This window comes from Somniosus microcephalus, chromosome 9 (assembly GCF_052327205.1).
Source record: "Somniosus microcephalus isolate GS21.2 chromosome 9, FLI_Smic_1.0, whole genome shotgun sequence".
NCBI lineage: Eukaryota > Metazoa > Chordata > Chondrichthyes > Squaliformes > Somniosidae > Somniosus > Somniosus microcephalus.
Genome location: NC_140995.1, coordinates 119,796,070 through 120,084,427, shown reverse-complemented (window position 1 = coordinate 120,084,427; position 288,358 = coordinate 119,796,070). Strand labels below are relative to the sequence as shown.

Sequence of the window (288,358 nt, the reverse complement as noted above, 5' to 3'; positions counted from 1 at the left end):
AGCCGAGGCATAGAATATAAGAGCAGGGAGGTTATGATGGAGCTGTACAAAACGCTAGTTAGGCCACAGCTGGAATACCGTGTGCAGTTCTGGTCGCCACACTATAGGAAAGATGTGATTGCATTGGAGAGGGTGCAGAGGAGATTCACCAGGATGTTACCTGGGCTGGAGCGCTTCAGCTATGAAGAGAGACTGGACAGGCTGGGGTTGTTTCCCTTTGAGCAGAGAAGGCTGAGGGGGGACCTGATAGAGGTGTACAAAATTATGAGGGGCATAGATAGGGTAGATAGAAAGCAACTTTTCCCCTTAGTAGAGGGGTCAATAACCAGGGGGCATAGTTTCAAGGTAAGGGGCAGGAGGTTTAGAGGGGATTTGAGGAAAAACTTTTTCACCCAGAGGGTGGTTGGAATCTGGAACTCACTGCCTGAAAGGGTGGTAGAGGCAGGAACCCTCACAACATTCAAGAAGCATTTAGATGAACACTTGAAACGCCATAGCATACAAGGCTACGGACCAAGTGCTGGAAAATGGGATTAGAATAGACAGGGCTTGATGGCCGGCGCGGACACAGTGGGCCGAAGGGCCTCTTTCTGTGCTGTATATGTCTCTATGGGGGAGAAATTCAGTATCGCCCCATTTAGGGCGCAATTATTGGCCGGACGCAAAGATTAGCGCCTGGCGCTAATTATCGCCTCCGACTGCAAACTTGGCTTTTATCGCCCCATGAGGCGATTGGAGTGCTAAATCAGGCGCTACACACCTGTCTTAAGGCGCAAAGGCCAAGGAGCGAGGCGCTAACTCAGAGCATGGGCGCACCACAGGTGCTGTCAGTTAGCCATGGAACACAGACACACTGGCGCCGGACAGTTCTTAAAGGGGAGGGCTGATCGTGCTCTCCATCCACATCCTGCTCATTGCAGCCTTGAATCTCGGCCTGGAGAGACCTGTACATCAAATCTACTGGAAAGAACAATGGAGAGGCCATGGGAAAGAGCTCAGAGTGCAGACCCCACAGTCTCTTCTAAATTGATACAAGGAAGGGCAAATCAAAATGAACCTGCAAAGTGCTGCTCAGTATCCAAAACTCCTTCACACAGCGTTGAATCTCTCGAGAAGTCTCTCTCTCTCTCCAATTCCAATTATTCCAATTAAAATGCTTTATTGGCATGAAAGTTTACAGAGAACCATATTGCCAAAGCTTACATAGCAAAAAGGTACAGTTTTCCAACATTCTGTAGGTGTCAATCGATTTGACATTTGTTGGGTACATACAATATTACTTTTAAACAATATTAATTTTAAACAGTCTTTGTACTTCATTTGGTACGTTCAATATTAATTTTAAACAGTCTCTCTCTCTCTCTCTCAGAATGCATGGTGCAAAAATGTCACCAACAAAAAAAGGCAGGAAGCGGTTGCCCTTCTGACTGCAAAACGCTCCCCTCAACCTGTCATTGCTAGCGGCAGGCGGTAAGGCAGGGGGCACCACTCAATATCTGGTCCGGGGCGCTACCAGGGTGTTGCACACTCGACTGATGTCACGATCTGCCAGTGCAGGAGATCTTGGCGGTAGTGTTTAGCGCCGCCGCAAAATGTCTAGTTAATTTCGTGAGCGGCGCAAACATCACCCCCCACGGGCGCTAGTTGCTTTGCGCCCCATTAGCGCCCTCTTAAGGCGCTAACGGGAGGCACAAACCAACTGAATTTTTCCCCCTATGAGTACTGCTTAACCTAGTGACCCCTCCCCAACATCACTATAGATTGACAGGGCTTGGGATGTTTTACTACATTAAAGACGCTTTATAAATGCAAGTTGTTGTTGTTGATCCTCGATATAGGGGTGAGCTCGACAGAATCTGTGCAGGAGTCTGGGTGCTACTTGTTACTGGAGCCTCATCTTGGAAAGGGCTTACAGGAGGAGCAAACGGAAGCCAAATACTATCCAACCCCAGAACACTGCCTGCAAAGGCAGGTAAGTATATAAACCATTGTTTGTGAGGCAGCCAGTTAGCGTGTAGCCCTGAGGAGGAGGAAGGTGGGCAGTGAGGGACAGATGTGGTCAAAGGGAGGATACTTGTTGGGAGGTGAAACAAAGAAAATTATTTATTTAGTACCTTTCATGTCCTCAGAATGTCCCAAAGTACTTCACAACAAATAATGTACTTTCAAAGTGTAGTCACATCAGCCAATTTGTGCACAGATAAATGAGCAGATAATTTCTTTTAGTGGTGTTGGTTGAGAGATAAATGTTAGCCAGGACACCAGAAAATCTCACAAGCACTTCTTTAATAATGCTGCAAGATCTTTTACGGCCACCTGAGATGGCAGACAGGGCCTCGGTTTAATGTCCCATCTGAAAAACGACACTTCCTATAATTGAACCAATGTAGAGGAGGAGAGAGGAGGCAAATGGAAGGGCAAGGAGATGAGATAGGGGATGGAGAGAGCAGAGACAGAGAGGAGACAGTGAAGGTGAAGAGTTGAGACTGGGTTTGGGGTGTGAGGGATAGGGAAGCATAGTCTTGAATTCCCATGTGCAACACCACAGGAGATTGATGACTATATTGTTAGAAACTCTTCCTTAGTGCCTCATATGTTTCTTTAACATTTTATTCAAATGCTTTGTCCTGGGGCTGCATAATCCTTTTTACTTTACAATATATGAATTTAAATTTTACATTTTCTAGAATTTTCTATTAAAAATCATTTCTTCATAGTGTTTTCTCCCCCAATGCTACCTTCCAATTAACGTTTACAGTTCCTCCCTCACAGGATTAAAATGCAGACACCCTAATTATATGGTCAACAATATGCCAAGTTCAATGATAACTTTAACGTGCATACCTAGGAGTTACCACACATACAGTTTATTGATCATTTCCAAGTCATTACTAAATCTGAAGTGACATCTGCCATGGTGCACACATTCATATTTGTATTGGAAAGCAGCCCTGGGCTATGTGAATTAAGATTCCAGAATTCATTTATTTCCTCTTCTCAAATAAGTTTTTTGTTCCATCTATTTTATCACATCTTCACAACCACCTATAATGATAACTTCTTTTTCTAATTTGTCTGAATACTTCAAATTCAGAATGGTCACATTATGTTGCAAATAAATATACCCTTTGTACAGTGCATGATGTCAGAACATTAATTCCTATCTCATACTAGTCTTTCCTTTCTCCTTATTATAACCAATGCAGCATTTTATTAACTGCTAGTCTGATATTGGTAAATCCATTTCTGTCCTGTACACATGCAGTTACAGCCATGTCTTTGTTGTCCTAGTGTTCTGCATATTATTACACATCTAAATCCAATACACAGATTAGGAATGCATGCAGGGCAGAAAGAGTATTCTCAAAGAGAAATACAGCAGAGATTGCTTCTTAACACCTGACAAATAGATATTAACATTTGGACCTAAGGAGTACATTTTCTTCCAATTTATAATCACGACTACGTTTTTTCTAAAATTAGTGGATGGAGGAAAACATAGCCTGAAATGAGAGTTAATGAGAGTTGGAGAGAGAGAAAGAGAGAGAGCAAGAAAGAGAGAAAGAAAGAAAGAGAAAGAGATAGAGATTTGCATGTAATTAGCTGGTGAAATGTAATTGTGGAAAACATTACATTGCTCATTTATTCCGATTATTATGCTAATGTAACAAATAATGGTTTCAAAGAATTGCAAAATAATATGCTTTTCAAATTTTAATGGCATATTTCAGAAGCTATATTCCAGTCATAATAGAACTGGTGCAGGGCATAGCAATCTCCCACTGGCAGCTTATTGAATTATTAAAAGCAACAGGATATCTATACAGCTGAAATTGGATTCAAACTGTGTCTGTAAAGATTGTTGAACTGAATGTCAACAGTAATAAGTGCTGACAAGAAACTTCTGTCAGAAACATTTTTTAAAAATCAATAGTTATTGCGAAGCTAAATATCCCAAGATATCAATTAAAAACCAAATAAATAAAGTACAGTCAGTTGCCGTTACATCACCAATATAAGACCAACTGTAGATTATGATGAGACATGTGATGAGGCTTATGGAAACATAGGGTAATGAGTTAAATGGTATGTTATAGTATGTATTACACTCGATCCTTTTTTGTATGCTGTTAACATATAAAATGGCACTACTGTAAAAGAAAAGCAGAAAATGGTCGAAACTCTCAGCAGATTAGTCAGCATCTACACCTGAAATATTAACTGGTCTGTTCTCTCCACAGATGCTGCCTGACTTGATGAGTATTTCCAGCATTTGCAGTTGTTTGCTTTTTGTGGCTACCATAATGTCACATTATGTACTAAGGACGAGAAATGGCCATTAAGCCCATACTCACTCATTCCACTTCTTATTGGACTCATCCCCATATCCCCACTCTTCTTTCCAACCCCCCACCCACCCCAACTGCTAGGAGAGGCAATAAAATACCATAAATAAAAACAGATAATGGTTGAAATACTCAGGCAGCCTCTGTAGAGAGAGAAAAGTGTTAACGTTTCAGGTCGATGACCTTTCATCAGAACTGGAAGAAGTTAGAGATTTAACAGTTTTTAAGCAAGTGCAAACCCAGCCAAAAAGGGGCGTTCCGATGAAAGATCATCGACCTGAAACGTTGACTCTGTTTCTCTCTCCGCAGATGCTGCCTAACCTGCTGAGTGTTTCCAACATTTTCTGTTTTTATTTCAGATTTCCAGCATCCGCAATATTTTGCTTTTGTGTTTGTGTTAAAACCTTTACATCCTGACTTCTACCTTAGTGGTGGTCTGCACTGTGCCCTTCGACTCTTCACCTAGTTTACTCAATAAAATAAAATGCTTGCCCGGGGGAAACCAATCCACTAATAAAACACCGTATCCAATTCAGGAAATCTGTCAAAAATTCCTCATTGACCCATCAAAGGCAATCAAGCAAACCTCAGGAGGCCTCAACCCATTGGCTGTTACTCAAAATCTTACCTTCCTTTGACTGTGCTCTCAAATGTTTCCAAAAATGCATCTAGCGCCTTCTTGAAGGACTGCAAAGAATCAATCCTGGCCATCACCTCCGGAACGCTGTTCCACGGGTTGAACACCCTCTGAAAAAAATAAAACTTCCACACATCCAACCTCACTCCCTGCCTTCTCAATTTAAATGAGTGGCCCCGAGTTCTACCCAGCACCACCACCTCAAACAATCTGTCCACTTGTACATTATTGATGCCCTTAATAATTTTAAAGATCTGAATCAGATTATCTCCATAGTTTAATGCATTTAAAAGCTGGCATTCATCCTCATTGCTCTTCTCTGTAGCTTCTTTAGTCACAGGATTCATTCTTAAGCTGGAAGGACCAAAAAGGTACACAATATCCCAGATAAAAAGTCTCACCAAGGCTTTATGCAACCCTGCTATCATGGCCCGAGTTTTATACTGAACAGTCCAAACAATACAGCCCAGGAACCTATTCACTTTGGTCACAGTTGCCTGACACTGAGCTTAAACCATTAAAGATTGACCAATGACCATTCCCAGGACTCTTTTCCCATTCCTGGCGTTTACGCTGATATTTTACTTAGGGTGAGCCTGGAATATTGTACAGGGTCCCACTCACCCGATCAGGAAATATTCACCCATATTCTCTTCACCCCCATTTTCTCCAAAATGCCCAAGTACAAATTGATGGCACTGATTTTCCCCACTGTAAACAGCATTGACTGTTTTCAGCTCCTATGCTGGCTGAAGCAAGTGCAGGATACTCTGCCTCCTTTCACACACTTCATGGATGAGGTGCTCCAGTGCTCAATCATCAAATTTACCAGTTTTTGCTCTGGTAGCCTCTGTTTTACAGGAATATTGTAGCACTATTCCCTAATCTGCTCTCCGTGCATAAATGCAGCATTTTAAATGCCTGATGAATCAATTTAAACTCTGCTCTAATCAACTCGTGCTCCGTTGGACAGACTGCTGTTTCTGCCGGAGGATCGTACAATTACACATATTGCTAAAACAGCGGCCGACACTTTCTACTTCTGTGCTCACCCTGCAATTTTCCACCCATTCATTTTCATGGACAGAAAATCACATGCCAAGATGCACAGGAGTGTAAAATCTTCCCTAGCAATACCAGGTATCATGAGATTTTTCGCAGATGAGAATTTTCCCAAAGAACTTTAATGAATCACAGTTAACTGTTGGACAGTGAGTAACAGCAACCTTTAGGCTTATATAACTGTGAGAAGGCACTTAACTACAGAAACTGGGGCAGGCTTGTTTAACATTTCAGACTAAATTGGGCTATTTGTGGAATGCTTTTGTTCTGTGAGCACACCATAGGGAACTCTCGCAGATGTGTCTGCTTTTGAAGGTGGTGTTTGTTCCACAAGGGACTTGTAGATTTTCCACCTCTTAGGCAAGACATTGAAAAGTGTTAATTTCTCCTCCAAGGGCAGACAGATGAAGCCAAAATAGCCCTTCCTTATCACATTATCACACAGGGATGAGAAATTTTAGTTATTAAGAGAGACTAGAGAAAGTGGGACTACATTCATTAGAACAGAGAAGGTTAAGAGGAGGTGTGATGGAAGGGATTTGATAAGGCAAATAGGGAAATCTATTTCCACTTGCCAGGGCGTCAGTAACTAGAGGGCATACATTTAAGATCATCATTAAAAGAACAAAGGGAGAGCTTAGGAGAAGGTTTTTTACACTAAAGGTTGTTAAGACATGGAGGGGGTTAAATTGGATAAATCACAAAAACGGGCTTGGGGATCGTGGTACGGGATTAACCCATGCCTATTCATTGCGTTGCAGGCAGCAGGGTAAAGTCGTGCTGCCTGCTGTTTTAAATGATTGCTGCATGCAGCCAGTGCTACCCAGGCTTTTCATTGGCTGCATGCATCAGCAGGGGGCCCGTTATCATGGGTGACTAGCGCTACTTAAAGGCATCCTGCACCTTTTAAAGGGGAGGTGCACTGTGGCTGCAAGAAGAGTTGGGAGTCCTTTGTGAACTGAATCTGTGCTGCAAAAGATTAAAGAATGGCTGAACATGCAAGAGAGTGTGCACCAAGGATTTCTGATAATGCACTGGAGGTCTTGGTGCAAGACATGGAGAAAAAGAGAGACATCCTGTATCCACAGGAGTGCAGGAGGCCCTTGAGACATATACTGCGGAGGCAGTGGAAGGAAGTAGCAGCGGCAGTCAATACCAGGAGTATAGCTCCAAAAACATAGATACAGTTCAGGCAGAAGTTTAATGATCTGACAGGAGTTGTCAAGGTGAGTGAGTTCAATCTTCAAATGGCATATCCTACCAACTGCACCACTAGCCTCATCCACTGCTCAATTCAATAAGCCCCAACCACCCAGGTACCAACGATCTCTATCAATTAGTACTCAACCCTTCAATTCACAATGTTTATATCACCTTCACACACTTAACACTACAGCAGGCCTCGCACACACAACTCACAGCTCGCACACACTGGCAGTTATTCAACCATGACAGCCACATCAGCCAAACATATTGCAGGACATACATTGACATGCTTCCCTCTTTCTTGCCAGAGAAGGTGGCACATAACAGGAGGCAGCAGCAAAGAACTAGAGGAGGACAAGTGCGCCTGCATGTTTTAACCCCCATGGAGAAGACAGTGCTGGACATCATGGGAAGGGGCACCACTGAGGCTGTGGCCACTGGTGGTGATGAGGGTCTCTGCATACCTAATCCTCCTTCTCAAATCTAATTTCTCCCTCATCCCGCAATCTCATCTGACTTAGAAGCTGCAGATGGTGTAAGCACGCACGTCTTACTTTCTCCTCTCCCCTCACCACAACCCAACCCTTGTCCCTTTTTCATTTCAGATAGCCAAGAACTGGAGCCTTCCCAGTCAGTGGAAGAGGAAGACGACAGCGAAGATGAAGAAACACCATCACTCAATCTTACACTTGCAGCCACCAGCTCAGAGGCTGACACTGCGTGTATTTTAAAGAATATGATAGAAATGGGATCTGGACAGGGTGAGACACTGGGCGCAAGTGTGCAGGAGTCATGGCGGGGGGAAAGGATAACGCAGGTGCCAGCTCGCTGGAAGGTAAGGTCGCACACTAGTTCTGCTGCAGAGGAGACAGCTGAGTATTTTGATGGGCCAGGCTACAGAAGAAGGCTGATGGGTTTACATAAGCAAATGCTTGGAGCACTGGAAAGCCTTGCAGAAAACCTGCGCTCAATGTCAAGGAGCATGGAGGAGTCCAGCACCAACTCGGCGCAGGGCTTTGCGTAGACCTTGGAGCCCATCATTTCCAGCATGGAACGGGTGATCACCTCCATCAGCACACCTGTGAAACCCAGCATTTGCAGCATCTGATGTCACAGCTTGGACTGCAGCACAAACAGCTTCCATCAAAGATCTGAGTACTGCAGTGGAATCTCAGACTGCTGCCTTGCAAGCTCATGCTGCTGCCACCATAGCTTTGGATACCACTGTTCAAAGGGGCTTCCAGGGCATACCAGCAGTCCATCAAGCTGTTCTCCAACAGATCAGCAGGATTGCTGAGGCGACACGCCAGGAGAGTGGCAGTGGCTCCATAGAACAGGTACCTGCTGTCCTCTCTCAGGATGACAGCATTCTTGGTCCCACCCTGCCACTCTACCAGTACCCTTGTTGTTGCCTGTCAGCCAGCCAGCCCAGGCTGAGATTGTGCAGTCTGAAGTCGGATCCACTTGGTCCAGAGCTGCTCGAGGTCACCCTCCTAGGCCTCTGCCATCTCCTCAATTGGAGGTCAGCAGCCTTCCACCACTCATGCTGCAGCCACTGGGGAAGCACTGAGTAGGAGCACGAAGAGAGGCGAAGGCACATGGAAAACAGGCACTGAAGGAATGCACAAGAGTGATTAGTTTCATTTTGTATGCATTATTTAACAAGTGAATTTATAAAACTGGATTTGAATTTGCATTTGCTGGTGGATTTTTATTTTTGTGTTGTCAGAAAGAGGATGATGTGATGGTCAGTGATAGAGGAAAGATAAGGAGCGTGGGACTGTTGGTGAATGGGGAGGTGTGGTTGAGAAACCTGATATCGCTCATGAATAATCTGATCACATGGAGCCCAGGCAGAAAGGGGCTTTCTACATTGTAGCATCCCTTCCTCCTCCTGCACTTCCTCCTCCTCCACTTCCTGCTCCTCCTCCACCTCCTGCTCCTCCTCCACTTCCTGCTCCTCCTCCACCTCCACTTCCTGCTCCTCCTCCACCTCCACTTCCTGCTCCTCCTCCTCCACCTCCATTTCCTGCTCCTCCTCCACTTCCTGCTCCTCCTCCTCCTGCAGTTCCTGCTCCTCCACTTCCTGCTCCTCATCCACCTCCACTTCCTGCTCCTCCTCCACCTCCGCTTCCTGCTCCACCTCCACCTCCTGCTCCTCCTCCACCTCCACTTCCTGCTCCTCCTCCACCTCCACTTCCTGCTCCTCCTCCACTTCCTGCTCCTCCTCCACTTCCTGCTCCTCAGCTTCTGGCCCGATAGATGATGGAAATGGCTGTTCCCTCATAATAGCTAGGTTGTGCAGCATGCAGTATAATACCACAAATTTTGATACCCGCTCAGCTGAGTACTACAGGGCTCCTGAAGAGCGGTCCAGGCAGCGGAAGTGTTGCTTGAGGATGCCTATAGTGTGCTCTATAATGTTCCTTGTGGTAGCATGGCTCTCATTGCAGGCCTGCTGTGCACATGTGTGTGCATTCCTGAAGGGGTCATGAGCCATGTCATGAATTGTTAACCGCTGTCGCCCAGTAGCCAGCCTTTGGCTTGCTGTGGTGGGTCAAACACAAGTGGAACAGAGGACTGCCGCAGAATGAATCATTACTGCTGCCAGGATAATAGGCATTCACCTGCACAATGCCTGCGGTCGCACATCAGCTGCATATTGAGGGAGTGGAATACCTTTATGGTTGATGAAAATCGTCGAGTTCAGATGAGGAGCATACAAGGCAATGTACGTGCAGTCAATGGCATCCTGCACCATGGGGAAGTCTGCAATCCGTGCACAACCTCGTGCTTGCTCCTCCTGCTTGTCCCTGGCAAGAGGAAATGAGATGAATGTGTTTCTCTTTATATAGAGAGCCTCAGTGACCTTCCTTAGTGCAGTGCACTGCAAACTGCACGATGTTGCTTTTAACTCCAGCAACAGCCTGAAAGGAGCCAGAGGCATAAAAATTAAGAGCCACGGTTACCTTGAAAGCCACAGGCAAAGTTGTTTGAGAAATTTCACTCACGACCTCTTTTGTGAAGCAAGGACATCTCAAGCATTGGCCCCCGCTTAAGTTGAGGTAAGAGAATTGCTCCCTGAAGACCCTCGGCAGATATGGTCTCCTGCTGAGTGCCCTGCTCCCCCTCCTCCTCCCTTTTCTAGCAGCTTGTCCTGCTCTGCGTGGCCTCTCTTCATTCTCCCAGTCATGTGTAAGGAAATATGGCCTAGAAATTGGATAAGGACAGAAAATGGGCGAGGCTATTGCGATGCGCCATTAGCCCATGCCCGTTGAGACTGGTGCAGGCAGCATGCAAACTTTGTGCTACCTGCTAATTATAATGATTGCAGCGGTAAGGAAGCTGTTCAGTGGCTTAGCATCTCAGCAGGGGGCCCAAGTACCTGCAAGGTCAGCACCAAATAAAGCTTCTCAAAGGCAGCCTGCACCTCTTAAAGGGGAGGTGCATTCTGGCTCCAGCAGGTGGTGGAAGTGGCTAGGAAACAGATTGAGGAGCAGGAAAACTGCATGATGGCGCAACTTGGTAGCGAGAGAGCTCCCAGATTTTCAGATGCAGCACTGGAAGCCGTGGTGTGGACGCTCAACAGGAGAAGAAAGGTCCTCTATCCACAGGGGGCCAGGAGGCCTTGCAGACCAACAGTGAGAAGGCTTTGGGACTAGATAGCCATTGCGGTCAATGCGAGCAGTGTAGCCCCGATGAACTGGATGTAGTGCCACAAGAAATGCTGCAATGGAAGCTCAGACTGAAGTCATGCAAGCTCAGCTTGCTGCCACGCAAGCATAGACTGCTGCCATCATGGCTGGGTTTACCAGTGTTGAAAGGGGCTTGCAGGGTGTCACAGCCGCCCAGCAATCTGTCCTCCAGCAGATTACTAGGATTGCTGAGGCAAGAGGGCTAGGACAGGCAAAGGGACACTGAAGACAGGCACTAAGGAAATGCACAAGGGTGACTTTTGATTATAATATTGTAATGGTGCAATTCATAAAATTGGTTTGGAATGTTTGTTTTATTGTAGCATTGTGGCCAAGAGGACACTGTGATGGTCAGTAACAGAAGGAAGGTAAGATGTGGGACAATTGTTGAATGGGGAATTGGAGTTGTGTTCACTGGTACCGCGTTCGGATGACTCGATCACAGACAGCCCGACAGAAAGGGGCTGTCTGGGTTCCTTCTCCCTTCCGCTTCTCCTCTACGACCTCTACCATCTATAAGGACAAGGGCAGCAGGCGCATGGGAACACCATCACCTCCAAGTTCCCCATCAAGTCACACACCATCCTGACTTGGAAATATATCGCCGTTCCTTCATCGTACCTGGGTCAAAATCCTGGAGCTCCCTCCCCAACAGCAGTATGGGAGTACCTTTAGCACATGGACTGCAGCGGTTCAAGGCGGCGGCTCACCACCACCTTCTCAAGGGCAATTAGGGATGGGTAATAAATGCTGGCATTGCCAGCGATGCCCACATCCCAGGAACGAACTTTTTAAAAAGGACTGCCGCTGAATGAAAGCATCATGGCTGCTGCCAGGATACCGAGCATTGACATGCATGATGCGCTGAGTATGGTCACCCACCAGCTAGACATTGAGGGAGTGGGATCCCTTCCGGTTGCGGTGCATCTCCGAATTGAGATGCGGCGCCCGCAAAGCGACATGTGTGCAGTCAATGGCACCCTGCACCATGGGGAAGCCTGCTATCCTGGTGAAGCCATGTGCTCGCTCCGCCTACTTCTCTCTGGCAAAAGAGAATGAAATGTATTCAGCTCTCCTGGCATACAGATCCTCAGTGACCTCCCTTATACAGGAGTGGATGGCAAACTGGAAGATGTTGCAGATGGCGCCTGGAAGGAGCCCGACACGAAGAAGTTCAAGGCCACGGTCACCTTTACAGCCACTGGCAATGCCATCCTTTCCCAGCAGGTGGCAGGTTTCTGTGCGCACCTCCTTATAAAAACAAAGACATTGCGCACTGTTCGTCACTGAGGTTGAGGTAGGAGAATTGCTCCCTGAAGACCCTGGGTGGATATGGCCTCCTGCTGAGAGCCCTTCGCCCCTTCCTCCTCCTGCCTCTTCTAGCACCTTGTCCTACTCTGTGTCACCTCTGCTCATTCTCCCTGTCATGCTGCAGGCCAAGTCTGGGAGCAACTGGTCTGAGCAGACCCCTTGCAAAGTCAGTACTAAGTCATTGAACACCACTCCTTGTAGACTTTAGGCAACTTTAAAGAAATCTAGAAAGCACCAAACGCTTGTACAAACTCAGCAACAGCTAGTAGAAATCAATTAGCAACTAACCTGTGAGTAGGTGATGATCCCTTTGAATATCACTGGTGCGGGGTCCTTCCTGCTGCTAAACGCAAGTTTAGCTCTGCAAGGTTAAGACAGGGCGATAGCTCTAGCGTTGAAGTCGAAAATGGCAATGCTGGCAGCAAACCAGCATTACATGCTGATTGACGTCACGATTTTCCTACTCTGCATACTAACGATGCACACTCCCAGCGCCAACGTCCTCATCAAAATGGCGTCCAGCACGGCCCACACCAGAAGTGTGCGTGCGTTATGCAAACGCAATTTTGGACACAAAATTGCACCAGTAGCGCCGAAAAAATGGGCACCACAGAGCCGAATTTCTAGCCCTATTGGTTTAGAAAGTGTTTGTGGAAACCGGACCAAAATAATTAAAAATTGCAGTCTTGTCAGGAGCAGTGGATTCACCTTAAATTGCTACAATTGATAACAGGATTTTCCAAAATAATGAGTATTCTGTTTATTCCTTTGACCAATTTACAATCTCTTTAATTAGTTTATAATATTTGGCCTTGGTAGACTATATTTAAGTCCTTAGTTTTGATAGGCCACAGTTACATTCACCCCTCTAATTAAATTAGTAAAGAGGACAATATTTTGAGACTTGATTACAGTCAGTAAGGCCATTAGCTTCAAGGGCTAAAAATTGAGTAGCACCCCATTTGGTGCACTAACTTCGGGCTAACTACTTTTAGCGCCCCGGAAAAATTAGCGCCCCCACGCTGGAATTTGAGTGGTTGCGCCCCAAGAGGGAAGCAGGGCGCTACTGGAAGTGCCCCATATCCCTCTTGGGGCGCTGCGAGTCAATATCGCAGCACTACGTGCCACAGTATTGCAGGCCTTCCTCCCCTTCTTAAAGGGGAGGGCCTTGCGCAGCACGACCCAGGGCCCAGCTGGGCCCCTGGGGATTGGGAGTGCCGGCAAAAGAGCCCGGCACTCTTGGAGCGCAGCCGGCACTCCGCGGGGCGGGGGGGCGTTCAGGAGGCTGGGGACGGGAGCGCAGGCAGCAGGCGGCCAGCAACAAAAATGGCCGCCCACAGCTCGCCTTTAAATTGTGCCTCCCCGGCTGCAGGTAGGTCCCCCTGACCCTGTCGGACATAATGTCCGTCGGTAAATCGGGGGCGCTCCCGAAGATCACGGCTGGGGCGCTGCGCCGTGGGGTGCTACCGGTTAGCGCCGCCGCTAACCTCCCGCTTAATTTTGCGGGAGGCGGCGCCGCACCCGGCTGCTAGTTGCTTTGCACCGTTAGCGCCCTCTTAGGGCACTAATGGGAGGAGCAAAGCAACCCAATCTTTCCCCCCACGGTCTGCAGGATGCACCATTAACCCAGAGACAATAGAAGCTTGTGATGAGACTGAAGACAGAGACTAGAGGGACTCAAGCGCAGGCTGTGCCTGTAAATGTCATCAATACGATTGGGTTGGAGGGAGTACGGGAGAAAACGTGCTTGGACGATTCTGGTGCAAGTTCCAATTTTTGCGGTTTAACCAGGGGGCTTGGAACCACTCGTAGTGTAGAAGATTCAACAGCGAGCTGCTGGAGGGTGAACAAGGATGAACTGTAGAGGGAACATGGAACAGGAGTCACAACTTCCATCCAAGGAACACTGGGGCAATATAATTCTCAACTGTACCTTGTAAACTGCTTCTCAAATACTGTAATGTCTCCACTGTTACCAATACGGTGTCAGCTTTGGACAATTGGAAAGAGTCAAAAAGGAATGTTCAATTCCCAGAGGAAGCCCTACCAAACCGCCCATATCTGGAAGCAACTTCTTTCAGCACAATATTTTATATGACAAAAAATGTACAGCAAAACCACTCCCAGTAGAGTACTCAAACTGTAGCCAAGTATAGGAAACCTCCAGAAATGCACCAGTAGCCAGAAGAAATAATCCAGCAACTAACTTGTAAGTACTTCATGATCCCTTTAAATAGTGTGGGTGGGTACTCCTTCATTCCATTTAAAGTCGTGTTCAGCTGTGCGAGGTTAAGACAAGGCGTTGGCTGGAGTGTGGAGTTGCATCATGGTAGCGGTGGCTTCAAACCAGCGTTACACACTGACTGGCATCATAAACTTGCAGTTAAGCACTCATGTGCAAACCCCTTTACCAAGATGGCGTTCTGCGCATTTCCCGTCAGAAATGTGTTTGCACATCTTGCACCCCATTTTCGAGTCTTAGTTGGCCACGTAGCAGCTAAAAAATGGACGCTACACGGCCTAACTTTGCCACCCCGGAATACCTTATCAGAAACAGTGGTGGAAGCCAAGTCTGTAATAGCTGTTAAGAGGGAGATAAATATTTGAGAAAGAGAAGTTTGGAAGAGTGCGTGGAAAGGACAAAGGAATGCAGCAAAATGGATAGCTCTTTCAGAAAGTTGGCACAGGTATGATGGGCCAAATTGTTGCCTGCGCTGTGGAATTGTACAATTCAATGAGATGAGAATGAGCACAGATTGATAATAATCACATAAAGATGGCATGATGTTCAAATGTATTATCCTAAAGATTACTATTGGGGTACTGTTTAGGATTTAACAATGCTTTACTGAAACTTTCGGAGAATAACAAAGCCTGCTGGTTTACTCACTGTTTTGTTATTGTCAGTCTGTGGGCTAAAATGTAAGCTATACTTTTCAACTGGCCAGTGCATCAGTAATTAGAGGGTGTAAATTTAACATTATCACCAAAAGAACATAGGGAGAGGTTAGGAGAAAGTTTCTTACACTGAGGGTTGTTAGAACATGCACTACCTTACCAGAAACTGTAAGGGGATAAAAGAGCAAGAGAAGGAGGCCGGCCAAACCAGGATCTTAATCAGCCATGAGCTGTAATTGGGCAACAGCTAAACATCTGAAACACTACTGGGAAGCCAAAGGCTAAATTGCTGTAAAATTGGCTGTTAAGGAACGAGGAAACACAATTCACAGCAGTTCACTTTGAACTGAAGAATCCAGCTTTCTTATTCAGTCTCTCCAGCAGCATTAGCCTCTCTTCCGTGGTCTTGGCCGTGCTCAGGTGGCCCTGATGCCTTCTGCGACCGGTGGGCACCTCAGGGTATAGTGTGTCTTGTAGACACCAATAATAAAATCCTGATTTAGCTGGGAAGGTATCCTTTTGTTTTGGTGTCACTTGATGCTTATTTTGACATCTTTTTAGTTTGATTGGACCATCCCATATTAAAGATGCCCTAAAAGGGGCACTTGTCGGATGATTTTTGTTCGGTAATCCTGGGGAAACCTAGTTTCAACCTTATTGGTTCATCAAAAACGGCCCAGGCTGGTGTACTCTTTTGGTTGGGTGCACCAAAACAAATAAACTGTAACTAATAAAACATTAAAGGAAACTTAACAACTTATATTAAAATTTGATTGGCTGGGGTGATGATGCACTCCAGTCCCCACCCAGGCTGTTGGTTGGTTGGAGCGGTTTGTTGCTCTGACACTTGGCAACAGTTTCAAGGCCAGAGATTTCCCTGGAACAGAGTAAAACCCAGCAGCACCTGAATGCAATGAACTTGCAGTATGCTACTACAGCGATGCAGGCTCCTTGACTTACAAGTGCCTAATATGCGGGGTTAATTGTATTAACACTTAAAATAAAAAAATCTAATTCAGCAAAAATTTGTAGCCAAATGATCAGTGGTCGAGCACCATATCACACTATTCCCTTAATGATGTGGGGTCATCAATGTAAGTCGCGATGTAATGGTGAATCTATATAAAACCCTAGTAAGACCACAGTTGGAGTGCAGTGCAGTGTGTCTGCACACCCATCGTCCCCATATTATAGGAATGATATTGAGGCAATAGCAAGGATACAGCATAGATTCACTAGGGTGCTACCAGCTAGGTGGTAATACGAGAAAAGATTTGCTTAAATTGAGGCTGTTTTTGCTAGAACCATGGAGATTATGGGGTAATTTGGTAAAGGTGTTTAAAATTATGAAGGGATGGAACAGGTTATTTAGTTTGTTTCCAGTGGTTGAGAGGCCTAGAACATTAAGATTGAATGTAGGAGATTTAGGATAGAGAGCAGGAGAAACTTTTTTACACAAAGGTTTGTGAGGCTGTGGAATGTACTACTGGCAGAGTCAACATTTAAGAATAGGTTAGATAGGTGGTCAAAGGAAATGGGAATAAAGGGATATGAAACAAAGTGTGCACATGAGGTTAGGACGTTTGCTTATGTGGAGAATAAACACTAGTGTGGGTTGGTTGGACCGAACTGTTCTGTGTTGCACTCTTTTGTCACTAAAAGTGAGGAACGTGGTTAGGAGAAATGTCTTCACACAGAGAGTTGTTGGAGCAAAGAGTGCTTTGCAACAGGGAGTAGATGAGGCAAACCATAGAATCCTTTAAGGAAAGAGAAAACAAATATTTGAGGCACAGGGCTATAGGGAGAGAGCAGAGTAATGGAATAAGTGATGAATTGTTCAAGCTCAAAGCCAGCACTGAAACAATGGGCCGAATCATCTCATTCACGCTGTAAATTTCTATGGCCTAGAAATTTGGCTGCTCGCTTATTGGATGCTAAACAGCCTGCTGAGCCTTCATTATGGTGGGCAGGAAGCACCCGCTCATGACGAGCTAGAAGTGCACCGCCTGCTATATTGACAAAGGCCGAAAAATCGGCATGTAGTGCCCATGCCTGAAACAGGCGTTAGGCCTTTTGCATATGCAGGTCTACATGTGTCCTAACAGGCAGTCCTTAAAAGGGCTGCCTGTAAGCAACGAGGTAAGATTTTAAAATAGATTTACCTGAATGTGGAGCCGGGAGGAGCAGGTGTGCTCCTCCCAACCTCACATTCAAAGATCGCAGACCACTGCCATCCACCGCTTCCCGTCGACCACTGCCGCTACCCCCCAATCGCCACCGCTACCCCCACCGCCTACAACAGGCCACCGCTACCTCCCAACCCAATCGTCCCCCTTCCCGGTAGCCCCCTTTCCCAATCTGATCACTCCCCATCCCAACCGCACCCCTTCCCTTTCTCCCTCCCCACCCCTTCCTGATGCAATCACTCTCCCTTACCAATGGCCCCAATTCCCGGTCACCCCCACCCCACCCTACACCCCCTTCCTAGTCCCTTTAGTTGCTTACCTGAGGACTGCTGCTGTTGATGGAGTTTGCACTATCAAAGGTGCCGTCCTTCAGAAGAGACATTAAAGCGAGGCCCCACCTGCCCTCTTAGGTGTTCGAAGAAGAGCGGGGGAGTTCTCCCAGTGCCCTGGCCAAAATGTATCCCTCAACCAATACCTAAAACAGATTATCTTGTCATTTATCTCATTGCTGTTTGTGGGACCTTGCTGTGCGCAAATTGGTAGCCATGTTTATCTACATTACAACAGTCACAACACTTCAAAAGTACTTCATTGGCTGTAAAGCACTTTGGGACATTATGAGGTTGTGAAACCTGCTATATAAATGCAAGTTCAACCTTTTCTTTCTTTCTATAGGGGCAGAGATCCAATGATCTGGGTCTCCACCCCTTTTTCCTGACCTTTGTGCACAGAGAACTGACTGTTCCTCGAGGGCATGGGGTAGGAAAATGGTCCCTGAATGGTACTGGCCAACTATATGGTTTCACTGACCGTCTAATGAGATTCTGATTTTCCTGCTCTCCCACCTGCCCCAGCACTCGAAGTGCACTTCTCCTATCCAACACCAAGATCACCAAGATTTCCTGCCCTGGGCCACTTGAATGGTCCCGCAGCATCCTGGAGGAGGCCCGCCCCCAGTAGGGTCTAGCGCCAGAGGTAGGAGCAGGAAAGTACATGGCAGCTGTATGCCTGGACCTCCTTGTACTGTGCATTGATAGGGCCCTGCATGTGAGTCAGTTCTTTCTGGGAATGCGGTGGCTGACTGATGCTGCCTGCTTTCTCCCATCTCCTCCCATGGCTACTGCACCAGGCACTTCTGGGAGTAGGGAAGAGGATGGCCATCACACCTCCCAAAAATGTGTGCTTTCTTTCTCTGACTCCTTGCAGTAGATCTTCAGTTTGCTTTCTCTCACTCTGCAACATTCAATTTTATAGCAATTTTCCTCAGTAAACATTAGTGCTTGCCTTGACACTAGTAAGAAATTTAGTTATTGATATTAAAAGTTGAGTTGTCTAAATAAAAGTTTGCTTTTTTGAATCTCATAACCTGTGTAGTAGAATATAACATATTGGGCTAGATTTTACGACCCCCCACGGGTCCGTACGAGGTGTGTACACACCAGTAGGGGCCTCGCAAGTGGCAGGTTTAGGCATGCGAAGCGCATGCGCTAAAACCCGGCACTTGCGACCTGTCAAGAACAGATCATCCGCCTACCTGGGAGAAGGGCCTCTGCGGGCAGAGAGTTCCGCTTTCTGCACAACCTCCGCCCACTGAAAACCTTTAAAAATCTTACGCCTGCTAAGGCATGTGTAAGGCCTGCTTTTACCAGCATAAGAGTTTTAAAAAACTAAAAAAATAATTTTTTTTCCACTCATTTAGAATTTAAAAATACTTTTAAAAAAGATACATTTATTTTTAGCCCCATAAAAAAGTCATTATTTTTTCAAAAAATTTAATTTTTGTTTAAAGTATTTAATATAATGTAATTTTAACTAATTTTAAATATGTGATTTAAAAAAATATATATATTTAATAATGTTTAACTGTGTTTTTGGAGTGATCCCCATTCATTCTTTTGACAGATCTATGCATAGACCTGTCAAAAGTGTGAAGGGGGATTTCCTCCTTTGATTGGTTCCCCATGGCCCATGTGATCAGAAGGACGCTTGCGAACCGCATGCGCCCCTGGGAAACCTGGGCCTCTGTGCATTTCGTAGTGGAGAGGCCCAGGATTACAAGTCTCGGGACCTACGGAGCCAGCAGGTAAGTTCGTAGATTTTTTCCGATCAGAGGCATCCGCACGCAGGAAGCCTTCAATCGAAAAATCCAGCCCATTGTTGTGCTTGCTGATTAACCTACAATTGCTCCCAGTCCAGCATCGCCTCGATTTTAAAATTCTCATCCTTGTGTTCAAATCCCTGCATGGTCTCGCCCCCTCCCAATCAATGTAACTTCCTCCAGCTCGACAACCCTCCAGGAAATCTGCATTCCTCCAATTCAGGCTTCTTGCGCATCCCCGATTTCCTTCGCCCCTCCATTGGTGGCCTTGCCTTAAACTGCCTAGGCCCAAAGCCCTGGAAATCCCTCCCTAAACCGCTTCCTCTACCTCTCCCATCTCTCTTTCCTCCTTTAAGAAGCTCCTTAATACTGGCCTCTTTGACCTTAGTCACCATCCTAATATCTCCTTAATATGGCTCGGTGCCAAATTTTGTCTGATAACACTCCTGTGAAGCATCTTGGGACATTTTACTACATTAAAGGCACTACATAAATGAAAATTGTTGTTCTTTTGAGAAGTTAAAAAGAATTTAAAAGTGTATTTAATTAAACCATTTTTATTTTTCTGATTTATGAACTAGAGTAGATTGAGGCACTCTACCAAGAAAATCATCAGTGATGTTACTGTGTACTGGATGTACACTGCAGTCTATCCATAAATTGTACAGTGACAGGTTGACGATGGCATTAACAAACAGCCATTTTCAGAAGTATATCCAAAATGACGGTGGCACAATAAGGATTGATTGGAGGCACAATTGGAGGATATCCAACATTTGCAGATGTTCACAATGAGGCAGAAATTCCGATCCCTATGGGTAAGTACGTGCTGTAGGGACATCGGAAATGCCGGTTTTAGGCATGCACAGCACATGCACTTTCTTCAAAAATTTAAATTTTTGTTTAAAAGTTAATTTATGTAATTTATCATCATTTTAAAAATGTGATTTAAAAAAAAAATTTATTTGAAGTTTTACTTATGTTTTGGGGTGATCTCTATTCATAGATTTGACAGGTCTTCCTGTCAACTCTATGACTGGAGAGTCCCTGCTCTGATTGGCTCCCCATGGCCCACGTGATCCCAAGGACGCTGCGAACTACCTGCGCCCCTGGGGTACGTGGGCCCTGCACACCGGCAGTTTGAAGAGGCCCAGCAATGGAACTCTGTGCCTCTCGGGAGCCCTCCGGTCCAGGCGGAGATTTTTCCAAATCGCAGCTCTCCGCCCGTGGGAGGGCTGCGAACAGAAATTTTGGGCCATTATTCTTCATAGATTAAATTTTATCCAGCACATCACTGGGTTTGTCAGGTATGAAGTCATCTCAGTTATTATTAAACAGATTTCTCCTCCTAAGAGGAAACCGTTTCTAACTCCATCTGTTGATAATCATTGCAGTGGCTCCATGAGATGTTGAAATAAAAACAGCACGGGATGAAACTTCCTGTGTATTTGCACCCAGAAACACGTGTAATCAAGGTGTAGAGCAAATACCCAGTGTAGAAGAACTAGCAAACTCGTTACGCGCATAATTTCCTTGGGGGGAAAAATTCGGTTGATTTGCGCCTCCCATTGGGCGCTAACGGGGTGCAAAGCAACTAGCGCCTGGGCAAGGCATTGCTAACGCCTCCCGTGAAATTCAGTGGGAGATTAGCGGCAGCGGTAACCGGCGGCGGTGACATCATCACCGCGCGCAGCGCCCCGGCCATGATCTTCGGTAGCGCCCCCTGACTTACCGCCAGACACTATGTCCGAAAGGGTGAAGGAGGCCTACCTGCGGCCGGGGCGGCGCAAATTAAAGGGGAGGTGCCGGGCGGCCACTTTTGATGCTGGTCACCTGCCAGCACCTGCCCGTTGCTGTCCTCGGACTCCTGTGCAGCCCCGCTGCGGAGTGCCGGCTGCCTTCCGTGAGCTCGGCACTTCTCTTGAGTGACAGGCTCTTTTGCCGGCACTCCAATCCCTGGTGGCCCAGCTGGGCCCCGGGTCACGCTGCGCTAGGCCCCTCCCACTTCCAGTAGTGCCCCGCCTCCCTCTTGGTGCGCTAGCAGTGAATTTCGGGCTGCGGGGTCGCTAACGTTTTAGCGAAATTAGCACCCCAAAGGGGGCGCAACCCAATTTTGCCCCCCAATTATGCCCGCCTATCGATCCTTGTGCCCAAACACATCTCAGCTCATTATAATGCTCCGCCCCAGGGCTAAAGAGCCATCTACACGAATTTGCCGCAATTACAATGGTTCAAAACGGGTGTAAAATTAATCCCAGAATTTTAGGTGCAGCAGGAAACTGTCATTTTTCTGGTGTTTTATTGTGTTTTTTTCTCACTCAGACTTGCATTGTATTTTTTGTTTCTTTGAATACATTTTCATTGCTTCAGTATAAGTCACACTAAAAATGAGAACGCTTCCACGACCGGATGTTCTTAAACATGCTGTGCATGAACGATCGTTATTTGGCTTGAAACTTTAATTTTCAAACTTAAAGAAGGAATATTTTGTGTGAGTTTCACGCTTTCCTTGGGCCCCGATTGTTTACATCGGTATCTGCTTGCTAACGTCAAATTTTACATTCCAACGTATACGAATGAGATTGGCAGGAAATTTAAGAGTAAATTGATTTTGGCAAAATGGACACACGAATTTTCGGTGTAACTTTCCAATTACGCACCCACAGAAAATTCCACCCCCGTGAACAACATCAAGAAGTGTGGGCAAACCAAAACTGATGACAGTGTTGGGTTACTGTGCACAGTAATCGTTAATGGCTTTCACGCAGCAGATTTGTGGATGCAGGGCCTAGAAATTCGCCACACAGCCAAAGTCAAGTTGTCTCCACTTTGTGCGCAACCAAAAGTGGAAGAAAAAGTTTGGTTTTATTTGCATTCAGCTCTCTGACTACCTGATTTGATCTTTGCTGGTAGCTTTCAGTTGTGCTCTTTGACGGATCCGATTGATTCGTATTGACAATTTCCAATCCCAGTGAAAAAATCTTACTTGCGAAATGCTGACAAACCAATACATGGGATGAAAAGTTGACTTTAACCTCAAAAAACTTGACGGTTAACACACAAAAGTAAAATAGGGAGAGGACCTGAGCAGGACTTGTACTTGCAATTTAGTATACTGTACTCGCTGCTCACAATACGGTTCGGGGAGACCAAACACAGATTGGGTGACTGCTTTGCGGAACACCTCCATTCAGTCTGTAAGCATGACCCCGAGCTTCCGGTCGCCTGTCACTTTAATTCTCCACTCCACTCCCACTCTGACATCTCCTCTTTGGCCCCTTACACTGTTTCAACAAAGCTCAATGTAAGCTTGAGGAACAGCACCTCATCTTTCCATTAGGCACTTTACAGCCTTCTGGGCTTAACATTGAGTTCAACAATTTCAGACCATAACCTCTGTCCCATTTTTTCATGTGGCAGCTGTTGATGATTCTGCCAGTCCCATTTACACCTCTTCTAGACTCATCTTTTGTTTCTTTACTTGTCCCATTACCATCTCCTTTTGTTTTGTACAATCATAGCTTTTGTCATTTAATCACTCCTGCCTCCCACCCTATCACAGGCCTTCCCTTTTGTTCTTTCCTCCCCTCCCCCTTTCCCAGCCCTTGCACTTGCTTAAAATCTGTTACATCTGTAACTTTTTCCAGTTCTGATGAAAGGTCATCGACCTGAAACATTGGGGGGAATTTTCAAGGGGTCAGTGGGTCAGGTGAGAAAGTTTTACTTTTGACAATGGATTGGTACCCCACTGTCAACCTGCCGCCACGCACCTTTCCCAGATGTCGGGTCTGTCAGCACTGAACAGACCCAACACGCAGCAGCGGGGGAGGCAATTCAAGTCATTATGACCCTGTTAACAGCCCATTAAGAAGTATTTTGAGCTCACCTTTACATTTTACGAGGTTACCCCCGGGGTCCACGCTGCTCGGGGATCACGTCAGGTAAGGAGGTCGGGAGTTGTATGAAAATGGAACCATCTCTTTACTTGACATCTGCAAATGTGCTATAAAAGCTCCCATCTCACATCTGTTCACTTTCCAAGCTCAGAAGCTGTTGCTTATTGCATTCGAAAGACAAATTGAGCTTTATGCAGGTTGCAAGTGTTTGGAGTAAACTCTCTATCTAGTGTCACCTCATTGGGACAACCTCTCACCATTGACAGATCACTTCTGTCATCTCAAATTCACCTGCCATCTATTACATTGGCATCGGTGCCCTTTAGCTATCTCACCTTGGTCCTCAGAATCCCACCACGATCAGCCGCAGCACCAGGCACACCAGAAGCACCAACCTTCTCTGCAATCAACTGATGCTGCACAGGACAGAGGGCATCAGCACCTGACCACATTGCTGCCCTGGACGCCAGGGATGGCCTTACCATGACTAGATTTACTTCACTGCCGCTGTACACCCTGGCTGCCACATGAGGCGCCAGGTTGGCACCACCCCCACACCAACAACGTACGGCATTCCTACAATGCCCAAGCCATTCCTTTCACACTCATCACCATTGCGGGCAGTACTGTTATGTTTCACCATTCACTGCAACTCACTGAGCCACTTCCAAAGATTCACACAAATCTGTCCAAGAACGCAAAGTGTTGAAAATAAAGGTTTCAATGTTTGACAGTAAATTAACAGAAACATCACATGAACATTGACTGAAACACACAAGTAGCTACCCTTGTGTGTTGTTAGCTGGTATGATTGCACTAGGATGAGGATGAGGGTAAGTGTGAGGGGTGGCTAGTGAGATGGGGATGTGATAACGTAGATAGAGAGGGATGGGTGGAGGTGCAAGGTAAGTTGGTGCGAGTAAGGATGTGCAGCAGTAGGGTTGGGAAGGCAGAGTGATGGGGATGTGATGAGTAGCACAGCAGGATGAGGTTGAGTGTGGCTTTGTACTAATGTTTTGTGATCTACTGAGATCATTGAAAGGTTTGCGCCACTGCAGCCTGGTCCTCCTGACGACATCCCTGCTTGTGTCCTCCTGTGCAATGTGCAACCAGGCTGCGTTGATCTCATTGGAAGGGAAGAGGACCTCCCTGCGTGCTGTGACTCCCTCCATAAGCATGTGGAGGGTGTCATGGGAGAACCTGGGTGGAGCCGTGCACCTCTGTCCAGTGCTTGTCAGTGTTTGCAGCACCTCAATAATGTAGAACACTGACAGCACAACTGTCAAAATTAATTTCCGCATGGTCCCTTTAAGGAAACCAACTGATGACGCATCATCAAATGACGTCATCAGACTCGCTTCCTTCAATTGACCAGCAAACGCACTGGGCGGACTTAACAAGCCCAGTCAGGGGAAAATCATTTTGGGCAGCAGGCTGGAGCCAGCAATGGGGTCAGGACCCGCCACCGACGTCGCCTGCCACAGACCTGCCGAGGTAGGGGAAATCACGGCCATTTACTCTGTTTCTCTCTCCACAGATGCTGCCTGACCTGCTGAGTATTTCCAGCATTTTCTGGTTTTATTATTGACGGTCAATATATCTTTTTTTTCAACTTTTCCAATTCTGCTTCAATTACAGTTGGTTTTCTGGTGAGTTAGCAAATAATATTCAACTAATTTAGGTTCCACATTATATACTGTTGTCTCTAATTTAAAAAAAACAAGAATTTTTTTTTTTCATATAAGAGCCAGCAAAAATTTATCACAAAAGACCATTTCTAAAAATATACTGAAAAACAAAACAAAAAGGCTAAGAAACCTCGGGCTCTATAAGAATGCTATCATGGAACTTTCCTTAGGCCCAGTCCAGATGGGCGAAGGAAGTGCCAAACTCAAAACAGATGGAAAATCGTACTAGACTTCATCATTTCAATGCATTATAATATGTTAATGAAGCTATGGTTACTTTTGGATGAGATCATTTTAGGTCAGAAAATTGTGTTCAATTGGAAAGTATTTGAAATCCAACAGCTTGAATAAGAGGCATATTTTCCACTCTCCCAGACCATTCCAATTCTGTGCACCTGTCTTAACAGCTAGAAGATATATATCTTACCATGTTGGAGCTCAAAGGTATTGTATTCTTATATACTTGTAAGTCCATTTTTTAACACTGTGTCTGGGTAGTTACTAGTAGAAAAAAGGTCAGGTACCTCAATGGACTTACAGAATATCAAACTAGTATGATGACAAGTAGCACACTGCCTTTGAGCTCTAGTATGGTTCTTTATAACTTCTAGTTTTATCCTAGATTTCTGAACATCACTTTTCCATATCACATAGGAGAAATGGGCTTTGTCATTACTTGGAAACAGAATATATCAATCTTGAATCATTTTGTTTACCTAATGAGGAAATGATTGGAAGGTACCAGATAAACAAAAATTTAAAAAAGATTTATTGACTGAGCTGTCAGGAGACCGAGCAAGTACCACCGTGATTAATTATTCACTGCTCATACCTGCAAAATTGACGGAGTTGACTCTTTTTTTTGCTGCTGTGTCACTTTAACACATCTCAGTGACATATCTACTAAAATTCAGTCAACTTTTGTCAGTTTAATGCTATTTTGAGAGGGTTTTTCAATTTTGCCACATTTTCAGCATGTTCCACAGCGTTCGACAAGCACGGCAGCTGATTGTGTCGGGTGTTCCAACAAGCTGAATGGTTCACAGCTGCAACTGCAGCATTAAAGCTAACCTGCCACATCAGTTCAATTTCAAATGCCAGAACTTTCTGATTTCAGGACTTGGAAGACATTTTTCAGGTGTATTGCAGTTGTAAGTGTGTGTTGTGAGATCTATACGCACTGTGATCTCCTTGGAATAACCTCTCTCCACAATGATTGAGCGCTTATAACATTTCATCCTCAAGTGACATATATTCCAGCAGAATGGGAACCATTTATACTCTCTCATCCTGGTCCTCAGGTTCGGAGGACGAGCAGCCGCGGCAGCAGCAGGACCAGGCACACCAGCAGCACTGACAAGAGCACCAACCTTCTCCTCAGCCTCCTGATGCTGCACAGGGCAGAGGCTGTCAGCGCAGGGCTGCACCTCGCCGCAGGAGATACCCCCAACGCAGGGTTTACAGGCAGAGAATGAGCTTCCTCAACATGAGTGAGCAGCAGTGCCAAAGGAGGCTGAGACTTTCGCGAGAGGTAGTCGCTGACAGCAGCACACTACTGCACCAAGACCTGCAGCCCAGAGGAGCGGGTGGACACCCCTTACCAGTGGCTGTCAAAGTCACCACCGCCCTCAACTTCTTTATGTCAGGGTCCTTCCAGGGATCATCTGCAGACATTAGCGGCATCTCCCAGTCGGCCGCACACAGATGCATAACACAGGTTACCGATGCTGTGTTTGGCAAGTCGGCCAATTACATCCACTTCTCAATGGATGAAGCAAGTGTAATTGCGCGGGTGGTTGGGTTTGCCACTATGGCAGGCTTGCCAAGGGTGCAGGGCGTCATCGACTGCGCACATGTGGCCATCAGGGCACCCCATCATAACCCAGCTGTATTTGTGAACCACAAGGACTTCCACTCCCTTAACGTACAGCTGGTGTGTAACCACAGGAAGAACATTATGCATGTTTGCGCAAAGTTCCCTGGCAGCTGCCATGACTCGTACATCCTGCGGCAGTCCACTGTGCCTCAGCTCTTCAATCCGCTAACCCAACTTTTCGGATGGCTACTTGGAGACAAGGCTAATGACACCGATGAGGAGGCCATCAAATGAAGCTGAAGAGCGCTACAAGAGAGCCACATTTCCACCAGAAGCATCATCGAGCAAACCATCAGCTTGCTCAAAATGCGCTTCAGATGCCTCGACAGATCTGGTGGAGCCCTACAGTACACACCAGCCAGGGTCTCCAGAATCATCGTGGTCTGCTCTGCCCTGCACATCACACTGCAGCGTGGCTTACCGCTGCCTGAGGAACAAGTGGCTCAGCGCACAGCCTTCTCGGAGGAGGAAGAGCCGAATGAGGCTGCAGATGAGGAACACCTGGTGGAGGCGGCTGTCCCAGTGCTACCAGCACACGAGGTCATTGCTGGCCGTGAGGCAAGGGATGGACTAATCCATGCCAGATTCGCGTAACTTTACGCAGCACAGACATGTGGCTGGCACATGCACGAGGGTTGGCAGAACCTCCATTCCACACCGTACAGCATCTGTACAATGAACTGTGCATTCCTATCACTCTCCCCACCATCACTGCAGATGAAAGGCGCCTTCACCCCTCACTGTGCCACTTCCAATTCTGAGCACACATAGGGCAATGCACTGAATCATTGACATTGACTTAATATGGAAACACCCAAGTGACTACTCTTGTGACTATTTTTGTTTTAGCTTTCTCTTACGCGTGCTTCTATGTGGTGCTTCCCCTGTGGCTTCAGCAGATGTAGAGGCAGCCTGTTCACTTCCCTGCTGCGCCTGCTTCAATGCCTTTGGCGGTCATCCTCTGGGTTTGGGAGCCTTGGAGGGCTCCGCCAAACTCTGCTCCTCCTGCGGCTGTGTAGGGGCAGAGATGGCCATCTCTGTTGGGTGAGGCATCTGGAGCTCTGACTGAGGGCTTGGCAGTGGCAGGGAAGTGTGAGCACTTGGAGAGGAGCCCCCACTTCCTTGTTCTCGACCACCACCATCCCTCTCAGGGTCACCTGCACATCAGTGGGGCTATGTGGACCCATCTTTGTACTGACAGCCCTCATAACGGGGACATCCATGTCACTCTGGTTCCTCTCCACGATAGCTGACCATCTATCTAGAAGAGTCACCATGTTGGTTTGTGTCTGACGATTTATGTCCTCCATGGAGGTTGCCATCCTTTCCATTGCGGAACCCACATTCACCATTGCGTGCACCACGGCATTGCTCATGTTTGACATGGACTCCTCCATTCTTTGCACTCGCAGTCATCGTGCTTGCAAACCCAGTTAGAGACTCCTGCACTTGTTCCTGAAGCTTTCTGGATGGCCCCCGAGGCTCAGCGTCAGCATGCAGCTGAGCAGAGCTAGGAGAGTCTTGTGGCCTCTAACGAGGACTCTCCACTGCTGTACCGGTCTCCACTATCTGCTGATGCTCACTTGTGAGCTGTGATACACCAGGTGACAACACTAATCTATTTCGCAAATGACCCACCGAGGTGTGCGTCTCTGCGCTGGTGCTGGCTGCGCTCATTTCTGCTGACGCTGCGCCCTCTGAGGAGTCCTCCTGCTCTTCCTCCTGGACAGTGGGGAGGGGGGCTCTCGATGGTCCTGTGGGGGAGTAAAGGCATGAGTTAGACATGTGATATGTAGGTTGCAGACACATCCCTTGTGCAGATGATCAGAACTTAATTTCTATGAACATCAGATCCCATATGAGTCGCTCAAGAATGCAAAATCAGAGGGTTGGAAATCAATTCTGTCACCAGCTTGCTGTACTGCACCCGTCACGCCGCCCCCACTTCCAGCTCCTCTGCACCTCCAACGATCTCCGAGCTGCCACCTCAGCGTTCGTTAGATGCGCCATGGATGCTGGGCCTCCTCCTGTCCTTCCCTCTCCTCTTATTGTGGGTTCTCTTTTCCTGCAATTAGGGACACAAGTGGAATTTCAGAGAGATTGATGGAGTGAGTGTAAAGGATGGATAACATAGATGCTTAGAGGGCGACAATGATGGAGTGAGGTGCCAATACCAAGGTCCCTCCCTGTGCGTTGTTAGTTGTTGTCATTGCATAACAGTGAGAGCGAGTGTGAGGGGTGCATAGTAGGATGGTGAAGTGATTCTGCACATAGAGAGAGAGGGATGGGTGAGGGTGCAAGGGATGTTAGGGTGAGTTGGGATGTGCAGGGGAAGGTTGCCAATGCAGAGTGATGGGGATGAGAAGAGATGGGAAGCAGATTGAAGGCAAGTGTGATGTGATACTCACTTTTGCTGAGCGCAGCAGATCATTAAACCTCTTCCTACACTGCACCCAATTGCATGTAAAGACCGACCTTGAACTGACCACCTCAGCAATTTGCTGCCAGGCTGCCTTTGTGTTCTGAGGAGGCTTCCTCCACCCATCGGAAGGGAAGAGGACCTCCTTGTGGCCTCTTACTCCCTCCACAAGAGCATGGAGGGAGTCATCATCAAACCGGGGAGCAACCTTGGTCCATTGCGCTGCCATGCCTGCAGCAACCAGCATTTGGGAGCAGAAAAAAGAAAGTACTATTCAAAAGGGACATGGCCCGCTTAAATATAGAGGCACCTAGCCCATCATCAAGCGTGATCACCCGACCCGTACCCACCGATTGGGCTGGGTAGCACACATGGTGTCCTTAATGAGGGCAATCTGGGGAAAATCATTATTGCAGGGCGACTGCAACCGACAGCGGGACCGGAACCCACCAAACAACAGAGCCGCCACCATCCTGCCTCCGGGCGGAAAATCCAGCCCCTAGAGTGAAGTTTCACTCAAAGGGATTGCAGATCCGAGAATCAGGTGTCGAGGTCAACGTACCCAATTCACACGATCAGCATTCCCAATCATTTGTGGCACTTCCAAGTTTCTGGGAATGGGGTCTTGCAACTTTGGGACTCGGGTGAGTCAGGGTGAATTGCTACACTGAAGCAATTAGTGGCTAGGTTTGATATGGATTCTATCTGGTACCCAATTATCAGTTAGGTGTAGCTCAATATGTATATAGCAAGTCATTGTGAAAGCTGCCTCAGACATTAAAGGATTGTGTAACATAAGTTAACCTATATTCCAAGTGTGTATGGGATAATCATATGAGGTCTACAGTTTGTTCTCCATTCTTCCAGCAATGTGATATTGAAATGCAGATTTTCCTCTCGACAAAGTCACTGCTCCCACTGATGATTTTGAAGGGAGCCATTTCTGAGTCCTCGCATGCTACAAACGCATAAGGAATATTATGGGCCCATTGCCTACAATTATCAAATTCCCACACATGGCAGGTAATGTACCTCTCCGCATGCAGAAACTCGGAACATCTACCTGTAAATCTTCTCTTTCTGTATCAATCCTGATGAATATTTTAAATCAGCAATGGAAGCCAGAGTGAAACTGGGGGAGTCAGGAGAGAAAGTCATCATTTAAATATCACAGCAATGAAGCAGCGAAGCAAAGTGGATCAACAGTTGCCAGCTGTAGTGAATAGGAATGTGTTACCTTGCTCCAGTGCTGTCATATTTAAACTGTAACTCTCCCTCCCAATTTTCAGATAGGTTCCTACTTCTGCTTTAAAATTGGAGACAGCCCAGCCCAGGATAGGGAGAGGGAGAGGAAATTTAAAATCACAGCAGCAGCTGGGACTGGAGTCGGGAGGGAGAGTTGCTATTTAAATATCTCAGTGCTGGAAGAGCACAGCAGAGTAACAGCTGAACACAACAGATGAAAGGAACTGTGTTCCAGGACAAGTGAGTTACATATCGATATTACTATTCATAGTCACTGGGCAGAAATACTGGCACCAAATTTACTCGTTAAATGCAATGGAAAAGCCATTTCAGAGACACATTTTGGGGTGAGGCACATTTATGGCAGGTTTGCACCACGTTTTTCAGTGCAATTTCCCCTGCTCGCCCCCTTCATGTCCAAGGTCATTTAAATAATATGCAAGTTGCGGGACAGCATTTCTAGCCTTGTCTACGACTGTATTTGATGCTGAGATAAAAGAGGTGTTGCAATTTCTAGGATTAGATGATCCTGGTGGAAGTGCTCCATTCTCTGCAGCATGGGTTTCCCTATGGGGGGTCCTCTGCTGTCAATCATAATAGAGTAGGAGGAGAAGGAAAACAGAGTGGAGCTAAGGAGAGTGAGCCAGCATTTAAGGAGGACAAGCCCAATTGGATACTTCACCCCCCCCCCCCAAACAAAGAATATGTAGGTCCTAAAGTTATTATCAAGATCGGAGTGATAAAACTCAGGCCGTGATTTTGCCGGCGCTCAGAGGGCAGGTTCGGAGGCGGGTCAGGTGTTAAATTCCAAATGATTGACGGTAGGTTTGGAACCCGCCGCTAACCCGCCTCCACACTACTTTCCAAAGTGTCGGGTCAGTGCCTTCACAGCCGACCCAACACCAAGCGGCGGGAGAGACATTTAGGGCTCGAATTTCCAAGCCCCGTGGAGGCGGGTTTGGAGGCGGGAGTGGTGGGAAAATTGCAGAATCGGGGGGCAGGAACCCATCCCGCCCCCAACCCGCCTCCGTGCCAATGTCCCAGGAGGTGGGTACCCGACCTGTGCTGGGAGCCGCCTCCCCGAGGCAGGAAGGGGATTAGTGCCAAATTAACTGCCTGTTAACAGGCAGTTTTTTGCCTAATCCCTATTTTTAGGGCTGTCCGATGGCTCCGAACCACGCCAAGTTAGCGAGGCGGACCGTCGGTCTGAAGGGGTTGGAAGGGTCAAGATGTCTGTTGTGCAGGTGAGTGATGGGTGCATGTGTGCAGAGGTAAGTATGTGAGGTAAGTGTAAAGTGTTTTAATAAGTTTTACTTACCTTTACTTTCTCCTGCAGGCTTCCTTCCTTCAATTCTCGGGAGTCCCTCAGTTCACCGGCACAGAAAGCAGAACGGCCACTGAACTGTCAAAAGTTGCAGCATTCTGCTTTCTGGTCTGGAGAGATCTCTAACTGAGTCTGAGTAGAAGGACTCAAGTTAGAAGACAGATTGTCAGTGTTTGTCAGCTTCACAGAGCTGTCAAACGCTAATTTTTCATCTGTCAAAAGCTCTTGGCAGATGAAATGTCAATCACTGACGTCACCAGTAACTAGCTGTCCCTTAATTGGCCTGCTGAGCCCACTGGGTTAATCAAGGGAAATTAGCGTGGGTTGATCACAAGTCGATGGAGGCGGGGCTACAACCCAAAAAGTAGGAGTCCTGCCTCCATCACGTCCCCATTGACAAAATCCAGCCCTTAAGGTTGTTAACAGCTTGTTAACTCCTGGTTAAATGCTATTTTACCAGGCTTATTCCATTTTCACACATTTTCAACATATTTCACGTCGTTCAGCAAACACGCCAGCTGAGTGTGTCGGGTCTTCCAATGAGCTGAATCGTTCACAGCTGCAACTGCTGCATATAAACTTACCTATCACACCAGTTCATTTTTAAAAGGCCGAAGTGACTGAATTCATGATTTGGAGGAGACCTTTGAGCTGTATTGAGGTTGTGAGTGTGTGCTGTGAACTCTATATGCACTGTCACCTCCTTAGAATAAGCTCTCACCCCATTGACTTACTCCTGATAATATCTCATCCTCAACTGCCAGATATAACAGCAGAATGGGAACCATTTATACTCTCTCATCCTGGTCCTCAGAATCGGAAGAGGATCATCCACGGCAGCAGCAGAACCAGGCACAGCAGCAGCACCAACAGCAAGAGCTCCAACCTTCTCCTCAGCCACCTGATGCTGCACAGGGCAGAGGCTGTCAGGGCTGGGCTGCCCCGCGCCGCAGGAGATACCCCCAACACAGGGTTTACAGGCAGAGGATGAGCTTCCTCAACATGACTGAGCAGCAGTGCCAAAGGAGGCAGAGGCTTTCGCGAGAGGTAGTCGCAGACATCAGCACAATGCTGGACTAAGACTTGCAGCCCAGAGGAGCGGGTGAACACGTCTTAGCAGTGGCTGTCAAAGTCACCACCGCACTCAACTTCTTTGCATCAGGTTCCTTCCAGGGATCAGCATAGACATTAGCAGCATCTCCCAGTCGGCCGCCCACAGATGCATCACACAGGTTACCAATGCACTCTTTGCAAAGTCCGCCAATTACATCCACTTTTCAACTGATGAAGCAAGTGTTACCGTGTGGGCACTAGGCTTTGTCAATCTGGCTGGCTTTCCACGGGTGCAGGGCGTCATTGACTGCACCCATGTGGCCATCAGGGCACCCCATAACAACCCAGCAGTATTTGTGAACTGCAAGGGCTTCCACTCCCTTAACGTGCAGCTAGTGTATAACCACAGGAAGAGCATCATGCATGTGTGCGCCAAGTACCCTGGCAGCTGCCATGACTCTTACATCCTGCGACAGTCCACTGTGCCTCAGCTCTTCGCTCCACCAAATGACCTTTCCGGATGGCTCCTTGGAGACATGGGCTATCCCCTGAAGACGTGGCTAATGACACTGATGAGGAGGCCATCAAACGAGTCTGAGGAGCGCTACAATCAGAGGCACATTTCCACCAGAAGTGTCATTGAGCAAACAATAGGGTTGCTCAAATGCGCTTCAGATGCCTGGACAGATCTGGTGGAGCCCTACAGTATGCACCAGCCAGGGTCTGCAGAATCATCGTGGTCTACTGTGCCCTGCACATCGCACTGCAGCGGGAATTAGTGCTGCCTGAGGAACAGGTCGCAGAGCACACAGCCTCTTCAGAGGAGGAGGAGGAGGAGGAGGAGGAAGAGCCGAATGAGGTTGCAGATGAGGAACACCCGGAGGAGGTGGCTGACCCAGTGCACCCAGCACACGAGCACATTGCTGCCCGTGAGGCAAGGGATGGCCTCATCCATGGCAGATTCACTTAACTTTTGGCATCACTTACATATGGCTGCCACATGCACATGAAGGTTTGCATGATCCCACTTCCACACCATAGAGCAGCCCTACAATGAACTGTGCATTCCTAGCTCTTTTACCACCATTGCTTCAGATGAAAGGCACCCTCACCCCTCACTGTGCCACTTCCAATTGTGAGCACACATAGGGCAACGCTTTGAAACATTCACATGACATCACTTTAATATAATAAAATAAAAGAACACAAACGTTACACTGATTTATATGAAAAGTATCCAAGTGACTATCCTTGTGACTATTTGTGTGTTAGCTTTCTCTTACACGTGCTTCTTCGTGATGCTTCCCCTGTGGCTTCAGCAGATGCAGAGGCAGCCTGTTCACTTCCCTGCTGCACCTGCTTAGACGCCTTTGGTGGTTGTCCTCTGGGTCGTGGAGCCTGTGAGGGCCCTGCCAAAGTCTGCTCTTCCTGCGGCTGTGCAGGGGACGACTCAGCCATCTCTGTTGGAAGAGGCATCTGGGGCTCTGACCGAGGGGTTAGCAATGGGATGGCAGTTTGAGCGCTTGGAGAGGAGCCCCCACTTCCATTTCCCCTTCCACCACCATCCCTCTCGTGGGCCACCCACACTTCTCTGCCAGCAAGTAGCTGGAGAGCACCTTGCTGCACATCAGTGGGGCCATGAGGACCTGTGTCTGTGCTGACATTCCTCATAACAGGGATGTGCATGAACCACTGGTTTCTCCCCTCGATAGATGTCCATCTATCCTCCATAGCTGACCATCTATTTAGAAGTGTTACCATGTTCTCCTGTGTCTGGCGATTTATGTCCTTCAAGGAGGTTGCCATCCTTCCCATGGCGGAATCTACATTTGCCAGTGCCTGAACCATGGCGCTGCTCATATTTGAGATGGACTCCTCCATTCTCTGCATACACGCAGTCACCATGGCTGCTAGACCAGTCAGAGCCTCCTGCACTTGTTCCTAAAGCTCCAGCTCTGCTCTCTTTCTGGATGGCCCCTGAGGCTCAGCGTCTGCATGCAGCTCAGCAAAGTTAGGAGAGTCCTGCGGTCTCCGACGAGGACTCTCCACTGCTGTCCCTGTCTCCACCATCTGCTCTTGCTCACTTAGGAGTTGTGATACACCAGGTGACAACACTATTCTATCTTGCGTTGGATCCACCGAGATGTCCGTCTCTGTGCTGATGCAGGGTGCACTCATTTCTGCTGACGCTGCTCCCTCAGAGGCTGGAGGTTCCTCTGAGGAGTCTGCCTGCTCTTCCTCCTGGACAGTAGGGAGGGAGGCTCTTGATGGTCCTGTGGGAGAGTAAAGACATGATTTAGACATGTGATATGTAGGTTACACACACATTCCCTTGTGCTCACTGTCATGAATCTTATCATTCATGGAAAAATGACTCATGAAATAACACTGGGCGGCCAGCTGGTGGCGCCGTCCAAGGAGTATAAAAACTCGGGCGTGGACCCAGCTTGTTCAGGACGTTTCTGTAACCAGGAACTAGTGATGTAACTAGAATCCCATGGTTGTGAAACAGTTGATTAAAGTCTTGTTTTATACTCAAACCAAGTGCTCAGTAGCCTTTTTACATCACTCATAATTAGCACTCAATCTCTATGAACATCAGATCCCGTATCAGTCACTCCTGAATGCCAAATCAGATGTTTGGAAAATAATTCTGTCACCAGGTTGTTCTGCTGAGCCCGTCTCTACGACCCCCACTTCAAGCTCCACAGCATCCCCAACAATGTCCAGAACTGCCTCCTCAGCGTGGGTGAGCTGTGCCATGGATGGTGGTCCTCCTCCTGTTCTCTCCCTCTCCCTCTTATTGTGGGATCTCTTTTCCTGCAATGAGGGACAGAAGTGCAGTTTTAGTGAGAGTGATGGAATGAGTGTAAAGAATGGATAGGATAGATGTTTGGAGGGAGATTATGATGGAGTGAGGTGCCAATACCAATTTCCCTCCTTGTGAGTTGTTAGTTATTGTCATGGCATAACATTGAGTGTGTGTGTGAGGGAGTGTGTGTGGAGGGGTGCATAGAACGATGGGGATGTGATTCTGTACATAGGGAGAGAGGGATGGGTGATGGTGCAAGGAATGTTGGGGTGAGTTAGGATGTGCAGGAGGGCTGGCAATGCAGATTGATAGGGATGTGATGACAGGCACAGCAGAATGAAGGTAAGTGTGCTGTTATATTCATTGTTATCTCAGAGCGGATGGAACCAGCAGCAAGTCCAGAACCCGCCAAACACCAAACCTGACGCAATCCCGCCTCCGGCCAGAAATTCCATCCCTAAGGTTCATTAAAGAGGCTATAGAAGAACTCTGTCAGCTTCTGAAAGATAACATGCAGCCCGATTCATCAGCCCACCAGCTATGCCAATGGCTGTCAAAGTCACCACAACGCTCAATTTTTTTTCTCTTTACAATATCACCAGGGTTCCATCCGCCAGGTGATGTACAATCTTCATAAGAGTTGATGAGTTCACTCTTTTGGGAATGACTCCAAAGTATCAGTGTGGTAGGGTTATGCAGTTTTATCATGATTCCCCAGAGTGCACAGTGCTCATGTTACCTGGGAAGCTCCCACAGTCAACCCTTTAAATTCTCTCAAAAGAAAGGGACACCACTCTTGTAATGTACAAATGCAACATGTCAATTCCAGATGTGCAAAGTCAGTGCAGCTCGGCACCCTGGCAGCGCCTTGTGCAATGTTAACTGCTGCTGCAAGCCTCACAACCTGCAGCACTGGCAATGGCTGTCAGCTGTGCAAAGGCAGCAGCCAAAAATGTCTCCAGCCCCAAAGATCTATTGCAGCTCCGGGGAAAAAGGACCATTAGCCTACCTTTGACCTCCATCTGCTTGCTGTCTGCCCCATGCTCAGATAATATGATCTGAGTGGGACTGAGCCCAAGGCCATCAGGGCATCTCCAGTGCACGTGCAGGAAAATGAGGCAGGCGGCATTTATTAGAATGGGATTTCCCTGCTTGCACCGACTATAGGGAAATGAGCATTCCCTGAGAGCAAAGCCAAGAAAAGTGTTCAAAACACAGCTGATTGCGAGGCTGGAGAGTTGGAACACTGAAATGTGAACTTTGCTGGTTTGAATGGCCTTTCCATGACCTTGACATTTTTTATATTTTTATGTTAAGGTAGCTCTCACTGCTCAGCAGCAAGAGATGAATTTATACATTTAAAATGTGAGATTAGAACAATATTTAGTGGTTGATTTGTAAGTAAGAACAAACAGCCTTTACATAAAATAAAATTGATTTGTGTATCCCAAGCTGTGTAACACATTTCCTTTAACCATCGGTGGTCGTGGTTTATTTTAAAAAAGCACCTGCCTGCCAACTGCCTTTTAAACACAGTAAATGATGCCCAAGCAAAATATAATGAAGCCTATCGATCCATCCAGTTTGTTAAGAAAGCCTTTGGGATTTTAAAAACGTCACTGCAGATGCCTACACCAATCTTGAGTCACTTGCAAACAGACCTCAGAAAATGCTGTGACATAATTCCTGCTTGTCGTATTTCACACAATGCCATTGATTGCAGAGTCACAGAGGGATTTTTACACTGCAGCCTTGAACAGCAGGATACTGAATACGAGCAGAATGCTCCTATTGATCAGAAGAAAAGAAAATAACTGAAGTGGAATGAGTGAGCATTTTGCGGTAATTCATAGGGTTGCACTTCTGAAACTTGAAATAAAAATATCTCCTAACTGGAAAAACACTTAAACCCACATTAAAGATAAGAAAACCAATGAACACTGATACTCAATCAACTATTGGAAGAATTGTTTTTCCCTTAAATTTTCTTCACTTACTTCTTCTCCCTGAAGAGAGTAACTCCTTATGGGATACAATTCTTCAGGTGATGCCAGTAACAACAATGCACATTTATATAACACTTCAACATAAAAATCCCAAGCTGTTTCATGGAGGCATAAGGAAAAAATGGCAGCCTTGAGCACCTCGCCAAGTGCCATTCTTTGTTTTTTTATACTTTTAGATCATTTTCTGTCTTTGTAATTTATCCTTTATTTTTGATACAACTGATCTAGTCATCTCTGCTACTGAGGGGGAGGCGGTCATCCTGCTCCTAGACCCTCACCAATGATCCTATTTCATCCAGCAAGAGACACTAGAAATCACCAGGTATCCCTCTCCTCCCAGATTTTGCTTTCCACTGCAGGAAAATGCTGCACCTTCCCCATTTGCCAGGGCTCAATTTGAGAACTAAGCACAATGTAGATCATGCTGCACTGGGAGTGTGCTGAAGTCATTGAGAAGGGATCTCCAGCCATAGCAGCTCTTAAAGCTACTTTGCTACTGAACAACTAAAGATGAATGGGATCAGAATGGTGCTTATCAGCAACTAGGCACTGGAGGTTCATCTGCAGGAGGTCCTACAGCAAAGGATGGCCATATTTAGAGGAGATAGAAAACCAGCAATAGAGATGACTACCAGAGCAGCATGGATGTAGAGAATGGATTGTATCAGTGCAGTATCATCCAAACTTTGCCAAGACCTCTGTCGAAATCCTCCAAAGTTCATGAACATAGCCCATCCCTCAATGAAAACAGCTGCAAACATGAATTTTCTGGATTCATGTTAGTTTTCTCATGGTGTTTAGTTATGCCAAGAAACCTAGGTGCAGGTGGACTGGCGGTCACCTTCTAGCAGTGTAATTTATAGCTCCAACATGATTCTCAACCTGAGAGGACTATTCAAGCTTTGCAGTTTCATCTCTGCAATTTAGAATTGTTTTTTGTCCAGTTTTTTTTGTTGCTTGTCTCTTACTGACTGGCGTAAGAAAACTACTAAGCACTTGGTCTGAGTATAAAACAAGGCTTTAATCAACTGTTTCACAACCATGAATGCTAGTTACATCACTAGTTCCTGCTTACAAAAACGTCCTGAGCAAGCTGGGCCCACGCCCGAGTATTTATGCTTTCCTTGGACGGCGCCACCAGCTGGCCGCCCAGTGTTATCTCATGAGTCATTTCTACATGAATGGTAAGATTCATGACACTGACATCTTCAGACATTCACAAGACTCTGGGCAGGAAAAACTGAAGTCAATACTTTTAGGACCCCTTCAACATGTAGTGAAGGGCAAAGTAGCTGCAATGGCCATCCTACTTGGCATTGCTATTATGGAGGAGAAGAAGCAGGAGCAGAAGGTTGGATGCATGAGACACCATGGCAGGAGACAGTCCTTCAATGTTGCCATCATTTCATCTACTGTTGTCCAGAACCAGCTCTTTAACATCTGCCGGAATCCTGTTCCTCAGCTCCAGGTTGATCCTCTTCTTCATGTCCATGACTCTGTGGATGGCCGCGGCAACCTTTGCATAGTACTTCCATCCAAGGTTCCAGGGCTCGCCATTGGTCATGTCACTCCTGAGGTTCATGGAACACCGGTATGTTCACTACAAAGTATGCAAATTAGTTTCCCAGGAAAGTGTGGCGTAAGATGGCATGGGGAAGATCGGCGCACGAACTAGTGTGATTTATGGTGTAACTTGCCTATTATGTATTACAGGAAATTCCAAGCCAATCTGCTTCTGAGAGATATAGGAATAACAATGTACCTTTAAAAACAAGATCCCAGCTGAAGGGAGCAGTCATCCCTAGTAGTGCCCGTTTTACATGGACACTCAACCTACTGTGCTGCTTTCTCATCCCAATAGCATTATAGACCCATTTAATGTACTTGTTAATTATTAGACTCACTTAAACACATTTGCATCCTATCATGAGCCTTTTTACAGTCTGTGTTTAGGCTCCAAGCGTGCATTCCAAATGCCCGCCACATTATAGTGTGCCAGGCACGTCAGGCACAGAGTAGACTTAAGGCCTCTGCATCCAATAATGTAAATTAGCCCGAGTGTTGGACATTAAACTTTTGGCTCCGGTATACTCTGTGCAGAAACTATCGTTGCTGTCAATATCAATTGTATTGTTTTTCTTTAAATATTTTATTATGCAAATATATTCAATGATATTTCTCCCTGATTACAATGCAAATAAAGTAAGACAAACGATAAATGTTGAGACATTGCCTGTGGTAATAAACAAATAGTCATGGGACAATAGCAAAACACTGCGGATGCTGGAAATCTGAAACAACAGAAAATGCTGGAAACACTCAGCAGGTCAGGCAGCATCATGGAGAGAGAAACAGAGTTAACGATTCAGGTCGATGACCCTTTGTCCGTTCTGACGTAGGGTCATCGATCTGAAACATTAACTCTGTTTCTCTCTCCACGATGCTGCCTGACCTGCTGAGTGTTTCCAAATAATAATGGGATTTTGGCTGCATATAATGTAAATTACTGGTTGACAAAATATTAATATACTTTTCTCCTACCTTGTCTGGTTTTAACAAAGTTTCAATGGGTCTCCTGTTTCGTTGCTCATGGTGACTTGAATGATACGGGGTTGATTTTAGTCTCGAGTGGGTTTTCGTCGGGCGGGGACAGGTGCAAAACACACTCGCTGACCTAGTTTTCATGCCTGGTGTATTTTAACTCATGGGTCTCCGGTCACCTGTCGTCTGGCTCCGAGATCTCTGCTCTCCTCCAATTCTGGCCTCTTGAACATCTCCGATTTTAATCGCTCCACCATTGGCGGCTGTACCTTCAGCTGCCTAGGCCCAAAGTTCTGGAATTCCCTCCCTAAACCTCTCCACCTCTCTTTCCTCCTTTAAAACCAACCTCTTTGAGCAAGCTTTTGGACATCTGTCCTAGCATCTCCTTACGTGGCTCGGTGTCAAATTTTGTTTGATAACGCTCCTGTGAAGCACCTTGGGACTTTTTACTATGTTAAAGATACTTTATAAATGCAAGTTGTTGTTGAATCAGCCGGTTCGTGGGAGAGGAAGTTCAGGCAGCGAGTGTCTGCCGGCCGGCACTATGTGAAGGCTCGCCAGCTAGCAGGTAAGTCGCAGGGAGGGGATTTCAGGAGGGTCTGGCAGGAGGGAATGGGAGGCCTCAGATACCTCCCCTCCAGCGTAAGGCAGCATCCTTCCCACTTAGTCTTGAATGCAATGACCACTGATGCTGCTGCTTCTAACAGGCCTGAATCCCAATGCTGCTGCCTCTAACTTGCCAGCTTGCCTGAGTCACATGCTCAGGGTGCCTTTCGCTGCCTATGGTTTCAGAGAGGAACATGAATGAGAGGGGAGAGAGACAGAAGTGAAAGAGTAAGACAGAAATGGAGTGAACGAGGAGAGAGTGGGAAGTGAAGGGGGTGTAAATAGCATAATCCAACAAGTCCAAGATAAATTGAGAGTTGAATGTGGCTTCTAAGCACAACTGTCTGCTTGAAAAGTGATTCAGTCGCACACAGTACACTTGCTGTTGTGACGCATGGGTCCAGTCCACTGCTCCCAATGGTTCCACACTCCCTGCCTTACAAGGTTTAGGTATTGTTTATTTCACATCAGTTATTTGATTCAGTTTGCAGTAATGCCAACTCTCATGATTTAATCGTGAGGCACGCAATTTCTAATGAAAATTCAGCCCAACTCACGTTCTTGCGATTCACCTCAGAAAACATACGATTTTAAACTTCGTCTCACCATCTGCAATACACACCGAGAAAACTGAAAGTGCGCACTCCGCCACACACTATGCGGAGAAGTCCAACTCACTGGGCATGCTGGGGGTTGTAGTTCCATTCACGTCAGAACACCATCCGAAACCGCGCAGGTCCGGCTCGGCAAGAACTGCATTTGCCGCAATGCATTGCTTTGCCGATTCTGTGCTGCACACGAATGGGAACCTGGTATGCTTGGTCCGTGGCTAGTTCGTAAAGCTTTGGAAGTTTGCATTGCGTACCAGAAAAGAATTGGCACATTTTTTTATTGCAAACTATTTCAACGGTTCGTACTAAGGTTATATTGTCAAGAGAAGACTAGGTATCTATAAGAAAATGATTGTTAAATCCAAAATTACTTTTAAAGGATAAAACAACATAAAATAGGATGTATGAACCAGATGCAAGAAATTAAGGGCTGTACTACATTTTGTTAGCTTTCCACTATCCTAACAGAATAAATCAATCATGTCATTAAGCGTATTATTGATATAGATACGTTTCTTGTACAAGCCGTCGGCCTTCCTTTAAATTCAACCCTTCTTCTTTCCCCTCCTGTGGATTCCCAGAGCCCGTGGCCCAGATTGTGCGGTTGGGCTGGAAGTCGGCCAGGTCGTGTGCTTGAAAAGCGACCAGTGGTCACGGCATTTCCTCATGGTGGTCTGTCGCCATCACGGGGGAGTGTGCGCCACATGGCCTTGGAGTGGGGGGAAGGGCCAGTCTCTGAGCCTGCAGCAAAGCCATAGCCTATTGAGATTTTAGGAAACGGCTTTGAGACCAATTGTAGCATCACTGCCACCCTAGCTCAGATCTGGTAACTCCGCATAGGCCAGGGAAGAACACAGACACCTTGCTGCTCTTACATTCAGTAAGTAAAACAAAAATAATATTAAATATATACATAGAAACATAGAAGATAGGAGCAGGAGTAGCCCATTCGGCCCCTCGAGCCTGCTCCGCCATTTAATGAGATCATGGCTGATCATCCAAACTCAGTACCCTGTCCCTGCCTTCTCCCCATATCCCTTGATCCCTTTAGCCTTAAGAAATATATCTAACTCTATATAGTATATGCTTAATTGCATAACTAATTTCTATTAGTCATCGTAACCTTAAACTGAGATGCCAGGCAGCATGGTGATAACAGGTAGGATTTTTAACAAGTTTTTTGTAAAGCATTTTCAGATGCAGTAATATTGTTTTTGTAAAGAGCTGTGATCGGTTAGAGATTAAATGAAGCCACTAATGAGGTTTATAAATCAACTGTCAACCTGCATTGGTTTATGGTTGAAAAAAATAGCAACTCATGATTTCTTACCAAATCTCAAGATTTTTAAGCGTTTGTCTCCTGATTTATCAGACGGTGGGGTTGGCATTACCAGGTTTGGGAACTGAGTGTTCTATCTGTGTTCAGTGCTGTTCACATTTGGGTACCTCTGAATTACAGTTCATAATAAAGGGAGATGACACAGGCCACACTTTTTCAACACTTTCTCATTTCTTCTTTGCTGTAAACCTTCGATCAGTTTGAGCAAACAGCAGTGGCTGGATACAGAAATTAAACAGAAATGATAAGTCTTTGTAAACAAGACGGATTCAGTATGGCTGCCTTTATTTCTGAAACAACACTCTCTTTAAAACAGAATTTCAAAACAATGTCACAGTGAGAACATTATGATTTAAATCATTGGTACTGAGGCATTATTTTGTGTGGTTGATAGATGAGGTATATCAGAAAATTGGCATTTTGACAAACTACTTGTAATTTTATCACACAATTACTTCTGACAACATCACTTGATATGTCTTTCTACTGCTGTGCTGATTAATGTCAGGATGTTGGTGGCATTCAGCTTTGAAGGTTGTTATACACAATGATACCAGCTGAGTACGACATCAAAAACTTTAACCTATAAATACTCACATTATCAGAGAAATTATTTCTTCCATAATAAACATAAATACAATTATGATGTGTCATTATTGGTAAACAGTCCATTATTAAAATGAGGGCAGAATTTTTTGTTCCATATGACTGGTGGCTTTGCTGCAGGAGAGGTGAGTAGGGGGGCAAGAAGATTTAAATGGGGTGGCAACCACTGTTCCCCCTAAGCTGTGCGGGTGCCGCGCAGTCCTGCAAGAGCGAGAGAAAGAGCAAGACTGGGGAGGAGAGAAAGGGAGAGACTGGAGAGAGAGAGAGAGGGAGACTGGGGGAGAGAGAGACTAGGGAGAGAGAGAGAAACTACGTAAGAACATAAGAAATAGGAGCAGGAGTAGGCCACCCGGCCCCTCGAGCCTGCTCCACCATTCAATAAGATCATGGTGTGGAGATGCCGGTGTTGGACTGGGGTGGACAAATGTAAGAAGTCACACAACACCAGGTTATAGTCCAACAGTTTTATTTGAAATCACAAGCTTTCGGAGCGCTGCTCCTTCATCAGGTGAAGTGGAGAGAAGCATAAAGACACAGCTTATATAGTCAGAGAATAATGCCAGATGATTACAGGTAATCTTTCTAACTGCCATTTATCACACCTCGGCAGAGAGATAATCACAGCAATCAAAGGTGTGAATGGTGTCCAAACAGGTCAGTCAGGAAAACATTGCATCAAAGAACAATGAGGTGGGGTCACAAGGGGTCAAATGTTGCAGATGCTGGGGTCTGTATGAAAAACAAAAAAAGACAAAAAAACATTTTTTTTGCTGGAAATCACAGCAGGTCCGGCCGCATCTGTGTAGAGAGAACAAGCCAACGACGACTCAAGTCTGGATGACCCTACGTCAGGTGGGGTTACATGTAGCGTGACATGAACCCAAGATCCCGGTTGAGGCCATCCTCATGAGTGCGGAACTTGGCTATCAGTTTCTGCTCTACGATTTTGCATTGTGTGTCTCGAAGGCCGCCTTGGAGAATGCTTACCCGAAGATCGGAGGCTGAATGTCCTTGACTGCTGAAGTATTCCCCGACAGGGAGGGAACACTCCTGCCTGGCGATTGTTGTGCGGTGTCCGTTCATCCGTTGTCGCAGTGTCTGCATGGACTCGCCGATGTACCATGCTCCGGGGCATCCTTTCCTGCAACGTATGAGGTAGACAACGTTGGCCGAGTCACATGAGTATGTACCATGTACCTGGTGGGTGGTGTCCTTACGTGTGATGATGGTATCTGTGTTGATGATCTGGCATGTCTTGCAGAGGTTGCCGTGGCAGGGTTGTGTGGTGTCGTGGTCGCTGTTCTCCTGAAAGCTGGGTACTTTGCTGTGGACGATGGTCTGTTTGAGATTAGGCGGCTGTTTGAAGCCGAGTAGTGGAGGCGTGGGGATGGCCTTAGCGAGGTGTTCGTCATCATCGATGACATGTTGAAGGCTGTGAAGAACATGGCGTAGTTTCTCCGCTCCGGGGAAGTACTGGACGACGAAGGGTACTCTGTTGGTTGTGTCCCGCGTTTGTCTTCTGAGGAGGTCTATGCGATTTTTTTGCTGTGGCCCGTCGGAACTGTCGATCGACGAGTCGAGCGTCATATCCCGTTTTTACAAGGGCATCTTTCAGCGTCTGTAGGTGCCCATCGCGTTCCTCCTCGTCTGAGCAGATCCTGTGTATTCGCAGGGCTTGTCCATAGGGGATGGCTTCTTTAACGTGGTTAGGGTGGAAGCTGGAGAAGTGGAGCATCCTGAGGTTGTCCGTGGGCTTGCGGTAGAGTGAAGTGCTGAGGTGTCCGTCTTTGATGGAGATTCGTGTGTCCAAGAATGAAACCGATTCTGAGGAGCAGCACGGTGGCATAGTGGTTAGCACTGTTGCCTCACAGCGCCAGGGACCCGGGTTCGAATCCGGCCTCGGGCAACTGTCTGTGTGGAGTTTGCACATTCTCCCCGTGTTTGCGTGGGTTTACTCCGGGTGCTCCGGTTTCCTCCCACAGTCCAAAGATGTGCAGGTTAGGTTGATTGGCTATGATAAATTGACCCTTAGTGTTAGGGGGATTAAATATGTGGGGTTACGGGCATAGGTTGGGATATGTGTTGGTGTAGGGGTTACGGGGATCGGGTGGGATATGTGTCAGTGCAGGCTCGATGGACCGAAATGGCCTCTATCTGCACTGTGGGGTTTCTGTGATTCTGTGAGTAGTCCATGGTGAGTTTGATGGTGGGATGGAACTTGTTGATGTTATCGTGTAGTCTTTTCAGTGATTCTTCGCTGGGGGTCCATAGGAAGAAAATGTTGTCGAATTATCTGGTGTATAGCGTTGGTTGGAGGTCCTGTGCAGCGAAGAAGTCTTGCTCGAACATGTGCATGAAGATGTTGGCGTATTGGGGTGCGAATTTGGTCCCCATGGCTGTTGCGTGTGTTTGGGTAAAGAACTGGTTGCCGAAGGTGAAGACATTGTGGTCAAGGATGAAGCGGATGAGTTGTAGGATGGCGTCTGGAGATTGGCTGTTGTTGGTGTTGAGTACTGAGGCTGTCGCAGCGATGCCGTCATCGTGGGGGACACTGGTGTAGAGTGCCAAGATGTCCATCGTGGCGAGGAGTGTTCCTGGTTCAACTGGTCCGTGGGTGCTGAGTTTCTGTAAGAAGCCTGTAGTGTCATGACAGAAGCTGGGGGTTCCCTGTATGATGGGTTTCAGGATGCCCTTGACGTATCCAGAGAGGTTCTCACACAAGGTTCCGTTGCCTGATACGATAGGACGTCCGGGTGTGTTGGCTTTGTGTATCTTTGGGAGGCAGTAGAAGTCTCCCACGCGGGGAGTACGTGGGATGAGAGCGCATCCTTGCTTTGAAGGTCTGGATCGAAGGTCTTGATCAGTCTGTTGAGTTGGCGGGTGTGTTCTTTGGTCGGATCTGCGGGTAACTGTCTGTAGTGTTCCTGGTTGTCCAGTTGTCGTTATGCTTCTTTGCAATAGTCCGTTCTGTTCTGTATGACGATGGCCCCTCCTTTGCTGGTTTGATGACGATGTTGCGGTTGGTCTTGAGAGCGTGGATGGCATTGCGTTGTGCTCGGGTGACATTCTGGACTGTCTTGTGAGTGCGGCTGATGAATCTAGCGTTGATGCATCTCCTGACAGCTTGAGCATACATGTCAAGCTTAGGGCAGCGACTCTCCGGAGGGGTCCAATTTGACTCGTTATTCTTTGGTTGCTGCACTGCGGATCCCTCTGTCTGCTGTTCCGGATCATTGGTTGTCTCATTGGGTTCGCTGCTGACATCTTGGGATTTGTGGAAGAATTCCCGGAGCCTCATTCTCCTGATGAATTCCTCTGTGTCTGCCGCCAGACCGATGGGGTCCATTTTGGTGGTGGGGCAGAAATTGAGCCCTCGGCTGAGAACTTCAATTTCGTCTGGTTGAAGGGTGTGAGAACATGGACTCTATCTAGGTTTCGAGGTTGCGGCGTCTGCTGTAGAGCTGGTGTACGAGATGGTTGAGGAGTGTGCGAGAGGTATGACGGCAGAGTCTCTCAGCGTAGTCTGTGTTGTAGGTCGACTTGAGTGGGTTCGTGATCTGTAGTCCTTTCGGGATCTTGTCTGCTTTCTTGCATATGTAGAAACTTGATGTCTGTGTCGATATGCGCGATCTTCTTGGAGATCCTCTCCACTTTGAGCCGGCAGTTTGTGCTGCCTATAGTAGCCATGGTGTGGAGATGCCGGTGTTGGACTGGGGTGGACAAATGTAAGAAGTCACACAACACCAGGTTATAGTCCAACAGTTTTATTTGAAACAGCAGACGCCGCAACCTCGAAACCGAGATAGAGCCCATGTTCTCAGCCTGTGCTCAGGACACAGCAGACCAGCTACGAGACACCGCCAAACAGACGAGGCAACGGAACTACACTGCCTACATGCACACCAAGAACAGGAAGCTTGAGCAACTCGGCATCACCACCAGCAGCAACCAAGCCTCCCCCGGTACCACGGTTGAAACCACAGGGAGGTCCATCGTCAACTTCTCTGACCACACCCTTCAAACAGACAAAATTGAAGTTCTCAGTCGAGGGCTCAATTTCTGCCCAACCACCAAAATGGACCCCATCGGTCTCGCGGCAGACACAGAGGAATTCATCAGGAGAATGAGGCTCCGGGAATTCTTCCACAAATCCCAAGATGTCAGCAGCGAACCCAATGAGACAACCAATGATCCGGAACAGCAGACAGAGGGATTCACAGTGCAGCAACCAAAGAATAAAGAGTCAAATTGGACCCCTCCGGAGGGTCGCTGCCCTAAGCTTGACATGTATGCTCAAGCTGTCAGGAGATGCATCAACGCCAGATTCATCAGCCGCACTCACAAGACAGTCCAGAATGTCACCCGAGCACAACGCAACGCCATCCACGCTCTCAAGACCAACCGCAACATCGTCATCAAACCAGCAAAGGAGGAGCCATCGTCATACAGAACAGAATGGACTATTGCAAAGAAGCATACCGACAACTGGACAACCAGGAACACTACAGACAGTTACCTGCAGATCCGACCAAAGAACACACCCGCCAACTCAACAGACTGATCAAGACCTTCGATCCAGACCTTCAAAGCATCCTACGCGCTCTCATCCCACGTACTCCCCGCGTGGGAGACTTCTACTGTCTCCCAAAGATACACAAAGCCAACACACCCGGACGTCCTATCGTATCAGGCAACGGAACCTTGTGTGAGAACCTCTCTGGATACGTCGAGGGCATCCTGAAACCCATCGTACAGGGAACCACCAGCTTCTGTCACGACACTACAGACTTCTTACAGAAACTCAGCACCCACGGACCAGTTGAACCAGGAACACGCCTCGCCACGATGGACGTCTTGGCACACTACACCAGTATCCCCCACGATGACGGCATCGCTGCGACAGCCTCAGTACTCAACACCAACAACAGCCAATCTCCAGACGCCATCCTACAACTCATCTGCTTCATCCTTGACCACAATGTCTTCACCTTCGACAACCAGTTCTTTACCCAAACACACAGAACAGCCATGGGGACCAAATTCGCACCCCAATACGCCAACATCTTCATGCACAAGTTCGAGCAAGACTTCTTCGCTGCACAGGACCTCCAACCAACGCTATACACCAGATACATCGACGACATTTTCTTCCTATGGACCCCCGGCGAAGAATCACTGAAAAGACTACACGATAACATCAACAAGTTCCATCCCACCATCAAACTCACCATGGACTACTCCTCAGAATCGGTTTCATTCTTGGACACACGAATCTCCATCAAAGACGGACACCTCAGCACTTCACTCTACCGCAAGCCCACGGACAACCTCAGGATGCTCCACTTCTCCAGCTTCCATCCTAACCACGTTAAAGAAGCCATCCCCTATGTACAAGCCCTGCGAATACACAGGATCTGCTCAGACGAGGAGGAACGCGATGGGCACCTACAGACGCTGAAAGACGCCCTCATAAGAACGGGATATGATGCTCGACTCATCGATCGACAGTTCCGACGGGCCACAGCAAAAAATCGCATAGACCTCCTCAGAAGACAAACACGGGACACAACCAACAGAGTACCCTTCGTCGTCCAGTACTTCCCCGGAGCGGAGAAACTACGCCATGTTCTTCGCAGCCTTCAACATGTCATCAATGATGATGAACACCTCGCTAAGGCCATCCCCACGCCTCCACTACTCGCCTTCAAACAGCCGCCTAACCTCAAACAGACCATCGTTCGCAGCAAATTACCCAGCTTTCAGGAGAACAGCGACCACGACACCACACAACCCTGCCACGGCAACCTCTGCAAGACATGCCAGATCATCAACACAGATACCATCATCACACTTAAGGACACCACCCACCAGGTACATGGTACATACTCATGTGACTCGGCCAACGTTGTCTACCTCATACGTTGCAGGAAAGGATGCCCCGGAGCATGGTACATCGGCGAGACCATGCAGACACTGCGACAACGGATGAACGGACACCGCGCAACAATCGCCAGGCAGGAGTGTGCCCTCCCAGTCAGGGAACACTTCAGCAGTCAAGGACATTCAGCCTCCGATCTTCGGGTAAGCATTCTCCAAGGTGGCCTTCAAGACACACAACACAAAATCGTAGAGCAGAAACTGATAGCCAAGTTCCGCACTCATGAGAACGGCCTCAACCGGGATCTTGGGTCCATGTCACGCTACATGTAACCCCACCTGACGTAGGGTCATCCAGACTCGAGTAGTCGTTGGCTTGTTCTCTCTACACAGATGCGGCCGGACCTGCTGTGATTTCCAGCAAAAAAAGTGTTTTTTTGTCTGTTTTTTGTTTTTCATACAGACCCCAGCATCTGCAACATTTGACCCCTTGTGACCCCACCTCATTGTTCTTCGATGTAATGTTTTCCTGACTGACCTGTTTGGACACCATTCACACCTTTGATTGCTGTGATTATCTCTCTGCCGAGGTGTGATAAATGGCAGTTAGAAAGATTACCTGTAATCATCTTGCATTATTCTCTGACTATATAAGCTGTGTCTTTATGCTTCTCTCCACTTCACCTGACGAAGGAGCAGCGCTCCGAAAGCTTGTGATTTCAAATAAAACTGTTGGACTATAACCTGGTGTTGTGTGACTCCTTACAATAAGATCATGGTTGATCTTCTACCTCAACTCCACTTTCCTGCACTATCCCCATATCACTTGATTCCCTTAACATCCAAAAATCTATCGCTCTCTATCTTGAATATACTCAACGACTGAGCCTCCACAGCCCTCTGGGGTGGAGAATTCCAAAGATTCACCACCCTCTGAGTGAAGAAATTTCTCCTCATCTCAGTCCGAAATGGCCGACGCCTTATTCTGAGACTGTGACCTCTGGTTCTAGACTCCCCAGCCAGGGGAAACATCCTCCCTGCATCTGCCCTGTCAAGCCCTGTAAGGATTTTGTATGTTTCAATGAGATCACCTCTCATTCTTCTAAACTGTAGAGACTATAGGCCTAGTCTACTCAATCTCTCCTCATAGGACAATCCCCCCATCCCAGGAATCAGCCTGGTGAACCTTCATTGCACTCTCTCTATGGTAAGTATATCCTTCCTTAGGTAAGGAGACCAAAACTGTGCACCATACTCCTAGTGTGGTCTCACCGGGCCCTATATAATTGCAGTAAGATGTCTTTACTCCTACACTCAAATCCTCTTGTAATAAAGGCCAACATACCATTTGCTTTCCTAATTGCTTGCTTTACCTGCATGTTAACTTTCTGTGATTTGTGTATAAGGACACCCAGATTGCTCTGAACACCAACATTTCCCAACCTCTCACCATTTAAAAAATACTCTGCTTTTCCATTTTTCCGACCAAAGTGGATAACTTCACATTTCTCCACATTATATTCCATTTGCCATGTTCTTGCCCACTCACTTGGCCTGTCTATATCCCCTTGAAGTCTCTTTGCATCCTCCTCACAACTTACATTCCCACCTAGCTTTGCATCATCAGCAAACTTGGATATATTACATTTGGTCCCCTCATCCAAATCATTGCTGTAGATTGTGAATAGCTGAGGCCCAAGCACTGATTCTTGCAGTACCCCACTAGTTACAGCCTGCCAACCCAAAAGTGACTCGTTTATTCCTATTCCCTGTTTTCTGTCTGTTAATCAGTCCTCAATCCATGCTAGTATTTTACCCCCAATCCCTTGAGTCCTAATTTTGTTCAATAATCTCTTGTGTGGCACCTTATCGAATGCCTTCTGAAAATCCAAATACACCACTGATTCCCCCTTATCTATTCTGATAGTTACAACCTCAAAAAACTTAACAGATTTGTCAAACATGATTTCCCTTTCATAAATCCGTGTTAGAAGATAGGAGCAGGAGTAGGCCATTCGGCCCCTCGAGCCTGCTTCACCATTCAATGAGATCATGGCTGATCATCCAAATTCAGTACCCTGTCCCTGCCTTCTCCCCATATCCCTTGATCCCTTTAGCCTTAAGAAATATATCCAACTCTTTCTTGAATATATTTAATGAACTGGCCTCCACCGCCCTCTGTTGCAGAGAATTCCACAGGTTCACCACTCTCTGGGTGAAGAAATTCCTCCTCATTTCAGTCCTAAATGGCTTACCCCTTATCCTTAGACTGTGACCCCTGGTTCTGGACTCCCCGGCCATCAGAAACATCCTTCCTGCATCTAGTCTGTCCAGGCCTGACAGAATTTTATAGGTTTCGATGACATCCCCTCTCAATCTTCTAAACTCCAGTAAGTATAAGCCCAATTGACACAATCTCTCCTCACACGTCATTCCTGCCATCCCAGGTATCAGCCTGGTGAATCTTCGCTGCACTCCTTCCATGGCAAGAATGTCCTTCCTCAGGTAAGGCGACCAAAACTGTACACAATACTCAAGGTGCGGTCTCACCAAGGCCCTGTACAACTGCAGCAAGACATCCTTGTTCCTGTACTCGAACCCTCTTGCTACGAAGGCCAACATACCATTTGCCTTCTTAACCACCTGCTGCACCTGCATGCTTACCTTCAGCGATTGGTGCACAAGATCACCCAGGTCTCTTTGCACTTCCCCTTCTCCCAATCTATTGCCATTCAAATAATAATCTGCCTTCCTGTTTTTGCCACCAAAGTGGATAACCTCACAATTATCCACATTATCGTGCATTTGCCATGTTTCTGCCCAATCACCCAACCTGTCCAAATCGTACTGGAGTTTCACGACATCCTCCTCACAGCATACCCTCCCACCCAGCTTTGTGTCGTCTGCAAATTTGGAGATATTACATCAAATTCCCTCCTCCAGATCATTAATATATATCGTGAACAGCTGGGGTCCTACGACTGATCCTTGCGGTACCCCACTAGTCACTGCCTGCCACTCGGGAAACGTCCCGTTTATTCCAACTCTTTGCTTTCTGTCCGCCAACCAGTTCTCTATCCAAGTCAATACCTTGCCCCCAATCCCATGTGCCTTAATTTTGCACGCTAATCTCTTATGCGGGACCTTATCGAAAGCCTTCTGAAAGTCCAAATACACCACATCCACTGGTTCTCCCTTATCTATTTTACCAGTTACATCCTCAAAAAATTCCAGTAGATTAGTCAAGCATGATTTACCTTTTGTAAATCCATATTGACTTTGTCCGATCCTGTCACTGCTTTCCAAGTGCTCTGCTATTACATCTTTTATAATGGACTCTAGCATTTTCCCCACTACCGATGTCAGGCTTACCGGTCTATAATTCCCCGCTTTTTCTCTACCACCTTTTTTGAATAGTGGGGTAACATTAGCTACCCTCCAATCCATGGGTACTGCTCCAGAGTCTATCAAGTTCTGGAAGATGACCAGCAATGCATCTACTATTTCTAGGGCCACTTCCTTAAGTACCCTGGGATGTAGATTATCAGGCCCTGGGGATTTATCGGCCTTCAGTCCCATCAATTTTCCTAACACCATTTCCCTACAAATACTGATTTCTTTCAGTTCCACCCTTTCATCAGACCCTATGTTCCCCGGCATCTCTTGGAGGTTATTTGTGTCCTCCTTTGTGAAGACAGAACCAAAATATGTATTTAGTTGGTCTGCCATTTCTTTGTTCCCCATTATAAATTCCCCTGATTCTGACTGCAAGGGACCTACGCTTGACTTCACCAATCTTTTTCTCTTCACATATCTATAAAAGCTTTTACAGTCAGTTTTTATGTTCCTGCAAGCTTACTCTCATATTCTATATTCCCTTTCTTAATTAATCCCTTTGTCCTCCTTTGTTGAATCCTAAACTGCTCCCAATCCTCAGGATTATTGCTTTTTCTGGCCAATTTTATGTCCTCTCTTTGGATCTTATGCTATCCCTAATTTCCCTTGTTAGCCACGGTTGAGTCACCTTTTTTGTTTTATTTTTATGCCAAACTGGGATGAACAAATTCTGTAGCTCATCCATTCGGTCTTTGAATGTTTGCCATTGCCTATCCACTGTCAACCCTTTGCCCAATCCTATTATTATTATTTTCTAAGTGTCCTGTTACCATGTCCTTAATAATAGATTCTGGCATTTTCCCTACTACTGATGTCAGGCTAACTGGTCTGTAGTTCCCCGTTTTCTCCCTCCCTCCTTTGTTAAATAGTGGGGTTACAATTGCTACCTTCCAATCCGTGGTAACCGTTCCAGAACCTATGAAATTTTGGAAGATGATAACCAATGCATCCACTATTTTTATAGCCACCTCTTTTAAAACCCTCGGATGTAGGCCATAAGGCCCAGGGGATTTATTAGCTTTCAGTCCCATTAATTTCTCCAGTACCATTTTTTTATTGATACAAATTTCTTTCAGTTCCTCATTCTTGCTAGGCCCTTGGTCCTCCACTATTTCCAGGAGGTTTTTTGCAACTTCTTCCGTGAAAACAGACACAAAGAGCTGGATTTTGTCATTGGGGCGGGCTGGGGTCGTGTCATCCGCTTTTCGTGTTATCCACCCGATTCCAAATCGATGTGGGAGATTGATGCGATTTTCACATAATTGGCCAATTGAGTTCCAGCGTGTGGGAACCCATGGCCCTATTAGTTTTTTCAGTCTGAGACTCGCCTCCGATGACGTCATCATTGCTGCTGCATTTAAGGTCTGCAAGAAGCCTTGCTTCTTCTGCAGACTGCCAACCTTTTGGCCTTTGCAGTGAGAGGGACCTGGAGGCAGAATGAGCAGCGGGAGACGTAAGTCTGCTCCCAGGTTTGATGACGTCACCCTGCAAGCTTTGGTGGAGGGAGCAAGAGCTTGTAAGAAGGTGCTCTTCCCTTCTTCAGGGAGGAAGAAGCCTCCCCAGCAGACGAAGGCTGTGTGGATCCAGGTGGCCCAGGAGGTCAACTCGTTGTCGATGATCCGCAGAACCTGGCTTCAGTGCAGGAAGAGGTTTCGTGACGTTCTGCGCACTGGAAAAGTGAATATGACTTTCCCATCACCCTCAATCTGATCCCCATTGCCTCTCCTCACCAGCACTCCGCTTTAGCAACCTCTTCCTCCACATCCCACTTGACACTGACATCCCTGCACCCTTACCCATTCCCTCTCTCTTTATGGTCACATTCACCTAACTATTCGACTATGCAGCCCTCACACTCCCTATCATTGTGATGCTATGAAAACAACTTACAAAACACAGGGAGGGCCCTTGGTCTTGCCAACTCACTCCATCTTTGTCTCCTTCTAAGCATCTATGCTATGGATTCTCTACACTCACTCCTTCATTCTCACTCAAACTCCACTTGTCTCCCTCATTGCAGGAACAGAGCGCTCACAATAAGAGGGAAAGAGCAAGGACAGGAGGAGGGCCACCTTCAGTAGCCCAACTCACCCATTGGGAGGAGGCGGTCCTGGAGATTGTGGGACTGGAGGACGATGCGCAAGTGGGGGATGGACAGATGGGTTGCATCAGAGAAAGCTGGTGACAGAATAGTTTTTCATCTCATTGACATTGCATGAGTCACAGGTAATGATTCTGAAGCTCTAACAGATGGATTTATGATCATCTGCAATATGCAATGTGCATGTAACCTTGGCCTCACATCTCTGACTCTTTCCATTACTCCCCCATAGGACCATCGCAAGCACTCGTCCCCACTATCCAGCAGGAACAGCCTGAGTCTCCAGACTCCTCGGAGGAAGCTGCAATCTCTGAGGGCGCAGCGTCAGCAGAATTCAGCCAACCCAGCACCAGCGCAGACACTCATACCTCGGTGGGACCATCGCGAGATAGAGTAGTGTTGTCACCTGGTGTATCACAGCTCACAAGTGAGCATCAGCAGATTGTGGAGACAGGGACAGCAGTGGAGTGTCCTAGTCGGAGGGCGCAGGGCTCTCCCAGCTCGGCACAGCTGCATGTCGACCCTCTGCCTCTGGGTCCATCCAGGAACAGGTGCAGGAGTCTTTGGCAGGTTTTACCTTCAGCGGTGGGTTGGAGTCGGGTTGGCTGTTTGAAGGGTTCCAGTCCCGCTGCCGGTTTCAGCTGCTCTGAATTAATGATTTTCCCTTAACTGGGCTTATTAAGACCGTTGTGCGCTCTACCCAGCCCAATCAGTGGGTTTGGGTCTGCTGCTCGCCTCTGCTGACGTCTTCCATCCAGCTGCATTTAAGGGGCCCATGTAGCCTTATAGTTTTTCATTCCTATTCTGATGCTTCTCAGTGTGGCAGATAGAGAGATGAATGGTTCAAGACCAAAGGCCTCTCCAAGATTTGATGATGACTCCCGCCATGCTCTTGTGGAGGGAGTGAGAGGGTGCAAAGAAGTTCTGTTCCCCTCAAATGGACGGAGGAAGCCTCCTCAGCAAACCAAGGCAGCCTGGCTGCAAATTGCTGAGGAGATGAGCACCAGGTCTTTGTGTTCATGCACCTGGGTTCAGTGCAGGAAAAGGTTCAATGACCTGCTACGCTCTGCAAAAGTGAGTATAACATCACACTTACCTTCAATCTGCTCCCCATCTCCTCTCACACTCGATATCACTGTTATGCAATGAGAACAACTAACAACGCACAGGGAGGAACCTTGGTATTGGCACCTCACTCCATCTTTGTCTCCCTCTAAGCATCTATGCTATGGATTCTCTACACTCACTCCAACATTCTCGCTCAAACTCCATTTGTGTCCCTCATTGCAGGGAAAGAGCGCCCACAATAAGAGGGAGAGGGGCAGGACAGGAGGAGGGCCACCTTCCATGGTGCACTTGACCACCGCTGAGGAGGCTGCTCTCGACATCGTCGCAGGTGCAGAGGAGCTGGAAGTAGGGGACAGAGAGACGGGCGCAGTAGAGCAAGCTGGTGACAGAATAGATTTGCAACCCTCTCATTAGATTGCATGAGTGACTGATATGGCATCTGATGTTCATACAGATTGAGGTTTGATCATCTGCACAATTGGATGTGTCTGCTACATTAATATCACATGCGTAACTCATGCCTTTACTCCCCCACAGGACCATCGAGAGTCCCCCTCCCTACTGTCCAGGAGGAAGAGCCGGAAGACTCCTCAGAGAAAGCTGCTACCTCTGAGGGCGCAGCGTCAGCAGAATTGAGTGCACCCAGCACCAGCGCAGAGACGTGCACCTCGGTGGGTCATTCGTGAGATAGATTAGTGTTGTCACCTGGTGTATCACAGCTCATAAGTGAGCATCAGCAGATTGTGGAGACAGGGACAGCAGTGGAGAGTCCTAGTCGGAGGGCGCAGGACTCTCCCAGCTCGGCTCAGCTGCATGTCGACCCTTTGCCTCTGGGACCATCCAGGAACAGGTGCAGGAGTCTTTGGCAGGTTTTGTCTCCAGGGTCGCTGCGAGTGTGAATCGAATGGAGGAATCCATCACGAACATGAGCAGAGCCTTTGTGGAGTCATTGATGCATGAAGACAGCACCACTGAAAGGATGGCAACCTCCGTGGAAAGGCTGGCTACGGCCATGGAGGCAGTAAGTCGCCGGAGTGGGGAAAACATGGTGAGTGTTCAGAATAGACTGACATCTCTGGAGGAGTGATGGTCAGCTATTGAACAGAGAAACCAGACCTTCATGGAAGTCCTTCTGAGTAGGACTGCCAGTGCAGATCCGGGTCCCCATTGGCTCCCCTGATGTGCAGCAAGGTGCTCTCAAACCACTTGCAAGCACTGAGGGGGACCTGACCCATGAGAGGGAAGTTGGTGGCAGACATCAAGGAAGTGGGGGCTCCTCTCCAAGCGCTCACACTTCCATGCCACTGCAGAGCCCTCGGTCAGAGCCTCACCAGAGTCCCCACCCAACTGACGTCTCAACCCCTGCACAGCCGCAGGAGCAGCAGACTGTTGACGAGCCCTAACAGGTTCGCAACCCCAGAGGACGCCCGCCAAAGGTGTCGAGACAGGAGCAGCAAGAAAGTGAGCAAGTGGCCTCCACATCTGCTGAAGCCATAGGGGAAGCACCACATAGGAGCACGCGTAAGAGAAAGATACTGCACAAATAGTCACAAGGGTAGTCACTTGGGTGAAATGTGTTTATTTTTAAAATGCCATCAGTTGGTTATTGAAAATAAAAATTCTGATGGCAACTGTTGCAGTGTGTCATTTCGCAAATCGGACTTCCACATTGAGGGCTTAGGATTACTTGCAATTGTCAGTATGGTGGTCAGAATGCTAGGAATCCTCTGGTTCTTGGCCATTGTCGATGCTCTGGTAAGAAGCTGCGAGGCAAAAGTGCTTGATTGGCTAGGCTAAGCAAATCTGGCAAAGATGAGTGCGCTCCTTGCATCCCGGGCAGCAATGTGGTCGTGCGCTGGCGCCTTCTGGCCTGTGCAGCTTCAGGTGGGTGAGCAGCAGCTTGGCGCTCTTGTTGTTGCTGCTGCTGTTGGTCGTGCTGTTGTTCATGGTTCTGCTGCTGCCACGGCTGGTCTTCGTCCGAATCTGATGTCCAGGAGGAAAGGAAATAAATGGTTCCCATGCTTCTGGTAGATGCCTCAGTTGAGGAAGCGCTCAGTCAAAGTGGCGAGAGGGGTTTCCCAGGAGGTCACGCTGGAGATGGGTGTCAGGCTCTAAACTTCCACAGCTATGGTTATGCCTGCTAAAAGTTCCCCCAGACATGAGACAACAAAGTCCTGCCACCTGCAAATGATGACTGATCAAATCTCCTTTTTAATGGTGGAGCTGCAGCTGATAGTCAGCAATCCCATTGTGCTCCTACCAGATTTCACCGTCGTGTTTCAGAGGAGACGTGAATCACGTGGGAAACATGTTAAAATCGGAAAGGTCTCTCAAAATGGGATTATAGAGGCAATTTAGTGGTTGTTAAGGGCCTTAAGGGCCTATCCCGCCTCTTGGAGGCAGGACGGAGACGGGATCAGGAACCACGCATTTGGGAAAATTGCCTGGAGGCGGGGTCGGGCCCGCCCGCCACTTTTTGCAATTTTAACACCCCATGCGCCTCCATTCCCGCCTCCTCGGGCCTGGCAAAATCCAGCCCAAAGTATTTGTTTAATTTCTCTGTCATTTTCTTATTCCCCATTATAATTTCTCTTGTCTCAGCCTGTAAGGGACCCACGTTTATCTTTACCTTTTTACATACCTATAGAAGCTTTTACAGTCTTTTTATGTCTCTCGCTAGTTTACTCTTATATTTTATTTTCCCTTTCTTTATCAATTTCTTGGTCCTCCTTGGAGAAAGACTGGTGGAGAAAGAGAGAAACTGGGGAAAAGAGAGGGAGAGGGAAACTGGTGGAGAGCGAGAGAGGGAGACTGAGGGAGAGAGAGACTGGGGAGGGAGAGCTGGGGGGACAGAGAGAGAGAGAGAGAGACTGGGGGAGAGCGAGAGAGACTGGAGAGCGAGAGAGACTGGGGATGGGAGAGAGAGACTGGGGATGGGAGAGAGAGACTGGGGATGGGGGAGACTGGGGATGGGGGAGAGAGAGAGACGGGATGGGAGAGAGAGACGGGATGGGAGAGAGAGACTGGGGATGGGAGAGAGAGAGACTGGGGATGGGAGAGAGAGCGACTGGGGATGGGAGAGAGAGTGGGAGAGAGAGAGACTGGGGAGAGAGACAGACTGGGGGGGAGAGAGAGAGATGGGGAGAGAGGGAGAGAGACTGGGTGGAGAGAGAGATGGGGAGAGGGAGGGACTGGGGAGAAAGAGACTGGGGAGAGACGGGGAGGAGAGAGAGAGAGACTGGGGGAGAGAGAAAGACGATAGGGAGAGAGAGACGAGAGAGAGAGACTGGGGAGAGAGAGAGAGACTGGGGGAGAGAGACTGACAGTAGAGAGAGAGAGAGAGACTGGGGAGAGAGAGAGACTGGGGAGAGAGAGAGACTGGGGAGAGAGAGAGACTGGGGAGAGAGAGAGAATGGGGGAGAGAGAGCGAGAGACTGGGGGGAGAGAGAGCGAGAGACTGGGGGGAGAGAGAGCGAGAGACTGGGGGAGAAAGAGACTAGGGAGAGAGAGAGAGACCTGGGGCGAGAGAGAGAGTCTGGGGGAGATTTAGAGTGACTGGGGAGAGAGAGAGAGAAAGACTGGTGGAGAGAGAGACTGGGGAAGAGAGGGGGAGAGGAATACTGGGGCGGAGAGAGATACTGGGGAGGGAGAGAGACTGGGAGAGAGAGAGAGAGAGAGACAAGGAGAGAGATAGATACTGGGGAAGAAAGAGGGAGACTGGGGAGAGAGAGAGACTGGGGAGAGAGAGAGAGAGAGAGAGAGTAGGGGGCCGAGAGAGGTAGACTGGGGGGAGAGAGAGACTGGTGGGAGAGAGACGGGAGAAGAGAGAGAGAAGCTGGGGAGAGAGATAGAGACTAAGGAAGAGAGAGGGAGAGGGAGACTGGGGAAAGAGAGAGACTGGGGGAGAGATAGAGGCCGCGATTTTACCTTCAGCGGTGGGTTGGAGTCGGGTTGGCTGTTTGACGGGATCCAGTCCCGCTGCCGGATTCAGCTGCTCTGAATTAATGATTTTCCCTTAACTGGGCTTATTAAGACCGTCGTGCACGTTACCCGGCCCAATCAGTGGGTTCGGGTCTGCTGCTCGCCTCTGCTGATGTCTTCCATCCAGCTGCATTTAAGGGGCCCATGCAGCCTTGTGGTTTTTCATTCCTATTCTGATGCTTCTCAGTGTGGCAGATCAAGAGATGAATGGTTCAAGACCAAAGGCCTCTCCAAGATTTGATGATGACTCCCGCCATGCTCTTGTGGAGGGAGTGAGAGGGCGCAAAGAAGTTCTGTTCCCCTCAAATGGACGGAAGAAGCCTCCTCAGCAAACCAAGGCAGCCTGGCTGCAAATTGCTGAGGAGATGAGCACCAGGTCTTTGTGTTCACGCACCTGGGTTCAGTGCAGGAAAAGGTTCAATGACCTGCTACGCTCAGCAAAAGTGAGTATAACATCACACTTACCTTCAATCTGCTCCCCATCTCCTCTCATCACCAGCACTCTGCATTGTCAACCTACTCCTGCATATTCCAATTTACCCTTACATCCCTTGCACCCTTAACCATCCCGCTCTCTGAACAGAATCACTTCACCATTCTACTATGCACCCCTCACACTCGATATCACTGTTATGCAATGAGAACAACTAACAACGCACAGGGAGGAACCTTGGTATTGGCACCTCACTCCATCTTTGTCTCCCTCTAAGCATCTATGCTATGGATTCTCTACACTCACTCCAACATTCTCGCTCAAACTCCATTTGTGTCCCTCATTGCAGGGAAAGAGCGCCCACAATAAGAGGGAGAGGGGCAGGACAGGAGGAGGGCCACCTTCCATGGTGCACTTGACCACTGCTGAGGAGGCTGCTCTCGGCATCATCGCAGGTGCAGAGGAGCTGGAAGTGGGGGACGGAGAGACGGGCGCAGTAGAGCAAGCTGGTGACAGAATAGATTTGCAACCCTCTCATTAGATTGCATGAGTGACTGATAATGGCATCTGATGTTCATACAGATTGAGGTTTGACCATCTGCACAATTGGATGTGTCTGCTACATTAATATCACATGCGTAACTCATGCCTTTACTCCCCCACAGGACCATCGAGAGTCCCCCCTCCCTACTGTCCAGGAGGAAGAGCCGGAAGACTCCTCAGAGAAAGCTGCTACCTCTGAGGGCACAGTGTCAGCAGAATTGAGTGCACCCAGCACCAGCGCAGAGACGTGCACCTCGGTGGGTCATTCGCGAGATAGATTAGTGTTGTCACCTGGTGTATCACAGCTCACAAGTGAGCTTCAGCAGATGGTGGAGACAGGGACAGCAATGGAGAGTCCTTGTCGGAGGCCGCAGCGCACTCCTGGCTCTGCTCAGTTACATGTGGATGCTGTGCCTCTGGGGCTATCCAGAAACAGAGCAGTGCTGGAACTTCAGGAACAAGTGCAGGAGTCTCTGACAGGGTTTGCAACCACTGTAACTGCAAGTGTGCAGAGAATGGAGGAGTCCATCTCAAACATGAGCAATGCCGTGGTGCACTCAATGGCGAATGTAGGTGCCGCCATGGAAAGGATGGCAACCTCCATGGAGGGCATCAATCGGCAGTTGCAAATGAACATGGTGACTTTTCTAAATAGATGGTCTGCTATGGAGGATAGATGGGTATCTATCGTGGAGAGGAACCAGAGGTACATGGACGTCCCCGTTATGAGGACTGTCAGTACAGAGACGGGTCCTCATGGCCCCACTGATGTGCAGCAAGGTGCTCTCCAGCTACTTGCTAGCAGTGAAGTGCAAGCGACCCATGAGAGGGATGTTGGTTGACAATAACAGGAATTGTGGGCTCCTCTCCAAGTGCTCACAATCCCATGCCACTACAGAGCCCTCGGTCAGAGCCCCAGATTCCTCACCCAACTGAGATGGCCGTCACAGCCCCTGCACAGCCGCAGGAGGAGCAGACTGTTGCCGAGCCCTCCCAGGCTCCCAAACCCAGAGGACGCCTGCCAAAGGTGTCGAAGCAGGTGCAGCATGAAAGTGAGCAAGGTGCCTCCACATCTGCTGAAGCCACATGGGAAGCACACATAAGAGAAAGTTAACACACAAATAGTCACAAGGGTAGTCACTTGAGTGTTTTGATCTAATACAAAGTGAAGAATCTCATCGTTATTTCAATTGTAATAAAGAAATGCGATGGCAAAGATTCAAAGAGTTGGCCTATGTGTGCCCAGAAATGGAAGTGTCACAGTGAGGGGTCAGGGTGCCTTTCATCTGTATTGATGGTGGTGAGAGTGATAGGAACCCACTGTTTATTGTACATATGCTGTATCGTGTGTTAAGAAGGTCGGCCATACACTCATTTCCATGTGGCAGCCACATGTGTTTGCTTCATAAACTTACGCGAATCTGGCACAGATTAGTGCATCCCTTGACTCACAGCCAGCAATGTGCTTGCGTACTGGTGGAACTGGCACATCCGCCTCCGCAAGGTCTTTCTCCTCTGAGGAGGAGGCTGTGCACTGAGCCACTTGTTCCTCGGGCAGCGGTAAGCCACGCTGCTGTGCAATTTTGTGCAGTGCACAGCAGACCATGATGATTCTGGAGACGTGGCCTGGTGAGTACTGTAGGGCTCCTCCAGATCTGTCGAGGCATCTGAATCGCATTTTGAGCATAGAAACATAGAAGATAGGAGCAGGAGTAGGCCATTCGGCCCCTCGAGCCTGCTCCGCCATTCAATGAGATCATGGCTGATCATCCAAACTCAGTACCCTGTCCCTGCCTTCTCCCCATATCCCTTGATCCCTTTAGCCGTAAGAAATATATCTAACTCCTTCTTGAATATATTTAATGAATTGGCCTCAACTGCCTTCTGTGGTAGAGAATTCCACAGGTTCACCACTCTGGGTGAAGAAATTCCTCCTCATCTATGTCCTAAATGGCTTACCCCTTATCTTTAGACTATGACCCCTGGTTCTGGACTCCCCGACCATCGGGAACATCCTTCCTGCATCTAGTCTGTCCAGTCCTGTCAGAATTTTATAAGTTTCAGTGAGATCCCCTCTCAATCTTCTGCCATCCCAGGTATCAACCAGTTCTCTATCCAAGTCAGTACCTTGCCCCCAATCCCATGTGCCTTAACTTTACATGCTAATCTCTTATGCAGGACCTTATCGAAAGCCTTCTGAAAGTCCAAATACACCACATCCACTGGTTCTTCCTTATCTATTCTACCAGTTACATCCTCAAAAAATTCCAGTAGATTAGCCAAGCACGATTTACCTTTTGTAAATCCATGTTGACTTTGTCCGATCCTGTCACTGTTTTCCAAGTGCTCTGCTATTACATCTTTTATAATGGACTCTCGCATTTTCCCCTAACACCATTACCCTACAAATACTGATTTCATTCAGCTCCTCCCTCTCATTAGACCTTATGTTCCCTGACATCTCTGGGAGGTTATTTGTGTCCTTTGTGAAGACAGAACCAAAGTATGTATTTAATTGGTCTGCCATTTCTTTGTTCCCCATTATAAATTCCCCTGATTCTGACAGCAAGGGACCTACGCTTGACCTCACCAATCTTTTTCTCTTCACATATCTATAAGAGCTTTTACAGTCAGTTTTTATGTTCCCTGTAAGCTTACTCTCGTACTCTATTTCCCCCCTCTTAATTAATCCCTTTGTCCTCCTTTGCTGAATCCTAAACTGCTCCCAATCCTCAAGTTTACTGCTTTTTCTGGTCAATTTATATGTCCTCTCCTTGGATCTTATGCTATCCATAATTTCCCTTGTTAGCCACGGTTGAGTCATCTTTTTTGTTTTATTTTTATGCCAAACAGGGATGAACAAATTCTGGGTTCATCCATGCGATCTTTGAATGTTTGCCATTGCCTGTCCACCGTCAACTCTTTGAGTAACATTCACCAATCAATCCTACCCAACTCGCACCTCATACCATCATAGTTTCCTTTATTTAAATTCAGGACCCTAGTCTCTGAGTCAACTACTTCACTCTCCATCTTAATGAAGAATTCTATCATATGATAGCAAGCTGATGGTTTGCTCTATGATGCTGCTGGTGGAAATGTGGCTCACAATGTAGCGCTCCTCAGCTTCGTTTGATGGCCTCCTCATTGGTGTCATTAGCCACGTCTTCAGGGGATAGCCCTCGTCTCCAAGTAGCCATCCAGAAAGTTGGGTTGGCGGATTGAAGAACTGAGGCACAATAGACTGCCGCAGGATGAACAAGTCATGGTAACTGCCAGGGAACTTGGCGCAAACATGCATAATTTTCTTCCTGTGGTTACACACCAGCTGGACGTTAAGGGAGTGGAAACCCTTGCGGTTGACAATTACAGCTGGGTTGTGTTGGGGTGCCCTAATGGCCACATGTGTGCAGTCTATGATGCCCTGCACCCTTGGGAAGCCTGCCATATTTGCCAAGCCAACCGCACGCGCGGTTACACTTGCTTCATCTGTGGAGAAGTGGATGTAATTGTGTAACTTTGCAAAGAGGGCATCGGTAACCTGTATGATGCAAGTGTGTGCGGCCAACTGGGAGATGCTGCTGATGTCTGCTGCTTATTCCTGGAAGGACCCTGAAGCAAAAAAGTTGAGTGCGGTGGTGACTTTGACAGCCACTGGTAAGGAGTGTCCACCCGCTCCTCTGGGTTCCAGGTGTTGGTGCAGCATTGTGCCAATGTCAGTGACTACCGCTTGCAAAAGTCTCCACCTCCTTTGGCACTGCTGCTCACTCATGTTGAGGAAGCTCATCCTCGGCCTGTAAACCCTGTGTTGGGGGTATCTCCTGCGGTGCGGAGCAGCCCTGCGCTGACTCCCTCTGCCTTGTGCAGCATCAGGTGACTGAGAAGAAGGTTGGCGCTCCTGTTGTTGTTGCTGCTGTTGTGCTGGTCCTGCTGCTGCCACGGCTACTCTTCCTCCGATTCTGATGACCAGGATGAGAGGACATAAATGGTTCCCATCCCGCTGGTATATATCTCAGTTGAGGAATAGATGTTCTAAGCGCTCAGTCAATGTGGGGAGAGGGTTTTCCAAGGAGGTCACAGTGCATATGGATATCAGTTTAAACACTTACAGGCTCAATAGACCTGCAAAATGTGTTCCAACACCTCAACACACAAAGTTCTGGTATTTGAAAGTCAGCCATGTTACAAGTCTGCTTTTATGCTGCAGGTGCAGCTGTCAAGAATTCAGGTAGTTGCTGAACCCGGCACAATCAGTTGGCGTGTTTGTCGCATGACGTGCAACATGCTGAAAATGTAGTAAAATGGGAAGAGCCTGTTAAAAAGGGATTATGTAGGCAGTTAACAAGCTGTTAACTGCCTTAAGTGCCTCTCCCACCGCTTGGTGTCGGGTCTGATCGGGACTTGCAGACCCGACACTTTGTAAAGTTGCATGGAGGTGGGATGGCGGCGGATTTGCAACCTGCCGTCAATCATTTAGATTTTCACTCCTGACCCACCTCCAAACCCGCCCTCTGAGCGCCGGCAAAATCACAGCCAGAGATGGTGGAGAGAGAGAGAGAAACTGGGGGAGAGAGAGACTGGCAGAGAGAGAGAGCGACTGGGGGAGAGAGACTGGGAGAGAGAAAGAGACTGGGGAGAGAGAGAGACCGGGGGGGAGAGAGAGAGAAAGAGAGACAGGGGAGGGAGAGAGCTAGAGACTACGGGAGAATGAGAGAGACTGGGGAGAGAGAGAGAGAGACTGGCGGAGAGAGAGAGCGACTGGGGGAGAGAGACTGGGAGAGTGAACGAGACTGGGGAGAGAGAGAGACCGGGGGGGAGAGAGAGAGAGAGACTGGGGAGCGAGAGAGATAGAGACTACGGGAGAATGAGAGAGACTGGGGAGAGAGAGTTGGGGAAATGAGAAAGAGACTGGGGAGAGAGAGAGAGACTGGGGAGAGAGAGAGAGACTGGGGAGAGAGAGAGACTGGGGAGAGAGAGAGAGACTGGGGAGAGAGAGCGACTGGGGAGAGAAAGCGACTCGGGGAGAGAGAGAGAGAGAGACGGGAGAGCGAGGGAGAGAGATGGGGAGAGAGAGAGAAACTGGGGAGAGAAGGGGAGAGAGAGCAACTGGGAGAGAGAGAGCAACTGGGGAAGAGAGACGGGGCAAGAGAGACACTGTTTAGAGAGAGGCAGAGAGACTGGGGAGAGAGAGAAAGAGACTGGGGGAGAGAGAGACTGCAGAGAGAGACGAGGAGAGAGAGTGACTGGGGGAGAGAGGGACTGGGAAAGAGAGGGAGAGAGAGACTGGGGAGAGAGAGAGAGAGACTGGGGGAGAGAGAGACTGCAGAGACAGACGGGGAGTGAGAGAGTGACGGGGGAGAGAGGGACTGGGAAAGAGAGGGAGAGAGACTGGGAAGAGAGAGAGAGATCAGGGAAGAGAGAGAGACAGGGGGAGAGAGAAAGAGACTGGTGAGAAAGAGAGAGACTGGGGGAGAGAGAGAGACTGCAGAGAGAGACGTGGAGAGAGAGAGAGATGGGTAGAGAGACGGGGAGAGAGAGTGACTGGGAGAGAGAGAGACTAGGGGAGAGAGAGACTGGGGAGAGAGAGATGGGAGAGAGAGACGGGTAGAGAGAGAGAGAGATGGGGAGAGAGAGAGAGACGGGGGAGAGAGAGAGAGAGACAGGGAGAGAGAGAGACGGGGAGAGAGAGCGACTGGGGGAGAGAGAGATTGGGGAGAAAGAGGGAGAGAGAGACTGGGGGAGAGAGAGAGAGACTGGGGTGAGAGACTGGGAGATTTATTTTATTTGTTTTTTATTTGTTCACGGGATCTGGGTGTCGCTGGCAAGGCCAGCATTTATTGCCCATCCCTAATTGCCTTTGAGAAGGTGGTGGTGAGCCGCCTTCTTGAACCGCTGAAGTCCATGTGGTGAAGGTACTTCCATGGTGCTGTTCGGGAGGGTGTTCCAGGATTTTGACCCAGCGATGATGATTGAACTGTGATATATTTCCAAGGTAGGATTGTGTGTGATTTGGAGGGGATCTTAGAGGTGGTGGCGTTCCCATGCGCCTGCTTCCTGTAATGATATCAGCAAATAGTGATGTTATTTGCCTGTTCGATTATGATGCCTACCAGCATGATTGCATGTATTGATTGCTTGTGCCTGACCAGCAGAGGTCATGTGACCGAGACAAGCAAGGCAGGCTAGTTTAGTTTCAGTTTTGTTCTAGATGCATCACTAGCATAATGGTGTCTCCTGAATGCTGTATAAAGAGTTGAACAGACTTTAGATTAAAACTCATTCTCTTTCATAAATGTCTCATCATTGAACCCACAAAGAAATCAATACATGGTGTCAGAAGTGATTGAAAGAGATGAAGAGAAAACATCTGAAGTTAAATCAGCTCTCCACAAATTAGCAAGCCAAAAGAGAACATCGTTGCTTACCATTGGAGAATAGCTAACGAAGTGAAAAAATAGAAGGTTTACACCCACCGGCGACGCTTCAGTTGACAGGTAATGTGGCTGAAAATTGGAGGAGATTCAAACAATGTTTAGAGTTGTATTTAGCGGCAATCGGAGCTGACGAGAAAAGTAATAAAAAGAAATCGTCACTGTTCTTACATGTCGTGGGTGATGAAGCGCTGGAGGTGTATAATAACTTCACATTCGCTGCTAATGGAGACAAAATGAAGCTAGATAAAATAATAGAACAGTTTGAGGCCTACTGCATACCTAAACGTAACGTGATGTTTGAGAGGCACAGATTTTTCACATGTGTACAGAAAACGGGTGAGACTATTGATCAGTATGTGACTGAACTGAGAAACAGAAGCAAATCGTGTGAATTTGGGGGACTGACAGACTCGCTGATAAAAGACAGACTGGTGTGTGGTATTCCAGATAATGGTCTAAGGGAAAGACTGCTAAGAGAGCAAGATCTAGACCTGGGAAAAGCCATAGCACTGTGTAGGGCTACAGAGACTGTGAAGTTGCAGGCAAAGGAGCTGTTCAGTGACAATAGCTGCAACGTGGATGCAGTGAGAAAGAACGGATACAAACCGTTTAACAAAACGAGCGCCAATGTGAAAAAAGAGGCGTGGCCAGCGAACGAAAATGAAAGGGACAATCGAAAGTCATGTAGTCGATGCGGTACACAGCATCCACCAAAAAAGTGTCCAGCATATGGTAAAACATGCAATAGTTGCAACAAGAACAACCATTATGCCCGTTGCTGTAAGAACCAAGCGCAACAAAGCAAGGTCCATACAGTAGATGAAAGCGAGATAGAGGAGTTCTATGTAGATGTTGTGTCTGAAAACAAAAAAGAAGAAAGAGACTGGATGTTGACACTAAAAGTGAATGACATACACATTCCATTTAAATTGGATACTGGAGCACAAGTTAATGTGATATCAGAGACTGATTTTAAGAAAATTAGACCCAGACCAAAGATACATGGAATCAAAGTGAAAGTGACAGGATACTCAGGTACTGATATACCAGTGAAAGGAAGATGCATTGTTAAAGTAACACACAAGGACAGAGAGCACACGCTAGCATTAATCGTGGTGCCAAAGGATGTGCAAGCCATACTAGGTTTAAAAGCCTGTGAGAGACAGAACCTGGTAAAGAGAGTCCTCATTGTGGAAAGCGAAGGAGAGACAGTCTATGATGAACTGAATGTTGCGTACACACCGGGTAAGCTGATGTATACAGCAGACATGTTGTCCAGAGCTGTTGACCCAGGAGAGCCCGCAAACACAGTGAAAAGACGGATGTACAAGGCAAAAGACAGTGGAACTGACTTCTACCAAAGCATGCTTGTATACCGCACAACGCCACTCGAGTGTGGTAAGTCACCAGCCCAACTCCTGATGGGACGTCGGCTAAGGTCAAACCTACCCATCCCGGAGAACCTCCTGAAAACAAAAGAGGGGGAGAAAGTGAGGAAGTTCAAAGAACAGAAAGAAAAGCAAAAGTACTACTATGACAGAGGAACACAAAACCTACCTGAACTCCACACTGGTGACCAAGTAAGGTTGAAAGACAAAACAAACACATGGACTCAGAAGGGAACTGTCCTGAGTGAAGTTCAACCAAGATCATACACCATTCAGACAGATGAGGGTGCTGTTCTGAGAAGAAATCGTCGAGATCTTCTCATGGGACCAGCCACAGCAGGTCAAGAGAATGATACTGTTGAACAACCTGATCACACAGCTGAGAACCAATCATCTGAGGCAACAACTCAGATTCAAGGACAATCAATCAGAAAATCCTCAAGACACGTGAAGCCTCCTGAGAGACTCATTGAGCAAATTTAAGGACTATTGTTATAGAAGGAAGTAATGTTATCTTATTCTTTCTTCAAGTTCTAGTGTAGTTACATATTTCATGTGAACACACAAAGCAAGGTTAAAAAACCTTGATCATGATAATGATAATGTAAGTTCATTAAGTGTTACAGTTAAAATGCAGATTAATACAAAGAAAACATGTTGTTAGTTAAAAGTAAAATATTTTTGTTTTAAGAAAAGGAGATGTAATGATATCAGCAAATAGTGATGTTATTTGCCTGTTCGATTATGATGCCTACCAGCATGATTGCATGTATTGATTGCTTGTGCCTGACCAGCAGAGGTCATGTGACCGAGACAAGCAAGGCAGGCTAGTTTAGTTTCAGTTTCGTTCTAGATGCATCACTAGCATAATGGTGTCTCCTGAATGCTGTATAAAGAGTTGAACAGACTTTAGATTAAAACTCATTCTCTTTCATAAATGTCTCATCATTGAACCCACAAAGAAATCAATACACTTCCCATGTCCTTCTAGGTGGTAGAGGTCGTGGGTTTGGGAGGTGCTGCTGAAGAAGCCTTGGCGAGTTACTACAGTGCATCTTGTAGATGGTACACACTGCAGCCACAGTGCGCCAGTGGTGGAGGGAGTGAATGTTTAAGGTGGTGGATGGGTGCCAATCAAGTGGGCTGCTTTGTCCTGGATGATGTTGAGCTTCTTGAGTGATGTTGGAGCTGCACTCATCCAGGCAAGTGGAGAGTATTCCATCACACTCCTTACTTGTACCTTGTAGATGGTGGAAAGGTTTGGGGAGTCAGGAGGTGAGACACTCGCCACAGAATACCCAGCCTCTGACCTGCTCTTGTTGCCACAGTATTTATGTAGCTGGTCCAGTTAAGTTTCTGGTCAATGGTGACTCCCAGGATGTTGATGGTGGGGGATTCAGCGATAGTAATGCCATTGAATGTCAAGGGGCGGTGGTTAGATTCTCACTTGTTGGAGATAGTCATTGCCTGGCACTTCTGTGGTGTGAATGTTACCTGCCACTTATCAGCCCAAGCCTGAACATCGTCCAGGTCTTGTTGCATGTGGGCATGGACTGCTTCATTATCTGAGGAATTGCAAATGGCACTGAACACTGTGCAGTCATCAGCGAACATCCCCATTTCTGACCTTATGTTGGAGGGAAGGTCATTGATGAAGCAGCTGAAGATGTTTGGGCCTAGGACACTGCCCTGAGGGACTCCTGCAGCGATATCCTGGGACTGTGATGATTGACCTCCAACCACCACAACCATCTTCCTTTGTGCTGGGTATGACTCCAGCCAGTGGAGAATTTTCCCCTCGATTCCCATTGACTTCAGTTTTACTAGGGCTCCTTGATTCCACACTCGGTCAAATGCTGCCTTGATGTCAAGGGCAGTCACTCTCACCTCACCTCTGGAATTCAGCTCCTTGTGTCCATGTTTGGGCCAGGATTATAATGAGGTCTGGAGCTGAGTGGTCTTAACGGAACCCAAACTGGGCATCAGTGAGCATGTTATTGGTGAGTAAGTGCCGCTTGATAGCACTGTCGACGACACCTTCCATCACTTTGCTGATTATTGAGAGTAGACTGATGGGGCGGTAATTGGCCAGATTGGATTTGTCCTGCTTTTTGTGGACAGGACATACCTGGGCAGTTTTTCACATTGTCGGATAGATGCCAGTGTTGTAGCTGTACTAGAATAGCTTGGCTAGAGGCGCGGCTAGTTCTGGAACACAAGTCTTCAGCACGACAGCCAGAATGTTGTCGGGGTCCATAGCCTTTTAGTATCCAGTGCGATCAGCCATTTCTTGATATCACGTGGAGTGAATCGAATTTGCTGAAGACAGGCTTCAAGAATGGTGGGGACCTCAGGAGGAGGCCGATATGGATTATCCACTCGGCACTTCTGGCTGAAGATGGTTGCAAACGCTTCAGCCTTGTCTTTTGCACTCACGTGTTGGGCTCCACCATCATTGAGGATGGGGATATTCATGGAGCCTCCTCTGCCCGTTAGTTGTTTAATGGTCCACCACCATTCATGACTGGATGTGGAAGGACTGCAGTGCTTTGATCTGATTCGCTGATTGTGGGATCGCTTAGCCCTGTCTATAGCATGCTGCTTCCACTGTTTAGCATGCATGTAGTCCTGTGTTGCAGCTTCCCCAGGTTTAGCATGGTGGAAGTGACACACAACACGATGGAGGTTGTCCTCAGTGTGAAGATGGGACATCGTCTCCACAATGACATTGCGGTGTTAACTGCTACCAATGCTGTCATGGACAGATGCATCTGCGACAATTAGATTGGTGAGGACAAGATCAAGTAGGTTTTTCCCTCGTGTTGGTTCTCTCACCAGCTGTCACAGGCCCAGACTGGCAGCTATATCCTTCAGGACTCGGCCAGCTCGGTCAGTCGTGGTGTTACCGAGCCACTCTTGGTGATGGACATTGAAGTCCCCCACCCAGAGTACATTCTGTGCCCTTTCTACTCTCAGTGCTTCTTCCAAGTGGTGTTCAACATGGAGGAGTACTGATTCATTAGCTGAGGGAGGGCGGTAGGTGGTAATCAGCAGGAGGTTTCCTTGCCCATGCTTGACCTGAAGCCATGAGACTTCATGGGGTCCGGAGTCAATGTTGAGGACTCCCAGGGCCACTCCTTCCCGACTGTATACTACTGTGCCGCCACCCCTGGTGGGTCTGTCCTGCCGGTGGGACAGGACATACCCAGGGATGGTGATGGAGGAGTTTGGAACATTGGCTGAAAGGTATAATTCTGTGAGTATGAGTATGTCAGGCTGTTGCTTGACTAGTCTGTTGGACAGCTCTCCCAATTGTGGCACAATTCCCCAGATGTTGGTGAGGAGGACTTTGCAGGGTCGACTGTGGTGCATGTGCCATTGTCGTGTCCATAGCCGATGCCGAGGTCGATGCTGGGTGGTCCATCTGGTTTTATTCTTATTATTGTGTTTTGTAGCAGTTTGTTACAACTAAAGGGCCTAGAAATTGAGTTGGCGCCGCGCCAGGGCTTTAGCGCCGGAAATTTAGCGCCGGCGCTAAGTCCCCCTGCACGCGCCAAAAATTCAGTAGCGCCGCGCCCAGACGGCTGCCGGCGCTACTGGAGGGTGTCAGCGCCTCGCAATGGGCGCTGACTGCCGCATTGCGGCGCTAATCCGCCGCTGCGGCACCCGATGCGGTGCGGCAGGCTGGGGAAGTGCAGGCCTCCTCCTTCCGTTAAGGAGGAGCTGCCTGCACCCGACCACTGGCCGTTGATCTGTGGAGAAAAATGAGCCCGGCACCTCAGAGAAGTGCCGGGCTCGCGGCCCACATGCATCTGTGCCGCGGGGGGGTGTTGGAGGAGTCCGGGGAGGGAGGTGCGGGCAGGCGGCCGCCGGGAAAGCGGCTGGCCGCCGCGCGACCTTAATGCGCCGGCGCTAAGACCCGTAGCGAACTTCTGAAAAATCGTTGGTTGCGGCTGCCACGGGCGAGGCGGCCGCAACTCAATTTCGGCGTTTGGGCGCGTTGCCATGGCAACCGGGACGCTGCGCACACCGATGACGTCATCGGTGCCGGCGCAGCGCAACCGGCTAACGCCGATGGCAGCGCCCAAGTGAATTTCTCAATCGGCTGTATTTGCGGCGCTAGGCCCTCTAGCGCCTCAAAATGGGCGCTAACCCCACTCAATTTCTAGGCCAGTGACTTGCTAGGCCATTTCACAGGGAAATTAAGAGTCAAAGACCGGGGAGAAAGAGAGAAACTGGGCAGAGAGAGAGACTGGGGGAGAGAGAGAGACCGGGGAGAGAGAGAGGGGGAGAGAGAGAGAGACTGGGGGAGAGAGAGAAAAAGAGAGACTGGGGAGAGATAGAGAAACAGGGGAGAGAGAGAGACTGGGAAGAGAGAGAAACGACTGGGGGAGAGAGAGAGAAACTGGGAAGAGAGAGGGAGAGACTGGGGGAGAGAGAGACTGGGGAGAGACGGGGAGTGAGAGAGAAAGACTGGGGGAGGGAGATAGAGACTGGGCGAGGGAGATAAAGACTGGGGGAGGGAGATAGAGACAGGGGAGAGAGAGAGACGGGGGGATAGAGAGAGACTGGGGGGAGAGAGAGATACTGGGGGAGAGACAGAGAGACTGGGGAGAGAGAGAGATAGACTGGGGAAGAGAGAGACGGGTAATAGAGAGAGAGATGGGGAGAGAGAGAAAGACGGGGAGAGATTGGGGGAGAGAGGGAGCAACCCCCAATGCTATCATTACGAAGCCCTGAAATGCCAAGAGAGGACCATAAAGAAGAATACCCTCAGTCAACTAGTCCTGGGACTCAGTGAAGTAACTACTAACACTACTAACAATAACCAGCCCCAGGACAGTGACAGCGTAACACAAAGAATTCGACCCAACACAATCGTCGCTAAGCAAAAGGAAAAATATCTGTCATATTGGGCAGAAACAACAAAAACCCAAAGCAAACTCAATTGCTACTTGGCCCTAAACAGACAATACAACATGGCTGATTACCTGACCATGGTAAAGGATAGCAAACTGAGAAAAACCTTGACAATGTACAGACTTAGTGAACATAGCCTGGCGATCGAAAAAGGTAGACACAGGCAGACCCGGCTACCAAGAGAGGACAGGATATGCTCTCACTGCAGTCAGGGAGTGGTGGAGACAGAGATGCACTTCCTCACAGCTTGTAGAAAATATCAGGGCATAAGGGAGAATTTCTACCCAAAATTCACAAAAATATGCCCGGAATTCAGAAATTTGAATGACGACCAAAAACTCCCATACCTACGAGGGGAAGAGAGAAATTGTGTAACCTTAGCGGCACACTATGTTACAGCTTGCCATAAACAGAGGGACAACCACTAAATATAAGAAAAGAGTATATATAAATTATATGAAAGTATATTTATACACTCAGGGATATATACACTGTATGGATAGATCTGTATTTTTGTGTACAAACATGAATGTTTTTCGATGCTTTGGCAACATAAGATGTAACTTGTCATGCCAATAAAGCGATTTGAATTGAATTGAATTGAATTGAGAGAGGTGCTCAGAGGCTGGAGAGAGGGGATCGGAGGCTGGAGAGAGAGAGGTGATCAGAGGGGATAGAGAGGTTTGGAGGGGGAGAGAGGTTGGTGGGAGAGAAATAGGGAGCGGGAGAGGAAGAGGGGATCGGAGACGGGGAAAGAGAGGATATCAGAGGCGGGGAGAGAGGACATCGGAGGGGGTAGTGAGGATATTGGAAGGGGAAGAGAGAGGATTGGAGGGGGAGAGAGAGAGGATCAGACTGGGGAGAAAGAGAGGATTGGAGGGTGGGGAGAGGATCAAAGGGGGGGAAGAGGGAGGATCAGAAGGGGAAAGGAGAAGAGCTCGGAAGTGGGAGAGGAAGTCAGGAACTCCGGGGGGGGGGGGTGCTGTTGGAGAACGTCACTATTCACTTCATACCCAATAAACCAGAAGACGGATGAATGTTTATTTCTGTTAAGTCATAGCTTTTCCTGCTTTTTGTTTTTAATTCAGTGACATAAATTGTGTATGTGTTTTTCTGTACTTGTGACTAAGTGCTGCATTTCTAACATGTTACATGGGGGGTGTGCTGGTTCAGGAAGACAATGGGCAGGATTTTCATTGGGCTGTGGAGGCGGGATTGGAGGCGTGTGGGGGTTTAAAATCGTGAAATCGGGGGGGCACGAATCCATTCCGCCCCCCAACCCGCCTCTATGCCAGTTTCAAAGGAGGCGGATACCCGACCTGTGCTGGGAGCCGCCTCCCCGAGGCGGGAAGGGGATTAGTGCCAATTAACTGCCTGTTAACAGGTAGTTAACAGACAGTTTTTAGCATAATCCCTATTTTTATTCCTGAAGTGTGGGATTCCCAACGGCTCCAAACCACACCAAGTTAGCGAGGCGGACCGTCGGGCTGAAGGGCTTGGAGGGTTCAAGATGTCCGGTGTTCAGGTGAGTGATGGGTGCATGAGTGCAGAGGTAAGTGTGTTTGGTGTGTGTAAAGTGTTTAAAGAAGTTTTACTTACCTTTACTTACCTTTACAGTCTTCCTTCCTTTAGGTCTCTGGAGTCCCTCATCTCACCGGCCGCGAGCTGTCAAAATCTGCAGCATTCTGCTTTCTGTTCTGGAGAGATCGTTAAATCAGCCTGAGAGGAAGGAATTAACTTGGAGTACAGATTGTCAGTGTTTGACAGCTTCAAAGAGCTGTCAAATGCTGATATTTCATCTGTCAAAAGCTCTTGACAGATGAAATGTCAATCTGTGACGACGCTGGGCGGGCTCAACAAGGTCAATCAAGTGAAAATCGCGTGGGTTGGCCACAATTCGATGGAGGCGGGACTACAACCCCAAAAGTTGTAGTCCCGCCTCCTACACGCCTCCAGTATCAAAATCCAGCCCATAGTTTAGTAATTGAAGTGATTGAAGTTGAAAATAAGGATACCCGTTTTTGTTCAGTTCTTTTTAATATTGCGAACTAAAGAACTACAGCACTTTATATTTGTTGGTTGTCTAGGTGCATTGTGATTAATATTCTAATTACTTATGTGGACATACAGTGCATTAGTGCCATAGGAAAGCCGCTGCTCCTGCTGTTTGTGCAGCCATTGCTATACTGACATGAGGGATGGGCTAATACATTGAAAACTTTAAAATTAATACAAATTGCACGAATAGATATGCCTCTTTCAGCTCACCTTGGGCTTTTGGATTGTTTGTCAATGCATAACCATGTAACTGAGTGACGTTTCTGATGTGTTAACGCATTATTAAGCAGTTCATTTATATCCCAGTCATTTCTGACAAGTAGTTCTTTTTAAAAAATAGAGTTTGTATATGACAAATTAAAAGCTTTTAACTAATTCTACCATAAACAAACTTGAAGAATGGGTATGTAAATGACAAATGAATTTCAATATAGATAAGTGAGATAACAACAGAAAATGCTGGAAACACTCAGCAGGCCAGGCAGCATCTGTGGAGAGAGAAACAGAGTTAACGGGGTCGATTTTCCCGAAGCTGTCGGGAAGAAGGCGGGACTATAACTTTCGGGTTTTAGACCCACCTACTTCAACGTCCGGCCAATCCGCGCGATTTTCCCTTGATTGACCTTGTTGAGCCCGCCCAGCGGGCTCAGCAGGCCAATTAAGGGCCACCCGGCAACAGGTGACGTCACAGACTGCAATTTCATCTGTCAAGAGTTCTTGACAGATGAAATATCAGTGTTTTACAGCTGTTTGAAGCTGTGAAACACTGACAGTCTGAGTTCTAACCTGAGTCCTTCTGCACAGACTCAGTTAGAACTCTCAGCAGCACTCAAAGCTGAAGGCTGTCACTTTTCACAGATCGCAGCCGTTCAGCTTTAAGTGCCGGCTGAGTGATGGGCTCCCGACGGCTACAGGAAGAAAGGCTGTTAAGGTAAGTACAGGTAAGTAAAAGTTCTTTACACACTTTAGACACACCAAACACACTTACCTTTGCACTCATGCACCCATCACTCACCTGAGCACCAACATCGTGACCCCTCCAACTCCTTCAACCCGACGGCCCACCTGCTCTAACCTGGCGTGGTTTGGAGCCGTCGGGAATCCCACACGAAACCCCTCAAAATAGGGATTAGGCTAAAAACTGCCTGTTAACTACCTGTTAACAGGCAGTTAATTGGCACTAATCCCTTCCCGCCTGGTTTCGGCGGGTCCCAGTGCGGGGCGGGTACCCGCCGCCCCTGAAAGTTGCGTGGGGCGGGGTTTTGGGCGGGATGGTGTCGGGAACCCCAAATTCGGGATTTCCGCCCCCCCCCCCACACGCCTGAAACCCCGCCTGACGGCTCCAGGAAAATCGACCCCAACGTTTCAGGTCTGGGACCCTTCATCAGAACTGGAAAAAGCTGGAGATGTAACAGATATTAAGCAGGTTACATCTCCAGCTTTCTCCAGTTCTGATGAAGGGTCCCAGACCTGAAACATTAACTCTGTTTCTCACTCCACGGATGCTGCCTGACCTGCTGAGTGTTTCCAGTATTTTCTATTGTTATTTCAGATTTCCAGCATCCGCAGTATTTTGCTATTAGATAAGTGTGAGGTTGTGCATTTTGGTAGGAGGAATAAGGAGGCTACCAACTCCTTGGAAGAGTCTAAATGGGGTAGAGGTGCAAAGGGATCGAGGGGTATAGATTCACAAAGTAGCAACGCAGGTTTAAAAAGCCATAAATGTGCAAATAAAGCATTTGGGTTCATTTGTGGAGGAATAGAATTTAAAAGCAGAGAAGTTGTGTTAAACTTGTATAGAACCTTGTCTGATTGTCTCATGATTTGAGACGGTGGGGTGGCAATATGGCATTGCCGTATATATGCTTTTAAGTGGTGGCTGTTGCTGCCGCTGTTGTTGTAAAAGTTGTTGTAAAATTTGCTCACGGATGAAAATGTCGTGCTCAAAGGAGTTTGTGGCCCACTCAGTAAAAAAAAAATTAGAGGGAACATTGGCGGCGACTCATCTTTTAGGTTGCCTTGAAGTGGCCTGTAACAAATTTGCAGCATCTTCATTTAAATATTAAAATGCATGGTAACATCAGTATGATGAACACAGGCACAATGCCTCTGTTTTCTTGTGGAAAATATGCTGTACACCCAGTTCACCCCATGCATCCTCCAGTCTTTCCCACAAGTGCATGGTGCAGTGTCTAATATACCTCTGCATTATATTAACCACCACAGATGCCAATCATTTGATCTGATAATATTGTTTTCTGCACAATTAGAAGAAAGCGCTCTGGATACAGTTGAAATAAAGTACAACTAAATTTAATTCCTTAAAACTGATTAATGGCTGGAGTTTTTCTGCCATGTTGTTTCCTTATTTTAATAATGTACTGTTTTTTGTTTATTTATTGATTCTCGAGATGTGGGTGATCACTGGCAAGGCAGGGATTTATTACCCATATCTAGTTGCCTTGAAGAGACAACTGAGTGGCTTGCTGGGCCAATTCAGAAAGCAATTAAGAGTCAACCACATTGGTGTGGGACTGAAATGACATGTATACTCCATAATCAATTGCACAGCCAGAGTGGGGGGGCCCTTTAAAAATTAAATGCCACTCTTTCATTACTGCCCACGGGCGTATTCAACAGCTGCTGTCACTTCCAGCTGATAATTCCAGAAGTGGGTGACAGCGGGGAGCTGGCGAAGTGGCTCCCTGGGTGATTTGCCACCCTGCCCACCCCAGATGCACCCAAAATCGGACAGAGTAGGCATGGAAAGTCAGGGAATCTCTCTGTTTCCTTCTTCACCAGTATATCAGCTGTTTGTGCCAACAATTATCAGACCAATTTCATTAAATCAACAGCTGCATCCTGGGCATTTCAAGTTGGGAAGCAAGTCAGATATTTGATACAAATTGCGAACAGATGAAATCTTCCCCCACAGTGAGGTACACGTGGTCCCATGGAATCCACCAGACTATTATTTTGAACAGAACAGATCTCAGCTGGTGTTACTGTACATGGTTTCTAAAGAACAATCAAAATGTCATTATGCTATGGACTCAAGGTAATTTGCTTCTTGAATGCAGTCACACTTATCAACTTAGTGTGAGTGCAGTATTGCATGTTTATCATTTATTGCAATATAAAATGACTCCTGGAATCACTACATTCAATTTTCGATTCAAGTGGCCTGGAGCCATGGAAATGAAAAAACAGAAAGGCCAAAGCCAAATTAAAAATAAAAACAATCAATGAGAATAAGAACAGAAAAGCCCCAAAAACAAGAACAATTCTGCAACACAAACTAGGCATTCTGCAGAAAACACGGAGAACCACGACAGAAGTCATTTCTGTTGCGAGATGAAATCCCCTTCAAAATAATCACACGAAGTAACAGAACTAGGTGGCCGAACAATTCAATAAACCTAGATTCTTTTTTCACACAGTGAATACCACTATTCCAATTTCTATCATTTTAGCATAGAATTCAGTAAAAAAAAAGCTGCACAAATCATATTTCTTCTGTTTCCATAAATGAGAGCCGCAGTTCCTGTATATTATCACCTAAGATAATGCTCCAGTAGCTGTGGAAAGCTGCCATATAGGAGGCGTTGCTGTTCTTACAGACAAGAATAAAATATTAGTGTTCATTGTACGTTTAGATTTGATATTGTTTGATGGAAGTAGAACCCATCCTGCATCACATTATAAATTTCTGTATTATATCTCCTGCATCTGAAATTTTAGATTGGTGAATATATTGTGAGTTTAATTCTATTAGCTTTTAATTTTATTATCTTTGTGTGGGGGGAAATGAGTTAAAGCAATGCACAAATACTAACACCAACATTCCTCCATTCTGGGATTGAATAAATCACTCAATCTGGAAAGGTGTTGGAGAAATTTGGGGTGGGACCCAATATGTTGAATCTCCATCCCTTTTTCTGCCAGTCAGAAATTCATGGTGAATTGGCAATGGGTGCATAAAATGGCACCATGCTAATTGCTTCAGATATCCTCTATCAGAACCTCTCTCATGGCTTTGAAATGTTGGATGTATGCAAAAGCTGTCACCTGTGGCATTCAATCCCCTTGCCCTATCTCCTGCGTACTTGTGAGTCACCACGTGTAGACACCTCCTCTAACCCAGCCTCGAAAGTCCACGTGGTGTCAATATCTGAGCTGGTGCTTGCGAGAGTCAGATCAAGAGCATCTTCAGGAACACTGCGCTCCTCTTCGTCCACTGGCTGAGGGGCGTCGACATTCTCAGCAGCTAAAATGAAACAGAGAAAAGGGTTAGCTTATGGCGTGAGGGAGAGCAGAGAGAAAGAAGTGGGTGTTGAAAACATCTGCAGCTTGTCATGCAGTGTGTGGGGTGAGGGAGAAGTCAAAAGAAACAAAGAGGATTAGGTATAAAGAAAAACAGAAGGGTAAAAATAGAAAAAGTGTTGTCATGTACTGTACCTTTGGAGTGATGAAGATATTTTGCGGAATTATCTTTCAGGAAATTAAAGAAATGGGGTAATAACAGGATAACTTTTTAGTTTGTAAAACAAGAGATTATGCCCCTTAGTTTCTTCTGGTGGTGCAATAAAGCTCCTGTTATGGTCATGTCATAAAGAGATAAAAAAGGATGGAATTAGAAAAGGCTAAATGGTCCACCAAGCCCATTATCCCCACAGACCATGCTCAATCTGCCATTGTGTATTGGTGCAAAGAGTTAAAGAAAGAACTTGCATTTATATAGCATCTTCACAATTTCAGAATGTCCAAAAGCGCTTTGCAGGCAACCAAGTACTTTTGAAGTGTAGTCACTGTTGTAATGTAGGAAATGTGAAAGCTAATTTTGCACACAGCAAGTTCCCACAAACAGCAATGAGATAATTATCAGATAATTATTTTTTAGTGATGTTCAGTTGAAGAATAAATATTGCCTAGAACTCTCCTGTACTTCAAGATAGTGCCATGGGATCTTTCCCATTCACCTGAGAGGGCAGAGTCTCTTTAATGTCTCAGTTTAATGTCTCATTCAAAAAACGGCAGACAGTGCAGCACTCCCTCATTGCTACACTGGAGTGTCAGTCTAGATATTTTGCTCAAGTCCCTGAAGTGGGACTTGGATCCACAACCTTCTGGCTGGTGTTGTGTCGGTACCTTTCTACCTAGACACAATTTAGGACTCAGAACTCAGAGATTCAAACATGAAGGCCTAGAAATTCACTAGCCTTAGCGCCGCTTTTAAGGCGCTAGAGGGACTAGCGCCAGAGTTATGGCCAGTTGAAAAATTCCCTGGGGCCCTAAAGCAGCATTGCACCGGTAGCGCTGCGCCGGCACCGATGACGTCATCGGTGTGCGCAGCGTCCCGGTTGCCATGCCGACGGGCCCCAGCGCCGAAATTCAGTTGCGGCCGCCTCGCCCGTGGCAGCCGCAACTAAGACTCTGGCAACCGAGTCTTACACAAGTTAGCGCCGGCGCATTAAGGTCGCGCGGCGGCCGGCCGCTTTCCCGCCGGCCGCCTGCCCGCACCTCCCTCCCCGGACTCCTCCACCACCCCCCCGCGGAACAGATGCGTCTGGCCTGCAAGCCCGGCACTTGTCCGAGGTGCCGGGCTCATTTTTGAAAAAAATCAAACGGCCAGCGATCGGGTGAAGGCAGCGCCTCCTTAACGGGAGGAGGAGGCCTGCACTTCCCCAGCCTGCCGCACCGCATCGGGTGCCGCAGCGCCGGATTAGCGCCGCAATTCGGCACTCAGCGCCCATTGGGAGGCACTCACGCCCGCCAGTAGCGCCGGCAGCCGTCTGGGCGCGGCGCTACTGAATTTTTGGCGCGCGCAACGGAATTAGCGCCGGCGCTAAATTTCCGGCGCTAAAGCCCTGGCGCGGCGTCAACTCAATTTCTAGGCCGAAGTGCTTTATTGGAAGGAAAGGAAGTTCTGGCAAGTTCCGAACAAAGAGAGCTAAACTTAACAGAGAACACCCAACCATTTATCTCCTGTGACAGCGCCACCACAGGTGGGAGGAGAACACACAATAGAACACACAATACATAACATTTCCTCCCCTCTTAAATGGAAGGTCCACATTATTCCTCAACAGGTAAGTTACTTTCAATGCACTCAACGAACCTAGGGTAGAGGTAGACTGCCTCAACCCCTGACTTTACCCTGGGGTTTATTCTGCCCCAGTCTTGTGGGTAAGTCACTAAGCCTACAGATCCAAGCGTCTTGGAGGCCGCCGCTCTCTGACAGGATACCGGCGGTCATCGCTGGCTTCCACAGCAGTAGGCATTGACACAGGCCTGGATGGAGAAGGTGCCTGTGTCAGTCGAAAGTCAGGAGTTTGCACAGGTGGAACAGTCTCTTTGACTTCCTGTGTTGGAGAAGAGCACTGTGGCAAAGGATGCTGGTTTGCGGTATCATCCGGAAACAGTTCAGGCCAACCAGCCATTGGAGCCTCTGTGGCTGTCTCTGCTCCTAGAAACAGTTGATCTGTGTGTCTTCTCCAGACGATGTCCTCAGCAGTCTCAACCGTGTAAGACACAGGGCCCGTCTGCGCGATCACTGTAGCAGGAACCCATTTCGGTCCAGTGTTGTAGTTTCGAGCTAGGATGTGCTCTCCAGGGTGAAACCATCTCTCCTTGGCTCTTTTCTCTCTCTTTTCAACTTGAGCTTGTTGTTGACAATGGACAACCTGTTCTGCCCTTGGAGGTTTGAATAAGTCAAAACTTGTCCGCAACTGCCTCTTCATCATGAGCGAAGCGGGGGAAGTTTTGGTTGTGGCATGCGGCTCGTTCCTGTAGGACAACAGGAAGCTGTTCAGACGTTGGCGGATTGAGCCCTGACCTTGCGATGCCTTCAAGGCATGCTTCAAAGTTTGCACAAACCTTTCTGCCTGGCCGTTAGTAGAGGGATGATAGGGCGCAGACCTGATGTGTTGGACACCATTCACATGCAGGAAGGTTGCAAACTTCGGTGATACAAATTGTGGACCGTTGTCAAGTTGTTCCGGTTAGCCATAACGGCTGAACATCTCACCAAGTTTCTCAATTGTTTTCTCTGCCGTGGTAGATCTCATCACAGCGACCTCCGGCCACTTGCTACGAACGTCCACAACCACCATAAACATCTCTTCGAAAGGACCGGCAAAGTCCACATGTACTCGCTGCCACACTTCTGCAGGCCAATCCCAGGGGTGTAGGGTTGCCAGCTGTGGAACATTCCAGACCCTTTGACATGGGGAACATGTTTTGGCTTTCTCCTCAATATTCCCATTGAGACCTGGCCACCAGAAGTAGCTTCTTGCCATTTCCTTCATCTGAACCATCCCACTGTGGCCTGTATGAAGTTGTTGCAGTATCGGTTCCCTCAGAGGTGGCGGAATGATGACACGGCATCCCCAAAGAAGACAACCTGCCTGGACAGAGAGCTCATTTCTTTTTGAAACATAAGGTTTCAAACTAGGAGTATCTCCTATAGCTCTCCCTCGAATGACATCGTCCATTACCTCAGACAGGACTGGATCATTGCGGGTGTACCTTCGCACCTGAACTGCAGTGACAGGTGCTCCCTCCACTTGTCTAAAGTAGAAGATGTCTATCTGACGAGGGTCTGGGGGAGTAACAGGCAAGGGTAGCCTCGAGAGACCGTCTGCGTTGCCGTGCAAGTCTGATTTGCGATATTTGATGTCGTATGTGTGTCCTGACAACAGGAAAGCCCACCTTTGCATCCTGCTTGCAGCGAGAGACGGAATTCCGGTGTGGGGCCCGAAGATTGAAGTCAATGGACGGTGGTCCATCAGGAGTATGAACCTTCTCCCAAACAGGTACTGATGACATTTTTGAATTCCAAAAACGATTCCCAAGGCCTCGCGCTTGATCTGCGCATAGTTACTCTCGGCCTTGTTCAAGGTGCGTGATGCGAAGGCGATAGGTTTCTCTTCACCCGAAGGCATGATGTGGGATATGACTGCTCCCACACCATATGGTGATGCATCACATGCTAGCTGCACGGGTAGCTTTGGGTCGAAGTGTGTCAGGACCTCCGATTTCAGCAATGCTTTCTTTGCTTGGGCGAAAGCTTCGTTGCACAGTTCAGTCCATTTCCATATTTTGCCTTGACATGGCAACTGATGTAACGGCTTCAGCAATGTTGCTAAGTCTGGAATAAACTTCCCATAGTAGTTAAGTAGCCCCAGAAATGAACGTAACTGGCTCACATTCTGGGGTGCTGGGGCCTCCACGATCGCCTTGACCTTTGACGGCGCCTTATGCAGACCAGTAGCGTCAATCGCATGCCCCAGGTACTCAACTGAAGACTGAAAGAATTCACATTTGTCTTTACGAACTCTGAGTCTGTACTCTTTCAGTCGTTGTAGTGTCGCATCCAAGTTCAGAAGATGATCCTCCTCATTTGTCCCAGTGACAAGGATGTCACCCAGGTAGCACTGGACTCCTGGCAGTCCACTCAAAATCTGATCCATTGCCCTTTGGAATAGAGCAGGGGCCGATGTAATTCCAAACGGAAGGCGGCAGTACCTGTATAGCCCCTTGTGTGTCACAATTGTCAGCAGCTCCTTTGATTTGTCATCGACATGCATTTGTAGATAAGCCTGGCATAAGTCTATTTTGCTGAACTTTTGCCCTCCGGCCAGGCCCGTAAAAAGATCATCAATGAGGGGAAGAGGGTACTGTTCCGCAGACAGCACCGGGTTAATAGTCACTTTAAAATCCCCGCAGATTCGAACAGATCCATCCTTTTTCAGGGCAGGAACAATGGGTGTGGCCCATTTGCTCACGCTCACAGGCTCCAGGACTCCATTCTCGACTAAGGCCTCCAAGTTAGCCTCAACTTTTGGCCTAATTGCATAGGGTACAGGTCAGGCTTTGTGAAACTTCGGCTTGCTGTCAGGTTTAATGTCCAGTCTCACGCTAATCTTTTTCATGCTCCCAAGTTCCCCATTGAAGAGTTCTGCATGTTTGTTTAACACTGGAGTCAGACCTGACTCCCCTTTTGACATCATGCGGACTGCAGGCCAGTCCAGCGTGATTTTCTCTAGCCACGCACGCCCCAGTAGCGATGGGTAATTTCCCTTTACCACATATAGTGGCAGTTTTGCAGTCTGTCCGTTCAATTTAACTGTCACCTCAATGACGCCTCTCATGGCCACAGGTTCGCCGGTATACGTCTTTAGCATAATGTTTGTTGGCTGAAGGGTAAAATGCTTTAGCATTTTGTTGTAGACAGTGTCTGAAACAAGGGACACAGCCGCGCCTGTGTCCACCTCCATCCGCAATGATTGTCCCTCCACCAGTGGTGACACCCAGTAGCCATTTAAATCACCTGCAACCATCAGTATGTGCACCTCTTCCTCCTCAGAGGTGTCGCTCCCCTCTGTTTTGCTTGTTCCATCATACTGCACTGAATGAACACTCTTTTTCCTCTCTTGTCCAAATACAGACATTTTGCTTCCATGCTTCCCAGCTCTGTCTGTTCTTTTTTTACCTCTACAGGCACGTTCAATGTGACCCTTTTTGCCACAATTTCGGCATTCCAGCTCCGTACACCAGCAGTCATTAGCGTGATGGCCCGTTTTCCCACAACGGTAACATGTGCCGTTCCGCGCACCTTTAGGCTCAGACGACACCTTGTGAACTCTCCCTGTTGAACTCAACTGGTGAGCCTCCTTTTCCGCCATCTCCATGGAGACACTAACTTCAATGGCCTTTTCAAGAGTAAGGTTGTTCTTAGTAAGAAGGCGCTTCTGTGTGGCTGCATTTTGCAGACCACACACAAGTCTGTCTCTAATGGTGTCATTCAGCACCTCCTTGAACTGGCAGTGTTCCGACAACCTTTTTAAAGCAGCAATAAACATCGTCACTGATTCCCCCTCCTCTTGATTCCGTTTATGAAATCTAAATCTCTCAGCAATAACCAGAGGTTTTGGTGAAAAATGTGCTCCAAGAATTTCCACTAGTTGCTTATATGTTTTAGTTCCTGGCTTATCTGGTTGCACGAGGCTGCGAAGTAAATTGAATGTCTTCGGCCTGATTACACTCAAAAAGGTAGGCACGACCTTTTCATTTGCCACCGCATTCGCCAATACAAAATAGTCAAAACGTTCTGTATAAGCGCTCCATTGCTCCACATTTTCATCAAACTCACCGATGCTTCCTAATATAGTAGCCATCTCACGTTTCAAATTACATTTTCTGTTTACTCACTGCACCCGTAATGTATGCAGATTCGTCCGCTCCTCGTTGCCACTTGTTGTGTCGGTACCCTTCTACCTAGACACAATTTAGGACTCAGAACTCAGAGATTCAAACATGAAGTGCTTTATTGGAAGGAAAGGAAGTTCTGGCAAGTTCCGAACAAAGAGAGCTAAACTTAACAGAGAACACCCAACCAATTATCTCCTGTGACAGCGCCACCACAGGTGGGAGGAGAACACACAATAGAACACACAATACATAACAGCTGGGTGAGAGTGCTGCCACTGAGCCACAGATAAGGTTCTTGCACCAAGTTTCTGTTCTCATTCCCAGCAAATGGCTATCTTAAAATAACACTGGCAGAAATTTGATGTGAGTTCCTTGAACCTCGCCCCAAAAGATCGCCCTTTGGAACATTTCCACTTCAATTAACTCAACTTAACCCTTGAGCCTGCCTCTTTGTCTGCTTTGATTGATGTGAGATGACTGCTGTTGTGAACAACAATTTCTTTCTTCTACATATTACCAACGATTAGATGACAGAACTATTTGACAAAGCTAGATTCATTTATTCATCTCCTTACACACAAATCACTCCATACTAGATAGGCTGAATGATCTTTTCTAATTACTATTGATTTGTGCTCTATCCAGTCACTTCTTTTGGCATAATGTCATTATACTTTCATAAATATTCAAAGTATTTACTAAACAATTTATTAATACTCTGATATTACAGAGATTTCCATATGCGATTCCCAATAAGACTACAGATGCTGCAATAGAATTCCTGAAATCAGCTGATCTATGGAGTTTCCAGTGGCTTATAAAACATGCCCTTCCTCTCTTAGTCCTGGGCAGTCTGGACTTGGGGGATTTCCCCAGGCCCCAAAGTTTCACAGTGCTTGGCTGTAAATGTGCTCATTGCCAGACATGCATCTTGTGAGTGTTTTGTGCCTTCTGGTCCTATTTGTTGAGCTATTCCTGCTGTTCGGTCCCGACAAGGCATTAAGAAAGGTGGAACTTACCCAGCCTCCGTTGCATCACAGAAAGTTCTCTTATTTACTGTGGCCAATGGCATTTCAGTGCAGTGGCATATTTTAAGGCAATTTGTCATTTTATTTTTGTTAAGGTTATCTTTTCTTCAGCTGCGTGTAAACTGATTGTATGAGGGATTTATTGTGCTAATGTGCATTCAGAGAATGCATTAAGTTGGAGGCACAATATGGAAAAAAATAAGTACCTTAATTCAGTCATGAAAGTGACAAGCAGCGTTTTTAAAATAACATTTCATGCCTGACCATTTGAATTAGCAACACGTATCTGCAACATTTAGTAAGGAAACTTGAAATAAATCACTGGTCACAACCATTCAGTAAGTAACAGTTTGAATCATTGCACTCTTCCTTCTTAGGTCAACCTAAGAATAATAAAAAGGATACAAATGAAAACAGACCAGTGCCTTGAGCAATTTATTCTGGCTTTGGTGCTTGCTGCAGTTTTGTAGAAGCATTGTTTGACTCATGCTTGCAGTAATATTGCTGAGCTGAGTGATATTGTATTAAAAAAATGTTCCATCTTACAAATGAGTGAATCACATGAAATAAATCAAGATGAAATAAAACAATATTGTGCCCAAGGATAGAATATACATAGACATAATATGCAGCTCGCTCTGAATGTCAAGCAGGAACACATTCCATTCATTTCATAGCACAAAATAAATTTGTTGTACCTTCCATTCTGGTGCAAAAGATAGCAAAATACAGCTGGGAGAGAGGTTAATTAAGGGTGAGTGCATAAAACTGGCCGATTAAACCACTATAAACACTTCTGTGCGTTTTGTAGGACCTGTTTTTGATTTTCAAATGCCCCAGAGCGTCACTCGCCACGTGCTGAACGCACACAGCACAATGTGGCACTAACTGGCAGGAAGGACCCCATACTGACCTGAATGTGGAGCTGGGTGGAGCACTAAAAGAACTGTCACACAACACCAGGTTATAGTCCAACAGCTTTATTTGAAATCACAAGCTTTCGGAGCGCTGCTCCTTCTTCAGGTGAAGTGGAGAAATGCATAAAGACAGAGCTTATATAGTCAGAGAATCATGTCAGATGTTTACAGGTAACCTTTCCAACTGCCATTAATCACACCTCGGCAGAGAGATAATCACAGCAGTCAAAGGTGTGAATGGTGTCCAAACAGGTCAGTCAGGGAAACATTACATCAAAGAACAATGAGGTGGGGTCACAAGGGGTCAAATATTGCAGACATTTGTCCACCCCAGTCCAACTCCGGCATCTCCACACCATCACTAAAAGAACGCGAGCTCCCCACCCACCACCCCAGATATCAATGTCGGAACCTGGGTACTACTATTTGCCCACCACACCCTCCCCATCACCCACCGCTCTCTCCCCATCACCCACCGCTCCCTCCCCATCACCCACCACTCTCTCCCCATCACGCACCCTCACCATCACCCAACGCTCTGTCCCCATCACCCACCGCTCCCTCCCCATCACCCACCACTCCCTCCCCATCACACACCGCACCCTCCCCATCACCCACCGCTCTCTCCCCATCACCCACCCTCCCCATCACCCACCGCACCCTCCGCATCACCCACCGCTCTCTCCCCATCACCCACAGTACCCTCCCCATCACCCACTGCACCCTCCCCATCACCTACCCCTCTCTCCCCATCACCCACCCCTCTCCCCATCACCCACCCTCCCCATCACCCACCGCACCCGCCCCATCACCCACCCTCCCCATCACCCACCACACTCTCCCCATCACCCACCGTGCTCTCCCCATCACCCACCACACTCTCCCCATCACCCACCCTCCCCATCACCCACCACACCCGCCCCATCACCCACTCTCCCCATCACCCACCGCACCCTCCCCATCACCCACCGTGCTCTCCCCATCACCCACCACTCTCTCCCCATCACCCACCCTCCCCATCACCCACCACACCCGCCCTATCACCCACTCTCCCCATCACCCACCACTCTCTCCCCATCACCCACTGCTCTCTCCCTATCACCCACCGCACCCTCCCCATCACCCACCGTGCTCTCCCCATCACCCACCACTCTCTCCCCATCACCCACCCTCCCCATCACCCACCACACCCGCCCTATCACCCACTCTCCCCATCACCCACCACTCTCTCCCCATCACCCACTGCTCTCTCCCCATCACCCACCGCACCCTCCCCATCACCCACCGCACTCTCCCCATCACCCACCGCACCCACCCCATCACCCACCGCACCCACCCCATCACCCACCCCTCTCTCCCCATCACCCACCCACCCCATCACCCACCACTCTCCCCCCATCACCCACTGCACCCACCCCATCACCCACCGCACCCACCCCATCACCCACCCCTCTCTCCCCATCACCCACCACTCTCCCCCCATCACCCACCGCACCCTCCCCATCACCCACCGCTCTCTCCCCATCACCCACCCTCCCCATCACCCACCGCACCCTCCCCATCACCCACCGCACCCACCCCATCACCCACCCCTCTCTCCCCATCACCCACCACACCCGCCCTATCACCCACTCTCCCCATCACCCACCGCACCCTCCCCATCACCCACCGCACTCTCCCCATCACCCACCGCACCCACCCCATCACCCACCCCTCTCTCCCCATCACCCACCCCATCACCCACCACTCTCCCCCCATCACCCACCGCTCTCTCCCCATCACCCACCGCACCCTCCCCATCACCCACCGCTCTCTCCCCATCACCCACCGCACCCTCCCCATCACCCACCGCTCTCTCCCCATCACCCACCGCTCCCTCCCCATCACCCACCGCTCCCTCCCCATCACCCACCCCTCTCTCCCCATCACCTACCCCTCTCTCCCCATCACCCACCCCTCTCCCCATCACCCACCCTCCCCATCACCCACCGCTCCCTCCCCATCACCCACCCCTCTCTCCCCATCACCTACCCCTCTCTCCCCATCACCCACCCCTCTCCCCATCACCCACCCTCCCCATCACCCACCGCTCCCTCCCCATCACCCACCCCTCTCTCCCCATCACCTACCCCTCTCTCCCCATCACCTACCCCTCTCTCCCCATCACCCACCCCTCTCCCCATCACCCACCCTCCCCATCACCCACCGCACCCGCCCCATCACCCACCCTCCCCATCACCCACCACACTCTCCCCATCACCCACCGTGCTCTCCCCATCACCCACCACTCTCTCCCCATCACCCACCCTCCCCATCACCCACCACACCCACCCTATCACCCACTCTCCCCATCACCCACCACACCCTCCCCATCACCCACCGCTCTCTTCCCATCACCCACCGCTCTCCCCATCACCCACCGCTCTCTCCCCATCACCCACCGCTCTCTCCCCATCACCCACCGCACCCTCCCCATCACCCACCGCACCCTCCCCATCACCCACTGCACTCTCCCCATCACCCACCGCACCCACGCCATCACCCACCCCTCTCTCCCCATCACCCACCCTCCCCATCACCCACCCTCCCCATCACCCACTGCACCCTCCCCATCACCCACCACACCCTCCCCATCACCCACCACACCCTCCCCATCACCCACCGCACCCGCCCCATCACCCACATTCTCTCCCCATCACCCACCGCACCCTCCCCATCATCCACCCTCCCCATCACCCACCGCACCCTCCCCATGTAAGATTTGCAAAATTTCTGCATTTCCCCAAAGGCTGTTATTAATAAACGGGACACTGCGTGGACATTTTAAATCAAAAAGATTACACAAGATGGCGTCCGTGCCTCGTGGCAGAAAGCCTGTGAGATTTTAAAAGGGACTCTGCAATGCAGACAGCTTGTGGATCGAAACCCAAGCTGCAGTGTCTGTGAAGAGAGAGACTTTGGCCTAGAAATTGAGTTTTGGCGCAGCCAGGGCTTTAGCGCCAGAAGTTAGTGCCGGAGCTAAGTCGCGCTGGTCGGGCCCAAAATTCAATAGTTCTGCGCCCAAACGGCTGCCGGCGCTGCTGAGAGCTGTTTGCGCCTGAAAACTGGCGCAACGCGCTGAATTTCGGCGCTATTCCGGCGCTGCGGCGCCCGCTGCGGTGCGGCAGGTTCGGGAAGTGCAGGCCTCCTCCTTCCCTTAAGGAGGAGCTGCCTGCACCCGGCCGCGGCCCGCGAAAATCTTTTTAAAAATGAGCCCGGCACCTCGGACAAGTGCCGGGCTTGCTTCTGTTCCGGGGGGGGGGGGAAGTCCGGGGAGGGAGCTGCGGCCAGGCGGCCGGCGGGAAAGCGGCCGGCCGCCGCGGTGCCTTTAATGCGCCGGCGCAAACTCATGTAAGACTCTGTTGCCAGAGTCTTAGTTGCGGCTGCCACGGGCGAGGCGGCCGCAACTGAATTTCGGCGCTGGGGCCCGTCGGCATGGCAACCGGGACGCTGCGCACACCGATGACGTCATCGGTGCCGGCGCAGCGCTACCGGTCTACCGCGGCGGAAGGGCCCCAGGCAATTTCGGCGCCGGCGCCAATTGCAGCGCTAGGCCCTCTAGCGCCGCAAAATCGGCGCTAAGGGCACTGAATTTCTAGGCCTCTGTATTTTGAAACCAGACAGGACCCTGAATTATGCATTAGATCAAATTGGAGACAAATCTAAATTCAGTTTTGGCCTATAGTTAAGGCCATCAAGCAGTCTACATATATAATCGGAAACAGATTAACAGAGCCATCGAGGCTGGACAGGCCCATCAAGGAACATTCCTGACAATACAAGTCGATTATCGGGCCGGTAGATGCGATTAACGGCCATCTAAAAACAGTTAGCATGGATTGCTACCATTATTTAAAATAGCCCGCCAAGATTAAGACAAAGAACTAACCTGATTTGGCGCGCAGATAAGGGTTTTCGAAAAAGGTATAATTGAAGGCCCCCGGGTAGCAATTGGCATGCTGCTGCTCTCTCTGCTCTTCGGCCCCTCGCCCTCGTGGCTGCCGCTCTTTCCCCGTCCCGCGCTTACCCCCTGGCCTTTGCCCGTGCCTTTCCCCACTCCATCTGGAATCGCCCCGGCACCGGGTCGGGCGGATACGGGCAATTCAGGCCAGGTGAGGCGGGACGCGACGAGGGGAGGAGGGAAGACCACCGGAGGGAAGGCCACCTGAGGAAGACTGGCTGAAGAAGACCAACTGAGGAGACGAACTGAGGGGAGGCTTCGAATTATTGGGCCTTCAGCCTCAGCCAACCTTCGAATATCTGCACACCAACTCAAACTTTCGGCTGGCGACGAAGAATCATCCCTGCAAGGTAAACTACCCAAACAGAGACTTTAACTTTGGGGTACTCGAACCTGGACAACGCCCTTGCAGCGCCCGGAGACCACGTGAGGACGGCAGGCTCCAGAGAGCAACAAGGGTGAACCCCGAACCCCACCGCTGTTTTGAGTCCAACAAACCTTTTGATTGGTGAGCATCAAGTTCTGACACCTCATAGCTTAACCTAGTTAGGTATAGGGGGTGGGATAAGGATAAGGGGATTGATAAGATAGTTGTTTTCCCTCGATGTGCCGTGTGTTCCCCATTCCCCGTATAAGTATAGTTATTCTTCTTTTGTATTTTCGTGTGTAGAAGTGTACACTAGTAATTTTCCATAAGATTGTATCAGTTTTTCCTTTTCAGTAAAATCTTAGTTTTTGTTTACATCCAACCACCTGTCTACTCGAGTCTTCTCTGTACTGTCGCCTTGTACCTAAGTCCAGTGTCTAGAACCCAGGGGTGTGGGAACGATTTGAACCGCTCACAAAACAGTCAGAGGCATAACTGACTGGGCGTACGCGTCAAACACCACCACACGCCACCCCCTACAGCCATCACCCACCGCTCTCTCCCCATCACCCACCCTCCCCATCACCCACCGCTCTCCCCATCACCCACTCTCCCCATCACCCACCGCTCTCCCCATCACCCACCACACCCTCCCCATCGCCCACTGCTCTCCCCATCACCCACCCTCCCGATCACAACACACCCTCCCCATCACCCACCGCTCTCTCCCCATCACCCACCCTCCCCTCAAGCTACCATGCCCCCCTCCCCTGGCACGAGGCCCAATGACCCTCCGCTCTCTCCTTCCTCAATTACGATTTGCTCGAAGCTCTGCGCTACTCGCTGGCTCAGTGGGAAATGAGGCCTGAGGCATAATATTGGGGGCATCTCTAACCTTACCATTCAGGTGAAGGGGTTGTATCCTGCATTACCCCTTACCCCCCTCCAACCGTTCCTCCAGTCCAAAAATGGGCGCGTGCAAAGGTCGAGGCAATGGTTTTTATCATCTGCCCTAACCAAATGCAGCAATAAACATAGGCCTAGAAATTCAGTATAGCCACTTTTGGGGCGGTAAAGTCGGGCGGCCGCTAAAGTTTGCGCCCGGCGAAAAGTCGCGCCCCATTCGGCGATATTCAGTCGCATCGCCCCAAGAGGTTGCTGCTGCGCTAAAACAGGCGATGCACGACTATCTTTAGGCGCTAAGCCGGCGGTGCTGAGCGATACCCCCGAGGCCGGGCGCAGCGCAGGTGCGGCGAGTTGTTGATTGACGGCAGACACTCTGGCGCCGGTCAGCTCTTAAAGGGGGAGGGTGGATTTGTTTGCCTGCCACGCCCTGCACACTGCAGCCCTCAACCTAGGCCTGACCACTTCTGCTTCATCTGTGCAATGCCCAGGGCTATGGAGAAGGCCAGGGAGAGAGCGCAGCGCTTCAGCGACGGTGACCTGAGGGTGCTGGTTGGCGGAGTGGAGCGCAGGTGCCATGTTCTGTTCCCAGAAGGTAGCAAGAGGCCGCTGCCCAGCGCCTACCGGAAAGCCTGGAGGGAGGTGTCCAACAGGGTGTCTTCCAACAGCGTGGTTGCCAGGACTCCTGTGCAATGCCGGAAGAAGTTCAACGACCTCACTCGGGTTGTCAGGGTGAGTACCCTTTCCAGTGTCCTCCTCATCCCTGCATGTGCACCTCACTTTATGGGCAAAGGGACCGCAAAGCCCTAATGGCCAGGCCTCATCCAGCAGCTATGGGACTGGCATGAAAATCACTTGCACATTCAGCACTTTACACACTGTACAAGCTATTCGACCATGGGAGGCATTGCAGACAAGATCAGGGCTACACACTGTTCAAGCTATTCGACCATGAGAGGCAGTGCAGACAAGATCAGGGCTTCACACTGTACTTAGAGGCCATCGTTTCTCTTGCAGGCCAAGGTGGTGCACAACCGGCGCAAACGAATTGACACCGGGGGAGGCCGTCCTGACGTCAAAGAGCTCTCCGACCTTGACCAGCGTGTGGAGCGCATTATGGCAGGCTGGCTGATTGGACCTGTCGCCAGTGGAGATGCCGACCCTGTTCTGGGCACCAATGGTAAGGGCATCACCTTTTTGACTTCGCTCGTTCCACTGGCGCCTCAGATCAGCATCCTTTGCCACTGTCCGACCAATGCTGTGAATGGCACCACTCATGCCTCCCTCGCTGCCGCCCTGTCCTCACTCTAAAGCTACTCTTGTGCCTTCCTGCTTTCAGATGGTGAATCGCCAGGTGAGGAGGCGGGCCCTCAAGCTGCCACTGTCAGCGCTTCGGAATACGAGGAGGAGGAAGAGGAAGCCGGCCCATCAGTGCCACCCTCAGCCGCGCCAGCCCATGGCGATGTAGGGGACACGTCTTCCCTGGAGGGGAGCCGGGGGGAAGGGTCGGAGGAGAGTGAAGCTCCGGGGCCCAGCGGCCTGCAGCAACGCGGGAGGGGTGGGGAAGCTCGGCGGTCTTCTCCCCAGAGGGTGAGTGCGGCCTCCAGTCCTGCGACGGTCAGCGCAGAGGAGGTGCGGCTCCTGGAGAAAATGGCCGTTCAGGCTGTGCGCAGGCATACTGAGCTCATGGCTGCAGTGGCAAGGATGCCTGACTCCATAGAGTCTCTGTCAAGGAGTGTGCAGCAATTCGGAGCAGCACAGGCCAGGAGTCTGCAACCATTCAGTGCAGCACAGGCCAGGAGTCTGGAACAATTCAGTGCAGCACAGGCCAGGAGTCTGCAGGACTTCGCGGCAGCACAGTTGGCTTCTAGCCAAGTGCTCAGTCGTGCCGTCCATTCACTGGCTGGTGTCATGCGGACACAGACCAGGGCCACACGGGCACTAACTGCTGCCACCCTCGCTGGATCAGCCAGGCGTCGCCAGGGCACTCGCCGCGCAGCAGCAGCCCAGCAGTCTGTTCTTCAGCTGTTTGCTGTGCATGCTGCAGTGCTGGCCCGTGCGAGTGCCAATGTCTCAGGCGACCAGCGAGCACCTGCGATCTGCCAGGTTGACACCATTACTGCAGCCAACACTGCCACTCCGCCATTGCAGCTGCCACGAGCTGCTGGACAGACTGCTGCCACCCAGCCAGAGTTGGAGCAGTCAGCAGCCGGCCACTCCAAGGCCAGAGCTGGTGCAGGCTGACCTCCAAGGGCATCTGCCGTCTCGCCATCTGCCCCTCAGCAGCCTTCCCCCAGCCTTGCTGCAGCCACTGGGCTCCCATTGAGGAGGAGCTGCAGGGCGGGCAGGGGCCAGGCAAGGATGCGCAAGGCATCGCCCTCGCAGGGCAAAAAGTAGAGGTATGCACAAATGCCTGGTGCTTGTTGTAAGGCCGAGACTGGTGCAGTTGTGTTTGTGTAAGGCCGAGACTGGTGTCTTTCTTTCTTTTTGTAAGGCCGAGACTGGTGTTTTTCTTTCTTTTTGTAAGGCCGAGACTGGTAGTTTTGTGTTTTTGGAGGGGGCTTCTCCACATGAGGATGTAATGTGGGAAGGGCAGAGGTTTGCAATAAATTATTGTTGTTAAATTGCAGTGTGCATGGTTTTTTTGGTAAGTCCTGGTTGCCCTGCTCGGCTGAGGGCTTGTGGAGCGGCTACATTCATCTGCTGACATTGGCACAAGCCATTCCCTGAGAGGGGGCCTAGAAGCGACGTTCAATAAGCCGGCGACGGGCGGCCCTTGCACTTTCTGCCTCCCTCCTGTGCTGGTCCTCCTCCTCCTCCTCCTCCTCCTCCTCCTCCTGAGGTGGTCTTCCAATCTGTGGTGGCAGTGGCTGAGTCCTGCAGATAGCCAGGTTGTGCAGCATGCAGCAAACGACCACGAAATGGGAGACTCGCTCCGGCGAATACTGTAGGGCTCCACCGGAACGATCCAGACAGCGGAACCGTTGCTTCAGGACGCCGATTGTTTGTTCGATGATGTTCCTGGTCGCTTGATGGCTCTCATTGTATCCCTCTTCAGCAGGGGTGCTGGGCGCATGGAGCGGGGTCATCAGCCAGGTATACAAAGGATAGCCTTTGTCCCCGATAAGCCATCCTCGTGGGTGAGGCTGTGCCTGGAACATGTCTGCCACAGAAGTCTGTCGCAGGATGAAGGCATCGTGGCTGCTGCCTGGAAAGCGGGCATTGACAGCTAGGATGAGCTGCCTGTGGTCACACACCAGCTGGACGTTGAGCGAATGGTAGCCCTTCCGGTTGCGGTAATCCTCGGCCTTCTCCAGAGGTGCCCGCAAAGCCACATGCGTGCAGTCAATGGCGCCCTGCACCATGGGGAAGCCCGCGAATGCTGCAAAGCCCATTGCACGCTGTTGCTGCTTGGCAAGGGCCATGGAGAAGGAGATGAACTGACGTCTCCTTTTGAAAAGGGCATTGGTCACCTGGCGGATGCAGCAATGCATGGCGAACTGGGAGATGTTGGCAATGTCCCCAGTAGCGGATTGGAAGGAGCCGGTGGCATAGAAGTTGAGAGCCACCGTCACCTTCACTGCCACCGACAGAGACGTCCTGCTCCTCAGCTGTGGCTGCAGATCACCGCCAAGCAGCTGGCAGATCTCTGTGACAACCTCCCTTCGGAATCGCAGCCTCCGAACACACTGCTCGTCAGACATGTTGAGATAGGAGAACTGCTGGCGGTATACCCTGGGTGGGTAAGGCCTCCTTTCCTGACGCCTGTTGCCCCCTCTCCGTCTAGCCAGGGCTGCCACTCTCTCACGGCGTCTGTGAGCCCTTTGGATGTAATTGAGAAAGCCAGCGTTGACACCCATTGCAGCCCCCATAATATGCTGGCAAACAATGAGATGTCAATGAAGGCAAAGACTAGTGGAAAGCTGTGGCCTGAAGCCAGAAGTACCTGTTCGAGTGCTGGGCCAAAGCAGAAAGCTCTCTACCTTGGTCTCTCTGCAAAGATCCGTTTCTCAAGAAGGAGTGCTGCGAAATGGCAGCCTTTTATAGTGCAGGAGGAGTGCCCTTTAATTTGCGCCCCCCCGCGCCCCGCATCGACTGAGCACCGTTCCACTCTAACAGTCGCTAGGGGCGCCAGGCGCACAATGGGGCGGCGCCACTGAAGTTCCGGTTGGGGGCGCACAAAGGGCGTTGCACGAGGAAATGACGTCATGATCTGCGCGCGCAGCTGAGCGCACGCAAAGACTTTGCGCCGCCGCTAAATCTCTAGTGAAGTTGGGGCGAGGCGCAGATCGCGCTGCGCCCGGGCACTAGCCGCCTAGCGCCCGACATCTACTCCTCCTAAGGCGCTAACGGCTGGCGCAACTGAATTTCTAGACCATATTCTTTTCTCTCCTTCTCTCTCCAGCCTTCCTTTCACCTCCTCTCCCTATCTCTGCTCTCCAATCCTCTCCCCCTTTCCCTTTCTTTCCCCTCTTTTTCCTTCCTTTGCCCCACTGTCTTCCTTTATTATTCCCCTGCACTTACTTATGTAGGGGGTGGTGTGTGTGTCAGCTTCACCTCTGACTCCTTTGAGCGGTTCGAATCGCTCCCACTCCCTTGGTTCTAGACCTGGACTTATTTGGGGGTTGTAATGAAATTGCAACAGACAACTGAGTTGGTGAAAAGAACTTAGATTTTATTTGAGACAAGAAAATATACACAACACAATAAATCTTATCACTCTAAAAGGGGGGAACACTTCGGAATATGCGAGGGAGAATGACAATAGACAAAAATACCTTACCCCTCCCAATCCCACTATACTAACTAGGTAGAATTCCAGAGGACCAGGAAATGCTCACCAAACGCAGGAGTAGTTTGTAGAGTGGGAAAAACTTGCAGATCTTTGGTTTCTTCCAGGTTGGTTTCTTGTTGGTCGTGGTGGCCCAATATTACCTAGTTGTTGGTAATATTGTTGGTTGTTTGTTTCGTGGGGCCCTTGGTTGCTGCGATTCCTTCCATTCTCCTTCTGTTGTCCTGAGACTGATGTCTTTCGAATGAGCTATGCCGTTTTCCGGTCTGTCCGAACTGCACTGATCGAACCCCTCGAATGAACTGCCTTCTTTTGGAGACAGGTCTTTAGTTTATACGAAAACGAAATCTGCTAATCTTGTTAGATTTTTGGCTGGCTCGTTAAGGACCACTTGATTGGTCCCATTTAGTTAACTGGTTTCGGGATAGCTTCCTGAGTAGTTGAAGAAGGTGTAAAGTGGTTTTGAATGTCTCAAACAGTATTTTAATCTTAGATTTCCTGTAAGGCCTTCAAATTCTGTGCAGGTTCTTTTATGCATGGGTTTTAATGGGTTTTGGGCTTCAGGTGAGGCTGGGGTTTTCATTGATTTATTGATTGAATGCAAATTCCCAGATAGGGGCTGAGTTTTGTTTATTGGCCCAGAAATTCGGGTCCCAACGCGTGAGTACGGATGGAGTACTCACGCGTGGACCCGATGGAAGTGCCGGTTTCTTGCATGCACTACGCATGCGTGGGAAACCGGCATTTCCGATCCTCTGAACGAAGGGGTTCAGAGGTTGAACGCGTGTGCGCGGGAGTCTGCGCGTGCGCGTTGAACTTCCTTTTTTTTTACAGGTTTTTCCGTGCATGAAGGCCTCTACATTTTACACATTTAAAAACCAGGCGTAAGAACTTCATTTTAAAAGGTAAGTGGTCAATTAATTAAAATTAGAACATTTTTTCCACAGGTTTATTATTTTTAAATACTTTAAAGTAAGGTAAGTGTATTTTTAGCCCCGTTTTTTTATAAAATTATTTTTTTCAAAAATTTAAATTATTGTTTAAAATAGTTATTTGATGTTATTTATAGTTTATTTAAAAAGTGTGATTTTTTAAAATATTTATTTGAAGGTTAAGTATTGTTTTGGGGGCCGGAGTTTTCATTAGTTTGACAGTTCTTTCTGTCAATCTCATGAATAGGCTTTTCCCTCCTCCGATTGGTTGCCCATGGCTCACGTGATCCCAGCGGACGCATCGCACTAACTACGCCGCTGGATCATGCAAGCACAGCACGCCGGGAGCTGGACTGGGCCACAGAGAGGCAATCCACGCAGGCCTAGGCCTCAACTGCTGGCGCGCTAGGTAAGTGTAGGTCGGGGGCTTGCACCCGTGGGAAGCCCCCGACACGAATTTCTGGGCCATTGTTCCTCCCAGACAGTCTGGCTACTTTCGAATACACAAACTGTTCCTCTGCAGAGGTCAATCCCACATTCCTGTCGCAACCTTTTCCTACAAGTCTGAACATGTCTTTTTTTAAAACCAGCCAAATTTTCCTGGGATTTTGATTGAAATCCTTTTTGCCCAATAACTCTGAAACCAGTCCAAAAAAATCTCTTCCTTAAATTAAACTCTTTGAAATCCTTCTGTTTGGCCCAACCACACTGTTGTCCTTTTTTACAGATTTCTTCTGTGATGTTCCAAAATCACTTTAAAAATGACCTTTCCTTCTGTCCTGGGGTTGTGCAGAAATTTTGAGAACCCTACACTTATCCTCTGATTCCTGTCCATTCCCTACCAGAGATACCCTCTCTAAATATTGTGTAGAAAAATAGACCTGAGGGTCAAAGTTAATAAATCATTAAAGATCAATGGCCATGTGACAATGTCATTGGAAGCTCAGCCATCATTGGACGGCCCATCATAGAGGCCTTGGCAACCAGCGAGGTTGAACCCCTTGGGGAGAACAATGATATGCTTATTCCTAATCCTTACTCTCACATCCCACTTTCCCCTCATCCCACAATCTCTTCTCACTTTGCTGTATGCATGGATAACTTGCTTCCCACCCCCACCCCACAGCATAACCTGACTCTTGTGCATTTCTGCTTTCAGCTAATCAACACAAGCCTGTCCCTGAGGCGATGCATGCGAGCAAGGGGGAAGAAGAAGAAGATGCAGCACCACTGCATCTGTCACTTGCAGACACCAGCTCAGAAACTGGCACTGCGCGTACTTTAGAAGGTAGTGTAGAAGCAGGATCTGCACAGGGTGAGGCACCAGGCATGAGAGAGCTGCACAAGGCCAGAGGGAAAGGGTAACTTGGGGGCCAGCTCATAGGGCGAGTTCGCGCGTGGGTTCGGCTGCACAGGACTCAGATGAGGAACTCGATGGGGTGGCCTTCAGAAGAAGGGTGATGGGCATACTTGCTGAATTGATAGATGCAATGGCAAGCCTGCCAGAGAGCCTCTTGGCAATGTCAAGGAGCATGGTGGAGTCTGTCTCCAACATTGCACGGCGCTCTGCACAGAGCTTGGAGGTTCAGATTTCCAGGGTGGAAATAATGGAAGACTCCCGAAGAGTCCGTGTCGACCCAGACATGATTGTGCATGTGATGAGCGATGTCGTGGCTGCCATTGCAACACAGGCAGAAGTGACCCAACCTCTTAGTGCTGCAGCGGAAGTGCAAACCGCTCTCAGGAAGTCTCAGCTTGATACCACCCATGCTTAGACCGCTGTCATGCAGTCTCAGCTTGCCTCCACCCAAGCTCAGACTGCAGCCATTGTACTCCAAAAGATTGCAGGAATGCTGAGGCGCTGCCCTGGGGGAGTGGCAGTGGGTCACTGGAGCAGGACCCTGCTGTCCTCTCTCAAGATGACAGAATTCCTGTTCCCACCACTGCCACGCCGCCATTGCCCTTGCCGCTGCCTGTCAGCCAGCCAGCCCAGACTGCTGCCACCCATGCCAGGGTGGTGCAGTCTGCAGCCTGATTTTCTAGGGCCAGAGCTGCTCGAGGCCGTCCTGCAAGGCCATCTAAAGTCTCCCCCATGGAAATTCAGCAGCCTTCCACCAGCTATGCTGAAGCCACTGGGGGAGCACTTCGTAGGAGCATTGACAGGAAAGGGCACCCGAACGACAGGCACTATGGGATTGCACAAGGGTGATTAGTTCATACCGGAAGTGTAAATATGTGTGAATTGATTTTGGATAAATTTATTAATTTTGTTTGGAATCTTTTGTGGTGTCTCTCATTTCAGTTTTGTGCCCAGGAGGACACTGTGATATTTCGTGAAAGAGGGATGGTATGATGGGGATGTGGTGAGCAACGGGGATCTGAGGTTCCATTCATTGGAATTGGAGTCTGATGAGGTGTTCACAGAGAGCCCGTTCGTAAGGGGGATTGGCTGCCTGCCATCTCCTCCCCCTCCTCCCTCCTCCCTCCTCCCTCCTCCCCCCTCCCTCTCCTCCTCCCACCTCCTCCCATGCAGCACACAGCAACGAAGTGGCAGACCTGGTCCAGATAGCGGAACCGTTGCTTCAGCACACCGACTGTGCACTCAACAATGTTCCTGGTAGCTTGATGGCTCTCGTTGTATCGGAGCGGGGTCATCAGCCAGGTGCACAGAGGATATCCCTTGTCCCCGAGAAGCCAATCTCCTGGGTGAAGCGGTGCCTCAAAAAGGTCTGCCACAGAAGTCTGGTGCAGGATGAAGGCATTGTGGCTGCTGCCTGGAAAGTGGGCATTGACAGCGAGTATCAGCTGTCTGTGGTCACAGACCAACTGAACGTTTAAGGAATGGAAGCCCTTTCGGTTGCGGAAATCCTCGGCATTCTCTTGCGGTGCCCGTAAAACCACATGGGTGCAGTCAATGGCGCCCTGTACCATGGGGAAGCCCGCTATCCTAGCAAAGCCCATTGTGCGTTCTTGCTGCTTGTCCAGGGTCATGGGGAAAGAGATGTACTCTCGCCTCATTTTAAAGAGGGCATTTGTGACCTAACGGATGCAGCAATGCACCGCGAACTCGGGGATATTGGCGATGTCCCCAGTAGCGGATTGAAAGGAGCTGGTGGCATAAAAATTGAGAGCCACTGTTATCTTCTCTGACCATCACTGACTACAAGGGCAAAAACACCAGTCCCCCGGTCAGCGACGCCTCCCTTCCGGAGGAGCTTAACAACTTCTACGCTCGCTTCGACAGGGACAATAAGGAGCCGGCTACCAAAGCCTTGCCACCCCCGGAAGACCAGGTGCTCACTCTGTCGACCTCCGACGTAAGGGGCGCTCTACGCAGAGTGAACACACGAAAGGCTACTGGACCGGATATCATCCCTGGACGGGTACTCAAGGAATGTGCTGATCAGCTGGCTGATGTCTTCACTGCCATCTTCAACCTGTCATTGGCCCAGGCAGTAGTCCCTACATGCTTCAAGACCGCCACCATCATTCCTGTGCCTAAACAAGCGGCTGTGACGTGTCTGAACGACTATCGACCTGTCGCACTCACACCCATCATAATGAAGTGTTTCGAGAGACTGGTCTTAGCCCACATCAAAGCCAGTGTTCCTGCCTCCCTTGACCAACACCAGTTTGCCTATCGGGCAAACAGATCAACGGAGGATGCAATCACAACTGCTCTACACTCGGCACTGAATCACCTAGATGGTAAGGAGACCTACATCAGAATGTTGTTTATAGAATACAGCTCAGCATTCAACACTATCGTCCCCAACAAGCTGGCCACCAAACTCCAAACTCTTGGCCTGAACACTTCCCTCTGCAACTGGACCCTGGACTTCCTAACAAACAGACCCCAGTCTGTCAAATTAGGTAACCACACCTCTCCCCACCTGACCCTGAACACGGGGGCCCCACAAGGATGTGTGCTGAGCCCCCTCCTCTACTCCCTCTTCACCCACGACTGTGTGGCTGTTAATGGTTCCAACACCATCATCAAGTTCGCAGATGACACCACGGTAGTAGGCCAGATCACCAACAACGATGCGTCAGCCTACAGGGAGGAGGTCCAGCATCTTGTGAAGTGGTGCGCCGACAGCAACCTGGCCCTTAACAACAAGAAAACAAAGGAAATAATCGTGGACTTCAGGAAGTCCAAAGGCAGAAGTCACACCCCCATCCACATCAATGGGGCGGAGGTGGAAAGGGTGGCCAGCTTTAAGTTCCTCGGAGTCCACATCACGGAAGACCTCTCCTGGTCCCTCAACACCTCCTCTCTGGTGAAGAAGGCCCAGCAGCACCTATATTTCTTCAGGAGGCTGAAGGGATGTAATCTGTCACCCCCGATCCTCTCTAACTTCTACCGCTGCACTATAGAGAGCATCCTGACAAACTGTATCACAGCATGGTACAGCAGCTGTAGCTCCCATGACCGGAAAGCCCTGCAACGGGTAGTCAAAACTGCCCAACGCATTACCGGCACCCGGCTACCGACCGTAGAACATATATATCAGAAACGCTGCCTACGGAGGGCACGGTCCATCATCAAAGACCCTACCCACCCCAGCCACAGTCTGTTCGCCCTCCTACCATCTGGAAGACGCTACAGATGCATTCGCACCCGTACGACCAGATTTAGGAACAGCTTCTTTCCCAGGGCTGTCATCCTACTGAACTCCACAAATAAACACTAAAGCCTGCACATCTGCCGATGCACTTTATTATGGTCATATTTATGCTAATATATATGTACAAATGTATGTTGAAATGTTTAAGTGTCCTAATCCAAATTGTACACTCTCGGGAGCCGCAAGCCTACATTTCGTTGTACTGCACTTGTGCACTAACAATGACAATAATAAAAAAAAAGTTGATTTGATTTCACTGCCACCGACAGAGACGTCCTGCTCCTCAGTTGAGGCTGCAGATCTGGCTGAAGCAGGTGGCAGAGCTCAGTGACCACCTCCTTGCTGAATCGCAGCCTTCGCAAACACTGCTCCTCAGACATGTTAATGTATGAGAACTGTTGGCGAAAATCCCTGGGAGGGTAAGGTCTCCTGTACCGACACCTGTTGGCCCTCCTCTGTCTGGCCATGATTGCCACTCTCTCTCTGTGTCTCTGTGCCCTCTGAAATGTGATGGAGAAGGGCGATGTTCCCGTCCATTGCAGCCCCCATAGTATCTGGGCAATCAAAGTTATGACGGTCAAAAAGCAAAGTACCTGCAAAGTTATGGTCAGAAGCCAAAACTACCTTAGACAGCATTGACTCAATGCAGAAGTCTCTCTCTTTCTCTCTTTGTCTCTCTCCAAATCTCTCTCTCAGAACGAGTGGTGCAAAAATGGCTACCACACAAAAGCCAGGAAGAGGCCCCCTTTAAATAGCGCCTCCCAGCGACTGGGAAGCATTCCAGTCAACCTGTCGTTGGTCACGCCAGGCAGAAAGGAGGGGGGCGCCACTGAATTTCCGGTCCGGGGCGCCCCAAGGGCGTTGCACTCTCGAATGACGTCAAGATCTGCGTGCGCACGAGATCGGGCGGTATTGCTTAGCGCCGCCGCAAAATGTCCGGTCAATTTCGCAAGAGGCGCAGATATCGCCACGCCTGGGCGCTAGTTGGTTTGCGCCCCACTTAGCGCCCTCTTAAGGCGCTAACAGGTGGCGCTACCAACTGAATTTTTCCCCCAAAGACTTTTGTTATCGCTCATGTTTCTAGTGGTTTTCTCCTTCATTTCAATTCTATATGCAGCTTGCAAATTTGCAGCAGAGTAGCTGTTCCCCCAGAAGAGTTTTGTTAACTTCTGAAAGACTTTTACACGTGGAGATCGTTCAATCCTGTTAGTCCTCTGGCTTGCTGCTTTCACACTGAAATTGCTTCACATCGACATAAAATGAAGAGAGAGATAAGAATTGAACTGGCAAACAAATTGATAATGATTTCTAAATATTTAATTTATTTTAATAACCTACAAGATGCTTTACTTTTTGTCACATAAAGTAAACGAATTGCCTACGTAACTAAAATTATTGCACTTCAAAAAAGCAATATAGTGTGAGAATCACTTTGAAACATTTGCTATATAAACATAAGTATATTATTATTATACTCTTAGGGTTTTTTTAATGTGCAGGATGTATTAGCATTTAATATTTTCAGTTCAGTATTTGCTACAATCAAATTTTGCTTATTGTGCAAGTGTGTTTTTATGATAGACTATCTGTCATTGTAACCCTCTCAGATGTTTCAGTTTCTGAGATAATTTGTAATTCTTTGTGTCCTCCCCAGCAGAGAATCTATAAGAAACTCCATCACTGAAATGATATGATCCATGTATACAAGATGGCTGCTTGAGCTGAAAGCATTCTAGCATTAAATCAACTCCATAACAGTAACACTGAGAAAATCATCTCTTTGTGAGTGATTGTAGGAGTTTTAGAAACCCTGACAGAGCAAACTGGTGAGGTGATACATCCATCCTGCCTGCTGACCTGAGACTGATATGCTGACCACAGTGAAAATGTGATTGTCTATTCTTGCAAAGTGGATATTGTGGCTGCTGGTCAAAGTGTGGGCCTCAGATTTGATGCTCCTTAATTTTTTTTCCTTTTAATTAAAAGCGTGGGCTGCCTTGTGTCTCAGATCATAGACGCTGAATCAGCCATCCAGAAGATAATCATGCTTAAAGAAAGGAAAGTTAACGCAGAAAATTAAGGCTATCAAAATGATTTGAAACTGCTTATTGTTCTGTTGGAATGGGGTGAAGCTATGGAGCTCATTTCACTCCAGCTTTGAGGGAAGCACTGCTCCAGGTCCTAGCACAGGGGGCCGAGCGGTGGCCGGCAGCGCCCATGGATTTAATGGACTGCTCCCCCCAGCTCCAAAGTGGGTAAGTAATGAAGTTCAAACTTATCTTTCTGGTGCCAGCCTCCAACGGTCACTTTAAGGACTGCTGGCTTGGCTGCCAAGCACCTGAAGAAACTGACCACAGCAGGCACAGCACATGTTGGGATCAGTTGCAATCGAATTTTGGAAGAGGTCCTCGAACAGGCATTAGGTCCCCTTATTTGCATGTGCAAAGGGGACAAAAGAGCTGCCTGAAGAAATAGTTCTTCAATATGCATGCTACATTAGAGTATTATGGTTGAGAATTATCTTTGTCACTATCCACGCATTAATGTACTTTCGGTAGCTATTGATGTTGTATCTTCACACTCTTCCCTTAGAGAATAGGGTGAAATGGCGGAAGGATTCGCAGGCTAATTAACAACCTGACAGGCCACGACATGAGCACTACTTCCAACCACATGTCAACCCAGAATACAGAGCCGGCGCTCCGATTGCTACTCACCGGGACTGTCTGGAGCAGGGATTCGAACCCTGCACCTTCAGTCTCAGCTACCGGAATGCTGCCACTAAGCTCAGTCTCCCTTTTGGAGGTAGCAAGACCATAATCGCAGATAGGGGTCGGTTTTGGTTTGCTGCTGTAATCGGGTGGGCGATGGGCATTACGAGTGCGCCGCATTGAGACACCCAAACCACCTTGGTGGTCGGCCCTCATTACCATGCAGCCGGCAAACTGCGAGTATTGAGCGGGCGCTCCACTCAGGAAATCAGCCGGCTCCTACACCACTTAATTGTGACACTCAGTCACAGTGTAGGTTGGTCCACAGTGCCAGCTCAAGAAGAGAGAAATGTTTAAAATCCTGCTAGGTTTTGTGGTAGGCCAGTTTTCTCAAAGCAATTGATCACTCTCCAATCATCCAGTTTCAAGAAACCAGCCATATAAATTTTAAATCACCCCCAAGGGTTTCCCTTGAACCCAGTGTTGCAAGGGCATAAATACTGTGAACTTCATCATATGATGTATTTTCCCCATCTACATGGCATCATAATGCTTCGGCCAGAATTCCTGACATGTGGAAACAGGAGCGAGTGTTTCTCTATCCGTACTGATGTTTTAACCAGATGCAGGCTGCTACTAATGGGTAAAAATGTTGAAAATGCGCAGAAGTTGAACAAGGAGCAGGGGATTTAGTGTAACTCGGTCCTGCCCCCACCCTGCCCAAGTAACACTCCTTTTGTAACTCCAGGTTAGTGGAATTTCAGACCCTGATCTCCCACACACAGGATCCAGGGTGGATCACTGAATAACCAGCAGCAGTAGGAAACCTGGCCAATTTTTCAGTCCCTAGTCTGGGGTATGGAGATCAACTGTTGTGCCCTCACTGTTGCCCCATTAAGACAAGCTCACTCAGCACATATCAAGGATTGAACCTGGAATCTTCATGCTCTGTATTGATACAGAACTTCTTCACCAAGTCATGGAGAAAAGCTTCTGTGCATTTCAACATTTCTACCATTATTAGCAGTCTGCATCTGATTAAAACATCAGTACAGTCAGAAAAACATTCCCTTTGGTCTTTGAATGACTAAAAGGTTATTTCCCATTGTCAGTTTCTGTTAGCTCTAACATCGATCATTCAAATTATTCATTAATCACTTGAAATGATCTTTCATAGCACATATGAATAAAACAATCTTTAGGGTGAAATTATGCTGTGAATTATTATAAGGATACTGTCACAGTTCAGGAATTTTTGACCATTTTTCCACAGAATGGATTTAGAAAAATAATGGTACAGTTTGTGGAACAGAATGGTGAAAGGAAATATGCCTTCAATGGAAGATCCTTAATAAAGTGGAGGAACAGAGAGATATGGGATATAGATACATGGGCATAGAAATTCGATTAGGCCAGGAAACGGCCGGTGGCACTGCGAGCCGAAGGTAACAGCGCAAGCTGCACCGGTATTTTGGTGCTACCTACTGATTTAAATTAGCGCAGCATAAAACCTACTGTGTGTGATGAAATATGTCATTCATCAGACTCTGTAGTTAACTGTATATATTGTATTGCCTGCTCCGGTGTTTGTACCTTGTATTGTGTATAGGGCACCGCCCCTTTTGTGTGTCGGCTCCGCCCATACCTGGCCCTACTTAAGACAAGTCCAGGCTTGTCCTGCAGTAGAACAGCAGCACGCCAGGTGAAGCTAGGTGCAGCCACCGGCATCTTTTCTTTGCTAATAAAAGCCTTGTTTTATTCTGCTAACTTCGAGTCTTGAAGTTATTGAGGCACGTCAATTTTATTAGCAAACTTTTAACGATGGATCAACTTTTGAAACCGGAACGCTTGGATTTGGACCCACATGCTTCGGATGCATCGGCACGGTTTGGACACTGGTTCCAGTGCTTGGAATTCTTTATGGCCAACTCCGAAGCCATCACAGCCTCGACAGCCACCGGAGATGTGAAACTCGGGATCCTACAGAATCGGGTAAGCCACCGGGTTTTTCCACTCATACAAGACGCCGCCAGCTACCTGGATGCCTGCAACATCCTAAAGGCCCACTATCAGCGGCCTACCAACGAAGTGTACGCCAGGCACCTGCTTGCTACCTGCACACAGCGACCCAGAGAGTCGCTAGAGGACTTTCTAGTCACCCTAAAAGTGCTTGGCAAAGACTGCAAATGCAAAGACGTGAAAGCCACGGTATACACAGACGAGCTGATTCGGGATGCCTTTATCGCAGGCCTTAGCTCTAATTATATCCGGCAGAGACTGCTAGAGAAAACGGGCCTAGATCTGACACAGGCTGTGAACACAGCGCGATCGTTGGATGTGGCTCAGAAGAACTCTGACTCCTACTCGTCAGGCCGCGCGGCCCACGCCGCCTCTGTTTCCCAGCCCGGTAGCCCAACACCGTCGGGGCCCTGCTCTCCCCCCAGAAGCCCTACGACCGCCGCGACGCATCGGGGCCCCAAATGCTACTTCTGCGGGCAGCCGAAGCACACCAGGAACCTGTGCCCGGCGAAAGGCACCACCTGCTTTAAGTGCGGTAAGAAGGGGCACTTTGGGAAGGTGTGCAGAGGGAACCCCGCAGGCAAAGCCGCCACCGCCGCGTGCGCGCCGTGGGAGCGGCCATCTTGGACGCCATCTTGTCTGACCTCGTGGGGTCCGCCATCTCGCGAGCAGACAGCGTGGACGCCATCTTACCCGGCCTCGTGTGGCCCACCATCTTGTCCCGATCAGGGCCCTACAGTGGCGTCGATCACAGTGGACCAGTCCAGACCGCACCCACTATCCAAATCGATGGTGGACATTGAGGTAAATGGGTGCAAGGTTAAATGTTTAATTGACAGCGGGAGCACAGAGAGCTTCATTCACCCTGATCTGGTACAACGACTCTCTCTAACTATAGTCCCTACTCAGGGCAGGATCTCTATGGCCGACAAAACCCAGATATCGACTATTGCGGGTTACTGCGCGGTACGATTGTCCGTTAAAGACACTGTATATAATAATTTTAAACTGTTAATTATGAAAGATTTATGTGTGAGCGTGATCTTGGGCCTGGATTTTCAGTGCCACCACCAAAGCATCACGCTCAATTTCGGTGGGACCCAGCCGCCCCTCACAGTGTGCGGTCTGGCTACCCTGAAGGTAAAGCCGCCTTCGCTATTCGCGAACCTTACCCCTAACTGCCGGCCAATAGCGACCAAAAGCAGGAGGTACAGCTGGGAGGACAGGCGGTTTATCGCGACCGAGGTAGACAGGCTCCTGAAGGAGCGCATTATTGAACGCAGCAACAGCCCGTGGCGCGCCCAAGTGGTGGTGGTGAGGGGTAGCGAGAAGAAGCGGATGGTGATTGACTATAGTCAAACAGTCAACATCTATACCCAACTAGATGCCTACCCGCTACCCCGCATATCCGAGATGGTGAACCAAATCGCCCAATACCGGGTGTTCTCCACCATTGACCTCAAGTCAGCGTACCACCAGCTCCCTATCAGACCAGAGGACCGTTCGTACACCGCCTTCGAGGCAAACGGACGCCTCTACCAGTTCCTCAGAGTCCCCTTTGGGGTGACGAATGGGGTCTCGGTCTTTCAGAGGGAGATGGACCACATGGTCGATGACCACCACTTGCAGGCAACCTTCCCCTATCTCGACAACGTCACCATCTGCGGCCACAACCAACAGGACCACGACTCAAACCTCGCGAGGTTTCTGAAAACCGCACAAAACTCAACCTCACCTACAACGAGGACAAGTGCGTTTTCAACACCACGCGCCTTTGCATACTAGGCAGCGTGGTGGAGAATGGGGAAATCGGACCAGACCCCGACCGATTGCGCCCCCTACGGGAGCTGCCCCTGCCCAACACTCCCAAAGCCCTGAAAAGGTGCCTGGGGTTATTCTCATATTATGCCCAATGGGTCCCTAACTACTCCGATAAAGCCCGTCCCCTCTTAAAAGCATCCTCTTTCCCGCTCTCTCCTGAGGCCCATGCTGCCTTCAAAAGCATTAAGTAGGATATTGAGCGGGCCACGCTACAGGCAGTGGACGAGAACACTCCCTTTCAAGTGGAAAGTGATGCGTCTGACTTTGCCTTGGCGGCCACCCTCAACCAGGCAGGGTGGCCCGTAGCTTTCTTCTCGAGGACCCTCCAGGGGCCCGAGATCAGACACTCCTCCGTGGAAAAGGAGGCCCAAGCCATCGTGGAGGCAGTGCGCCACTGGCGGCACTACCTAGCCAGCAAACACTTCACCCTACTTACCGACCAGCGGTCGGTAGCGTTTATGTTCAATAATAAACAGAGGGGGAGGATTAAAATTGATAAGATTCTTAGGTGGCGGATCGAGCTCTCCACCTTCGAGTACGACATCATATACCGGCCGGGGGCCCTTAACGAATCCCCCGACGCCCTCTCACGAGGGATGTGTGCCAACGCCACCGGGGATCGGCTACAGACCCTCCACAATGACCTCTGCCACCCAGGGGTCACACGGCTGTTCCACTTCATAAAGTCCCGCAACTTACCCTACTCAATTGAGGAAGTTTGGTCTCTGACCAGGAACTGCCGCACTTGCGCTGAGTGCAAGCCTCGGTTCTACCGCCCTGATAGAGCCCACCTAATCAAAGCTACACGGCCCTTTGAGTGGCTTAGCTTAGATTTCAAGGGCCCCCTCCCGTCCGTCGACCGCAATGTTTACTTCCTGAAAATTGTGGACGAATACTCCCATTTCCCATTCGCCTTCCCCTGCCCAGACATGACCAGTGCCACGGTCATTAAATGCCTCAACAGCCTGTTCTGCCTGTTCGGTATGCCAAGCTATATCCACACGGATAGGGGGGCGGCCTTCATGAGTGAAGAGCTACGCCAGTACATGCTGTCCAAGGGGATTGCCACGAGCCGTACCATCAGCTACAACCCCCGGGGTAACGGTCAGGTGGAGCGAGAGAACGGGACACTATGGAGGGCAGTCACCCTAATTCTAAGGACCAAGGGCCTCCCTATCTCCCGCTGGCAGGAAGTCCTCCCAGATGTGCTCCACTCAATACGGTCACTATTGTGTACCGCCACTAATGCCACGCCTCATGAGCTAATGTTTGTGTTTCCCCGGAAATCCACCTCAGGCGTATCCATACCGTCATGGCTCTCCACCCCAGGTCCGGTACTCCTGCGGAACATGAGGCACACCTTACATTCCTAGCTTCACCTCACCCCCTTGGAGGAGACGGTGCTGGCCATTCTGAGGGCAGGGGCTAAAAGAATACAAGATGTTGGTATCCTCATATATTATCCTCCTTCTCACACCCCACTTCCCCCTCATCCCACAATATCTTCTGATATACAATGTGCGCATGGTATAAGCATGCAGCTCTTGCTTTCCCGCTCTCCCCTCACCATAATTGTACCCTTGTGCCTTCCTCATTTCAAACACCCAAGAAATCCAGCCCGTCCAGCTAGTGATTTACCAAGAAGATGGAGAGGAGAGTGAAGAAGAAGAAGAAGAAGAAACACCATCAGTCGATTTTACACTCCCTGCCACCAGCTCCTCAGGTCATCCTGCAAGGCCATCTGCAGTGTCACTCACTGAAAGTCAGCAGCCTTCCACCAGCCATGCTGCAGCCACTGGGGTGGTGCTACATGGCATCAGTAGGATAGGCAAAGGCACACACAAGATAGTCACTAAGGGAATGCACAGGGGTGATTAGTAGATTACTTGATGTCATATTGGATGTATATATGGATAAAGTTAGATTGGCAAGTTTGCTTTGTGGTGGCTTTTATTCCAGCATTGTGGCCAAGAGGATTGCCACATCCTGTCGTGAATGGTGGTGGACCACTAATTAACTAACGGGAGGAGGAGGCTCCATGAATATCCCCATCCTCAATGATGGTGGAGCCCAGCACCTGAGTGCATAAGACAAGGCTGAAGCGTTTGCAACCATCTTCAGCCAGAAGTGCTGAGTGGACGTTCCATATCGGCCTCCTCCTGAGGTCCCCACCATCACAGAAGCCAGTCTTCAGCCAATTCGATTCACTCCATGTGATATCAAGAAATGGCTGAGTGCACTGGATACAGCAAAGGCTATGGGCCCCGACAACATCCTGGCTGTCATGCTGAAGACTTGTGCTCCAAAACTAGCCACGCTTCTAGCCAAGCTATTCCAGTACAGATACAACACTGGCATTTATCCGACAATGTGGAAAACTGCCCAGGTATGTCCTGTCCACAAAAAACAGGACAAATCCAACCCAGCCAATTACTGCCCCATCAGTCTACTCTCAATCATCAGTAAAGTGATGGAAGGTGTCATCAACAGTGCTATCAAGCGGCACTTACTCACCAGCAACCTGCTCACTGATGCTCAGTTTGGTTCTGCCAAGACCACTCGGTTCCCGATCTCATAGCCTTGGTCCAAACATGGACAAAGGAGCTGATTTCCCGAGGTGAGGTGAGAGTGACTGCCCTTGACATCAAGGCAGCATTTGACCGAGTGTGGCATCAAGGAGCCCTAGTAAAAAGGAAGATATTTGTGATGGTTGGAGGTCAATCATCATAGCGCCAGGACATCACTGCAGGAGTTTCTCAGGGCAGTGTCCTAGTCCCAACCATCTTTAGCTGCTTCATCAATTACCTTCCCTCCATCATAAGGTCAGAAATGGGGATGTTCGCTGATGACTACACAGTATTCAGTGCCATTCACAACTCCTCAGATAATGAAGCAGTCCATGCCCGCATGCAACAAGACCTGGATGACGTTCAGGCTTGGGCTGATAAGTGGCAGGTAACATTCACGCCACACAATGCCAGGCAATGACTATCTCAAACAAGCGAGAGTCTAAACACCACCCCTTGACATTCAATGGCAGTACCATCACCGAATCCCCCACCATCAACATCCTGGGGGTTACCATAGACCAGAAGCTTAACTGGACCAGCTACATAAATACTGTGGCAACAAGAGCAGGTCAGAGGCTAGATATTCTGACTCCCCAAAGCCTACCCACCATCTACAAGGCACAAGTAAGGAGTGTGATGGAATACTCTCCACTTGCCTGGATGAGTGCAGCTCCAACAACACTCAAGAAGCTCAACACCATCCAGGATAAATCAGCCCACTTGAATGGCATCCCATCCACCACCTTAAACATTCACTCCCTCCACCACCGGCGTATCGTAGCTGCAGTGTGTACCATCTACAAGATGCACTGCAACAACTCACCAAGGCTTCTTCGGCAACACCTCCTAAACCTGCGACCTCTTCCACCTAGAAGGACAAGGGCAGCAGACACATGGGAATACCACCACCTCCAAGTTCCCCTCCAAGTCACACACCATCCTGACTTGGAAGTATATCGCCATTCCTTCATCATCACTGGGTCAAAATCCTGGAGCTCCCTACCTAACAGCACTGTGGGAGTACCTTCACCACACGGACTGCAGCGGTTCAAGAAGGCGACTCACCATCACCTTCTCAAGGGCAATTAGGGATGGACAATAAATGCTGGCCTTGCCAGCGACGCCCACATCCCATGAACAAATATTTTTTAAAAGGACACTGTGATGATCAGTAACAGAGGAAAGGTAAGGTGTGGGACAAATGTTGAAAGGGGAATTGGGGTTGTGGTCACTGGTACCGCAGGTGGATGATTCCATCACGGATACCCCGGCCAGAAAGTGGCTGTCTAGATTTCATCCCTCCTTCTGCTTCTTCCTCTTTTGCATCTTCATCTTCTGCTTCTTCCTCTTCCCTCTGCGAGCAGCTGCTGGAAATCTGAAATAAAAGCAGGAAATGCTGGAAATACTCCACAGGTCAGGCAACATCTCGACCTGAGATGATAATGGTGTTTCTCTCTCCATGGATGCTACCTGACCTGCTGAGTATTTCCAACATTTTCTGTCTTCTCAGAGGTCTTCCTTTACCATCTGAAGCCTTGTAATCATCCAACAGCACTCCCTGCACACTTTATAAACTTTTAAATCTATTGCACCAAGCCACTACTTCAATAGAATATTTTTTTAAAGTCCAAAAGCTTAAATCCAAACATACCTGAAATTTGCTTCTGTCCCTTTAAGAAGCGCTGACCGCGTCTCTGCAGGGCTGCTTCACGCACACTTTTCTGTGTGTGGTTAGGACACAGCATAATGGAGAGCGAGAATGTTGCACGGTGATAGACGTCACGATCTGCTTATTTAAATTTGAGGGGCCAGCACTGTCAATGGCAGCGGTATGGCCCTTAACAAAATGGCAGCCATCACGTCCTGTGCCATAAACGAGTGGAAGCAAGGTGGCCAGGGCCGCCATTTTTCTACAAAATAACCAGTGCTAAACCATTGAATTTTTAGGCCATAGATCTTTAAAGGTAAGAGCGCAGATAGAAAAGATCATACATGGGCAAGTGGGATTTATATATAGTGACATTGAATATAAGGGTAAGGAATTGAATTTGAATTTGTGCAAGACATTGGTGAGGGGACAGTTGGAGTATTTGGTACATTTCTGAGCACACCATTAAAGGAAGCACATTAGAGTCTTGCGAACGATACAGTGAAGATTCACTAGAATGATACCAAGAATGAGAGATTATTATAGTTATAAAGAAAGGCTCAAAGAATTGGCTTTTTTCATTGGAACAGAGAAGATTATGGGTGAGTCTAATAGAGGTTTCCAAAATTATGAAAAGTTTTCCAAAGTAAACAGTGAAAGAGCATTTGTACTGGTTAGATAATTGCTATCAAAGGGCCCAGAGTGAGGATAATCACTGCAAAACAGAAGTAAAGGTTAGAAGATGTTTTTTTCACACAGAGGGTTATTAGAACATGTGCTTTATCACAAGTGGTTATTGGGTAAGATTATAAAATAATTTAAAAGTGAATTGAACAACAAATACGGCTCTGCAGCAACTCACACGTCCCCATCCCCCCCACCCCCACCCACTGCTATTTGCACACGGAGAGGTAAGGAGAGGCAGCCAATGAGGTCTTTGAGAAAAATTGATGAGCCAGTTTTTTGGGTAAGGTTTCAGCAGTAGGCCACCCCACCCCACTTTCGTCTGAATGCTCCAGGATCACTCAAATTGCCCAGATTCTCGAAGGAAAACCCATCCCATAATGTTTCATCAGAAATTACTTGGGTTGCTGATTGATAAGCTCTGACCACAAATAAGTAGGATATGATTTATGGCAAAATCGGAATCCATCAAGTTTTTTTGTACCTTGTTCAATTGACCTATGGGATTTGGCCAATAGTTAAAATGTGGTGTAGTGAATGTGGAAATTGAACTATCAAGGATCCATCAAAAAGTAAAAAGCATGATGTCATCAATTAGTACAAAAAAATGGATTGCATTGATTAATACACGTCAAAGTAGCAGCAGAAATGTAAAATTGGATGTCAGTGATTTACTATGTTATCACAAAGGAAGTTGTAGTAAATGATTATATATGAAAACTATTCATTATCCTTTGCATTCCGTGATAAAATATCCTCCTCTCAGCTGCCAACCTTATTAATAAGAGCCTCTAATGTTGTAATGTTTCACCCTTCACCTTTAGAAGCTATCGAATAAGTAGTGGTTGTAAAAATACTACAGCAGAAGGCAGAAGACTGCTAAGTACAATATGCTGAACTTGCAAATCACGACAAAAGATCTGCTTTAAAACGAGTTGAGCATTTAATGCGCTCTTGCAATTGAAATTAAGTTATACTATTAGAGCTTTACTTTTGTGGTTTATGAAGTTATCGAAACCTGTTACAATCACGAATATGACCTTTTAAAATATATTAGAGAATCTCCCATAGCATTGTTCCTGGTGAATCGGAGGTTGTTTTAAATTGATAGAAGCAGTATACCATTTATGCTCAATGCATTGTTATATAATACATGTGGAATTTGTTTTGGAGGACAGCTGCAAATATGGGTTTAAAAGTTATTCAAGTTTTAGAACAAAAGTGTGATCAGCAATCTCCCTCTATTCAAAGCTCCAACAGAACACCCCCACCATTCCAATCAATCAACAACATCCACTCAAACCTCTGGCAAAGCCTACACAAACATCTAGAAACCCCCTTGAACCTTTACAGCGAGACACATCCCAACTTAACCATTTTATTTGCCATAGTTCTGGCCATGTACACTCAACACTCCAATGCCATACAAATGGTGAAGCTCTCTGACATTGTTATTGTTTTCTCTCCCAGCACTCCATTTCTAACTGCAGGAGAAGATGGCATTTAATAGGAAGGAGCAACTATGCATTAAGGAGGACCAGAGAATATAGACCCCCAAACCTGTTTGTGGACACAATATGCATATCACAAGATAAATATAGGTGAGGAAGACCATCCAAGCTTACCTGTCTCTCCATTGCGGCATCTAATTTTTCTCAATTGATTCCAGGGTTTTCGCCTTCACTACTCTACCACAATGCAGCCTCTGCCAGGAACAGGAAGCCATATCGCGTAGCATCCTTTAGAACAAGCCTACCATCAAGACAGTGATATAGGCTGTGCTTGAGGGAGTTGGTGAGTCATAAAGCATGGGTGAGGAAGAGCAAGTAGTGCTGGCAGCCCAAAGCCAGGCACCTGTAAGGTGAGGTTCACTGTGGCGCCTAGCCCTGCAGCAACATCTGGGGATTCAAAGTCCACAGAGCCTACTTATAAATGGAGAATGCTATCTAAGCAGGATCAGATACATAGGTCACTGGTCTTTGTGAAAGGCATAATGAAAGGTTTTGGGGGTAGTTCAACAATGGGGGGGGCATGGTGACTTGAGTTGGCAAAAAAAGGCCAGAGAGAGTGGGGATCAGGCAGGAGAGAATGGCACTGGGCCTAGATGCCCCATTTGGGCAGACATTTGGAAAATAAAACAGGGTACTTGAGCCATTATTTTGGGGGCTAAGAGTAGGGAACAAAAGGGCAAGAATTGCACTCGGCCCCAAGGCCCAAGACTTGAGTAGGGATTTTTTAATTTTCTGGGCAGCGATTAAAAAAAAATGTTTTAAAATTAGTTTGCACCTTACCTGTGAAGTGATTTGGCACCTCAAGTTCTCTGCCTGGTAGAGGAGACATTCAGATTGGAGGAGTCAGGGAGAATGCAACAGCACTACCTAATGCCCAGGGAGATGCAACTACAGTATGACAGGATATTAACATAAGGGGTAGATTTTCGTTTTTACTGCCTGGGCGATAATCTAACAGAACAAATCGCCCTCCCCTTATAGAAGCCGCGATTTTCATTTCACTGATTTCAATGGCATGAAGATGAAATGGGTTCTATGAAGGGAGGGCAATTCGTTCCACCAGGCAGTGAAAATGAAAATCTACCCATTTTTTCTGTAATAAAACATTGATGTGTTTATAAACATTGATATAAAAATGGTGGGAGAAAATCATGACAACAGGAAGTAAGATTTGTGCACAGGAAGTGTGTGCCATACTGAAAACTTTTAATATAATATCTATATAATAGAAAAATAAGGATGAAAACATTCCAAATACAAAATTCTAGAGTTTTTGATATTTTTGAAGATAAATGATTTCCACTCTCTAACTCAATAAATAGTTAAGTAAATTTTATTATATAGGCTGGTTATTTCCTTGGAGCTGCTCCTGTTACACTGCCTTAATGCAGCAGAAACCCCATTTATGTGCAAACGGGGTTTCCACCGCAGTTCTGATGAAGTGAAGGCAGCGGAGTGGCAGCAGATCCAAGGAAACTCCTTGCTATAGTCTTGTCTTTTTTCCCAAAATGTTGTGATTTACCTCTTTAACAGGTCTCATGAGTAACAAAATCCTTATTCTTTCTGGTAAAGGTACAAAGCTAAATGTACCTTGAAAAGCATAATTTAACTGCAGTAGCTATAAAATTAGATTTTTCTTAAGGAATTGTTGGAGTCTGGGATATCTAACTAAGTTGCTACAATACAGCAGGGACCTGCAGGTCACAGTTGACATTTTGTAATTCTGTCACTATCCTTGGGGAGACAGACTAACTCAATTTTTCTAAGAAACATGTACATGTGTATAATGACCTTGAACTGTGTTATGCTTTTTCTAATTCTCTACTAGACATGTGTTTCAGCTTTCAGGAAATGACACAGCATTTCAGACATGCCAAACTTGCTCAGGGCACCTTGACTGCCACATTTATTTTTCCTTTCATGCCCTTTTTTCATAAAATATACATTGGCCTAGAAATTGAGTGGGGTTAGCGCCCAATTAGAGGCGCTAGAGGGCCTTGCGCCGGAATTATAGCCGCTTCGGAAATTGATTTGGGCCCTACCATCGGCGTTAGCCGGTAGGGCTGCGCCGGCACCGATGACGTCATCGGTGTGCGCAGTGTCCCGGTTGCCGTGGTAACGCGGCCGGACGCCGAAATTCAGTTGCGGCCGCCTCGCCTGTGGCAGCCGCAACCAACGATTTTTCAAAAGTTTCTTGCTGGACTTAGCGCCGGCGCATTAAGGTGGCGCGGCGGCCGGCCGCTTTCCCGGCGGCCGCCTGCCCGCACCTCCCTCCCCGGACTCCTCCACCACCCCCCCCGCGGCACAGATGTGTGTGGGCCTCGAGCCCGGCACTTCTCCGAGGTGCCGGGCTCATTTTTCGTGCGATTCCACCGGCCAGCGGTCGGCTGCAGGCAGCTCCTCCTTAACAGAAGAAGGAGGCCTGCAGTACCCCAGCCTGCCGCACCGCATCGGGTGCCGCAGCGGGGGATTAGCGCCGCAATCCTGCATTCAGCGCCCATTGCGAGGCGCTGACACCCTCCATTAGCGCCCGCAGCCGTCTGGGCGCGGCGCAGCTGAATTTTTGGCGGGCGCAGCGGCAATTAACGCTGGCGCTAAATTTCGGGCGCTACAGCCCTGGCGGAGGCAAACTCAATTTCTAGGCCATTATATCTTATTCAAGTAAAGTTGGTACTCAAGTACTTGAGCACCAAGTTTTGTTTCTAGCTTTCAAAATATACATGTTTTCTGTTTTACATAACTATCTGAATTATGTGTCATACTTTTGATAAGGTGCCACACAAGAGGTTATTACACAAAATAAACGCTCATGGGATTGGGGGTAATATATTAGCATGGACTGCAGATTGGTTAACGGACAGAAAACAGAGTCGGAATAAACGGGTCATTTTCAGGATGGCAGGCTGTAATTAGTGGGGTGCCGCAAGGATCAGTGCTTGGGCCTCAGCTATTCACAATCTATATCAATGACTTAGATGAGAGGACCGAGTGTAATGTATCCAAGTTTGCTGATGATACAAAGCTAGGTGGGAATGTAAGTTTTGAGGAGGATGCAAGAGGCTGAAAAGGGATATAGACAGGCTAAGTGAGTGGGCAAGAATATGGCAAATGGAATATAATGTGGAGAAATGTGAAGTTATCCACTTTGGTAGGAAAAATAGAAAAGCAGAATATTTTTTAAATGGTGAGAGATTGTGAAATGTTGGTATTCAGAGGGACCTGGGTGTCCTTGTACAGAGGTCACTGAAAGTTAACTTACAGGTACAGCAAGCAATTAGGAAAGCAAATAGTATGTTAGCCTTTATTACAAAAGGATTGGAGTATAAGAGTAAAAAAGTCATACTGCAATTATATAGGGTCTTGGTGAGACCACACCTGCAGTATTGTGTACAGTTTTGGTCTCCTTACCTAAGGATGTTCTTGCCATAGAGAGAGTGCAACAAAGGTTCACCAGACTGATTCCTGGGATGGGAGGATTGTCCTATGAGGAGAGATTGAGGAGACTAGGCCTATAGTGTAACATTTGCATATTGATTTATCATTGCCCCGCAGGCATCTGTAAGGAATACCTATTATATTCACATGTGATCACATGCTGAGTTGTCATTGGCCTGCAGGCATCTGTAAGGACTGCTATTGTTTAGAAGACCCAGGGGGTCCTAACTCCATCTTGTCCACACGGTGCTGTACTGTATGAGTTCACAGGCCTGATGCTTCATTAAAAGAGTTTAAACTGTAATACTCCGTTGTCCTGCAAGTTATTATTTTTGTACAAAATGTGCAAAACAAGACATGGGCCTAGAAATTCACTGGCCTTAGCGCCGCTTTTGAGGCGCTAGAGGGCCTAGCGGCGAAGTTATGGCCAGTTTTGAAATTGACAGGGGCCCTAAATCGGCGTTAGGCCGGTAGCGCTGCGCCGGCACCGATGACGTCATCGGTGTGCGCAGCGTCCCGGTTGCCATGGTAACCCGCCCGAACTCGGAAATTGAGTTGCGGCCGCCTCGCCCGTGGCAGCCGCAAGCAACGTTCTGGCAGAGGTGCCTTACAGAACGTTGCGCCGGCGCATTAAAGGCCCCGCGGCGGCCAGCCGCTTTCCCGCCGCCCGCCTGGCCGCAGCTCCCTCCCCGGACTTCCCCCCCCCCCCTGGAACAGAAGCAAGCCCGGCACTTGTCCGAGGTGCCGGGCTCATTTTTAAAAAGATTATCGCGGGCCGCGGCCGGGTGCAGGCAGCTCCTCCTTAAGGGAAGGAGGAGGCCTGCACTTCCCGAACCTGCCGCACCGCAGCGGGTGCCGCAGCGCCGGAATAGCGCCGAAATTCAGCGCATAGCGCCAGTTTTCAGGCGCTAACAGCTTTCAGCAGCGCCGGCAGCCGTTTGGGCGCAGAAGTAGTGAATTTTTGGCCCGCCCAGCGCGACTTAGCTCCGGCACTAACTTCCGGCGCTAAAGCCGTCGCTGCGCCAAAACCCAATTTCTAGGCCACGGTGTCAGAACAGGGATTTGAAATGGACATCGTTGGAGCTCCCTTACCCCAAATGAATTGGGAATCTTTGAACTTACCTAGAGAATGGAGCAAGTTCAAGCAACATGTGGAGTTGATGTTCTCGGGTCCGTTGAAAAGAAAAGGAGAGGAAGAAAAATGCAGCTACCTACTCCTGTGGATCGGAGAAAAAGGGAGAGACATTTTTAACACATGGTCTCTCACCGCAGATGAAGCAAAGGTACTGAAAAGTTATTTTGACTGTTTTGAAGCATATGTGATGCCCAAGACAAATATGATATTTGCTAGGTACAAGTTTCAGGAGAAAGTACAAGGAGCTAGTGAGTCGTTTGAACAGTTCGTGACTGAGTTAAAACTGCTGGTAAAAGACTGTGTATATGCAGATAAAGATGAGATGGTCAGAGACCGCATCGTGTTTGGAATACATTCAGCTAAAGTGAGAGAGAAACTTTTGAATGTTGGGTCCGGGCTAACACTGGACAAAGCTATAGACATAGCTAGATCGCACGAGATAGCCCAAGCACAGTTGAAAACCATAACTGGCGCCACGAGCAGCTCGAGTGAACAGACAGTGCACGCAGTTAATAGATACACACCAAAGAACATTGCCCAGAGAGCGTGTTTCAGAACAAAAAGAACAGCGAGAGTTCTAAAAATGGGCGACACAGACATAAAACGCTTCAAAAACTGTGGATATTGTGGAAACAACTGGCATGGAGAAAAGGAGTACTGCCCTGCCAAAGGAAGGCAATGTACTAAATGTGGTAAATGGAACCACTTTGCTAAAGTTTGCAAGACTGTTTTCGGAAAAGCAGTACACACAGTGAGTGACAGCCAAATGCCAGATAGAGAGCCAAATGCAGAGGAACTGTTTATTGATTCTGTGTCACAGAAAAAACAGATTTCAGAGACTGAGCAAGCCTATGCCGATATTGAGATAGGAAAACAGGGCAAAGAGCTTAAGTTTAAACTAGACACTGGATCTCAGGTTAATGTAATTCCTCTGAGTGAGTATCACAGCTTGAAGGATGAGCATGAGCTACACCCACCTCATGCAGACTGACCGGCTATGGGGGTGAGCAGCTCATTGTAAAAGGCACATGCGTGATGAAATGCAAGTACAAAGAAAGTGACATGATGATGGACTTTTATATTGTTGACACCTGAGCACTTCCAGTGCTAGGTCTAAAGGCATGTTTAGACATGGACCTCGTCAAGCTAGTGCTATCATTGACAGCACCAGTTGAGAAGCAGACAGTCATGGAGGAGTTTGCTGACATTTTCAAAGGAATCGGACTATTCCCAGCTGAATGCATGATTCACCTTGACCCAGCAGCAACCCCTGTGGTTTGCCCACCGAGAAGGATACCCCTTGCTCTACGTAGTCGCCTGAAGGAGGAGCTGCAGAGCATGGAGAATACAGAAATCATCGTCCGGGAAACAGAACCGACAGAGTGGGTCAACGCGTTAGTAGTGGTTGAGAAACCACATACAGGCAAGCTCAGAGTCTGTCTCGACCCCAGAAATTTGAACAAGGCTATCAAACGCCCTCACTACCCTCTACCAACGCTAGATGACATCACACCCAAGCTCGTGAGAGCACGTTACTTCAGTGTAATGGACGCACGATCAGGATACTGGACTATCAAGCTCACAGAAGAGTCATCTAAGCTAACAACATTCAACACACCATTTGGGCGCTACCGATTTTTGCGTTTACCATTTGGTCTTATCTCAGCTCAGGATGAATTCCAGTGGAAGATCGACGAAACCTATGAAGGCCTCGACGGAGTAGTCGCAATCGTAGATGACATCCTCATCTATGGCAGGAATAGAGAGGAACATGACAGGAATCTCCGTGCGATGCTACAAAGATCACGGGAGAAAGGTATCCAGCTCAACCCCGAGAAAAGCATAATCGGATCCACTGAGATCAGTTATTTCGGGCATCGCCTCTCAACTGATGGAATTAAGCCGGATCCAGAGAAAATCTCCGCCATCAAGAAGATGGAGCCGCCGAAGAACCGCGCAGAGCTAGAGACAGTACTAGGCATGGTTAACTACTTAGCCAAGTTTGCCCCGAGCCTTTCCAAAATCAACGCACCCATGCATCAGTTGCTCAAACAATCCAATGAGTTCCTGTGGGACAAACAACATGACACAGCATTTCAGAAAATGAAAGACCTAATCATCAGAGAACCAGGACCAGTTCTTGCCTACTTCGACCCCAACAAAGAGCTCAGACTACAAGTGGATGCGTCAAAGTATGGACTAGGCGCAGTATTACTGCAAGAAGGAAAGCCGATCGGCTACGCTTCCAGATCTCTCACAGATAGTGAAATCAACTATGCTCAAATCGAGAAAGAGCTATATGCAATTCTGTTCAGATGTAAGCGTTTCCACCAGTACGTCTATGGCCGACTAGTCATTGTGGAATCCGACCACAAGCCCCTCGAGTCAATCATGAGGAAACCACTAGCCGCAGCCCCACCAAGGCTACAGAGAATGATCCTTCAGCTACAGAAGTACGACTTCTCAATCATTCACCGTCCAGGCAAAGACATTCCTGTCACAGACACGCTCTCCAGAAAGTCTCTTAGCTACCAGGACAGCAGCCTCAGTGAAGGCATGGATGTGCAGGTACACATACAACAGTTTACCTGTGAGTGACTCAAAATTGAAGGAGATCCGAGCAGAAACAGAGAAAGATGCACAACTCACACTGCTGAGCAAAGTCATACATGAAGGATGGCCTGAGGAAAGGAGGAAATGCCCTCAGAGCATATCTGAATTCTGGAACCACAGAGACGAACTGTCACAAATCAACGGAATCGTCTTCAAAGGGGAGAAAATCATCATTCCTACCAGTCTCAGAGAAGAGATGTTGACAAAAATTCATGCTGGGCATATGGGCATGGAAAAATGCAAACAAAGAGCACGCGATATTATGTTTTGGCCCGGAATGTGCAAACACATTGAGGACATTGTCGGAAAATGTTCCATTTGTCTAGAACGCCGCCCATCAAATGTCAAAGAGCCCATGATACCTCACCGTATCCCAGACAGACCCTGGCAGGTCGTCAGCTGCAAGCAAGTGCAGGCAAAACGTGTACAGAGACAGCAACACCAAAAGAGATACTATGACAGGTCAGCTAGACTACTGCGGCTGCTGCACAATGGAGAACCCGTCAGAATCCAGGAGCGTGGCTACTGGAAGCCTGCAGTCATCAGCCAGCCAGCTGACACTGAGCGATCGTATCACATCCGCACCCCAGAAGGACAGGTGTACCGCCGCAATCGCAGGCACCTCCTGAACACCAAGGAACAACACCGTCATTCCGAGGAGAGGTCAAGCCTAGAGTTATCCTTGACTTGTGAACTGCCAAAGGGTGTAGGCGGATCGCTGCCCTAAAAAAACTGTACATCATTATTGAAACGTTGAGATGTTTTCAGTGCTAGTTAAATGTTGAGTTTACTTATATGTTGATGCTACTGAGAACATTATGTAGAAGAAAGGTTCAAAAGTAATGCATAACATTTTTCTTTTAAAAGAAAGGGGATGTCACATTTGCATATTGATTTATCATTGGCCCGCAGGCATCTGTAAGGAATACCTATTATATTCACATGTGATCAAATGCTGAGTTGTCATTGGCCTGCAGGCATCTGTAAGGACTGCTATTGTTTAGAAGACCCAGGGGGTCCTAACTCCATCTTGTCCACACGGTGCTGTACTGTATGAGTTCACAGACCTGATGCTTCATTAAAAGAGTTTAAACTGTAATACTCCGTTGTCCTGCAATTTATTATTTTTGTACAAAGTTTGCAAAACAAAACATATAGGCCTAGAAATTCGGTTGGTAGCGCCAGCGATTAGTGCCTAAAGAGCCCGAGAATTGGGGCGTTACCCAATTTTCGGGCGGGCGCAGTGAATATAGCGCCACCTCCCATATTGATTATCCTTTTAGTGCCGGCGCTAACTCTTTTCGCTCGCCCGCGGGCGCAGGCAGATCACGACGTCATTTCAGTGTGCAACACCTTTTTGGCGCCCCGGACCGGATATTCGGTGGCGCCCGCAACCTTTTCGCCTGGCGCTATTAGTGACAGTTGGATGGAGCGTTCCCAGGCCCTTCTCGGACTCGGGGGCGCTATTTAAAGGGGACAGCAGTAGTATAAAAGCTGCAGCCATTTGGCCTGGCCATTCTGATCATTGCTGGTGATGCAGCATCTGAAAGCAGGGAGGTGGAAGAGTGGCTTTAGCAAAAGGACAGCTTGGCAGTAAGGGATGCCAGATTGCGGCAAAGCTATGACATGGGTCCACAGTGAGAAAGCATGCTGGCGGGGGGAACAAGTGGAAGGAGACAGTTATAATAGGTGAGAACCTTACCATCGCTGTCGACAATGGGGTCGGCAGCTGCAGTGGTCACAGGACCACTCAGACGTCCTCCAAGAATCTGGTGGACTCTCTCCTCGAGATCCGTGAGAGTGACCACTTGTGGAGGTCCTCCACCGGTGCGAAGCTGGTCTTTGCCAATCCTCGCCAGCTTGGACTGTACGGGAAAGGAGGGGAAGTTATGTTACATGATGCCCTGAGTGATCATCTCATGCCCCCCATGGTGCAAGAGCCCTTACATGACGCCTTGAGTCAAATGTGCATGTGTGTGCCCAGAAAGGGCCATGCTTGCTGGCAGATGGCCAATGGGGCACAGCCCACCCTATAGCCATAAAGTCAGGTGCAAATGAAGGGATGCAGAAGTTTGCAGAAACAACACTCACCCTCACGACCCGAGTGAGGTCGTTGAATTTCTTTCTGCATTGGACAGGGCTCCTGGTCACCATGCTGCTGAAGTTGACCCTCTGGCATACATCCCTCCAAGCTTGGTGAGACCGCACCTGGAATACTGCATACAGTTTTGGTGTCCATACTTAAGAAAAGACATACTTGCTCTCGAGTCAGTACAAAGAAGGTTCACTCGGTTAATCCCGGGGATGAGGGGATGGACATATGAGGAGAGGTTGAGTAGATTGGGACTCTACTCATTGGAGTTCAGAAGAATGAGAGGCGATCTTATTGAAACATATAAGATTGTGAAGGGGTGGGATCGGGTGGATGCGGGGAGGATGTTCCCAATGATGGGTGAAACTAGAACTAGGGGGCATAGTCTTAGAATAAGGGGCTGCTCTTTCAAAACTGAGATGAGGAGGAACTACTTCACTCAGAGGGTGGTAGGTCCATGGAATATGCTGCCCCAAAAAGCTGTAGAAGCTACATCATTACATAAATTTAAAACAGAAATAGACAGTTTCCTAGAAGTAAAGGGAATTAAGGGTTACGGGGAGCGGGCAGGAATTTGGACATGAGTCTAGGTTCGGATCGGACATGGCCCTGTGGGTAGCGGAGCGGGCCCAGGGGCCGTGTAGCCTGATCCTGCTCCTATTTCGTGTGTCTAATTCTGTTAGATTCAGGAGATGTTTCTGTGATAGTAGATTGGCGGTTAGGATCAGATCAGCCATGATCTTATTGAATGGCGGAGCAGGCTCGAGGGGCCGATTGGCCTACTCCTGCTCCTATTTCTTATGTTCTTATGTTCTTATGTAAGCTCGTCGGTAGTCCTTATGATTCGGCCTCGTGCCATTGTCTGGGTAGAGAACATCTCGCCGGCGCTCCACTGCGGCCACCAATTGCTCCAGAGCCTCATTGGTGAAGCGCTCTGCTCTCTGTCTCACCTTCTCCATCTGGTCCAAGTTTTTAGCGCCAGAGAAGCGCCTGCGCCGATTCTGAGGCCTGCAAGGCGAAGAGTGTGCATGCTGAAGCTGACTGACCCACCCCTTTAAGAGCTGGCCGGCGCCTGGAAGTCTCGTGGTCATCAGTAATAGAGAGCACCTGCGCTGCGCCCGTCCACTCCGATATTGGGTTGCGCCGGAGGATTAGTGCCTTAGGAGTCCCGTGTAACGCCTGGATTCGCGCCTCAATCCCCTTTAGGGGCGATGCAACCCAATATCGCGCCAGGCGGCGATAAGTTTCGTCTGGCTATAAACTTTGCGCAGTGCCAGTTCTAACGCCTCAAGTGGGGCTATACCCAATTTCTAGGCCATAGGGGGAGAAATTCGGTTGTTAGCGCCACTGATTAACGCCTAAAGAGGCCGAGAAGTGGGGCACTAGCCAATTTCCGGGCGGGCGCAAGGCGCCTAGCGCCTCGTCCCATATTAAGCATGCATTTAGCGCCGGCGCTAAATCTTAGCGCCTGCTCATGGGCGCAGGCTGATTATGACGTCATTTGAGTGTGCAACGCCTTTTGGGCGCCCCGGACCGGAAATTCAGTGGTGCCCCCCCCTCCGTAGCACCTGGCGCTAATAGTGACAGCTTACCTGGACCTTACCAACTCTCTCTCGGGCTGGAGGAGCGTTATTTAAAGGGGACTGGTGTGGTTTAAAAGCGGCAGCCATTTTTGGAGCACAACTTCCTCGAGAGCTACAAAGAGTTGCTGAGCTGCACACTGAGAGCCATTTGACCACTGAGCCAGCGCAGGCAGACGATCTTCAGCCTACTGACCATCACCTTGCTGTTGGTGAGCCTTGACAATGGGGAACCTGTGGTAAACCACTGTTTGTATTCCACTGTGTACATGCCTGGACATGCCTCGGCTGACTCCTCCCACAAGTCCTAGTATAAAGGTGACTGCTCCCCAGCCCTTTGTATTTCTGGACCGGTCGACCACTCGAGGCAGACCTTCATTCTTTTGTTAATAAAAGCCTTTAGTTACTCTCTTAACTCTCAGTCTTTTATGAGTAATTGATAGCGCATCGGAACCTTCCTGTGGGCACTTATTATGGGGGCTGCATTGGAGGGGAACGTCCTGCTGCTGAATCATCTGGAAAGGGCACTGAGACGCTGGGAGAGGGGGGCGGGCATGGCCAGACGGAGGAGGGCCAACAGACGTCGCCACAGCAGACGTTACACTGGCAGGGTTATCCGACAGCAGTTTTCCTACATGAACATGCCGGAGGAGCAGTGTGTCAGAAGGCTGCGATTTAGAAAGGAGGTGGTGACTGAGCTGTGCCAGCTGCTTCAGCCAGATCTGCAGCCTCAGATAAGGTGCAGGACATCTCTGTCGGAGGCTGAGAAGATGCCTGCTGGCCTGAACTTCTACGCGAGCGGCTCTTCTCAGGCTGCGCGTCAGAGGCTGATCAGAAGTAGCTTCTAGGCCCCTCTGATGGAATGTTTGCTGCCATTCCAAGAACAGGAATGGAACCGGTCTGATGCCCCCAAGCCTGTGAAGGGCAAGATGCATGTAAATAGAAGGCATGGCCATTGTAAATGAAGAAAGTGTTTCATTACACAAAATGTGGTTCCTTCAAACATGAGAAAGCTATGGCAACAGAAAGCAAAACGAATACACTGACACATAACTGACTCTCACACCCGGGAGACTGTCCAAAACATAAATCACATTCCGACCGTCTTCCTTGGCCCTGATTCCACTGCACCAACCAAAGCATCCAATGCCCCATCAGTGAGGCGTTATGTCCTCTGCCTCACCCTTTCCATGTCTTGCTAGGCTGGTGCACCAGAGGTAGGCTCCCACCGCTTTGAAGGCCTACAAGGCAGTGAGTGTGTCTGGTGATGCCAATTGACCTGCCCATTTAAGAGCTGGCCGGCGCCAGTATGTCTCTGGGAAAGTGATTATTGACAGCACCCTCGCTGCGCCCCGCCACCGCGAAATTGGGTTGCGCCGCCGGGTTAGCACCTTAAGAGTAGTGTGCAGCGCCTGATTTAGCGCCGCAATCACCTTTAGGGGCGCTGCAACCCAATATCGCGCTAGGTGGCGCTAAATTGCACCTGGCGCTTAACTTTGCGCATCGCCAGGACTAGCGCCCCAAACGCAGCTATACTGAATTTCTAGGCCATAATCCCTAGAATTTAGAAGAATGAGAGGTGATCTCATTGAAACATATAAAATTCTTCCAGGGCTTGACAGGGTAGATGTTAGGGGGATATTTCCCCTGGCTGGGAAGTCTAAAACTAGGGGTCATAGTCTTAGAATAAGGGGTCAGCCATTTAGGACTGAGATGAGAAATTTCTTCACTCAGAGGGTTGTGAATCTTTGGAATTCTCTACCCCAGAGAGCTGTGGATGCTCAGTCGTTGAGTATATTCAAGACCGAGATCGATAGATTTTTGGATATTAAGGGAACCAAGTGATATAGGGATAGTGCGGGAAGGTGGAGTTGAGGCAGAAGATCAGCCATGATCTTAATGAATGGTGGAGCAGGCTCGACGGGCCGAATGGCCTACTCCTGCTCCTATTTCTAATATCCTTATGTTCTTACTTAGACTGTTTCAATGTAAATATTGAACTAAAATTGTGTAGCTTGTAATATTATGTGAATAAACTTAATGTTGATTCATTAGGAGGTAGACTTTAGGTATTGGCGCTCCCAGTGCCGAGCTTTATACAATGGGACCATAGATTTGGAATTTGAAAGTGGAAGTTAGGAAACCTGTATGATCTATCCACTGATTTTAATTTAATTTGTAAAATCTATCCCTCTAAGGACAATATAGTTACAAGATTCCTGGATAGGTTCGGTGGAAGAACCTATCTTCAGTGGAAGAAGACTGTTCTGCCCATTTGATCTCATCCTTTCAGAATACCAGCCCTACTGTGTTCCCATTGCAGCATCTTCTTAAACAAGTCCAGTATCTTGGCTTCAACCATGCATCCTGTCAACCATTCCAACTATTGATCACCTTGTAGGGGGTTTTTTCCTGCTCTCTTGCCCGTTCTGGCCTCCTGCCAGGCTTCGCGCAAGAATTACCCTTGAGTGGTTCGACCCACTCCCCCTACGGTTCTAGACCTTGGACTTAGATGCAGAGAACAGTAGTGCAGAGAAAAGGACTCAAAAGACCAGGCTGAATAGCACGAAATGGATGCTTTTATTTTTAAACAGTTTGAAGCATTACAAAATACATGTCATAGGCACAGATTAAAGCAACTACAATCATGCACAAATTTATGAACTTGACTCTATGGAAATGGGGAACACACGGCACATCGAAAAAGGGGAAACACATTACGATTTCCCTTAACTCCCTCCCCTATACCTAAACTAATTTTCGACCTGGGGAACCTGGGATCATGCTCACCACTCTCGAAATCGTGAGGAAGGGGGCGGTTCGCAGCCTTTTTGGCACCGCTTTCCGTCGTCACGTGGATTTGGAAACTTCTGGCGCAGTCGATATTCTCTCTCTCTCTCTCTCTCTCTCGAGGCGATGGGGTAGACACAGCCTCGACGAGCGCTCGTCAAGGTTGAGATCCACTAAGCCTGTCGTGGATTTTTGTTCATGGAGTAGAACAACAACCCAATGGGATGTTGAGACACGGAAGTGTCAGGCCCGGACTGTCCTTTTGTCTCCGGCCTGGTCGGTTCTCCAGAGGGTTTCTTCTCCGTCGGCCTGGGTCGTCGATGATCTCCCGACCCCAGCACCCGGGCCACCCTCGTCGTCTTCTCGTCGTGGCCGAGCCTTGTTTGGCTGAACACCGACCACGTTGTCCTTTTACCGAAACCGTCCGTCTTTAAAAAAGACGGAAACGTTTTCATCGATTCTGCATCTGCCGAAGTGGAAGGGGCGCCGATCCTGGCCCCGTCCGAAGAAGTTGAAGAAGTAACGTATATGGACTTTCGATCCATAGTTATACTCTTTTGGAACAGTCTTATCTCCCGCCAAATCATAGTCCTGTCTTTGTATTAATTTTGGCGGGCAGAAATCTCTGCAGGGGCGCTTTGTCTTGTAACGGAGCCGGTGATAACTTAAACTGGCCTTCCTGGCCGATAATGTCTTTTAATGTCTTTTGCATTGTCACCGCGGCTCGGTTCGCATATTGATCGGTCCGGAGATTTTCCTTGATGGCTGCTAAACGGTTTTTCCTTTGTACAATAAATGGGTATGAGTGATTTTGCATTGTCCGCCCATATCTAGATGGGCCCCATCCTGTACTTGTAATCCATTGAATATGTATGCTGTTCCTCTGAGTTTCGGTTCCCAGATACTGGCTTTCGTGGGCTCATTGTCTTCAATCCACAAGCCTGTCTGGCTTGCAGTAACAGAAGTAAAATGGTTCAGAAACTGATCACAGGGCCTGGCGGCCATTTTGTATGCCCTTTTATCAAAGGTTTTTCTGTGCAAGCTTACTTTGGTCAATAAACAGTCTTATTTTATCCAGTTTTTCTTGCGTGATTTTTGCTGAAAATTGCAAATCTTACAGGCCCCCCTGTGATACTGATAGCTTGCTTAAAGTATCAATAATCCTTGATGAGCAAATTTTCCCTGATTCCCCACATCCAAACATTCCTGGCACTTAGCTATCTATGACCCTCACGACACATGCAGTTCCCATTTCCGCAGAAAATGAAAATTACCTTTTGTACATTTGGACAATCATAGACAGCGTATTTTAAACTATAACACATTCACTTGTCAGATGTGCGGGGGTTGATACCCCCTGGCACCATCTGCATGCATCTTTTATTAATCCAAAAAACTTAAGAACGACTAATAACATAACAATACTTATTTCCTTATAACCCAAAACAATCACAAAAAAATTTAAAATGGAGGGACGCTTAATCTTAGACTAGCAGCTTAGAGTGGGGTATCTGCTTCCCCCATTCGCACATAGCGTTCTCTCCATTCTCCTGTGTTCTCGTGCCTCTGGAGGCGTTTGCCTCTTTTGCAATGCACGAAGAGCAAAAATATCACAATCAAAACCTGACAAAGTACTAGGATATGGGATGCTATTCTAATCCAGGCGGGGACCTCTATGTTGGTGAACAAGTCCCACCATGGTGGGATGGTTATGTCCAATATGTCTTTTCCTATCTCTAAAGTCTTCTGCTCCAGTGTGTAGAAATGTTTCTGTGAAATTATAACGGCTTTTAAAATCTTGGTGAGGTGTTCGGGAAGAGGGGGAATGACATAACCAAAATGCGCGACAAATCGTTGTAAGTCTGTGAAATTCTCTTTGATAGTGATGTGAACGGTGGAGGGCGCAGGAATGGGGACAATTCGTTGTTGTGCCACTTGAACCTCGGCCCTGGGTTTGAAACAGAAACTGCTATCACCGACCGAACACCACTCGTGTTGTCCATATCGGTACTGAGGCGCTGCAGTGGTGATGCAGTATGTCCCACCCCCGATATATGCTACCTGTGGGGGCACATGGTCCTCTGCCATTGCCTCCATGGTGCAATTCACCGGCTTTGCGCTAGCAGTCCTGAACCCGCACTGCGGTTTCAGAAAGGCGTTCAAGTGCTGGGGACACAGGATGATGTGTGCTCCCCGGCTCCGACATCCCGAGAGGTCGGTGCCTGTCATCGTACGCTCCCATCTGATGACGTAAGGCGGGACCGCTGCGTAACGAATGTGTGCGCCCCCCCGAATGACTCCAATGTTCTCTACTCTGTACACCGGGGCGGGCTTTGCTGCGGGACTCAACACCGGCATTCTTACTACTATTCCCATAATAGTGTGATTTGAATGTCCGCAGTCCACTGGGACTGGGTATGCTTCTGCGGCTAGTCTGAGCTGGCACGGGCTTAATGCATTCTCAAAAGGGTGGAGCGCTTGCAAGTGCTTGTTGCTGATCCAGGACGGGACCAAACCCTGTTTTAAATCCTCAAGATTACTGCGGCCCTCGCCCAGTAACCACGCCCCGTACAGCACACAGGCCTCGTTTTGCGCAGCTTGATCGGACGCATTCCGATCCTCCTTAATGAGTGCATTTACCGTTCTCGCGTGTTTCTCCAGCTCAGCAATTATGTCCTTAAAGTGTAGTGTCATGGCCTGGTCCTCATGTAGCTCAGAACCCACTACCTTATTTTCGTCTGTCAATATGTTCCTTAACTGGGCTTTTAAACCGTTGATCTGTGTCTGCAGCTCCACGTTATCTAGAGCGTTGACAACAGATGTCCCGGTATTAAAAGCAGTGAATATGTCATTTACAGTACCCCTTCTTTGCCTCCCGACTCGATCCAAAACTTCTGGCGGTGTGGTGTATAATTTGTCTCTGTCGATGTCGGCAAAGTCAAATTCGTAAAATTGTCGAAACATACGGGTTAACAGGACCTGGTATAATTGTTCCGTTTCTTTGGGACACCACTCCGGCAATCTTACCTCAGTGAGATTTAAAATCACTGAGGCCACCGCGTAGTGTACCCCTTGGTACAGCACCTGACCGGTGGGTACCAATACTAAACCGTTCCCGGGTCCCTTGGTGGTGGTTGGGCACCCTCCTTTCTGGGCTAGTGCTACCGGAAGCGTGGGCAGGGGCTTGCGTGGGCGGGTGATGAGTTCAGTGGCGTTCACCGGAATAGGGGAGTATGGGGCTCCGCACGCTCGAGTGCTAACATCCCATCTCATCCCCTTCCCTTCATCCTGCCACTGCCTCTGGAAGAAGATGGACACGCCCTTGGGGCAGACGTGTCTCGAACCCCACATACAGACATATATTCCCTCATCTGGTTCCCACCATTTGTCCCAACACACACGTAATTGTCCGTGAGTTCCCGTAATAGTCCGATGGGTATTATTACCCAGTCGCTCCCACTCGACCGTAGAGTTTCTCATGTCCTTTCCCAGCTTTCGTAGCCACCACCATCGCCTTAGTGGTACGTTCCCATTGCACACCAGACAAATCCTCTTTCCCACGGTGACGCTGACTCTGGGCGCAAGGATCCTCACTCGAGGGCACGTTAACGAAGTCTCTTGGTAGGCAAAACCGAAGTTGCTGGAATATTCCGTGGAATTTGTTCCCAACCAACCTGGCCATCTCCCTTGGTGGAAGTAGGTGGCGGTTTCCTCAACCTCTCGCTTCCCCGTCCCATCCGTTGCGATGGGGGCCGTGTCCCCGGAGCATCCGAAAATGATGATGTCCTTGGTGCGGCCTCGGTAGGCCCACCCGCACCCGATCGCCATGAACGCGATGAAAATCCTTTGCATCATATCCCAGGTTTCTGTAACCAACAAAATGATGTAGCCGGGCTCCCAATAGGTGCTGGCCTAAATTAATTGGACGCGCGGGTTCCTGGACCCCGCTCCCTAACAAACACACCTCAAAATTGTACTCTTAACACCATATACTTTACATTCCTTAAAACTATGACCATAATTACCTAACTTAACTTATGTACAGCGCCGCCCTCCGTGGGGCGGCTTTCCGAATCCCTATGAGGCCTATCGTGTGCCACACCCTGCGGTGGGGCTGCATTGATCTTTGGCTTTGATCCCCCGCAGCCTGTCGCTGCTGAACGGGGATCATGCCTTCCTGGGGCTGCTCTAAACCGTGGTTGGGAAGGATGGGGAGAATCTGGCCAAAATTTTCTGGGCTGTGGCGCTCGAGCCGACCTACGAGGGGCTGCTTTGGGTCGGGCTCCCGGGGCCGATGGACCGGGGGTTGGGACTGTTACCATCACAGCCTGTGGTTCCTCCACAGCTGCCGGCTCCAGCTCCCCTTCCTCAGGCTCCACCCCCCCGGGGTCGGGATCTGTGGCTTCTGACTCCACCTCACCTGTCCCTAGAGGTAGTGGGTCTCCGCCCCCATTCCCTACCTCCCCCAAGCTTGAGTCGAGGGCGGAACCTCCGTCCTCCGACTCCTCCTCCTCCAGAATCGTGTCGAGGGCGGGACCTTGCTGTTCGGGTCCCTCCTCGTCCGAGTCCCAGGCCATCGGGGAAGCCTCCCAGGTGGGCGGGATGGCTCCTCCCCTCAAGCAGGCTGCAACGCCAGCTTGTGTGGTCTGTGACACTTTACTTGCCTCAGGCTTATTGCTTTTACTCTCAGACCTGGCTTTCCCTGCTGGTTCTTTTGCACCTGGCTTAAACAGTTTACACTGGTCATGAACCATTTTAAAAACCCTTAGCTGACCCTCTAAACTGCCAGCCCTCGCTGTTAACCTGGCGTTCTCCTCCCTTAAAACCTGCTCAACTAACTTAGCCTCCGCAACCTGGCACCGCAGGTATTCCTCCATTTTACAGGAGGTCTCTTCCTGTGCATGTCTTTCTAGGGGACACAGGTCGACAGGCTGCGCTGGCTCTAGTCAATTGGGAACATCGGTTGGAGCTGGGGGAGCAACAGGGCCGTTGGCGACTGCCACCTTCCCCTGCGAGGTCATTAGAGACCGCATTGCCTCTAAAACTGACTCGATTGCAGCGGGATGGATCGACACATCAGCTCCTTTCTCCCGGATGGGCGTTTGGGCTGGGGCTGAGGGAGCTTTTCCCTTTAAATCCTTCCAGGGATTTTTACAGTCCCGGCGCCAGTGACCTTCCTTCCCACACCCGTAACAACTGCTCTTGGCTTGGGGAGGGCGATTCCCCTCCTGATGCCATTCCTTTTTAGCAGGAGCTGCAGGCCTCGCTTCAAGCACCTTTCCCTTTGAGGAAGGCACATCCCTACTCTTGTTGTTCCTGTAACCTATCGTGAGCTGATCAAGTACTAGTTCCTCCGTGGAGCTGGGGTTAGTGGGGTCAAACCATGCTTTGGCCTGTTCCTTCACTACTGGCAGGCAACCTGCTACCAGGCACCGAAGCCAATGGGCCCTTTGTTCGCCATCCAGCCCGGCCCGGGCCGGCCCGCCCGGGCAGCTGCTCCGATACACTGGCCACAACCTGTCGGCGAAAACCCGTGGGGGTTCTCCCTCTAGCTGCACTGTCTTTTCTAAACGGAGGAACGGAGTTCCGTCCCCCTCTCCCATGATCTCCAGAATCTCATCCCGTAGCAACTCATAGTCCCTGTGCCCTCTCTTGCTCTCGTCAGGGAGACACTGGAGGAGCGAACTGTCCAGGGAGAACAGTAGCATTTTAGACTGTTCAACCCCGTCGCAGTCATTGACTGCTGCGGTCTGCTCCACGTCCCTGAAATGCACGGAGGGATCTCCTGACTCGGAGAGTTTTGGGATGTGACTTATCATCTCTCTTAGCTGTCGTGCGCTATGAGGCATTATGATCTGACTCTCAAGGGGTCCGTCATCGCCATTTTCTTCATTTGGACCGAGCTTCCGGTGCCTCGTTGGACACAACGGCGCTGGCCCCGACTCTACTGTCTGGGGTTGCTCTACCTCAGGGCTCTCTTCCTCTACCGCCTCCGTCTCCTGTCCCGGAGTCCAAGACTCCTCATAGGCAGGAGGCGCAGAGGGTTCGGGGGTTGGTACCCCAACTGCCTCTTGTGGAATCGGTCTTTTGGATTCCTTGGCTAGCAACAGCTGACTCGCTGGTGGATTTATGAGACACACCAACCCGTTTGCCTTCGCTAGGGCCTTTCTCAGGTCCTCTAGCTCCCGGCGGCAAGCGCTGTGGTCGGTGTTCTCAGATCTATCCTCCATGGCCATCTTATATGCTGCCCTGGCTCCCAGGAGCTTTTCCTCTTGGGCATCTACTTGTTTGGCTAGACGGAAACACCTCTCTCTCATTCTACCTTCACTGGCCTTGGCCTCAACGACCTGACATTTTAAATATTCTACCCGGGTTTCGTGGCAGCGAATTACGGAGCGGCGTTCCTGATTCAGCGCGTCAAGCGATTCAATCAGTTTTTGACCTCCCGCAACCTTTTCCTCTACGTCTTTAAGCAAGCCGTTGATCTGGACTGTCTGTGCTGCAACTACCTGGTCCAAAAGCTGGACTTGCTTCTTGCAGCACATCAGCCAGACCGCCTTTTCTACAGATTTCTTATGCTCTCTACCCGCTGTCCACCTGATGGCTGCGTCTAGCGGGCGCCTATCCCTTAATAGATCAGATATCCATTGTTTTGTGAGGTTGACTTTTCTGAAAACATAATCTGCTATTCTTTCATCCATCACATTTCGTTTATTCAGATCTTGATCTAACACACTACTTTCCTGCTGCCAAGGTCCTGCCGCGGTCGCCATTTCTGTAGGGTTTTTTTTCCTGCTCTCTTGCCCATTCTGGCCTCTTGCCAGGCTTTGCGCAAGAATTACCCTTGAGTGGTTCGACCCACTCCCCCTACGGTTCTAGACCTTGGACTTAGATGCAGAGAACAGTAGTGCAGAGAAAAGGACTCAATAGACCAGGCTGAATAGCACGAAATGGAAGCTTTTATTTTTAAACAGTTTGAAGCATTACAAAATACATGTCATAGGCACAGATTAAAGCAACTACAATCATGCACAAATTTATGAACTTGACTCTATGGAAATGGGGAACACACGGCACATCGAAAAAGGGGAAACACATTACGATTTCCCTTAACTCCCTCCCCTATAACTAAACTAAGTTTCGACCTGGGGAACCTGGGATCATGCTCACCACTCTCGAAATCATGAGGAAGGGGGGGTTCGCAGCCTTTTTGGCACCGCTTTCCGTCGTCACGTGGATTTGGAAACTTCTGGCGCAGTCGATATTCTCTCTCTCTCTCTCTCTCTCGAGGCGATGGGGTAGACACAGCCTCGACGAGCGCTCGTCAAGGTTGAGATCCACTAAGCCTGTCGTGGATTTTTGTTCATGGAGTAGAACAACAACCCAATGGGATGTTGAGACACGGAAGTGTCAGGCCCGGACTGTCCTTTTGTCTCCGGCCTGGTCGGTTCTCCAGAGGGTTTCTTCTCCGTCGGCCTGGGTCGTCGATGATCTCCCGACCCCAGCACCCGGGCCACCCTCGTCGTCTTCTCGTCGTGGCCGAGCCTTGTTTGGCTGAACACCGACCACGTTGTCCTTTTACCGAAACCGTCCGTCTTTAAAAAAGACGAAAACGTTTTCATCGATTCTGCATCTGCCAAAGTGGAAGGGGCGCCGATCCTGGCCCCGTCCGAAGAAGTTGAAGAAGTAACGTATATGGACTTTCGATCCATAGTTATACTCTTTTGGAACAGTCTTATCTCCCGCCAAATCATAATCCTGTCTTTGTATTAATTTTGGCGGACAGAAATCTCTGCAGGGGCGCTTTGTCTTGTAACGGAGCCGGTGATAACTTAAACTGGCCTTCCTGGCCGATAATGTCTTTTAATGTCTTTTGCATTGTCACCGCGGCTCGGTTCGCATATTGATCGGTCCGGAGATTTTCCTTGATGGCTGCTAAACGGTTTTTCCTTTGTACAATAAATGGGTATGAGTGATTTTGCATTGTCCGCCCATATCTAGATGGGCCCCATCCTGTACTTGTAATCCATTGAATATGTATGCTGTTCCTCTGAGTTTCGGTTCCCAGATACTGGCTTTCGCGGGCTCATTGTCTTCAATCCACAAGCCTGTCTGGCTTGCAGTAACAGAAATAAAATGGTTCAGAAACTGATCACGGGGCCTGGTGGCCATTTTGTATGCCCTTTTATCAAAGGTTTTTCTGTGCAAGCTTACTTTGGTCAATAAACAGTCTTATTTTATCCAGTTTTTCTTGCGTGATTTTTGCTGAAAATTGCGAATCTTACAACCTTCTGCGTAAAGAAATTCTTCCTGGTGTCTGCCTAAACTTTTTATTTCACAACCCTGAACCTGTGCCCTCTTGTTCTTGGCATATCTGAAAGTATTGTTCCAGGTTTACTTTCTCTGCCTTGTTAAGTATCCTATGTGTTTCTGTAAGATGCTTTCGGAGATGTCTCTTTTCCAGGCTGACGAGCACTGGCTTATCCAATTGTTCCTCATAAGTCATATTTTTATTACTATCAGTGCTGGCCTGTGCACCGCCTCTGGGGACTCATGGCTCTGTAATGTTGGGTTGACTGGAACATTACCCAGTCCTCCAGAAGCAATCTAACCAGATCACTGTACATCTTCTAGGAATCTGAACTCAACTGATTTCGCAATATAATCCAGCACGCTACAAGTTTAATTTATTGCCACCTCACACTAATTCATGAGTCAACCAACACCCTCTCTCAGTTTCCCCCTTGACAAGTACTGCTCCAATTTTAGAGTATATATGCCACTTATTTTTAACTCCAAGTGCAGTACATGGATTTGTCCGTATTGAACTTTATTTACTACTGAACAGCCCAAAATTGAAACCCTGCTGAGCTCTTTTTGTAACATCCACTGAGTCCACAATCCCCCATAGCATGGTGTCATCTGCAGATTTAACTACCTTGCATTGAAACTGCAAATTTAGGTCATTTTTGTATAGGAGGAAGGATATCAGCACAGACTCTTACGCACCCTACTCAATACCTCTTCCCATTTTAACTTTCCTCCTTTAATGGCTGCATTCTGCTTCCTTTCCTTTAGTCAGTTACCAGTCCATGTCCATGTCTTACTCACTGATTTTAGTTTATAAAGGAGTCGCTTATACAGAACTGGATGCTGACCCTGGTTCAGCAATATTAAGAGAGTTTGCAATGTGTTGCAAATTTTATTATTTTTGTATTTGAGAAGACAATGGTTAGTGATTCTGTAACCAAGTTAAATCTGTTATACTTACTTTATGCTATTGCTTAACTTTTATATCTCTAATGCATTTAATTTGAAATTTAAACCTATGTCTCATTGTTTGATAGCGTTTATTTTTCTGCTATCTGAAGATTGGGAGAACATACCAATTTGAAAAGCAATTACAATATCAGGGGTAACAGCAGAAAATGCTGGAAACACTCAGCAGGCCAGGCGGCATCCGTGGAGAGAGAAACAGAGTTAACATTTCAGGTCTAGGGCCCCTGAAATGTTAACTCTGTTTCTCTCTCCACAGATGCTGCCTGGCCTGCTGAGTGTTTCCAGCATTTTCTGTTGTTATTTCAGATTTCCAGCATCCGCAGTATTTTGCTATTGTCCAATATCAGGGGGTTCTGTTCAATTCCTGGGCAATGTTACAATGCATGTAAAGCCACACTTTACTTCACAGGGAGTGAGGGCTCACTTATAGGAGTGAGCTTAGACACTAAGGGCTGGATTTTCCCTGCGGAGGCGGGATGGCGTTGGGAGAGCTGGTCGGCGGGTTCCGTTCCCGCTCCCATCTGCAGCCACTCTCTTAAAATGATTTTCCGTAGATTGGCCTTGTTAAGCCCGCCTTGCAGGGTTCCTGGCCAATTAACAGGAAGCGGGTCTGATGACGTCATTTGATGACGCGTCATCAGCTGGTTTCCCAAAGGGACCACGGCCACATTGATTTTGACAGTTGTGCTGTCAGTGTTCTGCAGCATTGAGGTGCTGCAAACACTGACAATCACTGCACAAAGGTGCACATCTGCACCCAGACTCTCCCATGACTTCCTCCATATGCTTATGGAGGGAGTCACAGCACGCAGACAGATTCTCTTCCATTCCAATGGGCGGAAGAGACCTCCCCAGGAGACCAATGCAGTCTGGTTGCACATTGCACAGGAGGGCACAAGCAGGGATGTCATCAGGCTGCAGTGGCGCAAACCTTTCAATGATCTCAGTAGATCACGAAACGCAACTGCAAAGCTACACTCAACCTCATCCTGCTGTGCCACTCATCACATCCCCATCACTCTGCCTTGCCTACCCTACACCTGCACATCCTTATGCACACCAACTTACCATGCACCTCCACCCATCCCTCTCTATCTACATTATCACATCCCTATCTCACTACGCACCCCTCACACTTACCCTCATCCTCGTCCAGTCATACCAACTAACAACACACAAAGGGTGTTTTAGCCAATATTCATGTGAAGTTTCTGTTAATGTGCTGTCAAACATCGAAATCTTTATTTTCAACACATTGTGTTCTTTGACAGATTTGTGTGCACCTTAAGAAGTGTCTTAGTGAGTTGCAGTGAATGTTGAGACATAACTCCACCCCACTATTGTAATGAGTGTGAAAGAAATGGCTTGAACATTATAGGGATGCTTTATGGTGCTGGTGTGGGATACTGTCAACCTGGTGCATCATGTGGCAGCCAGGGTGTACAGCATCAACTGAGTAAATCTGGCCATGGTGAGGCCATCCCTGGACCCCCGGGCAGCAATGTTGTCAGGTGCTAATGCCCTGTGTCCTGTGCAGCATCAGGTGATGGCGGAGAAGGTTGATGTTGTTGTTGGTGTTCCTGGTGATGTTGGTGTTGGGGCTGATCGTGGAAGGATTCAGAGGACCAAGGTGTGATTTTTTTCAAGGGCACCGATGTTGCTGGAATAGATGGCAGCTGCAGTTGAGATGACAGAAGTGATCTGTCAATGGTGAGAGAGGTTGTTCCAATGAAGTGCCACTGGATCTACAGTTGACTCTAAACACTGGCAAGCTAAAGAAATCTCTATGTGCTCGATTTTGCCAAGCACAAGAAGGCGGGTTTGGAGGCGTGTGAGGTGGTAAATTTGCAAAAAATAGCGGGTGGGCCCGATCCCGCCTCCGAGCAATTTTCCCACATGCATGTTTTCTGACCCCCTTTTCATCCCACCTCCAAGAGGCGGGATAGGCCCTTAAGGCCCTTAACAACCACTTAATTACCTCTATTATCCCATTTTGAGAGGCCTTCCGATTTTTAGACATTTCCCCCATCCTACACGCCTCCTATGGAACACGCCAGGTAATCCTAGCAGCCTCACAATTGGATTGCTTACTAACAGCTGCAGCTCTATCATTACAAAGGAGTTTTCACCAATGATCATTTGCAGGTGGCTGAACTTTGCTGTCTCAGGTCTGGGTGAACTTTTAGTAGGCCTACTCATTGCTGTGGAAGTTTGGAGCCTGACACCCATCTCCAGTGTGACCTCTTGGGAAACCCCTCTCCCCACCTTGACTGAGCGCTTCTTCAACTGAGGCATATACCAGAAGCATGGCGACCATTTAATTCCTTTCCTCCTGGACATCAGATTCGGATGAAGACCAGCCACAGCAGCAGCAGAACCATGGACAACAGCAGCACCAACAGCAGGAGCAACAACAGGAGCACCAAGCTGCTAGTCACCCACCTGAAGCTGCACAGGCCAGAAGACGCCAGCGCGCAACAACATTGCTGCCCGGGATGCAAGGGACGCACTCATCTTGGCCAGATTTTGTGAGCCTGCACAATCAAACACTTTTGTCTCACACCTTCTTACCAGAGCATCAACAATGGACAAGAACCTGTGGATTCCTATCACTCTGACCACCATACTGACAATTGCAAGGTGTCCTAAACCCTCAATGTGAAAGTCCCATTTGCGAAATGACACAGGCCACAACTTCAACAGTTTGCCATCAAATCTGTTTATAATACAATGACAATGATGGCTGGTCCAAATACAAAACATCACAGCACCCAGGTGACTACCCTTGTGACCACTTGTGCTTTATCTTCCTCTTACGTGTGCTCTTACGTGGTGCTTCCCCTGTGGCTTCAGCAGATGTGGAGGCCCCTTGCTCACTTTCTTGCTGCTCCTGTCTCGACGCCTTTGGCGGCTGTCCTCTGGGGTGGCAAACCTGTGCGGGCTCGCCAACAGTCTGCTGCTCCTGCGGCTGTGCAGGGGCTGAGATGCCCATCTCATTTGGATGAGGACGCTAGTGGGGCTCTGAATGAGGGTTTTGCAATGGCATGGTTGCGTGAGTGCTCGGAGAGGAGCCCCCACTTCCTTCTTCTCTGCCACCAACATCCCTCTCATGGGTCAGCCCCACTTCAGAGCTAGCAAGTGGCTTGTCAGCACCTTGCTGCACTTCAGGGGGACCATGAGGACCCGTTTCTGCACTGGAAGTCCCACTCCAGAGGACTTCCATGAAGGTCTGGTTTGTATGCTCAATAGCTGACCATCGCTCCTCAAGAGATGTCATTCTATTCTGAACAATTACCATATTTTTCATACCCTGGCGACTAAGCCATCCTCTCCTCTACCGTAGCCATCCTCTCCTCTGTGGTAGCCAACCTTACCACGGAGTTAGCCATTCTTTCCACGGAGGTTGCCATCCTTTCCGCGGTGATGCGTTCATGCGCCAATGCCTCCACGAAGGCTCTGCTCATGTTTGCGATGGACTCCTCCATTCATAGCATCATAGAAAGTTACAGCATGGAAAGAGGCCATTTCGGTCCATCGTGTCCGTGCCAGCCAACAAAGAGCTATCCAGCCTAATCCAACTTCCCAGCTCTTGGTCCGTAGCTCTGCAGGTTAGAGCATCCCAAGTGCACATCCGAGTACTTTTTAAATGTGGTTAGGGTTCCTGCCTTTACCACCCTTTCAGGTAGTGAGTTCCCGACCCCCACAACCCTCTGGGTGAAGAAATTTCCCCTCAAATCCCGTCTGAACTTTCCACCAATTACTTTAAATCTCCACACTCATAATGACCCTGGAGACAAAACCTGCCAGAGACTCCTGCACCTGTTCCTGGAGTTCCAGCACCGCTCTCCTTCTGGATGGACCCGAAGGCACAGGGTCGACATGCAGCTGAGCCGAGCTGGCAGAGTCCTGCGCCCTCCGAAAAGGACTCTCCACTGCTGACCCTGTCTCCACCATCTGCCGATGCTCACTTGTGAGCTGTGATACACCAGGTGCCAACACTACCCTATCTCGCGAAGGTCCCACTGAGGTGTAAGTGTCTGCGCTGGTGCTGGGTGTGCTGAATTCTGCTGAAACTGCACCATCAGAGGTTGCAGCTTCCTCTGAGGAGTCTGGAAGCTCAGGCCCTTCCTCCTGGACAGTGGGGATGGGGGCTTTCAATGGTCCTGTGGGGGAGTAAAGGAAAGAGTTAGAGACGTGAGGTGAAGGTTACATGCACATTGAACAGTGCAGATGATCAAAAATCAATCTGTTAGAGCATCAGATTCTTTATCAGTCACTCATGCAATGTCAATGAGAGAGATGCCAAACTATTCTGTCACCAGCTTGCTGTGATGCGCCCGCCTGTCCGTCCCCCACTTGGGAATCCTCCTCGATCCCGGCGATTTCCAGGGCCGCCTCCTCCCAGGTGGTGAGCTGGGCTACTGAGGGTGGCCCTCCTCCTGTCATGGCTCTTTCCCTCTTATTGTGGGCTCTCTTTTCCTGCAATGAGGGACACAAGTGGAGTTTGAGTGAGAATGAAGGAGTGAGTGTAGAGAATCCATAGCATAGATGCTTAGAAGGAGACAAAGGACCCTCCCTATGCATTGTAAGGGAGTGCATCACAGTGACAGAGAGTGTGAGGGCTGCATGATCGAATAGTTAAGTGAATGTGACCATAGAGAGAGAGGGAATGGGTAAGGAAGCAGGGATGTAAGTGTCAAGTGGAATGTGGAGGAAGAGGTTGGCAAAGCAGAGTGCTGGTGAGGAGAGGTGATGGGGATCAGATTGAGGGTGATGGGAAAGTCATACTCCCTTTTCCTGTGCGGAGAAGGTCATGAAACCTCTTCCTGCATTGCAGCCAGGTTCTGCGGCTCATTGATATGGAGTTGACCTCCTCGGCCACTTGCAGCCGCACAGCTTTAGTCTGCTGGAGTGGCTTTTTTCTCCCTGAGGAAGGGAAGAGCACCTCCTTAGTAGATCTTGCTCCCTGCACCAGAGCTTGGAGGGAGGGTTCATCAAAGCGAGGTGCTCACTTTTGCTTGCTGGTGGACATGGTCGGTAAATGAAGTCCTTCATACAATTTCCAAAGCATTTCCAGCCTCCAGAAGAAGCAAGGCTGCTTGCAGGCCTTAAATCCAGCAGCATTGATGATGTCATCAGAGGCGACTTTCTGTATGAAAAGACTCATTGGGCCAGGGGTTACCACAATCAATTGCTTAATTAGGGGAAAATCGCAATTTTTCAACACTTCACTTCAGAGTCGGGGTCCTGACATGAATCCCACCTGACATGCCCCAGCCCGCCCACACTGGCAAAATCGAGCCCTATATGTCTTACAAATGCAGTTAACAACAGTTTCTGAGCTCTGAAACTGAACAGCTGGAATATAGTATCCTTTATACCACTTGTAGTGTCCGTGTGTAGATAAAGACACTGAAGACAGGAGTTGGTTCATAGGTATTTACTAAGCAAGTCTGGGGGGGGTTTCTAAAGGATATACACAATAAACAGGCTTATATAGCCCAAGTGGCAATTACCGGCATTACGCACACCTGGGGCTCTTAAAGGCACATACACCATAATTGCTCTTAAAGGCACATACACCACAATTCCTCCCCTTCTAGCTAACTAGTACATCATATTTTAAGTAATTATTAATTACATGTTATATGCAAAATAATATACATTGCTGTATTAATTAATTATAAGTTAGCCTCTCAGGAGGCTTCCTGACTCGGTCCGGATAACGCCTCAGGGGTGTAGTAGTTTCTGGTGGTGTAGTAGGTTCTTCTGGCAAGGCTGATTCGGCTTGAAGGCCAGTGTCGGGTTCATCGGGCTCCAGTATCACCGGATCGGAGGTAGATATGGGTATCTCTACTTCATCGTTAGATGTATAGAGTGGTGGTGTAGGTTGTCCCTTTTCGGATGACTTGATGATTTGGTCAGCATGGCGCCTTATTATGCTGTCTCCGATGTCCACGGTATACATCAGTGGTCCTAATCGTGTGCAGATAGTTCCAGGCTGCCATTTCTCGGTACGGTAGTCCCGGGCCAAAACCGGTTGGCCTATCTGGAAGGCCCTAGTTGGCCTTTCATTCATGCCCTGAAACTGCCGGTTCTCCACGTCCCTTCGGATGTTGGGCTTGACCAAATCCAGCCGGCATCTTAGGTTTCTATTGTAGAACATCATGGCGGGAGTTTGGTTAGTAACCATATGCGTTGCATTCCTATATGCAAATAAGAAGTTATCCACCTTGTGCTGAAGTTTTATGTCTTCATTACCCATGGCCTTGATGGCCTTCTTGAAGGTCTGGACAAACCTTTCAGCCAATCCATTGGTGGCGGGATGGTATGGGGCGGACGTGTAGTGCTTTACCCCATTGTTCTTTAAGAACTTTCTGAATTCTTCGGACACAAATTGCGGTCCATTATCAGAACATATCTGCTCTGGCAGCCCATTCCTGGCAAATATGGTCCTTAATACTGTGATGGTTTTTTCCATGGTGGTGGAGGACATCTTTATTACCTCCGGCCACTTGGAGTGTGCATCAACTGCGATTAAGAACATTGAGTCCATAAATGGACCAGCAAAGTCGATGTGCACCCTTTGCCAGGGAGATGAGGGCCACGCCCCCAGACTTGCTTAGTAAATACCTATGAACCAACTCCTGTCTTCAGTGTCTTTATCTACACACGGACACTACAGTGGCGACAAGGTGGAAACGGACTTACCTGCAATTCGGCAGCACCTCAAGGACATCGATTCCTCCAGCGTCCAGAAGACTCAAGGAAGTAAGAGAAACTGTGGTTTCACCAGCTGGCCAAGCTGGTGACAGGTACTGCGCTAATCCTTCCTGGGCGTCAGGCTGGAGCTCCAGCGGCGGGCTCTACAGCTGAGACAGGCAGCAAAATCGGAGGCAAGCAATAACGGACTGGGAGGGTGCACTCGAGAGACGGCCGGCGCGGCAAGCAGGTCAGCATTTAAACCTCCGTCGGGAACGAGTCTCCAACAGTGAATAAACGGAAACCACAGTAAAACAGCGTTGTTATCGGTAGCAGCGGCGGGAAAGCGCGGGAAGCGCCATATCTTTTCTGAAATGCCTAAATCTGGTAATATTGAGGCTTTTGATGGCGAAATAGAAGATTGGACCACATACGTGGAAAGAGTAGAGGTTTATTGCACTGCAAATGGAATAACAGATGAAAAAAAAGCTTCAGTACTTCTGAACTTAATGGGCGCGAAGACATACGGGCTGTTACGAAATTTAATCACTCCAGCCAAACCAAAAGACAAGACTTTTAAAGAAATTGTTGATACCCTGCAGGAGCATTTAAACCCAACACCGCTGCTGATAGCGGAACGATTCAAGTTCTTCAAGAGAAATCAACACAAGAATGAAAGTAACGCTGATTACCTAACCGAATTAAGAAAGCTATCAAAGTACTGCCAATTCGGAGCAGGACTATCGGATTATCTTCGAGACAAATTTGTTTGCGGTCTCTTAAGTGAAGAACACAAAAAAGACTGCTTTCTGAAAAAGATTTAACATTGGACAAAGCTTTCAGTATGGCTGTATCATACGAAGCAGCAGCAAAAGGAGCTGCAGAGATACAACAAGAGACACAGGACTTCGGCACCCATAAAATGACACAGGAGTTCGGAAGATGTTATCGCTGTGGCAGATCCACCCATAACCAGAGGGACTGCTGGTTCAAGGGCAAAGCATGCAGGCAATGTGGTAAGATTGGACACATTGGACGGGTATGCCAATCTGGACAAAATAAATCCACTGACAGAAAACAAAAAATCAATAAAGAAAAGTACAGGAAGGTACAAATGATGACGGACAATAGCTCCGAAGACCAGAATAGCGATAGCGACTCCGGAAACAAGAGACTAAGCTGTCTCAAATTACATAATGTACTTGCCAAAGAGGATTACCAAACCATTTGGGTTACCCTCACAATAGCAGGGTCCCCAGTTAAAATGGAGCTAGATGCAGGATCAGCTCTAACCGTAATAAATCGACGAGATTACGAGAGGCTATTTTTGCATATACCTCTAAAAGACACATCCATTATCCTAAAAACATATACGGGGCAGAAAGTCTACCCCAAAGGAAAAATAAGGGTGCCTGTGGTATACAACGGCAAAGAAATACAAAAGTTGTATTTATACATTCTACAAGATGGTGGTCCACCGTTGTTGGGACGTGAATGGATAAGGAAGATACGTTTAGACTGGCACTCCATTCAGGCACTGACGGTGACCAGTAAGGAAAAAAACAATGATGACATCATACCTGAACGATTAAAAGACATCTTGGCCAACGCCAAAGAAGTGTTTCAAGAGAAACTAGGAACCTTGAAAGGCATCACCGCCTCAATAAAAGTGGAAGATACAGCAATTCCAAAATTTTTTAAGGCAAGACCGGTGCCATACGCAATACGTCCGGCAGTCGAGGCAGAGCTGAAGAATTTGGAAAAGGCAGGCGTATTATCCAAAATAGATTGGAGCGAATGGGCAACACCCATCGTTCCAGTCATGAAAAAAACATTGAAAAATAACTCTGAGGAACAGAAAAAAATTCGCATCTGTGGGGACTTTAAGGTGACTGTAAACCCGGTCCTTCACACGGTACAGTATCCTCTTCTGAGGATAGAAGATATTTTCGCCTCACTATCCGGAGGGAAACGTTTCACAAAAATTGACTTGGCACAGGCATATCTACAGATGGAGGTTGAGGAGACCTCTAAAAAGTATCTCACAATAAACACACACAAAGGCCTGTACCAGTACAATCGACTGGTTTTTGGAATAGCATCAGCTCCAGCTATCTGGCAAAGAGCTATGGAGCAAGTCCTGCAAGGGATTCCGGGGACTCAATGCTACCTAGATGACATCCTTATAACAGGAGAAAACGACAACGAGCACCTTGCCAATTTGGAGCAGGTGCTCACTAGGCTGAAAGAACGAGGCCTACAAGCAAATCGCCCCAAGTGCGAATTTTTCCAAAATCAGATATCATATTGTGGCCACATAATTAATAAGGAAGGGTTGCATAAGTCACCTGAAAAAATTGAAGCAGTTATAAAAGCCCCAGCACCTGAAAATGTTTCACAATTAAGGTCATTCCTGGGATTAATAAATTACTATCATAAATTTTTACCAAACTTATCAACTATTCTACACCCTCTTAATGATCTTCTACAGACAGGAGTGATTTGGAAATGGAACGAAGACTGTAAACGTGCCTTCCATAAATGTAAAGACTTAATCCCATCCTCGTCGCCACTGTAGTGTCCGTGTGTAGATAAAGACACTGAAGACAGGAGTTGGTTCATAGGTATTTACTAAGCAAGTCTGGGGGGGGGGGGGGGGGGGGGGGGGGGGGGGGGGGGGGGGGGGTTTCTAAAGGATATACACAATACACAGGCTTATATAGCCCAAGTGGCAATTACCGGCATTACGCACACCTGGGGCTCTTAAAGGCACATACACCATAATTGCTCTTAAAGGCACATACACCACACCACTTCTGTCAGGTAATCAGATAAATCCAAGCAGACTCAACTCACGCCAGGGTGAGCTAGCATATTCCCTGAGCAGCGGGTAACCTGTTGGGGAGCACATAAAATTACAAGGTATGCTCAAAATAGCATTAAATTGGCTGTTAACAAGCCATTTAATGATCTAAATTGTTTCTCCCATGGCTTGGTGTCGGGTCAGTTCTGTACAGACAGATCCGACACCTGGGAGAGTTGCGTGGAGGCAGGTTGACAGCGGACCTGCCTCCAAACCCGCACTCTGAGCATCGGCAAAATTCAGCCCTAAGCACCAGAGAAATATTTGGACTAAAACCCCAAAATGCAACAGTACTATTCTATAGTGTTTCTCATTATTTAATTAATTAGGTTTTACTTTGTAAGGTGAGTCTAACAGGTCTGTAGTTGCCAGGTATGGGTTTATCACCTTTCCTAAACAGGGGAAGTGCATTTTCCAGTCTTAGGGCTTTAACTTTCTCCTTGATTATCCATTTGCTGTTGTACTATTCTATGTAGGTTTCCATTAGAACATAAGAAAGTATGGAATAAAAAAGGCCATTTGATCCTTCATGCCTTCTGCTTTCACAGACAATTCACTGTGATTCAATTATCTGCCCTATTCTTTATTGGAAAACATTCTTACCTTTGATGACCTAGTGAGGTCATTGAGCTTTTTCTGATACTCCTCGGGCACAGCCACCTCCATCTGCGTAATGGCCTCTGCCCTGGTACTCCAACAATAGCATCCCACCATTCTCTATTTTGTGCCAGCAGGACTTCTATGTCAGCCTCTAAGGAATTAGAAGCTCACCTTTTCCTTTCTTTATCCCCAGCCAGTTCCATCTTGCTTCCAAAAGCTTGTTCTGCCCTTAAACTGTGTGGATCACTTTACAAGGGAAGTTGCATCCTTGTTGTGCCACGTTGCTGAATTTTAAGGCTCCCCCTCAGCATATCTGGCTCCCCGGTGGTGAAACTCCCACCATTGTCCCACCAGCATTATTTCTGAGAATTTCTGAGGGGGTAGAGCCTCCTTCAATTTCAGCAGGCATAAGTTTCACTCTGCCACAGTTACACAGGCAGAACGAGGCCCCAGGAATTTCCAGCTCACTGTGTTTATTTGAAGCATCGTGTTATAATTTTGATTAGATTTCATTTTTTTTACCATCATTTAAGTATTGACAAATTTTAAACTAATATTGCTGAAAATGAAGGAACCTCCCCAGCCACTGCAACCAAAGTGTACTTGACCATTTCTAATGGCAATGTTAAGGAACCAATGTTATGCCTATGCAGAGGAAGTGTGCCAGTTAGAAGAGGGGCAGCTTGGTTAGCCAACCAAATCTCCCTTCTTCAAGTGCAAAAGCCAGAGATTGCATCACACATATCAGACAAATTAGGAAATGATCTTACACATACAGATGTAACAGTTATTTCAGTCTTGAATTTGTGATAATACAGGGATGGGGGTCCCTTTACATAAAATCATTCAAATTCTACCTAGACCCAGTTCCTGATCTTTTCCTCCATTACATCAATGACTGTATTGCTCCTACCTCTTGCCCCCACTCTGATGTGGAAGAGTCCTTGAACTGCTTCTCATGTCCAATCATTCCTCACCTTTACATAGCCCATCCTCAACACTTCCTTCTCTTATGGTTCTAGACAATGGGCTTTCCACGGATATCTATTACATATATATTACAAGCTCACAGACATAAAAACCAAGGGAAAGAACAAGCTCACAGGTTCTCACAGCTAAATGGATTATGATTTCTTTTTCTTTTCTTCTTCTTGAAATGACACTTTCTTTCTTTTGTTTCTTTATGACTCCATCAGATCTGCTTTGATGATCGACTTTCTGAAGCACAGCTTCTGAAATGACGTTCTTTCAACTCTGCTGGTGATTTCACTTATCTGCAGTTGAGAAGACCTTTAATCATGCTCACCTCATTTTCCAGGCTGCTATTCTCAGTTCTTTTCCCTCCTTGTTTATCAATAAAAGGGTCCCCATTGTCCAAATTTTCTATCCTCTAATCTGCAGTCATTTTCCTTTGTTTCTACCAACTACAACATGGTCCCTGCATTCATTTCTGCTTTCCTCCACCCTTTGTAGTCCGCAGGAACAGTGGTGTAGGGTTCTCAAAATTCCCACATTCCCCAAAAGTTATGGATAAAGGGACCCTGTATGGACAAGTTATTAAAAAGGGTACCCAAAATGGCTTCTGTAACCTCATGACCAAAACGTACAGGATTTTAAAAGCAAGGCCCTGCAAAAGGCAGGCACTTTCAAAACCTGAAACGAAACTTAACATGCATGGATCTGTGAAAGACTTTGTGAAGCCAGACAGCTAGGTAAACACAGAATATGCATTCTTCATCTTGGAACAGATCAAGTCAGAATGGGCCTAATCTTGAGACCATTAAGTTTCTGCATACATAATCGGTAACAGCTCACAGTAGCCACCAAGCCAGGAAAAGGACAATTAAATTTCATAATTAACAAACAGCCAGGATATCGGAGCCATTAAACCAGGAGACAACCGCCCCAAAAGCCATTAAAGTGGATGACCGTAATCACTTTGGATGAGCCCGCCAAAAGTTAGACAAAGGACTGACCTGATTTGGCGCGCAGATAAGGGATGAAGAACTGGGTATAATTGTAGGCCCACCGGTAGCCAAGGGCTCTGGCCTCTTGCCTCTCGCTCTTGCTTCGTGCCTCGTTACGGGCTCTCTTCTCCCTCCCAGTGCCGCTCGACACCAAGGACACCCAGGGGCATTTTAGCAAAGTCTGCAGGGGGAATCCGATTTCCAACTCCATCACCGCCTCGTGCGTGCTGTGTGGGCCGCCATCTTGGGATCCGCCATCTTTTCCCGACTCAACGGCCGCCCAGGGCCCTACAGTGGCTTCGATCACGGTGGATCAATCCAGGCCACACCCGTTGACAAAATCCATGATGGACATACAGGTAAACGGGAATTTAACGAAATGTTTAATTGACTGCGGGAGTACCGAGAGTTTTATCCACCCTAGCCTGGTACGGTGGCACTCATTAACGGTAACCCCTACACGGAGCAGAATTGCTATGGCTGCTAAGCCCCACACTTCGGACATTTTGGGCTACTGTGTGGTAACACTGACTGTAAAAGGCACGGACTACAGGTAGACTACCCTTTATCCGGACTTCCGAAAACCGAAACCCTCTAAAAACCGAAGGTTTTTTCGTTCAGCGTAAGTCGTGCGTACGACTTACGCTGAACGAAAAAACCTTCGGTTTTTAGAGGGTTCCGGTTGCGGAAGTTCGGATAAAGGGTAAGTCGTGCGCACAACCCCCCGCCGAACCCCGCCGACCCCGCCAGCCCCGACAACCGCCGACCCCACCAGCCCCGACAAACGCCGACCCCGCCAGCCCCGACAACCGCCGAAACCGCCAGCCTCGACAACTGCCGACCCCGCCAGCCCCGACAACCGCCGACCCCGCCAGCCCCGACAACCGCCGACCCCCCCGCGGACCCCGCCGGCCCCGACAACCGCCGACCCCGCCAGCCCCGACAACCGCCGACCCCCCCGCGGACCCCGCCAGCCCCGACAACCGCCGACCCCGCCAGCCCCGACAACCGCCGACCCCCCCGCGGACCCCGCCAGCCCCGACAACCGCCGACCCCCCCCCGCGTACCCCGCCGGCCCCGACCCCCGCCGACCCCGACTGACTTACACTGAGCGTCAGCGTAAGTCGTGCGCACGACCCCCCGCCGACCCCCCCGCGGACCCCCGCCGACCCACCTTCCGAAATCCGAAATTCTCCTTTATCCGAAACTCGGCTGGTCCCGAGGTTTTCGGATAAAGGATAGTATACCTGTACAAGGATTTTAAACTCCTCGTGATGCCAGAACTCTGTGTTAATGTAATCTTGGGCCTGGACTTCCAGTGCCACCACGAAAGTGTCACGCTAGCATATGGTGGGTCCCAGCCGCCACTCACAGTCTGTGGCCTATCAACCTTAAAAATCAGCCCGCCCTCTTTATTCGCTAATCTCGCTCCGAACTGTAGGCCCATAGCGACCAAAAGTAGACGGTACAGTCTGGAAGACAGACACTTTATCAAGGCGGAAGTGGACAGACTCCTGCGGGAAGGCATTATTGAATGCAGTACCAGTCCGTGGCGTGCCCAAGTAGTCATAGTTAAAAATAGCGAAAAGAAACGGATGGTAATTGACTACAGCCAGACTGTTAATATTTATACCCAGCTGGATACCTACCCTTTACCCCGCATATCAGAAATGGTCAGCCAGATTGCGCAATACCGAGTCTTCTCGACTATCGACCTCAAATCCGCGTATCACCAGCTCCCCATTAGAACGGAGGACCGCCCATACACCGCCTTCGAGGCGAACGGGCGCCTCTACCATTTTCTCAGAGTGCCCTTCGGGGTAACAAATGGGGTCTCGGTCTTCCAACATGAGATGGACCGCATGGTTGATGAGAATAAACTACAAGCTACCTACCCCTATCTGGACAATGTCACTATCTGCGGGCACAACCAGCAAGACCACGATCTAAATCTTGCGAGATTTTTAGAAACTGCCCTAAAGCTGAATCTAACCTACAACGAAGACAAATGTGTCTTCAACACAACCCGTCTCTGTATCCTCGGCTGTGTGGTGGAAGATGGGGTAATTGGACCGGACCCTGACCGATTACGCTCCCTAAAGGAACTGCCCCTGCCACACAATCCCAAAGCTTTAAAAAGGTGCCTGGGATTTTTTTCGTATTATGCCCAATGGGTGCCCAATTACTCTGATAAGGCCTGACCCCTCATTAAATCGACGTCCTTCCCACTATCAGCTGAAGCTCGGGAGGCTTTCACCAGTATTAAACAGGACATTGAAAGGGCTGCAGTGTGTGCAGTGGATGAATGCATTCCCTTTCAAGTCGAAAGCGATGCGTCAGACTTTGCCTTAGCTGCGACCCTCAATCAGGCTGGGAGACCTGTGGCCTTCTTCTCCCGAACCCTTCAGGGACCTGAAATCAGGCACTCTTCTGTCGAGAAGGAGGCACAGGCTATAGTGGAGGCAGTGCGGCACTGGAGACACTACCTAGCCGGCAAACGTTTCACCCTGCTCACCGACCAGCGGTCGGTGGCTTTCATGTTTAATAACAAAGGGGGAAAATCAAGAATGACAAAATACTCAGGTGGAGGATCAAACTATCCACGTTCGACTATGATATTATGTACAGGCCGGGAGCCCTTAATGAACCCCCAGACGCCCTATCGCGGGGAATGTGTGCCAGCATTCATACAGACAAATTACAGGGTCTCCACAACGACCTCTGTCACCCAGGGGTCACCCGACTATACCATTTTATAAAGTCCCGCAATCTGCCCCACTCCATCGAGGAGGTCAGGGCAATGACCAGAGCCTGCCGCATCTGTGCGGAATGCAAGCCTTGTTTCTACAGGCCTGACCGTGCACACCTTATCAAAGCCACACGGCCATTCGAGCGCCTAAGTCTGGACTTCAAGGGACCCCTTCCCTCTGCCGACCGTAACGTATACTTCCTCAATATCATTGATGAATATTCCCGCTTCCCCTTCGCCATTCCCTGCCCAGACATGACCAGTGCCACGGTCATCAAGTGTCTCTGTAATCTATTCTGCATGTTTGGCATGCCGAACTACATACACAGCGATAGGGGGACGTCATTCATGAGTGACGAGCTGCGCCAGTTCTTGCTCTCGAAGGGGATAGCCACTAGCAGAACCACTAGCTACAACCCCCAGGGTAATGGGCAAGTGGAAAGAGAGAATGCTACTGTTTGGAAGGCTGTCACGTTAGCCTTAAAGTCAAAAGGCCTTCCGACCTCCCGCTGGCAGGAAGTCCTCCCAGACGTGCTCCACTCCATAAGGTCTCTGTTATGTACTGCCACTAACGCTACCCCTCACGAAAAGATGTTCGTTTTCCCCCGGAATTCCACCTTGGGCATGTCTCTACCCGCGTGGCTGACGTCTCCGGGGACAGTACTATTGCGGAAGCACGTGAGAGGCCATAAAATGGACCCCCTTGTGGAAAAGGTACAGCTCCTCCATGCAAACCCTCAGTACGCCTATATCGAATACTCTGACGGGCGAGAGGACACTGTTTCCATAAAAGACCTTGCTCCCTCGGGGAGCGGAGAGAACGATGGGAGACTACCCGATGAAGACCTACACTACAAAGAGACAGGACGCGCAGAGGTATCAATACCCAACTTTAACCTGGAGGACACTGCAGATAACCTGGAAGACACTGCGGAGGCCCGGACAGCGGAGGAACCAGAATCCACTCCCCTAGAGGCACCCCAACCGGCTTTGCGCCGATCACTGAGAACTGCAAAACCTCCTGACAGACTCACTTATACCAACTTTTAAGAAACATCACCCCAATGGACTAAATCTATAGAAGGGGTGAATGTAATGAAATCTGTTTGTCTTGATCCTGTATTCGTTTTGCACTCATGTATATTACCCTCCCCCACTGTGTATAGTTTCACTTCCTCTTTCCCGACTAACCTGGGAGGTTCCAGGTCTTGGCTCTTGGCTCCGCCCCTGACTTCTCTTACATAAAGATCCCAGGATCTGTATGACTCATTCCTGTGAACCAGTCGGCGTGTTGAGATGTTAGCTCTGATCTTAGTGATTAAAAGCCAACTTGTTTAAGTCTATAACTTCTAGTTTTGTGGTTATTGAAGGCCCATCAGTACATATACCTCCTCTAATCTAGTATACTGTATTTACAGTGCATGATGCAGCCACAATGGAGATATCAATCATAAATTGGGTCATTACTTTGCTGAGCATCTCTATTCTGTCCATAAGCATGATTCTGACATAGTCATCACTTTCCCTCCCATTCTTATTCCAACCTTTCCACCTTTGGTCCGCTAAACTGCTCCAACAAAGCTCAACACAAACTTCATGAACAGTTTCTCACCTTACTCCTGGCAGTCTTCAACACTACTCCAAACATTGACTTCAATGGCTTCTGACTTTAGCTCTTTTAAAAAAAATTCATTCCTGGGTGTCACTGGCAAGGCCAGCATTTATTGTCCATCCTTAATTGCCCTTGAGAAGGTGCTGGTGAGCCGTCTTCTTGAACTGCTGCTCTTATTAGTGTTTTTTTTACAACTGAGTTGCTTGCTAGGCCATTTCAGAGGGCAGTTAAGAGTCAACCACATTGCTGTGGGTCTGGAGTCACATATAGGCCAGACTAGGTAAGGACGGCAAATTTCCTTCCCTAAAGGACATTAGTGAACAAATGGGTTTTTACGACAATTCGGTAGTTACATGGTCAGCATTACTAAAACAAGCTTTTTAATTCCAGATTTATTTAATTAACTGAATTTAAATTCCCCAGCTGCCGTGGTGGGATTTCAACTCATGTCTCATGGATTAGTCCAGGCCTCTAGATTACTAGCCCAGTAACATAGTCACTATGCTACTGTTCTCGTACTCGTACTCCACTTATTTCCCTTCCACATATAGTCACATTCAGCTTAACCCTTTTCAAATGCTGGTACATCTAACCCCTGACTGAGTTGACCTTTTTATAGCATACGGTACATTATACCTTGTTCAATCATTTTAAAATCTGTCCATATGCTATTAAACATAGCTGCCTCTTTGTGAAAGCATATCTGAATGTTTGACCTTTACCTCTTTTTCTCCTTCCCTCTCTTTTTCTCTTGACCATATCCAGATTTGTCCTCAACAATCCTATAAAAGGACATCTTCAGGCCACAACTGAAACATTAATCTATGCTTCACCTTCAGACGCTGATTTATCCAGCAGGAAACTGATGAAACAGGCTGCCTGTTTTACAAACTTCTCGATTTTACTTTCCATTGAAGTCAAAGTACAGGCGGCTGATCCAATCCCATCAGATTCCCAGCAAGTGGGTTAGATTAGAATTACCCCGACTGTGATTTCCAGCATTCAATGTTTTTATTTCTTTGCCTGCCACTCCGAGTTGTTCTTTTATGAAGCAACATTTTTTTAGCATTTTTGTACATAAGAACATAAGGACATAAGAAATAGGAGCAGGAGTAGGCCAATCGGCCCCTTGAGCCTGCTCCGCCATTCAACAAGATCATGGCTGATCTGATCCTAACCGCCAATCTACTATCACAGAACCATCTCCTGAATCTAACAGAATTAGACACACGAAATAGGAGCAGGATCAGGCTACACGGCCCCTGGGCCCGCTCCGCTACCCATAGGGCCATGTCCGATCCGAAAGTAGACTCATGTCCAAATTCCTGCCCGCTCCCCGTAACCCTTAATTCCCTTTACTTCTAGGAAACTGTCTATTTCTGCTTTAAATTTATGTAATGATGTAGCTTCTACAGCTTTTTGGGGCAGCATATTCCATGGACCTACCACCCTCTGAGTGAAGTAGTTCCTCCTCATCTCAGTTTTGAAAGAGCAGCCCCTTATTCTAAGACTATGCCCCCTAGTTCTAGTTTAACCCATCATCGGGAACATCCTCCCCGCATCCACCCGATCCAACCCCTTCACAATCTTATATGTTTCAATAAGATCGCCTCTCATTCTTCTGAACTCCAATGAGTAGAGTCCCAATCTACTCAACCTCTCCTCATATGTCCATCCCCTCATCCCCGGGATTAACCGAGTGAACCTTCTTTGTACTGACTCGAGAGTAAGTATGTCTTTTCTTAAGTATGGACACCAAAACTGTATGCAGTATTCCAGGTGCGGTCTCACCAATACCTTGTACAACTGAAGCAATACCTCCCTATTTTTATATTCTATCCCCCTAGCAATGAAAGCCAACATTCCATTGGCCTTCTTAATCACTTGCTGCACCTGCATACTAACCTTTTGAGTTTCGTGCACCAGGACCCCCAGATCCCTTTGTACTTCAGCACTTTCAAGTTTCTTGCCATTAAGATAATAACTTGCTCTACGATTTTTCCTGCCAAAGTGCATAACCTCACACTTTCCAGTATTGTATTCCATCTGCCAAATCTCTGCCCACTTACTTAGCCTGTCTATGTCCCCTTGCAGGTTTGTTATGTCCTCCTCACTCACTACTTTCCCTCCCATCTTAGTATCATCTGCAAACTTTGATATGTTACACTCGGTCCCCTCCTCCAAATCGTTAATATAGATTGTAAAGAGTTGGGGACCCAGCACTGACCCCTGCGGAACACCACTAGTTACTGATTGCCAGTCTGAGAATGAACCATTTATCCCAACTCTCTGCCTTCTGTTAGATAGCCAATCCTCTATCCATGCCAGAATATTACCCCCAATCCCGTGATTTTTTATCTTAAGCAATAATCTTTTGTGTGGCACTTTGTCAAATGCCTTTTGGAAGTCTAAATACACTACGTCCACTGGTTCCCCTTCATCCACCCTATATGTTACTTCCTCAAAGAACTCCAGCAAATTTGTCAAACATGACTTCCCCTTCATAAAACCATGCTGACTTTGTCCTGTTAAATTATGATTATCCAAATGTCCTGTTACTGTCTCCTTAATAATGGACTCCAAAATTTTACCTACCACAGATGTTAGGCTAACCGGTCTATAGTTTCCAGCCTTCTGTCTACTGCCCTTTTTAAATAAGGGTGTTACATTAGCAGTTTTCCAGTCTGCCGGGACCTTTGTTGAGTCCAGGGAGTTTTGGAAAATTATTACCAATGCATCCACAATCCCTACCGCCACTTCCCTCAAGACCCTAGGATGTAAGCCATCAGGTCCAGGTGATTTATCTGCCTTGAGTCCCATTATTTTACCGAGTACCACTTCCTTAGTGATTTTGATCGTGTTTAGCTCCTCCCCCCCTATAGCCCCCTGTTTGTCCAGTGTTGGGATATTCTTAGCGTCCTCTACTGTAAAGACTGATACAAAATATTCATTCAGTGTTTTTGCCATCTCCATATTTCCCACCATTAATTTCCCGGTCTCATCCTCTAAGGGACCAACATTTACTTTAGCCACCCTTTTTCTTTTTATATAACTATAAAAACTCTTACTATCTGTTTTTATATTTTTTGCTCATTTACTTTCATAATCTATCTTCCCTTTCTTAATCAATTTTTGTTATTTTTTGCTGTCTTTTAAAGTTTTCCCAATCCTCTACCCTCCCACTAGATTTGGCTACCTTATATGCCCTTGTTTTTAGTCGAATACTATCCTTAATTTCTTTACTTAGCCACGGATGGCTGTCTTTTCTTTTAGACCCTTTTCTTCTCAGTGGAATATATTTTTTTTGGAAGTTGTAAAATAACTCCTTAAATGTACACCACTGATCATGTATCGTCTTACCCTTTAATCTATTTTCCCAATCCACTCTACTCAATTCCGCTCTCATACCTTCATAGTCTCCTTTATTCAAGCTTAGCACGCTTGTTTGAGATCCAACCTTCTCACCCTCTAATTGAATATGGAATTCAACCATGTGATGGTCACTCATTCCAAGGGGATCCTTTACTAGGACATTTTTAATTAATCCTGTCTCGTTACACAGGACCAGATCTAAGGTTGCCTGCCCCCTGGTCGGTTCAGTTACATACTGCTCAAGAAACCCATCCCTAATACACTCAATGAACTCATCCTCAAGGCAGCCCTGCCCAATTTGATTTGTCCAATTAATATGATAGTTAAAATCCCCCATAATTATAGATGTTCCCTTATTACAAGCCTCAACTATTTCCTGATTGATACTCCGTCCAACAGAGTTGCAACTGTTCGGAGGCCTATAGACTACACCCACTAGTGTTTATTTCCCCTTATTATTCCTTACCTCCACCCAAACTGTTTCATTATCCTGATCTTTTGACCCAATATCATTTCTCTGTATTACAGTGATTCCTTCCTTTATTAACACAGCCACCCCTCCTCCCCTTCCTTCCTGCCTGTCCTTCCTGATCGTTAAATAACCTGGTATGTTTAATTCCCAGGCATTGTCACCCTGCAGCCATGTTTCTGTAATGGCCACAAGATCATACCCATATGTAGTTATTTGTGCCATTAACTCGTCTATTTTGTTACGAATGCTACGTGCATTCAGATAGAGAACTTTCAAATATGTTTTCTGACACTTAGTTCCTGCTTTTGCCCTTTTTATTACTTTACCTTTTACTCCATACCTTCTGCTCCTTCCTGACATGCTCTGGTTTTTAATTTCCCCACTGCTACCTAAGTCTATGACCTTCTCTGTTGTCCTTTTTATTATTTGCTCTCTAGGAACCTCCCCCCCACTAGTTAGTTTAAAGCCCTCTCTACAGCCCTAGTTATATAATCTGCCAGGACTCTAGTCCCAGCAGTGGCCAAGTGAAGCCCATCCCAACGGAACAGCTCCCTCCTGCCCCAGTACTGGTGCCAGTGTCCCAGGAAGCAAAACCCATTTCTCCCACACCAGTCTTTGAGCCACGCATTTAACTCTCTAATTTTATTTGTCCTAGCCAAATTCGCTCATGGCTCAGGTAATAATCCAGAGATTATTACCCTTGAGGTTCTGTTTTTTAATTTGACCCCAGCACCCTGTGTCCCAACATATTGGTGATGTGGGGCATCTAATTTTAACCATATACTTTGTAGTTTATCAAATGCTGACCAAATTTCAGTGGTCAGTTTCTCTACCACCTGCTAATTTAATTCCCTATTCAAATCCCTTTGGTTTGTCCTCTGCTTTCCGTTAACCCTTGTCCTCCTCAATCATAGAATCATAGAATGGTTAGAGCACAGAAGGAGGCCATTCGACCTGTCAAGCCTGTGCCGGCTCTCTGCAAGAGCACTTCAGCTAGTTCCACTCCCCCGCCCTTTCCCCGTAGCCCTGCAAATTTTTTTCCTTCAGATACTTATCCAACTCCCTTTTGAAAGCCACAATTGAATCTGCCTCCACCACCCTTTCAGGCAGTGAATTCCAGATCCTAACCACTCGCTGCGTAAAAAAGTTTTTCCTCATGTCGGCTTTGGTTCTTCTGCCAATCACCTTAAATCTGTGTCCTCTGGTTCTCAACCCTTCCGCCAATGGGAACAGTTTCTCTCTATCTACTCTGTCTAGAGTCCTCATGATTTTGAACATCTCTATCAAATCTCCTCTCAATCTTCTCTGCTCCATGGAGAACAACCCCAGCTTCTCCAGTCTATCCACATAACTGAAGTCGCTCATCCCTGAAACCATTCTTGTAAATCTTTTCTGCACCCTCTCTAAGGTTTCATATCCTTCCTAAAGTGTGGTGCTAAGAATTGGACACAATACTCCAGTTGAGGCTGAACCAGTGTTTTATAAAGATTCATCATAACTTCCTTGAAGAGGACCTTATGATGAACCATAATATTCAAGACAGTCAACCAATTCATCCTCCTTCACTGCCTGTCTTCAGTGGTTCACCTCCACAGGAATGTCTGCGTTTGGTTGCACTGTCATTTGTCCTATAGGAGCCATCATGCCTCCAGCAATGACTTCTCTTCCTGCCTCCACATGGTCATCTCCAGACCACCCAAAGGTTCCAACTTTGGTCCCCTTTATTTTCTCATTTACATGCCCCTTGGCAATGTTATTTGTAGGCATCAGGTCAATTTCCATATGTGTGATGATGACACCATGGTCAACATCACTATCAATTCCACAACCACCTGTGTTGTATCAGGCTGCTTGTCCCAAATCATCAAGACATGAATAAACCATAACTTCCTTCAATAGCACATCAAGACAATTAAAGCCCTCTTATTTGAATACTGTCAAAAACTCCATACGCTAGCCCTGCTATTCAGCCTACTCTCTAGCCAGTCACTGTACAACTTCAGTGTCCTGCTCAGTGCTCAGCTTCAACGCCGCCAACCCCCATCTATCCATCACCATCTCTGCAGTATTGCCCACCTTTGTACCCACCTCACTCTCTTCATCGCTGAAACCCTTAGCCATGCTTTCATCACCTCCAGACTCAACTTCTCCAATGCCCTCCTCACTGACTTACTGATCTCCACCCTACACAAACTTCCAACTTCTAAACCTTTGCCATCCATATCCTGTCTTGTACGAAGTTCAACTCACCCTTCACCTCTGTCCTTGCTGACCGCTATTGAGTCCGTGTACTCCAACGCCTTGAATTCAAAATCTTCATCCTCAATTTTAAATGTTTAACCCCTCCTAACTCTGCATGCTGCTCCAGCCCCATAGCTCACCCCATGCTTTTCAGTCCTCTGACTCTGCCTGTTGAGCATCATCCGTTTGCCTCTGTTCCGCACTCACCGACAGAACCTTCAGCTATCCCAGCCTCACTTTCTGGTACTACTGCCTTAAAACCTACTGCCTTGTTACATCTCTCCCCACCTTTGAAAGCCACCATGCTTTTGATTGTTCCCCCTAAATCATCCTCTACTATTCAGCATCTTGGATGTTTACAACTCTAACAGAGCTATATCAGTGTAATTTGTAATCTGTTGTTATTAATATAATTAAAATTCCTAGTTAGATTTTTTGGGTGAGAACATCTGTTTTTCCTCAGCTCAGACATGCAGCATTTGACCTTATGGACTGCACTAGCATCAGTTCAATGAGAGAATGTAACCCTTTCCTTGAAATGGTGCCACTGAAATCCATAAGAAATAGTTTAGCATGTTATTGGCCCAGAAATTCGGGTCGCAACGCATGAGTACGCACGGGGCATAGGCCCAACGAAAGTGCCAGTTTCGTGCATGCACTGCGCAAGGCCTGCTTTTAACAAGGTAAGTGGTGAATTAATTAAAATTAAAACATTTTTTCCACAGGTTTATTATTTTTAAATACTTTAAAGAGAGGTAAGTTTATTTTTAGCCCCGTTAGAAAATGTAATGAATTTTTTCAAAAATTTAAATTATTGTTTAAAATAGTTATTTCATGTAATTTATAGTTATTTTAAAAATGTAATTTAAAAAAAATGTATTTGAAGTTTTAGTGATGTTTTGGGGCGTATAGTATTTATAGGTTTGACAGCTCTTCCTGTCAAACTTATGAATGAAGCATTCCCTGCTACCATTGGCTCTCCATGGCCCACGTGATCCCAGGGGAAGCATCGAGCTAACTGCGCCCCTGGGATACGCAAGCACTGCGCACCGGCAGTTGGAGGAGGCCCAGGATCGGAATCCCACACGGGCCCACAGCTCAACGGCCGGTGCGCTAGGTAAGTGCAGGTCGGGGGCTTACACCCGCGGGAAGCCCCCGACCTTAATTTCTGGGCCATAGTCAGTGATAAGGAAAGTCTAATTAAATGGTTTAGCAATATTTCCAAAGTGAAATTGAACATTTTTATATAAAGCTGACACTGAATTTATTGATGTTGGAAGGGAGAACTTGAATAATTTGTTTTTAGATTTTGCTGAGCAAGTGCCTTATTTAAAATTGATTTGTTTTTATTACAATTTCAAATCTAAGTTAGAGGATTCAGAACCAAGCTGTCAGAATAAATTAACGGTGCATCAAACAGCCTCATGTTAGCAATTTTTGGTGCTTTGAATACATTGATTTTGATTAAATGAGACATCTGAAGCCAGTTTTATGTTGTGAAATAGTGCGGAGTTGTTAACGTAGTTGTCAAAGGACTGACTGTGCTGGTGTTAAATCTTCATTTCCCTGAGGTGTACCAACTCTAAGCTTGGTCAATAGAAATATTTCTGGTTCAGCAGTGATGCAGTGAATGAAATTTTCAAAAGCTTCTTGGTCTTTTTTTAAGTAATGGACAGAGGCTGCCTCCCTGTGGTGCATTTATTATGAACAGTGGATGCTGAGTCTGGACAATTCAAAGAGTTATGCATGAATGATCCATGCTAAAAATGCAAAAATATATAAGTTAAAATGGAAAAGAAAACTCTGAAATTGAACCTAACTGCCAAAAGAATAATCAGCCATTTGACAAGAAGTCAGACATCTAACTTAAGGGAGCCATTTTTCCTGTGTGAACTCACACTACCACATGTGACATATAGAACTGAACTATGAGAAGATTTCCCAATGGCTTAAAGAATGACTAGATTGTGTGATGTGGTAGTGAGCAGTAAAGGCCAGAATGAAATGTTCAGTCCCTGATCTATCTTGGGTTAGCTGGTCTCAGTTACAGTGGCAATGGGTTCCCTACAATTGGTCTCAGTATCCCTGGCCTAGGGAGTGGAAAAGTCAGTCAGGATTTTCCCTCCTGATTACTATACAGGGACCCCGCCTAGAAAATCTGCATGGGTGGATGGTGTGTAAGGATCAGAATGGGCTCAGCTCTGATATTCCCGTATTCAATTAGAATGTTAACACTCATTGGGGGCAAAATTGGGTACCTTTGCTCCTCCCATTAGCACTTCTGGGGGCGTAAACAGGGCGCAAATGGCTTTGCGGCCGGGCGCGGCGCTGACATCGATTCCCGCCATATCCAGCAGGAGTTTTGCGGCGGCACTACGGCGTTGCGCCCCGATCGCCTTCACCTGGAGATCATGATGTCATCACCATGCGCATCGCCCCGGTAGCACCTCGGATCCGAAATTGATTTCCAGCCCCTGCAGCAGCGCCGGTCGAAAACACCGACAGCTGCAGGAGGCATGCATCGGTCGGCTGGCCACTTCGAAGGGGGATGATTAAAGGCGAGGTGGCCGAGGTAAGTAAAAATAAAACTTACCTTTTTTGTTCCGCTTTTTTTTGCGGGTTCCTGCCCGTGATCGATCAGCCCGTCACTTGAGTGCCGGGCTGATCATGCTGGATCGCAGCTGCCTTGGTGGTCCAGGTAGGTAATTTTTCGCCTGCAGCGATGGCCCTTCCCTTTAAGGGACAGAAGGAGCCTTTGAACGTGGCAGCGCTGCACGGCCCAGTGTGCACGGCCCAGTGTGCATGGCCCAGTGTGCAGCACTGCTGAAGTCTCCATCCTGCCTACTGCTGATTGCGCTTCAAGAAGGAAGTGGAGCGCTCCACTTCCTTCTTGGAGTGCAAAACCGAATTATCCAAACTTTAAAAATTTAGCGCCCCATTATCCCAGATCACACATGAAGACTGACAACTCAGACAATGTACTGAAGAGATGATGTTGGATGTGGAGCCATCGCTCAGAATGAGTCACTGTGTTCTGGTGAGGAGAAAAAAAAGGGCTTTCTGGTTATTGAGAAGATCTTGCAAAAGTTAGTGAGATAATACTGCACGTCTAACCTTAGTTTTCAATAACCTGAGCCTCCAAAAAGCATATATATTTACTTTAAAATTGGTCGTTCACGTTCTGACTTAAATTATTACTATTAGGTTTGGATAATATATGATGTATTTATTAGACAGATCTTCAATCATTTCACAATACATAGCCATGGATTCAAAATTACAATATGCCCGAGACCATTCACTGTTCCGTCATCACTTTTCATGAAATAACTCTTACTTCATAACTAACTAATATGATTGCCCTTAATAACATTGGGTTTCAACATTTTCTAATCTTTCCTATGTAGTTTAAAACTAGCATGATTGCCATTAAAATAGAACATTGATGGCATTTTCATAAGCTTCAAATAAATAGGAGCTAACTTCATGATTAAAACATTAATGGCCCAGAAATTCGTGTCGGGGGCTTCCCGCGGGTGCAAGCCCCCGACCTACACTTACCTAGCGCGTCGGCAGTTGAGGCCTGGGCCTGCGTGGATTTCCTCTCTGTGGCCCGGTCCAGCTCCCGGCGCGCTGTGCTTGCGTGATCCAGCGGCGTAGTTAGTGCGATGCGTCCGCTGGGATCACGTGAGCCTTGGGTAACCAATCGGAGGAGGGAAAAGCCCATTCATGAGACTGACGGAAAGAACTGTCAAACTAATGAAAACTCCGGCCCCCAAAACAGTACTTACCCTTCAAATAAATATTTTAAAAAATCACAATTTTTAGATAAACTATAAATAACATTAAATAACTATTTTAAACAATAATTTAAATTTTTGAAAAAAATAATTTTATAAAAAAACGGGACTAAAAATACACTTACTTTACTTTAAAGTATTTAAAAATAATAAACCTGTGGAAAAAAAATTCTAATTTTAATTAATTGACCACTTACCTTTTAAAATGAAGTCCTTATGCCTGGTTTTTAAATGTGTAAAATGTAGAGGCCTTCATGCACGGAAAAACCTGTTAAAAAAAAGGAAGTTGAACGCGCACGCACAGACTCCCGCGCGCACGTGTTCGACCTCTGAACCCCTTCGTTCAGAGGATCGGAAATGCCGGTTTCCCGCGCATGCGTAGTGCATGCAAGAAACCGGCACTTCCATCGGGTCCACGCGTGAGTACTCCGTCCGTACTCACGCGTTGGGACCCGAATTTCTGGGCCATTCTAATGAGACTGCAATGCAGATTTGTGTAGTTATAAGAGGCATTGATAGGCCTGGCAAGTATATGTTTAGAATATTCTTTCCCACTAATCTTTAAATACATCAATCACTATATGAGACAGATGATGCATCAGAACCAATAAGAGAAGATAAAGAATGTGGAGAATATTTATAAGATCATGTAGTGAACCTTTCCACAATTCCTCACAATCCCCTTCAGTTAGTTTGAGTACTTCCCAAGCAGTTGGGTTAGATCAGTATAGAGCAACTGAATCTGGAGTAAAAAAAGCTAAATAAGTAATCAAAAACAATAACCATGTGTTACATTAACTCAGCCAAGCAAGGGAGGAAGCTTTGAAGGGCCGGTGAAAACTACTTTGAAAATCATCTTTACCAGGTACGTAAATGAATATTATCAATATTTTAATTGAATTAATTGTTAAATCCTTAAATAATATGAATATGTCAAATCTTTTAAAGAATGGAGGGCAGTCAAGCGATGTATCGCAAACTAAACTCAGCAATAGCCAGGTAACATCTACACCAATAACTTCTTACCCATCCACAGTCAGCTGCAGCACCCTTCTTCCAAAAATAGCTTTTGCTAATGTTTTGAGGTCCAGGAATGCCTTACATGTGGGAGAGTTCCATGTGACACACTCATGCAATTCAGCACTGGATGGCAATGCATCTTTGCTCTCTCACTATGCATCTCTTGTTTAAATAGAGTCCACCTCTATGTAGATTGTGGTGCCTTCCAGCCATGTTGGATTTTTCCAATGATCAAAATCAAGATGCATTGACTGATTAAAGTGGCTTAAATAAAAATAGAAAATGCTGGAAATACTCTGCAGGTGAGGCAGCATCTGTGGAGAGAGAAACAGAGTTAGCGTTTCAGGTCAATTCAGGACCTTTCTGATGAAAGGTGCCACCACAGGAAAATGGCCTTAGCTCCATGAGAGAGGCACCTACTCTGCTCTCTCAGAATGACAGTATGCCTGCTCCCCACCAGCCACTCCATCAGTGACCTTGCTGGTGCCACTTACCCAATCGGTCCAGCCTGCTGCAACCAATGCCGAGATAATACAGTCTGCAGCAGGCCCTCTAGACCCAGAGCTGCTCCAGCTTGTCCTCCAAGGCCATCTGAAGTGTCCTCAATGGAATCTTAGCAGCCTTTCACCTCCCAAGCTGTAGCCACTGGGGAAACACTTCATAGGAGCACCAAGGTAGGAAAAGGAGCACACAAGGCTGGCACTAACGAGTTGTACAAGGGTGATTACTGATTTGTTTTGTCAATGCTGACATGATTTGAGAATATTTGTTTGACAAATTTGTTTTTTGTTCTGGATTTAGTGATGGTGTTTATCTTTGTTGAGGGCAAGACCCATAAGTCTGGAGTGAAGGATGGCAATCGGATGGTGATTATAAGGAAACTGGTAAAGATTGTGGGACTATTGGTGAATGGGGAATGGGAGGTGTTAAGTCCGTGAATGATTGAGACACGGACTAGCAGGAGAGAAACAAACAAGTCTTTACTGGTGAAAGGCATAAACGAATCTAAACAACAGAGGCTCTCTAGCGCCTTTTATACAGGGGTGGTCACTGCCGGTACTGCAGTCTGAGACCAGTTATTCTCTTAAAGGTACATACACAACAATTCCTCCCCTTTTAGATAAACAGTACATAACATTCATTTAACAACTAATGATAACGAATTACAATCACAATTACTGTTGCTAGATACATTGGTTAAGTTTAAGCAATTATAAGTTCAGTCTTTGAGGAGGCTTCCTAATTCTGTCTGGATAACGCCTCTTTGGAGTATCAGGTTCTTCTGGCAATGTTGAGTCGGAATCAATGTCGTTGTTTTGTTCATCTGCTTCCAATATTACCGGTTCTGCGGTAGCTGCAATTGGAACGTCGATTTCATTACCAGGTGTATCAGATCGTGGTGTGGAGTTGACGTTTTCCAGTGACTCTAGAATCTGGTCAGCATGGCGTCTTACAATGCTCTCCCCAGCGTCCACGGTATACATGAGAGATCCTTGTCGTGTACAAATCGTTCCTGGCTGCCATTTCTCAGTGCGGTAGTCCCGGGCCAAAACTGGTTGACCTATCTTAAAACTCCTGGTCGGCCTTTCATTCATATTCTGAAACTGCCTGTTCTCCACGTCTCTTCGGACGTTTGGCTTAACCAAATCCAAGCGGCATCGTTGTCTTCGATTGAAGAACATCATGGCTGGAGTTTGGTTGGTAACCGCATGTGTTGCATTCCGGTAGGCAAACAAGAAGTTGTCCACCTTGTGTTGTAGGGGTATATCTTCATTACACATTGCCTTGATAGCCTTCTTGAATGTTTGGACAAACCTCTCGGCCAATCCATTAGTGGCTGGATGATATGGGGCAGATGTGTAATGCTTAACACCATTGTTCTTTAAGAACCTCCGGAACTCTTCAGACACAAACTGTGGTCCATTGTCAGAGCAAATCTGTTCAGGCAGCCCATTCCTGGGAAATATGGTTCGTAAAACTGCGATAGTTTTTTCCGTGGTGGTTGAGGACATTTTTATTACCTCTGGCCACTTTGAATGTGCATCCACCGCAATTAAAAACATCGAGTCCATGAAGGGACCAGCAAAATCAATGTGCACCCTTTGCCATGGAGATGAGGGCCACTCCCATGGATGCAGAGGAGCTTGTGGTGGGGCGTTTTGGACCTTCTGGCATCCTGCACAGCTCTTGGTCATCTCTTCGATTTCTCTATCGATTCCCGGCCACCACACAAACGCTCTGGCTAAGCTCTTCATTTTTACCCCACCCAGATGACCATCATGAAGCTCATTGAGCACTCTATCTGTCAACTTAGGTGGAATTACTACTCTGGATCCACACATCAAGGTTCCTCTGCACACTGACAGCTGTTCTCTTCTTGACGAAAATGCTGGCAGCAGTGGTTCGCCATGTGCTGGCCATCCCTTCACCGTTAAATCATAGACCCGTGATGGTGTCGGGTCATTCCGTGTTTCCTTTTCTATGTTTGCATTCGTCACAGGGAGACATTCGACTATGGTCGAGTGGAATAACTCTATTGGATCCACTGCAAGGTCTTCTTCTTCCACCGTCGGCAACGGTAGACGTGACAATCCATCCGCATTTCCATGCTGTTTAGTTCCCCTGTACTCGATGTCATATTGGTGTGCCCCTAGGAAAAGGGACCATCTCTGCAGCTGTTGTGCTGTCATTATCGGTACGCTCTTCTGAGGGTTGAAAATGGAGACAAGAGGTTGATGATCGGTTAGTAGAGTAAATTTTTGACCGTGCATATAGTGATTGAACTTCTTCACCCCCCACACTAGGCTGAGGGCCTCTCTGTCAATCTGGGCGTAGTTACGCTCGGCAGAAGTTAACGAGCGTGACGCAAAAGCTATCGGCCTCTCCAAACCATCAAGGAATTTATGTGACAGTACCGCCCCAATGCCGTAGGGAGACGCATCACACGCCAGCCTGATTGGCAGTGCTGGGTTGTAGTGAGCCAATACTTCCTTTGAAGTGATTAAGTCCTTACTCTTCTGAAAAGCATGTTTACAATCATCGCTCCATTTCCATGCTACCCCCGTTCGTAGCAGGGCGTTCAGTGGATGCAGAATTGTCGACAAATTCGGCAAAAACTTATGATAGTAATTCACCAACCCGAGGAATGACCTCAGTTGCGACACATTTTCAGGCGCTGGGGCCTTAACAACCGCTTCAATTTTGTCAGGGGACTTATGTAACCCCTCTTCATCAATCACGTGGCCACAATACGATATCTGTTTCTTAAAAAATTCGCACTTGGGGCGGTTGGCTCGCAGCCCATGTTCCCGTAGTCTAGTGAGCACCTGTTCTAGGTTGTTAAGGTGTTCACTGTCATCTTCACCTGTTACAAGGATGTCGTCCAAGTAACACTGAGTCCCTGGAATCCCTTGCAGGACTTGTTCCATCGCTCTTTGCCATATCGCCGGAGCCAATGCTACTCCGAATACCAATCGATGATACTGGTAAAGACCTTTGTGAGTGTTTATCGTGAGATACTTCCTAGAGGACTCTTCAACCTCTATCTGCAAATATGCTTGTGCTAGGTCAATTTTTGTAAAACGCTTCCCTCCAGACAGTGAGGCGAAGATGTCTTCTATCCTTGGAAGAGGATATTGTACTGTGTGAAGGACAGGGTTCACCGTCACCTTGAAATCCCCACAGATGCGAATCTTCCTTGGCTCTCCAGACTTATTGGTTAACGTTTTCTTCATGACAGGAACAATGGGTGTCGCCCACTCGCTCCAGTCGATCTTAGACAACACGCCCACCTTCTCCAGATTCTCCAGCTCTGCCTCGACAGCTGGACGAATTGCATATGGTACCGGTCTCGCTTTGAAAATCTTGGGAACTGCATTCTCTTCTATTTTTAACGAGGCGGTTACGCCTTTAAGCGTGCCCAGTTCTTGTTGAAATACCTCTTTGGCGTTAGCTAAGATTGTTGACAATCGTCCAGGAGTGACGTCTTCATCTTTTTTACCGTCCACCGTCATTGCATGAATGGAATGCCAATCTAAGTTTATCTTCCTTATCCATTCCCGTCCCAATAACGGTGGTCCACCATTTGGCAGTATGTAGAGATACAATTTCCGTATTTTCTTGCCCTTGTATTCGACAGGCACCCTTATTTTTCCTCTGAGGTATACTTTTTGCCCCGTATACGTCGTCAAGACGATGGATGTCTCTCTCAAGGGTATGTGTGAAAATAGCCGCTCATAGTCTCGTCGATTCATGACGGTTAGCGCTGATCCTATATCCAATTCCATTTTACCTTGGGACCCTGCTATCGTGAGGGTGACCCAAATGGTTCGGTGATCCTCTTTTGCGATTACATTGTTAAGTTTGAGACAGCTTAATCTCCTGTTCTCGGATTCACTATCGCTCATCTGGTCTTCGGAACTACTGTCCGTCATCTTTTGTACTTTCTTGTACGGTTCCTTCGTAGCCTTTTTGTTGTCGCTGGTCTTCTGCCCAGACCTACAAACTCGTGCAATGTGTCCAATCTTCCCGCATTGTCTGCATATTTTGTCTTTGGACCAGCAGTCCTTCTGGTCATGGTTAGTTCTGCCGCAGCGATAACATTTTGCAAATCCCTGTGTCATTTCGTGGGTGCCGTATTCCTGTGGTTTTTGTTGAATTTCTGCAGCTCCCCTGGCTGCTGCTTCATACGATACTGCCACGCTGAAAGCCTTATCTAGCGTCAGCTCTTTTTCTGCGAGTAACTTCTTCTGTGTTCCTTCACTCAGGAGTCCACAGACAAATTTGTCCCGTAGGGTATCTGCCAGTCCTGCTCCGAACTGGCAGTGCTTTGATAGCTTGCGTAGTTCCGTAAGATACTCAGCATTGCTCTCATCTTTGTGCTGAGTTCTCCTGTGGAATTTAAATCTTTCTGCTATCAACAGCGGTGCAGGGTTTAAGTGCTCCTGTAGAACAGCAACAATTTCATTAAAACTCTTCGCCTTCGGTTTGGCTGGAGTAATCAGATCCCGCAATAGGCCGTACGTTCTAGCGCCCATTACGTTTAGCAATATTGATGCCTTTTTCCCCTCCGCTATTTCATTTGCCTCGAAATATACCTCGACTCTTTCCACATACGTGGTCCAGTCCTCTAATGTATTATTAAAAGCAGTGATACAGCCAGTCTTCGGCATCTTGCAAATCTAAATTGGCGTCTCCCGCGCTTTGCCTTCTTCCCCGATTTAACAAAATGGCGCCTCCCGCGCTTTGTCTTCTTCCCCGCTGTTGTTAGCGCTGCTTTCCACGGTTTCCTGCACGTTAAATATTAATTCGTTTTCTTTTATTATCTTCCTGTCGTGAAGCGGACCCTCTGGGACACTTCCCTCCCTCTTCTGAGGTCCGAACGCTGCCCAGCTTTGAAACACCGGCCGCGCCCTGTGTGCTCCACCCTCTCTCTCTCTCCTTGCTTCCCGACTCGCTGCCCGGCCCCGTTGAAAGGCCACCCTGTAGTGTATGTACCCGTTTACCTTTAAGAGAACTATTGTATGTAACCGTTCACCTTTAAGAGAACTATTTTAGGTGTGGCACTACTTTGTTTGGCTTCTGTATATGGTAATACCGACGGTGACCACACCAGTATATAAGTGTTGTGCCAGGAGTTATTGGGCAGATTCGCCCTGACCTTCAAATAGTAAAGTCCTGTTTTAAGTTACTCTTGGAGTCTGTGTATTAATTAACTAAACAACCCACAGACATTACAGTGGCGACGAGTCCGATCGTACCCTGTGGCAACAATAATTCCGAAGCAGTTAACGAGCGTCGAGAAGAGGCAACCGCCCTCGTCATTCTGCTGGGAGAAAACTCGAGTCTGCAGAGCTGGAAAGGAGGAAGAATTCAGAGACAAAGACTTCCATCAGCAACAGGCACTGACTGTCCCTTCTGCCACGGTGAGGAGTGAGCCGATCAGCACGAGAAGCAAGGCGGCCACGGGGACTGTGAGTAAGGGAAAAGTAAAAAGAATAACCGGAGGATAAGGGCGGTGCACTCAACCACGGTCGAGGGGGAAAGGAGCCGGACAGAAGTCGGGCCCAGAGGCGCTGAGACTGGGGCAGCGTGGAGCAAGGAAGCCGCGGTACAGACAGGCTGGGGACGCAACGGCGTCGTGAGACAGCTAGACCGCGACCGGCGAAAAAGGCCGGGCAGCGACCGAAGCCACGAAGCGCTGCGACCGGGAGCGTAGGCGCGGGAAGATATAAAACCTCAGCCGCAGCCGGGGAGGGAAGCACCGGACTGCGAGACGGCTGGGAGAGGCGTTTGGGAGCCGAGCGAGCGGGAGAGGCAGAGCCGACCAAGGGAGACTGCGCGAGAGCCAGTCCAGCGGCTGAAACTGTTCTCCGTCAATGGGGTGTACCCAGCGCCGGTAGAGCCAAGCGAGCGGGAGAGGCAGAGCCGACCAAGGGAGCCTGCGCGAGAGCCAGTCCAGCGGCTGAAACTGTTCTCCGTCAACGGGGTGTACCCAGCGCCGGTAGAGCCGAGAGAGCGGGAGAGAGACCGAGCCCGAGCAAGGGGAACTGAGCGAGAGCCAGCCCAGCGGCTGAACCTGTTCACCGTCAATAGGGTGTACCCAGCGCCGGTTGCCTTGCCGAGAAAAGGGAAAGCACTGAAGCCGACGCGCAGGCTGTGAATCTGAAAGCCAGCGGCCGTCGCCTGTGGGGGAAAGTGTACCCCTCCCGCTAGGGAAGAAACGCCGGAAGCCGCCATTAGGCGGGGAAGAAGACAGAAGCGGGAAACCGCCATTGAAGTGGGCGGGGAGAGAAGATAAGCGCGGGAAACCGCCATTTTCGCGGGAAAACCGCCATCTTAGAAAAAAAAAAATAAGTTAAAGAAATAATTCGGGGTGTTATCAGAAAGAGAGGAAGATGCCTAAGTGTGGTAACATCAATGATTTTAATGCCGAGGTAGAAGACTGGGCCACGTACGTGGAACGCATCGAGATCTATTGTGAGGCCAATAAAATAGAAGAAGATGACAAAGCTATAACCTTGCTAAACTCGATGGGCGCGAAGACATACGGGCTCTTGAAGCATCTACTATCACCAGCTAAACTGGCGGATCAGACTTTCGATGATATTGTGGCTGTTCTGAAGGATCACTTGAACCCCACACCGTTGATGTTGGCGGAACGATTCAAATTCTATGCGAGAACGCAACGGAAAGACGAAAGCAACGCAGAATACTTGGTCGAACTGCGTAGACTAGCGAAATACTGCCAGTTTGGAGGGAATCTGACAGAGGCATTGCAAGACAAGCTCGTGTGCGGGTTGGCAAAGGAAGGAATGCAAAAGCGACTACTCGAAGAGAACGACCTTACACTTGACAGGGCTGTCCTTATTGCAGCATCGCACGAAGCCGCAGCGAAGGGAACTGCGGAAATGCAGCTAAAGACAGCAGCACTAAGTGTGGATCAAATTACCTCGACAACAACAAAATGCTATCGTTGTGGGAAGACAACACACGACCAGAACCAATGCTGGTTTAAGAACCAGGAATGTAGGAAATGTGGCAAACTGGGTCACATAGCTAAGGTATGCCGGTCAGGGAAGAAGACCAACAACCAAAGGACCAACAACCAAAGGAAGCCATCACAGGAAAAGTACAACAAGGTACACAAGGTGGCTGAGAAGAGTTCAGACGAACAGAATTCAGACTCACACCCAAATGGCCAGGAGCTGGGTAGTCTGAGAATTCACAATGTGAGTAAGGAAGCTGACCTACAAACTATCTGGGTCATGCTAAAAATAGCTGGAATCCAAGTGAAAATGGAGTTGGACACTGGATCAGCTCTATCAGTCATAAATCGAAGGGATTACCACCGGCTATTCTCACATATACCCTTAAGAGATACCAAGTTCGTATTGCAGACATACACGGGGCATAAAGTATACCCCATGGGAAAGATAAGAGTCAAAGTGAGAGATAGGGGTAAAGAACACCCAAGAATGAACTTATACGTACTACATGAGGGAGGACCACCACTTCTAGGACGGGAGTGGGTCAAGAAAATAGACATGGAATGGCACTATCTAAAAGCCATAACGAGTGAGGACTCGGTGCAGACAATCAGCTCAGATTCTGAAACGGATGACGATAAGACCAACCCAAATATGAAAGACAAGGCTGAAATGGACTTGCCGACGAAGGTTGGAAAAACGAAGGCATGCATAAAGGCTTATGCTCCAGAGAAGAACAAAGTTTCAGAACAGAACTCCACAGAACAACGACAACCTAGTTTGACAGAAAATTCTGAGCCTGTTCAAGTTACAGACATATCCATGACGGAAGAACACCGAGCTCGGACTCAAACTTATTTCAAATTATGACAACAATTAGAACAATTGAGTTACCGTCTCGTACAAGAGATGAAAACAATGAAAAAGTTCTATGACACCGAATGGGAGAATCTGGAAAGACAGCAGAAGCAGCTAGCTCAAGCAGAGAGCGACCATAGAGCCATTGTGACCAATTACCGATCACATCTCCCTTATGCTGTTCAGGAGTTAGAATATTTGCAGGAAGAAGCAAATGAAGAGGAATCTTCAGGAAGCCAGGATTTTATTCCAGTTCTTCTCTACGACTCCTTACAAGCAGAGTGTGAGAAGTTGAAAGAACAGTATGAACAGGCCCAGGCTACAATTCTGGAAGGGGTTAACTCGGCAACCTCCGAAAAGCTAGTTTCAGTGGAAGCATATGAGCAACTGAAGGTTGAACATGAGCAAGAAGTCCAAAGGCTGCAGGAAATTCTTGATGAGCTCAAGGCCAAGACAGACTCATCGGTAGAAGTTCCATCCATAGGTGAGAAATTAGAGGTGAAAGACATGGCAGAACATGAAAGACAAGATGTACAAGAACTCATAAAAATATTAAAGGAAACCCAAGACAAATATGGGGCGGCAATGACCGAGATTCAACAACTTGAAGAACAGATTCAACTGGGAATCCGTTCAGTGGAAGAAAAGGGAACTGTAAGAAACACAGCGACTGTAAGAATGGCCTCTGAACATGAGCTAGAGAGCATCAAGGCGCAACTTCTCCGAGCGCTGGAAGCCAAAGTACAAGAGGAAAAGAAGGTGAAAGCATTGGAGGAAAAGGTGGATGAAATGGAGAAGGCTCTGACCCACAGTGTTCCCGTGGAAGAGTTAACGGTCAGCCAACTCCTTCATATGCTGAAGGACAAGACTCTACAATGGGAACAATCTGAACACGAGATTCAATCTTCAAAGGGAAGGAGTTCGGAGCTCTCAAAAGTTATGGAAATAGCTGAGGTTGCAACACAGATTTTACAGGGATGCCAAAAGTACGCTGAATCACGTCAATGTGAACAGCAGAATGTTGAAACAGCTGCTCCAGTAGAAGGATTGAATAGCCTGATCAATCAATCCCCGAGGGAAGGGGAAGTATTGAAATCACAAACGAGGTCATTAGTGAAGGATTTGCAGGAAACCCAGGAAGAGCGGGATGAATATGAACGCATGAAGAAGTCTCTTCAGGGAAGATGTCTAGGGAGGGAACAACAGTCGGCTAACGTCCAGTTGGGTACGGAAGAAGTAGCAGGCCCTCTCGCTAGACTAGCTCAGGACGACACCGAATATTACCATGACCTGTTGAGTGACACGGAATATTACGATGACTTGGTCTGCCCAGCTTGTGATGAAAACTCCCAAAGTGCAGAAATCAGGATGAAGCACTTAAAGTCTAAGGAACATAGGGAGATGGTGGTGCTACAGCTGGCAGCGGATAAGGGAGCCCCGAGAGTCTCCAAGAAGCAGAAAAGAAAAAGACGAAGCAGAAGACGATAACCATCTAAATCATTATCACTTCTATCAGATCATGCACGTGGGCCCCACGAAGGGGGCCAAATCAGTTGGAAAGTAGGAAAAATTACCAAGGCAGTCCAGCTGTTTGTAAAAGTCAGCACTGCTGGTTCAGCAGGATGGAAGTTCAAGCTGTTAAGCCAAGGGAAAGACTATTGGATGAGTCACGCTAGAAATGTGAACCGGCTACACCACAGAGATGTTGTTCGGACCGAGTCAAGACCAGAGACTGAATCTGTGAACTGTTCCCGCAGAGACTGAATCTGTGAACTGTTTCCCGCAGAGACTATATCTGTGAATTGTTTTACATGAAGTTGATTATATGTTATGTTTAATGGGGAATAAGTATGTTGTAAGCTAAAAAGGGAGGATTGTAGTGTATGTACCCGTCTACCTTTAAGAGAACTATTGTATGTAACCGTTCACCTTTAAGAGAACTATTTTAGGTGTGGCACTACTTTGTTTGGCTTCTGTATACGGTAATACCGACGGTGACCACACCAGTATATAAGTGTTGTGCCAGGAGTTATTGGGCAGATTCGCCCTGACCTTCAAATAGTAAAGTCCTGTTTTAAGTTACTCTTGGAGTCTGTGTATTAATTAACTAAACAACCCACAGACTTTACACACCCGATCGAGCTTCAGCCCGCCGCAGCCCAGGAAGGATCAGAGCACTACCTGCCACCAGCCCGATTAGCTGGGAAACCACGTACCGAGGAACCCAGCCTGGCTCTGGACAGTCTCTCCTGCAAGTTTTGAACTTGATGATTGACGGTCGACGCCCGTTTCTCGAGTTTCAATGGCCTATTATTTTTTTTTTTTTCTTTCTTCTGGCTCCGACCTTCAACAACGTCGTCGGAGCTGCTGCTGAGTTGCAGGTAAGTTCGTTTCTAACTCGTCACCAGTGTTAAGTCCGTGAATGATTGAGACACGGACTAGCAGGAGAGAAACAAACAAGTCTTTACTGGTGAAAGGCATAAACGAATCTAAACAGAGGCTCTCTAGCGCCTTTTATACAGGGGTGGTCACTGCCAGTACTGCAGTCTGAGACCAGTTATTCTCTTAAAGGTACATACACAACAGGAGGGCTCCTCAATGAGCTGGTCTCCAAAGCGCTGGCAGGTCGAGGCACTGGTGGTCTCTGCCTTTCCTCCTCCTCCTGCTTCTCTCCCTGATCCTCCTGCCCCTGCACTTGTTGCTGCCCAAGTGGTGGTAAAGACTGGACCCTCCTGAAGGCGAAATTGTGGAACATGCAGCAGACGACGACAAATCTGGACACCTGCTCAGGGGTGTACTGTAAAGTTCTTCCAGAACAGTCCAGGCAGCAAAAGCGTTACTTGAGCACACTGATTGTTTGCACGATAATGTTCTTTGCGGCAGCATGGCTCTTGTTGTAGGCCTGCTCTGCAACTGTGCCAAGTTCCTGACAGGAGTCATGAGCTATGTCCAGAAGGGATAACCATTGGCACCTAACAGCCAGCCAGTAGCTTGGCAGCCTGGTTATAATAAAGGCGGCACGGAGGACTGACACAGGATGAGTCATAAATGCTGCCTTAAATGATGAACTAACAACTAACCTGTAAGTGTTGGATAATCCCTTTAAATAGTGCTGGTGAAGGGGGATTTCCTACCGGTTAGCATCACATTGTGCTGTGGGTGAATGAAGCACTGGGGTATTCAAAAATCAAAAACGGGTCTTGCAAGACGCAGGCACTGGATCCTAATTTAAATGTTACCGATGTGTGCTCCTGCTGGCAGCACGTCTACCTTATCCAATATGGCAGGCGGCACACTTCTGGCTGGCAATGTGCACGCGCTTCCTCCCCGCCATACTGGGAGCATAGTCGACAGTTTAGTGCCTGAAAAACGGGGGCTGCAATGCCAAATTTCTCGGCCATTAAAACGCAGGCACAATGACATCTGGGTGTCACTAGTGTGCTATACATTATGATCATGTGCTGCACAATCTGGTGCACACTGGACTTTAAGATGTTGAATGGTCTTGAAGATTCACAATATAATTTTATCATTTTGTTTTTACTTATTGTTCTTGCCATGTGAAGATTCTGTCTTGCCGTATCAACTGTTTTTTTCCAGTTCTGACGAAGGGTCATTGATCTGAAACGTTTGCTCTGTTTCTCTCTCCACAGATGCTGTCTGACCTGCATTTTCTGTTTTTATTTCAAATTTCCAGCATCCGCAGTATTTTGTATTTAAGTATTTAAGTCTCTTTCTAGTCTTGCCTTTGCCAGAAAGGTACACATGCATCATTATAAAATTGTTTCTCTGCTGCCCTGAGTCCAGCATTAAATTCAAACTCCCATTGAAAAAATATTTAGCTTTATCATATGACAGAAATATGCATGGTTTAGCAGTATTTTTTGTTTTCACAGAAATCACAGAAATCACAGAAACCCCACAGTGCAGATAGAGGCCATTTCGGCCCATCGAGCCTGCACCGACACATATCCCACCCGATCCCCGTAACCCCTACACCAACACATATCCCACCCTATCCCCGTAACCCCACGTATTTAATCCCCCTAACACTAAGGGTCAATTTATCATAGCCAATCAACCTAACCTGCACATCTTTGGACTGTGGGAGGAAACCGGAGCACCCGGAGAAAACCCACGCAAACACTAATAATATTAGTAAGTAAGCCTGTCCCAAATAATGATTTTTTAAAAAGTTTTGTGCCGAAATATTTTGATTTGCAGCCTTGTTGGATATTTTTCACATCTGAAGATTGATGGCTCACTAGAGTATATTAATACGGGGCTGTTATAACAGAACATTATAAAATGGCAGAAGGGCTAATAGCAAAGCATACATGTTGATTTTGACTCAGAAATATTCTGTATTTGAGAATATCTTTGTGATTTAATGCTTCCCATGTGGACTGCAAGGAACGAAGCTGTGTTCCATATTGACGTTCAAAATAGCGCAGATCAATTTTATTAATGCTTCATTAAATGTTCTGTGTATTTCTACAGACATTGTATGGATATATAGACATAATTAGAATGCCAGCTAATTGAGATGAAACTTTGCTCCCTCATTAAAAAAAATTTCATAATGAAAATGCCTTGACAAACAGTTATATCAAACATTATTCACTGTCTCCTCTGAAACTAAACCCGTGAAGCAATATTGATTAGCTGATTAGAAAGCATAGAGAAAGACTATTCAGAAAATGTTAAGAAAATTGCTTAAATACCAGCTAGAGAGGAGAGTGGTCAATTCATCTAACTGCACTGCACCAGATCTTGCAGTAAATGCACAAGCTTTTCTGACTGGGTTCATTAAATGCTTAAAGGAGTCTCACTGATGCTATCCTATCTTTTCCTTTTAAAAAAAAAGCTAAGTGCATTCTGATTTGACTTAAGACTTGGTGAAGTTGAGTATAGTCCCGTTTGGGGCGCCAACCTCACCAGGGCGCTAAAAGTAGCGCCCCGGAAGCATTCGCGGCCGCCCGCCGGAAATTGAGTGGTAGTGTCCCAAAGGGAAGCGCGGCGCTACTGGAGGCGCCCCGCATCCCTCTTGGGGCGCTGCAACTGAATATCGTGGTGCAACGTGCCGCAGCGCCACACGCTGCGGCACGTCGCGCTGCGGTATTGCAGGCCTTCCTCCCCTTCTTAAAGGGGAGGGGCCTTGTGCAGCGCAATCTGGGGCCCAGCTGGGTCCCCGAGGATCAGGAGTGCAGGCAAAAGAGCCCGGCACCGAAGAGAAGTGCCGAGCTCTTGGAACGCAGCCGGCACTCCGCGGGGGGAGAGGGCTCAGGAGGCCGGGGACGGGAGCGCAGGCAGGTACTGGCAGGCGGCCAACAACAAAAATGGCCGCCCCGCACCTCTCCTTTAATTTGCACCTCCCCGGCCGCAGGTAGGCCCCCCGAACCGGTTGGACATAGCATCTGGCGGTAAATCAGGGGGCACTGCCAAATATCGCGGCCGGGACGTCAGCGGGGCGCTGCACACACCGATGACGTCATTGGTAGCGGCGCAGCGCTAACAGTTAGCGCCACCACTAACGTCCTGTGGAATTTAGCGGGAGGCGTGGGCAGTACCGCGCCCGGGTGCCAGTTGGCTTGCGACCCACTTAGCGCCCTCTTAAGGCGCTAATGGGTGGCGCAACATACTGAATTTCTCCCCCCTTACATTTTTCTGTAATTTAGAGGACATATTTTTGTTTAAATGGCATGTACAGAAGCCATGATTGGGAAACTAGCTGAGTGGAGATAATGATCTGCATAATGTAGCCTCCCTCTTCTAAGTTCCCCTGATGACATACTCAGCAATCAGCGTTTAACCAAAGAATAATTAAAAGAAACTATCTGAATCGAAACATAAAATGAGGTTACGTTTTATTATAGTCACTGAAAAATTAGTGTGAAAGTAAAGTTGTCATTTTAATAAGAGTTAACAGACCTATAAGGGCTGATTGTAACCCTGTTCGCCGCCGGAAACTGAGCCGGTGGAGAGTTAAAATGGGCACAGCGACTTACGCTCTTCAATCCTGCTGCTTTACTGTGGGTTGTCATTTAAACCTGCTATTTTGAACAGGCGAGAGGGACACCCGCCGAAAGTTAGTGGGGTCCATCATTAAATAGGCAGATGTGGCTACCATGATGAGGTAATCAAGGCCCAACTGCAATATTAACCTGAGGCCTGTGGGGCGAAGCCGTTGTGGCAGGCAGAGCCAGCACCAAAAGAGGCCTGAAAGGAAAGTTCACTTTATTTTTTTCATTTGGTTTCCTTGTGGGCCATGAGGAGAAGGAGTGCTCCTCTGGGCCCTTAAGGAAACCTTAGGCTTACCCAGCCCTGGGCTTCCATCGCCCAAGCGCAATGCCCTCCTGACCCCCACCCAATTACCCTGTCCACTTTCCAGGGACTATTCCTGTGGGTCCCTGGTGGCAGTCTCCTGCCACCTGAAATCCCATTCCCGCCCATTGACCAGTGTGCGGGTCCCACCAGGTTCGGGACGGAGACTGATGGAGCCTATGCAAATGAGGTTGGGAGTTAAAATCTCCCAGGCCTTACACTGCAGAGGGCTGGATGGTTTGCTGTCTGCAACAGCCCCCACAAGCAAGAGTTTAGCAATGGTGCTAACACGGGACTATAGTCAAATGTAGGTATGCAGAAAAAGTGACATTAAATACAATCACTGTGTATAGTGTTTACCTGTTTATTCAAGGATACAATGGCCTCGATAATAACAGTTAGGTGGGAAGATTGCGGGAGGGGGAAGAATTAGTTGCCAGGAAACCCGGAAGTACGGGTTTCCCGGAGGTTCTGCTGAATTTAATGACAGGACCTGATTTTTTTTTTAATACTGGTTCTCAGCACAGCCAGCCAGATTGAAGGATGGCTGGCTTTTTTTTTTATTTATTCGTTCATGGGATGTGGGCGTTGCTGGCAAGGCCAGCATTTATTGCCCATCCCTAATTGCCCTTGAGAAGGTGGTGGTGAGCCGCCTTCTAGAACCGTTGTAGTCGTTGGTGAATGTATTCCCACAGAGCTGTTGGGGAGGGAGTTCCAGGATTTTGACCCAGCGACGATGAAGGAACAGCGATATATTTCCAAGTCAGGATAGTGTGTAACTTGGAGAGGAACTTGGAGGTGATTGTGTTCCCATGTGCCTGCTGTCCTTGTTGTCCTAGGTGGTAGAGGTCGCGGGTTTGGGAGGTGCTGCCGAAGAATCCTTGGCGAGTTGCTACAGTGCATCTTGTAGATGGTACACACTGCAGCCATGATGTGTCGATGGTGGAGGAAGTGAATGTTTAAAGTGGTGGATGAGGTGCCAATCAGCGGGCTGCTTTGTCCTGGATGGGGTCGAGCTTCTTGAGTGTAGTTGGAGCTGCACTCATCCAGGCAAGTGGAGAGTATTCCATCACACTCCTGACTTGTGCCTTGTAGATGGTGGAAAGGCTTTGGCGAGTCAGGAGGCTGTCGGGCAGGTACGCCTGCAGCTCCAGGCTGCAGCTAGGGATCTGTCAATGGGAGGGGTCAGACAGTAGGAGGGGGTAAGTAATCAGGGGGGGGAGCATTGAATGGCAGGGGAGCGGACCAATCGGGCAGGGAGGGTCAAACAGTTCAAGGGGGGGGCGGTCGGACAGATCGAGGTGGGTATCGGAGATCGAGGGGGGGTCAGAGATCGAGGGGGAGTCAGAGAGCAAGGGGGGGTCAGAATGATCGAGGGGGGTCGGAGATCGAGGGAGGTCAGAGATCGAGGGGGGGTCGGAATGATCGAGGGGGGTCGGAGATCGAGGGGAGGTCGGAGATCGAGGGGGGTCGGAATGATCGAAGGGGGGTCGGAATGATCGAGGGGGGGTCGGAGATCGAGGGGGGGTCAGAATGATCGAGGGGGGTCGGAGATCGAGGGGGGGGTCGGAGATCGAGGAGGGGTCAGAATGATCAAGGGGGGGTCGGAGATCGAGGGGGGGTCGGAGATCGAGGGGGGGTCAGAATGATCGAAGGAGGGGTCGGAGATCGAGGGGGGGTCGGAGATCGAGGGGGGTCGGAACGATCGAGGGGGTTGGAGATCGAGGGGGGTCGGAATGATCGAGGGGGGGTCGGAGATCGAGGGGGGTCAGAGATCGAGGGGGTGTCGGAGATCGAGGGGGGGTCGGAGATCGAGGGGGGGTCGGAATGATCGAAGGAGGGGTCGGAGATCGAGGGGGGGTCGGAGACCGAGGGGGTGTCGGAGATCGAGGGGGGGTCGGAATGATCGAAGGAGGGGTCAGAGATCGAGGGGGGGTCGGAGATCGAGGGGGGTCGGAATGATCGAGGGGGGTTGGAGATCGAGGGGGGTCGGAATGATCGAGGGGGGGTCGGAGATCGAGGGGGGTCAGAGATCGAGGGGGTGTCGGAGATCGAGGGGGGGTCGGAATGATCGAGGGGGAGTTGGAATGATCGAAGAGGGGTCGGAGATTGAGGGGGGTCAGAAATCGAGGGAGGTCAGAGATCGAGGGGGGGTCGGAATGATCGAGGGGGGTCGGAGATCGAGGGGAGGTCGGAGATCGAGGGGGGTCGGAATGATCGAAGGGGGGTCGGAATGATCGAGGGGGGGTCGGAGATCGAGGGGGGGTCAGAATGATCGAGGGGGGTCGGAGATCGAGGGGGGGGTCGGAGATCGAGGAGGGGTCAGAATGATCAAGGGGGGGTCGGAGATCGAGGGGGCGTCGGAGATCGAGGGGGGGTCGGAATGATCGAGAGGGGGTCGGAGATCGAGGTGGGGTTGGAGATCGAGTGGGATGTCGGAGAGATCGAGGGGGGTCGGAGATCCAGGGGGGTCGGAGATCCAGGGGGTCAGAGATCCAGGGGGGGTCGGAGATCCAGGGGGGGTCGGAGATTGAGGGGGTGTCGGAGATCGAGGTGGGGTCGGAGATCGAGGGGGGTCATAGATCGAGGTGGGGTCGGAGATCGAGGGGGGTCATAGATCGAGGGGGGTCAGAATGATCGAGGGGGGTCATAGATCGAGGGGGGTCAGAATGATCGAGGGGGGTCGGAGATCGAGGGGGGTCAGAGATCGAGGGGGGTCGGAGATCGAGGGGGTCAGAGATCGAGGGGGGTCGGAGATTGAGGGGGGATCGGAGATCGAGGGGGGGTCGGAGATCGAGGTGGGGTCGGAGATCGAGGGGGTGTCGGAGATCGAGGTGGGGTCGGAGATCGAGGGGGGGTCATAGATCGAGGGGGGTCAGAATGATCGAGGGGGGTCGGAGATCGAGGGGGGTCAGAGACCGAGGGGGAGTCGGAGATCGAGGGGGGTCGGAGATCGAGGGGGGCAGAATGATCGAGGGGGGTCGGAGATGGGGGGGGTCGGAGATCGAGGGGGGTCGGAGATCGAGGGGGGTCGGAGATCGAGGGGGGGTCGGAATGATCGAGAGTAGGTCAGAGATCGATGTGGGGTCGGAGATTGAGGGGGGGTCGGAGATCGAGGGGGGTCAGAGATCGAGGGGGTGTCGGACAGAACGAGGGGGGTCGGAGATCGAGGGGGGTTGGAGATCAAGGGGGGTCGGAGATCAAGGGTCGGAGATCGACCGGGGTTCTGACAAATCGAGGGGGGGTCAGACAGATCGAGGGGGGGTCGGAGAAATCGAGAGGGGGTCGGTGATCGAGGTGGGGGTCGGAGATCGATCAGGAGTCAGACAGATCGGGGGGGGGACGGAGATCGAGGAGAGGTCGGAGTGATCGAGGTGGGGTCGGACAGATTAAGGGGGGGGACGGAGATCGAGGGGAGGTCGAAGAGATCGAGGGGGACCAGAGATTGAGTGGGGTCAGAGAGATCGAGGGGTGGTCAGAGATCAAGGGGGGTTGGAGATCGAGGTGGGTTTGGACAGATCGAGGGGGGTTTGGACATGATCGAGGTGGGGGTCAGAGATCAAAGGGGCTCGGAGAGCGAGGGGTGTCGGAGATCGAGTGGGTGTCGGAGATCGAGTGGGGGGTCAGAGAGATCGAGGGGGTAGTCAGACAGATTGCGGGTGGGGCGGAGAGATTTTGGGTGGTCCGACAGTTGCCAGGGGCTTTTCAGGTAAGCTTGGGTGCTGGAGGAAGCACTCCTGCTTCCCCTGGCCCACAAGAAGCGCTGCAAAGTCACTTACCTGATGGATCCGACCCTTCATGCCTCACGGGAAACATGTGCTGGAGATGTTAAAATTAAAGATAAGTCCAATTCAATTCAGAAAGATCACGTTAACATTTCCTCAGGACATTAATTGCTGCAATAAGTACAGGGCCGTCTGCACTAATAAGGTCCCGACTTCAGCGAAGAGGTTACTCACAGGCATCCAAAGGCACATCTGTTAAGCCCAGAAGTGAGTGCGTTGGAGCCAGTTTACGGTTGCGATCTAAAAGTAAATCTTTTAACTACCCATGCGCCCACAAGCCACCTGTTTTGCAGGGTTAAAATTACTCCCCCTAATATCAATTATTGAGTTATTTGAAACAAATTATAATTGGCTTGTTAGGGTTTTGGGTCTTTGCCAGCTATATTTGAAAGCTATAAAATCGTATTAATGAAAATTCCTTTTAGTATTTTTATTATTTTCAATATGGGATAGATGCTGTCTTGTGCCAGGAGTGGTGCAGGAGGATTACAAAATTCGGAGAGCAGGCTCTGAGGTCATATTCCTGTGGTCAGCTGCATTTTCTGTCCTAAAGTGCTTGCACCCATTTCGTACCTTAGCATCATTAAGGAAGCAAAAATAGTCAGATGAGTACCTGGCACTATTTTATGGGATTTTCCCCAGGTTTATTCTATTTTCCTTGTGTGCCCATTTGGCAAAAAAAAGACTTTGCAGCCAATGATGTACTTTTGTAGTGTAGTCTCTGTTGTAAGGTAGGAAACATGGCAGACAATTTGCGCACAGCAAGCTCCCACAAACAGCAATGTGATAATGACCAGATAATCTGTTTTTTTTAGTAATGTTGAACAAGGAATAAATATTGGCCAGGACATAGAAACATAGAAACATAGAAGATAGGAGCAGGAGTAGGCCATTTGGCCCCTCGAGCCTGTTCCGCCATTAAATGAGATCATGGCTGATCATCCAAATTCAGTACCCTGTCCCTGCTTTCTCCCCATATCCCTTGATCCCTTTAGCCTTAAGAAATATATCTAACTCCTTGAATATAATTAATGAATTGGCCTCAACTGCCTTCTGTGGTGGAGAATTCCACAGGTTCACCACTCTCTGGGTGAAGAAATTCATCCTCATCTCAGTCCTAAATGGCTTACCCCTTATCCTTAGACTCTGACCCCTGGTTCTGGACTCCCTGACCATCGGGAACATCCTTCCTGCATCTAGTCTGTCTAGTCCTGTTAGAATTTTATAAGTTTCAATGAGCTCCCCTCTCATTCTTCTAAACTCTAGCGGATACAAGCCCAATCGACCCAATCTCTCTTCATACGTCATTCCTGCCATCCCAGGTATCAGTCTGGTGAATCTACGCTGCACTCCCTCCATGGCAAGAACATCCTTCCTCAGATAAGGCGACCAAAAATGCACACAATACTCAAGGTGTGGTCTCACCAAGGCCCTGTACAACTGCAGCAAGACATCCTTGCTTCTGTACTCGAATCCTCTCGCTATGAAGCCATTTGCCTTCTTAACCGCCTGCTGCAGCTGCATGCTTACCTTCAGCGACTGGTGCACAAGGATACCCAGGTCTTGTTGCACTTCCCCTTTTCCCAATCTATTGCCATTCAGATAATAATCTGCCTTCCTGTTTTTGCCACCAAAGTGGATAACCTCGCATTTATCCCCATTATGCTGCATCTGCCATGCATCTGCCCAATCACCCAACCTGCCCAAATCATACTGGAGTTTCTCTGCATCCTCCTCACAGCACACACGCCCACCCAGCTTTGTGTCGTCTGCAAACTTGGAGATATTACATCTAGTTCCCTCGTCTAGATCATTAATATATATTGTGAATAGCTGGGGTCCTAGCACCGATCCCTGCAGTAACCCACTAATCGCTGCCTGGAATGGGAAGCGCTATAAGTTATGTTGCTCCTAAAGTGTCACAGGCTTTGTACATGTTTCTCTTTTGCAATGTAGTGCAATGTTGTTTTTATTAGACTTTTTCAGTATTTGTGATATGAAGCTACTAATATGTGGTTTGAAGAAAAATTTGGTGGGGGGGTCTTTTTTTTCCCCTTACAGTTATACTGCTTCTAAAGTGCTTTAAATGCTTTGGCCCTGAAAATGCACAGGCCAGCGATCCAATCGCATTATTTAAGAAGGATGGGAGGGAGAAACCAGGTAACTACAGGCCTGTCAGTTTAATGTCAGTTGTGGGGAAGCAACTAGAATCTGTCATTGAGGAAAGAGTGACTGAGCACTGAAGCAAATAGAAGCTGGTCAGAAAGAGCCAGCATGACTTTGTTAAAGGTAAGTCATGTCTGAATAATCCAGTTGAATTTTTTGAGGAGGTCACTAATAAGGCAGACAAAGGAGTGTCTATGAATGTTATCTATATGGACTTCCAGGAGACATTCAATAAGGTTGTACACAAAAGATTATTGGCAAAAATGAGAGTGCATGGAATTGGGCACTGCACCTCAGAAAGGATCTATTGGCCTTGGAAGGGGTGCAGCGCAGATTTACCAGAATGATATCGGAAACTAGAGGGTTAAATTATGAGGACAGGTTGCATAAACTTGACTTGTATTCCCTTGAGTATAGAAGATTGAAGGGTGATCTGATCGAGGTGTTTAAAATGTTACAAGGATTCAATAGAATAGATACAGGGAAATTATTTCTTCTGATTGAATCAAGAACAAGGTGACATAATAAAATTAGAGCTCGGCCATTTAGGAGTGAAATCAGAAAGCACTTTTTCACACAAAGGATATTAGAAATCTGGAATTCTCTCTAGAAAGCTGTGAGTGCTGAGATAATTGGAGCTTTCAAGGCTGAGATCAATAGATTTTTGTCAGGTAAGAGTATTCAAGGGAATTGGAGCTAAAACGGGTAAATTGAGTTGAGGTACAGATCAGCCATGATCTCATTGAATGGCGGAGCAGGCTCGAGGGGCTGAATGACCTACTCTTTTTCTGATGTTCCTATGCCAGGATCGAATCTGCTGGGGATCTCCACTGCTGACCCCCAACTTGTCTTGCAGGTTCAAGGACAGGACTTTATTCAGCAGAGTAAAGGCAAGGTGCCCACACTATTAGGAGTGCATCTAGGGTGTCCACCTACCCCTGAAGGCCATAAACTGTGATGCTGGGGTACCTCCCTGAAAAGAACAAAGTGTTGCCCCCTGAAGCCCCTTTGTAAGGGAGCCAAATCCATTACAAAAAAATTGTCTCCTCTTTTGGAGGTCCAGGCCACGATCCCAGCACGAACCCTAAGGTGGGCTCTACATTCCGCCCTTTGGCGGTCTGATACCTGTAGTTCAACCAGGCATACCACCGCCAAACCTAAGTCGGTCCCTCTAAAGGCCGAGAACGCAGGAATCCCTAACATTGGGAGTCCCTGCTCCTGGCCCCAACCCCTCTGACATTGCCAGCTTTGTAAGGGTGGGTCGAGGGTCTGTCTCTTCTAAGGCCCCTTGGAATCAATGCCAGGCACAGGTACAGCAGAGACACAGTGCAGATAAATCATTTCATGTTTGAGTTAAACTAATCATTTCAAATCTCTGTTTATTTAGTCTCCATCCTTTTTCTGTCAACCTCTTCTGCTATTTTACAGCTTTGCTGTTCCCTCTTCTCTCCATCAGCTGTGAGTCTGGATGCTAATTATAGTGCTCATGGAGAGCCAAAGGGTGAAGTTGGCAGAGCACCCATGCCACCTGCCTGAAGCCGGCATCAGGAGGCCTGAACCAGATTCAGGTTCTATCCTTGTTGGAATGCAGCCAGTGAGCTGCAGGTGCTAAGCGGGCACTACACTGCAGCTTGTAGCTTGTGGGAAATCGGTCGGCTCCTACATTGAGCCAGCCAGTAGGTCAAGCCTCGGGGAGCAGGGGAGCCACATCGGAGGGCGGTGAGCGCGGGCTGGCAGCAGGGTGCTGTATTTATTGTGCAGCCGGCAGCAGCACTCCTGATCCTCCTGGCCCCACAAAAATAAAAGGCAAAGAGGCTTGAAGCCCTTTTTTGGAGCACCCACCAGCAGTACAAGTGGGTGAAGCAAACTCCTTCCATTTGTGCATCAAAATTACACTTGAGGTGACAAATGGCGTACGACCCCCCGAATTGCTCATTTAAAGAGCCTCCCGGCCAAAACAGGCAGATGTGTTGTTCACCCATTCGTAGGTTCGCCTTCAGCATCAAAGGGTTGGCTGAAGTGCCTCCCCCCTTCCCCGGATTTCCTTATGCTGGCCACCTGTTTTTCAGGCAATAAATGGGCAGGCAGCAATTGAAAATGGCCCCCCTAAAGTGCCCCCATCTCAATTTATCAAAGAAATACGCTGAAACAATCTGCCCTCGTTCACCAGGCGCTCCACTCATGGTTCCTTTTGACCACTTTTGTTCCTCTAAAACCTGAATATCTGACATTCAGGAGGATCTAGCTTGCAGACTGTTAATCATTAAGGCAGCTTAGACAGGTTTATAATGCTAGCTGTGTAGTTATCACTCCACATGTTCAAGAAATGTTCAGCTCTATGGGCTTTTAACTTACGAAGGCCAATCATCTGATATCAGTAATAATCATTGTTAAGGGCCTAATCAAGCAGAAAATGAGGGCCCTGACCCCTGGAAATACTCCATGGTAATAGTACCATCAGAGCTGATCAAAAAATTGTATACTCAGCTAACAGAAAATCAAGCTTACTGAGCAAGAAGTGGATGTAGAGGAGGCAATGACACGGAGTACAGGTATCTTGGGCAAAGGGGTAATTTCACCCTGACACAGTGCCAGAAAGGTTGCATGGGCAGAAGTTGCTCCAAGCAATTTCCATAAATAAGAGGATCTGACACAAAGCAAGGAATAGGTTTAACAGTGTCAAGACCAGCAAGAAGACTGCACTTAGTTGTTGAGCATTTAGGGCAAGAGGAGGTGAACCCATAAAACTGAGTGATTTGACACCAGCAGGATTGCAGAATTCTTCAACGTAGAAAGCTTGGCAGGTGTTGCTGTGGTATATAATGGAATGCAATGAATGAAGGATTAACTCTAATTTTCTGTGTCTTATACATCACAGTTAACTGTCTTTAATGAATTATTCACTTTGGGATATATTCTAGATTACTTGCTGAAAACACATATAAACCGATCACCTACAGGAAATAATCTTGTCAATAATTAGGTAGCTTATTTCAAAGCTATCCATTTTGCAACTCCCAAATGAATGTTGTTACTGCTGGTTACTAATCTTGTCAGTATTAAATGTTATCTGACCTGAAACACAATATGTACTAATTTGATTAATGAAGACATTTACATGAAGTAAAAGTCTGAATTTTGTGTGTTCCTTGACTTGTAGTTGCATAAAACAATTTTCTATCTAAACAAAGATTAATTGTTAATCTAAAATCCTATAATCTCTTTGTCAGAAGTGCTTATTATCCAATTAGGGACCAAAAAAGAGACCTATGCATGGAGGCAGAGGATATAGCTGAGGTACTAAATGAGTACTTTGCATCTGTCTTCACCAAGGAAGAGGATGCTGCCACAGACATAGTGAAGGAGGAGGTAGTAGAGACACTTGATAGGATAAAAATTGATAAAGAAGAGGTTGTAGGAGTCTACGTACTCCTAGCAAAAAATACTGAACTCGGAGAGGTTCAACAGAAAAGGTTTAATTGTTGAGGCTGCATGCTGAACACAAAATGGAGTCAGAGACTACACACAGTACAACTCTCTTTCATCAGTGCACAGCTTCAAATGCTCCTCCCCCGCTCTGGGCTTAACTATGTTGCAGATCGAGTTTCTTAAAGGTGTGATCCTTCTTAAAGGCATGACGCCTGATTTATAGTCTACGGACTGGAAAGCGGATTGTGTCCGTTCTGTGATCGGTACGCCACACAGCTCCCCCCAGAATCCGCTAGTAGGGAGTGTACGAACCGGCGTGGCGGCTTGATGGCACAGCCGGAACGGCTCTTGGCGGTTGGTGTCGGGAGCGGGGCGGTCGGACGCATCGGGCTCTTAGGCAGTCTGCCCCGCGGTGGGGGTTGGCTCACTTGAACGGGTTCGTCGGGCTCTAGGTGCGCCAGCTTGAGCCAGTCGATCGACACCTTGTCAGTTCTGCCGCCCACTTCGAGGAGGAAGAACTTGTTCCCTGTCTGGAGTACCTTGTAGGGTCCGTCATATGGGGGCTGTAGAGGTCCTCGGTGGGCGTCATGGCGCACGAAAACAAATTTGGCCATGTGCAGGCTAGGTGATACGCGGGTTGCTGGTTCACCGTGCCGGCCGGTGGGTACCGGAGCGAACTGTTGTGCTTGGTTGGCGAAAGCGCGGCGTTGCTGGTCAGCCGACCAGGGGGTCGTGGCGGTGGGCAGGAACTCTCCGGGTACGCGCAGCGGCTGGCCGTACACGAGTTCCGCCGCCGAGGCTTGCAGGTCTTCCTTGACCACGGAGCATAGGCCGAGTAGCACCCACGGGAGGCGGTCGATCCAAGTCTCATCCTCGAGGCTGGCGCAGAGGGACGCCTTCATGGACCTGTGGAATCACTCGCACAGTCCGTTGGCTTGGGGGTGGTAAGCCGTGGTGCGGTGAACGGCCACCCCGAGGTTTCGGGCGATGGCGGCCCACAGATCAGAGGTGAACTGCGGGTCTCTATCCAACGTCATGTCGGAGGGGACGCCGAACCGAGCGACCCAGGTACCGATGAACGCCCTCGCAATGTCGGCGGTGGTGGTGGACGTCAGTGGAATGGCCTCGGGCCAGCGGGTGGTACGGTCCACGATTGTCAGCAGGTGCGTGTGACCTTGTGATGGCGGCAGGGGGCCGACGGGGTCGATGTGGACGTGGTCGAACCTTCTTTCTGGCACGGTGAACTCCTCGAGTGGGGCTTTGACGTGTTGGTGGATTTTGGCACGCTGGCAAGCTATGCAGGATTTGGCCCAGACGCGCACATCTTTGCGCAGGCTGCGCCAGACAAATCGGTTGGCCACCAGTCTAATGGACGCGCGGGTGCCGGGGTGTGACAGGCCGTGGACGATGTTGAACACCCATTTTTGCCGGGACTACGGGGCGGGGTTGCGCCAAGGGGGTGTCGCATTTGACTGTGACAGCGGACGGGCTGCAGGCGACGTCGGTCAGTCGCAACCCTGGGAGGGTTGTGGGTGCGGAGAGCAGATCGGGGTCGGTGCGTTGCTCCGCTGCCAGTTGAGCATAGTCCACTGCCAGGTGGGCGCCGTGAACGGCGGGGCGGGATAGGCAGTCGGCCACCATGTTGTCTCGACCAGAGATGTGCCGGATGTCTGTGGTGAATTCGGACACCGTGGCGAGCTGGCGTTGTTGCCTGGCTGACCACGGGTCTGCAGATTTCGCCATCGCGAATGTCAGGGGTTTGTGGTCGACAAACGCGGTGAAGGGGCGGCCCTCCAGAAGAAATCTAAAATGGCGGACTGCCAGGTACAGTGCGAGGAGCTCGCGGTCAAAGGTGATGTATTGGCCTCCGGGGGGCGCAGTTGGTGGCTGAATAAGGCCAGCGGTTGCCAGGCCCCGTCGACCCACTGTTCGTACACGGCGCTGACTGCGTGGTCGGAGGCGTCCGTGGTGAGGGCCACCCTGGCGTTGGGCTGTGGGTGAGCGAGCATGGTGGCGTCGGCGAGCGCCTTTTTGGTCGAGTCGAAAGCGGTCAACATGTCCGCCGACCACTCGATCGCCATTCTGTCTTTCTTACCCCGGAGGGCTTCATATAGGGGCCACATGAGGGAGGCCGCTCCGGGAATGAAGCGGTTGTAAAAGTTGATCATCCCCAAGAACTCCTGGAGGCCTTTGATGGTGGTAGGCCGGGGGAACTGCTGGACGGCTTGCACCTTGGCGGGCAGGGGAATGGCTCCATCCTGCGTGATGTGGTGGCCGAGGAATTCGATCCTGCTGAGGCCGAATTGGCACTTGGCTGGGCTGATGATGAGCCCGTGCTCACTGAGCCACTGGAACAGGGTGCGGAGGTGCTCGATGTGTTCCTGCTTGGAGGAACTAGCTACCAGGATGTCATCCAAGTAGACAAAGAGGAACTTCAGGTCCCGGAGGACCGAGTCCATGAGCCGCTGGAAGGCCTGGGCCGCGTTTTTGAGGCCGAAGGGCATTCAGAGGAACTCGAATAGCCCAAAAGGGGTGATTATGGCCGTCTTGGGAACGTCCGTGGGGTGGACTGGCACCTGATGGTAACCACGCACCAGGTCGACTTTGGAGAAGACTGAGCGGCCGGCCAGTCTAGCTGAGAAGTCTTGAATGTGCGGTATGGGGTACCGATCCGGCGTGGTGGCGTTGTTTAGGCGCCGGTAGTCCCCGCAGGGGCGCCATCCCCCGTCGGGTTTGGTGACGATGTGGAGTGGGGAGGCCCAGGGGCTGTTGGAGCGGCGGATGATGCCGAGCTGTTCCATTGTGGCAAACTCGGCCCGCGCGATCTCCAGCTTGGCCGGGTCCAGCCTACGGGCGTGGGCATACACCGGTGGGCCTGTGGTGGGGATGAAGTGTTCTACCCCGTGCTTAGCAACCTTCGCGGAGAAGGTCAGGTTGGTGAGGGCTGGGAACTCAGCCAGGAGTGCTGAGTAGTCGTCCGTTGAGCGGGCGCGGCACTGCCACGCCATTTCGGCGGGTTGGGGGGGGGCCATGGCGCCCGGGACAGGTGACATGGTGTTCATGTCCACGAGGCGACGCCGAGGCATGTCGACCAATAGGCCGTGGACGCACAGGAAATCCGCACCGAGGAGCGGGGAGAGCACCTTAGCGGTGATAAACTCCCAGTGGTAGCGGTGGCCTGTGAGGTCGATGGTGACGTACGTCCGGATGTCGGTGCCGTTGGTGGCAGCCAGCGCAGGGCCGCGGCCGCCTCGCTGGATCTCGAGGGCGGACACGGGGATGATGCTGTGCTGCGCACCCGTGTCGCATAGGAAACGGCGTCCGGAGGCGCTGTCCGTAACATACAGCAGCGCGCCTGCTTGCCCCACGGCCATCGTGTAGGCCGGTGTGGGGGCGGTTGGAAACGTGCAGGGATGGCTGCAGCGGCATGCCCGTGCACCGAACCGGGTATGGAAGTAGCAGTAGCCCAGGGTCGGAGGGCTTGGGGGACGTGGGGGCCTGGGGGGCCTCGTGGCCGAGCTGTGTGGCCGCACGATAGAGGGTGGAGCGCGCGCCGACGCTGCGGAGGCCAGGTCGGGGGTGATGGCGTGGTTGGAGCTGGCGGACAGGAGCTTATCGGCTTCGTCGGACAGGGCCTCGAGGGCCTGGACGCCACGATCACCGGGCGGATCCTGGGAGGTAGTTGGCGGATAAAGAGCGCGCGGAAGAGGGAGCCGGGCGGTTTCTCGTCGGTCAGAGCATGCATGTGTGAGAGCAAGTCTGACGGCGTGGAGTCACCGAGGCCCGGGAGGTCGAGGAGGTGGCAGTTGCGCACGAATTGGGAGGCTGTGAATTTTTTAATGAGCGCGGCCTTGTGATGTGCGTACTTGCCTTCCTCCGGAGGGTTTTGTAGTGTTGTCCAGACTTTCGTGATTGTGGAGCTGCCCAGGGAGGCGAGGAGGTAGTCGTACATCGTTGCGTCGGCGGTGATGCCGCGGAGTCGGAATTGCGATTCGGCTTGAAGGAACCAGGCAGTGGCCAGGTTCTCCCAGAACTCCGGCAGCTTCACAGAAACTGCGTTTGTGTCAGCCATGGTTACGCTTAGGAGTCGTCCTGAGCGTCGGGGTCACCAATGTAGGAGTCTACGTACTCCTAGCAAAAAATACTGAACTCGGAGAGGTTCAACAGAAAAGGTTTAATTGTTGAGGCTGCATGTTGAACACAAAATGGAGCCAGAGACTACACAAAGTACAACTCTCTTTCATCAGTGCACAGCTTCGACTGCTCCTCCCCCGCTCTGGGCTTAACTATGTTGCAGATCGAGTTTCTTAAAGGTGTGATCCTTCTTAAAGGCATGACGCCTGATCTTATAGTCTACGGACCAGAAAGCGGGTTGTGTCCGTTCTGTGATTGGTACGCCACAAGGTATTAGAAAGGCTAGCTGTACTTAAAGTATATAAATCACCAGGAGCGGATGGGATGCATCCGAGGATGCTGAGAGAATTGAGGGCGGAAATCGCGGAGGTACTGGCCATAATATTCCAATCTTCCATAGATACGGGGGTGCTGCCAGAGGACTGGAGAATTGCAAATGTTACACCATTGTTCAAAAAAGGGTGTAAAGATAAATCTAGCAACTACAGGCCAGTCAGTTTAACCTCGGTAATGGGGAAGCTTTTAGAAACAGTAATCAGGGACAAAATCAGCATCACTTGGATAGGGGTGGATTAATTAAGGAATGCCAGTATGGATTCATTAAAGGCAAATCGTGTTTAACCAACTTGATCATTTTTTTTGATGAGGTAACAAAGAGGGTTGATGAGGGTAATGCAGTTGACGTAGTGTACATGGATTTCCAAAAGGCGTTCGACAAAGTGCCACATAATAGGCTTGCCAGCAGAATTGAAGCCCATGGAATAAAAAGGACAGTGGCAGCCTGGATACAAAATTAGTTAAGTGACAGTGTAGTGGCGCTTCGTAATTTCCAAACATGCAGCCACTGAGCTTTGAGGCTTTAGCAACGAGTAGACGCGTGATGAAATAAAACGTTCCAAACCATAACTTTGTCTTTAAACTGTAACACCTTGCAAACAGAATTACAAAGCAAAACACGTTTACACGAACACAGTCAAAAACTGTATTGCTCCAGCCCTCAAAGCTTCTGCCTCCTCCAGCCTCGTGGTGCTTGAGCTGTAAAATGGCTGGATACCATGTGACAAGCTTAAGGACTGTACCATTGTAGCAAGAATAAAGGGGGTCACTCAGCCTATACTATTGTAACAAGAAAAGAGGGGGTTTCTCAATACAATAAGTCAGTCAGGTAAATTAACTGTATTATACTATTTAACCAATATTTTAAAGTATTTTCTTTCTTAAACTTTCATGACTCTTACACACAGTAAACAGAGAGTAGTGGTGAACGGTTGTTTTTCGGACTGGAGGAAGGTATACAGTGGTGTTCCCCAAGGGTCAGTTCTAGGACCACTGCCTTTCTTGATGTATATTAATGACTTGGATGCGGGTGTACAGGGCACAATTTCAAAATTTGCAGATGATATAAAACTTGGAAGTATAGTGAACAGTGAGGAGGAGAGTGACAGAGTTCAAGAGAACATGGACAGGCTGGTGGAATGGGTGGACATGTGGCAGATGAAATTTAACGCAGAAAAGTATGAAGTGATTCATTTTGGTAGAAAGAATGATGAGAGAACATATAAACGAAATGGTACAATCCTAAAGGGGGTGCACGAACAGAGAGATCTGGAGGTATGTGTGCATAAATCATTGAAGGTGGCAGGGCAGGTTGAGAAAGCATTTTAAAAGACTTATGGGATCCTGGGCTTCCTAAATAGAGGGATAGGGCTTGATTTTACTCACCGAGATGAGTTGGGGGCGGGACTGCTGCCTTCTGGGTTCTAATCCTGCCCCCAGCGACGTCTGATTCACAAATGCTATTTTACCCTGATTGGCCTTGTTAAGCCTGCCCTGCAGGATTGCTGGCCAATTAAGGGAAAGCCGGTGTCAGATGACGTCAGTTGATGACGCTTCATCTGCCGGTTTTCTTAAAGGCACATGAACCATAAATGTTTGACAGATGATTTGACAGTGTTTGACAGCATTGAGGTGCTATCAAACACTGACAATCACTGTACAAAGGTGAGCCCTTGCACCCAGGCTCTCCAATGACTCCTTAGGATGAAACAGACGGCAGCTGCAGGTGAGGGTACAGAAGCGATCTGTCACTTCTCCCATTGAGGTGAGGCCACACAAACACTTCAAAGCTTGTCACCTACAGAAAAATCTAAACACATTAAAAATGACTTTCCCAACATTTCCTTACCTCTGATACTCACCAGTGCCCCACTGCATCCTACACACCACTCCTGCAGCTGTCATCTATACACCAACATAACAACAGACCCACAGCACACCTCACTTACCCTGGCGGGGTTCCCCGACTTCGGCAAGCCCGCAGCAGAAGTCGCAAAATGGGAAAAAGCCTCTTAACTGCCTGTTAACTACCTGTTAACAAGCAATTAAGTGGCTATAATCCTCTTCCCACCACTAGGAGTCAGTCCCTCTCGCAAATCGGGAAGATTGTTTGGAGGCAGGTTGGGAGCGGGTTCAGGATTTTCCCAGCAGTCCCGCCTCCAAACCCGCCACCTCGGGGCTGGTAAAATCCAGCCCATAGAGTACAAAAGTGTGGAAATTATGATGAACCTGTATAAAACATTGCTCTGGCCCCTACTGAAGCATTGGGCTCGATTTTCAGTGTGCCCTGGAGTCGGGATTGGAGGTGCGCAGGGGGTTAAATTCCTGAAATCGGGGGTCCCGACACCATCCCGCACCCAACCCGCCTCCATGCCACTTTCAAAGGAGGTGGGTACCTGCCCCGCACTGGGACCCGCCTACCCGAGGCGGAAGGGATTAGTGCCAATTAACTGCCTGTTAACAGGTAGTTAACAGGCAGCTTTTAGCCTATTCCCTATTTTTATGCTTGAACTGTGGGATTCCCGACGGCTCCAAACCACGCCAATTTGGAGGAGTCGGGCCGTCGGGTTGAAGGGCTTGGAGGGATCGAGATGTCAGTGTTCAGGTGAGTGATGTGTGCATAAGTGCAAAGGTAAGTGTGTTTGGTGTGTCTAAAGTGATTAAAGAAGTGTAAATTACCTTTTCTTACCTTTTCAGCCTTCCTTCCTTTAGGTTCGGGGAGTCCCTCATCTCATCGGCACAGAAAGCAGAATGGCTGCGATCTGTCAAAAGTGACAGCCTGCAGCTTTCTGTGCAGGAGAGATTTCTAACTGAGTCTGTGGAGAAGGACTCATGTTAGAAGTAAGACTGTCAGTGTTTGACAATTTCAAACAGCTGTGAAACACTGATATTTCATCTGTCAAAACGTCTTGACAGATGAAATTTCAGTCTGTGATGTCACGTGTTGCCGGGTGGCCCTTAATTGGCCTGCTGAGCCCACTGGGCGGGCTCAACAAGGTCAATCAAGTTAAAATCGCGTGGATTGGCCGCATCTCGATGGAGGCGGGACTACAACCCCGAAAGTTGTAGTCCCGCCTCCAACCCGACTCCTGAATGAAAATCCAGCCCATTGTCTCCAATTCTGGGCATTACACTTTAGGAAGGATGTGAAGGCCTTAGAGAGGGTGCAGAAAGTATTTACGAGAATGATTCCAAGAATGAGGGACTTCAGTTACGTTGATAGACTGGAGAAGCTGGGGTTGTTCTCCTTGGAGCAGAGAAGATTGAGAGGATATTTGATAGAGATGTTCAAAATCATGAGGGGTCTGAACAGGGTAGATAGAGAGAAACTGCTCTCATTGGCAGAAGGGTCGAGAACCAGAGGGCACAGATTTAAGGTGATTGGCAAAAGAACCAAAGGTGATGTAAGAAAAAACTTTTTTACACAGCGAGTGGTTAAGATCTGGAATGCACTGCCTGAAAGGGTGGTGGAAGCAGACTCAATTTTATCTTTCAAAAAGGAGTTGGATAGGTCTTTGAAGGATAAAAAGTTGCAGGGCTGCGGGGAAAGGGCAGGGGAGTGTGACTAGCTGAGAGTTGGCACGGGCTTGACAGGCTGAATGGCCTTCTTCCGTGTTGTAACCATTCTATGATACTGTAATTTAACACCAAAAAGCCCTTGAGCTCATAATCCAGGCTGATACTTTAGTGCAGTACTGTGGGAGTGATGTATGTCAGTGTTGCCAACTTTTGGATGAGAAATTAAACTAAGATCCTGTCTGCCCCCTCAGGTAGAAATAAAAGTTTTCTTAGCACTATTCAAAAAGGAGCAGGGGAGTTCTCCCGGTACCTGGCCAACATTGATCCCTCAACCACCATCGCCAAAACAGATTATCTGGCCACTTGTCTCATTGTTGTTTGTGGGACCTTGCTGCATGCAAATTCCTTACAAGACAACAGTGAATATGGGGGAATTATAACGCAGCTCCACTCCATGAGAGGCAGGAGAGGGTCGGGTTAAATTCGCAAATATGTGAAACCCAACCCGAATGTGCCTACTTCCGTTAACTGAAGCGGGTTTGGGGGCGTCTGAGTAACACACTCTGGAGAGGCAGGTCCGTGATTATATTAATCAGGCTCCATTCCTCAGATTTCGGCAGCCATTTAAATTTAACACTGGTCGGCCGGGTTTCCAAGGGCTCGGAAAACCCAGCAGCTAAAGGGAGGCTGGAGCAGCCAGATCCAGTAGATAAATGCTTTTTATAGCACTGTTTGGAGGAGCTTCCCCTGGCCCCTCGAGAAAATCTGCTGCAATCGGCCTAACCCCACCGCCCCCCCACCCCCCGCCCCCGGCCACCACCCACCAACCCCACGAACTTTGCCGGTCCCCCCTCCCTCCCGATTGCCAGTCTATCTCCCCCCACCCCCCACCAACTCACAATGTTTCACAGTTGCCAGGGACCATCCCCAATGGTTCCCAGCTGCGGCCTTCTACCGCGGGCTTTCCCACCCCGCAGCTGGCCAGTTTATCAATCTGGCTGGCTGCCGGGCAGGAAATGGAGTAAAAAAATGATAATAAGGTCCCGCCGTTAAATTCGGCAGGACCTTCCCGTCCCCGGGATTTCCAGGTTTCCCACCCCCCACTGTGCTCCCTCCCCACCTCCCTGTCTATATCGGGGCCTACATTTCAAAAGCACCTCATTGGCTGTGAAGATCGTTGGGACGTCCTGAGGATGTTACAGGCGCTATATAAATAAAAGTTCATTTTTGTTTTGTTCCATATGCAGGTTCCTCTGTAATACATTTTACAAAATTACCTGGGAACATTCTGATTGTCAATTTGTTGCCAAAAATCTGGTGGAAAACAGATTTTATATCATAGTTTTTAAAATAGCGTCATTTACTTTGACCACCGCACAGTCCTTGTAGAGATAAAGCCCCATCTTCACAATGGGGACACCCTCCATCGTGTTGTGTGGCATTACCACCATGCTAAATGGAATAGAGTCAGAACAGACCTAGCAGCTCAAAACTGGGCATCCACAATCTGTAAACTCATGGCCTGGCATATCCCTCGCTCTACCATTACCAATAATCCAGGTAACCAACCCTGGTTCAATGAGGTGGGGCTGGACAGCTAATTCCAAACTTGTTACCTACAGAAAAGAGTAAATACATTAAAAATGATTTTCCCAACATTTCCTTACCTCTGAAACTTACTAGTGCACCATTGGATCCTTCACACCACTTCTGCAGCTGTCATCAATGCAGAAACATTACAGCAGACTCACAACATGCCACATTTAACTGGCGTGGTGTCCGGACATCGGGGAACCCAAGGCAGAAGTGGCAAAATTGAAAAAGAGCCTGTTAACAAGTATCAAGTACCTGTTAACAGCCAGGTAAGTGGCTATAATCCTCTTCCCACCACTAGTTGTTGGGTCCATGCGCAAATTGGGGACCTGACACTTGGGAAAGATTGATTGGAGGTGGATTGACAGCGGGCTTCCTGCCCGCTGTCAATCTTTGCGATTTTGACAGCAGTCCCGCCTTCAATCCCGCACTCTGAGGACTGGCAAAATTCCAGCCTTTGTGTTCTCCTCACAGCTTACTGTCCCACCTAGCTTTGTATCATCAGCAAACTTGGATACATTACACTCAGGGGGAGAAATTCAGTATAGCCCCGTTTGGGGTGCTAACTTCGCCGGGACGCTAAAAGTAGTGCCCCAGAAAAATTAGCGCCCCCCGCGCCGGAAATTGGTCGGTTGCGCCCCAAAGGGAAGCGGGGTGCTACTGGAGGTGCCCCGCTTCCCTCTTGGGGCACTGCGAGTGAATAACATGGCGCTACGTGCCGCAGTGCCACGCGCTGCGGCACGTCGCGCTGCGGTATTGCAGGCCTTCCTCCCCTTCTTAAAGGGGAGGGGCCTTGAGCAGCGCGATCTGGGGCCCAGCTGGGCCCCCGGGGATCGGGAGTGCAGACAAAAGAGCCCGGCACCCAAGAGAAGTGCCGGGCTCTTGGAGCACAGCCGGCACTCTGTGGGGGGGGGGGGGGCGCGGTTCCGGAGGCCGGGGACGGGAGCGCAGGCAGATGCTGGCAGGCGGCCAACAACAAAAATGGCTGCCCCGCACCTTGCCTTTAATTTGCGCCTCCCCGGCCGCAGGTACGCCACTCTGACCCTGTCGGACATAGCGTCCGGCGGTAAATCAGGGGGCGCTCCTGAAGATCGCAGCCGGGGCGTGAGCGGGGCGCCACTACTAACCTCCCACTGAATTCTTAAGGCGCTAACGAGTGGCGCAACCAACTGAATTTTTCCCCGCTCGGCCCCTTCATCTAGGTCATTAATATAGATTGTAAATAGCTAAGGCCCCAGCACTGATCCTTGCGGCACCCCACTAGTTACAGCCTGCCAACCTGTAAAAGACCTGTTTATCTCTACTCTCTGTTTTCTGTCCATTAACTAATCCTCTATCCATACTATTATATTACTCCCAACCCCATGAGCCCATATCTTGTGTAATAACCGTTTATGTGGCACCTTATCGAATGCCTTTTGGAAATCCAATAATACTACATCCACTGCTTCCCCTTTATCTACCCTGCTAGTTACATTCTCAAAAAACTCTAAAATAAATTTGTCAAACATGATTTCCTTTTCATAAAACCATGCTGACACTGCCTAATCATGTTATAATTTTCTAAGTGCTCTTGGAGCAGAGAAGATTGAGAGGAGATTTGATAGAGATGTTCAAAATCATGAGGGGTCTGGACAGAGTAGATAGAGAGAAACTGTTCCCATTGGCGGAAGGGTCGAGGACCAAAGGACACAGATGTAAGGTGATTGCCAAAAGAACTAAAGGCGACGTAAGAAAAAGCTTTTTTACGCAGCGAGTGATCTGGAATGTACTGCCTGAAAGGGTGGTGGGGGCAGATTGAATCACTGCTTTCAAAAGGGAGTTGGATAAGTATCTGAAGGAAAGAAACTTGTAGGGCTACGAGGAAAGGGCGGGGGAGTGGGACTAGCTGAAGTGCTCTTGCAGAGAGCCAGCATGGGCTTGACGGGCCGAATGGCCTTCTTCCATGCTGTAACCATTCTATGATACCACTTTCTTAACAATGGATTCCAGCATTTTCCCATATCAGGCTAACTGTCCTTAGTTCCCTGTTTTCTCTCTCCCTCCTTCCTTGAATAGTGGTGTTACATTTGTGACCTTCCAATCCACTGGGACCATTCTAAAATCTGGGGAATTTTGGAAGATCAAACCAATGCATCCACTATTTCTGCAGCCACCTTTTTTAGAACCCTAGGATGTAGGCCATCAGGCCCAGGGGATGTGTCGGTTTTTAATCCCATTGTTTCTCCAGTACTTTTTCTCTACTCATATTAATTACGTTACGTTCCTCACCCTCATTAGACCCTTGGTTCCCCACTATTTTTGGTATGCATTTTCTGTCTTATATGGTGAAGACAGATACAAAATATTTGTTTAACGTTTCTGCCATCTCCTTATTCCCCATAATAATTTCTCCTGTCTCAGCCTCGAAGGGACCAACGTTTACTTTTGTTACTCTCTTCTTTTTTACATACTTGTAGAAGCTCTTACAATCAGTTTTCATATTTCTTGCTGGTTTTCTCCCATATTCTATTTTTTCCCTTTTTATCACTTCTCCTACCTGCATTTAAGTGAGGAGCAGTATATTAGGAGGCTCCACTTCACCAAGGAGGTGGTCACAGAACTCTGCCACCTCCTGCAACCAGACCTCCTGCCTCAGATCAGGACGACCACGGCTCTCCCAGTAGCAGTCAAGGTCACCGTCGCCCCCAATTTCTTCGCCAGTGGATCCTTCCAGTCTGCAGCAGGAGACATATCTAACATCTCACTGTTCGCTGTCCATCACTGCATCTGGGAGGTCACTGAGGCTCTCTACAGCAGGAGAAGGGATTACATTAACTTCCCGATTACCAGAGAGAAGCAGGACACGCGTGCATGTGGCGTTGCCAGGATAGCGGGATTCCCGATGGTGCAGGGCGCCATCGACTGCACCCACTTGGCTTTGCGGGCACCGCATAACAATCCTGAGATCTTCTGTAACCGTAAAACCTACTACTCACTTAATGTGCAGCTGGTGTGCGACCACAGACAGCGAATCCTCAGTGTCAATGCCCGCTATCCTGGCAGCAGCCACGATGCCTTCTTCCTGCGTCAGACCGGTGTACCATCACTCTTCCAGCCACCACGTCAAGCTCACAAGTGGCTGCTTGGAGACAAGGGCTATCCGCTCTCCAACTGGCTCATGACTACCCTCAGCAACCCCAACACTCGTGCCCAGCAGTCATATAATGAGAGCCATGCTGCCACCAGGAACCTCATTGAGCAGACCATCAGCCTACTGAAGCAATGGTTCTGCTGCCTTGACTGCTCGGGAGTAGCCCTCCAGCACTCGCCAGAGCGGGTGTCCCAATCTGTGGTGGTCTGCTGCATGTTTCACAACTTGGCCATCATGAGGGCCCAGCCCCTGCCGGCAGGGATTGCGGGACCACCTCAGGATGATGATGAGGATGAGGCGGAGGCGGATGAGGAGAAAGAGGAAGAGCAGGAGGTGAAGGACGAGGAAGAGGAGGAACAGGAGGGAGAGCGAAGGCAGCGAGACAATCGGCCTTCCGGATGGGCTGTCCGTGATCAGACTCCAATCCCTGTAGCTCACCGCCTCCCCATCATACAATCCTTGTCTCACGCCATATCACAGCGTCCACCTGGGTACAAAGGTGAAATGAGAGAAACTACAAAATATTCCAAACAAAATTAATAAATTTATCTATAAACATATCACACGTACCACATGAATTCTAATAACTAATGAACCTTGTGCCTGCCATAGTTGAATAGCTGTCATTGTGTGCAAGGTGTGAGGTGTGGGTGTGAGTGTTGCTAGGTAGAGATTGTTGGTGGGTGAGTGCTGGGGGTGTGGTGCATTGAGCAGTGTGTGAAGCTTGTGGTACAGATGATGGTATGTAGCATTTGTTGAAGCCTTCACTCACCTTGACCACCCGTGTGCGGTCATTAAACTTCTTCCTGCACTGGGTGTGGGTGCTGGGGAGCACAGTGCTGCCCGTGACATGGTGTGCTTCCTTCCTCCACATAGTCCGGCAGACTTGTAGTGACGGCCTCCTGCCAATTGTCGGGTAAAGGACCGCCCGCCTTCTTTCCACCACTAAAACCAATGCCTCCAAAGATTTATTGGAAAACCTCTGGGCTCTCTCCCTGGGGCGGCGATCTGCCATCAGGATTTGTAATTAAGTGTTACTTCTCCTTGTCCTTCTTCTTATGGTTGTTGAGGCAGCTGCACACCCAACAATGCTGAGAATGAGGTGCTGCAGCATCAATGAACCTCCCCTTTAAGTTGTGAAAAAAGCCTGTGGCAATCATTACTTGCGTTTAGACTCCCCTCAATATTGGTCCATCTTTTCAGTGTAATGCCAGTGAGCTTGGGTTTTTAGACGAGAATCATGACTGCAATCATTTCAATGAGTGAGAACGGATTTTACATGCAGCCTAGACAATTTTCAGATGGCGCTACTTAACCATTTTTAACCTAAACACTGCCCATTTCTTGGCTATAATGAATTTCTAGCCCATTGACCTGAAAATTGGGGCAGAAGCCATTTCTACCAGTTATCCACCCCAAAATCAAGGCACCTGAGTTCCCAATCACGTTTTGGACCTTCCCACAATGCGACATGCAGCTTCTTTAAGTATATTTAAATGAAGACCGGTGACATTAGGATGCCAAAATTCCAGAAGTTACACTCAAGGCACAATGGTTAACTCTGAATTCGTTTTTTAAGGGCTAGCTGTTGCCAGAATCAGCTGAGTCTAGCAGAAATTAGGAACTTTTGAGCCTGAAGAGAGTTGAAACTTTGTCTATGGATTACTGGAGCTGAGAAAGAGATTTTGGAACTTTTTTAGGCTATTTTCATAGACAGGACTGACTTGACTCTGTTTGCCTTTGGATTCTAAGATGTGAGGCATATTTTTCCCCCACCCACAGTTGAAGGTACTGAGGGACCAGGTACAGGATTCCCTATGAGCATATCTTTGTTTGCCATTATAATGGAGATAGAGGAGCAAAAGAGGATAGAGGAAAGAATAGTGAAGCACCTCATTAGGAGGATGCATTCTTCAAGATATTCGCCTGCCCCCAGTAAAATTTACAGCCCATAGTAAGTTTCTACCTCATATTGTTAGAACAAAGTAGAGGAAGCTTTACTCTGCATATGGCTTTACTATACCTGATCTGGGAGTGCCTGATGCTTACATAGGGTGTCTAAAATGGGAAAGTGTTCTATTCCCACACAACCCTCCACTCACTGAGCACTACAGTTTCTGATTTATTTGTGAATAAAACATACATCAGTCTGGTAAACATCTGGGAAGCAAAAGGTCTATAAAATAAAACAAGAATCAAGAAACATGCAACATGCAAGGTGCACATTTATTAACTTAATTTTTTTTCACATCATTACTGACAATGGGGCTTATCAGGGATGGTGCTGGCTCCCACACATTTAACATCTTTACTGCATGCTTTTCCTCTTCCAACTCTTGCATCTTGAGTTTGACTGCAAATGGTACACTAGTAAGATAGACCAAAAACTGATGTGAGTGAAACAATCCCAAGGTCAATGAAATCTTTACCATTGGCTTGATTCTTTCAGAAAGATAAAGGCTACCATTACTATTGCAGAGCCATATTACTGTTTTGATTTAATGTCTTATCTTAATTAATTTTGTTTAAAAAATAAGTTTGGGTGGGCCAGGCCCTCCATGGAAACTGGTTCATTCACAAAAGTCAGCATGAACTTAAACATTAAGTAGTTAGAAGTAAGATTGAAAGTCCTTGTTGAGAAAGCAACCTCACCAACCCATCATCTCACTATATTCCTCAATCTTTTCTGTCTTTCCAGACCACATCCAATTGTCTCTTTTAGCCATTTATACTGTGCACTTCAATCGTCTTACCAGGCTCCATTCCACACTCCATTACCCTTTGGATGAAAAAGTTCTGCCAGACTTTCAATCTTACCTCTACTTAATTTTTAACTTGTGTTCTCTGGTCTTTGAATCATTCATCATAGCGAACAATTGCTTGTATCAATTTTGACAATTGCTTTCATAAGTTTGAAAATTGCTGTTCAAAAACCTTGACGTTTTCCCTTGTCCAAAGAAAACAAGCTCAATTTTGTTCATTTTATATTACACCTTCAATTATTAGACAGTAAAAGTGCAGGTGGCCAACATTCTTGCTAGTGGGAGATGAAGCAGAAAATGTTGTTGAGCAGATTAAGGGCTGAGATTCGACAGTAGACCTCCCTGCCCCATTTTCCATGTTGCACCACTCCACGATGGCCCAAAGAAGAACTAAAGAATGGAGGTTGGGAGGGGGTTGTGGCCGTGGGAGGCAGGAGGACTGGCTGGCAATCGTTCTGCCTCCCATGTGGTGCAAATCACAAAAGGCCGGGCCTAGGTTCATCAAAACCTCTTCCAAATTTAACTGCACATTATTTCAGGACCTTCTGCCTCTTTAACATAAGCCCATCCCTTTCCAATGCTGGAGCAAGTGCCCCACTTCAGCATGGCATGATTTTCCTCACTGTCAGTGGTGAGCCCATTAATTGACCCCGATTCAGAAACATGGGTCAAGGTTACAGCAGAGTTAGTCCAGCACAGTTAGTCCGGCACAGTTAGTCTGGCAGAGTTAGTCTGGCAGACGGAAGTTCTGCCCCGACCGCCTTCTGGTGGTGATATTACCCAAGATGAAAATTAGGCTGCGCTCTCCTCCTCCAACCTCCTCCTCCACTCCAGTTCATACTGGCACCCATCTCCCTCTCCTCTCTCAGTTCAACCTGGCACTCTTATTCCCCTCCAACCCAATTCAACCTGGCACTTTTCGTTCTCCTCAGTTCAAAAGTCAGTTCATGCTGACTTTTGTGAACGAACCAGTTTCCATGGAGGGCCTGACCCACCCAAACTTATTTTTTAAACAAAATTAATTAAGATAAGAGATTAAATCAAAACAGTAATATGGCTCTGCAATAGTAATGGTAGAAAAGTATTGATTTAGTGGTGATTACTGAACATTCACTTAAAGTATCCAGATGCAAATTGCTATGGTGCAGACTCCTGTCAAATTATAGGCTAATTAGGAACCTTCTCCTGACCCAGGAATGTTTGCTGGGATCACTGGTCCACAGATTCTTGGGATCATAATTCTGAAAATGATCTGGGTGAATATCTGGTTAAGAATGGAATTGAATGCTATAAGAATAAGTATTCACATGTATAATGGAACATAACAGTTCTTGTGTTGTTGAGCCATGGGAATGTAATCTTTCGAATAAAACCAGTCAGGATTCGAAATACAGAGAGGAAATAAAATCAGCCAGGATCGCAATGTATGATTGCTTTTGCGTGACCTTTTGGTACATGTTTATAATTGAACATCCAGTGAGGACAAGATCGTCTCCATGATACCACCCACAGAAAATAGCCTGCTGACGTTCTCATGAAAAATAGCCATTTGGGCAAATAAGGCATCTATGAAATTATAGTCCAGCATGAGTTAGTGGCTTCAGGAGAAAAGGGTAGAAAATGGGAAGGAAAAAATATAGATTGCAATGTTAATTAAATATCCTGAAGGATTTTTTTTCCATTAGATTGGATGAAGGAGACATTTCAGTTTTATTTTCTTGAATGTTTCACTTCTGGCTACTTAACTCTCTCAGGACATTAAACAATGTCAATGACTGTGAAAGTTTTAACCATCTAAATGTTAGTCTGAACTCTTAAAGGGAACATGAGCTTTGTAAGTTTTACATGCTGTGAAATAATGGGAGTATTATAGAGGAAGTATATTCTATTGAACTGCCTCACTTAATAGTATCACTCAACCCCTTGTTACAATTTTTTCTCTCTATTGTTGTTTATTTAGAGTAGTATGGGAGTAGCTTTTGTGTAGAACCACCCCAATGTAACATTGTGAAATTCAACAGACATCAAGAATGAGGAACTGTTCCTACAGACCAATGCTCCATGCATGATGTCAATGGAGTAGAATGTCATGATGTCATGCCAAAACAAAAGATCTGATCCCATGCACCTCTTATTAATCACTCTAAAGCCTAAAACACAGATACAAGAATTGACATTAAGGCTACAATGATCTCCATTTTAAAACACTCATTAAAATTTGGTCAACTGGAAAATGTAAGTTGGGAGGCTGTTCACCATGTGGAGCATTACATCCAAGCCCAATCCTATCCCATCTAACATCCACACAAGTGCGCTTCGAGCACCAGTATAGTGATCAGGATGTGGGAACGATGCTCAATTATCCCGATTTTCCTGACTCAGTTTCTCACTGCTTTAACCAGTTGAGCTATCAGAAAAAAAGAAAGGGAGAGTTAAAGGGAAATATTTAAACCTTTTACCCACACGTGATGTTCACGCTTGAATTTTCTACTTACAATGTTTTTTTCTGGAGGGGAATCATGGTACCATTCTTCAGACTGCCTTTTCCTCTGAGGGTAGAAAACATCCAAATGTTGCTGCATGAATAGCTAAATGTAATTTATTCCTTATTAAAAATAATAAAATAATATACTCACAATGGAATTGTGGTTTTGTATATACAGTATAATAATCTAAAATTTAGTGTCGGCATGGTCTATTGGTCAAAATCTGTAGCTGCCTTAGATCCTTTTATTTGACAACCTATTAATTTAGATGTAACTGATTGCACACAGCAGTGGCATTTTTGTACCGAAACCAAAAAAAGTTTACAAATGTCCTATTCTTGTGACTGGAGGATGGTTTGTGATTCTATAAGACCCTCTAATTCCACATACAGGATATTTCACTGTGTTCATAATACTGGAAGCATTCCCACAAGCAAGGAGTGTGATGTCACTAGTGAATATATTAAGGGGGAGAAATTCAGTATCTCCCATTTTGGGGCGCTAATATCGGCCGGGTGCAAAGTTTAGCGCCCGGCGCTAATTACCGCCTCCGACTGCAAAATTCGCCTCTATCGCCCCTGGAGGTGATTTGAGCGCTAAATCAGGCGCTACACACCTCTCTTAAGGTGCAAACGTCGGGGAGCAAGGCGCTACCTCAGAGCGCTGGCGAAGCTCATGTGATGTCAGTCAGCAATGGAACACAGACACACTGGCGCCGGCCAGTTCTTAAAGGGGAGGTCTGACGAAAGGTCATCGACCTGAAACGTTAACTGTGTTTCTCTCTTCACAGATGCTGCTTGACCTGCTGAGTTTCTCCAGCATTTTTTTGTTTTTATCTTAAAGGGGAGGGTTGATTTTGCACTCCATCCACATCCTGCTAATTGCAGCCTTGAATCTCGGCCTGGAGAGACATGTACATCAAATCTGCTGGAAAGAACAATGGAGAGACCCAGGGAAAGAGCTCAGAGTGCAGCCCCCACAGTCTCTTCTAAATAGATACAAGGAAGGGCAAAGCAAAATGAACCTGCAAAGTGCTGCTCAGTACCCAAAACTCCTTCACACAATGTTGAATCTCTCCAGAAGTCTCTCTCTCTCTCAGAATGCGTGGTGCAAAAATGTCACCAACAAAAAAAGGCAGGAAGCGGTCGCCTTTAAATAGCACTCCCCCAGTCCCTTCCTGACTGCAAAACGCTCCCCTCAACCTATCGTTGCTAGCGGCAGGCGGTAAGGCAGGGGGCGCCACTCAATATCCGGTCCGGGGCGCTACCGGGGCGTTGCGCACTCAACTGACATCACGATCTGCCGGCGCAGGAGATCGTGGCGGTAGTGTTTAGCGCCGCCGCAAAATGTCTAGTTAATTTTGTGAGCAGCGCAAACATCGCCGCGCCCGGGCGCTAGTTGCTTTGTGCCCCATTACCGCCCCCTTAAGGTGCTAAAGGGAGGTGCAAACAACTGAATTTTTCCCCCTAAGTGTTTTAACGAAAGGTCATCGACCTAAAACATTAACTCTGTTTCTCTCTCCACTGCTGCTGCTTGACCTGCTGAATATTTCCCACATTTTCTGTTTTTATATTAAGTAGAGTGTCTGGTATGCTTTTATAATTTATAGTGAATAGTTTACTAGTAATACCCAAACAACCTGATGTACTGCCTCACAATCACCTTCACAGTTACCTGCATAATCACAAATGAAAATGTTTTGTAGTCTGTTGTAAGGGCAAATGCTTGTGAAGTGACTCAGATACTCAACTATCTCAAACAACAAGCATTTCAAAGGCTCCCCCAGAGCATATGTGGCAGCTATCAAAAGCAACCAGTGTGATACTTTATGACGGTGGTTTCCTGCATTATAAAATGAATTAAAACCTCTAATGAACTCAACCAATCTGGGATCAGTCTCGGGGATGCAGGCTTCCCCTTCTAACCACTCAAGCTTTTGGGGTGGAAGATGACATTGTGGTTAGCTAGCTTTGTAGTTAAGGCCTTCTAGTTTTGAGAAAAGATAATCTTCCATCAACATCCCAAAGTGCATCCTAAATTCTTGTCACAATTTTACATTGTTTCTTCTTTTTATTCAGGACCCCAAACGTTTACTAGCAAAACCGAGCATATGTTCTAGCATACGGACATCAGAAAGGCACTGGCTTCGATGTGAAATGAAGCAGGAAGTGCTTATCCACCTAGTGCTTGCCATTTTTAGATGACTGTTTAGTGTTGAAGGAAACACAGCTCATAATCAGTGCTGAATTTCCCTTAAATCTATTTAAAGTTTTGTGACAAAGGAAGAGGAAATGCGGTCTGGTAACACTAATGAGCTTAAATAGTGGATTGAATAACAAACAGTGGCAACAAGAGGGAAGCCCACTGTATGCCCAATCATGGCCTAGCATTCATAGCTGTAGAAATTCCAACCAGCGAAGTTAACAGACGAATGCCTAACACACATGCTACATTTCTGTGTGTGCAATGTTTACAAGGTTAATGCCTGCATAAAGGTACACATGGGAATGTAGTACAAAAGCATTAAGCATTCATAGACTCTGATAATCAGAATTTCTACGCTGCAATGTCAGTGGGAAGTTAACTTGAGAAAGTTGGGAGAGTGCTTTTCATTTTTCTTAGAAGCTTTATCTTACTTCAAAACTAGCAGTTGATAGACAGGGAACAGTAGATAACGGAAAGAGAGAGGGACTGTAAAAATATACATTCTATAAAAAATATAAACTACAAAAATATTTACATAAACCCATTCATCAAGACATTTCCATTGTGATCTCAACAAATCAATAGTGATGTTCACAAATGGTCTATTGTTTTGATACTTTCTTTGATATTATATACTCAGAACAACAATGCATTACAGTTTTAAAGTGCTCCTCACATATAGAGAGGTGCCTTAAGGTTGTGTTAAAGGGCGACACTTAGCAAAGGGTGAGAAGGGTTAGGACTGGGAAAAATCACAGTGAAAATGGACAGTCTTTCAGAGTCTTTTAAAAGCAGGGAGGAATTGGCCAGGTGGATTTGCTGAGGGAGGGAGGGCCATAGAATAGGGATATAGTGGCTGCAGGACCGGCCACCAATGGTGGAGTGGAGGAATGGCGGTTACGCATGGAAATATACAGTTGGAAGAGGTTGTGAAGTTAGGGATAAGGATCTAAAAAATAATTGGGGCATAGGGAGCCAGGACCTGTAAAATACATCATTTGATGTAAATGTTTGCTGTAACTTGACCAAACTTAAAAGTTGACCAACTTTAATGTACCAGCATGCCTTGAGAGGTCGAGACTTTCTGCTGAACAAATGTTAAAATAAAACTGCTGCGGCTGCAAGCTGTTAAACAGGTAAGGAAGCGACAGACCCTGAGCAGGAACAAACTGTTGGGCGTTACAAAGACTGGAACATCTTCAGATAAATGGTGTGAATGTCCTTGGGACCCACTGATTAACTGACTAGGTGATGAGAAGAAGAGGAAAACAACTGCCGACCATTTGTCACACAGTTTAGGACACATATGCATTGAGGGGCCTGCCCAGGTTTTGGGGTATAAAAAGTGCTGCTAAAAGACGCTCAGGGCTGCAGTCAGGGCAACTTGGTCAGTTGCCAGTTAAAGTTGTACGTCTCGTCATCGCCAAACCGACCACCACGTACGTGGTGTTTGCTTATGATCGCTTGAGCTCAAAGTAAAGGAATAGATCTGAGTATGCTTAAGTAAAATCAGGAATTGTTATATACTACAATACTATTAGATGCTTACTGGTAATCTCTTGCTGATTTTTAAGTAAAATAAAGTTTTTCCCTGAAATCCTTGGGTTTTGTGTTGTCTGTTCCACGGGCCTGAACTCAATAAACTGTTGGACAGGGCAAGTGTTAGTTCCACACATCTTACAGATGGGAATGATGGATGTATGAGTCTCAGTGTGGATAAGAACAGGACCCACACGTTCTGAATGGCTTGCAGTTTATGGATAGGTGGAGGCAGGAAGGTGACCAACAAGAACATTGAATAAATCCAGTTTCAAGGAGAATAAAGACATGGATTAGGGTTTCAGCAGCAGGAGGTCAAGAGATAAGGGGCGAGGCCAGTGATGCTTCAGACGTGCAAAAGAAGCGATGTAAATGGGGGAGGAAGCTGAGCTCAGGGTTGAGCAGCACGCCAAGGCTCTGTATGTCTGGAGTCATCCTGAGGTGGCAGCAGAGGAGGTTGATGGAATCAAGGCTGGCTGTAAGTATATGTTTGTGGGAGCCAAAGAGGGTGACATTCATTTTTCCAACATTAAGCTGGAGAAAAACATGGCTCATCCTGGTCTTAATGCCAGTAAAGCCATTGGAGAGTGCAGCAACAGCCATGGGGTTGAAGGAGGAGGTGAATGTTATCAGCGTGCATGTGGAAGTGGGCCCTATGCTTTCAGATGACTTCACTGAAAGAGAGTATGTAAATGATGAAGAGGATGTAGCCAAGGATGGAGCCCTCACTGCGTCACTAGCAACCGTGCAGGCATGAGATGAAAAGCCATTTAAAGCAATGAAGTATCAACAATGCAATATGTAAGAATAGAACCAGTGAAGTCAAGTGTCACAAAGGTAGGCTGTGGACAAGAGATATTTGACAAGGGTGGACTGGTTGATGGCAGTGGAGAGGATGAGGAGGAGGGACAATGAGCTGCAGTTGCAGCCTCCCAGGTTGTCATGGGTGATTTTAACCAAGCAGTCTTGATTCTGTAGAGGGCTTCAAACAAGGAGTGGTGGGTAGAGGCAGTACTGTAGTTGTAAGACAACAATATATTCCAGGACTTAGAAAGAAAGGTAAGGTGTGAGATGGGGCAATAGCTAGAGAGTAGAAAGGAGTTGATAGTAGTCTTCTGAGGGGGGCGGAGTAATGCCAGCTCTTTTGAAGGATGTTGGGATGAGCTGGAGGGTAGGAACAGATTTATAATATTAATAATCATAGGATTGAGAATAGGAAATTGGATGATCAAGAGCTGGGATGGGAAGGAGTTGAAGGAGCAAGTGATGGTTTTCTTGGTCGCGGTACGCTCACTGATAGGAGGAAGACAGATGAAGGTGAAACTGGAATAAAAGGTTGTTTGGGGATTGGACAGGAGGTGGACAAAGGAGGAGACTGAGAGGAGCAGGCAGAGAGCAGAGACCAGAGATTAGTTGCCCTCAGTTTTAGACATAAAGATATCCATGAATTCTTCAAAGTTGGTGTCTGAGGTGAGGTTGGAGAGGGCTGCAGAAGATAGCCAAAGAAAGGAAACAGTTTGTTACACAGAAGAGAAATTTAGAGTTGTTCCTAATCTCCAGGATGACCTCAGAGTAATAAGAGGGCTTGGCTTTAGAAAGAAAGTGATGGTAAGCTTAAAGTGGTCAACCATATTTGCAATGGATAGCGTACCTGGCAATGGATAGCCTACCTGGCAATGGATAGCCTACCTGAATGCTCACCAGATGGATTCAGGTCATGTGCATCATTTGAATCATAGGAATTCATTTTTGCTGATGGGTTGAACTAAATTTTTGTAAATAATTCTGCAAAGAAACTTAATCCAAAAGTTAAATTGAATTAGATGCTGTTTAAATAGGATTGGCAATTAAGTCTAAATTTAATCTAAACTTTATTTATTTAACAGAAGCTGTAGGTGGTACCCTACAGCTACAATTCTGATTGTGGCTTAAGTCAGTCTGGTATGCTTTGTGCCCAAAGCACTCTGCAGATGTACTAGTGACTATTGACTCATCCTGCTGCAAAGAGCTCACCTTTATCAAGGCTCCATTCTGTAGAAATTAACTTTCTACAGTATTGTTCTGTATAAACTTCAGTGAGCTGTTTTTTAGCTTTCAAGTTTCTAGCCTTTTTTCTCTCATGTTATAGCCATAAACTATTCTTCTATATTTTCTGACTATTAATATTATATAAAATAAAACTGGGAAAATGTGTTAAAGCTATGAGCCTTTCTTCACTGGCTGGCTCATTCATAAAATAAATTTAAAATGATGGTATAGAAATTTTGCTGTGCTGATCTATTTTTGGTCCACTATTTGTCTATTAAAATAGCAGACAAAGGAATTAACCATTTATGAAGCATTTATGTGCTAATATTATTTGCATTGCATAAATGTTTTACATCTATGTAAAACTCCTATTAAGGCATTCAGAGAGTTAAGTTCATCAAGGCTAAATTTTATAAATATAACTATAATACTTAGAAAATATTTTGGTTAGAACATGAAAGCCATAAATATAAAAATATATGATCAAATAACCATAAGGCTATCATTGACCTGAGGTAACCCTATCACAAGGTCTTCACTGGGGACTGCACAATGGCGTGATGGGAAGGCTTCCTTTGACCTTGAGAGCTATCATTGTTGTCAATTTAATTGATCTGTTTACCAGGTTGTCTGTTATTAAGAAAGTAACCTTTAAGTACTTGGTGGGTTAACTACTTCAGTGAATCTGCTCCTCTCTTTACCTATTAAAATGGCAGCTGCTCAAAGCTCAAGGGATGAGAACAGTACGTTATCCATATACAGGAAACTTTGTGATATCCGGCACCGACGGGACCGAGCTGTTGCCGTTAGATCAAAACTGCCGGACATGTTGAAACATACGGAGATTTTCAGCTCCGTGTGAATCAACAAACCCTGTACAGCTTCAAAACAGTCGGCTGCAGCTTAAAAGCGTCTCTAGCTAAAGCTGTTGCTTAGCTACAGACCTTGCAGAGCCTGACGGGGAAAAAAAGCAACGAGAAGTAAAAATACTTATAGGAAACGGCTCCTGAATTTTGCCAGTAGATGGAGCTTTCCGGAATTTTAACCTCCGGATAAACCAAAGTTTCCTGTAGCTGTTTTTATGAAATAGCTAGAAGTAACCTACTGGTAAGTGCTAACCAGTAAATCTACCTGCTCCTTTAAAGAAATTCCAATTGTTTGATACCTGACATTTTGTTTGAAATATTTATTTAATTTACAATACTTTCTTGAAACAAAACTTGAAATTTCTTTAATTTCTTTTTCTTTTAAAACAAAACCTCATAGAATTCTATCTATGATCAAGACACCTTTGATACAAAATGCTATTGCTTCTGCAGAGAGCACTGGTAGCAAGTACAAATGAGTAAGTTATAATTTCTCTAAATTCAATGGCAAATATCCAATATACAAGCAAATTTTAAATTTACATATTCGGTACAGGTGAGGAAGTGTTAGGTCGCTCATTGCTTCACTTACCAATCAGAGAAGCAAATGTAAAGAAGCCTATCCTATGGACAGTTAATATTAGTCCAATTAGAAACTATTAGATATATTTTACCAATTCACAGTAATAGCGTAATATTTGACCCGCTGGGAGGCAAATCAAGAACTTTGATGCAGAAAGACCCACTGCATAGTGATCAGGAGCAGCAATGTTGGTTGTGTTTTTCACCCTCCCACCCAAGGGACACTGAGGGCAATTGTCCACCCAAGATTAGGCAGGAAGCAGGCAGGCGGGAGTTGGAAAGCCTAGACCTGTATGTATTTTACAGCAACACGATTCCCATTTCTGGATTCACTTTCCTTAGTTCTCAAAATGAAAACAGGGGCATGAAGGCCACAGTGCAACAATTTTAATAGCAAGGAAGATCTTCATGGAATAAAAAACAGAAAATACTGGAAATGTACAGCACTTTCTGTCAGCATTGAAAGAGAAGGATAAGTTATTTTATGTGGAACCCTTCATCAAAGTTACACAAGAAGATTGGCCTTTTGGGTCAGACACCGAGCATTGATGATGCCTGTAAACCATTTACTGTATAGGAGTTACTGCCTTCAGAAGAGGAGGGGCAAGTGAAGAAAACTGGACATGAAAAAAAATGGTCTGGACCCCAATAGGCAAAATCTTGTGTGGAAATGCTCCCGGTATGAATCACACATCGAGCACAGCACTGGGTCTGCCCAATTTGTGGTGCTCCCAATTTTCAGGTCATTAATTTTACCTCTTTTAGTTTTAGTTCATTAGGGATCAGACAGAAGCTCAGTTTGACTCATGCTGCCTGCAGCTGTTTTAACAAAAACCATCATCCATCAGAGGAGATTAGAATGTGCATTTTGTCCAAATAGAACTTCCAGACGATATTATGGCTGCAATTTTATTAATGGAGGCGGGTTGAGGGCGGGCCCACTGCTCGGCAGCTTTTTGACCCGTTCCCGGATGCTGCCACCCAGCAGTTACGATTTTACCTTGATTGGCCTCGTTACGGCCGATGTGCGGGTCCCTCCAGACCATTGCTAGGAATATGTTAGATTCTCACCTCTGATGACGTGTAGTTTGAGTAAAACTTTAAAGAGGCCATGTCCCCTTTGCAAAAACATTAGGGGGGAAAAATTTCATTTGATTTGCACCTCCCGTTAGCACCCAAGCGACGCCACCAACGCCTCCCATGAAATTCAGCAGGAGGTTCGTGGCAGCAATAACCGTTAGCACCCCGTGGCGCTGTGCCTCTAGCGATGACATCATCGCCATGCGCAGCGCCCCGCTCGTGCCCTGGCTGTGATCTTCGATAGCGCCCCCTGACTTACCACTGGATGCTATGTCCGACAGGGTCAGGGGGGCCTACCTGCGGCCAGGGCGGTGCAAGTTAAAGGGGAGGTGCCGGGCGGCCATTTTTGTTGCTGGCCGCCTGCCAGTACCTGCTCCCGTTGCTGTCCCCGGCCTTCTGTGCAGCCCCCCTGCGGGGTGTCGGCTGCGCTCCGTGAGCCTGGCACTTCTCTTGAGTGCCAGGCTTTTTTGCCGGCACTCTGATCCCTGGTGGCCCAGCTGGGCCCCGATTGCGCTCGGCCCCTCCCCTTTAGTATGGGGAGGAAGGCTTGCAGTACCGTGGCGCAATGTGCCGCAGCACCCCAAAAGGGGGGAAGGGTGCTTCCAGTAGCACCTCGCCTCCCTCTTGGGGTGTTACCAGTGAATTTTGGGTGCGGGGACGCTAATTTTTTCGGGGCGCTAAAAGGGCGCGACCCAATTTTTCCCCCTAGGTTTTTTTCTCTTAAAGGTACTGGCTGCTGCAGGAATGGCAGCCCCAAAAACTAAGGCTGCACCCAGGTTCAATGGCGGCTCCCTCCATGCTTTTGTGGAGGGAGTTAGAGGATGTCAGGAGCTCCTCTTCCCTGGTAACAGAAGGAGGAGGCCTTCTCGGCAAACCAAGGCAGCTTGGTTGCAAATTGCTGAGGAGGTGAGTTTGAGGTCTGTGTGCAGACACACATGGGTTCAGTGTCGAAAAAGGTTTAATGATCTGCTGAGATCTCCTAAAGTGTGGCCTCTATGTTCTGGGAAATGGAAGTTCAAGAGTGAGGGCTCAGGGCACATTCCATGTAGAATGTTGGTGGTGACACTGAGCGCAAACCACCGTTTATTGGACAGATGATGCCTGGGGTTTTGAGAATGTCGGACTTATATTCATCTCCATGTGCCAGACACATGTGGTTGAAGCGTAAGCTTACGCGAATCTGGCATGGATGAGTGCATCCCTTGCCTGACGGCCAGCAATTTGATCGCCTGCTGCTGCATTGGCCACATCCGGACCCGCAAGGTATCACTCCCCATCCTCCTCCTCGTCCTCTTCTTCGTACTCTTCCTCTTCCTCCAAAGAGGCTGTGTGTTGAGCCATTTGTTCATCCGGCAGCATCTGGACACCCTGGCTGGTGCATACTGCAAGGCTCCTCCAGATCTGTCTAGGCATCGGAAGCTTATTTTGAGCAAGCCGATGGTTTGCTCGATGATGCTTCTGGTGGATATGTGGATATGTGACTCACATTGTAGTGTTTCTCAGCATCGTTTGATGGCCTCCTCATCAGTGTCATAAGTCACTTTTTCAGGGGATAGTCCTTGTTGCCAAGAAGCCATCCAGAAAGTTGGTTTGGGGAATGGAAGAGCTGAGGCACAGTAGACTACTGCCGGAAGAAGAAGGAGTCATGGCAACTACTTTGCGCAAACATGCATGATAATCTTCCTGTGGTTACACACCAGCTGGACGTTCAGGGAGTGGAATCCCATGCAGTTGACAAATACAGCTGGTTTGTGATACATAGAAACATAAAACATAGAAGATAGGAGCAGGAGTAGGCCATTCGGCCCCTCGAGCCTGCTCTGTCATTTAATGAGATCATGGCTGATCATCCAAATTCAGTACCCTGTCCCTGCTTTCTTCCCATATCCCTTGATCCCTTTAACCTTAAGAAATATATCTAACTCCTTCTTGAATATATTTAATAAATTGGCTTCAACTGCCTTCTGTGGTAGAGAATTCCACAGGTTCACCACTCTGGGTGAAGAAATTCCTCCTCATCTCTGCCCTAAATGGCTTACCCCTTATCCTTAGACTGTGACCCCTGGTTCTGGACTCCCCCGCCATCGGGAACATCCTTCCTGCATCTAGTCTGTCTAGTCCTGTTAGAATTTTATAAGTTTCAATGAGATTCCCTCTCATTCTTCTAAACTCCAACGAATATAAGCCCAATTGACCCAATCTCTCCTCATACGTCATTCCTGCCATCCCAGGAATCAGTCTGGTAGGGGCCCTAATGGCTACATGTGTGAAGTCTATGACGCCCTGCAACATTGGCAAGCCTGCCATATTGGCAAAGCCAACCGCACACACGGTCACACTAGGGCCATCCGTGGAGAAGTGGATGTAATTGTGGGCCTTTGCAAAGAGGGCATCGGTGACCTGCGTGATGCAGGTGTGTGCGGCCGACTGGGAGATGCTGCTGATGTCTGCAGCTGATCCCTGGAAGGAGCCTGAAGCAAAGAATTTGAGTGTGGTGGTGACTTTAACAGCAACTGGTAAGGAGTGTCCACACGCTCCTCTGGGCTCCAGGTGTTGGTGCAGCATAACGCAGATGTCATCGACTACGTCTTTCAAAAGTTTCAACCTCCTTTGGCACTGCTGCTCAGTCATGCAAAGGAAGCTGATCCTCTGTCTGTAAACCCTGTGTTGGGGGTATCTCCTGCGGTGAGGTGTAGCCCTGCGCTGAGGCTCACCGCCCTGTGCATCATCAAGTGGGTGAGGATGAGGTTGGCGCTCCTGGTGCTGGTGCTGCTGTTGTGGCTGGTTGTGGTGCTGCCATGGCTGCTCTTCCTCCGAATCTGACGACCAGGATGAAAAGATATAAATGGTTCCCATCCCGTTTGCTATAGATTTCATTTGAACCAAGAAGCTTGCAAGCACACAGTCGAAGTGGCCTGAAATTATTCCAATCAGTTCACACTGCAGATGGCTGTCAGCTTGACCAGTCACAAGGTCAGTAGATTTGCAAAATCTTATCCCAAACCTCCAACAACAAAGTTGTTACATTTGAATGTCAGCCATGTTACGGGAGCGCTTTTAAAGTGCTGCAACAATGACTACAAATCATGTCCTCCAGCAACTTGTCTCCTTGCAGCTGGCCTGTTTCTGACAAGGCGGGGAACAGGAGCCAGAAGCACAAAAATGGGAAACCACTATAAAAATAGGATTAGCAAGGCAGTTAACAGGCTGTTAACTGACTTAACTACCTGTCCCACCGGTTCCAGTCGGGTCAGTTTGGGAGCGGCTGACCTGACACTCACGAAAATCGCATGGGGGCGGGATGGAGGTGGGATGGAGGCGGGTTGGGTGTCTGAAGCCATTTTTTTCGATTTTCGCTGCCCACCTGCCTCCAAACCCGTCTCCTCAGCCCTATGATGTTTGACTATTCATGCCGCATATAGGCATTTCTATTGCAGCGATTTAAATATTTCAGCCTCATGTGTAGTGAGACATTAGCCAATCTGACTATTGTGGGTGAACAATATGTTACCTAATATTGGACAAATAGGTCCATTCCAAAATACAGGCAATAACATTGACATACAGAAAATCATGATCTACGACCACAGAATGTGAAGTGTAGCTAGAAGTCAGAACAATCAGTCTCACAAGTCACACTCTGAAAGTGCTGTTAAAAAACACATTAGAAATTAAGCATAGGATAATTTGGTTTTAGAAGTGAATATTTGGTTTCAGAATAATTTGTGAACAAAAAAAATGAACCGTGAAGTATATATATTCACAAATTAAGAAAAAGTATTTGACAGATTAAAGCACAAGAGACTAATAAATATACTGTAGAGTTAGAATTGATGGGAAAGACATCAGATTATGAATCCTTACCATGTACAACAAGCAGCAGTAAGAGTTGATAACGAGTTAATAATGTGGATAAACATTAAAAGAGGAGTAAGACAAAGATGTGTTATGTCACACAGTGTTTACAACATATAATCTGAATTAAGTCTGAACCAGTCTGGATGAATTTTAAATTGAGTTCAAGAGCAACAGAAGATTGAGAAATTGCCTAAGGTGCACTGGTAATACAGTATTGAGATTGTTACGAATGTAAATTACCAAAAGCAAACAGCAATAAAAGTGAGATAAAAAAAGGCAGAGTTATCCATCTGGTTGCAGAGGGAAAGGATAAGGATTATGCATTCCAGCTGGAGGTTCTTAAACTGGCGGCTCGCCAACGAAGTTGAGAGAAGCATGGGGAGGCTCAGTGCAAGCATGAGGGGGGATGAAAAGAATCTGCATCACAAACATGAGAAGGACGGAAAGAAGCATCAATGCAGATTATATGCCTGAAGAAGTGTCGGCGCCACCATAAGAAGAGTCTGTGCAAGCATGAGGTGGAGAAAAAAGAGAAACAGCATCAACCAGCACTGAACTCCGAGAGAGGCTTATCTACTATGATTCCAGTGAGAGGGCATCCAGCTGATCTAGCCCATAATTTTATTCAAACTAATCGTTTTCCCGATTTTAAAGAACAACATAGATTTTTAAGGGCTTTGAGTTGTTAGCATAAATGGGATAGAGAAGTTTAGGCAGAAAAGCTGGTACCTATTGTTAAACCATTTTTTCATGAAAGATCCAATGGACAATGCAAATTATAACAAGCAATTTGTATTACGTATGACTTGATGTTAGAAGTGTAAAGACAGAAATTTAAAAGTACAGAGAGCTCAGGACCAAGGTTATATAGAGAACTACAAATAGAAAATGATAATATATTGACACTAGTTAGACGGTAAAATGTAATGGCTCATGAAGAATTACATCAATTAATGTTAAAAAAATCATCTCCAGAGAGCTGCCAATACCACTCTTAACCAATCAAAAGGCGGAATTTGATACCATATTCTATTTTCATTCCCTTCTGCAGGGAGATAAACAATCTTTATATCGTATGGCTGAGAAAAATGAACATGGCAAAGTTGGGGGGTGGAGGGGGGAAGAAACCTGCCTCCCTCCAATCTGTGGCACCACATTGTTGGTGCACCAATGAACAATGTCAGTGCAACCCCGACAACGTTTTCATGCACATCTGTCAAAGTATAAAAGGAAAAACAAAAATCTCCTTACATTTAGTTTACATTGTTAAATTAAGTTTCATGATGGCCTAGCATATAAATAACTCATGCTGCAACAACAACTTGCATTTGTATAGCACCTTTAACGTAGTAAAATGTCCCACGGCACTTCACAGAATTTGACAGTGCCACATAAAGAGATTAGGACAGCTTGGTCAAAGAGGTGGGTTTTAAGGAGGGTCTTAAAGGAGAGGTAGAGAGGCGGAGAGATTTAAGGAGGTTTAATTCCAAAGCTTAGGGCCTAGGAAACTGAAGGCACAATGGCCAATGGTGAAGCGATGAATACAGGACAATTCATAACTAAAGTTATTGATATAGTAGTTATTTCTACCTACACCTATCAGAAAACAAGTTTGTAAAATTATTACAAAAAAATGCAATTTTAACAGACTACAACATAGGTTGTAGTGGCGCTTCTTAGTTTCCAAACAGGCAGGCCACTGAGCTGTGGGGCCTTTAACAACGAGTAGACGCGTGTCGAAATAAAACATTCCCAAACGTAGCTTTGTCTTTTAAACTGTTTACTATAACACTTAACAAACGGAATTACAAAGCAAACACGTATAAACGAACACGGTCAAAAACTGTACTGCTCCAAACCTCACAGCTTCTGCCTCTTTCACCACGTGCAGTTTAAAACTGTAAGATGGCTGCACCCATGTGTGGCTTAGGGACTGTTCCATTGTGGCAAGAATGAAGGGGGTGTCGGACGATATTACTGGAGCAAGAAAATAGGGGGTTTCTTAATACAATAAGTCGTTCAGGTAAATTAACTGTATTATGCCATTTAGCCACTATTTTAAAGTATTTTCTTAAGCTTTTATGGCTCTTACATTCCGGCCCCTAATTGACTAGGCACATGAAGCATATCAATTACTCAAACATTAAGAGTCATAAACTAATGAGTTCAACATATTTACAATACAAGTGTCCACTTTTTTCTTTCGTTCAGGAGCTTTTCACGCTGCTTCTTGTAGCAGGCAGAGCTTTGTGATCGGTCTCTCCAGGGTACTGGTCTTGGTTTGCAAACAGACGCGACGAACGACGCCTCTGGAGTCTGGCATGGTCTTAATTATTTTTCCCATCAACCAAGAATTTCTAGGGGCTGAATCATCCACAATTAAGACAATGTCTCCGACGATGAAGTTCCTCTTTATTTTGGACCATTTTTGACGCTCCTGTAGCAGAGGTAAGTATTCTCTTGTCCATCTGGTCCAGAAGAGGTCTGACATATACTGAACTTGCCTCCACTTCCGACGGGCATACAGATCTTCCTTTTTGAAGACTCCCGGGGGCATGGCTGGCTGTGTTTTCAACAACAACAGGTGGTTCGGAGTCAGGGCTTCGAGGTCATTGGGATCATCTGATGTCTTAGTTATCGGTCGGTCATTAATGATGGCTTCGACCTCGCACAGAACGGTTTGGAGTCCCTCGTCGTCCAGCGCTTGCTGCTTCAGTACAGAACTGAGTAGTTTTCTTACGGTGCGTATCTGTCTTTCCCAGACACCTCCGTGGTGGGATGCAGCCGGAGGATTGAAGATCCACTTAATTCCTGTTTGCATCATGGCTTCCTGTATTTTAAGCTGATTCCAACCTTCAATAGCTTCCCGTAGTTCTCTCTCCGCTCCGACGAAATTAGTGCCATTATCAGAACGCATAATGGACACCTGTCCTCTTCTACAGACAAAGCGCCGCAAGGCGTTAATACAGGAATCAGTGTCAAGCGTGTGTGCCACCTCAATATGAACTGCTCTGATGGTCAAACAAGTGAAAAGCACGCCATATCTCTTGACAAGGCTCCGTCCTCGCTTTACCTCGAAAGGCCCGAAATAGTCCACCCCTACGTTTGTAAATGGGGGCTTGTCTGGTAACAAACGGTCTTCAGGCAGGTCTGCCATTTTCTGCTCCCCAGCTCTAGCGTGTAACCGTCTGCAAACAATACATTCAGAGAGTATTTTTCTTATTACGGAATTAGCTCCTGGAATCCAGTATCTTTGTCTTAGCTTCGCAAGCACGTGATTCCTCCCACTGTGTCCAATACTCTGGTGTATATGCTGAAGAATGAGAGTAGCAACCCGGAGGTCCTTAGAAAGGATAGCAGGATGCTTGGCCTCCTCTGGCATAGCAGATTTGTTTAGTCTCCCTCCCACCCTCAGTACTCCATCTTGCAGTGTAGGGTCCAGCTTGTAGATATGACTACCTTTCTTGATTGGAGTATTTTGCTGTAGAGCTTCGGTTTCTTCTGGGTATCTTTGTCTTTGACTGAAGCAAACTATCTCCTTCTCAGCCTTGGCCAAATCCTCCACGGTCAATTAATTCTTGCTCAATGTGGTCTTGTGCTGATGCATATACTGCTGTAGAAGCATTCTCTGCTTATCAGGGTTACTTTCAGACTGACTGATAGTGGCTCGGTACTCTTTTCTCTTACCGCTCAGGTGTAGCAGCAACTCTTTCAACCTTAGAAACCATGCAACTGCTTTCCTCAACTGGTGCCATCCTGAGAAATGGTTAACAAGCTTGTTCACTGTGTCAAAGTTCTCTTTCGTAGTTATGAAATTTACTGTGACTGATCTCTTGACTTCGACGTCGTCTTCAGTAATCTGACTTGGCATATCTGGTCTTTCTGGCCATGATCTCTCTGTTTCCAGCAGATAACTTGGGCCTTGTATCCAAGTTTCACTCCTCATGAAGTTTTCAGCCTTCAATCCCCGTGAGGCTTGATCTGCTGGGTTTAATGAGGTGTTTACATACCTCCATTGAGATGGTTGTGTAGCTTCTCTAATGGATGAGATTCTGTTTGCTACGAAGGTCTTGAAGCGTATCTTCTCATTCTCTATATACTTCAGCACCGTCGTGCTATCCGTCCAGAAGACAGATTCTTCTAATGGGAGCTGTAACTCTTTACGCATCACCTGGTCAACTTTAACTGCAACAACCGCTGCCGTCAATTCCAGTCTCGGGATGGTGACCTGCTTCAGCGGAGCCACCCTGGATTTTCCCATGAGGAAGGCACAATGTTTCTGGCCCTGTTGATTTGTCAGCAAGAGGTAGGTAGCCGTGCCATAGCCGTCCTCACTGGCGTCCGAGAAATGATGTAGTTGAGCCGTCTTTGTAACTCCAAAACTCGCGGGCTTGATGCATCTACTGATGTTGAAGCTAGAAAGTTGTTGCAAATCTGTCAGCCATCTGTGCCATCTCTGAGCTTGACCTTCTGGGATATCTTCATCCCATCCTCTCTTGTCTCTACACAGCTCTCGTAGCATCAGCTTCACCGGCAGAATGAGTGGTGCCAGGAATCCGAGAGGGTCGTAGATGGAACTGACCACGGAGAGAATCCCTCGTCTTGTGGATGGTCTTTCGTTCACCATTATCCTGAATTTGAACGTGTCTGACTCGATGCACCATTGTACACCAAGAGCTCTCTCGATAGGAAGGACATCGTGGCTCAGGTCCAGATCTTTGACTTCAGTGGCTCTTTCCTTTTCTGGGATAGAAGCTAGAACTGCTCTGCTGTTGCTTATCCACTTAGTCAGATGGAATCCTCCATTCGAACACAGAATTCTAAGGTCTCTTGACAGTGCGATGGCATCGTCTTCTGTTGACACGGACTTCAGACAGTCATCGACATAAAAGTTTCTGAAGATTGTCTCCACAGCCTCGGATGGTGCTTTGCCCTTGCCATCTTCTGCGGTTTTTCTGAGAGCGTAGCTTGCACAGCTGGGAGATGATGTGGCTCCAAACAGGTGTACGGCCATTCTACATTCCACCATCGCTTCACTAACGTCGCCATTTGGCCACCAAAGGAAACGCAGAAGATCAGCATCTTCGTCAGGGATTCTGACTTGGTAGAACATTGATTCTATGTCTGCCATCATGGCAACGAGCTCTTGTCTAAACCTAGTCAAGACGCCAATGAGGGTATTAGTAAGATCAGGACCTTGAAGCAGCTGGTCATTCAATGAAGTTCCTCTGAATGAGGCGGCGCAGTCAAACACTACACGGATCTTTTTCTTCTTTGGGTGATACACCCCGTGATGAGGAATGTACCAGACCCTTCCATCGTCTCTGTTCAACTGTTCTTCGGGCACTTTTACAGCATAGCCTTTCGCTATGATGTTTCTCATGAAGTCTTTGTAGTCTTCGTGAAAGTCGGGGTTCTTGTTCAGCTTTCTCTTTAGATTGATGGCGCGTTGCTCTGCTATGCAGCGATTGTTCGGCATCTTCGCGGTCTGTCTTCTCAGTGGCAAACCAATGTGATAGTGGCCATCAATGAACTGTGTAGACCTTGTCATCAAACCCATGAACTGATGGTCTTCTTGTGACATCTCTGTCTTTTCCTCACAGCTGCGTTCTGAGAAGTCTGCGTTGAACTGCTGTATCAACAGCTCTTCAATGCTTGCGATAGAGATGCGATTAACTGTGCGTTTTGTCGTTCCTCCTTGTTCGACTTGTGGCCATCATCTCTCCTTACCGGTCCATTGATTACCCATCCAAGGGCTGTCCTGACGGCGTAGGGTCCGTCATCCTTGCTGTTTATCACCTGCCATGGCTCCATAGTTTTGTAGGCATTGGTTCCAATTAATAGGCCAATTTCTGCTTCAATGTATGGGAGACGCACCTTTTCTAGGTAGGGCCATCTATCCACATCCTTCTGCAGGGCTAGGTTCCCTATTCTAACAGGAATCTCCCTCTGTGTGAAAACATTAGGCAGGTCTATGAAGTCCTTCTCTTCAAGTCCACACACTTCTAGGTCTGACAGGATATAGCTTTGCATTGACTTCTCATGACCCATGGTGCGTAATAGGATTTCTGTTCTTCTGCCTCTAACGTTCAGCTGTCGCATGAGTGATTCTGTGCAGAACGTTGCTGAACTACCTGGATCCATGAAGGCGTAAGTCTCCACAACCTTCTCACTCCTCTTAGACTTGATCCTTACTGGTACGATGGCAAGAATACAGTCACTGTCACCGGCCCCAGTGAGTCCACAAGTCTCTGGTTCTAGCGACACCAGAGCACTTGAAACAACCTTCTCGTCGGTATTGTTTTCTTCACTCTTCTTAGAGACTTGTTCTTCTTTATGGATATGCAGCAGACTGGGATGTTTCCGAGTGCACTCTCTGCATGTTGTTCTTTGCTTACAGTTTCTACTCAGGTCCCCCTGAGAGAGACATCCAAAACATAGGCCGTTGTACTTCAGGAATTCGATTCTGTCCTTATGTGGCTGTGCTTTGATGTCGCTGCAGAAATCCAATGTATGATTCTTCTGGCAGAATAAGCATGGCTTCTGAAAGGCATTAGCAGGCGTCACTGTGCTGCTCTTTTTGGGAGATGAGTTCTGGGGCCTTTCTTCCTCGGCCTGAGTGACGATAGTTGCAAAGCTGCTTCCCCTGGAACCACCTTTCCTGAGAGTCTTTGATTCAGCAGGCTTGGCTTTCACTCTTCCATCGGTGGTCGGGCTGACATCCTGGATGTTTCCAAACAATGGGTCCCTAGCAATTTTAGCCTGTTTGTCTATGAAATTCACTAAGTCTGCAAACCTGGCTCTACTTTTCCGTCTCTCCATTATCTCAAAGGCTGTTCTTCTCCATTGTTCTCTCATCCTGTAAGGAAGCTTAGAGATGACGATTCTCATAGTCGTAGGATTGTCCATCTCTTCCATGAATTCAACATCCTCCATGGTGTTGCGACATCCTATGAGGAAGAGAACATATGCGTTCAATGCCTCTCCGTCTTCCGATCTGATCTGTGGCCACTTGGTAGCCTTTTCGATATATGCAGTGGCTATCTTCAGCTCGTTACCATAGTGCTCCTGCAGCAACTTCCTGGCTTCTATGTATCCCCGGTCCGGTCTCATGTGTTCACAGCTTCTGACCAGATCTTGTGGTTTACCACTGGTGTACTGTCCCAGGTAGTACAACTTATCACTGCTGCTCTCTGTCTTGGAGTCAATGGCTTGTTCAAAGGATCTGATGAAGGGCTTATACTTGAGTGGGTCGCCTTGGAACACTGGTATGTCTCTTTGAGGGAGTCGAAACAGATTCTGTTGTTTTACAAGCATCTCTGTAATTTCGTTCTGACGTTGCATCACTCGGTATAGGCTTCTCCCTGTGTCTTCAGGCCTCTGGTGGTCATCAGCAGGGTCTAGTCTAGACCGTCTGACGTCTGGGGTAGCATCACGTGCTCCTGTTAGTGGAGAGGCCACTCTTCCACGCTGTAATGCCGGGGAATTGCTTTCGGGCTCTGTTGTAACTCTTGAAGGTGCCCTGGATCCAACTCTATGTGGCAACGTTGACTGGCAGTGGCTCCCGCCGTCCCGTGAGCCTTCATAATCTTCGTACGCACTCAACCTGGCATCTGAGACCTCGATAGCTGTTTTCATCTCCAGCCGTTCTTTCTTTGCCTGCACCTGGGCCCGCTGGGCCTGCACTTGGGCCTGTTGGGCCTGCACTTGGGCCTGCAGTTGGGCCTGTTGGGCCTGCAGTTGAGCCTGCAGTTGGGCCTGTTGGGCCTGCAGTTGGGCCTGCAGTTGGGCCTCTTGGACCTGCAATTGGGCCTCTTCCCGTTCAAGAGCTTGCTTCTCATCTAAAGATGCTGCGCACGCCATCAACGCCGCCCGTTCAGCCTCCGCTCTCATGCGTCGCGCCGAGCTTGTGGTAGAAGCGACTGACCTGCGTCCAGAAACAGAGCTACCTTCTTTTCGATTTTTGCTCGGTCTGGCGGAAGTCTCTGAAATGCTATCGTCTGGTCCGACTTCATCGTCAACCTTATCTTTCTCTGCTGTATCAGCATCTTGACGAATTTTTAACATCCACTGCTCCGTGGCCTTGATATAGTCCTTAATGCTGGTTGATTTAAGATCAAACCAGTCGTGCTGATCAGTGTTTCCCTCTTCTTCAGACAGAAGTGCTAATACATCTTCATTGAGTATATTAAATTCTTCATGCAGCTTGGAGAAATCGTAATACATCATGTCTTCAGCTTTCTTAATATTAGCATTATCTTCCATGAGACGATCAATTATCTTCATTTTTCCAGTTATCTGAACTAATTTAGCCTTCCTTGCACCTATGCTTCTATGTAACTTCTCTTCCCTTGCCTTTGGGGTGAGCTTTATTTCCCTCTTTTGGCCAGCAATCCTTCTGGCTGGGGGAAGCTCCTGGCTCCGTAAGGCCTCGGCCATTTTACCCGCAGCTCTTATTTAGCTTCTCAACAGAATGAACAAAGCAAGTAACAGTCACTGTACCTTCGCTTTCTTAAATTGTCGTCTGGCTCCGTGACCATTCTTGTATACGTTCGCCGACGATTCCGTCCCTTCCTTCTTAGGGAGCTAGTTTTTGACTAATGTAGTGGCGCTTCTTAGTTTCCAAACAGGCAGGCCACTGAGCTGTGGGGCCTTTAACAACGAGTAGACGCGTGTCGAAATAAAACGTTCCCAAACGTAGCTTTGTCTTTTAAACTGTTTACTATAACACTTAACAAACGGAATTACAAAGCAAACACGTATAAACGAACACGGTCAAAAACTGTACTGCTCCAAACCTCACAGCTTCTGCCTCTTTCACCACGTGCAGTTTAAAACTGTAAGATGGCTGCACCCATGTGTGGCTTAGGGACTGTTCCATTGTGGCAAGAATGAAGGGGGTGTCGGACTATACTACTGGAGCAAGAAAATAGGGGGTTTCTTAGTACAATAAGTCGTTCAGGTAAATTAACTGTATTATGCCATTTAGCCACTATTTTAAAGTATTTTCTTAAGCTTTTATGGCTCTTACATAGGTCCTTAAGGTTACTTTAAACTGTGTCATAAAAATGTATCCAATAAAGGCTCAGCTATCGAATAGGACATATATCCCTCTCTAGCTTTGTCTGATTAACTGTGAAGTGCCCTGAGGTGTTTTTCTATGTTAAAGGCGCTATATAAATTCACGCTGATATTATAACTACTATTCTGTTTTTCTATGCAAATGAAAAAAGACTGTTATATGCTGTAATTCCATCAATACAAGGGAATTGTTAAATTAGATTTTCAGCTGGATCAGGTTTTTTTATGCAGCAGAACTCTAACTAGGGAAAATAATACACCTTCTGGGGAATTGAGTGAGGTCTAGCTCTATCATCAGTGATGCTGCAAGATTATGAAACAGTAATGCTGGATCCAAGCTGAGCTCCTGCAGATTAATATTGTAAGGCCATGAATTCAGTTCAAATATTGAGATTGAATATAATGCAATGCTAGAAGAAAGCATTTGCTTTTGGTCAATTGTCCACTAACAATGTTTTATGGATTAAAGTTGTTTTCTTATACCAGTGGTGCCTACTAAAATTAATGAGGCTTGTAATTTGGTCCTGTATTTAGTGCTGTATATAAACTAAAGACCCTGAAATTGCAAGATGAGATCCCTTTGCCACAATTTTAGCAGGATTGTTAACCTGTTAAAAATAAATGAGTTAAAGCCACTGATAAAACAGCAGAAAGAGGAATTCCAAACATCGTAACCTTTGGAACAATGGTCTCCTACAGTGTAATTTCAGGTCCAAAATGTTTTGACTCACTGCCTGAAATATTCCATTGACTATCAATAGGACTGTCTAGTTCCCTCGTCTATTTTAAGTTTCCCAATATGCATTTGTGTTAACGAGATGGTAATTTTTGATGGATAACAGCCATAGCTAATATTGAGGTAGAAATAAAATTTTCTCAAATCTCTGCGTCAGATAATTAAACTCCCTGTCGTAAAAGTCTCAAAGAAACAGTAACAAACCCATTTTTAAGTAGAGGTCTGGTTGAACGGTTTGTGGAAGTTGGATCTGGATTCTGGAGTGTGGTAGGGCGTGTCACCTGGCTCAGGGAGTCCATTCCTGAAATCAATGGCTGTGCCTTGCAGCCAAAGGAAAGACAAATTAGTCTCTTCGGGTTAAATCCTTTTGCTATGTACACATTGTAAATTTCTTGGCTCATTATATTGTCAACTTTCCACTATTTGTCCAACAAGAACCACTCTACCCTTTAGGACAAGAGTGCCCAGACATTATTACTGCTACGAAGAAAGTGATAGTTTATATAAAGTTAAATATTGATACATATAATATATATATCTGCAGCAGTGCTTTTTCCTAGTAATTTACCGAAGATTGGCTCTTCGTAATTTGGCAGTGATTATGCCAAAATTATAACCTTTTTGATAAAGCTGTTAAGGCTAATTTTTCTGACTCTTGACCCAGGGAACACTATCTCGGTGAAACAGGTCGCTGTCCCATTTTCCCAGGTGCAAAGGTCAGGAAAATGGGACAGCGACCTGTTTCACCAAGTTGCTTCCCCTTTTTTGTTATCCTGGAATTTCCAAGGCTTCCCTGTGGGGAAGTGTGGGAATGGAGTTGCGCCTGTACCTGCAGTACACACAGGTTCAACACACTAATGCAAATGAGGCAGGAGGGAATGTTCCTGGCCTCCCACCTCATTTTCCTGGAGGAACGCTTGATGAGCACCCCACCATGGAGGTACCTAAAGAAACATGGCATTGTGACCTGCCCTCAGACTCCCGCTGACTGGAAGGTGCACAGGGACCTGTCATCTGCATCAACTTGAATGCACCCTGAACACTGAGGAGTGGAGCAAGGGCATGGGGCCATTGAACAAAGAGGAGCAGGGCTGCCAGAGGTACAGGGACACTGGAAGGGGGTAAAGGGGAAAGGGGCTCATTTTTAAAAAATGAATGGCGACCTCCCATTCAGCACCTATTCTAAATGGGTGCTGAGCATTTTTCAGTGCTGCTCAAGTTCCCCAGTCACATTATGGGATGGTCAGCTCGTTTAAATAGAACTCAGGGGCCCAAGGAACCTAGTGTACAACTTGTGAATAGGCTGCGGCCCTCTTTGTGCTTATCACTCTGGGTGCCTCGAGCACATTGTAGGCCATTGCATCATTCATCCCATAAAGTTTAAAACAAGTTGCTGAACTAACAGATCTTTATGTTGATTTAAGATTTATTTACCAATGAGGCAATTGTGCTAAAAGCTGCTGTTCCCAAACCACCATAAAATCCCAGCTCCAGCCCCCTTCTTGGAAATCCTCATAATCCCAGGCCAAGTTAAAGGAATGGAGACCTGGCAATCCAAGTTTCCAGCCATTTTTCCTGGCCTTTGTTCCCGGGGAATCAAGAATTCTCCAGGGGCAAAGGCCAGAAAAGTTGACCCTAGAGTGTTTTTGTATACTTCCTGTGATATCAGCGAGACTTCCTCTTAAGCTTAATCCACATCTAATGGAGTAAGGACTCAAGATTGTTCCATATGACAGTGTTCTGAAAATTTTTAAATCTACACACAGTGCCAGCTTACAATTTTATTGAGCAGCAGAAGCTTAAAGCAGTTTAAAAAAATAGCAATTTATTGACAGCAAACATTTTATGTTGATGTCAGACAGAAAGGGGTAGATTTTGCCAAACCTGTCGGGAAGAAGGCGGGACTTCCCCTTTCGGGTTTTTGACCCGCCTACTTCGACGTCCGGCCAATCCGCACGATTTTCCCTTGATTGACCTTGTTGAGCCCGCCCAGCGGGCTCAGCAGGCCAATTAAGGGCCACCCGGCAACAGGTGACGTCACAGACTGAAATTTCATCTGTCAAGAGTGCTTGACAGATGAAATATTAGTGTCTGACAGCTGTTTGAAGCTGTGAAACACTGACACTCTGAGTTCTAAGCTGAGTCATTCTGCACAGACTCAGTTAGAACTCTCACCAACACTCAAAGCTGAAGGCTGTCACTTTTGACAGATCGCAGCCACTCAGCTTTAAGTTCCGGGTGAGTGATGCGCTCCCGATGGCTACAGGAAGAAAGGCTGTGAAGGTAAGTACAGGCAAGTAAAAGTTCTTTACACACTTTAGACACACCAAACACACTTACCTTTACACTCATGCACCCATCACTCACCTGAGCGCCGACATCGTGACCCCTCCAACTCCTTCAACCCGACGGCCCGCCTGCTCTACCTGGCGTGGTTTGGAGCTGTCGGGAAACCCACACGAAACCCCTCAAAATAGTGATTAGGCTAAAAACTGCCTGTTAACTACCTGTTAACAGGCAGTTAATTGGCACTAACTCTTCCCACCTGGTTTCGGCGGGTCCCAGTGCGGGGCGGGTACCCACCGCCCCTGAAACTTACGTGGGGTGGGGTTTTGGGCGGGATGGTGGCGGGACCCCCAAATTTGGGATTTCCCCCCCCCCCCACACGCCTGAAACCCCGCCTGATGGCTCCCCGAAAATCTAGAATTAGGATCATTCTCTTTGTGTAGTTGAAATTGTTTTTTTAATTCTCCATTCATAAGTTATTTTCGCTCCTCTTCAGTTGCCCCTCTATCACAAACCATTCCCTGCTTTTGATGTTTGTCATGGGAGACTAACTTTTCAAGTATGGACCAACAGTGGGGAACCAATGGACAGAATATCATTGGCAGCATAACCGCAACGTTTTAATGTGTGCTGTTGGTGGACAGGATTGCTTGTTACCAACATCTACTCAGAACATTATCCCGAGATCTCTTTATTAATACACCAGTACACTTCAGCATCAGGGCATCTCCCATGACATCATCTTTAACAGGGAAAGGAGAAGCGCTGTTATCTTTTTTATATCATGGTGCAATGTTGTAATTTGGATCATGTATTTTTATCACAAGGACAAGTTTTCCTGATAAATTAATGAAGGGGGAGGTGATGATATCTCTTTAAATATTGCCATGTTTCCTACTATTGATGGAAAGGGCTTCATGGGCCAGTTGGCCTTTTCTGGAACTGGACTTTTAAATGCTTTTAAAGTAACAACAGAAAATGCTGGAAATACTCAGCAGGCCAGGCAGTATATCCATGGAGAGAGAAACAGAGTTAACGTTTCAGGTCTGGGGCCCTTCATCAGAACTGGAAAAAGCTGGAGATGTAATAGATATTCATTTAAAAATTAAAAGTATGAGAAGATTTAGGCTGTGGGTTGATCTGAGACTTCAATTTGTTCAAAAGATTTTAATAAAGCCTCTTACTGGTTAAAGCAGTTCTGTCTTACGGTGGTCATTTTCACGAATACGTTTCAAGAGCACTAAGATTTTAAGTATAGGCTTAGCCTCAAAGACTCTGTTGGCAAAGAGTCTCATTGAACAGGAACACTGATTAGAGGTCAGCACTCCGGATTTGTTTCACTCCTAATTTTCCAGTCATTAATTGCTGATAATCAAGCATGCTGATTTCCACACTCAATTCTCCGATCTGCCAGGAGTAAATACAGGGCTTATATTTCTACTCACAACCAGGGACTGTACTACAGTTTACATCTATGGGGTAAATGGAGCAGATCACAGGGAAACCCTAAACTGAGCTTCAAATTTGAATCCTCATCCATGCCTTAGTAACTTCCAACCTCATCTGTTCCAGTGCTCTCCTCACAGGCCTCCTGAGCTCCATCCAACACAAATTCGAGCTTATTCAAAATTCTGCCACCTATGTGCTACAATTACTAATCCCACTATCCTATGACCCCAGTGTTATGTCTGACATCTGGTGATAGGTACTCGATTGCCTTGTGAACTGAACTAACTGACGGTCTCTGGATTATCTTTGCAAACACAATACCCAGTCCTTTCCAACCTCCACTAGCTCCCTGTGCCTCAGCATGCTGATTTCAAAATAATCATCCTCATTAACAAATCTCTCCAATGGCATTGCTCCACCCTCCTCCAATGCCACACGCCCTCTGCTTTTCCTACTCTGGTCCACTGTGCCCCTACCCCCAACCCTCCCCACCCCCCATTCTACCATTGGTGGCAGAGCCTTCAAACATTGTGCTCCTGAACTCTGGAATTTTCTTCCTAAGCTTTTCACTTTACTCCATCTGCTACTACCTTCAAAAGCCTCTCCGACCATGCCTTTGGTCACTTCCCCTAACTCTCCTCCCAACTCCTGCTCACTGTCTCATCCTCCTTTTGAATTGCCTTGCGACGTTTTGCCAAATTGGAGGGGCTATGTAGGCACAATTTTTTGTTATTTACTTAGTGAAGGTTTCTTTTGACTGTGGATTGAGTGATATACATCTTTGAAGCCACCTTTGTTCATGCTCCTGACTCTATGGGGTAAACATTGGTCCTCAACATTCCCAGCACAGAGCTCCACATGCCCACCACCATCAATTCTAATAGGTGGAAAATCATGAGCATCACTTATCTGAATTCCTGGCAGGCGCTTCTTGCGACCACAGCTCTGCACTGGGAGCGTTAAAAACAAAAATTTACTCCACAAAATATTATATGACAGACTGCATTCAATTGTACTCTACATTTTCTGTTTTAATTGATATTCTTCATTGCTTTCTTTTTATGAGTTATCTAAACTACATCTATCTATATATATAAATAAATCGGTACATCTGTCTGTCTGCCTGTCATTCTGTCATTCTGTCATTCTGTCTGTCTGTCTGTCATTCTGTCTGTCATCGCCTGTGCGTCTGTCGGGCTATGCGCTCGAAAGTTACAGGGCGTACCTACGCGCGCGTTACCTCCAAAGAAAGCTTACGCTTCCGAGACGGTTTTAAGCGTATTTACGTTTCGGCCGGGCTAAAATCGCGCCCGCGGTATCCCAAAAACCTTCAACGTTCCGCTCATTAGCATCTCATTATCCGCTCATTAGCGACAGAGTGACCTCGAGCTCGACCAATCGTACGCCGGGTTGCTGGCGTGTGCCGCCGGGCCAATCGGTGCGTGTGTGGGTGGGCCTTATCTTTCTGAACTGAGGTGAGTGGCCGCCATCTTTATTGTCTGGGTGGGGCCTAATCCTTCAGAGACTATAACTACATTAGCTTAGCCTTCTTTTATCAACAAAGAGACGGACACTGGCCTGAGTATACGTGAGTCACTTGGAGCATTGAGAAGTGAGTTAAATTTCTGTTCTTCTGTTAGGAGCGATTCTTTTTTTTAAATGTGTAAAACCTTAAAACACAATGAAGATGGTGTCCCATCTTCTTAACAGCCGTTTTAAAAAAAACTTTTGCTCTTTTCAGAAACACTGCGCGTTCCTTCTCCGTGGCAGCATTTTAAAAACTTTTACAAAAAAGTCAGATCGACTGCAATCTTAACAGCCGTTTTAAAACAAATAAAAATTTAAAATTTTTTATTTCACATGCTCCGTTTTTTCCTTCTCCCGTGGCAGCTTTTTAAAAACTTTTTAAAACATTTCAGATGGCCTCCGATGTTCTTAACACCCCTTTTTAAATATAAAAAAAAATTTGGTGCTTTCATTCTCTGTTTTCGTTCTCCGTGAGCTTTTTAAAAACTTTTTAAAACTTTCAAGATGGCCTCCATCTTCTTAACACCCACTCCTCTCTCCCCCCTGATGTGCCTCAATAATTCCGAGACTCGAAGTTAGCAGAACAAAAACAAGGCTTTTATTAACTTAGAAAGTAACACGTAAGAGAGAGAGATGTCTTCCTTCTGGAGACTGAGGCCAGACTGAAGCTAGCTTACAAACGGGGCCAGGTATGGGTGGAGCCCTACACACAGCACATTCCAGCACATTCCAGTATACAATACAGCACATTCCAGTACACAATACAATGAGGTCTGGGGGAAGGGAAATTACACTGAAACCGATCTCAGTCACAGGCAGTGGTGAATGGAATATTTCATCACATTCACCCCTTCTATAGATTTAGTTTGTTCGGGGGTTTGATAGTCCTCTGCGACCGACGTGGCTGTTGCGGTGCCGCGGGTGTCGGCTGGGTGTCCCCGGTAGCCTCCTGGGTCTCTGCCGGGGGTGCCGCCAGGGTTGTTGGAGGGGTAGTTGGTGGGGGTGCCGTTGGTCGGTGTTCTTCCGGGGGTGATGAAAGGGTAGTGGGTGGGTGAGAGTTGCTGTGATCGTCGTTGCCGCTACTGCCATGGTTGTTGTCGATGCCGGCTGGGGCGACGTCTTTTATGGACACGGTGCCCTCCCTTCCGTCGGCGTGCCGGACATATGCGTATTGGGGGTTGGCGTGGAGTAGGTGTACTGGCTCCACGAGAGGGTCCGTCTTGTGGCCCCTCACATGCCTTCGCACGAGTACCGGACCTGGGGTGGAGAGCCATGACGGCATGGATACGCCTGAGGTGGATTTCCGGGGAAAGACAAACATTCGTTCATGAGGCGTGGTATTAGTGGCCGTACACAATAGCGACCGTATCGAATGGAGCACATTCGAGAGGACTTCCTGCCAGCGGGAGATAGGGAGGCCCTTGGTCCTTAGAGCTAGAGTGACTGCTTTCCATACTGTCCCGTTCTCTCGCTCCACTTGGCCGTTACCCCGGGGGTTGTAGCTGGTGGTACGGCTCGTGGCGATCCCCTTGGACAGCATGTACTGGCGTAGCTCTTCACTCATGAAGGACGCCCCCCTATCCGTATGGATGTAGCTCGGCATACCGAACAGGCAGAACAGGCTGTTGAGGCATTTAATGACCGTGGCGCTGGTCATGTCTGGGCAGGGGAAGGCGAATGGGAACCGGGAGTATTCGTCCACAATGTTCAGGAAGTAAACATTGCGGTCGACGGACGGGAGGGGGCCCTTGAAATCTAAGCTGAGCCGCTCAAAGGGCCGTGTAGCTTTGATTAAGTGGGCTCTATCTGGGCGGTAGAACCGAGGCTTGCACTCAGCGCAAGTGCGGCAGTTCCTGGTCAGGGACCGAACTTCCTCAATCGAGTAGGGTAAGTTACGGGACTTTATGAAGTGGAACAGCCGCGTGACCCCTGGGTGGCAGAGGTCGTTGTGGAGGGTCTGTAGCCGATCCCCGGTGGCGCTGGCACACATCCCTCGTGAGAGGGCGTCAGGGGATTCGTTAAGGGCCCCTGGCCGGTAAATGATGTCGTACTCAAAGGTGGAGGGCTCGATCCGCCACCTAAGAATCTTATCATTTTTAATCTTCCCCCTCTGTTTATTATTGAACATAAATGCTACCGACCACTGGTCGGTAAGTAGGGTGAAGCGTTTGCCGGCTAGGTAGTGGCGCCAGTGGCGCACTGCCTCCACGATGGCTTGGGCCTCCTTTTCCACGGAGGAGTGTCTGATCTCGGGCCCTTGGAGGGTCCTCGAGAAGAAAGCTACGGGCCGCCCCGCCTGGTTGAGGGTGGCCGCCAAGGCGAAGTCAGACGCATCACTTTCCACTTGAAATGGAGTGTTCTCGTCCACTGCCTGTAGCGTGGCCCGCTCAATATCCTGCTTAATGCTTTTGAAGGCGGCGTGGGCCTCAGCAGAGAGTGGGAAAGAGGATGCTTTCAAGAGGAGGCGGGCTTTGTCGGAGTAGTTGGGGACCCATTGGGAATAATAAGAAAATAACCCCAGGCACCTTTTCAGGGCTTTGGGAGTGTTGGGCAGGGGCAGCTCCCGTAGGGGGCGCAATCGGTCGGGGTCTGGCCCGATTTCCCCATTCTCCACCACGCTGCCTAGTATGCAGAGGCGCGTGGTGTTGTAAACGCACTTGTCCTCGTTGTAGGTGAGGTTGAGTTTTTGTGCGGTTTTCAGGAACCTCTCAAGGTTCGAGTCGTGATCCTGCTGGTTGTGACCGCAGATGGTGACGTTGTCGAGGTAGGGGAAGGTTGCCTGCAAGTGGTCGTCATCGACCATGCGGTCCATCTCCCTCTGGAAGACCGAGACCCCATTCGTCACCCCAAAGGGGACTCTGAGGAATTGGTAGAGGCGTCCGTTCACCTCGAAGGCAGTGTACGGGCGGTCCTCTGGTCTGATAGGGAGCTGGTGGTACGCTGACTTGAGGTCGATGGTGGAGAACACCCGGTATTGGGCAATTTGGTTCACCATTTCTGATATGCGGGGTAACGGGTAGGCGTCTAGTAGGGTGTACCTGTTGATCGTTTGACTATAGTCGATCACCATCCGTTTCTTCTCGCTACCCCTTACCACTACCACTTGGGCGCGCCACGGGCTGTTGCTGCGTTCAATAATGCGCTCTTTCAGGAGCCTGTCTACCTCGGTCGCGATAAACCGCCTGTCCTCCCAGCTGTACCTCCTGCTTTTGGTCGCTATTGGCCGGCAGTTAGGGGTAAGGTTCGCGAATAGCGAAGGCGGCTTTACCTTCAGGGTAGCCAGACCGCACACTGTGAGGGGCGGCTGGGACCCACCGTACTTGAGCGTGATGCTTTGGTGGTTGCACTGGAAATCCAGGCCCAAGATCACGCTCGCACATAGGTTCTTCATGATTAATACTTTAAAATTATCATATACAGTTCCGTTAACGCACAATTGTACCGTGCAGTAACCCAGAATGGTCGATGTCTGGGTTTTATCAGCCATAGAGATGGTACCCTGAGTAGGGACCACCTTTAGGGAGAGTTGTTGTGCTAGTTCTGGGTGGATAAAGCTCTCCGTGCTTCCACTGTCAATTAAGCATTTAACCCGGCACCCGTTTACCTCAATGTCCACCATTGATCTGGATAGCGGGTGTGGCCTGGTCTGGTCCACTGTGACCGATGCCACTGTAGGGCCCTGAGCGATACAAGATGGCGTCCACGCTGTCTGCTCACAAGATGGCGGACCCCACGAGGCCGGGCAAGATGGCGTCCAAGATGGCCGCTCCCACGGCGCACACGCGGCGGTGGCGGGTTTTCCGGCGGTTGGTTTTCCGGCGGGGTTCCCTCTGCACACCTTCCCGAAGTGCCCCTTCTTACCGCACTTAAAGCAGGTGGTGCCTTTCGCCGGGCACAGGTTTCTGGTGTGCTTTGGCTGCCCGCAGAAGTAGCAGTTGGGTCCCTGACGCGTCGCAGCTGTCGTAGGGCTTCTGGGGGGAGAGCGGGGCCCAGCCGGTGTCGGGCTGTCGGGCGGGGAAGATGCCTTCCAAGATGGTGGCGCCCTCGGTGCACACGTGGCGGCGTGGACGGCGCGGGCTAAAGGGTAGGCGTCCGAGTTTCTCTGGGCCACATCCAGGGATCGCGCGGTGTCCGCAGCCTGTTTCAGGTCCAACCCCGTTTTTTCCAGCAGTCTTTGCCGGATGTAAGTGGAGCTGAGGCCTGTGATAAAGGCATCGCGAACAAGCTCGTCAGTGTACACTGCGGCTTTTACATCTCGGCACTTGCAGTCTTTGCCAAGCATTTTCAGGGTGCTTAGGAACTCCTCCACCGATTCCCCAGGTCGCTGTGCGCGGGTAGCGAGCAGGTGCCTAGCATACACCTCATTCGTAGGCTGCTGGTAATGCGCCTTTAAGATGTCGCAGGCGGCCAGGTACGTCTCGGCGTCTTGGATGAGGGGGTAAACCCGGTGGCTTACCCAATTCCGCAGAATTCCGAGTCTCATCCTCGCAGCGTCCGTAGCGTCTTTGACGGCTGCGGAATTGTCCAGGAAGAATTCCATACACTCAAACCAGTGCCCGAAGCGTGCTGATGCGTCCGGAGCATGTTGATCCAAATCCAAACGTTCGGGTTTCAGGAGTTGATCCATAGTGTTGAAAAATAAGTTAATAAAATTGATGTGCCTCAATAATTCCGAGACTCGAAGTTAGCAGAACAAAAACAAGGCTTTTATTACCTTAGAAAGTAACACGTAAGAGAGAGAGATGTCTTCCTTCTGGAGACTGAGGCCAGACTGAAGCTAGCTTACAAACGGGGCCAGGTATGGGCGGAGCCCTACACACAGCACATTCCAGCACATTCCAGTATACAATACAGCACATTCCAGTACACAATACAATGAGGTCTGGGGGAAGGGAAATGACACTGAAACCGATCTCAGTCACAGGCAGTGGTGAATAGAATATTTCATCACACCCCCCCTCTCTCTCCATGCCCCCCTCCCTCTCTCCATGCCCCCCTCCTCTCTCTCCATGCCCCCCTCCTCTCTCGCCCCCCCTCCTCTACCCCTCCCTCCTCTCCGCTCTCCCCCCTCCTCTCTCCCCCCTCCTGTCTCCCCCCTCCTCTCTTCCCCCCCCTCCTCTCTCTCTCCCGCCCCCTCTCCTCTCACTCTCTCCCCCCCTCCGCTCCTCTCTCTCCCCCCGCTCCTCTCCTCTCTCTCCCCCCTCTCTCCCCACCTCTCTCCTCTCTTCCCCCCTCTCTCCCCCCTCCTCTCTCCCTGCCCCCTCCTCTCCTCTCTCTCCCCCCTCTCCTCTCTCCTCTCCCCCCTCTCTTCCTCCCCCTCCTCTCCCCCCTCCTCCTCTCCCCCCTCCTCCTCTCCCCCCCTCTCCTCCTCCCCCCTCTCCTTCCCCCCTCCTCCCCCCTCCTCCTCCCCCTCCCCCTCCCTTCCCTCCTTCGCTCCCTCTCCCCCTCCCTTCCCTCCTTATCCCCCTCCTTCCCTGCCCCCCTCTCCTCCTCCCCCCTCTCCTCCTCCCCCCCTCCTCCTCCTCCCTTCCCTCCCCCCTCTCCTACTCCTCCCCCCTCCTCCTCCCCCCTCCTCCCCCCTCCTCCTCCCCCCTCCTCCCCCCTCCCCTCTCTCCTCCCCCCTCCTCCTCCCCCCTCTCTCCTCCCCCCTCTCCTCCCCCCTCCCCCTCTCCCCCCTCTTCCCTCCCTCTCCTTCCCTCCTCTCCCCCCTCCCTTCCCTCCCCCCCTCCTCCTCCCCCCTCTCCTCCCCCCTCTCTCCTCCCCCTCCCCCCTCCCCTCCTCTCCCCCCCCTCCCCCTCCCCTCCCCCCCTCTTCCCTCCCTCTCCTTCCCTCCCTTCCCTCCCCCCTCTCCTACTCCTCCTCCCCCCCTTCCCCCCTCTCCCCCCCTCTCCCCCCTCTCCCCCCCTCTCTCCCCCCCGCTCTCCATGGCCCCCCTCTCCCTGGCCCCCACTCTCTCCCTTTCTCCCACCCCCCCCCACAGACAGACACACACACACACTTAAAATTCTATATAGAAAACTTATTTTTTCTTTTTTCATAACAGAATGCTCCCAAGAAAACGTGCAAGACTTGCTTGGACGCAAACCTTCCGATGCTTCCAAGAAAAAGGAACAGAGAGCTGCTGAAACTGCGCAGCAGAGACAGGCTCGCCTTCACGCTGATCGGGCCAGACATACTTCTGCTAGATCAGCTGACACTTCTGAGGGATGCCTTACTGCTGACAGACAAAGACATGCCGAAGCCACTGCCTCCGAGACTCGTCAGGCACGTCAAGCTACTAATCGGGTGGCTCAGGCCCGAACCAGAGCCTCCGAGACTCCTCAGCAGACTCAGGCACGTCAAGATTCTGATCGGGCCACCCATACCCGAGCCAGAGCCTCCGAGACTCCTCAGCAGACTCAGGCACGTCAAGATTCTGATCGGGCCACCCATACCCGAGCCAGAGCCTCCGAGACTCCTCAGCAGACTCAGGCACGTCAAGATTCTGATCGGGCCACCCATACCCAATCTAAAGCCTCCGAGACTCCTCAGCAGACTCAGGCACGTCAACATTCTGATCGGGTGGCCCATACCCAATCTAAAGCCTCCGAGACTCCTCAACAGACTCAGGCACATCAAGATTCTGATCGGGCCACCCATACCCAATCTAAAGCCTCCGAGACTCCTCAGCAGACTCAGGCACGTCAACATTCTGATCGGGTGGCCCATACCCAATCTAAAGCCTCCGAGACTCCTCAACAGACTCAGGCACATCAAGATTCTGATCGGGACACCCATACCCGAGCCAGAGCCTCCGAGACTCCTCAGCAGAGTCAGGCACGCCAAGATTCTGATCGGGTGACCCATACCCAAGCCAGAGCCTCCGAGACTCCTCAGCAAAGTCAGGCATGTCGCCAATCCAATAGTAGACGCAGGGCTATTGCCACATCTGACATTTTGAATCATTGGGTCGAAGCAGCCTTCTCCTATACACCCACCATTGATTATGAAGCCGACCCCACAGTCATCATTGGCAACATGAGCGTCATTTGCCGTCACTGTGGCGCTCTGAAGTGGGAAGGAGAAATTGCTGGGATATGCTGCAATGGAGGAAAGGTTAAACTTCCAACACTAACAGCTCCGCCTGAACCCCTAAACTCACTTCTGTTCGGCCGAAATCCAGCTTCAACACATTTCCTCACTCACATCACAAAGTACAACAACTGCTTTGCAATGACCTCTTTTGGTGCAAACAGAGTGCATGAATCAGGATTTTCCCCAACTTTTAAAGTTCATGGACAGGTGTACCATACAGTTGGCTCACTACTTCCTCTCCCAAACGAAAGACCTCAGTTTCTGCAAATCTACTTCTTGGGTGACGACGAAGAGCAAGCCAATCACTGCAGGGAAGCTGCTGTTCTCCCCGCACAACAACACCAAATCAAGATTGAAACTTTGCTTGAGTTACAGCGGATGCTTCATGACCAAAACCCATATGTTAAGACTTTCAAAACAGCCATCGAAGAAACAACAAATGAAGAGCTTAAAGTTGTCATCAAAGCTGACAAGACTCCTGCAGGTGAACATGAGCGACGCTTCAATGCTCCGACCACCAATGAGGTAGCCATTGTCATTGTGGGCCAAGAATTTCACCAACGGGACATTGTCTTGCATTTTAGAGGTGGTCCACTCAAAAGAATTTCTGAGCTTCACAGGTCATATGATCCTCTGCAATACCCGCTTTTGTTTTGCCATGGGGAAGATGGATACGATGTCTATAACAAGATCGCACATGTTGACCCCGAAACTGGTGTGCCACCTACAGCCCAAAGGCAGAAGATGGTATCTGACATGGAATTCTATTCATACAGGCTGATGGAACGACAAACTGCTTCAAACTACCTGCTTCAGTGTGGACCACTTCTGCACCAGTTCCTCACTGACATGTTTGCGAAAATAGGAGAGCGGCTTAATTGGTTCCGGCATAACCAAAATCATTTGAGAGTCGCAGACTATATACACTTACGAGATGCTGTGGCCAATGATGGCAACACTGAGGACATTGGTCAACTGGTCATCCTACCATCCACCTTTGTTGGAGGTCCTAGGTACATGCATGAGCACACGCAAGATGCCATGACCTATGTCAGAAACTATGGCAGACCTGACCTCTTCATCACCATGACTTGCAATCCCCAATGGCAGGAGTTCCCACCCAAAGCTGGTACTGAAAGGCATGACCTCATAGCACGGGTCTTCAACCTCAAAGTTAAAATACTGCTCAGACTGCTGACTGCGGGCAAACTTTTTGGTGCACACAATTGCTACATGTACAGCATTGAGTGGCAGAAGAGAGGACTTCCTCATGTTCATCTGTTACTCTGGCTTCAGGCAAAGATTCGCCCCAATCAAGTTGATTCCTTCATTTCTGCAGAGCTACCCGATAAGGACCAGGATCCAGTACTGTTTGATGTTGTTGTAAAACATATGATTCACGGTCCTTGTGGGCGACACAACCCTTTTTCTCCCTGCATGAAAAACAATGCATGTACAAAACGGTACCCAAAGCCACTCCATGAAGAAACTCAGCACGGGGATGATGGCTATCCTTTGTACAGGAGAAGAGGCAAAGAGAGTGGAGGTTTCAGCACTGAGATAAGAATGCGAACTAAAAAATCTAGCCACTCGAGTCAACCTGGTCCGTCAACTCAGACAACACAGCAAAGACAGACATTTGAAGTTGACAACCGTTGGATTGTTCCTTACTGTCCACTCCTATCCAGGCTCTTCAAATGTCACATCAATTTGGAGTACTGCCACTCAGTTAAGTCTATCAAATATGTGTGCAAGTACCTCCATAAGGGCAGTGACCAGGCTGTCTTTGATCTTGAAGCGGCTGGACAGCAGAATCCAAATGATGAGATCACCACACATTTGATGGGCCGTTACATCTGCAGCAATGAGGCAGCCTGGCGAACTTTTGGATTTGACATCCACAACCGTTACCCCACTGTCACTAAATTGGATGTTCACTTGGAAAATGGAGAAAGGGTTTTATTCCGACCTGAAAATGCCAGCCAACGTGCCGAGCAACCTCCAAAGACAAAACTTACAGCATTCTTTCAGTTGTGCCAAACGAATGACTTTGCTAGGACACTTCTCTATCCTCAGGTGCCGAAGTACTACACATGGCAGACAAACAAAACATGGCGGCCTCGGCGCCGTGGAGCAGGTCAGAGGGAAGTTCCTGGTCATACAGGCGTGTACTCATCAGATGCACTTGGCAGAGTGTACACGGTGCATCCAAACCACACAGAGTGCTTTCACCTTCGTCTACTCCTCCAACAGGTTGCTGGCCCCACATCATTTAATGATCTCAAGATTGTCAATGGCCATCTCTGTGAGTCTTTTCAAGAAGCTTGCCACATGAGAGGACTCATTGAGGGTGACCGTCATTGGGATGCGACGATGAAAGAAGCTGCTCTGTGTTACCCCGCCAATCGCCTACGGAAACTCTTTGCCCTTATAATTGCCTTCTGCACACCTTCCAACCCAAATCAATTGTGGGCAGATCACAAAGACTGCCTCACAGAAGACATCTTACGCCAACACGCCAGAGCCAACTCCACAATGGCACTCAACTACACTGCTCCGATGTACAATCAGGCATTGATCCTTTTGGAGGACCAGACTTTGAAATTGTCTGGCAAGTCTCTGACTCAGTTGAACCTTCCATCTCCCAATAGGAATGATTCTCCGGGTCTCAGCAGAGAGGTCCTCAGAGAAACCACCTACAATGTTGAGGAACTGACTTCCTTTGTTACAGTCACTGAGCCTAAATTGCTTCCAGAGCAGAAACAGACTTATAGGTTGCTCCTCGATATGGTGCAAAACAACACTCCTGGCATTATCTTCCTCGATGCCCCTGGGGGAACAGGAAAGACATTCCTGATCAATCTTTTGCTGGCCACGGTTCGCTCTAAGGGATTCATTGCACTGGCTGTTGCCTCATCAGGAATCGCTGCAACTCTTCTGCAAGGAGGTCGCACTGCCCACTCAACCTTTGCTCTACCTCTGGATCTGACAAGACAAGAAGAACCAGTGTGTCGCATTAGCAAAGGAACTGGTGCTGCTGAGATGCTTCAAAAGTCTCGATTGATTGTGTGGGATGAGTGTACAATGGCCCACAAGAGGGCACTTGAAGCACTCAACAGAACTCTTCAAGATCTGAGAGGCAACGATATCCTGATGGGTGGCATCACCTTGTTGCTGGCAGGTGATTTCCGCCAAATCCTGCCAGTTGTCCCCAGAGGAACAGCAGCGGATGAAATCAATGCATGTCTCAAGAAATCCAATCTGTGGCGAGATGTGCAAACAGTCCATTTGACGACAAACATGCGTGTTCATATGCATGGTGATGAGATGTCAGAATCGTTTGCGCGACTTCTACTACAATTGGGAGAAGGGAAGTTGCCCATTGACAGCAGTCGACAAATCACAATTCCTCCAGACTTTGGCACTCAAGTAAAAACAGTTGATGACTTGATATCAAACGTGTATCCAAACCTCGTGAATAACTTCAAAGATCACAACTGGCTGTGTGAACGGTCAATACTTGCACCCAGGAATTATATTGTCAACAAGATAAACGAGATCCTTGTTGAACAACTCCCTGGCCAAGAGCACATTTACAAAAGCATTGATACTGTTTGTGACATTGATGATGCGGTAAATTACCCCATTGAGTTCCTCAACGAAATGGAGTCTTCAGGAACGCCTCCTCACAAACTGGTACTGAAGGAAGGCACCCCCATCATGCTCCTAAGAAACTTATCTCCACCAAAGTTGTGTAATGGAACCAGACTGGCAGTCAAAAAGCTCATGGATCATTGCATTGAGGCTACCATCATGTCAGGCTGTGCCAGGGGGGAGGATGTTCTCCTTCCTCCAATTCCTATGATACCAACTGACTTACACTTTCAATTCAGAAGGCAACAGTTCCCTGTGAAAATTTCTTTTGCTATGTCCACCAACAAGGCCCAGGGGCAGACTGTGAAGGTTGCTGGCATCCACTTACTCACGCCCTGCTTTTCACATGGCCAGTTGTACGTGGCATGTTCCAGAGTTGGTGCATCCAAGAATCTGTTCATTTTAACCCCGTCAGGAAAAACACACAATGTTGTCTATCCACAGGCTCTCGAATAACGGAGTGCTCCCACCTTCAGCTACTCCTCCCATCAGGTTGCTGACTGAACCTCATTTAATTACCTCAAAACTCTCACTAGCCATCTCTGTGCATGCTTTGTAAAAGCTTGCAGCAACAGAGCACTCCATCAGGATCACATTCGTTGGCATCCAACGATCATAGAAGCTGCTCTGTCTTACCCGCCCCAAAAGGCTACGACATCTCTTTGTGGCGATCCTTTGCTCTAAGGGATTCATTCCACTCGCTGTTGCCTCATCAGGAATTGCTGCAACTCTTCTGGAAGGAGGTCGCACTGCCCACTCAAACTTTCCTGTCCCTCTGGATCTGAATAGACAACAACACCCAGTGTGTAAGATTAGCACAGCAACTGCTGAGCTGCTTCCAAAGTCTAAAGTCATTGTGTGGGATGAGTGTACAAAGACCCACAAGAGGGCACTTGAAGAACTCAACAGCACTCTACAAGACATGAGAGGCTGCATACCTACTACAAGATAACACATTTAACAGTGTAATGTTGAATACTTTTATATTGATTCTAAAATCACTGTATAATACCAAACCCATTGGGTTTGCAAAACTTTACCAGAACAATTATTCACTCAGTCTTTGGTTGTAACTCCACCATTTTGTAAAATGTTCTATTGTTCTACATTATTATTGGCATAAATGTTCACTGTTTATTTCTAAACTGACCTCTAAATGACTGAGATAGTATGTTTTATTTTGCTATTCAACTCACACTGAAACTGTGATATCACTCCTGGGTCACCCACAATCACCTCCCTCCGTCCCCCCCCCCCCGCAATCGCGCTCTCCTTCCTTACCCCCCCCAGTCGCTCTCTCTTTTCCCCCCAATCGCTCGCTCTCTCTCTCTCTCTCTCTCTCTCTCTCTTCCCCCCCCCAGTCGCTCTTTCTCTTCCCCCCCCAGTCGCTCTCTTCCCCCCCAGTCGCTCTCTCTCTTCCCCCCCCAATCGCTCTCTCTCTTCCCCCCACCCGCCCTCTCTTCCCCCCCAGTCACGCTCTCTCTCTCTCTCTCTCTCCACCCCCCCCCGCCGAGTCGCGCTCTCTCTCTCTCTTCCAACAACAACATGCCCTCGAAAAAGCCTCAGCACCGCCGGGCACTTCAGCTAGTTGTATATATTTCAATAGAGGTAGTTGATCTCCCTTGGCATTGCACACCAGGGGGTACAGCTTGACATTGTGCGATAGTGTAAAATGGGTGCTAGCAAATCAGCAGCCTGTTTTACATCTCCCTCAATTTTTATTTCTGTGGAAGGCAATTGAAGTAAAAGTCGAGAGAAATGTAAAACAGGCTGCCAACTCGCTATTACCCGTTTACACAATCGGCAAATTCAAGATCTACCTCAGGGAGTCAAGTCCAAGTGTAGTTCAGGTGAAGCGGGGTTTCATACATTCTGCTCTTGTTTTTATATGGTACTTTATATTTTATATCTATATATATAAATCGGTACTTCTGTCTGTCATTCTGTCTGTCATTCTGTCTGTCATTCTGTCTGTCATCGCGTGTGCATCTGTCGGGCTATGCGCTCGAAAGATACAGGGCGTACCTACGCGCGCGTTACCTCCAAAGAAAGCTTACGCTTCCGAGACGGTTTTAAGCGTATTTACGTTTCAGCCGGGCTAAAATCGCGCCCGCGGTATCCCAAAAACCTTCAACATTCCGCTCATTAGCATTTCATTATCCGCTCATTAGCGACAGAGTGACCTCGAGCTCGACCAATCGTACGCCGGGTTGCTGGCGTGGGCCGCCGGGCCAATCGGTGCTTGTGTGGCCGGGCCTTATCGTTCTGAACCGAGGTGAGTCGCCACCATCTTGCTTCCATTCTTTTTCCTGCTTTCTGCATTTATGAATTTAATGAATTTATTAAATTGTTTTTAAAAAAATCACTCATTTGTAAACCTAACCTGAACATTCTTTTTCCTACCTTTCCCTGTTTTTTTCTTAGGCCTCAAAGCCTGCGCCTTTCTTGCCCAGCCAGGCCCGAGCTAGGTGATTGCGCTTCTGCTAAGCTCCTCACAGCACCCCCCCCCCCCGCCGTGTCACGTTACCCAGGGCAACGGCGTCAGCCACGAGGGTCAGGGTGCGCGCGCAGCAGGAGCAGGTGAGACGCGGCGTCTCTGTTCCGCGCTCGGCGGGGGGGGCGGGGCTCGGCCGCCGGCCGTCTCTTCAGAGCCGCAATCGGGCTCGGCGGGGGGGGGGGCGTGGCTCGGCTGCCGGCCGTCTCTCAGAGCCGCAATCGGGCTCGGCCGGGGGGGGGGGCGGGGCTCGGCCGCCTGCCGTCTCTCAGAGCCGCAATCGGGCTCGGCCGGGGCGGGGCTCGGAGAGCGGGGCTCTCGGCCGGGGGGGGGCAGGGCTCGGAGAGCGGGGCTCTCGGCCGGGGGGGCGGGGCTCGGAGAGCGGGGCTCTCGGCCTGGGCCCCCCCCGCCCCTTCCCCCCCGCCCCCCCCTTCCGCCCCCCCTTCCGCCCCCGCCTTCCCCTTCCAACCCCCCCTTCCCCTTCCCGCCCCCCTTCCCCCCCGCTGCCGCCGCCCCCCCTTCCCGCCCCCCCTTCCCCCCGCCCCTTCCCCCCGCCCTTTCCCCCCTCCCCCTTCCCCCCGCCCCTTCCCCCCCCGCCCTTTCCCCCCTCCCTTTCCCCCCGCCCCTTTCCCCCCCTCCCTTTCCCCCCTCCCTTCCACCCGCCCCTTCCCCCACCCGCTCTCTCTCTTCCCCCCAGTCGCTCTCGCTCTTCCCCCCAGTCGCTCTCTCTCTACCCCCCAGTCGCTCTCTCTCTTCCCCCCCAGTCGCTCTCTCTCTCTCTCTTCCAACAACAACATGCCCTCGAAAAAGCCTCGGCACCGCCGGGCACTTCAGCTAGTTATCTATATATATAAATCGGTCGATCTGTCTGTCTGTCATTCTGTCTGTCATCGCCTGTGCGTCTGGCGGGCTATGCGCTCGAAAGTTACAGGGCGTACCTACGCGCGCGTTACCTCCAAAGAAAGCTTACGCTTCCGAGACGGTTTTAAGCGTATTTACGTTTCGGCCGGGCTAAAATCGCGCCCGCGGTATCCCAAAAACCTTCAACATTCTGCTCATTAGCATCTCATTATCCGCTCATTAGCGACAGAGTGACCTCGAGGTTGACCAATCGTACGGCGGCTTGCTGCCGCGTGCGGCCGGGCCAATCGGTGCGTGTGTGGGCGGGCCTTATCGTTCTGAACCGAGGTGAGTCGCCGCCATCTTGATTCCAAACTTTTCCTTTCTTTCTCCCGCTTTCTGCGTCTTTAAAAAAAACGTTGCTTTTAAAACACATATTGTTTTTAAAAAAAATGATTTAGAAACGAATTAACTTATCTAATCTCATTAATTTTCCTACCTTTCCCCGTTTTTCCAGGTAGGCCTCGAAGCCTCGGCTTCTCCTCCACACCCACGCCCGAGCTAGGCACCTCCTGGCCCCACTCGAAGGCTGCAGGGGCCGGCCTCATCCCAGCGCCACTACCTTACTAAAGGGTGCGCGCGCAGCAGGAGCTGAGACGCGGCGTCTCTCTCTGGCTCGGCCGGGGGGCGGGGCTTGCTGAGCGTCAACGGTTACCCTGGCAACTGGGCCCGCCGGCCGTCTCGCACAGCCGCAATCGGCGGTCTTCACCTCGGAGGGGGGGGCGCGACCCTCGGGGGGGGGCCGCGACCCTCGGGGGGGGTGCGACCCTCGGGGGGGGGGCGCGCCCTCGGGGGGGCGCGACCCTCGGGGGGGGCCGCGACCCTCGGGGGGCCCCCCTCCCCCCTTCCTTCTCCTCTCCCCCCCTCCCTCCCCCCCCGCCCTCCCTTCCCCCCCTTCCCCTCCCCCCCGCCCTCCCCTCCCCTCCCTCCCCCCCGCCATCCCCTCCCCTCCCCTCCCTCCCCCCCCTCCCCTCCCCACTTTGGAAAACAGAGAATTGGGAGTTGATTTTCAGTGTGCCGCGAGGCGGGCTTTCAGGCGTGCGGGGGGTTAAAATCCTGAATTCGGGGGTCCCGACAGCATCCCGCCCAAAACCCGCCTCCATTTAAGTTTCAAAGGAGGCGGGTTCCCGCCCCGCACTGGGACCCGCCGACCTGAGGCAGGAAGGGATTAGTGCCAATTAACTGCCTGTTAACAGGTAGTTAACAGGCAGTTTTTAGCCTAACCCCTATTTTGAAGGGTGTCGTGCGGGATTCCCGACGGCTCCAAACCACATCAGGTTAGAGGAGTTGGGCCGTCGGGTTGAAGGACTTGGAGGGGTCGAGATGTCGGTGTTCAGGTGAGTGATGGGTGCATGAGTGCAAAGGTTAGTGTATTTGGTGTGTCTAAAGTATGTAAAGAAGTTTAAATTACCTGTACTTACCTTTACAGCCTTCCGTCCTCTAGGCTTCGGGAGTCCATCATTCAGCCGGCACAGCAAGCAGAATGGCCACGAGCTGTCAAAAGTGACAGCCTTCAGCTTTCAGTGCCGGCGAGATTTCTAACTGAGTCTGCGTAGAAGGATTCAGGTTAGAAGTAAGACTGTCAGTGTTTGACAGCTTCAAACAGCTGTGAAACACTGATATTTCATCTGTCAACACGTCTTGACAGATGAAATTTCAGTCTGTGACGTCACCTGTTGCCGGGTGGCCCTTAATTGGCCTGCTGAGCCCGCTGGGCGGGCTCAACAAGGTCAATCAAGTGAAAATCGCGTGGATTGGCCGCATCTCGATGGAGGCGGGACTACAACCCGAAAGTTGTAGTCCCGCCTCCTTCCCGACTTCTGAATGAAAATCCAGCCCTTGGAGTTGGTTGGAGCATAGGAATTTCTGTAATACAGGTTTAGGAGTTGGAAGATGCAAAGCTGAGGCAGTACAGCATCACCACTGGCAGGGAGATGTAATTATAGCATGACAAATTTACAAAGGCTTTTTCATTGTTAATGTGGACATAGAAATTTATAATGACAAAAGATGGCACTAAAGAGTGACAAAAACACGACAACAGGAAATAAGCTTATATAGACAGGAGGTTTGCACAGATGGAAGAATTTTAATATATTATAGATATCCATCTGAAAATATAATTCAATATGCATCAACATTATGTTGAATTATTGAAGCTGTAACAATTCACATCTTTGCTGCTGTGTGGAAGTTATTTTGGGCTGTTTCACTTCGCTGCTTCCACACTTCCTCGCCTTCTTCCTGGGAATCCAATTAGAGGTTCAGGTGGACTTGAGCCAGTAGCAGTAATTTTCCAACTGGTTACACTCAATAAGCAGGTGCACACTGAGTTAACTGATCGGGAAAGAGGTTCCATCATGTTGGTTCTACGACCATTTAGCTCCACATCCCGTTTTGCATCAGCTCTTACACCGGGGCAAATAGCTTACTGTTTATAGTATTAAATTAAGGCCAGAATGATGAAATGTCATGTTTTGGGATCGTTTTGACCATTTTTCCACAGATAGGACTTGGTAACTGTAATGAAATCTGTTTGTCTTGCCTGTATTCGTTTGGCACTCATGTATATTACCCTCCCCCACACGGTGTATAGTTTCACTTCCTCTTCCCTGACTAACCTGGAAGGTTCCAGGTCTTGGCTCTTGGCTCCGCCCCTGACCTCTCTTACTTAAAGATCCCAGGATCTGTATGACTCATTCCTGTGAGCCAGTCAGTGTGCTGAGATGTTAGCTCTGATCTTAATGATTAAAAGCCAACTTGTTAAAGTCTATAACTTCTAGTTTTGTGGTTATTGAAGGCACATCAATTTTAATCACTAAAGAATACTAGGATGGATCGACTCCTAAATCCAGACTTGGATCCACATTCTGCTGAAGCATCAAATCAATTTGGACACTGGCTCAAATGCTTCAAACTCTTCGCGAGGGCCTCATCCGCTAGCGAGGTAGATAAACTGAGTCTACTGACTACTCGCGCTAATCATCGGATTTATTCGTTCATCCGGGACGCCACCTCTTACACGGAGGCCATCACTATCCTGAAGGCCTAATACCAGAGGCCAGTAAACGAAGTGTACGCCAGACATCTGCTGGCTACACGCAGGCAGCGACCTGAGGAATCAATGGACGATTTCTTACAGGGCCTAAAGGACCTGGTCCGGGACTGTAACTGCAAGGCCGTGACGGCCAACGCGTACTCTGACGAATTGGTCCGCGATTCCTTCATCACGGGCCTCAAATCGAATTATATCCGGCAGAGACTGCTGGAGAAGGAGGCCTGGACTTAAAAAAGGCAGTAGCCACTGCGCGATCGCTGGACGTGGCCCAGAAAAACGCTGACTCTTATTCTTCCGGCCATGCGGCCCTCACCGCCTCGTGCGCGCCGAGCAGGCCGCCATCTTGGAATCAGCCATCTTCCCCATCCAGGTCTCAGACCAGCTCTACACCGCCGGAGTCCCCACACAGAAGCTCACCCAGGAGTCCTACTACAGCGGCAATGTCTCGAGGCCCGAAATGCTACTTCTGCGGCCAGGCCAAGCACCCCAGACAACGATGCCCAGCGAAGGACGCTACATGCTTCAAATGTAAGAAAAAGGGGCATTTTAGCAAAGTCTGCAGGGGGAATCCGATTTCCAACTCCGTCACCGCCTCGTGCGTGCCGTGCGGGCCGCCATCTTGGGATCCACCATCTTTTCCCGACTCAACGGCCGCCCAGGGCCCAACAGTGGCTTCGATCACGGTGGATCAATCCAGGCCACAGCCGTTGGCAAAATCTATGATGGACATACAGGTAAACGGGAATTTAACGAAATGTTTAATTGACTGTGGGAGTACCGAGAGTTTTATCCACCCTAGCCTGGTACGGCGGCACTCATTAATGGTAACCCCTACACGGAGCAGAATTGCTATGGCTGCTAAGCCCCACACTTCGGACATTTTGGGCTACTGTGTGGCAACACTGACTGTAAAAGGCACGGACTACAAGGATTTTAAACTCCTCGTGATGCCAGAACTCTGTGTTAATGTAATCTTGGGCCTGGACTTCCAGTGCCACCACGAAAGTGTCACGCTAGCATATGGCGGGTCCCAGCCGCCACTCACAGTCTGTGACCTATCAACTTTAAAAATCAGCCCGCCCTCTTTATTCGCTAATCTCGCTCCGAACTGTAGGCCCATAGCGACCAAAAGTAGATGGTACAGTCTGAAAGACAGACACTTTATCAAGGCGGAAGTGGACAGACTCCTGCGGGAAGGCATTATTGAATGCAGTACCAGTCCGTGGCGTGCCCAAGTAGTCATAGTTAAAAATAGCGAAAAGAAACGGATGGTAATTGACTACAGCCAGACTGTTAATATTTATACCCAGCTGGACGCCTACCCTTTACCCCGCATATCAGAAATGGTCAACCAGATTGCGCAATACCGAGTCTTCTCGACTATCGACCTCAAATCCGCGTATCACCAGCTCCCCATTAGAACGGAGGGCCGCCCATACACTGCCTTTGAGGCGAACGGACGCCTCTACCATTTTCTCAGAGTGCCCTTCGGGGTAACAAATGGGGTCTCGGTCTTCCAACGTGAGATGGACCGCATGGTTGACGAGAATAAACTACAAGCTACCTACCCCTATCTGGACAATGTCACTATCTGCGGGCACAACCAGCAAGACCACGATCTGAATCTTGCGAGATTTTTAAAAACTGCCCTAAAGCTGAATCTAACCTACAACGAAGACAAATGTGTCTTCAACACAACCCGTCTCTGTATCCTCGGCTGTGTGGTGGAAGATGGGGTAATTGGACCGGACCCTGACCGATTACGCCCCCTAAAGGAACTGCCCCTGCCACACAGTCCCAAAGCTTTAAAAAGGTGCCTGGGATTTTTTTCGTATTATGCCCAATGGGTGCCCAATTACTCTGATAAGGCCCGACCCCTCATTAAATCGACGTCCTTCCCACTATCAGCTGAAGCTCGGGAGGCTTTCACCAGTATCAAACAGGACATTGAAAGGGCTGCACTGTGTGCAGTGGACGAAAGCATTCCCTTTCAAGTCGAAAGCGATGCATCAGACTTTGCCTTAGCTGCGACCCTCAATCAGGCTGGGAGACCTGTGGCCTTCTTCTCCCGAACCCTTCAGGGACCTGAAATCAGGCACTCTTCTGTCGAGAAGGAGGCACAGGCTATAGTGGAGGCAGTGCGGCACTGGAGACACTACCTAGCCGGCAAACGTTTCACCCTGCTCACCGACCAGCGGTCGGTGGCTTTCATGTTTAATAACAAACAAAGAGGGAAAATCAAGAATGACAAAATACTCAGGTGGAGGATCGAACTATCCACGTTCGACTATGATATTATGTACAGGCCGGGAGCCCTTAATGAACCCCCAGATGCCATATCACGGGGAATGTGTGGCAGCATTCATACGGACAAATTACAGGGTCTCCACAACGACCTCTGTCACCCAGGGGTCACCCGACTATACCATTTTATAAAGTCCCGCAATCTGCCCCACTCCATCGCGGAGGTCAGGGCAATGACCAGAGCCTGCCGCACCTGTGCGGAATGCAAGCCTCGTTTCTACAGGCCTGACCGTGCACACCTTATCAAAGCCATACGGCCATTCGAGCGCCTAAGTCTGGACTTCAAGGGACCCCCTTCCCTCTGCCGACCGTAACGTATACTTCCTCAATATCATCGATGAATATTCCCGCTTCCCCTTCGCCATTCCCTGCCCAGACATGACCAGTGCCACGGTCATCAAGTGTCTCTGTAATCTATTCTGCATGTTTGGCATGCTGAACTACATACACAGCGATAGGGGGACGTCATTTATGAGTGACGAACTGCGCCAGTTCTTGCTCTCAAAGGGGATAGCCACTAGCAGAACCACTAGCTACAACCCCCGGGGTAATGGGCAAGTGGAAAGGGAGAATGCTACTGTTTGGAAGGCTGTCACGTTAGCCTTAAAGTCAAAAGGCCTTCCGACCTCCCGCTGGCAGGAAGTCCTCCCAGAAGTGCTCCACTCCATAAGGTCTCTGTTATGTACAGCCACTAACGCTACCCCTCACGAAAAGATGTTCGTTTTCCCCCGGAAATCCACCTCGGGCATATCTCTACCCGCGTGGCTGACGTCTCCGGGGACAGTACTATTGCGGAAGCACGTGAGAGGCCATAAAACGGACCCCCTTGTGGAAAAGGTACAGCTCCTCCATGCAAACCCTCAGTACGCCTATATCGAATACTCTGACGGGCGAGAGGACACTGTTTCCATAAAAGACCTCGCTCCCTCGGGGAGCGGAGAGAACGATGAGAGACTACCCGAGGAAGACCTACACCAAAAAGAGACAGGACGCCCAGAGGTATCAATACCCAACTTTAACCTGGAGGACACTGCAGATAACCTGGAAGACACTGCGGAGGCCCGGACAGCGGAGGAACCAGAATCCACTCCCCTAGAGGCACCCCAACCGGCTTTGCGCCGATCACTGAGAACCGCAAAACCTCCTGACAGACTCACTTATACCAACTTTTAAGAAACATCACCCCGATGGACTAAATCTAAAGAAGGGGTGAATGTAATGAAATCTGTTTGTCTTGCCTGTGTTCATTTTGCACTCATGTATATTACCCTCCCCCACACGGTGTATAGTTTCACTTCCTCTTCCCTGACTAACCTGGAAGGTTCCAGGTCTTGGCTCTTGGCTCCGCCCCTGACCTCTCTTACTTAAAGATCCCAGGATCTGTATGACTCATTCCTGTGAGCCAGTCAGTGTGTTGAGATGTTAGCTCTGATCTTAGTGATTAAAAGCCAACTTGTTAAAGTCTATAACTTCTAGTTTTGTGGTTATTGAAGGCACATCAGTAACAAAAAGAGTTACTTTCAAATGTTGCATTTTTAAAGCTAAGTGCTGTGGTGTATGTGCCTTTAAGAGCCCCTGTGTACTGTAATGCCGGTAGTGGCCACTCTGGCTATATAAGCCTGTATAGTGTCTTGTATCTTTTAGTTCACCTCCAGACTTTGTTCAGTAAACACCTGTAAACCAACTCCTGCATTCCATGTCTCCATTAACACACGGATACAACAGTGGCAACGAATTGGAAATGGACTTACCTGCAATTCGGCAGCACCTCAAGGAGATCGATTCCTCAGACGAAGGTCGAAGAAACAAAAAAAATAAATAAAAAAACAGTGGTTTCACCAGCTAGCCGGGCTGGTGGCAGGTACTGCAATAATCCTTCCTGGGCGGCGGGCTGGGGCTCGATCGGCTGGCTCTGCAGCGGGGCCGAGCAGCGAAGGCGGAGGCAAACAGAGACGGAGGGTGGAGCACTCGGGAGACGGCCAGCGCTGCAAAGCAGGTCGGCGTTCGGACCAAGCAAAGGGAGGGAAAAGTCCCAGAGAGTCCGGCAGGAACGAGTCTCCAACTATTAAAAAAAAAAAATCTGTATAAATAAAAACCGCGTAGAACAGCGTTGTCAGCAGCGGCAGCGGCGGGAAAGCACAGGAGGCGCCATTTTTTCTCGGCAGGGAAGAAAGGAAAGCGCGGGAGGCACCATTTTTTATTCAGGATGCCTAAGACTGGCAATATTACTGCTTTCGATAGTGATGTAGAGGACTGGACCACATATGTGGAAAGAGTGGAGGTATATTGCACAGCGAATGAAATAGAGGATGATAAAAAGGCATCGGTACTTCTAAATCTAATGGGCGCAAGGACATACGGGCTGTTACGAAACTAAATCACTCCAGCCAAACCGATGGACAAGAATTTTAAGGAAATTGCTGATACCCTACAGGAGCACTTAAACCCAACACCGCTGCTGATAGCGGAACGATTCAAATTCTTCAGGAGGAATCAGCACAAGAATGAAAGTAACGCTTATTACCTCACCGAATTAAGGAAGCTGTCAAAGCACTGCCAATTCGGGGCAGGACTGGCAGATTCTCTTCGAGACAAATTCGTCTGCGGTCTCCTAAGTGAAGGAACACAGAAAAGGCTACTTTCTGAGAAAGATTTAACACTGGACAAGGCTTTCAGTGTGGTTGTAGCATACGAAGCAGCAGCAAGAGGAGCTGCAGAGATACAGCAAAAGCCACAGGACTTCGGCACCCATGAAATGACACAGGGTTTCGAGAGATGTTATCGCTGCGGCAGATCCACCCATGACCAGGGGGACTGCTGGTTCAAGAACAAAGCATGCAGGCAATGCGGAAAGAGGGGACACATTGCACGTGTATGCCGATCTGGAAACAAAAAATCCACTGACAGAAAAAAAATCAATGAGGAAAAGTACAGAAAGGTACAAATGATGACGGACAGTAGCTCCGAAGACCAGAAGAGCGATAGCGACTCCGGAAACAAGAGACTAAGCTGTCTCAAATTACATAATGCAATTGCCAAAGAAGATTACCAGACCATTTGGGTTACCCTCACGATAGCGGGGTCCCCAGTTAAAATGGAGCTAGATACAGGATCAGCTCTGACCGTCATAAGTCGACGGGATTATGAGCGGCTATTTCCGCATATACCTTTGAAAGACACATCCATTATCTTGAAAACATATACGGGGCAGAAAGTATACCCCAAAGGAAAAATAAGGGTGCCTGTTGTATACAACGGCAAGGAAATACAGAAGTTGTATTTATACGTTCTGCAAGATGGTGGTCCACCGCTGTTGGGACGTGAATGGATCAGGAAGATACGTTTAGACTGGCACTCCATTCAGGCACTGACGGTGACCAGTAAGAGAAAAAATGATGATGACATCATACCTGAACGATTAAAAGACATCTTGGCCAACACCAAAGAAGTGTTTCAACAGGAACTAGGAACCTTGAAAGGCGTCACCGCCTCAATAAAAGTGGAAGATGCGGCAATTCCCAAGTTTTTTAAGGCACGGCCGGTGCCATACGCAATTTGTCCAGCAGTCGAGGCAGAGCTGGAGAATTTGGAAAAGGCAGGTGTGTTATCCAAGATAGATTGGAGCGAGTGGGCAACACCCATCGTCCCGGTCATGAAGAAAACGTTGAATAATGATAAATCTGAAGAACAGAGAAAAATTCGCATCTGTGAGGACTTCAAGGTGACTGTAAACCCGGTCCTTCACACGGTACAGTACCCTCTTCCGAGGATAGAAGATATTTTCGCCTCACTATCCAGAGGGAAACGTTTCACCAAAATTGACTTGGCACAGGCATATCTACAAATGGAGGTTGAGGAGGCCTCTAAAAAGTATCTCACAATAAACACACACAAAGGCCTGTACCAGTACAATCGACTGGTTTTCGGAGTAGCATCAGCTCCAGCTATCTGGCAAAGAGCTATGGAGCAAGTCCTGCAAGGGATTCCGGGAACTCAATGCTACCTAGACGACATCCTTGTAACAGGAGAAAACGACAACGAGCACCTTGCCAATTTGGAGCAGGTGCTCACTAGGCTGAGGGAACGGGGCCTACGAGCAAATCGCCCCAAGTGCGAATTTTTCCAGAAACAAATATCATATTGTGGCCATGTCATTAACGAAGAAGGGTTGCATAAGTCACCTGAAAAAATTGAAGCGGTCATAAAAGCCCCAGCACCTGAAAATGTCTCACAATTAAGGTCGTTCCTGGGATTGATAAATTACTATCATAAATTTTTACCGAACTTGTCAACTCTTCTGCACACTCTTAACGAACTGTTACAAACGGGAGTAATTTGGAAATGGAGCAAAGACTGTAAACGTGCCTTCCATAAATGCAAAGGCTTGATCACGTCCAAGGAAGTTTTGGCTCATTACAACCCATCACTGCCAATCAGACTGGCGTGCGATGCATCCCCTTACGGCGTAGGAGCGGTATTATCGCATAGATTCCCTGATGGCTCGGAGCGGCCAATAGCTTTTGCGTCACGCTCATTGAATTCAGCTGAGCGTAACTATGCCCAGATCAACAGGGAAGCACTCAGCCTGGTATGGGGAGTGAAGAAATTCAAACATTACCTACACGGACAAAAATTTACCTTGTTGACTGACCATCAACCCCTCGTCTCCATATTCAACCCTAAAAAGGGCGTTCCCATTATGACAGTGCAAAGGCTACAGAGGTGGTCCCTTTCCCTAGGGGCACACCAATATGACATAGAATACAAAGGATCAAAACAGCATGGAAATGCTGACGGTTTATCGCGTCTACCGTTGCCAACGGTAGAAGAGGCACCTACAGTGGACCCAGTGGAGATGTTCCACTCAACCATAGTGGAATGTCTACCAGTAACAAATTCTACCATTGAAAAGGAAACGAGAAATGACCCGACTCTCTCACGAGTCTACGATTTAACGGTGACGGGATGGCCAGCACATGGCGAACCATTGTTGCCAGCATTCTCGCAAAGAAGAGAACAGCTGTCAGTGTGCCGAGGAACCTTGATGTGTGGATCCAGAGTGGTGATTCCACCCAAACTCCAGGATAAAGTGCTAAAGGAGCTTCACGAGGGGCATCTGGGTGGAGTGAAAATGAAGAACCTAGCCAGAGCGTTTGTGTGGTGGCCAGGTATCGATGGAGACATTGAAGAAATGACCAAGGGCTGTCTAGGATGCCAGAAGGTCCAAAACGCCCCACCACAAGCCCCTCTACATCCATGGGAGTGGCCCTCATCTCCATGGCAAAGGGTACACATCAACTTTGCTGGTCCATTTATGGACTCAATGTTCTTAATCGCGGTTGATGCACACTCCAAGTGGCCGGAGGTAATAAAGATGTCCTCCACCACCATGGAAAAAACCATCACAGTATTAAGGACCATATTTGCCAGGAATGGGCTGCCTGAACAGATCTGTTCTGATAATGGACCGCAATTTGTGTCCGAAGAATTCAGGAAGTTCTTAAAAAACAATGGGGTTAAGCACTACACGTCCGCCCCATACCATCCCGCCACCAATGGATTGGCTGAAAGGTTTGTCCAGACCTTCAAGAAGGCTATAAAGGCCATGGGTAATGAAGACATAAATCTACAGCATAAGGTAGATAACTTCTTGTTTGCATACAGGAATACAACACATGTGGTTACAAACCAAACTCCCGCCATGATGTTCTTCAATAGAAGACTAAGATGCCGGCTGGATTTGATCAAGCCAAACATCAGAAGTGACGTAGAGAACCGGCAATTTCAAGGCATGAATGAAAGGCCAACTAGAACCTTCCAGATAGGTCAACCAGTTTTGGCCCGGGACTACCGTACCGAGAAATGGCAGCCTGGAACTATTTGCACACGACTAGGACCGCTGATGTATACCGTGGACATTGGAGAAAGCATAACAAGGCGCCATGCTGACCAGATCATAGAGTCATCCGAAAAGGGACAACCTACACCACAACTCTATACGCCTAATGATGAAGCAGAGATACCCATAGTATCTACCTCCGATCCGGTGATACTGGAACCAGATGAACCCGACACTGGCATTCAAGCCAAATCGACCTTGCCAAAAGAACCTACTACACCACCGAAAACTACTACACCACCGAGGCGTTATCCGGACCGAGTCAGGAAGCCTCCAGAGAGACTGACTTATAATTGATTAACTGCAGCAAATGTGTAGATTATTGTTCTTGTAAACATGTTAATTAATGATTACTTAAAATGTTATGTACTGGTTGTCTAAAAGGGGAGGAATTGTGGTGTATGTGCCTTTAAGAGCCCCTGTGTACTGTAATGCCGGTAGTGGCCACTCGGGCTATATAAGCCTGTATAGTGTCTTGTATCTTTTAGTTCACCTCCAGACTTTGTTCAGTAAATGTAAGAAGTCACACAACACCAGGTTATAGTCCAACAGCTTTATTTGAAATCACAAGCTTTCGGAGCGCTGCTCCTTCTTCAGGTGAAGTGGAGAAATGCATAAAGACACAGCTTATATAGTCAGAGAATCATGTCAGATCTTTACTGGTAACCTTTCCAACTGCCATTTATCACACCTCGGCAGAGAGATAATCACAGCAGTCAAAGGTGTGAATGGTGTCCAAACAGGTCAGTCAGGGAAACATTACATCAAAGAACAATGAGGTGGGGTCACAAGGGGTCAAATATTGCAGATGCTGGGGTCTGTATGAAAAACAAAAAAAGACAAAAAACATTTTTTTTGGCTGGAAATCACAGCAGGTCCAGTCGCATCTGTGTGGAGAGAACAAGCCAATGTCGACTCGAGTCTGGTGTGATTTCCAGCCAAAAAAATGTTTTTTGTCTTTAAGAACCTCCGGAACTCTTCAGACATAAACTGTGGTCCATTGTCAGAGCAAATCTGTTCAGGCAGCCCATTCCTGGCGAATATGGTTCGTAAAATTGTGATAGTTTTTTCTGTGGTGGTTGAGGACATTTTTATTACCTCTGGCCACTTTGAATGTGCATCCACCGCAATTAAAAACATCGAGTCCATGAAGGGACCAGCAAAATCAATGTGCACCCTTTGCCATGGAGATGAGGGCCACTCCCATGGATGCAGAGGAGCTTGTGGTGGGGCGTTTTGGACCTTCTGGCATCCTGCACAGCTCTTGGTCATCTCTTCGATTTCTCTATCGATTCCCGGCCACCACACAAACGCTCTGGCTAAGCTCTTCATTTTTACCCCACCCAGATGACCCTCATGAAGCTCATTGAGCACTCTATCCGTCAACTTAGGTGGAATTACTACTCTGGATCCACACATCAAGGTTCCTCTGCACACTGACAGTTGTTCTCTTCTCGGCGAGAATGCTGGCAGCAGTGGTTCGCCATGTGCTGGCCATCCCTTCACCATTAAATCATAGACCCGTGATAGTGTCGGGTCATTCCGTGTTTCCTTCTCTATGTTTGCATTCGTCACAGGGAGACATTCGACTATGGTCGAGTGGAATAACTCCATTGGATCCACTGCAAGGTCTTCTTCTTCCACCATCAGCAATGGTAGACGTGACAATCCATCAGCATTTCCATGCTGTTTAGTTCCTTTGTACTCGATGTCATATTGGTGTGCCCCTAGAAAAAGGGACCATCTCTGCAGCCATTGTGCTGTCATTATCGGTACGCCCTTCTGAGGGTTGAAAATGGAGACAAGAGGTTGATGATCGGTTAGTAGAGTAAATTTTTGACCGTGCAGATAGTGATTGAACTTCTTCACCCCCCACACTAGGCTGAGGGCCTCTCTGTCAATCTGGGCGTAGTTACGCTCGGCAGAAGTTACCGAGCGTGACGCAAAAGCTATCGGCCTCTCCGAACCATCAAGGAATTTATGTGACAGTACCGCCCCAATGCCGTAGGGAGACGCATCACACGCCAGCCTGATTGGCAGTGCTGGGTTGTAGTGAGCCAATACTTCCTTTGAAGTGATTAAGTCCTTACTCTTCTGAAAAGCACGCTTACAATCATCGCTCCATTTCCATGCTACCCCCGTTCGTAGCAGGGCGTTCAGTGGGTGCAGAATTGTCGACAAATTCGGCAAAAACTTATGATAGTAATTCACCAACCCGAGGAATGACCTCAGCTGCGACACATTTTCAGGCGCTGGGGCCTTAACAACCGCTTCAATTTTGTCAGGGGACTTATGTAACCCCTCTTCATCAAACACGTGGCCACAATACGATATCTGTTTCTTAAAAAATTCGCACTTGGGGCGGTTGGCTCGCAGCCCATGTTCCCGTAGTCTAGTGAGCACCTGTTCTAGGTTGTTAAGGTGTTCACTGTCATCTTCACCTGTTACAAGGATGTCGTCCAAGTAACACTGAGTCCCCGGAATCCCTTGCAGGGCTTGTTCCATCGCTCTTTGCCATATCGCCGGAGCCGATGCTACTCCGAATACCAATCGATGATACTGGTAAAGACCTTTGTGAGTGTTTATCGTGAGATACTTCCTAGAGGACTCTTCAACCTCCATCTGCAAATATGCTTGTGCTAGGTCAATTTTTGTAAAACGCTTCCCTCCAGACAGCGAGGCGAAGAGGTCTTCTCTCCTTGGAAGAGGATATTGTACTGTGCGAAGGACAGGGTTCACCGTCACCTTGAAATCCCCACAGATGCGAATCTTCCTTGGCTCTCCGGACTTATTGGTTAACGTTTTCTTCATGACAGGAACGATGGGTGTCGCCCACTCGCTCCAGTCGACCTTAGACAACACGCCCGCCTTCTCCAGATTCTCCAGCTCTGCCTCGACGGCTGGGCGAATTGCATATGGTACCGGTCTCGCTTTGAAAAACTTGGGAACTGCATTCTCTTCTATTTTTATCGAGGCGGTTACGCCTTTAAGCATGCCCAGTTCTTGTTGAAATAGCTCTTTGGCGTTAGCTAAGATTGTTGACAATCGTCCAGGAGTGACGTCTTCATCTTTTTTACCGTCCACCATCATTGCATGAATGGAATGCCAATCTAAGTTTATCTTCCTGATCCATTCCCGTCCCAATAACGGTGGTCCACCATTTGGCACTATGTAGAGATACAATTTCCGTATTTTCTTGCCATTGTATTCGACAGGCACCCTTATTTTTCCTCTGAGGTATACTTTTTGCCCCGTATACATCGTCAAGATGATGGATGTCTCTCTCAAGGGTATGTGTGAAAATAGCCGCTCGTAGTCTCGTCGATTCATGACGGTTAGCGCTGATCCTGTATCCAATTCCATTTTAACTTGGGACCCTGCTATCGTGAGAGTGACCCAAATGGTTCGGTGATCCTCTTTTGCGATTACATTGTGAAGTTTGAGACAGCTTAGTCTTCCATTTCCGGATTCACTATCGCTCATCTGGTCTTCGGAACTACTGTCCGTCATCTTTTGTACTTTCTTGTACGGTTCCTTAGTAGCCTTTTTGTTGTCGCTGGTCTTCTGCCCAGACCTACAAACTCGTGCAATGTGTCCAATCTTCCCGCATTGTCTGCATATTTTGTCTTTGGACCAGCAGTCCTTCTGGTCATGGTTAGTTCTGCCGCAGCGATAACATTTTGCAAATCCCCGTGTCATTTCGTGGGTGCCGTATTCCTGTGGTTTTTGTTGAATTTCTGCAGCTCCCCTGGTTGCCGCTTCATACGATACTGCCACGCTGAAAGCCTTATCTAGCGTCAGCTCTTTTTCTGCGAGTAACTTCTTCTGTGTTCCTTCACTCAGGAGTCCACAGACAAATTTGTCCCGTAGGGTATCTGCCAGTCCTGCTCCGAACTGGCAGTGCTTTGATAGCTTGCGTAGTTCCGTAAGATACTCAGCATTGCTCTCATCTTTGTGCTGAGTTCTCCTGTGGAATTTAAATCTTTCTGCTATCAACAGCGGTGCAGGGTTTAAGTGCTCCTGTAGAACAGCAACAATTTTGTTAAAACTCTTCGCCTTCGGTTTGGCTGGAGTAATCAGGTCCCGCAATAGGCCGTACGTTCTAGTGCCCATTAAGTTTAACAATATCGATGCCTTTTTCCCCTCCGCTATATCGTTTGCCTCGAAATATACCTCGACTCTTTCCACATACGTGGTCCAGTCCTCTAATGTATTATCAAAAGCAGTGATACAGCCAGTCTTCGGCATCTTGCAAATCTAAAATGGTGCCTCCCGCGCTTTGCTTTCTTCTCCGATTTAACAAAATGGCGCCTCCCGCGCTTTTCCTTCTTCCCCGCTGTTGTTAGCGCTGCTTTCCACGGTTTCTTGCGCGTATTCTTTTTCTTTTATTATTTTCCTGTCGTGGAGCGGACCCTCTGGGACACTTCCCTCCCTCTTCTGAGGTCCGAACACTGCCCAGCTTTGAAATACCGGCCGCGCCCTGTATGCTCCACCCTCTCTCTCTCTCTCCTTGCTTCCCGACTCACTGCCTGGCCCCGTTGCAGCCCAAGAAGGATCAGAGCACTACCTGCCACCAGCCCGATTTGCTGGGAAACCATGGACCGAGGAACCCAGCCTGGTTCTGGACAGTCTCTCCTGCAAGCCTTGAACCCGATGATTGACGGTCGACGCCCGTTCGAGTTTCAATGGACTCTTTTTTTTTCTTTCTTCTGGCTCCGACCTTCAACAACGTCGTCGGAGCTGTTGCTGAGTTGCAGGTAAGTTCGTTTCTAACTCGTTGCCAGTGTTAAGTCCGTGAATGATTGAGACACGGACTAGCAGGAGAGAAAACAAAACAATCTTTACTGGTGGAAGGCATAAATGAATCTAAACAACAGAGGCTGTCTAGCGCCTTTTATACAGGGGTGGTCACTGCCGGTACTGCAGTCTGAGACCAGTTATTCTCTTAAAGGTACATACACAACAACGTCAACACAGGTGTAGGCAGCTGAGGTGCCTGTATACAGGTCTCCCTTGCTGATGAGATAGGGGCTGAAGCGGCTGCTTCCTCAGAAGGTGAGCCTCTCGGTGTAGAAGGCGGATGACCCACAGCGTCACCCAATGGCAGATAAACTGCTGTTGGGGGTTCAGTGGGTGTTGCTGCACTTCGTAGAAGCTGATCGGTGTGTCTCTTCCAGACAATGTCCTCGGGTGTCTGTACAGTATAGGATACTGGACCAGTCTGTGCAATGACAGTAGCAGGAACCCACTTAGGTCCACCACTGTAGTTCTGTGCCAACACATGTTCACCTGGACTGAAGACTCTGTCTTTGGAGCATTGTTCACGTCGCTTGATCTGCTTGTCCTGCTGATACTGTACCACATCTTTCACCTTTGGTGGTTTCAGCAGGTCGAAGTTGGTTCGTAGCTCTCTTTTGAGCAGTAGAGTGGCAGGTGATGCTTTTGTGGTCGCATGTGGTGTATTCCTGTAACTCAACAGGAAACTATTCAGGCGCTGATGAAGCATTCCCTGGCCTTGCGATGCCTTTAGAGAGTGTTTCATGGTCTCAACAAACCTCTCAGCTAGACCATTGGTCGCAGGGTGGTATGGTGCAGCCCTGATATGTTGTACACCATTCACCTGCAGGAATGTAGCCATTTCTTGTGACACCCACTGTGGACCGTTGTCTGAGACAAGTTGCATCGGAGATCCAAATCGGCTAAACACCTCACCTAACTTCTCGATGGTCTTCTCAGCGGTGGTGGACCTCATTATAACAACCTCTGGCCACTTACTGTGTGCGTCAACAGCCACCAGGAACATTCTCTCCTCGAATGGACCTGCAAAGTCTACATGAATACGGTGCCATGCTTCCTCCGGAAAGTCCCAGGGGTGAAAAGGTATAAGCTGTGGCACATTATGAACTCTCTGACATGAGGAACAGGTTTTAGCTTTGTCCTCAATCTGTCCATCCATACCCGGCCACCAGAAGTAGCTCCTCGCTATTTCTTTCATACGAACCATTCCGCAGTGTCCGGAGTGCAGTTGCTGTAACACTGGTTTCCGTAGCGATGGTGGAATAACCACTCTCCTCCCCCACAGCAAACATCCAGACTGCACCGACAGTTAGTTTCTCCTTAAGAGATATGGTTTCAGGTTTGGGTCATCACTGTCAAGCTTGCCCCTGACGATAATGTCCAGCACTGCAGACAACACTGGGTCGTTTCTGGTGTTTCGTTGGACCTGTGTCGAAGTAACAAGCGCGTTCTCCACCTGCCTAAAATAGCAGATGTCCATGCTACGCGTCATAGGCTTGGTGACAGGCAGCGGCAACCTGGAAAGACCGTCGGCGTTGCCGTGCAGGTCAGACTTGCGATATCTAATGTCAAATGTGTGTGCAGACAACAGCAGCGCCCACCTTTGCATTCTGCTCGCAGCAAGTGACGGAATCCCTGTATGTGGCCCGAAGATGGTCGTGAGAGGGCGGTGATCTGTTAGTAGGGTGAACTGTCTCCCATACAAATATTGGTGAAATTTGCGAACACCAAAAACGATGCTCAGTGCTTCTCATTCTATTTGGGCGTAGTTAGTTTCAGCTCTGTTCAAAGTCCTAGATGCGAATGCTATCGGCTTCTCTTCTCCATTTGGCATGATATGAGAAACGACCGCTCCCACACCATATGACGATGCATCGCAAGCTAACTGTATTGGTAATGAAGGGTTAAAATGCGTCAAAGCCACTGACTTCAGGAGCATGTCCTTTGCTGTCATGAACGCCTCCTGGCACTTGTTAGTCCATTCCCACTTCTTGTCTTTACATAGCAACCAATGCAGCGGCCTCAGCATCGAGGCTAGGTTCGGTATGAACCGTCCATAGTAGTTCAGTAACCCTAGAAAAGAACGCAGCTGGCTGATATTTTCAGGTGCTGGGGCATCCACGATTGCCTTGGTCTTGGACGGTGCCTTGTGAAGGCCTGTGGCATCGATCACATGACCGAGGTACTCAACTGATGCCTGAAAAAAATCGCATTTATCCCTGCAAACTCTGAGTCCGTAATCCCTCAGTCTCTGTAGCGTTGCATCCAAGTTACGCAGATGGTCTTGGTCATCACACCCAGTAACTAAGATATCATCTAAGTAGCACTGGACTCCAGGCAATCCACTAAGGATCTAGTCCATAGCACGTTGGAAAAGCGCTGGAGCTGATGTAATTCCGAAAGGAAGTCGACGATACCTAAATAGGCCCTTGTGGGTCACAATAGTCAGCATTTCTCGTGACTGTTCATCCACATGCATTTGCAGGTAGGCTTGACAGAGGTCGATTGTGCTAAACTTCTGGCCCCCAGCAAGTCCCGCAAACAAATCATCAATATGGGGGAGCGGATATTGCTCCACTGACAATACAGGTTAACAGTTACTTTAAAATCTCCACATATCCTAACTCCACCCCCTTTCTTGAGCACTGGTACGATGGGCGTTGCCCATTCACTCACGCTGACTGGTTCTAGTACTCCGCTTTCAACTAGGGCTTCTAAGTCAGCCTCGACTTTTGGTCTGATGGCATAAGGTATGGGTCGTGCCTTCATAAACTTGGGTTTGCTATCCTGCTTAATACGAAGCTTCACAGTAATATCTTTCATGCTACCCAGTTCTCCATGAAAGACTTCTGCATGTTTCTTTATGATGGCGGGTAAGCCTGGATCATTGTGTGACATCATGTAGACTGATGACCAGTCTAATTTTATTCTCTCCATCCACGAACGTCCCAGCAGGGAGGGGTAGTCTCCTTTAACTACGTAGAGTGGTAACTTCCTAGTTTGTCCATTCAACTGAACTGTGACCTCAGTGATACCTCTCACGGTTACTCTTTCACCGGTATATGTCTTTAACGCTATGTTAGCTGGCTGAAGTGGAAGGTGCTTTAATGTCTTTTTGTCGACTGTCTCTGACATAAGAGATACTGCTGCCCCGGTATCGATCTGCATTCACACAGGCTGCCCCTCTAGCAAGGGTGAGACCCAGTAGCCATGCGAATCCCCAGCTATAGTCAGCACATTCAGTGATAGTTCCTCCTCTGAAGTGTCACTTGCCTCTGTTTTGTCCTGTTCTACAGAGCGGACATGCTTCTTTATCTTTTGTCTGAATGTTTTTTTTCTTCCTTCCGTCTTTGACGTTTTCTCTGTGTCCTTTTTATTTCTGCATGCACGCTAAATATGTCCCTTTTTACCACAGCTGTGGCAATCCATGTCCACACACCAGCATGCAGACGCAAGATGCCCCGTTTTGCCACAATGGAAGCATGGCCCTTGGCTCTCTGTTCTTACTTTGTGCACTTTATCTGTTGCACCCAACTGTTGAGCTTCCTTAGCTGCCAATTCCATGGAAATACTGATTTCAATGGCCCTTTGTAGAGTCAGATTACTCTCCATTAATAGTCTCTTCTGTATGGCTTCAGTTCTCATACCACACACTAGCCTGTCTCTTATAGTATCATTTACCACGTCATTAAACTCACAGTGCTTTGATAGTCTTTTTAGTGCAGCTACAAACATGGTCACTGTTTCTCCTTCTTCCTGGTTACGCCTGTGGAACATAAACCTCTCAGCTATGACTAGGGGTTTGGGTGAAAAATGCCCTTTTAGTATCTCCACAATTTTGCTATATTGTTTAGTCCCTGGTTTATCTGGATGCACTAGAGTATGCAAAAGATTGAAAGTCTTTGGTCCCATCACACTTAACAATGTAGGTACTATTTTGTTCCCTCCAATGTCATTTGCTTGTGTGAAGTATTCAAATCGTTCTGTGTATGAGCTCCATTGTTCGACATTCTCATCAAACGGTCCAATGTTACTGATAATTCCAGCCATTTTCCTTCTCTCAGGCTCCTAATTATCACTCACTGAGGATCCTTCCAATGTTGAACTCAACTAAAATCACTATCAGTTATTTAGTGCTTCAATTCACAGATCGTTTCACAGTTGAATAAATGTCCTTCCCGATTTACTCACTGCTTTTCCTTCCCTTCCTCAAGTCGTTAGTACCTTATACGCTGTCTCGTCTTCCCGCCATTGCAAGCTCCTTTATCCTCGAGCCGGCCTCACTTTAATTAACTGTCCATGGCACAAATAATAGTTTTAAACACGTAAAACCCGACTATCTTCCGCACAGCAGAGCCACATAAGTTCAGACATCCTCGTCGCCTCTTTTGTTAAATCTCAAGAGTTTAATAACCTTGCTTGTATAACAATTAAAAGAGTACGCAGGAGACAGAGTTCAGTTAACAGCCATCACTTTCCAGAGAATCTTCTCAACTCAATGTACTCTATTTCCCATAGTGCATTGCACATCACAACTACGGTAAGCTATGTGGGACAATTCAAATACAACATTCAAAATACACAACAGAAACATCATGAAGAATTTTAACACTTCACTGAAAAAGAGGAAAAATTTAAAACCCCAAATATCAATTGTAGGAAGATTTATTATGACTTCAGTAATATTCAACAATAGGATGCAAATGCATCTTTGGAGCAATTGAAGGAAACAGAGGGGCAACTTCTCCCAAATACTTTCAGTGCTAAAGAGCCTCTGAGATGGCCAAGGTGGGGTCTTAAGCTGAAATGCCAGTTTAGCGCAATATGCCATCTTGGTAAAGCAGTTGATAGGAACGGCTGCCCAGAGGATCATTAAGCAGCTGATTGCAACTTAATGAGCGCTAGCAGGCAATTTAAGGAGGCTGCACGGCATTTGGGTGGCTAGCACTTGAACGAACACTCGCTCCTAACAGTGACCAGTTGACTGGGAGTAAACTAGTCGTTGTAGAGGGTTTGAAGCGCTACGTAAAGGTATATCACCTTTTACTGTTCACTGGAGGAGGTTTGACGAGGACTTTTGAAACACATCGGCAGACTTTCACCAACACTCTATCAACATTTATTCTGGATATTCCCTGAGGACTTCACCTAAAAAGCGTGAGTGCTGTGCTACTCTACCTTATAGGAGTCACCAGGAGAAAGGGAGTGCTTGGTCATTAGGATTTTGCTAGGGGTCCCACTTGCTCTGCAAGAGGAATTGGAGGAGGGCATGAGGCCAGGCAGAGCAGCACCAGCTGCTGCAGGAGAGAGGGACAGGAGGGCGAAGTACAGGAAATCCCTCCGTCTCGGGACCTCCTCTACCAGGACCTCCAGTGCCGCATCCAAGAAGCTGTGCGCCCTCTCACTGAGCCATCCTGAAACGTGCCGCTATGTGTCAGCCAGCCCACTCCAAACCTTCAGTGGAAGTGGGTAAGTGGAGCCCACATTTCCTGCTCCATGAAAATTGCATCTAATCAGTGCTTGAGTGCTAAACCTGCAGGTGTCTCTGCTTTAGCATCTCCAGGCAACAACAACAACAACCTAAGTTTATATAGCTCCTTTAATGTAGTAAAATGTCCCAAGGTGCTTCAGGGGTGTTATCAAAAACAAAATTTGTCACCAAGCCATATGAGGAGATGTACGAGCAAATGACCAAAAGCTTGGTCAAAGAGGTAGGCTTTTAAAGAGCATCTTAAAGGAGGAAAGAGAAGTAGAGAGGCAGAGAGGTTTAGGGAGGGAATTCCAGAGCTTCGGACCTAGGCAGCTGAAGCCACAGCCACCAATGGTGGAGCAATTAAATTCGGGGGTGTTCAAGAGATCAGAATTGGCAGAACGCAGAGATCTTGGGGGATTGTAGGGCTGGAGGAGATTAAAGAGATAGGGAGGGGTTAGGCCATGGAGGGATTTGAAAACAAGAATGAGAATTTTAAAATTGAGGCAAGTTCAAATTATGGTAATCAGCAATTAGGACCAAAATTGCATGCTAAATGCAGACTTCCAAACATGATTGTCTTATTAGCCCAGCACCCATTTAGTGCCTGTTTTCACCCTCTCACCAAAATAACCCCCTAGAACTCAGTCCTACATTCAATGTCTTTTCACAGGAGCTTACAGTGTTTGATTGAATCTCTATTTGCTGCTGCAAGAAACATTACAGGGGATTTGTTTTTAGCTTTTTTTTTATTCATTCATTGGATGTGGGCGTGGCTGACAATGCCAGGATTTATTGACCATCTCTAATTGCCCTTGCGAAGGTGGTGGTGAGCCACCTTCTTGAACCGCTACAGTCCGTGTGGTGAAGGTACTCCCACAGTGCTGTTAGGGAGGGAGTTCCAGGATTTTGACCCAGTGACGAAGGATCGGCGATCTACTTCCAAGTCAGGATGGTGTGTGACTTGGAGGGGAACTTGGAGGTGGTGGTGTTCCCATGTGCCTGCTACCCTTGTTCTTCTAGGTGGTAGAGGTTGTGGGTTTGGGAGGTGCTGTCAAAGAAGCCTTGGTGAGTTGCTGCAGGGCATCTTGTAGATGGTACACACTGCAGCCATGGTACGCCGGTGGTGGAGGGAGTGAATGTTGAAGGTTGTGGATGGGGTGCCAATCAAGCAGGCTGCTTTGCCTTGGATGGTGTCAAGCTTCTTGAGTGTTGTTGGAGCTGCACTTATCCAGGCAAGTGGAGAGTATTCCATCACACTCCTTACTTGTGCCTTGTAAATGGTGGAAAGGCTTTGGGGAGTCAAGAGGTGAGACACTCACACCCAGCCTCTGACCTGCTCTTGTTGCCACAGTATTTATGTGGCTGGTCCAGTTAAGTTTCTGGTCAATGGTGGTCCCCAGGATGTTGATGGTGGGGGATTCGGCGATGATAATGCCGTTGAATGGAAATAGTCATTGCCTGGCACTTGGGTGGCGCAAATGTTACCTTCATTGATGAAGCAAATGAAGACGGTTGGGCTAAGACACTGCCTTGAGGACCTCCTGCAGCGATGTCCTGGGGCTGTGATGATTGACCTCCAACCACCACAACCATCTTCCTTTATGCTAGCTATGACTCCAGCCAGTGCAGAGTTTTACCCCGATTCCCATTGACTTCAGTTTTACTAGGGCTCCTTGATGCCACACTTGGTCAAATGCTGCTTTGATGTCAAGGGCAGTAGTCCTGGTGAAACCCAAACTGGGCTTCAGTGAGCAGGTTATTGGTGAGTAAGTGCTGCTTGATAGCACTGTCAATTACACCTTCCATCACTTTGCTGATGATTGAGAGTAAACTGATGGGGTGGTAATTGGCCGGATTGGATTTGTCCTGCTTTTTGTGGACAGGACATAACTGGGCAGTTTTCCACATTGTTGGATAGATGCCAGTGTTATAGCTGTACTGGAACAGCTTGGCTAGAGGTGCAGCTAGTTCTGGAGCACAAGTCTTCAGCACAATAGTCGGGATGTTGTCGGGGCCCATAGCCTTTGCTGTATCCATTGCGCTCAGCCGTTTGTTGATACCACGTGGAGTGAATCGAATTGGCTGTAGACTGGCTTCTGTGATGGTGGGGACCTCAGGAGGAGGCCAATATGGATCATCCACTCCGCACTTCTGGCTGAAGATGGTTGCAAACGCTTCAGCTTTGTCTTTTGCACTCACGTGCTGGGCTGCACCATCATTGAGGATGAGGATATTCATGGAGCCTCCCCCTCCCATTGGTAGTTTACTGGTCCACCACCATTCACAACTGGATATGGCAGGACTGCAGAGCTTTGATCTGATTTGTTGATTGTGGGAGCGCTTAGCTCTGTCTATAGCATGCTGCTTCCACTTTGTAGCATGCATGTCGTCCTGTGTTGCAGCTTCCCGAACTTCATTTTTAGGTATGCCTGGTGCTGCTCCTGGCATGCTCTTCTACACTGATTGAACCAGGGTTGGTCCCCTGGCTGGATGGTAATGGTAGAGTGAGGGATATGCCGGGCCATGAGGTTACAGATTGTGGTGGAATATAATTCTGTTGCTGCTGCTGAAGACCCACAGCGCCTCATGGATGTCCAGTTTTGAGCTGCTAGATCTGTTCTAAATCAACCCCATTTAACACGGTGGAGTGTAAAGATGGGACTTCATCTCCACAATCACTTTGCGGTGGTCAATGCTGTCATGGACAGGTATATTGGTGAAGACGAGGTCAAGTTGGTTTTTCCCTCATGTTGGTTCTCTCACCACCTGTCGCAGGCCCAGACTAGCAGCTATGTCCTTCAGGATTCGGCCAGTTCGGTCAGTAGTGCTGCTACCGAGCCACCCAGAGTACTGAGCTGCCAGTGGGACAGGACATACACAGGGATGGTGATGGAGGAGTTGGGGACATTGGCTGAAAGGTATGATTCTGTGAGTATGACTATGTCAGGCTGTTGCTTGACTAATCTGTGGGGCAGCTCTCCCAATTTTGGCACAATTCCCCAGATGTTGGCGAGGAGGACTTTGCAAGGTCGATTGGGCTGCGTGTGCCATTGTCGTGTCCATAGCCCGTGCCGAGGTCGATGCCGGGTGGTCCGTCCGGTTTTATTCTTATTGCTTTTTGTAGTGTTTCTTTATAACTGAGTGGCTTGCTAGGCCATTTCAGAAGTCAGTTAAGAGTCAACCACATTGCTGTGAGTCTAGAGTCACATATAGGCCAGATTTCCTTCCCTAAAGGACATCAGTGAACCAGATGGGTTTTTACAACAATCCGATAGTTTCATGGTCACCATTACTGATCCTAGCTTTTTATTCCAGATTTATTTAATTAACTGCTGCCGTGGTGGGATTTGAACTCACGTCTCTAGATCATTAGTCCAGGCCTCTGGATTACTAGCCCAGTAACATAACCACTATGCGACCGTTCCTGTTACAGCACCAGATGCTGATACAGTACTTCATATACATTTTAAAAGACAAAAATATCTGATTTCCCTTGGAGGAAGGACATAAATACCATTTCAAATGAAATTAAGAGACTGTAGTTACTACCAACAGTGACTGATTCTGTCACCTCTTCTTCATTCTGTGTCACTTACGGAAGCTGAGGAGACAATTTAATTGAGAATTCTTGCGCATTGATATGATTGCCGCTGGTAAAAGACTGAATGAATAGAGCATCCTGAACATTGTTGTCAGCTCTGCTGAAAACAGACCTCAGCAAAGGGTTAGGATTTGTTTTTATTGTGATAAGCAACACTTCCATATGTAAGTGTTGGAATTGTGATTGCAAGAAAATAACATAATTGAGTGCCTCAGATGATGTCACCTGATTACTTTCAAATAATTATTCCTATCTACAATCAGGTTGCAGAGAGACAGGAAAACAAAAATAAAATGTTGGAAATACACAACAGCATCTGTAGAAGGAGAAGACAGGCTAACATTTTAGGCAGAACCATCTTCAGGAAGGTGTGCATGGATTTTCAGAAGCCGTTTAATAGGTTGTCTCACAGGAAGCTTGCTACAAAAATTCAAGCTTATGATTTAAGAGGAAATGTAGCAGTATAGATAGAAAGTTGATTGATGGCGAGGAAACAAAAAGCGTTAGGGCGTAATGGGTGTTGCTAAGACTGGAGAAGGATTGGAAGTAGTATATTCCAGGAGTCAGTGCTGGGTCCATTTTGTTCTCAGTATATACGGATGATTTAGACTTGGGCACAGGGAGCACAATATCGAAATTTGCTTACAACAAACAGCAAGAAGGATTGTCATAGACCAAGGACAGTTTGGTGGTATGGTGGAACTCTCTCCTTCCACTTGTTCCCCCCACCAGCATGCTTTTTCACTTTGGACCCAAGTCAGTGCATTGCAGCACTCATGCATCCCTTGCTGCCACCCTGTCCTTTCGCTAAAGCCACTCTTCAACCTCCCTGCTTTCAGATGCTGCATCACCAGCTTGGGAGCCAGGCCCTCAAGCTGCCACTGCCACTGACTCTGGAGGCGACGAGCAGGAGGAATCCGGACCATCCCTACCACCCTCAGGCGAGCCAGCCCATCTGCAGACTGGGGAGACTACTTCCCTGGAGGGGAGCGGGGGGGAATGCTCTGAGGAGGAACCAACTCCAGGAACCAATGGGCTGCAGCAACGCAAGGGGGGTAGGGAAGCTCGGGGGCCATCTCCCTGGAGGGCAAGTCAGGCCGCGAGTGCTGCTGCACAGAGCGCAGAAGAGGTGCATGCCCTCGCAGAAATGAGCGCCCAGGCTGGGCTGAGGCACACTGAGCTCATGGCTGCAGTGGCAAGGATGCCTGAATCCATCGAGACACTGGCAAGGAGTGTCCAAGACTTCGGCGCAGCACAGGCAAAGAGTGCGCAGGACTTCGGCGCAGCACTGGAAAGGGCTGTCCAGGGCTTCGGGACAGCACTGGAAAGGACTGTCCAGGCCTTCACCGAAGCACTGGTACCTGCCACGCAACTGCTGAGTGCTGCCACGCAGTCACTCGCTGGTCTCATGCAGACGCAGATTGAGGCCACGCAACCACGGACTGCTGCCACCCTCATTGGATCAGGCAGGATTACCCGGGGCCCTTGCAGCACCACAGCTGGCCAGCAATCTGTGGACCATCCGATTGCTGCACATGCTGCGGTGCTGCCCCGTCAGAGTGCCAGTATGTTGGCCGACCAGGGAGCTGCTGTCCGCTCTCAGGATGACAGCATTCCTGATGCCACCGCTGGCACATCTCCACTGCAGCTGCCACCACCTGCAGGACAGACTGCTTCCACCCATGCACAGTTGGAGCAGTCAGCAGCTGGGCCCTCCAGGCCCAGAGGTCGTCCAGGCCGTCCCTCAGGGGCATCTGCACTTTCGGACAGTCAGCAGGCCTCCCCCAGCCTTGCTCCAGCCACTGGGGTCCCATTACGGAGGAGCTGCAGGGAGGGAAGGGGCCAATCTCGAAAGAGAAGCAGATCACCATCAAGGGGGAAAGAGTAGAAGGTGCTGTTGAAACGTCTTATTTGTAGAAATCAAGGCCGAGGATGCTGGTCTGAATGTTAGTTATGTTTTGGACAGTCTCCCAGGTGTGCGAGTCACTTATGTGTCAGTGTGTTAGTTTTGCTTTCTGTTGCCATTGCTTTGTCTTGTTGGAAGGAAGTACATTTTGTACAATAAACAACTTTCTTTATTTACAATGGCCATGTCTGCTATTTACATGCATTTTGCCCTTCACAGGCTTTGGGGTATCAGAACGGTTCCATTCCTGTTCTTGGAATGGCAGCAAGCATTCCATGAGAGGGGCCTAGTAGCGACTTCTGATCAGCCTCTGATGGACGGCCCTTCCAGTTTGTGCCTCCCTCCCATCTTGGTCCTCCTCCTCCTCCTCCTCTGCTGGTGCTTCAATGTCTGGTGGCATTGGCTGGGTTCGTAGGATAGCGAGGTTATGCAGCATGCAACATACAACCACAAAGTGGGAGACTCACTCAGGCGAGTACTGCAGGGCTCCTCTGGAATGGTCCAGACAGCGGAACCGCTGCTTCAGCACGCCGATTGTGTACTCCACAATGTTCCTCGTCGCCTGATGGCTCGTATTGTACCGTTCTTCAGCAGGGGTGCTGGGCGAACGGAGCGGGGTCATCAGCCACGGGCACAGAGGATAGCCCTTGTCCCCGAGAAGCCAGCTTCCTGGGTGAGTCAGGGCCTCGAAAAGGTTTGCAACAGAAGTCTGGCGCAGGATGAAGGCGTCATGGCTGCTGCCTGGGAATTGCGCATTCACTGCGAGGATCAGCTGTCGGTGGTCACAGACCAGCTGGACATTCAAGGAATGGAACCCCTTGCGGTTGCGGAACTCCTCTGGATTCAATACAGGCGCCCGCAAAGCCACGTGCATGCAATCAATGGCACCCTGCACCATGGGGAAGTCCGCTATTGCTGCGAAGCCCTCTGTGCGCTCCCGCTGCTTGTCCGGGGTTATTGGGAAGGAGATGTACTGCCACCTCCTTCTAAACAGGGCATCAGTCACTTGAAGAATGCAGCAATGCACCGCAAACTGCGAGATGTTGACTATGTCCCCAGTTGCGGCCTAAAAGGAGCCGCTTGCATAGAAGTTTAGGGCAACAGTCATCTTCACAGCCACCGACAGAGATGTCCTGCACCTTATCTGAGGCTGCAGATCTGGCTGAAGCAGGTGGCACAGCTCAGTCACCACCTCCTTTCTAAAGCGCAGCCTTCTGATACACTGCTCCTCCGACATGTGCATGTAGGAAAACTGCTGTCAGAAAACCCTGGCAGCGTAAGGTCTGGTGTGGCGACGTCTGTTGGCCCTCCTCTGTCTGGCCATGCCTGCCCCTCTCTCCCTGCATCTCTGTGCCCTTTCCAGATGATTCAGCAGCAGGACGTTCCCCTCCAAAGCAGCCCCCATAATAAGTGCGCACCGAAAGTTTCCCCGTTTGAAATGCTCACCAACAGCAAGGTGATGGTCAGAAGGCTGAAGTTCTTCTGCCAGCGCTGGCTCAGTGGTGAAATGGCTCTCAGTGTGCAGCTCAGCAACTCTCGAAGATGTTGTGCTCCAAAAATGGCTGCCGCTTTTATACCACAGCAGTCCCCTTTAAAGAACGCCCCCCCAGCCCGACAGCGACTGGGGAACGTTCCAGGTAAGCTGTCCTTATTAGCGCCAGGCGGAACGGAGGGGGGCGCCACTGAATTTCCGGTCCGGGGCGCCCAAAAGGTGTTGCACAATGAAATGATGTCATGATCTGCCTGCGCCCGTGAGTGGGCACTAAGATTTAGCGCCGGCACTAAATGTCCGCTCAATATGGGAAGAGGCACAGGGCTCACTGCGCCCGGGCGCTAGTTGGTTAGCGCCCCACTTCTCGGCCTCTTTAGGCGCTAATGGGTGGCGCAACCAACTGAATTTCTCCCCCCTGATGTTTTGGTCTGCCTCAATGTTCTTAGGCTGGGGAAGTAAAATGCCTGCATGCTTCCTGCTCCTGATTGGTGCAACAACAATTTGCATTTATATTGCAACTTTAATGTAGTAAAAATGTCCCAAGGCGCTTCACAGGAGAATTGTCAGACAAAATTTGACACAGAGTCACATAGTGAAAACCTAAACAGGATGCTCAATGTTCCTAATGCAAGCTGGAGGAGGTTCCAGTGATAAGGAGGGATGGGGCCACGGAGGGGTTTGGAAACAAGGATGAGAATTTTAAATTTGTGGCATTGGATTGCTATGCAATGATCCCTCTCATAGGTGAGAGAAAGATCAATCTTGGTGCTTCTCCACAGTCAAACCGTCTACTGAGATTCACTATTTAAGTTCACATATGATTGCTTTTGCAAATTACCCAAAGGTTACCAGTGGCAGTGAAATTGTCCCTAATGCGAGTTACTGCCTTCAGGACATTGAGAGACAAAACTGGGAGAAATAAACCTAACTACATAGTTACACACCCCCTCACAACACCAGCAAACATTATTAATTTATTCCAATTTCATGGTTGAGTGGAGGAAAAGTTGTGAATAATTGTGATAATTTTTAAATATTCAGTTGAATTATGATAAAGAACGATTGGGCATTAACAGCGTGATAGTGTTTTCTTTCACGGAATTAATGCTCACCTGTGTTGTTTTTACAAACAGCTAGTCAAAATTAAACAGGTGAAAAATTTAACATTATACAAAAAAGTGAGTTTAAGAACAAATGTTTTCAGTTCTTTGCTGATATGGAGGTACTTTATAGCCCGAATGACAACTCTCATGTCCATAGCTGTAGTTTTGCAGAAAAATGAATGGTTCTAAAAATAAAAAAAAGTGAAATAAACAGAGTGAAATAATCCAGGAACTTTAATGGAAGATATTTTCTTCCATACATTCTTTGGAACACCACGGCAGAGGATGCCAAATAACCAATGAGTGATGGCAACCACACTGAAAGGTTGAGTTTTGATTGTCACATTATGACAGCAAGTTTCACCAGGCACAGTGCACAGCGGAGTATGAGAAAATAATCCCATCAGTATATATTTTCCATAAGAAATGTGATGTAAAAATGATTTTTGTAAATAAGACAGCTGCTTGGTAGATTTATTAATTACTGCGGTGACATAGAAAATTTGGCTTATTATAAAGGGGAGGGGTGAGAAATGGGATTAAAGTTGATAGCTCTAGTTGAAGAGCTAGTACCAGCACACTTGCAGTGGGCTGAATAGCCTCCTTCTGCACTGCAGTCGCTATGATTCTGTGATCCATATGATTCTATTAAAGTGAGGAGAAAGTGAATGTTCCTCGTCATTAGCATTAAGAATTAGCTGTGAAGCGCAATGCGCAGAGCTCTGTTACTGCTGCATCCGAGTGACAGTCATACTCAGGTCAGAGGAATTAACAGGGGTTTGCCAGCTATGTACTGGAGCTGTCAGACACCAGTGTCAGGCCATTAGCCACAGCATAACTGCAATGCAACATACATCCTTCCAACCAAAGATACATATTTTTTAACACCGTCAACCTGATTTGTCACTAAAACAATTGCTAAGAAAATTGTACAGTTCAGCAGCAGCTTCTATTGAGATTCTGTTTCATCTGTGAATAACTGGATCATCCTTGCCAGTACAGGGAGGATTTTGAACTCTTGGGTAATCTAATCTAGTGGTACTGGTATTTGTGTAGGCGTTCTGAATTAAATTGGTTTCGTGCAGCTACCTAGTCTTGCAGGTAGCAGAGATTGTCAGATTCAACACAAGTCAAGACAAAACATTGCTTATATCTGTACCTAGTTTGTAATTTTTTTGTTTGTTACATTGTTTCCAATTTAATCGCAATCATTATCATTCATCTTCCTCCATTATTACAGTTCAGTATTGATGGGCTACACATCAACTTCCAGACAAAGCTGAAATAAAAATCCAGACAAATCTAACATTTGTTTGCTACTATCTCTCTATCTATCTATATGAATAGATTGATACGCTTATCAATTACTTCATAAAAGGTGATGAGTCGAAGAAGAGATGATGAGTCGAAAGAAGAGATGAATAAGGCTTTTATTAGCTAAGAAGAGACCATGCTTCTTCGTGAGTGACTGAACAAGTCTGAACGAAACCCACACAGTGGTGGGTGGAGTCAGCTGAGGCATGCCTCCATACACAGCGCCACCCAGAGGTGGCAATATACAATACAGTGGTTTACCACATTCACCCCTTGTTTAATGTGAAGTCCGGCGGGGTGAAGGGTACTACAAGTTAAGTCTATCAGGAGGCCTTGTCTGACGTCCTGATCGTCGTGGTGGCGGCGGTGGTGTTGCAGCATCCGACGTCGGGTCTGGTGTCTGGGTGGTTGGCGAAGATTCCTGGGGCTTTGGCATGCCGTCTGCAGGGGTTGGGTTGGGAGGGGTGGTGGGGGATAACAGTGGTAAGGGGGATAACGGTGGTAAGGGGGATAACGGTGGTAATTCAGGGGTACCCGAGGGTGCGAGATCTCGTATGGAGACCGTGTCCTCCCGCCCGTCTGGGTATGTCACCCAGGCATACTGGGGGTTGGCGTGTAGGAGGTGCACCCGCTCGACCAGGGGGTCCGTTTTATGCGTCCTCACGTGCCTCCGCAGTAGGACGGGCCCAGGAGAAGTCAACCATGCCGGTAGCGAGGTTCCCGATGTAGACTTCCGGGGGAAAACGAACATTTTCTCATGAGGGGTCGCATTAGTGGCAGTACAAAGCAGTGACCGAATGGAGTGAAGCGCTGCAGGGAGGACCTCCTGCCAGCGGGAGGTCGGAAGGCCCTTAGATTTTAGTGCTAAGAGGACTGCCTTCCAAACCGTCGCGTTCTCCCTTTCCACCTGGCCGTTCCCCCGGGGGTTGTAACTGGTGGTCCTGCTCGTGGCGATACCTCTTGTTAGCAGGTACTGCCGAAGTTCGTCGCTCATGAACGATGAGCCCCTGTCGCTATGTATATAGCTGGGGAACCCGAACAGAGCGAAGATGTCATTCAGACACTTGATGACCGTGGTACTGGTCATGTCTGGGCAAGGGATGGCAAAGGGGAAACGGGAGTACTCATCAACTATGTTGAGGAAGTACACATTGCGGTCAGCGGAGGGGAGGGGCCCTTTAAAATCGACGCTCAGGCGTTCGAAGGGGCGGGTGGCCTTGATCAGGCTTGCTCTGTCCGGCCTATAGAAGTGCGGTTTGCACTCGGCGCAGATTTGGCAGCTCTTGGTCATGGTCCTGACCTCCTCGATGGAGTAGGGCAGGTTACGGGATTTGATAAAATGGAAAAACCTGGTGACCCCCGGGTGGCAGAGGTCATTGTGGAGGGACTGCAGCCTATCACTCTGCGCGTTGGCGCATGTACCACGTGATAGGGCATCTGGGGGCTCATTGAGTTTCCCTGGCCGATACAAGATATCATAATTGTAGGTGGAGAGTTCGATTCTCCACCTCAAGATCTTGTCGTTCTTGATTTTACCCCTCTGCTTATTATTAAACATAAAAGCTACTGAACGCTGGTCAGTGAGCAGGGTAAATCGTTTCCCGGCCAGGTAATGCCTCCAGTGACGCACCGCTTCTACAATAGCCTGGGCCTCCTTTTCGACGGAGGAGTGTCTCGTCTCGGGGCCCTGGAGGGTCCTTGAGAAAAAGGCCACGGGTCTGCCCGCCTGGTTAAGGGTCGCGGCTAGGGCGAAGTCGGAGGCATCGCTCTCCACTTGGAAGGGGATGGACTCATCCACCGCGTGCATTGCGGCCTTCGCGATATCGTTCTTGATAAGAGTGAAGGCTGCACACGCCTCTGGTGTCAGGGGGAAGGAGGTGGCTTTGATGAGGGGCCTGGCTTTGTCTGCATAGAGGGGCACCCACTGGGCGTAGTAGGAGAAAAACCCCAGGCATCTCTTCAGTGCTTTTTGGCAGTGGGGAAGGGGTAGCTCCATTAGGGGGCGCATTCTGTCGGGGTCGGGCCCGATGACTCCGTTCTCCACCACGCAGCCGAGGATGGCCAGGCGCTTGGTGTGAAACATACATTTTTCCTTATTGTACGTTAGGTTCAGCCGTTGGGCCGTACGGAGGAAATTTGCTAGATTAACGTCGTGGTCCTGCTGGTCGTGGCCGCAGATGGTGACGTTATCCAAATAGGGGAAGGTTGCCCGCAGCGCGTTCTGGTCAACCATTCGGTCCATCTCCCTTTGGAAGACCGAAACCCCGTTGGTGACGCCGAAGGGGACCCTAAGGAAGTGGTAGAGGCGGCCGTTTGCCTCGAAGGCAGTATACTGGCGGTCCTCATGGCGGATGGGCAGCTGGTGGTACGCTGACTTAAGGTCGATGGTGGAGAATACTTTGTATTGCGCAATCTGATTGACCATATCAGATATGCGAGGGAGGGGGTACGCGTCCAGCTGGGTGTACCGGTTTATGGTTTGGCTGTAGTCGATTACCATGCGGCGTTTTGCAGTGGTTTTAACGACTACAACCTGGGCTCGCCAGGGGCTAGTGCTACCTTCGATAATGCCCTCCTTCAAGAGCCGCTCCACCTCAGAGCTGATAAAAGCTCTGTCCCCGGCACTGTACCGCCTGCTTTTGGTAGCGATGGGTTTACAGTCGCGGGTGAGGTTAGCGAACAGGGGAGGGGGGGGGACTTTTAATGTGGAAAGGCTGCAGGTGGTTTGCAGCGGGCGATTTAAAAGTTGTTGGTTGCAGACTGTGAGTGGGGGGAGGGGTCCACCGTATGCTAGTGTGACACTCTTAAGGTGGCACTGAAAATCCAACCCTAGCAGGACGGCAGCGCAAAGACGGGGCAGGACTAGCAGTTTAAATTTTTGATATTCAGTGCCCCCTACTGACAGGGTCACCACACAGTAGCCGCTGATGTCCATTGACTGGGACTTGGACGCCATAGAAATGCGATGGTGCGTTGGCAGAATCGTGAGGGAGTGGCTACGTACCGTGTCGGGGTGGACGAAACTCTCTATGCTCCCGCTGTCGATCAGGCAACTGGTGGCGCGGCCGTTTACCGCGATATCCATCATGGAGCTGGATAGATGGTGAGGGTGGCCTTGATCCAGCGTCACGGAGGCCAGTATGTGGCTTAGTGAGTCACTATAGTCATCCGCCGAGACGGTGGTCGGTTCCGGTGACGAAATGGCGGTTGAGTGCGTTGGATACGATGGCGGCGGATGCCATGCGGCCGGGGGTACACAAAATGGCGGATAAGATGGCTGCTCCCACGGCCCGCACGCTGCGCTGCTGGCTGGCTTCCCCTTGCAGGCGTTAGCGTAATGGCCTTTCTTCCCGCAGCCCGAGCAGGTAGCTGTCTTAGCTGGGCAGTGCGCTCTGGGATGTTTTAACTGGCCACAGAAATAGCATTTTTGGGCCTGGTTACTGGGCATCGAAGCAGTTCTTACCGGAGGCTGCTGTCTCGGTTGGGTCGCTGCAGCGGTTGGTGCCGGGGGCGGCGGTCCCGTGTCCCACGGTTTCGATTGCCATGTCTCGGCGCCGTTACGGGGGTATGCCTCGAGGTTTCGGTGGGCCTCCTCTAACGAGAGCGCAAGGGCAATGGCCGTCTTCAGGTCGGGTTCCTTGCTTTCTAGCAGTCTCTGCCGGGTGTGGTCTGACTGGAGGCCCCTGACGAAGGCATCACAGGCGAGTCCCTGCGCGTGCTCCACAGCCGTTACCGCTTTACAATCGCAGTCTCTGCAGAGTGCCAGTAGCGCCCGTGCAAATGCCCCTACCGATTCTCCCGGTTGCTGCCTGCGGGATCCCAAGAGGTGTCGGGCGTAAATTGTGTTCACTGGGCGCGTATATTGCCCTTTTAGTAGCTCGAGGGCCGCCACGTACGTATTAGAGTCCCGGATTAGCATATATACTTGATGGCTCACCTGGGCGGTCAAAATTTTCAGTTTGTGATCCTCCTCTGTAACCTGTGAGATTGCGAGGAAGGATTCAAAGCAGCTCAGCCAGTGTTCAAACTTGGCTGATGCACCCACATCTTGAGGGTCGAGGTCCAGGCGTGGTGGTCTGAGGGCTCTCAGCAATGTCTGCTGTATCCGTTGCTGTTGTTGCTCCTCAGGTGTCGCCATTTAACTTTTAGCTAATAAAATTGATACGCTTATCAATTACTTCATAAAAGGTGATGAGTCGAAGAAGAGATGATGAGTCGAAAGAAGAGATGAATAAGGCTTTTATTAGCTAAGAAGAGACCATGCTTCTTCGTGAGTGACTGAACAAGTCTGAATGAAACCCACACAGTGGTGGGTGGAGTCAGCTGAGGCATGCCTCCATACACAGCGCCACCCAGAGGTGGCAATATACAATACAATGGTTTACCACATAGATAAAATGAGTTAGTACTTTTCAACCACCAATCATAGAATCACAGAAATTTACGGCACAGAAGGAAGCCATTCAGCCCATCGTGTCAGCGCTGGGACGAATCATGGTCATTTTTAATTTGTTACTCAGATATATAAACACAGTCTCACAAAGAGCTGCTTCTGATTTTGGGGTCAAAATAGATTGCAACCTGCTAACTAATTGTTTGCCAAGTCGAAAACAGCTTGCTAATCTGGCTGAACTCAAAGTAAAACCTGCTGCTGTTCCTATTACTGGACACCATCTTTGTGAAAAACTGTTTAGCCAATATTTTTAATTGCGGAGGAATGGGCAACAGCAACCAGAAGGGTTGTACATCATTTTGTCATGATAGTATGTGCAAGTGATGTGATGAGAGCCCTCAATACAATCATCAGCCTAGATTTTCTGCTTGGGTACAACACCCTGAGCAGGACGGAAGACAATTCACACTTGCAAAATGTGAAATGGGCTGACCCCGAAACAGTTTTCACGGTCAGCCTAATTAAAATATTCCTGCTGAGCTCCCATGGCCAAAAATGCCACTGAATTAGAGATCGTCCTTTGGGGACTGGAAACCAGCTGGCTTTAAAGGCCTGTAAATGATTGAAGGGGCAAGCGCACAGAAAACCAAATTTATAGCATAACATTTTTCGAGAAACAATAGGAAATTTTCAGTTTGAGTGCGATTCGGACAGGGAGCGATTTGGACGTACGCGGCAGTCGCCCGGAAGAGCTGACATAAGTCCTGCAAAATTTTAATGATCAGCCCTAATTTGAATTATATCGGTGAGCTGCCAGCACTCGCCAATTTTGAGGGCAGGAAATCTGGCAGAGTGGCTGCTTATTAAAGGCCTTTTTTTTATCATAGTGGACAAAGGCCTGAAAGATTGTGCAGCAGCAGCAGGCAGAATGATTTCCAACATGGCCCCATGTTTCTACAATCCAGAGGTGGATATTTTGATAAAACTATCCACAAGTGGCTAATATGAAAGAGAGCCTCTTCCCAGTAGATGAGGAATTGGTGGCAAGGCAAATCAGTCAACAGGCATGTAAAGAGGTAGCAGAAAATGTCACCACCACCAGTATTGTCCCCAGGACCTGGCTACAGTGCAGAAAAAATTGTAATGATCTGACCAGGACTGCAAAGATAAGACTCCCCTTCATATCTCTCATATTCTCTGAAGAGCTCCACAGAATCCTATTTTAGCCTCAGCATTATCTATCCTTCATTATCCTTTCCTACATTACAACAATGACTGCACTTCAAAAAGTACTTCATTGGCTGTAAAGTGCTTTGGGATGTCCGATGGTCGTGAAAGGTGCTTTAGAAATGCAAGTCTTTCTTTCTTTCCACACGTCCCATGGCTTTCCTCAAGTCAGCAGGGAACATTTCACTGCACCTCCTTTCTGCTTGCACTCACACCCTCAAAACCTGCTACTGTCTTCACAACTACTTGTTTCTCTTGACCAGACTTGCTGTTTCTTCCTGTCAGCGTGAGACTATGGTAAACTGCCTCATTCATATTGAAAGCCTTTGCCCAGGGCAATATATTAACCCACTTCCACTTCCAGGAGAAGCTGGTACATTTGCGCCACACAAGTGCCAGGCATTGACTATCTCCAACAAGCGAGAGTCCAATCACCACTCCTTGAGATTCAACAGCATTACCATCGCCGAATCCCCTACCAGCAACACCCTGGGGGTCACCATTAACCTGAAACTTAACTGGACCAACCACATAAATACTGTGGCTACAAGAGCAGGTCAGAGGCTAGGTATTCTGCGGCGAGTGTCTCACCTCCTGACTCCCCAAAGTCTTTCCTCCATTTACAAGGCACAAGTAAGGAGTGTGATGGAATACTCTCCACTTGCCTGGATGAGTGTAGCTCCAACAACATTCAAGAAGCTCGACACCATCCAGGACAAAGCAGCCCACTTGATTGACAACCCATCCACCACCTTAAACATTCACTCCCTCCACCACCGGCGTACCGTGGCTGCAGTGTGTACCATCTAGAAGATGCACTGCAGCAACTTGCCAAGGCTTCTTTGGCAGTACCTCCCAAACCCGCAACCTCTACCACCTAGAAGGACAAGGGCAGCAGGCGCATGGGAACACAATCACCTGTAAGTTCCCCTCCAAGTTACACACCATCCTGACTTGGAAATATATCGCCGTTCCTTCATCGTCGCTGGGTCAAAATCCTGGAACTCCCTCCCTAACAGCACTGTGGGAGTACCTTCACCTCATGGGCTGCAGCGGTTCAAGAAGGCGGCAGCTCACCACCTCCTCAAGGGCAATTAGGGATGGGTAATAAATGCTGGTCTTGCCAGTGACGCCCACATCCCAGGAACTAATAAAAAAAAACACAACAGGAGGAAGTCAACTAGCATAGGAAGAGATCCTGCCATTCTTCAAACACCAACATTAATGGAAGCTGCCATTGACATTATTGGCAGACAATAGGAATGCAGCACTGAATATGGTGTTGCTGAAGACCAGAAAAAGCAGTATGTTTGGGCATCTTCCCTTCTTTTCTATTACTACTTAACTCCCTCACTTACAGACACATATTTATCATGAAAACCTGTGGTGCATTGAGCTGCCACTCATCTGCTACTGCATAGCCTTGACATTACATTCTAATCCTTGTTCCTCTCTCATTTTTCTAGGTCTATCAATTTAGGCATAGACACACAGACCGAGGAAGAAAACCTTCCAGAAGATGCAGCATCACTTGCTCTCACCCTTCCAAGCACTAGCACAGAGATCGGCATTCCCTGTGGCATAGTGAGTTTTGGACCAACCACATAAATACTGTGGCTACAAGAGCAGGTCAGAGGCTAGGTATTCTGCGGCGAGTGTCTCACCTCCTGACTCCCCAAAGTCTTTCCTCCATTT

At 48.2% G+C, this 288,358-nt stretch overlaps 1 protein-coding gene and 1 pseudogene across 1 annotated transcript; one reads left to right on the top strand and one right to left on the bottom strand.

The window, feature by feature from the left end:
- Positions 1-47,356: 47,356 nt before the first annotated feature.
- On the top strand, positions 47,357-178,676 carry LOC147112636 (uncharacterized; annotated as a pseudogene).
- A 27,021-nt stretch (positions 178,677-205,697) lies between these two features.
- Positions 205,698-234,293, bottom strand: LOC147112635 (spermatogenesis-associated serine-rich protein 1-like). Its single transcript, XM_085998203.1, is given in 5 exon segments — positions 205,698-205,856; positions 208,747-208,800; positions 230,917-230,946; positions 230,948-231,032; positions 234,206-234,293. Coding segments are annotated over 5 exon segments (390 nt in total). The 3' UTR covers positions 205,698-205,723.
- Positions 234,294-288,358: the final 54,065 nt, after the last annotated feature.